General features: G+C 41.3%; 1 protein-coding gene across 1 annotated transcript; it reads left to right on the forward strand.

Annotated features, from left to right (window-relative positions):
- Positions 1–101,374: 101,374 nt before the first annotated feature.
- Positions 101,375–210,381, forward strand: PRKAR2B (protein kinase cAMP-dependent type II regulatory subunit beta). Its single transcript, XM_023638892.2, has 11 exons — positions 101,375–101,850; positions 131,366–131,401; positions 173,538–173,590; positions 184,412–184,495; positions 195,051–195,157; positions 197,628–197,781; positions 202,023–202,124; positions 203,266–203,340; positions 205,532–205,597; positions 205,736–205,874; positions 208,386–210,381. The coding sequence occupies exons 1-11, from the start codon at positions 101,541–101,543 to the stop codon at positions 208,517–208,519; spliced, it is 1,260 nt and encodes a 419-aa protein (XP_023494660.1). The 5' UTR covers positions 101,375–101,540; the 3' UTR covers positions 208,520–210,381.
- The last annotated feature ends 396 nt before the right edge of the window (positions 210,382–210,777 follow it).

A 210,777-nucleotide genomic window follows, 5' to 3' on the forward strand; every position in this document is an offset into this window, starting at 1 on the left:
CGATATCTTGTGTTCTCTGTACACAACTTTTAAGGTCTAAAGGCTACCTAGTCCTAAAATTCAAATTCTTTCTTTTCAGAAACCTTCATTGAGTGCCCACTCCTACTAGACACTGTGCTAAGTACTGGGGATTAGAATCTGGAACAAGACAGACCCAGTCCCCACCCCTTAAAGAGTTTCTATTGGCTGGTGATAGCAGACACTTCATAATGGGGAATGTTGTGGGTTGAATTGTGTCCCCCCGAAAGACAAGTTGGAGTTCTAACCCCTGGTATCCATGAGTGTAATCTTATTCGGAAATAGGTTCTACAGATGCCATCAAGTTAAGATGAGGTTCTGATGGTGGGTCCCAATCCAATGTGACTGGTATACTTAATGGAAGAGAAGGCATGTGACAGAGGTAGAGATGATGATGATGCATCTACACACCAAGGAACACCTGGGGCCACCAGAAGTTGGAGTAGGAAAGGAAGAATCTTCCCCTAGAAGCTTCCCCTAGAATCTTCCCCTAGAAGCATGGTGAACACCTTGATTTCAGACTTCTAGCTTCCAGAACTTTGAGAAAATAAATTTCTATTTTTTTAAGCCACTCGGTTTGTGACACTTTGTTCTGGAATCCCTAGGAAACTAAGTCTGTCAATAATCAAAAGTTTTGTGGGTTTTTTGGGAGTGCTGAGTGGACCACCGAGTTTATGTAAGTAAACCTATTTGATATATTCTGTTGTTACCAAAAAGATTTAATTGCGTGCAAACTATGTAACAAAGTACTAATATTCTTAATCTATAAAAAGCTCTAATAATTCAATAAATAAAAGATAAATACCTCATCAAGAAATATTGAATTCACCCAAAAAATACGTGTGGCCAATAAGCACATGACAGCAAACCCCAAATCACTATCGATTAAACAAATGCAAATGAAAATAACTTAAGTTCCTTTTCACCATCAGATTAGCAAAGACTGGTAATGCCCAAAGTTAGTGATAATTTGAGAGAAAGAGCATTCTATCACACTGTTGAAAGCAAAGCAAGTTGGTAAATTCAAGCATGGCATTTTGTCAAGTTTTATCAAAATTTACAAAGCATCTATTCTCTGACCCAGCAAATCTACATCCCAGAATTTATCCTGCAGAAATTATTGGACGAATTTGTAAAGACTTATGGACGAAAACAGTTACCAGCGTTCTTTGTAATAACCAAAAATTGGAAACAGCCTAAAAGTCTCTCAATAGGGGACTGGTTAATTAAATCATGTCCACATAATGGACTGCAAGCGAAGTCCTGGAAAAGATAAGACAGCTCAAAATGTACTGACAATCGTGCAGCTCCACGAGCTATTGAGGAGAACAAGGTGGTTACGGGACAGCATTACATTACAGTTATACTCAAGGGAAAACGGAGGTTGGCACACGCATTAAAAAGCTGGGAGGAGATATTCGCATCAGACTGTTAATAGTGATTTTATTTACCTTGCGTTTATCTTTTCTCCCTGGTTTTGGGGAACTTGACATTCTGTTATTTTAATTTCGTAACAAGGGGAAAAAAAATAAATCTTTTCATTTTGGAGAAAAAATGCAGTCTGCGTGATAATCGTATCCTTTAGCTTCCCTCAAGCCTCATTAAAAGCTCAGAAAATTTTGTTTGTCAAAGGGAAAATAATCATGTGAAGTCAATAATTATCAAGCACTGGCATTGATGCTGTTGTTGGAACTTCTTGGCATAAAAAGGCCTGTGTCACAGCTTCCCCCTTTACCCGACCCTGCCTGACTGTCATCTGTTACATGCGAAGGCTGGCCTGATCTATCCCCTAAAACGACAATGCTTTGGGAGAAGGGGGTCCCTTCTGGGGATGCAGCCTGTTCCATCAGTAAGGGATGCCTTGCCCGGCCCAGGCCTTCTCAGCTCTGCAAACCTCCGTGCGGCTGTGCTGAGCTCTCTAACTCATGGTGAAGGTCCCCCTTGGAGGTGCAAACTGCCTCCTTTCCACTTCTCATGCCTGTCCGATTGTCTTCTAAGCATTCACTCATTAGATTGAATCTCCCTGTCTGCAGCTTTGGTAAGAATCTTCGCTCCTGGAGCTGGGCTCCGAGTCTGGGTTCATAACGCACTTCTCCACCTGCCTTGGAGGCTGGAATGGGGACAGGGACATACCAAGGAATGTAGACTCCATCGGCAGCACCTGGGCAGCACGTCTCTGGATCTCACAGCAGATGGACAGTCGTCTGAGAAGTTTTATACCCAGAGAATCAAACTCAGAATTCTTTTGATTCCACTTATGAGTTAAAATGGGTCCCCACTATCTACAGAGTTGCCCCCATCATTACACCCACCGTTTCCAGCCGTGTGCAAGGTTTGTGGCTGACGCGCACCTCCCATCCCTGGATGTGCCATACTGGTCCCTAGCACCTGCTACCCTGCACCTTTCCTTTGCATCATCACCAAGCACCTGTGCTACAAAACGACCAGCCTGTGACTACAGAGGGTTTCCACGTGGGCGATCCTGTGGACACAAACCACTGCCAACTCCCTGCTCTGTCCTGGGCTCTGCTCTCTCCAACCCGTGGTTCTGGAAACCAGAGACGACAATTCCTCATCTTGGAAGCAACTCCTTGCTTAGGCAATAATTGCACATAATGGTACAGCATATTTGGCAGGCTTGCAAAGGGTAAATGGTTTGACTCCTTTAATCTACGGAGATTTAAAAGTCTGAGACTTGAGAGATCCTGGCGGAAATGCAGAGTAAGCGTACGTGGTTGTAAGTGCAACGTGGACCAGAAGCCAGTGACTTGGGCATAATTCGTTTTAGAGTCTGAGCTAGATGCTGTAGGAGCAGTTTAGAGTAGGTGAGGCAGGAAAGAAAGTAAAGTGGCTTTGGCATTAGATTATCCCAAATTCAAGTATTAACTGTCACTTGAAAATGTTGTCCGATCTCTCTGAGCTCAGCTCTCTCCTCTGTAAACTGGAAAGGCAGTAGGACCTCATTTACAGAATTGCTGTGCAGAGTAAATGAAATAATGGAAGTGAAGCATTAAGGAGAATGTCTGGCCTGGAGTTACTGCTCAATAAATGAAAGCTATCATTCCTGTGTTCCTTTCCAAGGAAAGCTGAAGAAATCTCAAGAAATCAAAACAAAGTTCAATAGCATCATCAATAGTGTGACTTTTAGGAGTACTTTAAGTGATGGAGATCTTAATAACTTTCTAAGTATGGTGTCTTCCCAGTAGGACTTCAAAGGAGAAAGAATTTCCATTCCATGTCAATATCAGACACCAAGGAAATCTTCTAACTAGCATCATTCTCTGATGAGTTATTCTGATCAGTGCAAATTCGTCCTTGGGTTCCAGGCCTCAGGAAAGTTAGAGGAACTAGAATCAATTGACAAAGCTACTCACTCCATTTACTTTTTTCCATTGGCATTATTAAAGATTAGTTTACATAAAGTAAAATTCATGAATTAAATGTATAATTTGATGAGTTCTGACAAATGTGTACACCCATGTATCTACCGCCACAGTCAAGATATAGAGCAGTTCCATCACTTGAAAAGTTCTCTCCTGCGTCTTTGCAGTCAACTCCCTCCCACCTCTCCACTGAAATGCTCTCTGTCACTATAGATTTTTGTCTGTTCTAGAATTTCGTATAAATGGAATCAACAATATATGGTCTTTTGTGCCTGGCTTCTTGCACGTAGCATAATGCTTTCGAGCTTCATCTATGTCGTCTAAATAAAATATAATTTAGGAAGGCTCACTTTCTGGAAAGATTTGCTGCAGTTTACTCTAGAGCCAAATGCCAACTTTCATTGTTAATTGTCTGCCATCTATGACGATCAAGCCGATGGCTCCCGCTCCATCTTAGATTCCTGAGAGAGACTCATTATTGCTCTTACTTGTTGCTGTTTGTAGAAGAAAGGAGGTGATAAGCAGCCTTCATTTCAGAGGCTTCATTTCCTGTTTTTGAAACAGTGTAAGGATAGAGCGTAATATTCTCCACTATTGCCCAGGGGCAAACAGCTGGCAGTGCCAGCAGAGAGAAAAGCACAGGCACACCTGACGTCAGCGGAGAGCCCTGGAAAGGGGAGTTTCTGGAACAGCATTCCTCAGACTTCAACGTGCACACAAATCACTAAGGATGCAGATTCCGATTCCATAGGTCTGGGAGGGGCCAGCGATCCCGGATTTCCGACAAGCTCTCAGGTGAGGCCAATGCACTGGTCCCCACCCACACTGCGTAGCAAGGCTCCATAGGACATGGAGGTAGATTCTGTGGGTAGGGCAAGGTCACCCCAACAAGAAGGCTGAAAATGTGTCCCAGTCTGTGCTTGAGAAATACTGCTCAGAGACATGAATTCTCATCAGTACATATACATACATCATCAATCATCTCTCTTTTTTCAAATGGTGTCTCAATTTTCTCATCGGTAAAATGGGAATTATACTGTCTATCTCCATGGCAGGTAGAACTCTAATACAATCCCCAGTGATCTCTGACTCCTGGTGTTCATGTCTTGGGGTGATTCCCTCCTCTTGAGTGTGAACTGAGTCTGGCAACTTGCTTCCAATAAACAAAATACAGCAAAGGTGATGCAATGTCACTTCCAAGACCAGGTTAGAAAAGCCTGTGACTTTCCTCTTACCAGCATTCTCCAGCTCTCTCTCTCTCTTAGCTGCTCCCCTTGAGGAAGCCACCTGCCACGTGGTGAGCTGCTCTGTGGAGAGATCTGTGGGGCAAGGAACCCAAAGAGGACTCCAGCCAACAGAGCGTGAGGAATCGAATTCTGCCAGCAACCGCATAAGTCAGTTGGGAAATGTATCTTTTCAGTCAAGCCTTGTGGGAGACCCAGAGCCTGAGCACCCAGCCAAGCCGTGCCCAGATTCCTGATCCACAGACACCGTGACGTAATAAGTGTTGCAGTTTTAGGCCACAGAGCTTTGAAGTGGTAATGGATAACTAAGACATTTCAGTCATTTTGAAGATTTCAAAAGACAAAGGAATTAATGTACGTGAGTGAACGTAGCACAGTGCCTGGCACAGAGGAGCAGCTTGAATCTAAAAACAGCAAGAGTCACAAACATCACCAGGTTGCGTAAACAGCAGCTGCAGCCACTAACCTAAGAATAATCCGTGTGTGTAAAGTCTGCTAGTTTCAGCCTTGTCAGAGAAACTTCAGACGAAAAAGGATGACGTGTACATGGAATACAAAGACATAACCAGCGCCCACGGGTGTTTTACAGACATATGTGGACCATCCCAGGTGTCAAATATGTCTGGTTTTCATGGATCTTAGAGCTGTGTTCAAGGACCCCAGCAGACCCTCAAGCACTGATGACGATGACCACGAAGACAAGAGAAGGGGGAGCTCCACTGAACCAGGTTTTGTAAATTGGCAATCCTACTTTTTCTCCTGTTTCTCTCCCCTGCTTTCTAGTTTATTCAAAGATGCAAGTTAACCGGCAACCGTCCAACCAAATGGAAACTGTAAGAAACATTTAAGGGAAGATAGTCCCAGGCCCGGGGCTGCCGCTCGGAACAGGGATCACAGCCCTTCACTGAAACTAGGAGTTGAAACCGGCTCAGCACCACCGAAATCTATATGAAAACCACCATGAGAAATGTGAAAGCATTTCCAGGTGAGACCAAGCCCACTCTTCCCATAGACTGTGTGCCTGGCCCTCAGCCCTGCTCAGTGATCCCCAGAAACAGAAATAAGTAAAGCTCCACCTGGTGGAGGGAATAGGCACCTTCACACTTGACCATCTTGGAGGAAAATGCGTGATGGAGCGCGATCTACTGATGCCTGCTCCATCCTGGGCTCGGAGTCGGGGCAGCGACATAGAGCTGACCTCTTGACTAGAGAGACGAGACAGGTTGTGATGTGTTATAATAGAGGTATAAATAAATAGTCAAAAAACTACAAAGGTAGCAAGAGTTAGTTCGGACTGAGGGACCGGGAGAGGGTTCCTAATGAAGGTAACATTTGAGTGCGGTCCTGAGGAACAAACAGGATCTCAGCATGTGGGTAGGAGTGCTCCAGGTGGAGTGAGGGCAAGAGTGGCACAGACAAAAGCAATAAGGTGTGAAAATGCAAGGTGAGTCAAGGAATACCAAGCGGAGCACCACAACGGCAGTGTAAGCATCGCAAAAGAGGAAGCAAAGGTTGAAAGGGGCCAGATTATAAAAGGCCTTGAAGCTGAGCAGAGGAGGCTGGACTATTCTGCATTTAACAGAAAGTCATGGATGCCTTTTAAGGACAATAGCGATATGGCCGTGCATTAATCAGTACACTTTAGGTTGCTAGTGACTGAAACCCAATTCAAATTGGCTTAAACAAAAAAGAACGTATTGGTTCAGGTAACCGGGAAGTAAAGAGGTGCATCTGGCTTCAGCCTCAGCTAGTGCCAAGGAACAAATAATGTCATCTCTCAGCTCCACTTTCCCCTTCTTGACTTCTTTCTCAGGGGGGTTGTCTCCACACCGTAGCTAAGATGGTTATCGATAGCTGGAGACTTAAGCTCTCTGTGAGAAGGGACAGCTTCTTCCCCACTAGTTCCATCAGGAGTCAGCCGGCTGAATCGTATTGGACAACCTGGATCACGCACTGGAGATGTAAATATTGTGGCCAGGGGGATGCAGTGCTGGGCCCCGGAGACAGAGGGTGGGGTCAGCCTACCCAAACCCCATTCACCAGAGGGGGAAGGTCCTCAAAGGAAAATCCAAGCGGTATTTTCAAAAGAAAGAGAATAGGTTCCAAGCTGGCAAAATAATTAATTAACTGATTGATTTAATAACTGTCCATTACAAAATAGAAAAGGAATTCTAAAGGCAGTCTGTTGGAGAAAACAAAGGGAAGCGAGTCTCCCCAGAGGGAAGAAAACCTCTGCAGGAGACCAGGCAGGAGATCAGAAAGAAGCAGGGCAGAGACCCTGGGTGTGACAGGAACGAAGCAGCTGTTTGTGACCTTACACAGAGGATCCAGGGGTCAAGAGAGAAGAGAAGATTGAAGAGGCAAATTTGGGAATCCTCTGTGTAATGAATACGATTTAGTGACCATGTGGTGCAAAGTCAACGCTTTGATTTATCTTATATACCATGTTTCTACCCATGTTAAATAAGTTCAGGTGACCTTGGTATGTCCTCATGGTTTATTGGCTATCAGAACAAGCACAAACTAAGATAACTTAGTTTGAAGTTAGATAAATACCATACACGCAGATCTATTGGGAAAAAAAACCAGTTACTTATTCACGTTATCCCTGGACTTGTATTTTTCTTCGTTTTAAAAATAAATGTCTTTAATTTCATCACAAGGGCCATAAAATCCTTAGCTATATATGTAGCATAAGTGCTTTATTATGTATATTCTAAATTTAGTGCAGAAGGGAGAACACAGATGAAGGAGTTCAGACCATGCCACTCCAACATATGCCACTTTGGTGTATTGATTGTTTTGAGCTGAAAGCACTTGAGAAACAGCAAATACAGGAAGGGCTCTCTGATTTCCCCTTTTCTACCTGAAAACTTGTCTTAAAATTCCCAAGAAAGAGGTGCACTCCCTGGACCAAGAAGAGAACATCCTCATCGCCAGAGACTGGGAATCGCCACTGAAATGGATCTGTACAAACACCCAAACTACTAAATAACCCTCATCTTCCACTGGCTTCCTCCCCTACGTATCTCCTAATCACTTCCCCGCAATTTACTGCCGCTACCCCAAACCCCTTTGTCTTGACATTTCATCACAACTTTACCATTTCCCTGTCTGAAAGGTATACATGCTTTCTGCTTTGGTTGCTTCCTCGGGTACGAAAGCCCCCAGGGGCAGGTAAAAATTTAGTAAAACTTGTATGCTTTTCTCCTATTAATCTGTCCTATGTCAGTTTAATTCCTAGGCCCAGCTAGAGACCCTCATGGGGAAGAGGAGAATTTTTTCTCCGCTACACAGGGATCTAAACTCTCTTTTCATTAAGAAAGTGCTAGCGGCAGAATGGGTTGGGGAAAGAACACTGTGTTGGAGGTAGGAGTCCTGGCTCCACCCCAGAGAAAACCAGTCAGCCTCCCTGGGCTTTGTGATTCTTATCTGGTCAAAGGAGGGGTGGAGCTGGGGTCTGATAAGGTTCCTTCCTTCTCTAACCTTCTATGGTTCTGAACTCCAAAGTCCCCCAAACCTGGGAGGCTCCATCCCAGGGAAAATTCTGAATCTCCTCAAATCTATTTCCCTGTCTGGTCAGCCCGCTCCATGTCAGTTCTATAAAAAGCTTCATTGGCGCTTCCACCAGAACCCGTCACATGATTATGGAGCAGCATTTCCATGCGGATCACCCAACCACATCCCATGTGAAGAGCGTGACTGGAGTCACACGCCCACCCCTCAAATGGCCAGTGCAGGAGGTCAGCATCCTTGTGGGACCACAAGGGGAACAACTGCCACAGCACTCATGCAGGTCAGAAATGATGAGACCAACAACCCGCACACCGGGACCGTGGAAAGAAACGTGGAAAAAGCTGATTCTAGCAAAGCTGGGTGTTTTATGAGGGACCTTCTGGTTGGAAATAATAGAAAACCACTCTAACTTAAGAACAAAATGGGATTTATTTGGAGGATATAAATCCGTCTCATAAAACCTTGGATCAAGAAGTACGTCCAAGCTGCGCAGACAAGAAACAGAACTAAAAAGCATCAAGAATCCTGCCAATCTCTTTATCTTCTCTCCCCCACCACCTCACCTTTTGCTTGTGTGTGCTTAAGTCTCTCTTCTTCTATCCCTGCATATCAGCATCTTTGAATTCCAATTATACTGCACTGAAGGTTATTGGTGGGTTGGCTCAGCTCAGGTTGGTCCGCCTCAAGGCCAATCGGTTACGATCCAGGAGGCCGGGTCACGTGGTAAACACATCACGGCCAGCATCTACCCCTGCCACATGGGACACATGGGCAGGGTAACAGACCACGTTTCTGAAAGATTTGGGCCATGATGGAGATAGGTAGGTGTAGAAACACTTCAGCCAAGTTTTCTGTGATTTTCTTGCTGAAAGATTTCTTTGCATATTAAAAAATATACACAAAGACATTCTATGGTATTCATATTTTCTACATGGTCTAATGTACATAAGATCTAACTAGTAAGACACAACTTCTCAATCCAAACGTCACTATCATTCATTAGGAGCCGTCACAAAAATGGGAGAAAAGTAATTCAGCCAACTGGAATTGATCTTGCCTATCTTTCACCGCACAAATGAACCCAGGTCATTTAGCTCTCCCCAGCTGAGTCTGCAGCTGACAGTCAGTGAAGGAAGCATAAAAATGATTCCTGGCTATGTAGGTGTGTTTCATGCAAACACTCTTCCCCAGCAGCTCCTGACTTCAAATGAGAACTCCCAAGCACTAGCAGGCGTGCTTCGTGTTTAATATGTTTAAGAAAAAAGAATAGAAGTTATACGGTTTCCCTGGAAACCTCTTCTAAGGAAACTCAGGCACTTTCTCAAGAAGCAGGTGCTGCAACCTGGGGATTCTTCTCTGCCCGGGGCATCCATTACAGGGTCCAGGCCAGGGCCCCTCAGCTGTAGCTCCAGGAGCAATGGTTGGCCTTATTTTGCTGAAGACTATCTAATATCAAGTCTCTCTTTACCAGCTGGTTTTATGAGAAAAATAAGCCCAGGCAGCTTTTGGCAGCTTTTGAAGCTTTTGCAAGTTCTGGCTTGTGAAGGGGAAGAGGAGGAAGTCCTACAGTGTACAGCAGAATGGGTGATGGGGATTCCTCAGGGAACGAGAGAGGGAGAGCTCGCTGGTTATTATGAGTTATTTCAGTCTGAGTTCTCAATGCAGTCATGTTCAGATCAGAATAAAAATGACCTGGAAAAGAGCTGTGCATATTAGTATCAGTTCCAGGACCTTTTTAAACAGCTGTGATCTTATAGAGTTGTTGGGTAAGGTTACCAAAAAAAGAACCGTCAGGTTTGCAGGATTTTAGAAAATTATTGGTACCTTGATTCCCGAAGTACCCTGGGAGCTAGGTTGAGAATGATCCTACCTGGGTTTCAGGGATATATTACAAACCACCAGCCTTATATAAGTAACTCCTTCGTCCACTGCAACATTTCACAGTTCTCTTCGTGTTTCCTCCCCATCTCATCTCCATAACAACTAGGGTTGTTATCCGGAAGAGATCAGCCTGTCTCTTTGACATTTGTCTCTAATTTAGGGATGCTTACATAGAAGATCTTATGTTATTTCTTCCTTGGGAGCTCTTGACATTTTAAGGAATCGGTTCAATATCTTGGTTTCAAGATCTTCCCTGATGTCCAACATCAACACAGCAGATGAAAATCCAGCAGATCACAAAGGGAAAGGAGGTATCATTCTAAGATACAGATGAGACTGCATGACTACAGGACGGGCGGGACAATTATAACAGTAACTAGTCTTGTACAGCAAGAGACGGAAATATTAGCCAGAACAGTACTTACTCCAGACTCCCTTAGTAGGCAAGGCCTCCAACCTAAGTGTCCCCTTTTCCACTTGAAGTCATCCTCAACACTTAAGATGCCATGGGGTCAAGGCTGAAAGTACTCAGTCTATTTTCAAGATAATGTGCTTTCTCTTTGAATACAATTATCAAACATTTACGTGCCACATACTATGTGAAGTCTTTGGAATTCAGAATTAATAACATGCAATTCCTTCAGAGCCAGAGTAATTAAGTCTCCTGCCTGTATTTTTCCCTGGCTCACTTTTAGGGAAAAATCATGTTCCCTTATTAATCTGGATAAAATATTATTTATAAAAAACTTTCTTGAATCAACATGGCTTCTAAGTTTTCTAAAACACAAAAGCTCAAGTTCTTCAAATGTTTATCACTGATAAATGATTCTTATCCTTCCTGGCCTTTGCTTTTCTTAGAAGGAAAATGGAGCCAGCAATCCAAATTAACATAGGATTTGTGTAAACAAGAACTACCATCAATTCACCTGCAAAGTTCAATAAAGTCTTGTCACTTTTGTTAGGGGCCCTGCCCTCTAAATTCAATCCTCTGTTTCTGCAAATAACACGTGAAATATGCTGTTGATTGATAACTAAAAGCTGCACTCCCTTTTCCTCAAATTTCCTGGAGCTCTCTTAAAATTTTATATTTGTCTTAGTGCAATATGTAGGGCACATTTTGAATTCTTGGAATATCTTGTCTTCACCCAGTATGTCAAGTGACTTGAGAACATTTTGCAGCTACACAGATCTGGATGCAGAAATTGCGGAATAGAATGAAAGATTTCAGAATGTCTCATTTATTGGAATAAATAATCAACTAACTGATATTGTGACAACTAGGATCTAAATGTACTCAGATTTGAAAAAAAAAAAATCCACTCATAAACTTTCCTGAGACAGCCACAAAGTAGATACCATGGACACCTGTAGATCGAACACCCAGGAGTTCAACTATTAAAGGGCAACACCAAAGGTCCATGGTATGTATTACCTGATCATTTTTTGCAGGAAACCAACTCTGAACCCAAGCTTTGAGGCTCATGTGAGGAGCAGAGGCATTTGGCTCACGAGTGAGTCTTCTGATCTATCATATTCATGTCTCTACAATTCTCTTGGGTGTACATCGAAAGCATACACAAGGGTGATGTCAGTGTCATTCGTTTATTGCTTTGCATGTTTAGTGGTTGTCTACGTTATGCTTTTGTAGTTGGAAAATTCATTTATTCACTAGTACACCAAAAATTAGCGTGTGTTAGTCATTAGAGATTCTGTGGTGAACAAACAAAGAGAAAATCCCTGTTCTCTTGGTGTGTTGGAGATAGACAGTAAACAAATGAAATAATTACAGATTGTAGTAAGTGTGATTGAGGAAATAAACTAGGTGATATGTTACCAAATAAATGCAGGAGGACAACCATGCATAGAAGGGTCTGGAAAGGCCTTCTGGGGAACTGACATCTGAGTCAAGACCTGAATGAAGAGAATTAGGGTGCCAGTAGTTTATTATTAGCTGTTGCTGGAGAAAATTAAGTACATACAAAAACAGATGATGCTATTCACCTATTCCAGGGGCACCTATGCATCAAAAGCCATCTATGGGATGATGGAAACAATATGTTTAAATGCCCTTGGATTATGCATCCGATTTTTCATGAGATATTTCAGTCCTTGGGATGAAACAAAACCACTGCTTGGGCAATAATGTGCTACGGCATTAGCACAATCTATTTAAAACAAACTGTATTTCTTCTAGCTGTTTCCTGTTACCAGCATGAGTGTTACCTTAGAGCAAAAGTAAATCAAATATACAAAATTCAATTGTATTTCTATACACTTGCAATGAACAAACAGAAAATAAAATTAGGGAGAAAATCCCACTTACAATAACATCCAAAAGAATAAAATGCTTATGAATAAATTTAACAAAAGATGGGCAGGGCCGGCCTGGTGGCGCAGCAGTTAAGTTTGCACAGTCTGCTTCTCGGTGGCCCGGGGTTCACCGGTTCAGATCCCGGGTGCGGAAACGGCACCGCTTGGCAAAAGCCCTGCTGTGGCAGGCATCCCACATATAAAGTAGAGAAAGACGGGCATGGATGTTAGCTCAGGGCCAGGGTTCCTCTGCAAAAAGAGGAGGATTGGCAGCAGTTAGCTCAGGGCTAATCTTCCTCAAAAAAAAAAAGAACAAAAAGATGTGCAGAACTTATACTCTAAAAACTACAAAACATTGTTGAAAGAGATTAAAGAGGATCTAAATAAATGGAGAAGCACCCATGATCATGGATCAGAAGACAATATTGTTAAAGTGGCAATACTCCCCAAATTGATCTACAGAATCAACACAAACTTCATCAAAATCTCAGTAGAAATTGACAAGCTGATCTTAATATGGAAATACAGTGAACCTAGAATAACTAAAACCATTTGAAAAAAGAAGAACAAGGTTGGTAGACTCACATTTCTCGATTTCAAAACTTACTATAAAGGTACAGTACTCAAGACCATGTGGTACTGGCATAAGGATGGACGTACAGATCAATGGATTAGAATTAAGAGTCAAATTTGAAAATGGGCAAAGGATCTGAATAGACATTTCTCCATAGAAAATATTAAATAGTCAAAAGCACATGAAAAGATGCTCAACATCATAGTCATCGGGGAAATGTAAATCTAACCCACAACAAGATACCACTTCCTACCCACTAGGATGGCTATAATCAAAAGGCGAATGACGAGTGTTGGACAGGACACGGAGAAACTGCAACGCCCATACACTCCTGGTGGGAATGAAAAATGGCACAGCTGCTTTGGAAAACAGTCTGGCAGTTTCTCAAAAGGTTAAAGATTGAGTAGCTGTATGAGCCAGCTATTCCTCTCTTAGGTATATACCAAGAGAAATGAAAACATTTCTACATAAAAACTAGTGCAAAATGTTCATAGCAGCATTATTCATAATAGGCAAAAATTGGAAACAACCCAAGATTCACCAGTTGATGAATGGGTTAAAATGTGATATAGAATGAAATGTTATTCAGTAATAAAAAGAATAAAGTACTGATATATACTACAACATGGATGAACCTTGAAAACATTACGCTAAGTTTATGTGAAAGAAGCCAGTCACAAAAGACCACATATTGTATGATTTCATTTATATTAAATGTCCAATTTGACAAATCGATAAAGACAGAAAATAGATTAGTGGTTACTAGGCCTGGGGTGGGGAGTGGTAGGGAGGAAATGGCGAGTGACTGTTAATGGTTATGGGGTTTCTTTTTCCTGGGGGAGTGGTGGTGAGGAAGATTGGCTCTGAGCTAACATCTGTTGCCAATCTTCCTTTTTTTTTCTTGAGGAAGATTGTTGCTGAGCCAACATCTGTGCCAATCTTCCTCCATTTTGTATGTGGGATGCTGCCACAGCATAGTGTGATGAGCGGTGTGTAGGTCCACACCTGGGATCCTAATCCACGAACCCCAGGCCACCAAAGCAGAGCGCACAAACTTAACCATTGGCCCGGCCCCATGGGGTTTCTTTCTGAGGTGATAAAAAGTACTAAAACTGATTGTGAAGATGCTTACACAACTCTGTGAATATTCTAAAATTGTACACTTTAAATGGGTGAATTGTATGCTGTGTGAATTATATCTTAATAAAACTTTCATATTAAAAAAAAAGTAAATCAGAGACAATACCAAAAAACATCAATGCTCGTATCCTTGAACCATGAGATCAGAAGAGGCAACAAGAATTTATTAAGTCAACTTATCTACCTTGCTTCCAGGTATGACCTCTGTGTAACACTAGATGAAAATCTCTTCTATTTGTAGGCCCTTAAGGAAAGGAACATCCATCAGGTACTTCAATAAAGCATTCCAGTTCTGACAACAACCCCATGAATTAACAGTCTTCCCTCAAACCAACCCCACGTTAGATTGGAGGCTAAGATTCATCTGCCTTGAGGAGAAGAGATTAATATAGCAACGACTGTGTTTTCTATTTTTCTGGATGTTTCTCTTTCTATTCTGGAACTAAGACTGTGGTACTAATATATTATGCCTCTGCTCTGCTGGTCTCATCACGGGCTTGGTTTTTCTTATTGCAAATACTGAGTAGAAATCTCACATTTAAGACAAGAGTGATGCTATACAAATGAGTTGCTTTCTCCCTGCTCTCATTTTTCCCTGTTGTTCTCTCTAGAACAAGTTTACCTGATCCTATCAATTTCATGGGATATTGTCTGATAAATGAGCTCATAGACAAAAGCAAAAGTATTACCCAATAGCAACAGCATCATTTAAAAAAATTATATGATATTGATTACTATTTTACAGTTTTGCCAAACCCAAAAGATCGTTTCCTTCTTTCCACAGGTGCTTCTAAGTGCCTTAATTTAAAGTTATTAACTTCTCTTTGCCTGATGCCCTAGGCGCTTTAGTACCAGCACATTTCAAAACATAACGGTCTTCTGAGAGTCTGAAACTAGTGATGGGAGAATGAGGAAAAGGGCTGCAAAGAGGACTTTAAATGAAATTCCATTTTGGCACAATGATTATTGAATACCATGTGAAGCACTGTGAGGGTCAAGATGATGACTTAGATACCACTCCCAAGGATCTCAGAGTCTAAGGAGGGAACACAGGCCACAAATAACTGCTACAAGACAGAGCATGACAAGTGTCCATCAGCATTGGTATCTAGTTGATGACTTCCCAAAACTTTCCTTGCATGTTTAATTCCCAATAGCTCCTAAGAATTTGAATAAAATCAAATATTAAGCAACCATCAAAACATGAGGTCTTCACTCACCATTATATATCATTTCCTCCAACTGGCTGTCCTAGGAAAAGCAACATCTAAGCCCCCACTCTCTAGCATTTCAATCTCTTTTCAGTGGGAGATTTGTATCCTCTAAAAGAAAGAACAGTGATAAGCCAGAAAAGCAGAGGAAGCTTCCCAAAGTAAGCCAGAGACTCTGGTGGGAAACGAATTATATTTTATGATCTTAAAAGATTCAGGTGTTTTCAGGTTCCCTCAACAGTTGGATTTTTCTTTAGACAGCTCACAAACACATGGGTAATGCTAACACCTTAAAATCAGCCACTGTTCTGCATAAATATTTGAGACATTCACAGACAAATGCTAAACTCCAGCTCCCTTTCTCCACCACAGAATTAATGGAATGTTCTCCTAGAGCAAACAGTGAGGTTTCTCACTGGCAGAGTTACAGAAAAGCATTTGCTTTTAGAAGATGATTATTCTTCTTATTTAGAAGAAGATGAAAGAGTCTTAATCCTCTGGCTGTGAATGTCGTCTATTTTCAGCATATGTCACATCCGTTATAGTTTCTCATTTTCCTCTAACGCTTCAACTACTTACCTTAAAATCAGACCCACTATTAAATCGGAAAGTTTAGTCTCTGATAGGCCAACCAGATAAAGCTCACTGGTAAGTCTGACTACCCAGCACATCTAGTGAACCTGTTAAATATTTTTACTTGCACTGACATGGCAAAAATCCCCGATCTCAGATGAATTCACCTGCGTCTCTTATGGCAGTTTCATTCTGCCCCCCATAAGTTTTGTTGAAGTTCATTCGCTCATTCGTATTCAGAATCACAAAGTAGACATGGGGTTCTTTCTCAAGAACAGACATTAAAGGAAACAGAAAAAGCTCTGCCCACATGACATAAGTCAGAGGATGTACCAGATATATCAGCCATGGTGTCTGTCCCTCCACAGTCCGAGCTAGGGAGCTCTGCTTTTTGCAAGAGATTGTGACTATCCAACTAAAGCTAAAGATGAGCCAACCTGTAGCTTGGCTAGTGACCTACGACATATCCTGGGGTGCAGAGTTGATGAGTCCTTGTCTTGGCAATTTAAACTAAGAAATGTTGAGAAGATAAGGGAATCTCACTCTCTCCCTTTCTCATGTCCATAATGGGAATGATAATAGAAGCATTTACAACATAGCAGAGGTTAAATTAATCAATAATATTAAAGCTTGTAGAACAAGATCTGGCACTTGATAAGCATGCAATGAATGTATTATCATCACCATCATCATTATTTTGAGTAGTTGTCTTCTATTCAAAAGCCTTCCAAGAAGAAAGAGAGAATCTGAATAGACCAATTGCAAGTAAAGAGATTGAAACAGTAATCAAAATCCTCCCAAAAAACAAAAGTTGAGGACCAGATGGCTTCTCTGGTGGATTCAATCAAACATTCAAAGAAGATTTAACACCTGTTCTTCTCAAACTCTTCCCCAAAACTGAAGAGGACAGGATACTTCCTAACGCATTTTACGAGGCCAACACCACCCTGATATCAAAACCAGACAAGGATAACACAAAAAAAGAAAATTATAGGCCAATATTGCTGATGAACATAGGTGCAAAAACACACAACAAAATATTAGCAAATCAAAGACAATACACCAAAAGGATCACACACCATAATTATTCCAGGGACTGAGGGATGGCTCAGCATCTGCATATCCATCAATGTGATACACTACATTAATAAAATGAAGAATAAAAATCACATGATCATCTCAACAGACTCAAGAAAGCATTTGATAGGATTCAACATCCACTTATGACAAAAATTCTCAATAAAAGGGGTACACAAGGAAAGTACCTCAACATAATAAAGGCCATATATGACAAACCCACAGCCAATATCATACTGAATGGTGAAAAACTTAAAACTATTCCTCTAAAAACAGGAACAAGACAAGGATGCCCACTCTCACCACTCTTATTCAACATAGTATTGGAATTACTAGCCAGAGCAATTAAGACAGAAAAATGAACGAAAGGGATCCAAATTGGGAAGGAAGAAGTAGGGGCCAGCCTAGTGGTGCAGCGGTTAAGTGCACATGTTCCACTTCAGCGGCCTGGGGTTCGCCAGTTCAGATCCCGGGTGCAGACGTGGCACCGCTTGGCAAGCCATGCTGTGGCAGGTGTCCCACATATAAAGGAGAGGAAGATGGACATGGATGTTAGCTCAGGGCTAATCTTTCTCAAAAAAAAAAAGAAGGAGGAAGAAATAAAACTGTCACTATTTTCAGACGATATGATTCTATATAAAGAAAACCCTAAAGAATCCACAAAAAACCTATTAGAAATAATTAATGAATACAGTAAAGTTACAGGGTCAAAATCAACAAACAAAAATTGATTGCATTTCTTTCTTTTTTAAAGATTGGCACCTGAACTAACATCTGTTGCCAATCTTCTTTTTTCCTTCCTCTTCTTCTCCCCAAAGCCCCCCAGGACATAGTTGCATATTCTAGTTGTACATCCTTCTGGCTCTGCTGTGTGGGAATGCGCCTCAGTATGGCTTAATGAGTGGTGCTGGGTCCACGACTAGGATCTGAACTGGAGAAACCCTGGGCCACCAAAGTGGAGTGCATGAACTTAACCACTCAGACACAGGGCCACCCCCTCAGTCACATTTCTATACACTAACAATGAACTAGTAGAAAGAAAAATCAAGAATACAATCTCATTTAAAATCACAACAAAAAGAATAAAATACTTGGGAATAAATTTAACCAAGGAGGTAAAAGACCTATACACTGAAAACTACAAGACATTATTGAAAGAAATTGAAGAAGACATAAAGAAATAGAAGATATTTCGTGCTCATGAACTGGAAGAATAAACATAGTTAAAACATCCATATTACCTAAAGCAATCTACAGATTCATTGCAACCCCAGTCAGAATCCCAATGACATTTTTCACAGAAAGAGAACAAAGAATCCTAAAAGTTGTATGGAACAACAACAAACCTAGAACAGCCAAAGCAATCCTGACAGAAAAGAACAAAGCTGGAGGCATCACAATCCCTGATTTCAAAATATACTACAAAGCTATAGTAATCAAAACAGCACGGTACCGGCACAAAAACAGACACACAGATCAATGGAACAGAATTGAGAGCACAAAAATAGACCCACACATCTACGGACAGCTAATTTTCAACAAGGAAGACAAGAACATACAATGGAGAAAGGAAAGTCTCCTCAATAAATCATGTTGGGAAAACTGGACAGTCACAGGCAAAAGAATGAAAGTAGACCATTCTCTTACACCATACACAAAAATAGACTCAAAATGGATCAAAGACTTGAAGGTAAGACCTGAAACCATAAAACTCCTAGAGGAAAACATAGGCAATATGCTCTCTTGACTTCAGTCTTAGTGGTATCTTTTTGAATATGTCCTCTCAGGCAAGGGAAATAAAAGAAAAAATTTTTAAAAATGAGACTACATCAAATTAAAAAGTTTCTGCACAGCAAAGGAAACCATTAACAAAATGAAAAGACACAACTGGAAGAAAATATTTGCAAATCCTGTATCTGATAAGAGGTTAATATCAAAAATATATAAAGAACTCCTACATCTCAACAACAAAAAAACTAACGACTCAATCAAAGAATGGTCAGAGGATATGAACAGACATTTTTCCAAAGATATACAGATGGCCAACAGGTACTTGAAAAGATATTCAACATCACAATTATTAGGGAACTGCAAATCAAAATCACAATAAGATATCACCTCATGCCCATCAGAATAGCTATTTTTAAAAACTGCCATTCATTTATACACTGCATTCATTTATTTATTCATTCCATATATAGGTACTCTTCCAGGTGCTCAGAATATGGCCGAGAAGCAAACACACAAAATTTCTCCTCACGGGGCTCTTACATTCTAGTAAACACCAGGACATTGATTTGATTATTGTCTTTGAAAATAGCCAGTATTTGAGCCAGCCCTGATGGCCCAGCAGTTAAAGTTCAATGTGCTCTGCTTGGTGGCTCAGGTTCAGTTCCCAGGCATGGAAGCACACCAATCATCTGTCAGTTGCCATGTTGTGGAGGTGACTCACATAGAAAAAAGCAGAAGAACTTACAACTACACACAACTACATACTGGGGCTTTGAGGGAGAAAAAGAAGGGAAAAAAAGGAGGAAGATTGGCAACAGATGTTAGCCTAGAGCAAATCTTTCCCTGCAAAACAAAAACAAAAACAAAAACAAAACAGTATTTTCACAGTCTAAATGCCCATTAATAAGGCACGGGTTAAGTAAATTTGGTACACTAGAATACTATACAGCTAATAATAAGACAAAAGGTAGATGTGTATATTGCCTCTACTGAAATGGAAAACATGCAAGATGTATTTTTAATGCAAAAAAGAAAACGACAGAAGAGAATGTTTAATAGGAATCCATCTACACATTTTAATAGTGATATAAATATTCATGATATGCCCTCATTTATGTATCATATGTGCATAATATACATATATATTAAAATACACAAATAGGGCATATTATGAATATATAAATAATAAATGAGTCACAGTATGCATAGACCGATAGGTAGTATGTGGTGGTGTGGTGTTTGTATACACTTTGAGAGTGTCTGCATGGTATACCCCAAACTGGTAACCTTTTGGGAGTAGGATGGGAAGGCAGGCAGTCAGGAAGGAAATCGAGGACCTTTATAATTTTAAAAACTCATAGAAATTAATCTTTTTAAAAAAAATTCCACTATGGATCCCTGTGACCAAGAAATAAAGCCCCAACTCTCTGGGACACCAAAGGCTGCCACGATTTGTTTCTAATCTACCCGTCCCTTTCAGCCTCATCAGTGATCATTGGAGCTGCCTGTCCTTCCTCTGTGCTCCCCTCTCGCTCTTGGTGGTAATTTGCCTGGCAGCTCTCAGATCCGCTCCCTGCCCTTCGCCCTTTGCTCTGTATCACAGGAAAATACATTTCCCAAACTCCCTTACTCTTCCTCTTCTGGGTGGAGTTGGCCAGTGGGAGCCCTAGCAGGATACTGGAAGGCAAGAGTTGAGAAGAAGCCAGGGTATTTCTCCCTCTCTCTCTGCTTCAGGTCACCATCTCTATCACTGCATCCCCTCCTTGTTTCCAGCTCCCACGGATCATGCTCTTCTTTCATGGACCTGGTTCCCAAAGGGCAGGTCTACTGTGATTCCTGCTTCAACAAGATGGCCCCAGATCTCAGCTCAGCTCCAGGAGCACCACTCATCCTCCCTCCAGCTGGAGGGGCGGTAACAGCTTCCTGTTGTTGTGAAACTCTGAGCTTCCTCACCACCTCTGTTTGACTTCTGAGCTCTTCCATCACCTGAGGAACCAATTCTCTACATTAAACTTCCTCTTTTTGAAAGACCTAAAGTGCAGTGTGTTTTCTGGCTGGACTGAGAATGATGCACTATTCTCTCTTCTCCCAGCAATAAAAAACTCTACTTTACTGCAATAAACACAGTAAGTACTTCGATACCTCTGGACTTTTGTTCAAGTAGTCCCCTTAGCCTGGAATGTCATTCTTTCCCTTGTCTTTTAGTCAAAATCTTACTCATCTCCTGAGGCTCAGCTCAAAGCCTCTCTTCTCCAGGATTCCTCCTCTAATTCTCACACACATCCTGCCCCCAGTCAGCATTCCAACTAAATGTAGAAAGCAAACAGATTGCCCCAATGCACCTTGTGTCAAATATTGAATAAAGCACTCCAGGGACAGGCAACTTCTGAGGTCAATCAACTAACACTTTATTGGTCATTGGGTTATCTTTTTTTTCTTCCTATTTCGAAAAGCTGAGAAGTAGTCACCTCCTCATAGAGCCTTCCTTGACCACGCTATATCAACACTTTCCCTTCTTTTCCCCACTCCCATCCCACCTCTATCTCTTTCCTAAATTCACTTAGTAAACTTTCACATCATACGTTGTAAAAGACAATAATCAAATTAACGTCCTGGTGTTTCCTAGGATGTTAGAGCCATGAGAGCAGGAATTTTCTGTTTAGTCCCCTACCATCTTCTGAGCACCTGGAATAATACAATCTATTGAATGAATCAATAAATGAATGATAGCGCACTTTGCTTTAGGTCATAGAAGGCAGGGAGAATGACAAAAATCATGGGTAGGAGGATACCAATTCTGTCTCTTTCTAGCCTCATCTTACTTTCTCTCCCTCTAGCTTACGAAGCTCTGGACTCACTGGCCTCTCTCAGATTCTTGGACCCTCTAAGATCTTTCTGAACTCAAGCTCCTTTTCATCTTTAGATCCCAGATTAAATGTTTCCCATTTTTCTCTCCCCTTGTTGGTTTCCTTCAAAATGTTTAGCAAAACTTGTAGTCATTTATTTGATTTCCATATTAGAATATTGGGTCCATAAGGGTTAGGGCCATGTGTCCCTAGCATGCATGCCAGGTACATAATAGCTACTCATTTGAAAAAAATGGTTGCAAGAAAGTTGCTGAATGAACCAAGGATAAACTTTGTTTCACAATTTCGATCAAGATCTCTTGGGTTGTCCGGCACTTACTTCCTGGGGTCAAACCAGAAAATAGAAAATTCTGTAGTGGAAACGCTGGGATGCTCCCACTTACACAGTTGTACTCAGACTAGAAAATTTCCTACCACCACTCTCTCCACACAAAGGAGACCGTATTCATCAAATGCCACCCCTTAGGAAGAGTTCCAATGACAGCCAGGATTGCTCTATCCACCAATGCCTGAACACATGAAGATAACAAAGTATTCTCTGAAGATTCTTAGAAGACGCTCTTGGACAAAGACCCTCTTTCACATGGTGCACATTTTGCATCGATAACTGAAGATCTCCAGTCATTTCAAGTAATGAGGTTTTTCATTTTATTTTGGGGATGTGGCATCAGCAGCAATTCATTGCCCTTTCTTCCACAAAGCTGAAGATTCACCTTCTGAGGGCATACACTCCACTATCAGGGATTAGGAGAAATGAGAAAAACACTGAATTCTTTCAAGCCTGAGCCCCATATTCTGAATCTTTTTTTCGTTCCCATGCTTAACTTGCCTTTTTAAATAAAACTGCAAGTTAAGAGTTCTACCTTTACTTACTCTGTCTATTATCAATACAAGCATGGGCCATGGAACAATGTATTTGCATATACAGCAGTCCCCCCTTATCTGTGGGGGATACGTTCCAAGACCCCCAGCGGATGTCTGAAACCATGGATAGTACCAAACCCTGTATATACTATGTTTTTTCCTATACGTATGTATTTGAGGTGCAACAGCAAAGTTAGCATAAATTTCTTTTTCCTTCTTCACAATTTCACAGGTAAAAGATTTGTTCTTACTGTAGATCTTAGCAACTTCAGCATACGATTTTTTTTCTTCCCTTCTTAAGACAAGAACTTTTACCTTTTCACTTGAAGGGAGCACTTTATGGCTCCTTTTTGGCATATCTGAATTGCCAGCATCACTACTCTTGCACTTTGGGGCAGTTATTAAGTAAAATAAGGGTGACTGGAACACAAGCACTGCAATACTGTGACAATGGATCTGATAACCAAGGCAGCTACTAAGTGACTAACAGATGGGTAGCATAGATAGCATGGATGCGCTGGACAAAAGGAAGATTCACGTCCCGAGTGGGATGGAGCAGGATGGCACAGGATTTCATCACTCTACTCAGAAAGGTGCACAATTTAGAATTTATGAATTGCTTATTTCTGGAATTTTCCATTTAATATTTTCAGACCAAGGTTGACTGTGAAACCATAGGAAGCGAAACCGTGGATAAGAGGGCACTACTGTACCTGACATGTATTCGGTGCTTAATAAATCTTTAATGAACAAAGTAATGTTACTTCCCAGTTGTGTTGTCTTTTTGAAGAAAATTGACGAATAATGACATTTTCATGATTTCGTAAGTAATGTGTCCTTTTCTGGGTAAGTATAATTGCAGGTAAATTCCAAGTCCTTTGTTTTGTTTTATTTTTTTTAATGAGTTTGCTTTTGCATTTAGGAGCCTTTTAATACCCCTGTTGTCTTCAGTTGGGTGATAAGCGGCTCCACATTTCTGCTCCAGTTCAACGAAGGGTCTTTTTACAGGCAGTGCCAGCTGAAGTGTATAGGCCTGTGTGTCCAGCCCTAGCATGCGGACACACTTGCAGAAACCAGCCCCCAGGGGTCAGAATCAACAAACCAGACACCGCTGAGGGGTTTCATCACTAACCCTCGGCTCTACTTCTCCGGAGAGTAACCTCCTATCTGTGGTGAGAGAATTCGGGTTTTCCCCAAAGGATTTTGACTTCTTTCCCCCTGATGATACAGGAGTAGGTTTGGATGACAAAGAGAAAAGACGATGTCAAAATCATTGTGACTAGGCTAATAAACCTTTCGTAATATCAAACAAGAATGTTCCTGACTTGACAATTTTGATAACTATTTTAAGTCTTTCTTAATTTTTTAGCAAGGAAGAATGTTCTTTGCTGATATGCCAACTTAGAGCAAATAGGCCCTGTTCACACTGACAGAATTCTTCCTCCTTGTTATGAAACTACCATAAGTATCTTTTTAGAAAAAAAAGTTACATTATATATATTTTTATTAAAATTGATAAAAAGTCTTCATAAAACCGTTTTCACAAAAGCACACTGTATCTGACCTCACTTATAGATTGTGGCAAAGGGAAGCAGTTCAGAAGGGCTTAATGTTGAAAATGTGGTGTGAAAATTTAATGTTAACACTTGATACCTCTTGGTGGATATTCCTATTAGGAGGAGAGTTGCTTCTTTAGACTAGAGTGGAAAATTACTCCCTGGGGAGGAAACAAAAGTCCCAGAGTTTCCTGCATCCCAGTGGACTTCACTTTTGCCCCAAGGAAGGACCAAGACTAGCAAAGGCCTGAGGCACCAACGTTAACCCAACTTTCATCTTCATTCCAGCAATCTCACTACCATCCTTGGACATTGTCAACTTGCCAACCCCTCTCATCATCTATACCCTTCCCCATCCTGCTCCTCAAATCCAATTTCCCACTGTTCTTCTTCAGACTTCCCATCGGCTGTCGTTCTCCATTTGATGGTAAACAAACCGCTCTATTATTCTCAACCTATTCAAAGTTGTTCCCTGTAATCTGAGTGCCCTACCTTCCCTGCATGGAGGGAAACTCTGCTCTCCTGGAGGCCGCCACTTTCTGCAGCCATCTGGGATAGAAGCTGTTCTGCATTATCCAGCTCTGCTTGTGTGCAGAATTCTCCCATTTCCGCTTCCAAATCGTTAATACTCCTTTAGTCCCTCATCGTGATTCTCGCCTCTGACCCCACTTCACGTTCATCTCAAACTCAGGCACCGGTGTCTTCACTTCCTTCCAGAGGACTTTAATCTCCATGTGAAAGACCATCCATAAACCACTTTAGTTTCACGGTACCTTGAACTCTCAAGACCACACCTGGAGTTTAATTACTCCCTAGAATTTCTCCATCTCTGAAAACTCAGACCCCAATACCCAAGCCCTGATCACACTCTGTTCTTCAGGATCACCACAATGCAGCCACCCTTCAACCACACCGGCACCTCCACTTCGGAATCCCATCCACTCTCTCCAGCCTCTCAATCCCATTTGTGTTCCCTTCACTCTTTTTTCCACCCCAGACTCCATGCTCAATCACTTCACTCCCCTGCCTCTTGACCTACTCCTACTGTCTCTGATGCGTCATCTGTGGACTACTTACTGTCTCCCAGCCCTTCCCCACTCTATTTTCACATTGCATGCTCTTCCTGAGTGACCTCATCTACTCCCACAGCTTTAATTGCTACTTATAAGCTGATGCTTCCCGAATCTCTATCTCCAGCCAGATCTTTCTCCTAAATTCAGGAGGAGTCTCATAACTGATTGGCTATTGGACATTTCCATAAGCACTTGCAAAGTCAATTTGCAAAGTCAGAACTGAGCTAACCATCCCTCCCCCACAGTTGGGGCAGGAAATGTGATCTTCCTCTTAATAGCTCTCATCTCAGTCAAGGGGGCATTATTTATCCAGTCTCTCAAGTCTAAAAACCAAGTTGTTCTTGATTGCTCTCTCTTCCTTAACCACATGCATTCTTTCAATCACAAAGTTCATTCAGTGGTACTTGTTCCTAAGTGTCAGTGGAATTCATCCAATTCCGTATGAACTCCATTCATTTCTTACTTGAATTCGGTATCACTTAGGATTCTTCAGCTGCAAACAGAAAGTAAGCTCTGGCTACTTTGTTATAAGGAATATACACACACTCAAATATGTATCAGAAAGACACTGAGTGGTTTCCAAAAATGGAAGACAAGCTCACTAACTGGAACTTCAGGACGATAGGAACCAATGACTTACAAAGGTGGGAAATCTTCTACGGTGAACCATTAGCTAATGCAGCTCCGATCATCTTATGTCTCTGCGCGCCCCCTAACTAATCTCCCTGTCTTAACCCTCCCGCACCAACTTGACCATTCAGTCTACACACTGTGATCAATAAACTCTTTCTAAAACAGAAACTCAATCAAGTCTCTCTCATTCTTAAAATCCTTCAATGGCCAATCAGAACTTTCAGAACAAAACCCCTAAATCCTTAGCATTCATGAACTGGCTTCTATAGGCCCCATCCCCGGCCATTCCTCTCCCCTCTCTCTCCCTCACACCCTATTCCTGGGTCCTACTTAACTACATTCAGTTCCCTGCTTGTGCCAAACTCCCTCGGCTCTGGTGCCGGTATCAGTAACTGTGGTCCTGGCTGAAACAGAACTCACCTGAGATGGTTCAAAGGCAGAGACTTGAAGGAAAGAACCACTTTCAGAGGTCTGGGAAAGGTTAAGTGAATCAACAAGGGAAGATGGAGCGCCCACAGCCCAGCAATGGTGGGAAGCCATTACTACCCCAGGACCGGAGAGGGAAGAGTGGTACCAGAGCCCAGGGAGAGCTGGAGCTACAGGGGAGGGTCATCGTCTGGAAGCATGGTTGCTGCCAGGGGGCTGGAACGCCCACCTCCACCCCCGAGTGTCCCCATGCCACTTTGTGTAGTGCTAATTTTCACACGGATGCAGCAGCTTGCTCACTTGTCTGCTTCCACAACAGCCCACGTTTTCAGAGGACGAAGGCTTTCCTTGCCTCAGTATACCCAAAGCACACATAGCACAGTACCTGGCACACACAGAGTGCTCACTTAACAAACAAAGAACGGATCCGACTAGTTTCACATTTTTCAAAGTGGAATCTGAAGTCAATGGGTTTACAGGTAATATACGAACAGTGAAGTGCGAATTTCAGGTAGAGTCTGGGAAAATGTTTATTGCGATAAGAAAGCAACCACTGTATTAGGCTCCTTCTGCCTCCAGGACTAGTCTCCCCCAAAGGTGTTATTGAATTAAAACAAAAATAACAGTTTGCTGAACCTGACTTTTCATGGAAACAATGAACAAAAACCCTACATTAACATAATGCAGAAGGTGAGGCATAGCATCTGTTTTCTCTGCTGCAAGAAACGAAGATCCTTGGGTATCAACAAGACTCTAAAAAATAGCAGAATAATTGGATGAAACAGAAAAAATCAAGCTCAACTGAGAGTGAACAGACCTCTCTTGGTCCATATGAGTGACATGTGGAAGTGACAGTGAGGTGTCCCATAAGAAAGAGAAATGAGTTGGCTCTGTGATAGTAAACATAATCAACACCTGATGGATGCGACTGGAGATCGAGAGAGTAGCTACCTCTCAGGCCTGCAAAATGTGACTGTAATACAATTCATTTGGAGCTCAGGTAAGCTGTGTCAGCAACCAGTGTCGGAGCACCTCTGGAGCACAGGCAAAGCTGAGCTTGTGAGCCCTCAGGTCTGAGGACCTGGAGTCCTTGGACCAAAGTGAATTCACCAGGATGCAAGGTATGTTAGAAGCCGGGCTCATCTCTTCTAGACACACCTGCTTTGGACTGAATTGTGTGCCACCAAAATCCCTATGTTGAAGTCCTAACCCCAGTGTGACTGTATCTGGAGATAGGGTCTTTAGGAGGTAAATAAGATCATAAGGGGAGGCCCTAATCTGATAGAACTGTGGCCTTATAAGAGGAGGAAAAGAGAGAGAGAGAGCTCTCATGTGAGACACAGTGAGGGGACACAGAAAGAAGGCAGCTGTCTCCAAGCCAGGAAGTGAGCCCTCACCAGGAACCAGATCAGCTGGCACCTTGATCTTGGACTTCCAGCCTCCAGAACTGTGAGAAGTCGATTTCTGTTGTTCAAGCCACCCAATCTGTGGTATTTTGTTACGGTAGCCGAAGCAAACTGAGATGACACCCAATATCGACTTGGGCTCTATATTTGAATGTTTGTATTCTATTCTGACACAAAGGATTTTCTTGTACAAAATTCAGAATCGCAGTTTAAGGCCAAAACTTGAACTGAGATGACCCTCTGTTTTGTCCTCTGTAAAGTGGGGATGACAATTCCTGCTCTGCCAGCCTCATATCATTGCTGTCATGATCAAACGCATGAGAACACACTGTGCACCTGGAAGTGGCAGGAGATGTCACTCGATCAGCCCCTCCTACCCTTTTAGCCCAGAAGGGTGCCGCACATCATGAACGTTGGCTCCCAGCTTTCCTTTTTAACCAGAACAAACAGTTCTTACAATTCCTAGTTGGAATAATTAACTGGGGAAGCATTCAGAAACAGCAGGAAAACTTCAGGCAGCCTATGCAGGGGAAGTCTCCAGTCAGTCCAGGAGGGAAACTCAGGAAAACCAAGACAGGGAAAGGAAGAGTAGAACAAATGTGCCGCTTAAAGAAGAAAAAGAGCCAAGAAGCTAAGAGAAGTCTGGCTTCTTTGCCAAGGCAACAGTCTGTCCCACAAGCAAATACTCCTTCCCAGGGGAAGAGAGAGAGTTTTGCAAAGGATAGCACCTTCTCTGGCTGGAGGCTGGGGAGAGGAGGGGAGCTGTGTGTTTGACGTCTGAGAGAAGACAAATCAGTTGTATGGAGCATGGGCAAAAGTGAAAGGAACAATGAGAGGAGGAAGGCTAACAGTCTGAACTCGGATAAAGTAAATTACGTCAAACATGATTAAATATACACAATGCGTGGAGCAAAAGCAGGAGTTCCAGTTCACACAGCAGCCAAAACTCCAGACTCTCATCAGAGGAGCCAAGACACAGAAGGCTCCCATCGTGCGCTGACCCGGAGGGGCCGGATGAAGCGATGGGGAGCTGGGGGTCCCAGCAACACCGCAGACTGAGTCATGCCACCTCCAGAGCACCGGAGAGACAAAACCAAAAAGTGAGCAAGTCTGAAAGTAAAAGTCCGCATGCACGTGTTCCACTCCCACTCTACGACTTACAAGTCCAGGCTCTCCCACAATTCACTTCACCTTTGCAGACCCCCAATCTTCTCCTCTATAGAATGGAATTGATCAAACTGGCTCAACGTGCCTCCCAGGGTTGTTGGGAGGATCAAGATTTATGACAGAAACTATTTCATAAGTGGAAACGAGTCACACACATAAGGGGTATTCGATGCAGGTGTTTCCGAGGATCCCAAATGCCCCGTGACTGAGGCACCTGCCTGGGGTTAGATCAGAGACCTTCTGGGGCCTCAGAGCTGGTTACTCTGAGGAGCGTGTCTTCCTGGTGAGCCCGAGCTGTGCCACAGCTGTAGCTGTGGTGGTGGCAGGAGTGCCGCTCTGGTGCACTTTTCTCTCCTTCCTCATTTTTAGAGCCCTGCTCAGCAACAGCAAAATGCAAACCCTGCGCTTCCCTCCCACTTCCTGCTGCTCCACTTCCTCGTCTCCTCACTTCTCCATTAATGGCATTGCTTGTGACAAACAGGCCTGCTGCAGAGTCTGCCACTCGCTCCACCGCCTCTACGTTTGAATGCAAGAAAATGATGCTCCTTCCTCCTGCCAGCCGGGGGAAATGTGTTCGCCTTAGCCAGGGTGGGGCAGCGGGAGCAGTGGGGATTTTCCTGTGATGCTTTAGAGAAGCACCTTAGGCCCTTAGGAAATTTTGGGAGCCCTCTCGTGGCTCCCTCTGGGACACTGAAGCAGCTGGGTTGTTATGTGGGTCCCAGAGGAGGCATCATCCTGGTTTGCATTTCCTCTCCACTTACTCAAGCTGTGGCCCCTTGGCATCCCCCTGCCACCTGGTCCCACCTGGGGCGGGCTCCCTCCATCCCTGGCCTCCCACGGGCTCCAAGGCACTGACTGTCCCCCCACTGGCTTCGCCTTGTCCCAGCCTTCTGCTCCCCCACCTTGAGAACCCAAATAGGAGCCCAGGGATCTGATTAATTCAGTCATGCAGGGTCCACTTTGTCTTCTTTCATTTTTTTCCTTTTTTGGGAAAAAAAGAATTCCCCTCTGTGCTCACCATCCAGTCTGGCAGTACCATATTTACAAGGATCTACTCATCCACAGGTTTGCTCTTGACTTCGTGGTCTTGAGCCCCAACCCCAGGGTCGGAGATGAGCTCCAATCCGCTGGTGAGATGCTTAAGCCCTGGAGAGGACAAGGGGATCGGGGGCCACTCTGTAATAATAGAACGAGTCTTTTACTGAGCTTCACAATCTGCAATGCCCTTTCCTGACCACATTATCATATTGGAGCCAAACAACCATCACATGAGAGAGGGTGTTCAGATTACAAATACAGAACTCACAAAGGTCAAGAAACTTGCCTGTCGAACATCCAAGCCGGTTAGAGACGGTCCTGGAGCCTCGGCCCACTTCTTCGGACTACTTCCCCTCACCACAGTGCCTATCGAGAGTTTCTGCTGCCTCCCCACCTCCACCCGACTCAAGTCCTAGGACTGAGGATTGCTCTGGGGAAGCAGACCCTGCCTGCCCCAGGAGTGGCTGGCCAAGGCCACAGAGCCAAACGAGCAGGGACAGGGACCGTCAGAGTGAGAACGAAGTCTCATGAATGCCCGTGATGAACGTCCTCTGGGTCAGAGATCCCCTCTGTGCCCGTGCTGGCTTTCCCCCAAATGCACAGAAGACTGCATCTTGCTGGCTGTCATATGCAGCTGACAGGAAGTGCCTTCGGAGGTCATGAGAGGCGACTCCACTCAGTGCTCCTCCACTCCGTGCACATCAGAAGCACCAGGAGACCTTATCAGAAATACTGGTGGCCCGGATCCCACCCCAGAGCAAGTGAATCAGAAGCTCTGAGAGAGGGCCTAGGCGTCTGCCTACTTTTAAATTTCCCCAGGTGATTCTGCTGCATGGGGATGATTTACAACTATTGCTCCAGGTGCTCAAAATGAGGGAGATGCAGACCTGGGTGGGTCACAGAATAGGGGTACCCTGAAATTGAACCAATGTCCCGTCACCCCTCCTTTTATTCTTCACTTTCTCCCCCAACCATTCCCTTTTTCCTTGAATTTCTGAGTCCTTCTGGGGTCTCTGTAAATGTCATAAGCAAGGAGTGCTGGTTTGTTCAAAACTCTAAATTTCCACCAAATCCCACTGCTCAGCCTGGAGCCTCAGTGCCCAAGAAACATCCCCCGTCTTCAGTTGGGACTAGAGCTACACAGCCAGCAGACTTCCCAAGATGACTCTAAATATGTCCCTCCTATTCCAAAGGGTCACTCACTGATGGTGAGGAGTGGCAAGGAGGGGTGGTGACTGGCCAGCCCAAGAACTGTGGCAATAAGGTGAGGAATGGGCTGTCCTGGGACACCGGCTAAGCCTCAGCACTCGTAGCTGGAGACCGAGGGGACTCAGCGTGAGGTACAGTCATTATCTTAACTCTCAGGCATTTGTCTAAGAAACTCTCTGAGCCAAGCTTCTCCCAGACACCCACTGTTTCCTGTCTCCCTAGGGCTAAAGCAAGCAGCCCCTTCATCCAGCACCATAGTCAGAAGCACCCCCAGAACCTAAGGCACAGCTTAATCCTAACTCCTACCACCCAGAGAGCCCCGTGCCCAGACCACATCACAGGAGCAAGGAGACTAGAGACGGTCTTCCTGAGTGGGTGGGAGCAAGGTCTTCAGGGCAGGAACGGAGAGTTCTCTATGTAATATATGCAATACAAAGGGAGAGTGTAGATGTTCTTATAAATGGTTTCAATTATCCTCATGACAATCTGTGAGATAATAATTATTTCTGCTTATTATCTCTGTTTTAATAGTTATTATCTCAACTCAACAGAGGCCCAAGGAGGACACAGACCCAGGACCTAGGAGGCAACAAAAGCAGTAGCATTTGTATAGAGGCCTCAAGCTTAGGGGCAGGGGGTACTGACTGCTCATCAATGGCAGATCTGTGCAGAGAAATAGGTGCTGCAGAAATCCCCTGAGCCCTGGGTCTAACGACATCCAATGGGGAATATTATTCAGCTCTAAAAAATAGAGTACTGAGTCATGCTACAACATGGATGACCCTTGAAGACATTATGCTAAGTGAAGGAAGCTAGTCACAAAAGGGCACACACCGCACGATTCCATTCATATGAAATGTCTGGAATAAGCAAATCCATAGAGACAGAAAGTTGATTCCTGGTTGCCAGGGCTAGGGCAAGGGGCAAACTCTGAGTGACTGCCATTGGGTGCAGGTTTCCTTTTAAGGTGATAAAAATGCCCTGGGGGGCCAGCCCAGTGGCATAGGAGTTACGTTCAGCACACTCCACTTCAGCGGGCAGGGTTCGTGAGTTCAGATCTGAGGCGTGGACCTACACCATTTATTAAGCCATGCTGTGGCAGTATCCCACATACAAGACAGAGACAATTGGCCAAGATGTTAGGTCAGGGCCACTCTTCCTCAAGGAAAAAGGGAAAGATTGGCAACTGGTATTAGCTCGGGGTCAATCTTCCTCACCAAAAAACACGAAGTTCTAGAATTAGATAGTGATGATGTTTGCACAACATTATGAATATACTAAAAACCACTGAATTGTACTCTTTTCATGGTATGCGAATTGTATCTCAAAAAGAAAAGAAATCCAAGAGTGAAGAGCTTCAAAGTCTGAAAGCTGCCCAGGGTTCCTCAAGGCTCTTCGGTCTTAGCAAGCTCTCTCAACGAATAAGTGAGAAAGGTAAAATGTAAGCCAAAATTTGTCTGGCCCTGAATATCCTGCTTTTCTTCCAGCCAGTCTCAAGTTCAGTCAGTCCCCTCACTCATCAGCGGTGCTTGTTAGCTCAGGCCCGTTGATCCCTCCTGACCCCTCACTCAGGTCCCCTGCATGGAGGAGTGGGGGTTGGGGTTAGGACAAGATAGCACCAGAAGAGCATACAGGCAACGTGGACCCAAAAGCTCTTCAGGAGGTTGGGGGAGCAGGGGGTGCTGCCATAGAGAGCTTGGGGGGTCCTGGGGCAGGACAAGTCTTTGCCTGGTCCAGTACCTGGCACAGTGTCCCACCATGCCTCCTGAGCCTCTCCCAGAAACGCGTTTACACAGGGTCAGGCCTCTGAGGTGGCGACTGCCGGTGAGCACCAGCACAGTGGGCCTCCTCGCCTTGCGTAGCTCAGTCACCAGCAGAGGCCCAGGGGCCCCAACACTTGTCACGCCCGAGGGTCATGCTCCCACTTGGGGCCTCCGTCCTGGCTGTCCAGTCTGCTCGGGCCCCTCTTCCCCGGTCATCAGTATAGCTAGATCCTCACCTCCTTCAATCTCACCTCTGAAGGAGGCCTACGCTGACTGTCCTCTTTAAATCACACACACACACGCACTGCCCCACCTCCGCCTCCACACTCCTCACTCCCCACTTAGCCTGCTCTGCCCACCTTGTCTTACTTTTTTTCCATAGCACTTAACGCCTTCTCGCCTAGGACAGCATTAACTGGGTATTACTTCTGTTCTTTATTTTCTAATTCCCCCAGCTAGAACATAGCTCCACCAAGTGGAAATCTCTGTTTTGTTTGCTGCTGCAGCCTGAACACCCAGAAACAGTACCTGACATGTTGTGATGCTCCATAAACCCACGTGGAGGGACGGATGAATGAGTGAATTTGCCTTTTGTTCTATGTGTCCCTAATCCACCAGACACCCTGGGACCCACCGCTATACACACTTCCCTGAGCCCTCTGGGATGTGTACTCCGAGCTCAGCATGAGGACGGTACTCTCAGCCTTTTTGACCTCCTCCTCTCCAGCCTGGCCCTTGGCAGAGAGCATGCCCTCACTCACAGTGCTCTTAGAAGAGGCAGTATTTTCTCAGCTGAAATGCACCCTCCTCGGTGGCTCCTCCTGCAGCTGAAGCAGCCCCCCACCACTCTGTTCCGCTCTTCTCTTCTTTCAGCCCCTTCTTTTCTGTGAAGCACTTGTTACAACACGAAATTATTTTTTTGTCCTTTAACTGTTTATGGTGTTTCTCCCCCTAGAATACAAGCCCCATGAGGAGAGGAACCGTGTCTGTCTTCTTCACTACCACGTCACCAGCGCTTAGCACGCACGCCAGGCACTCAAAGAATGGCCGAGAAAGGGAGGAAGAAATGAAGAGGGGAGGGGATAGCAGGTGTCAAGGAGAGCAGAGTTTTACCTTGTTTATTCCAAACTCTTCTGCTTTGTTCAGCTGCACAGGAGAAATGATTCCATTGAGGCATAGAGTCCCCTCATTCTACAGCAGATAATGAGCAGAGCTGGAGAAGAAGTGGGACTTCCGGACGTTGAAGTGGCAGGCACAAGATCTGCTAAGGAGGATCCAATAATGGAACCTGGCTGTGGAGGAACGGGGGTCCTGGTCGGCAGGAAACAGCAAGAGCTGGAGCCAAATACAAGCCCATTGGCACGCTGTCCCCCACTCGCCTGAGGAAGGCATTCACCGTGGCAGATTCCAGCCTCGATCCCATGGACACAGAAGGCAAGCAGAGAGCTGACTCTTCCAGTGCAAATGGTGATGGCATCATCTCCCTGATCAGCCACATAAATCCAAGCAGAGCCATGGAGTGACATGGGATGCGTTCGTCTTGCCTCCACATTCAGGATAGCGAAGGTGTACTGGCCCTTGCTGAGTGGTGGCCTCCACCAAAGGCTCATCATGGGTCGCCTTGTCTGAGTCTCTCCATCACCACGTGACGTAGCTCTCCTTCTCCCCATTTTGCAGGCAAGGGGCCTGTGGAGTTTGTGGGGAGCTGGATCAGGACTCAGGCAGCCTGGTTCCGCAGCCACGGGCTTAACCACCACATTTGACTGCATCGCTGCACTGCTACCTTCCCAGTAAATCGACTCCCTGAGGTCCGTGGGACAGGATAGCACCCCGCACTCCCGAGCCTCCCATCTAAACTGCGACTCGTCTGCAACGCTGGGCTGCAGTTGCTGCTGCCAGGGAGCTTCTGGTTCACAAGCGTTAGTAGAGGGTTTTTCTTGAAAAACAAAACCGTCAGCAACAATTGCCTGTGTGTTACTTTATTTTTAATTTTCATCGCATTTGGAAACCAGTCCTTTGGTTCCCATTTTGTGAAAACAGAGTGTGAGCGACACAGCGGTCCTCTGGTCCTCTCTGTGCCTTGAGCTCCTCCTGAGCCACCTGCAGTGAGGAAAGAAGAGCCTGTGAGGACGAGGCCTTAGGAAAGAGTTCTCACATTGCGAACATCTATCCGGACGTCACTTACTTCTCCTTTCCCAAAAAATAGGACTTCGACTCGGCCCTACTCTGTTGTCCTTCAGAGAGAAGCTGCGTTTGAAGATGAGCATGAGTCCCGCCCTCCGCGCTCTGGCGCAGGCGCACGCGCACGCGCTGAAGGCTTCTCTGAAACATGGCTGCGGGGCTGGGCCACGGGGCCTTCCTCCTGCGAAGTTTTCCTTAGGATGTTCGGAACTTCAGCGGGAACCACCGTGTGCGATTCCTGTCGACCTTAAATGCCGACTCTGCGGAAAGGTTTCCCGGACAGGCCAGCCTCTTTTCCACGGCCATCCCTGGGGGCAGGTGCTTGCCGGGATTCTGTATCCGCTTAACAAACTGAATATGGTGAAAACAAGCACCTAGGGCAACCTAGAAACTGAAAGAAAAGGATGGGGAGAGACTATCTTACGCATCGAAAGCCTGGAGGCTAGAAGACTAGGATGAAGCAAGAGGTTGCTACAAGAAGACTTCTCCAAGGTGTGGGACCTCGCATCAGCGAGAACAGGGACTGCAAAGGACACCTTCTCCCTCCCTAAAGCTTGGAAGCCCACACTGACCATGATGGAAAGGCAGAACGTGATTACAACTTGATCTCTTCGCCTTGAACTTGGAAGTAACAGCTTGCCCTGCCAGTTCTCTGAAGCGGCTGGTGCTGCAGGGGAGGGAGGGGGTCCTCGTCTTCTCCCTGCATGAGAACAGCAGGTATCGGGTACCCCGCTGCGGGAGCCCCACAACTGAGTTCCAATGAAGGAGCCCCCAAAGCAAACAGTCTAAAGCTCCGGACCTTCCTAAAACCACTTTGCCACCCGACTAAAGCCAGATGGCCTGAATGTATTCCAAGTCGTCTCCTTGTGCGGAAAATCCCTTAAGATTCAAATTTCAGAGTCCTGGGCCCGGACTCAGACCTACTAAATTAGCTTTTCGGGGGGTGGGCCCTGGACATTTGCATTTTGCAGATTTAGGGGATTCTGAGGCATCCTAGAGTTTAGGAAACGCTGGATTTGAGAACTAAAGACTTAAACTCTTTCTCAGAAAAATTTGGCCCGGTGCGATCATAAACGTCTTTAGACCAGTATTTTTCTCAAGCTCCCTTTTGCTACGATGTTAACCAGGCCCTGGGGAGGTGCAGGTTCATTACAGAACACAAGATCTGTTCACAGAAGGTGGCATCCCGTTCATCTAAATGCCTCTGACTTGCTAATCCTGCTGTTGGCGGCTTAATAGTTTGCTCTGAACAAAAGGAGCAGAGACAGCAGGTGAATCTGATTTGTGCTTGCAGTTGCCATGGCAACGGCAGGCAGCCGAAATCGCTGGCTAGAAAGGACCCCCTCCCAGGCCATCCCTCCGTTCCATTGTGAAAGCTCCGGCTCTGCTCGCCTCAGACTGGAAATCTGGCCTCCTCGGGGCAGGGTTGATAAATGTGTATTCCCAAAAGAAGTAAATAGGAAATCGTGCTTTCCTACCGCTCTGTTTTCTTCTCTTACGTGTCTTCCAAAAGCATCTCAGCATAACCCAAACAGGATGGAAATTCTTCTCATCTCCTGGCATAAATCTCATCTTGCCTCCTGCTTGCTGGGGAATAGGAGGAGGTGAGTTTGGGGTTGAGATAGTTCATTTGCCTTCCTCTTTTCCCTTCTTCGTTAGTAAGCCTAATAATCAATGCATCTGCACCAGGATTTTAATTAAGTTGGAATTTTACAACATTGTTTATTTTATATTGAGTTTAGGGGAACTTTTAAAAGGATGAATATGAGGGGAACAATGCCACACTTGTGTTCTAGAAACACAGATGTTAATGTTGAGCATGCCATGCGCAGTAAGCACTGAATCTTACATTATGAATTGAGTGTTTTCTCTTTGCCTAAAAATGGTAAAATAGCAGCAGCTAGAAGCATATGTGTTTATCACATAAGAAACAAGTCTCAGTGGGCTGTGTCCTCACTACGGGAACTTTCCACATTCCAGAGTCAGGCCTCCCTGCGTCCAGGCTCAGAAACCCAAGTGCTCCCTCAGAACATTAATCTCCTCTGGGGCAGACTCACATCCACCAAGCCCCAAAACTGAAGCCCAGATTGTTCATTTACAAGGAGAAGTACCTCTCACAGGAACAGGAACACATGCATTATAGAACCGGCCCCTTCTCCCCCAGTTGGTCAACCTACAGGGAAGCCAAACAATATAGTGGCCAAAATCCCATTTTGTTCATTTACAATCAGAAAAAAAAAAGCATTATAAAAAATAGAGTACTAAAAGCCCTTGTACCAGATCCATTTCTGTAGGCAGAACTGTAGAGGAAGTCAGACAATAATCAGAGATGGCCCAGAGAGCAAGAAATCAGAACAAAGAGAATTCTGCAGATAAATCCAGGGCTTAATGGAATGAGGCTGGGACAGCCTGATGCTCCCACCAACGCGATGGGATTGGTCCAGCCAATGGGAGGGGATTATTTTCCCTCTCCCCAGGACAATGCTTTGAAGGGCCTGCCAACTGTTCCTGGTGACTCAGTTTTCTATGCTTCCAAGCCCATCCCCATGCTCCTGATTTTCACATCGTTACTGTAGCTCTGCCTACCATCAGTCAGGTTACTGTCTTGCGGGCCAGGGAGCCATTGTCTTTTATTTTTTTTATTTTTTATTTTTTTGAGGAAGATTAGCCCTGAGCTAACATCTGCCACCAATCTCCTCTTTTTTGCTGAGAAAGACTGGCCCTGAGCTAACATCTGTGCCCATCTTCCTCTACTTTATATGTGGGACACCTACCACAGCATGGCGTGCCAAGTGGTGCCATGTCCGCACCCGGGATCCAAACCGATGAACCCTGGGCCGCTAAAGCAGAACGTGCACACTTAATGGCTGAGCCACCAAGCCACCGGCCGGCCTGCCGTTGTCTTTTAAATGGCTTTGCATATTCCATGTTCCGTATTCTGTACCATGTTGCATTGATTTCATAGTTTAACTCTGTGCCAACTACCTTATTTCAGTGTCTCCAGAGCAACCTTTCTGAAGTTCCCAATAGGTGGGCAACGTGTCTGAGTACAATGTGACATTTCTTCTGCTTTGCAGTGACACCAGCTTATATTTGAGAAGACAGTAATAAATTCACAATCCGTCTCTTCCTCAGCATGGATTAGGTTCAGACTGTGAGCTGGGCTGAGCCACCTTCAAATGCCATTGCAGGGGCATCACTGGGGCCTTTAGAAATGCTGCCCTCCTTACTGCACTGGTCCACCTCCCCTGCTTATCATTTGTCCATCACCTGTTACCTATTAGGTGAATGCTTGTGCCTTAAACTGAAAGGGCTGGGCCAGATGGGAGGGCTGGGCAGGGAAAAGCAGAGGCTGAATAAGGGACTGTAGATGGGGACATGGGTCCCCCGAGGCCAGTCTGTGGAGGCCCAGCAAAGAGGCCAGTTAGAGAATTTTTTATTTCAATTTGTCTTATCAAAATTTTTTATTTGTTGGACTGAACATCTATTGTATGAATGTACCTGATTTTGCATGTAATTTATTCATTTTCAGGTAAATTCTAGTAAGCAGAAGGAGAGGAGCAACAAACACTATATAATGCCTAGGGGCCATTTGCTCTTTTTTTTTTTTTTTAATATATATATTTTTCCCTTTTTCTCCCCAAAGCCCCCTGGTATATAGTTGTATATTTTTAGCTGTGAGTCCTTCTAGTTGTAGCATGTGGGACGCCACCTCAGCATGGCCTGATGAGCAGTGCCATGTCCGTACCCAGGAGCCAAACTGGGAAAGCCTGGGCTGCCGAAGCAGAGCACGCAAACTTAACCACTCGGCCACGGGTCCGGGCTCCCCATTTGCTCTTTTTAGGTTACTAGGGGGAAGGAGCTGGGACTCAAGTTCTTCTGGAACCTTTAGCCTGGAATGAAGCTACCACTCAGAAATAAAGGATTGGGGGCTAGCCCAGTGGTGTAGCAGTTTAAGTTTGCATGCTCCACTTCGGCGGCCCAGGGCTCACAGGTTCAGATCCCAGGCACAGACCTACACATCGCTCATCAAGCCACGCTGGAGCAGTGTCCCCTATACAAAGTAGAGAAAGGCTGGCAATAGATGTTAGCGGGGTATTTGTGGGGCCCTGCAGCAAACTAAAGGCATTGAGAATTCCAACCTGGGCTTCTGCCATCTCCCGAAAATGGGGGATTCAACCTGAACGAGGAGAACAAACAAGTCTTAAGATTCTGCTGGAAGAGTCTAGGGTTGTTGAACATGACTCACTGATTGAGAGCTGTGCTGGTCCAGCCTGATCAGGAAGGACCCAACTCCAGGCACCTCTGTGGAGCTAGTCAGGACTACTCATCAGGTTCCAGGGTAACCCAGAGGAGGAATTAAGTAGAGGCAACTCAGATAAGCAGAAGAACAATTTACCAATTTTAGCCACAAAACACAAAGATCCTGGAGCCTTCAACTTTGCCATCTAGAAATGAGATGATGCTGGATAAGCTTCAGGATTCCTATAATGAATGTTAAAAAGAATTGAAGTGAAGAGATATTTTCTGAGCCACTATTAAACTTCTAGGTAGGAGGGGAGGAGAAAGTAAGGAAAAGTGGAGAGACTGGGAAATGTTTTATCATTTGGATGTACCAGAGTGTTATTTCTTTTTTCAAGCAGAACCATTGGAACTACCCAATTCTACATTGATTAATTGGGAAAAGTATATGTATAGTATATATATAAAATATGTTTTAATTTGAAGACAGAAAAAAGCTAGGCATATCCCATGAAACAACATCTAAGTAAAAGTGGAAGGGGGTAAGAACTCCAGAATTTAAGTTGAATTGCTTATAAAATGTCTACTTGAACAGCCGTAAAATCACAACATGCAAGTAAATCCTTCTTTTAAGAAATCAATTATGCCGTTTAATCCATTCCAACATCTATACATTCTAGTTCTATAATATTTCCTATTGCAAGTAAATTCATATTAAAATCTAGAAACTGTTTTCAATCCCATTAGAAGGGTAAAAATAGTTTAAAGCTCACTAATTTAAAACAAAGCATCAACACTGGAAAAATTCCAATGATATGTACTATATTTTCAAACTTGAACCATTTGAGCTGCCAGCTCCACATGAATTGGCAAAAGCTAAGATTTCTAAAGATGGTGTTCATGTGAAAAGCCCTTTTCATCAGTCTCTCCTTCTTACTAAGTAGGAAGAAAACCACCAATAAAAGAGACCAAGATAGGGCCGGCCCCATGGCCAAGTCATTGGGTTTGCATGCTCTGCTCCTGTGGCCCAGGGTTTCGCAAGTTCGAATCCTGGGCGCGGACATGGCACCACTCATCAAGCCATGCTGAGGCGGCATCCCACATGCCACAACTAGAAGACCCACAACTGAAAATGCACAACTACGTACCAGGGGCCTTTAGGGAGAAAAAAGAAAAATAAAATCTTTAAAAAAAAAAAAAGCGACCAAGATAAATAATCAAAAAAACAGAAATAATTCAGGAAACAAAGCAATTGTACTTAAAATCCTCAAAGAGATCAGCTATCCATAAACCAAGGTTAAGCTACCATCAACGAGGAGCGATCAGAAAGCAGAAAGAGCCATTAGAAATTATTAGTTACTGATATAAAAAATGCAGAAGAATGGAAAAGTCAAGAAAATTTCTCAGACTTCAGAACCAAAAGGCAAAGAGAGAAAAAAATGGATAAAAGTTGAAACAATTTTATGTTTTGTGTATTTTACCACAACAACAAAAAAAAGTTGAGATAAGACTAATTCAGCAAATCTACCATTCAACAAATTAAATTTCAAGAGAGGACAGAGACCACGAAGAAGAAATTAGCAACGAAATAATGAAAATCTTTTAAAGCCAAGAGGTCACAAATCTTCAGTTGAAAGAGTCTATTAAATGACCAGGTCAAGAATTTAAAAACACCTATTCCTAAACACGTTACTGGGAAATGTCAGAACACCAGGCCTAAAGAGAACATCTTAGAATCTTCCAGAAAGTAAAACCAAGTCAGCCACAAACAGCAAGCCAGATGAGCGTCTGATTTCTCTTTAGTAGTAGTGGGTGCTGGAAGGCAGTGGAGCTACCCTTTCAAAGGTCTAAGGGAAAATAACTTCAACCTGTTGTGATAAGATTATATCCTGAAGTATTAATCTGTACATTTCCTGAGTGTTTCTCTCCCTCTTGACTTACTCACTTGAACCCCTAAGGTCTTTTTTTCTTCCACTCAGTTCTGTTCAGATATGCATGAGTCATCCACTTTGGAAGCAGCAACAAAGACTATAAAATTAAAAGGAAAAAGCCTTTGGACAAAAGACCAGATGGAAAGATATATCTGCGTGCTTGCAGAGCTAGTTTTTCCACTCCAAAGATCAGATAAAATGTGGACTGGGGAGGGGAAGAAAAAGGCAGAGGAACAACTTCAGAGAAGAAAACTCTAAGTTTAGGAGAGGAATTGGTGGCATGGGGAAAGCTTCTCATCACAGATATCAGTTGGTTGCCTGGGAACTAATTTGGTGCTGAGCTGTCCATGCTGGCTGCAGTCTCTAGGGAGGAACTCCAGCCTTCTGGTCTGACGGCTTGTTATCATCCACTGACTGTCCAGTTTGATGGGATGCTCATTAGTATGAGTGGACTATGCACTGTCTGATGGTGTACACCTAAGACATGTTGTGGGATGTTAGTGGCATGAAGAGAAAGCATTTTCCTCTGGGCAAAACCAGTTGAAAACTGCCCTATTCCAGTTACACTCAAATGCTATACCCAGCCAAACTATCAGATGAATTGACAAAACTGAGATATTTGGAGACATTCGTAGCTTAGTTGTAACACCACTTTTAGGAAGTTTCTTGCTCTATTTTAGCAAAAGGAGGGAGGGAACCAAGAAACAGGAACAGATGGGATTCAGGGGAGAGTAGATGCAACACAAAAGAGCAGCGAAGGAAAGTCCTGGTATTCCCAGAATGACCACCACAGTGCAGGTCTGGAAAATAAGCAGTTCTTATAGGAGCAGGAGGATGGAGTTCTCTGGAAGGGAGGGAGGTCTTTGGGAGGGTGGTCTCTGTTAAAAAGGTGATCTTGACGGAAAAGATGGTGTATGGACTGAGTGCATCCCCCCAAAATTCATATGTTGAAACCCGATCCCCCAGTGTGTTGGTCTTAGGAGTTGGAGCCTTTGAGATGTAAAGGATTAGATGAGGTCATGAGAGTGGAGCTCTCATGGATGGAATCAGTGCCCTTATGAGTCACGAGAGAGCTTGCTTCCTCTCTCTCTGCTCCCCACCATGTGAGGAGACAACAAGAAGTTGTAGTCTGCAACCCAGAAGAGGGCCGTCACAAGAATCCGACCATACTGGCACCCTGACCTTGGACTGCCAGGCGCCAGAAGTGTGAGAAATAGGCTTCTGTTGTTTAAGTTCCCAGTCTCTGGTATGCTGTTATGGCAGCCTGAACTAAGACAGATGGTATGGTGCAATAGATGGCATGATAAAAAGGATCTGTCAAAGCCAATGCTTGAAAGAAAAAAGGGAGAAAGAGGCATTTAGAAATTTAAAAATAAAACCCTAAAAGAAAAAGATATCTAAATATGTAGCAAACTCAAGTGCATAGTGGTTTTAAGAAATTTCTAAATTGTAGGAAAAGAACCCATTTGATTTTGAGGAGAGGAAATCTTCCCACTGATCCTGAGTTTATATCATTTGACCCAGTAAAGAAATGAAAGTATTTCAAGTGCGTAGCCTGGGCCAGGATTTACACATGCCTAATAACACAAAAGCTGCTTTTTTGGCTTGCAAGGAATACTTGACTATGGTAGCAGAAAAGGATACAAATTGGTAATCTAGATAATGTAAAAGGGTAGCTAACACAAGAAGGGTAATGGCGAAAGGAAAGTTAGAGGAAAGAATGGGGCACCGTTATCTTTTTATAAAGCTGGGAGTCAGTAGGTAATGCTGAAAGTTGATGATGAAAGAAACAGGTGCAAGTAAGTGATCTCCAGTCACAAAGGTAACCAATAGAAAAAACTGGAAAAAAAAAATGAGATAGACATCCAGCATTTGAAGGAGTGGAGGAAAGTGTCAAATATGAGAATTAAAGCAGAAATATTTAAGTGTTGACTGTCTCAGTTCAGGCTGCTGTAATGGTATACATACACTGGCATTCAGAGGTTTACACAGCAGAAATTATTTCTCGAGGTTCTGGAGGTTGGGAAATCCAAGATCAAGGCACGGGAAAGTTGAGTGTCTGGTGAGGGTACTCTTGCTGGTTTATAGAGGGCCATCTTCTTGTTGCATCCTCCTGGTGGAGAGAGGGACAAGGAGAGGGAGGGAGAGGGAGAGAAAGTTCTCTCGTGTCTTTTCTCATAAGGGCACTAATCCCGTCATAAGAGCTCCACCCTCATGACCTAATTACCCCGCAAGGGCCCACCTCCAAATACTGTCACACTGGGGCTTAGGGTTTCAATAGGTGAATTTGGGGGGCTGGGGGGACCAGATAAACATTCATTCCAGCTATGGAAAGTGGACCTGAGGCTGGAGAGAGGTGGGGAGACTATTGTTTTTTATTATAACCTCTTCTCTGCTCTTTGATTTGTGATTTTGAGCAGATACTTCTTTGATTAAAGAATTTTAGGTGCATTTTAGGAATCACGTCCTCTGTGAAGCCTTCTCTGACATCCCCTGACCAGTAGAGTTGGGCAGTGTCATTTATGCCCTAGTTGTACTTATATCAGATGTTATGGCCTGAATTGTGTCCCCCACAAATGCCTAGGGGGATCCCTAACCCCCCAAGTGACTATGTTTGGAGCTAAGGCCTTGAAGAAGGTGACTAAGATTAAATGAAGTCTTAAGAGTGGAGCTCTGATTCAATAGAGCTGGTGTCCTTACAAGGAGAGAGAAAGACACCAGTGCTCTCTCTGCCGTGTGAGAACACAGCACGAGGTGGCTCTCCGAAAGCCAAGAAGAGAGCTCTCACCAGAACTGGACCGTGCTGGTACCCTGATCTCAACGTCCAGCCTCCAGAACTGTGAGAAAATTAATTTCGGCTGTTTAAGCCGCCCAGTCTATGGTATTTTGTTATGGCAGCCGGAGCTGACTAATCCCCCAGGCTCTACTGCTATGATTTGATACATCTATCTCCCCTTCTAGATTCCAGGCTCCTTGAGAGCAAAGACCCATATTAATGTAACTATCGTATATTGAGGGCTTGCTATGTGTCAGTCACCGTATGAGGCACTCATACACTATCTCATTTAAACCTCACTACTTCTTAAGATCGGAACTATTATCCTCATTGTACAAAGAAGAGGAATTACATTGGTTTGTCTGCATTCATTCCAATCCACTTACACCTGGCTCCACCCCACCAGACTGCCTTCCTTGTAGTGTCTCCTGGCCTCCTGGTAGTTTTGAGAGGTTGTTTGCTAATTTCCTGAATAAATGTATTCCAATCTCGGCAAGAGAAAAGAACCCTATTTCTCTCTTTGCATCAATAGAATTCCTGAACTTGATTTTCTTGAACACTCCCACCTCCCACAATATAAAAATAATATAATATAAAATAAGTTTAAAAGCCCCTCCTCCAGACAGATCTATCTATATAATTTGCAGAGCTCAATGCAAAATGAAATTGCAGGGCCTCTTGTTCAAAAATTATCAAGAATTTCAAGGGCCTCCGGGTTGGTGAACACGTGGAGATTCGGGGAGCCTGGTGCCCCCTAGATCATGGAAGCTCCACGCTCCTTCCCACAAACCCTGCCCTATGCATCTCTTCTGTCTGGCTCTTCCTCAGTTAAATACTTTTATAATAAACTGGTAAACATTTGCCTATTTTGGACAGCCACCTTGCTTTATTCACGGAACGACCCAGCCCAGCAATCCCTCCGTAGTAATATGTTGAGATCGTCCTCATTCCTTTTGCAGACTCAGAGTCCTCTATGTGTGGCTTATTCCAACAGTCCCTGCTGACGGACATTTGCCCTGTTTCCAGACTTCTGCTGTTACAATAGAGTCACAAAGAATTAAAACAGAGAGAGAATTTCAAGATGGCAAGAGCAGAGCATTAAATGAAGCGCCAAAGCCCTTCTACGCACAGGGCCTGTGCGATGGTACAGGTCGCGTGCTCGTGAAGCCAGCCGCACTCCACGTTTTCCCCACCTTTCTTTTGTGATCACTTTTAAGTCCCAGTTTCTAGCCATCCCACGTGAAATTGTTATTCCCACAATAGCACAGGTTCCGGTGGAGTGAGAGTAATTACATACAGGAGTGCCTCACACACCCATTTCTCCTTGTTTTTCTGTTCCCTGGAAGTGGTTCATTTACCCATCAAGGACCAGCACTTGAGAAAGAGAGAATTCTCAACAGACACGCAGAGCTGCATCATTCAACAACAAAAAGTATTCATGAAATGTGATAAACTAGCAAAGGGGGCTGAATGCCTATGATCCAAATTTTACTCTGGAAAGGGAAAATACATAAAACTCCACATAAATATACCACAAAATGAGAAGATATATTAATCATAGGAGATCAAAACACTTCACCCATTGCCTTACTATCTAATTAATCTTTGAATACATTCAAGAGTTAGCATCAGCATTGCCAACCCTAGCAGAATTATTCTATGTGGAATGCTCCATTGTCAGTGAGTGCTTCTGGAGTTTTAATTCAAGAGTTGCAAATTCAGTGCCTCTACGAGCAAGACAGGAGGGAGGTCTGCCAGCTGGGGACTCCGGCACCTGGAGAAAATACCCAGGTCTCTACTGCTGCTGTTTCCTTAGTCCAGCTGATTCTCTCACCTCCTAGGAATGTGCGCTGATATGGTCAGAGCTTCTGAATTTTCAAGCAAAGCCAGAATGAGTAAATCTTAGCAAATAAATTTTAATAATTTTTTAAAAAATCTGTTCTGGTCAAATAAGAGTTGTCTGGAGGCTGGAAATGGTCATGGGCCTTTAGTTTAAGCCCTCCATGAAAAAAGATTCATTTTTCTCATTCAGAGTTCCAAGAAAGCTAAGTTTGAAACTAGAGTGCCATATTCAAATTCATCACTCACAAGAACGCTTGGGTGGCTGGGATGTTTGAATTAGGAAGAACAAAGTTTCTAAGGCAGCGGTTTGCAAATCCACCACTCCAGGGGACATTTGGCAATGTCTGGAGATATTTTGGGTTGTCACAAGGGAAGGAGGGTGGGGATGCTACTGACATCTAGTGGGTAGAGGCTGGGGATGCTGCTAAACATCCTACAATGCAGGGACCAGCCCCCACAACCAACATTCGCGCAACCACAATGGCAATAGCGCTGAGGTTGAGCAATCTGTTCTAAGGCAATGATTTACCCTCAAAACGTGGTTCTCAGGCCAAAGCTTAAAATGCAAATCCTTGAGCCCCAACCCAGACTACTCAGTCACATGCTCTGTAACACCTCGATATGTGCATTTTAGAAATCTTCTCATGATTTTAATGCATGCTAAAATTTGAGAGCCATTGAACTGAAATACCAGAATCTAAAGATTTTATTTATATCTAGAGACCTACCATTGTGTGTTTAGCAAGGATGCATGTTCAATGATAGCAGAGAAAACTTTGACTTTTAAGCTTCAAAATGCCCACAGCCAAAGCAGTAGTGTCAGAATAATCCACCCACAGTCACAGCCTGTTCCAAAAAGATAGGGGAGTTATAGAGAAGAAAAACTGTCATTACATCTTTACCCTCCAAGTACAGAAGGTAATTTCTCAAACTGCTGGAGGTATTTTTAAAAGTTTATCAACAAGAAAAGCAAAACGGCTATAAAAATTACAATTTTAAAGGCAGTCTATATTCCCCAAGCATTGCAAATTCAAGCATTTGAAATTAGGATACATGAAATTAAAGAGAATATAGTATAGATATCCTTACTACCGTCTTCAATATGCATCGCAGCAATCAGAAACTAGTTTAAGCTTTATAAAGCAACTATCTTGTAAGTTTGTTTTGTCATTTTCCATTAACACTAAAAAATACATTTTAAGAGAAACAATGCCTGGAGCCCTCCTCTCTTGTGGAGTGTATGACAAGCTTCCTTGCTCCAGAAAGGCTAATGGATATTCTTCCCATCTCCACTGTCCAGTTCAGTTCCCACTGGAATGAGCTGCTGTTATTCACAGAAGTGTGTCCCACCCATGGAAGGTCGGGCATGTGTAGTGGCCATCGTCCCCAGTGGACATAAATGGAAAATTCAGCCCAGAAGCATAAGCCCTGATAAGGGGATATTTGTCCCGGGGCTGACGCAATGAGAATTTCAAGGCTGTAAACTCAGACAGAAAGTCTGAGAGATGCAGTTTCCTGGGTAGTCAAGTCATTGCCTCAGATACTAGCGTAAGTTTTGTTCTGACTTGGAGCATAAAAGGCATTGTTGCAGCCAGCAAGATCACAGAATTCTTGAAAGGTCTCTATAAGATAAAGGAGGCAATGGGGAGCCTTTCCATGCTCTGGCAAACTCCTTTTCATTGCTTTTGGAGAAAACCAAAGTAAAATTAGTCAGACCTAAGCCAAGTTGTCATTACTGCCTATCCTCAAACCCAGGTGAACTTCTGTGGTCCGGCCCAACTCAGAGCAGGGAAGGAGGCTGAGAGACCCTACTTGACCTGGGAGTAGAGGTAAGGGGGCGCCCTCTACAAGCAGCACCATTACTTCCGGGCCACAGAGGAAGTAGAGCCATCAACGTCCTTGGGACAGAAAAGGCAACCCTCTGGGCCCTTCTCTCCCCTCCCAGCACCACCCTTAACAACATCTCAGTAACCACAAAGGGCCACCCAGCCCCTTATCCATCCTTAAGATGCATATCCCCTTCCAATGCCTGTCTTTCAGATCACTCAAGGCTCTCTGCGTCCTTCCTCAAAAGGGAAGATATTCAGGGCTCATTCTGCTGAGTTCTTTCAAGTTGAGAAGATTGATATGGTAAAACTCACTAATGTGTAAAAACAGTAAGTGTTACCACTATAGGGCTTCAGAGTATATCACCCCAAAATATACCATTTTGGCATATTGATTATTTCGAATTAAAGGCACTTGAGAAACAGCCAGTGCAAAAAGAACACTGACCCTCTTTTGTCCCTCTGAAAGCAGGAGGACGTGAAGATCCCCTCCCTGTACCGGGAGCTACTTCATCAGAGACAAGGAATTTAGGGCCAAGACAGCTGTATAAACAAACCTTGTTACATCTTCACCATTTTACTACCCCTTTGTCTTGTCAATTCTTCACAAATTTATTGTCTTCTTGTCTGAAAGATATAAAAGCTTCCTGTTTTGGTCACTTCTTTGAGTCTTATATCTTTGTGGGGCTTAAGTACATACATACATAATTAAATTTGTCTTTCTTCTGGTAATCTGTCTTTTATTACCAGGAGTTCTCAGCCTAGAGCCTAGAAGTGTAGATGGAAAATTATTTTTCCTCCCCGATATCTCCTTCCAGAAAGTATTTACATTTTAGAAGATGTTACAAAGGTAACACTTAATCCAAAATAATTGATCTGTAAAGATGAATTTTCAAGGACCAAATCTCCCGGATGGAAGAGATCTTATACCCCTCAAGTCACCTTGGGTAGTCAGAATGTGAGCCATGGAGAGAGGGAGGGGCAGGAGTCTAGAGAGACCTGTAAAGACAGGTCAGCTGGTCAGTAGACAGTTCTCCATCTTTCAAATCCATCAAGAAATGGAGATGCCCTTTCCCAAACTCATGTCCAAAACCAGAAAAGTTGGATGGCATTCTACCTGGAGCCTGCGGTTCAAATTTCTTTGTCTTCAAAAACAACAAAGGCAAATTCCCAAAGAGGGTGCACCCAAACTCAGCCATTTTCCACTACCTTTGCAGGGAATGGGGAGAAATAAGAAAGACTGGATCTCACTCGGCCTCTTTCTGAATCAGCTTGCTCATCTATAAAGCTGAACTGCTCCTACGCAGACATCACAAGTATCAGTGGTCTCATTAACTAATTGTACCTCTACTAATAATGAGGCTGGTTTTAAGGCAGACTGTTACATAAGGAAGAGTTTTTTTGTTATAATAAATATTAAGTTACAGACCTGAGAATGTGACAAAGTCTTTTCAACACCAAAAAGAGAACGGACTTCAATGGAAAAGAGTTGCAGTTCAAAGTGAAAACGTGGTTGAGAATTGAGCCTCTGTCCTGCTCGAAGTGCCATTGCCTGTCCTTCAAGTTGTGTGAGACAGAGAAAGGAACTATCTTAGAAGGAAAGACTGATGTAGCATTTAGGTCCCAGTTCTGTTACTACTTGTCATTCGCTGGAAGGTGAGCTACACGTGGGCAGGGAGTTTTTGTCTGTTCCATTAACTGCTATCTACCCAGCACCTAGAACGATGGGTGGCATATATTAGGCACTTGGTAAATATTTACCAAATGAACAAATAAATTATTGTAGTCTGGAAGGAGTCAAACAGCCCTTAAGGAATATTTCTTCATTGATTCTTCCCTTCCTTGCCTCACAGTCTTGCTCTTCTAGCCACAGAGCATGAGTACATGACAAGAAGCTGATGAAGTGATGCTGACGATGCACAGGAGGAAGGTGGCAAGGCTGGGAGGTGCCAATGGGGAACTCAGGTGGCAGGGAGACCTGTCAGAAGGTGAAGGTAGCGGGAGCTAACTGTGAGTGTAGACATGCAGACATGGAGGAGGAAAGGAGAGTTCCAAGGCCAACAGCAGCAGCAGCTAACCAGGCGGAGTTGGTTTGAGCAGAAATACTGGTTAAGCAGCTCAGTTTCCTTCTAACTTCGCCCAAGGGGCTAATGAGGATGAGCTAGCAGCTGCAAACAGAACCACTGAAGGAGAAAGATAGCGGAGGGAAGTTGAAGAACTAGGACAGACTGGTCAAAAAAGGAATAGAGCTGATAATGGACCAGCCATTTTGCCTTCCATAAAAAAGAAGAGCAGGAAAGAGACAGAGAGCACAAAAAACAGAAGAGCATCTTATCCCCAAATCAGACAGCCTGGATTTTCCATGATGGTCTCGGTTTGTGTCATTTTATTGTTTTCACTGAAGGTATCTTAGCCTGGGTTCTCTCAAAAACAGAGCCTTTGGAACTTGTGAGTAAGTGGTTTATTTGGGAATGTGATTCTGGGAGCAATAGGCAGGACAGGGGAGGGAGACAGGGAAGGAGAAAGAAACATAAGGACGTGGAACGGAGCCAGCCAGTGCTGAGGGCAATGGGTGCTCCATCCTGCCAGGACCTTCTGAAGGGCTGATGAAAAGCACCTCCGAACTGTCTAGTGAGAGGATAACACGGGAACTATTGTTCACTCCCAAACACTTCTGGGCGATGCGCGGACAAGTGCAGGGTGTTTCCCACAGGCATCCTTTGCCTCAGCATCAGCGAAGCCCCAGGGCTGGAGGTGCAAGGGTCACCGCACAGGCCCGAGCACATCTTCATGGAGCCCACCAAAGCCACAGGAAGCTGGTCAACACAGCGGGGGCTGGAGAGGCAGGTGGAGCTGCAAGATTTGGATGTGGGGCACAGTGTACACCTGGCTTCTCTCCTGTTTGCTGGTGCCCCACCTCTAAGAAGTCCAATCCATCAGAGTCTCGGTCAAGGCGGTGGCTAGTTGCAATCTTTGCAAGAACTTAACACAGACAGACTAGAGGGACAAGCTGCAGCTAGTCCTCAGGCCATTATTAACATTTAAGACTTCCCTCCTTTACCATGTAGATAGGTTGGTGGTTCTCAAATTTTGCATGTTAGAGACATCCAAGCAGCTTTCAAAACTCCTGATGCCTGGGCTGTAACACAGACACTAAATCAGTGTAATCGCCTAATTGGAAAATTAACATCGATAATATCTAATTTGCAGACCTTGCTCAAACTTCACCAACTGCCCCCTACTGTCCTTTTCTTGGCCAGGATCCAACCCATCGTCAAGCGCATTTAGTTGTCCTGTCTCCTTCGTCTCCTCCAATCTGTAACAGTTGCTCAGCCTTTCCTTATCATGACCTTGACACTTTTGAAGAGGACTGGTCAGTTATTTTACAGAATGTCCCTCAGTTTGGGTTTGTCTGATGATTTCTCCCGATTAGATTGAGTTTACACATTTTTGGCAAGAACCCCTCAGAAGGACTCTTGTACACTTCTCAGTGCATCATATCATAGTTACATGATGTTGATGTGTGTTATTAGTGGTGATATCAATCTTGATCACTTGGCTAAGGTCGTGTCCTCTAGGTTTCTCTAGTGGGAAGTTGTTTGTAATTTTCCCCTTTGTAATGGATGTATGTCTTGTGGGGAGATTCTTTGAGACTATGCAAATATCCTGTTTCTCCTTATACTTTGCCCCCTAATTTTAGCATCCATCAATGGTTCTTACCTACAACACTTATTACTATGATATTTGCCTAATGTTGATTTTCTATATTCTTCATTCCTTCTACATTTATCAACTGAAGTTGTAATCTAAGTAAGAGCTCTGTGTCTTGCCTTTAAGTAACTATAAAAGTTTAACAGCCATAGATAAAGGGGCTGATTTGAGGCTTGAACTAGAAGAATAAGTGAGAAATAGAACTGCTGGTATAAGGAGAATGAAATTAAATACTGGCCAGTAGTTTTCATTTAGGGGCTGATCATTCCACTTGACGTAGAGAGCAGCCAGAGATGAGGGATCAATGAACCACCAGAGTGAAATGCAGAGTCAGGAAGTGTTTCGGGTATGAAACATAAAGCAGTGTCTTCTTCAGCGAAAAAAATAAAAGAAAATAAAAGGAGGTTGGCAGGGTGCAGGAAAGTTGGTATGTGATATCTGTGTCAAAAAGGAACACACTTATGTAAACGTCCCAAGATCAAGGTCAGAAGAGAAGACATAAGGGTAGCAGCTGCAAGGACACAGAAGAAAAGCAAAAGAGGAAAAACTGAGCTTGACGCATCTGCTCAAAGGAAAACAGAGACGTTGTCTGAGATTAAAAAAAAACGGAGAGGTGGGCAGGGAGAAGAGACAGCAAGAAATGAGGAAATGAGGATTTTAGGTCACAGTTGGTGAACCCAGCAAAGGAAACTAGGCAAATGACCTCAAGGTGACAAACTCCGGAACGAAGAAAAGATGAGAGCGGGAGCCACAGTCCATATTCAAACCATGAGCCTCGTCACTCAGGGGTGTGGAAAGAAGAGGTCAAAGGAAGGAGGGACTATGAAAAGGACAAGTTCAGTAAAGCGCGTCTCAGCCATGAGTCTTTTATTTACAACGACAACAACTCAGCTCAAAGAACTTAAGCGAAAAAAGAGACTCTTTGGCTTCCATAGCTGGGAAGGTCAGGGTAAGAGCTGGAAGGGGGTTGCCAGCCCCCAAAACTCCAAGTTACAGGCCTTTATCTCTCCTCTCCTTCCCACCCCGCCCAACTATCTCTCCGTTCTTCTTCCTTCGGCGCGTTGGTCTTATTGCTTCCATCTCAGATGGGCTTGCTCTGGCCAGACAAGGAGGATGGCGGCCCGTGTCTCAAAGCTTCCATTTCCTCCGTTAAGCAGCCCTCGCAGAAAGATGGACTATTTTATAGCAGCGTCTGCCTGTCACTGCCAAAGAATTCTGATTGGCCCTCCCTGGATGCTACGGCTACACTTTAAACCACCTTTTGGACCAGTCACTGCTGCTAGAGGGATGAAGTGCTCTGTGATTGGCCAGGCCTGGGTTAAATGCCCACCCAGTGCCCTGGAATCAGGGAGAGACCAGGATGAACAGGACGCCCTAGAATGGAAGTTTCCCAGAGTCAAGAGATGTATCCTCACCAGGACAAGGGAGGGCAGGCTTGCTGGGACCACCAAGAGATGCTTATTATTGAAGGCTCCCACAGAGAACTTCTGGAAATAATAATAGTCATTTTTATTATAATAATATCTAATGTTCTTTGAGCGCTTACTATGTGACACTGTCCTAAGCCGTTTACATGCGTTAAATCATTTAAAGCTCACAACATGCCCAGACACTATTATTATCACCATTACAGAGAGGAGGAAACAGACACAGGTAGGTTAAGTCACTCATCCAGGGGACCACAGAAAAGAGCAGTAGAGTAACTCTTCCCTCTGGGTGGTGAATGAGAGCCTGTGCTTCACCACCAACGTGGATCTCAGTGAGGTAGGCATGGGAGAAATAAAAATAAAGTCAAATAGGAAAAAGAGGATAGAGTTTGAAGGAAACCACAAAGGAGGATTGGTTAAATCCCCACCGAGAGGGTATAAGCCGTCAGAGCCTGTGATATCACAGCATTTACAGGCGCCTAGACGGCTAAAAGCACTGTTTGGAGATGTCTGAAGGTAAGGACTAGAAAAGAAAGAAGAGCATAGAAGACCAAACCATTGTGTCCATGGGGACCTCAGATGATGCTATTGATTTTTTTCTTTTTCTTTCTTTCTTTTTTTTTTTGGAAACTAACTTTGTGGGGGTTTTTTGCTGGGAAAGATTCCCCCAAGCTAACATCTGTTGCCGATCTTCCTCTCTTTTGTTTCCTCTCCAAAGCCCCAGTCCATAGCTGTATATTCTAGTTATAAGTCCTTCTAGTTCTTCAATGTGACGCACCACCACAGCATGGTGACTGACAGAGTTGTAGTGTGGTTCCGCATCCGGGAATTGAACCCTGGCTGCTGAAGTGGAGCACACCGCACTTTAACGACTAGACCATCAGGGTTGGCTCTCCAATATTTTTTATTGTAGTAAAATACACATAACACGAGATTTACCATCTTAACCATTTTTAAGTGTACAGTTCGGTGGTATTAAGTACATTTACATCGTTGTGCAACCATCACCACTGTCTGTCTCCAGAACTCTTTTTATCTTGGAAAACTATAATTCGGACCCATTAAACAATAACTCCTCATTCCTCTTCTCTCCCCAGGCCCTAGCAACCACCATTCTACTTTATCTCTCTATGAATTTAACTACTCTAGATGCCACATATAAGTGGAATTAGACAGTCTTTGTCTTTTCATGACTGGCTTATTTCACTTAGCATAATGTTCTCAAGGTTCATCCATGTTGTACCATGTGTCAGAATTTCCTTCCTTTTTAAGACTGAATAATGTTCCATTGTACACATATGCCAAATTTTCACTTATCCATTCATTCACCGATGGCCAAGGCTGTTGATTTGTTGTTGTTTTTCAGTTGTAGAATAGGGAAGAATTTAGAACACGTCAATATACTAGGAATAGCAATTAAGGGGCCTTTAGCCACCATTTTCTGAAAAATATACTCCTTGGCCTTCTTCACCTTAAATTAATTGCAGTAGACCACGAGTAGAAGGAAAGCCCCATGTTCATTGCGGCGTTATTTACAATAGCCAAGACATGGAAACAGCATGTGTCCATCGAGGGATGAATGGATAAAGAAAATGTGAGAGATATATTTATATATACATGTACATATATACTAAACGAAGTATTATTCAGCTATGAAAATTAATGGAATCTTGCCATTTGCGACAACATGAATGGACCTTGAGGGCATTATGCTAAGTGAAATAAGTCGGACAGAGAAAGACAAATATTGTGTGATCTCACTTATATGTGGAATCTAAAACAAAAGAACAAGCTCAGGCAGTGGGTAGGGAGTGGGCAAAATGGGTGAAGGGAATCGAAAGGTACAAACTTCCTGTTATAAAATGAATAAGTCGTGGGGATGTAATGTACAGTTAATAATACTTGTTGCATATCTGAAAGTTGCTAAGAGGATAAATCTTTAACGTTCTTATCATAAGAAAAAAATTCTGTAACCATGTACTGTGATGGCTGTTAACTAGACTTACCATGGTGATCATTTCACAGTGTCTACAAATATCAAATCATTACATTGTACACCTGAAATTAATATAATGTTGTATGTCAATTATACCTCAATTTTTTAAAAAGTGAAGGCACAAAGTACTAAGTCAATAAATATTGGTTACTATTAATACTACAATTATTATTGGAAAGGTTCCTTCATTGTTAATATCAGTCCGGGAATGTGTATTTTTTATTAGAGCTTTTCAATAAATTCACATAATGTAAAAAAAAAAAAAAAAAGAGTGGAAGGAAACAAAAACATTAATACGAAAGCAGAGCTCCCATGACACACAGTGGTTGCTTGGGTGACGTGTGTATCTTTATAATAAACCTGAAAGCATGAGAAAAGAGAATGCCTATAAAAAGCTTTGGAGACATTTATGGTAGTGGAGACGGGCCCAGCATTATTCTCTCCTAGGAAATCAGAGGCTTGAAGACTGCTTCAGAAAGGGCAGTCCAGAAGAGTCAGCCCAGGAGGCTGTCAGCCAGGCAGCAGAGGCCCTGGGAGGTTCTGACCCAGCTGTCACTCTCTGGACGCTGCCCTCTGCCCTTGCCACCAGTGGCTTAGAACCCCATAACTCTTTGCCCCCAGTAGCATGTTGCAAGATAGCTCAGACATACGCGTGCCCTCCCTCGCTCCACGCTATTTCCACAGCTTTGAACTTGCACCCAGTTTGCCCTTGTATTTGTCATTGGTGAATTTCTCTTGGTATTTTCTCCATCGCCTCTAGCCCCGAGGCCTCTCTGACCTCCACTGCATTTCCTACAAAGACCCAGAGGAGCATTTGGATAGGCTCACTACATTCTGCAAGCAGACAACTCTAGCTGTACCAATCTGCCCTGGGAAAGACCTAACCTTGGTTCAGTCCTGTCTTTTACCCTCTGCCATTTCTAACTAGAGACAGTAAGGCTGAGACTGAGCCTGAGCTGTGCCTTTTCTCAAGCTATTTTGTTACAAATGAGCAACTGTCCCATTTTAAGACATCTGGAGGCATTTCTCACGTTCTAAAGTAACTGTGTTCAGCAACAATCACAGAAAATTCTCTTCTATTCTCATCTAATCTCATATCTAAAGTTTCAACCTGCTGTTTGTTGAAGCAGAGCTGGCTCTTCAGAATCGGTTGTCCTCCAGTATCTTTTCTATTCTTGGCATGCCCATCGTTCCTCCATTTTCCATCCTGCTGCTTGCACTGTGGATGTGGATGTGATGGTGTCCCATAACTGACCATGCAGGTAAGGGCACTATCCTAAGTATCACAGAACAATAAGACGGAAGAAACCTGGATCCTTGAATGACCTCGTGGGGAAAAACCTCCGTACCCTTCCTGGAACCATCCACTTCTTGACTGTTACGTGAGAGAGAAATACATGTCTACCTCGTTTTTTTGGGTCTCTGATACAAGCAGCAGAACCTTTATGGTGCTAAATACTCTTGTTTTCCATCCCCGAATCTTTCCTTAAGGCCAAATCACACTCATTCTTTTGACTCTTTGAAAATAAATCTCTGTTTTTCCCTGTCCTTGTGACTCTCCTGTAAACCTTCTCCAGGTACCCTCTATTCTTCATTTTGGGTGACCCTAGACCACTGAAAGTTACAAATTACGGTAAAAGGATTAGCTTCCAAACTATGTACTCTATCCCTTTTTTCGTGTCTCCCTCCCTTTCTTCTTTCTTTCCTTCCTTCCTCCCCTTTCCTTTCCTCCCTCCTTCCTTCCCTCCCTCTCTCTTTCTCTCCTTTCTTCTTTCCTTCCTTCTCGCAAATTTGCAACAAATAGTCGCAACCTCCCTGCCTGTGTATCAGGCACTGGGTAGGACACTGTGAGAGGATACTAAGGTGCCAATGTGTATCAGACAGAGTTCTTAGTTGCCAGCAACAGAAAGCTACTCTGGTTCATTTAAGAGGAAAATATTAGTAAAAAATATCGAGTATCACAAAGTCACCAAGGCATATGACTGGACGACCAGAGTTATGGTTATGCAGCCAGGAAAATAACCCTAAATCACACTGCAAAACTGCTCTGGAGAGGTCACCTGTTGACCAGTACTGAATGTTGGACACCTGTAGTGCCAACACCACTGGCCCTCACACTTGGAACTGTCACCAGTGTCACCACCGGTACTGCCCCACTGCCAGACGTCTTCCTCACCATCCCTCCTCTGTGTCTTCAGATCCCAATTTAAGGTCTGGGGCAGGCACATCTGGCTGTAGTGCTTACAGCACATGATCAAGACATTGCAGCAAGGGAAACTGAAAAGGCAAGTATCTCAAATTTCAACTTGTCCAGAGTTAGCAGGCTGTACGTCACGAGTAAAGCACAAAAGGAAGACTTTCCCCAACAGGGGAAGGAGATTCCGAAGCTGGGCTACTCTAACTAATACAAATGTCTATCCTGGAAAAACCTAATCTGGTCTCCCCGTGTGTATTGGACTGTCAAATTTGAATGCATCAAGAAGCTTGAGTCTTTCAGTTCTGCACCTTCTGGGGAGGCAAAACTGAAAATGGAGATGTCGATCTCTCCACTTGCAGAAGAATATAAAGAGTACTAGAAAAAATTACTCTTTCTCTTCCTACTTCTGGACTAATAGAGATGATCCTCAGTGTGCCAGATGTGTTGGACACGCATAGGGAATTTGGAGAAGCCCTTTCCTATGTTTGGGGGAATTCTCCATTATGTGGGTCTTAGTAGAAGATCCTGATCCTTGATTTCATCATCCCTGGAAGTGTGGGCTCAAGGGTACAACCCAGTCTTGGCCAATTAGATGCTCCTGTCCAAGATTTTAAATCTAGGATGAGTGACACAAAGAAGTTGGAATGATCAAGAATTCACCTGTGCCCGATGGAGCCCACAGGTGCTCCCAGAGTTTAGCAGGAACAGAAGACGTGTCTCTCTCATGTGTCCTTTGGCATGATTTGGGCTCTGATTCTGACCTGCGGTTTGAGCTTTGCTTTCCTGGAGATGCTGTGACTTACCCCAAGGCCCTTTCAATAAATTGCTTTTTTGCTTAAATCAGTCGGAATTTCTCTTGTTTACAACTGAGAATGCTAACCCACACACCCAGGTGAGAGCTACCACTGCGTTTAACTGTCTATGTTGTTTCCTTTACAACTGTTTCACTTTAGTAACATATTCACATACAAACCACTAAAAACTACTAGATTATTTTCCAGCTTTGATTGTCGTATTCATATGGTTTTTCTTCACCTTCGTACTACTTAAAGACTAAAGCTAGAAGGAACTCTGAGGACGTCTGCTGCACTTCCTTCACTGAGGGAAGCTGAGACTCAAAGAGGTTCTTTCTCACTTCAGTGGATGAATCTCATTTCTACGGATGGTCTCTGATAACTTCTCCAATGAAATCAAAACCATTCCAAGTTAAGGGCCTATCTCTTCCCATGCTGAAAATTTGTTTTAGAAATATAACGAGCTAATTCTCTGTTCTGTTACATAAACCACCGAAGGAAATAAGGGTCCAGAACCAGTCCTAAGAAAACATCACCAGTTTTGTTTGCCGTTCAGCCCAAGTTGGGCATCTGTTTATCAAATGTTGTCAAAACCACATTTTCAGAATTTGTTAATGAGCCTGTTGATGGGAAGGATGGAATCAAAAGACTTAAGGAGGCAGCTGGTAAGGGAGAAGGAGGTGGCTCCCACACTTCCTTAAGCTGATGATGAAAATATAAAAAAACAGTGTTATGACCCAGCATTCCTTACAGCCCCTCCCCCATGCTACACTGTCACTAACGCACATGAATGGAGAATGCCTCTCCGATTCCGCACTCGTGCCCAGATGGCGTGTTTACCTTTCATTGCTTCTTTCCCCCTGGCCATTACCTGTGAACAAGATTTCATTTATATGAAAATGACTGCTGGGAGAGATTCCATGCTAGATGGACTGGGGATTTGTGGGGAATTTGGAAGAGCCCTTCCTATGCTTGGGGAATTCCCCATCATGTAGGTCTTAGTGGAAGAGCCTGATTCTTGATTTCACCATCCCTGGAGGTGTGGGCCCGGATGTGTGACCCAGTCTTGGCCAATGAGATGTCCTGCTGAGACTTTCAATCAGGAATGAGTGAAGCAGAGAAGCTGGAATGGTGAGGAAGCATGAGAGGGGGACAGTATCAAGTTCCCTCAGGGCAGCCCTATTTATATGTATAAAAAACAAGCGTGGCTTTTGGCTTTGCCTCATCTTGTCTCTAGTTCCTTGGCAAATATGCTAGTCACCCTGAAATATTTTAAAGTAAATGAACACATTGAGTTTTCCGATCTTTCCTGAGCTGCATTCAGATACCTCTTCTCTACTATGCCATTACAGTTCTTTGGTGATTTCCTGCTTCCTTAAATTCCATATCATAAAAAAGTTGATACTCATACCCCCAAATATATGTATCTCTCCTATATTATTCAGGATAGGCTCAACTGTAAGAAACAGAAAAACTCTAAATTACAGGGGCTTAGACCAAGATATAAATTAATTTCTCTCTCAATCAAAGGAGTCCAGAGGCAGCTGACTAAGGCCAGTATAGTGACTCCGTGATCATTAAGACTCAGGCTCCTTCTGTATTACTACTCTGCTAATTTAGCACGTTCCCTCATGTTTCAAAATGGTTACATGAGCACCAACAATCACATCTGCATGGCATCCAGAGAGAGAAAGAACTCTCTCTTCAAGGACATTGTCTGAAAGTTACACACAGTACTCCTTCTTACATTTCTTACATTGGACATCTTCTTACATTGGACAAAACATGGTCAAACCTAACTGCAAGGTAGACTGGGGAGTATGGTGCTTTAATGGTGTGTGCTGCTATTCCAAATAAATTTTGGAGGAGGGAGAAAATGAATGTTGGGTAGGCAACCAGCAGCTCTTCTGCAACTCACTACTGTTTTATTTTTCTGACAGATTCTATATTACTTTCTAGTAGTAGATTCAAGTCAAGTCAAGTGGAATAAAGAATATATAGTAATTAAGAGCCCAATCATTGGAATCAGACTGGGCTAGTTTCTAACTCACTAGGTTTGTGACTTTGATCAAAATACTTAATTTCTCTGAGGTTTCATCTTCTCATCAGTAAAATGGAGACAGTGACACCTACTTCATAGTGTTACTGAACAGATTAAATGAGGTTTTATATATATGGCAGGTTAAAGATGACTACATCCCTTCCCGCTTGAATCTAGGTGAGCTCTATGACTACTTGAACCAGTAGACTATGGCAGAAATGATGCTGTGACCCCCACTCAACATTGCCTGATGCTGGAGTTAACCTAATCACCCTTGGTTGAGTGACCTTCTGAGGGTGAGTGCAACGCTAGCTTGAATTATTTTCCCTTTCTCATAATTTCATAGACTAGATTAAGTTAGAAAACTATCCATAGTTATACTCTCAACTTCCACTTCTATCTCTTGGAACACTTGTTCTTAGAAGCCAGCTCCTGTCTAAGAAGTATGACATGCTGCGAAAAGCCAAAGCCAGTGGAGCTTGGGTCCAAGGAGCACTGAGGCACCAAACGTGTGAACAAGATGCTGTCTTGGAAGTGTGTCTCCCAGCCCTGGCTGCCCTATGGATACCATGTAGAGCCTAGACAAAGTGCCCAGCAAAGACCTTCCCAAATTCTTGACCCACAAAATCAGGAGCAAAGTGAAAGCATTGTTTTAAGATACCGAGTTTTGGGGGTACTTTGTTACTCAGCAATAGATAACCAGAACAATGGACATAAGCATGAGGTAAGCACTCGGCTGTGGTGCTGACCCCGATTCAGGTTTAGCAGTAAGCACTCAGTGACCCTTTGGTAGTTCTCCAGCGTGATGATGCTCCATGCGAAAAATATTGTACATCAACAAAGAAACATATCTTACCCTACCACGGTTTTGTATTTTCATTATTTTGATAACTGTATTTCAATTTAGTTGGTTTCCTTTGTAATACCATGCATTTTATTTTACACAACTGAAAACCTTGTGCTGAGATAAAGTCCATAAAACTTTATTAAATTTCCAAAGGAATCCACAACAAAAAGAAATAAGAAAAAAGACAAGAAATTAAGAATCTGTGTTGGGGGATGGCAGAGCACCAGATGAAAGATATCTGGGTCCCTGAATAATTGCCTGAAGCAGAGTCCCCTCCCTACTCCCCGCCACAGCCTTATAGTGGACTCTGATAGGAAGTTAAAAACCTTTTATTGTGTTCATCACTGAGATTTCAGAGTTACATTATTTAGCTTTCTCTTCCCGGTATAGTATCTAATTATAGAAGAATACATTTACACCCATCAAAGAAAGCCTACCAGAAGCAAAGACTATGATAAGGACAGAAAAGTTTAGCTGGGCTAATGTGAAAAGACAAGAGGGACTCTGAAGACTGTCTCTTGGATGACCTCAGCCTGGGGCTTTGCCGCTTTGGGGTCCCTCCTGGCCCAGGCTCCACCACCTCCCCCACTGCAGACTCTTGGGCTCCTGATTTCTTCCTTGAAGCTGACCTTTTGCCTCCTCTAGGCTTCTTCCAGATTCTCCGAGGGCCAGCTATTGCTTAGTGTTGATCCCCTGATGCCTTCCGTCACTGACCTCTGCCTCTCCTTGGCTCAGGTTGGTCTCCTTGGCTTCACCCTGTGCCCCATTCTTGGCCTCGGCCTTAGGTCTCCTGGCCTGGCTCCCACCCAGCACCCAGAGTGTCCCCTGTCCAACATCATCTGATGCTAGAGTTAACCCTGTCATCCTTGGTTGAGTGACTTTCTAAGGTTGAGTCCAACACTAGTTTGAATTATTTTTCCTTTCCCATAATTTCTTTGAGTGGATTAAGTTAGAAGAATATCCGTATTTATACTCTTAGCTGTTCGCGTTATCTATCATATAAGAAAAGGAAAAAACCCATTTATCGAGCACCTTACTGTGTGTCAGCCAATGTGTTAAACACTTTTGCATTTCATTTAATCATTGCCAGAACGCCCCTTGGAGGGAAGTATTGTAGCTGCACATTTCCAGATGGAAAAAAAAAAAAAAGTGAAGTTCTGGTGCACACTTTGAAAAATAAATAAGTTATTGCCTAAGGTCACACAGCTAGGAAGAAGTGGAACTGGGAATCTGAACCAGCTTTATCTTACCCCAAAGGCCATTCCTTTTTCACTCCACAGTGTTGACTCTGACCATCCCATTCTGGGATATGATTATTCAAATAGGCCTATAGAGTTCTAGGTGAGTTGGGGGAAATGGAAAGTGTGAATGTACAGGATCTGTTCTGGGAATCAGAATATTTCTTTCTTTCTTTCTTTCTTTCTTTTTTGCTGAAGAAGACTGGCCCTGAGCTAATATCCGTGCCCATCTTCCTCTACTTTATATGTGGGACCCCTACCACAGCACGGCGTGCAAGTGGTGCCATGTCCGCACCTGGGATCTGAACCAGTGAACCCTGGGCAGCTGAAGCGGAACGTGTACACTTGACTGCTGCACCACCGGGAGGCCCAGAATATTTCATATTTCTCTTGACAACTTAAATCATGGAACAGACACATGCCCATTATTTGCCAATGACATTAAGGTGATTAGTTGAGCAACAGTCAGAAATAATCATGGTAAATTTTAATAAGGACTAAATTACAAAAGAAAAAACACAAATGTACAGTAGAGGGCTAATTCTGCATAAGCTTACTTAAAAATAGTCTCGGGTTCATAGTGACTCACCAGAACAACCCTAACGATACATTTTGATGTTGGTGATAATGTTGCAACTTGTGTTATTATTTTCTAAAGTATGACTCCAGGAGTTATTAGCAAAAGTATGGCATGGAGAAATCATGATGTAATCTTTCTACTCTGTTCAACCTTGGTGAGGACTTCACTGGGTTATATGGCCATTTTGGAGCTAAGCATTGCTAGTGATATATGAAGATCTTGGCCGTGTCCCAGAGGCAAAGCAATAGAAATGATTAGCTTGGAGTCAAGAGCCTTATGAACAAAGCCCAGGGACCAGGTTCGTCGAGAAGCAGAAGAGATCAGTGATTAGGAATTTCGGTCACTAGAGCAGTAGTTTTCAAAGTGTGCGCCAGAGCCACAAGCATCAGGTGCAGTGGAGATGCAGGTAAGAGATGCAGATCTTGGGAAAATCCCAAACCTACCAAACCAAATTTCTGTTGGAGGAGGAGGAAGCCCCCCAAGGATTATGAACACTGAAGTTGAGAATCTTTCAGTATTTCTCTGCTTTAGCAACACCTTGGAATCACCGGGAGACCCACCCCAGAGATTCTGATCAATGGGTCTGGGATGACCCAGGTCATCAGACTTTTAAAAGCTCCCCAGGTGATGCTCATGTGCAGCCAAGGCTGAGAACCTTTGCTCTGGGCTAAGATAAAGTGATTGCCAGCAAGAAACTATACGACTTGCATTGAATAGTTGAGAAGTGGCCTTATTAAGTTTGGGAAACACTTTAATAAGTATAAGAGATCAGTGATTCCGATGAAATTCCTTGATATTCATTGTGGATCACCTTTCCAAGATAAATGTAGTTTATTTTGATAACAGTGATTTTTCTGTTCTCGTAATCAGGACCTGAGACTCAAAGTCATTGTGAACAGAAGTTATTATTTTCTCCCGATTCTGGAGACTGCACTCTCCCTTTTTCTGTTTTTTCTCACAAGGTGGCTGTGAAGGATGACAAATAAAAATATGATAGAGTGCTTTCAACCAATGGTGCGTGTCAGAGAATGACTGGACCCCCTCGGTCCTCGCTGTGGTCTTCTTCTCTGTGGTCATGCATCGTCTTCGACTCCAGGTACTAAATCCGGTCGTTAGAGCTGACGACGATGAATGCAAGTTTATTTGCAGACACATTTGATTAGGCCGCAGAGAACAGGTACCTTCCCAGGTGGGGAAATGTCCTGGTAGTCATCGGGTCCAGCAGGCAACACTTCCAGAGCAGAGTAGGGGCGATTACTGCTGCTGCTATTAGCCATTTGTGCCTGAGATTAAATTTGAGTCCATTACTGGGGATGTTTGCGTTCTGGACCTTATCTGACTGTGTAATGACATCAATTGGCCCTGAAGGTATTTGACTGAATTTCCAGTAAAGGTTCTTCCCTTACGCTCTTGAAATTGTATTTTAGGTAATTGTCTTCTTTCCCTATAGATGCATAATTTTGTTATTTTTTAATTGTGGTAAAATAACAACATAAAATGTATCTTCTGAACCATTTTTAGGTGTACAGTTCAATAGTGTTAAGTACATTCGCATTGTGCAATCTCCAGAATTCTCTTCATCTTGCAGACCTGAAACTCAGCCTATTAAAAAGCAACTTCCCATCTCCACTACCTCCAGCTGCATGTTATCTTTTAAACAGGAGAGTTACCAGTTTAATCTACTCTTTATTCTTTTATTTTTAAAGACTTTTTTATTCCTTTTTCTCCCCAAAGCCCCCCAGTACATAGTTGTATATTTTCAGTTGTGGGTCCTTCTAGTTGTGGCATGTGGGACGCCACCTCAGCATGGCTTCATGAGCAGTGCCGTGTCCACGCCCAGGATCTGAACCGGAGATACCCTGGGCTGCCGAAGTGGAGCATGTGAGCTTAACTACTCGGCCACAGGGCCGACCCCTAATCTACTCTTTAAAGTTTCCTAAAGTCCACCGGGCTATGAAGTTTCGCCTGGTGGTAGCCACATTTGCCAGCCCAATCTTATTAAATCAAAATGTCCTTTGTCCTTCATGGGTCCACATATCACGGGACTAAGACACCATATACTCCAAAAGCAAGGACATTCTGGTTCTTCTTTAGGTAAAATATCTATCCATTCAAAAAAAGAATAAAACTGGACTACTATAAACTGAATTTCCCTTGAGTGAAAATTTTAAATTTTGATAATACCACAGCTGGAGACATAGTAACCTCAAATGTTGGTGGGAAAGAAAACTGATTCAAGAAACTGGATAATCTCTATCAAAATTAAAAATGTAGACATCTTTTCACCAGCTATTCAACTGCCAAGTCTTTATAGATACATTCACAAGAATTAAAAACAACTTAAATGTTTATCAATGGGGACTGGTTAAATACTTAAACATTATATAGCATATAGTACATATAGCATAGTATGTATATAGTATATATAGCATATATATAGTATACTATATGTACTATATGCTATATATACTATATATACTATATGCTGTATATACTATATGCTGTATATACTATATGCTGTATAGTATATAGTATATATATACCAATATATAGTACACTATATAGCAAACTATTATACGACTGTTAAAAATAATGTAAGAGCTCGGTGCTGATATGGGAAGATCTGCAAATATATTTAATATTTAACTAAATATTTTTTATTTTTCAAGGTATAAAAATTCAGGGTATATTGGAATGACATAACCCTTTTGTGAAAAAAAATCTTAATTATATACATACACCCATACACACACATATATAGACACACACACATACATATATCTGTTGGTGCCTGGGGATATAGTCCCTTTTCTGGAAGCATAAACAAGCAATTGTTAACCATTGCTTCTTTGGAGAAATAGGTTGGCGTTTAGGGAGGGGTGAGGAAGGGGAAATACACATTTATTTTTCATTTACACTTCTCAGTAATACTTGCATTTTTAAAAACGTGCTTTTATTACTTTTAAACTTTTTAAAATATCGACAGAGGGGCCGGCCCCGTGGCCGAGAGGTTAAGTTCGCGCGCTCCGCTGCAGGCGGCCCAGTGTTTCGTTAGTTCGAATCCTGGGCGCGGACATGGCACTGCTCGTCAAGCCACGCTGAGGCAGCGTCCCACATGCCACAACTAGAAGGACCCACAACGAAGAATATACAACTATGTACCGGGGGGCTTTGGGGAGAAAAAGGAAAAAAATAAAATCTTTAAAAATAATAATAATAAAAATAAATAAATAAAATATCAACAGAGTTATCTAGTCAATGGGATTATGAGCCATTTAAATTTTACTCTTTTTCATTTTCTCTATATAAAGTACATTAAAAATATCTCTGTCCATTTGGAAGGCAAAACAAAACATGACATTTTATTTCATGCCTTAGATATTTGGGCAAATAATTACTTTCATGAATAGTTTAAGTCATATAATCTTCCACAGTTTACATCTCTACAATTGAAAAACCAAACCAAACCAAATCAACCAAACAACAACAAAAATCTCCACTTTATTTTCTTTTTAGACAAGAGAATAAATGACAGTTACAAAAAATCCCCTCGATTTTCTCCTTTGTGCTCTGAAAACAGTCTTTGCGGAAGCTTTATAATTTTATTATTTTTTTTAAGCTTTAGTGCAGGATTCCTCATCTCTATAGATTCGGCTTAGACAGTTTCACTCATTCTGTGGCGATTCTGCTGTTCCCCTGGATAGAATGTAACATCTGTGGATTCCTGGCTCTGCATACTTTCAGGTGCTGTCCTGCAATGATTGCCTCTTTTTCTTCTTCCAGTCCTGGGAGGTAAGCTTTACTGCAAGTGAAAATACTCTGCTTTTCTCCGTCAAAGAGACATCATCTTAACATCCAGACTCTGACACTGCGTGCAGTAGGACAAGAGGTCTCCCCACCTCTGGAAACAAGCTCAAGATTTCCGTTTATATCACGCACCAAAAGTTGGGTAAGAAACTGCTTTGTTGATTCTGTTGTGAAAGGACATGTGATATTAATTTTCTGGTTATTATAACTAACATAATGTTTATCTCCGTGCAAGAATAAATACACTGAGCAGCTGTACAAATCAAAGCTGTGACATAAGTCAACAAAAAAGCCACACTGTTGTAACATATCCGTTCTTTACGACTTTTTTTGAAGACGTTTCTCTTTAAAATAGATCACTTTGAAAGACGATAGACAGGGGCTGGTCTGGTAGCGCAGTGGTTAAGTTCACACGTTTTGCTTCTCGGCAGCCCAGGGTTCTCCGGTTCGGATCCCAGGTGCAGACATGTCACCACTTGGCAAGCCATGCTGTGTTAGGCGTCCCACATATTCAGGAGAGGAAGATGGGCACAGATGTGAGCTCAGGGCCAGTCTTCCTCAGCAAAAAGAAGAGGATTGGCAGCAGATGTTAGCTCAGGGCTAATCTTCCTCAAAAAAGAGACAATAAACAAAACCCAGACTCACTTTTAGTTACCAGAATGTTAGAATTACTAAAAAGCATGGTATTGTATATCTATATATATTATATAATTGCAAATGCTGTTCCTGACTGAACTCTCCCCTACTACGTCCCAGCATAAAAATGCAGAATGTTCTTATTTCGAATTGAGTAATATTCATTGGAAAATAAATTTCTGGAAAATGTACAAACTATGTGTGGTTCCCATAGAATTAAACAAAAATAGTTCTTGGTCAAAAATAACAATAAAAATCCCATGGGACCGGCTAATAAAAGATGGCTGGCACAATTTGAATTCCATTACAAGGGCTGAAGTAGAGCTTGAAAAAGTGGTAAAAGAGTAGAATCATTTATCATTCTTTGTAACTTTGGCAGCCGTCTTGGAACTATCCTGGTGACTGTCACTTCGAATGAGAATTCAGGCCACTGACCAGAAGGGAAAAAACAAAGTTTGCCTCTTCTGTACTTTGGGATTTCAACAAACCAACGGTGGCAGTCCAGACACCACAGATGTTAGGCATTGTGCTGATCACAGAAGAATCATACCTTAGATAGCACTGCTTATTTAATTTGGGCTAATATTTCTAAAATGTCACCCCATTGATCAGAGGTTTTTCTTGCTATCAGACTCTAAAATGAGAATAACGTGAGCAAAATATATTGTTCTTTAAGTTTTTTCACATAAGGATAAAAATTATCATCAGTTTTTTTCTTTTTCTTTTTTTTTCTTTTTGAGGAAGATTAGCCCTGAGCTAACATCTGCTTCTAATCCTCCTCTTTTTGCTGAGGAAGACTGGCCCTGAGCTAACATCCATGCCCACCTTCCTCTACTTTATATGTGGGATGACTGCCACAGCATGGCGTGCCAAGTGGTGTCATGTCCGCACCCAGGATCCGAACCAGCGAACCCTGGGCCGCCGAAGTAGAACATGCGAACTTCACCGCTGTGCCACCGGGCCGGCCCTCAGATTTTTTCTTCTTTTATTGCTGAAGAAGATTCGCCCTGAGCTAACATCTGTGCCAATCTTCCTCCATTTTGGATGTGGGTCGCGGCCACAGCAAGGTGGTCAACTAGTCGTGTAGGTCCATGCCCGGGAACCGAACCCAGACTGCCGAAGCAGAGTGTGCTGAACTTAACCACTAGGCCACAGAGCAGGCCACTCAGGTCAGATTTTCAGTTCACTTTGTATACTGTAAATACAGCATAGTCCCAACCTCCTTCCACTGTCAGGTAACTTTTACTGTTTTCAATAAAAGCAATTAATTTACAGCCATGTCTAAATGGTTACACAATTTGTATATCTTTGTAAGAATTTCCATATAATAAACTCAGTAATTAGGAAAAAAAATCCTATATTCAGAATATGTGTTTTAGAAAATATAGTAAAGATTCCAACTTGCCTATTTGTTCTCTGGGAGGAGTCTCCTAAGAGACATAGAAGGAAATGGTTCCAGTAAGCAAAGCACGAAATGCAAACCATTTGTGTGTCAATAAGTGTTAGTTGGCTGGTTTGCCATTGGAGGTGGCTGGATGCGGTTATTCCTCACTCCTCAATCCTTTCTAAAGGAGAGAAGAAAGCCCTGCTGGCTGCCGTTGCTGGGTCAGCTGACTAGGTCCACGCACCATGTTCCAGCAGACTGCAGAGAAGTCCTCCCCATGGGCCTCACACCTGCTGGGGCACAGGGCTCCTGTCTTCCCACCTCAATGGTCTTTGAATGACCAAGGAGGCATCAGAGTCATGACCAGAGCCAGGGACATTGTCTCTCTAAAAGACTCAAAATTGTTAGGGCATCACTATACTATGTTTTTAGAACGGCACTGTTACTAAGATGCCTGGTGGCAGAATATAGAGAACGTGGATTTTTATGTTAGACAGACCCAAACCAATATCTTGGTTCTGCCTTTTTCCAGACATGTCATCTTGCACAAGTCATTTTATCTGTCTAAGCTCAGTTTCTGCACCTATAAAATAAGGAAAATAATTGTTTCATAGCATTTTGGAGGGGAGTAAATGTGAAAACATTTTTTAGTGTGTCTTGAATATAAAAGACTCTTTAACAATCGTAGCTATTATAATCATTGTTGTGTTACTGTTGGTACAACTTCCTTCTCTAATTGTCATACTTAGAATTTAGATTCCCCCCTTGCAAATCCAATACTTTTATTCTTAAGTCTCTCATGGTCCTAAAATTTCGGTTAAATAACTCTGTCCTTCACTAGGTTAGAAAGGCCTTGAAGGCAGAGGTCTGGTCAACTTCATTTTGAATCCCTCCTCCTAGCCTGGCATTCACCATACGAGTTGTTTTCTTTGTGCTGAACACAGCTGAATACATCAGAGCCTAAGAAAGTGTATTTGAACCTTTCCCATCTGAAATTACTAAAAATATGCCAGTATTTCAAAAAGGCTCAATTCACCTCCAAAAATGCTTATGAAATGTATTTCAACACATGTAACCAAAACCAAGGCATAATTGCAATATCCCAACGCAGAGCAACCCCTTTCTGTCGCCTGCTGCTTTTCATCAGGAAACAGCTCATTGTATCTCAGTGTTCTCATTTGAAGTTTTCTTATGAAATATGAGATGCACAGATACCATCGGCCTTATTGTACAGGTGAAAGCAAGACAAATAAGATTAGTAAATACCTTACGGAAAGTCTGTTATTTAATTAACAGTGACATTGGCACCCAGCTGTCATCTATAACTCTCCCCCTTTGAAACAGAGCCTTTATATCTCAAGATTAAGCACTGGTGTACATTTGGGGCATCACTAGAGAAAAGAATAAATAGCTGCCACTATTATCGTTACTGTCAATATAATTTCCTTCCCCAGTTGGAACTGATTATTTCTTTCTTTCCGTTGCAAAATCATTTTGTTTATATGTCTCTCGTGGCACTTACTGTAGGCCATATTCCCCCCAAAATAATGTGACTTTTAATCTTTTAACCTGAAGTACCCAAAGTGTCCTTTACAGTGTAGGCTGATATCGTTAGAAAGATTAGGTGTCTTTGGTTGATAGATTTTTTCAGAGAAATAGAGAAAGAGTCGTTCAGATTGTTCCATGGTTTTGGGGTGGGGAGGGCTCCCTCTGACATTAGTCCACAAGCTTAACAAGGACGCAGAGGAAGACAAAAGTCCACCACATACGAGGACGGAATAGCACCATGAAGAGAGTCTTGTCCTTTCCGGATAAAGGGAAGGAGGGCAGTTTCCTGATTAATGTTGCTTCAGTATTTCTTACTGTAATCTGTTGAACTGTGTAATAAAAATTTCCCCTGCCGCCCCCAATTCCTTCCTCCTGGGCCAGCCGAGGCTCTACATTCTACAAGCAGCGTCTCATCCCTTACTTCCCCAGTGAGAGGTACCCCTGAGAAGGAAAGCACGGCAAATCTGGTGTGTTGCTTTCTCTTTCTGCCTCTCCAGAGAAAGGAGTTGATTAATGCTTTCTTGAGAGCGGTGTGTTAGAAACAAGAGCTTCGGGTGAGGAGAAGACAGAGGAGGCGATAATCACTAGCCAGCTTCTCTTGTGCCTTGGGGAGTAGCTAGGTCCCTCCGTCCTGGGAACGTCCTCCCCATTAACAGGACAGTAAAGAATCCTAGAACTAGCCCCTCCAGGAGTCCATGTGTTAACTAGACTTGGAGACGAAGCCATCTTCTGCACGTCCTCCATGACTGCGTTGTCTTTTGCCCGAGATTCTGGTACAATGACTCTCATCCTAGGGGCTTTGGAATGATATTCCTACAAGATATTCTAAATTCCTAGCATGGTCATTATATCTAAAATGGGAGTACAAGTCTTTTTTGCTAGAAACACTGGAGGACAGACACCAGTTCATGTTCCATAACACTGTCCGACTGTTCTTAAGGAACTGTTTGCTGATAAATTCTTCGGGGCTGCTATTTCCTCTCTTGCTGCAAGATCAAGGGTTTCAAGGCTGGCTTACTTCCTCCTGTCTTTATCAGGGCAGCCACAGCAGTGGCTGCAATGGGGGTAGTTCTGATAGCCCTCCCTATCTCTGCTCCTCTTCCCCTAATTCCCAACTTGCATGGGGTCACCTTTTTCCTCTCAGAGACACCTCTCGGAACACGACAGCTCAGGCTGTTACTTTGCTGTAATACAAAACTACACTTTAAGCATTGCAATAATTGCATAGCATTTGAAGTCACCACTCGAATATGTGGGAAAGGTCACAAAAATGAAGGTGATACTTGCTTTAAAAAAAATCCCAGGGCGGGGGGGCGGACCGTTGGCGCAGTGGTTAAGTGCACACATTCCACTTTGGCGCCTGGGGTTCACCGGTTCAGATGCTGGGTGTGGACATGGCACCGCTTGGCAAGCCATGCAGTGGCAGGCGTCCCACATATAAAGTAGAAGAAGATGGGCACAGATGTTAGCGCAGGGCCAGTCTTCCTTGGCAAAAAGAGGAGGATTGGTGACAGATGTTAACTCAGGGCTAATCTTCCAAAAAAAAAAAAAGAAAGAAAAAATCCCAGGGCCAGCCTGGTGATGTAGTGGTTAAGTTCACACACTCCACTTTGGCAGCCCGGGTTCACTGTTCAGATCCTGGGCATGGACCTACACACCACTCCTCAAGTCATACTGGTGGCTTCTCACACACAATATAGCGGAAGATTGGCACAGATGTTAGCTCAAGGACAATATTCCTCAAGCAAAAAGAGAAAGATTAGTAGTGGATGTTAGCTCAAGGCCAATCTTCCTTACCAAAAAAAAAAAAAAGGGGGGGGGAACCCCTGTATGGTGACTATTGTTAACAACACTATATTGTATACTTGAAAGTTGGATGACTATAGTCAGCACTGCTGTATATTTGAAGGTTGCTAAGAGTAGGTCTTAAGAGTTCTCATCACAAGACAAAAAGTTTTTTTTTGTAACTAAATGAGGAAATGGATGTTAACTAAACTTACCTTGGTAACCATTTCACAATATAATCATCCCTTGGTGTCCGCACGGGATGGGTTCCAGGACCTCCACAAATGCTCAAGCCTCTTCTATAAAATGGCGTAGCATTTGCATATAACCTACGCACATCCTCTCGTATACTTTAAATCGTCTCTAGGTTACTTGTAATATCTGATACAATGTAAATGCTATGCAGATAGTCGCATTGTATTGTTTAGGGAATAGTGACAAGAAAAAAGTCTCTACTTGTTCAGTACAGATGCAACTAACGTAGGCCTTTGGATCCACCATTGGTTGAATCCACAAATGCAGAACTGGCAGATACAGAACCGCGGATATAGAGGGCCAACTGTATATGTATGTCAAGTCATGATGCCCTACACCTTAAATTTATATAGTGCTGTCAATTACATCTCATCAAAACTGGAGGGAAAAAAGGGAACTATGTAGGGTGATGGATGCGTCGTTAACTAACCTTATTGTAGTAATCATTTCACAATACCTGCATATATTATGTGGTATACTTTAAACTTATATGATGCTATGTCAATTATATCTTTATAAAGCTGAAAAAAATCTCTGGCAATTTATAAATTGTCTGGAGTAAAATAATAATAATCCAGTTTATGCTTGAATAATGGGCTATGTGAGATGCTCTGGATGTAATCTTTGGCTAACGTGTTTTTCTCATTTTGCCCAATACTTGTATATAGACTAAGTTGGCATGGTTCACAGGATAGCTGGAGCCTGTTGTCTTGAGCTCAGCCATGAACCTAGAATGGACTTCCATTTCCATGGAACCAAAGAATAATGTGAATGCTATGTAGCCTAATAGCTTCATATCGCCATGGGAATATTCCTGCTGCTCCCTCTGTCAAGTTCCTCCTCCCTGACTCCTGTTGAGCTCTCTCCCTTAGTCATCCAGATCATTCTACCTTGGCTCTCTAGAAATAGTCATTGTAGTTTATGACCTAGCTACCTCTGGAAATTCTAAGTGCTCTATAGACATTTTCTTATTCAACCTGCCACACCTCTAATAGACCCACGGGAAACGTAATTCCATTACTGCAGCAAAGAAAATTAGGTGCGTGTAGTCTAAAATATTTGTGCTAAGCAAGCTGCTAAAGCTGCTGAGACACAGAATCAAAGCCTAATCCATAAAATAGCGTTGCCTCATTTCTTTAGAACCCAAGTTTTTTTGGTGTGCTGTCGTCGTGAGAGTATGGATTAATGCTACTTAGTAAATGGAAAAAAGTACTTTAACCTTTCCGATAAAATTCAGCAAGCGTGAGATTGTCACAATTAGAATCAGTTGTCTTTTCCAAATTTAGGTGACCTTTTTTAAGTGGAGCAATTGAAGCCTAATTAAACACAATGAAGCTAAGGTTTCAATCAAGAATCAATTTCTAAATTCAAAAATTATTTCAGTGCCACGGCTCTGCTTACTTTTAACTGAAAATAAGAAACAGGATTTTTTTAAAAGTTGGATGTGCACACTGAAGTACTTGATATATTCTCATAAAGAGCATATCAGTGATTTTATTAGCTCTTTTAGATGTCAAACAGGTATAAAAGACTTGAAAAATAAAGTCACTGATAATGAAGACTACAAGCAATCTTGCGTGTCAGAACAAGTCACCAGATTATACAGGGAGATAAAAATGGTCAGTACCAGGCTGTGCCTTTCATATTTGACAAAGGGACGGATGCGGGATCAACAGCTGGCTTTCTTGCCAATATCAACTTAACTTCAGGACTCCACAGGAGGATTAGCACAACAAGATCTGGGAAGGAGTCAGCATATTCTCCTCCCTGACCCAATGGAAGGAAACGCAGACTCTCCTCAGGCCTGGTTCGTCCCTATTCACCGCAAGCCTTCACACTAAGGCCGGTTTAGGCACTTAAAACAATAATAACAACCCCTACACTTAGATGGCACTTAAAGTGTTTCCAAAATACTTTAATGTCCTTTCCCATTTTTTCTCACTCAGCCCATTATCTCCATTTACCAAATGCAGACACAACTCAGGTTCTCTGAAATCCAGGCTGCAAACACTCTTCAACACCATGAGATGCTATGTTGAGAATCTGGGGCGGATCCGAGAAAAACATCTGTGTCCTAAGCCATGCCTGGCCCTCGAAGGCTGAGAGCAGAGCCACTACATGACACAAGAGTCACCGGTGTGAGGTTCTTACTGGGGGGTGGACAATTGACGGTCCCTCTGGGTGGGGATTAAGGATAGAACCTTCTGTGCCATCCTGCCCTCCGAGTCCCTCTGCCACAGGCTGAGTCACTGTGTCAGCTTGAGCAGAACGGGCACTGTTATGAAATAGGTCCCGTGCAGCATCCGAACATCCTAGCTTCACAGAGTGCATGCAATCAAGCCCATTGAAGGATATGTATATAACAACATGTTGGATCAGTTGCAGTCCAGAGAACCCATCATGAGGTCTACCATGAAAAACTTGACATTCTGACTCTAAAATGTCCCATAGGAATTACTTTCGCCCCGACCTAAATTGAGTTGAAACGAGACACATTCAACATCTTCCAAGAAACAAAACGTGAGTTCATTCTACAGATCAAAGAACGGCAAGATAGCCAGGCAGTGGGTTTCAGAGAAATCAATCTCCATTTTGAAGCTAAGCCAGAATTCCCATCTCACCCTCCTAAAAAAAAATGATTTTTACCAAAACCACATGAGAAACTTTTAAATATTCTAAAGAAGATTTCTAGTTTGGGGTAGCAGTGGTTAAGTCTGAAACCTAAATAGCTATTGGAAAGAACAACTTGCTTTAGTAACCACATCACTTTGAATAGCATCATGTGTCCCAAATGCCCCATAGGAAGTGTTTGCCTATTTTATGTACCAGTGTAGAATTCTGCCTGTCACCATAGCGCTTTTCATGTTATAACTTCAGAACATTTTGAAATACTATTATTACCTCCGTATTTTTACAGAAAAAGGAAACTGAAGCATAAAAAGCCTGTCCAGCAATGAGAGTCAGTTTAGGGCAGCAGGTCTCAAAGTGTGGGCAGAGGATCACTGTGAGTCCCGGAGCCCCCTCAGAGGGTCTGCCAGGTCCTTCCTTTCCAGACCACATATCTGTGCGCGATGCTGGATTTTCTTCCCAGGCTTCAGCCAAAACAACACGTGGCAACAGTGCCAATGCAGAAGCAGACTGGAGAATCCAGCGGCCTTTTGTTAGACCAGACGTTAAAGAGACTTGCAAAATGTAAAACAATGCCGTTCTTCTCGATGAATTCATCTTGGTTTCCCAAAATATAGTTATCTGTCATAAAATACGTTATTTATGTTAATATGTTTAGGTTTCTTATTGTCACTTTAAAATGAAATGCTAAATACTTTTTAAATTCCTCACTTTTAATTTCTAATAGGATAAATAGCAATAGATGTAACTCACAGAAACAAAAGCTTCTTTGGGGTCCTCCATAAGCTTTTAAAGGAATCTTGATACTAAAAAGTTGGAGATCTGCGGGGTGAGGGAATAAAACCCCTATTAAAATAGAAAGTCAGATGACATTATCAAAAGAGAATTATAGGAATGGATTTGAAGTTAAAATTAAGAGATCAATGTTGTAGCTAAAAGGAAGAAAGAATTCAGAAGAAAAAAAACATATTTTCAGGAAGATTAAGAAAGAAATAGGGGCTGGCCCCTTGGTGTAGTGGTTAAGTGCGCACATTCCACTTCGGTGGCCTGGGGTTTGCCAGTTCAGATCCTGGGCACAGACATGGCACCGCTTGGCAAGCCATGCTGTGGTAGGTGTCCCACATATAAAGTAGAGGAAGATGGGCATGGATGTTAGCTCAGGGCCAGTCTTCCTCAGCAAAAAGGGGAGGATTGGCAGCAGATGTTAGCTCAGGGCTAATCTTCCTCAAAAAAAAAAGAAAGAAAGAATGTTTTGCATAAAAGATCCATAGGCAAGGACCAAAGAATATGGGAAAACAAAATTCAGGCAAGGGCCCTTTCCTTTGAGACTTTGATGGGAATTTGTTTTTGAAAGGGAATTTGAATGTATTTGTGCTAGCAGACTGATAGCAAGATTACTAGAAAGAAGAAAGGAGTGCCGTTAGCAGTGGAAGTACTATGAACGGATCGAAATATTTATAGGTCTAAAATCTGTCAGCTAAATTGATGTGAGATCTCAGGTTGGTACACAAATTGATTTTAATTAAAAGACAAATCAGGAGACAACCTAAGTGCTCAATAATTGTGAACGGTTAAAGAGATACATCCTTATGACGGCATTCAGACAATTATGTTCTGGAAGAATATTTAATGACTTGGAAAAATGTTCACAAATCAAAAAGGAAGTTACAAAACAGCATTTGGAGAAATACAAGTGTAGAGAAAAGATAGGAAGGCTATAACGGAAATGTTAATATTGGTTGTCTCCGATTGATGATAATATGGCTGATTATTATTATGTTTTTTGTATTTTCTTGTATATTTAAGAATTCTCAAAGTAATAATGACAACAATAATAATATTACAACAAATTTGCTTAGTAGAGCTGCCTAATATTCTTGCTTTTCTTCAGATGGTCCCAAGATGGAGCCATCTCTACCCGGACAAGACACACCCATTGACTCCTCCCTGGTTTTAATAAATAGCCCCAGGAAGTCAGTCTCTTCCTTCCGCTTACAAGGGCCATGGGAGCGCTCTGGACTGCTTTTGAATTCAGCAGCTTCGGCGAGTGCTAATTGTTTTTATTCTGTGAATTTAGAATTGGGTAGTTTGGAGCAGCATGATGAAGGCAAATTCATGCAAAAGTACATCCCCAGGATTTCCTGTAAGAATCTCTTATTCCGGTGGCAGTTAGGAGTTTTTACAAGTACTTATCATAAATAATTTATTGCCTTCAGTGGCACGCTTGATACCTTATGTCACTGTTACTATGGGAATTTCAGTGTCCATCTACTGTTTAATTCTATTCCCAGAAGCTGAAATGAAAGTCGGCATTATCTTAACGTTACAGATGTGAGAATTTAGGCATTCAAAAGCCAGCAGCTGGCCCAGATCCAACAACACATCAGAAGAAGAGCTGCAACTAGTCTGGTGACGCCCAAGCCACGACACTTGTGGCTGGAGCTGGAATCCTCTTCCAATGTGTGCACTGTGAGCTTGGCTTGGCGTGGGCTCCTCTATACCAGGGTGACGCAGGACAGCCTGTCACAAGCTCAGGGGGGGTGCTGGTAGTCTTGTGACCCAGAGCAGTTTACAGGAGGAGGAAGAAGATACAACTCCAAGCCTTGGAATTACCCTTAGGGGTGAAAGTCAACAAACCACAGGCACTGAGTAAGTGCGCACTAGCCCGTGACCTTACTTTGCCCAACTAGAAACCCAGGCGAGCAGGAAGGGGAAGAAACGCACGTGTGCATGACACGGGGAGAGAAAGTGCTAAGCAACATGTGGACAAGTCAACAGAGGGCTGTTTCATTTTAAATAAACGGCCCAGGGAAGAAATGCAGAGCATATTTAGATGGAAAGACTAAGAGTTTTTTAAGTGGTACTTGTCAAACGGCAGGCGTGACAGCCTTCTCGCCCTCTGCCTTCCCCATCGTCATAGAGGAACCGTGACACCTGGTCACCTTCTAATCCTCCATTTTTGGTGCAGGGAAAAAACAAAAAAAAATCCTAGAAAAGCTAGATAGAGAAGGTCCACATTTTATGTAGAGGCTATAGTCTAGAAGAACAAAGTTATAGTCAAATGACTTATAAAAGTGAATTATTTTCTTACAAAACGGATATAAAAAGTCTACCCTCCCACTAGCCACCTCTTTTTATCCTTTAATACTGTTTAACAATCGTAGTAAATAATACTTAACAATGTTTTACATCAGTAACAAATTATTCATAAAAAGGACCCTAATATTTACACTATGAAACCGTTTACTCTGGTCTTGATGAAAGAATGAAAAGTCTCTCTAGACCAGGGGTCAGCAAATATTTTCTGTAAAGGTCCGGAGGATAAATATTTTAGGCTTTGCAGGCCACACAGGATCGCTTTAAAAACAGAAAAATCATTCTTAGCTCAGCTGTACAAAAACCTAACTTATTCTCCCCGCCCTAAGCCATTGCAGCAAGCGTAGGGGCCGGAAAGGGCAGGAGGGCAGAGTGGACGAAACATCCACGACCACCTTTGTCCCCTCCACAGACTTGGTCCACCCTTTTTGCATCGTATCTCCAGCCCCCAGAACAGGGCCTAGTGTACATTCTGCCTGAATGGAGACTCGTTGGTTCCGTAAATGATGGGTAGGTGCAGACAGCTGGTGGAAAGCTGCAATTTGTTGAAAGTGTCTTCCTCTCTTCCTCCTTTGTGGACAAAATTTAAAAAGAATGTGGTGTTGATTCTTTGCTACTATGAATCTCAGTGTAGAGAATCCACAGTAACAGGCCTTTGCTCTCTCCTGGCCAACAAGAGGCTGATCAACAATGAAATGATTAAACATTACGACTTATGGCACAATACGTTCTACATGTATGAGCATCTGGAAAACAGTATTTAAGGGAGTTAACATGTCTCAGAGACCTCTTTTATGTGCCACTTATCTTCGATAGAGGAACACAGATATTTCCTGGTGGAGTAGGAGGAAACGGTTTCTGAGCCAACTTTTCATTAATGTGTTTAACACATTATTTAATTTAATCCACATATATCATTACAAGGTAGAGAATATTACATTTTGGGGGTAGAAAACTGAGGCTCAGGGAGGTTGAATAATTTGCTCAGCTTCCAAAAGTTAGCAAGCAGCAAACCCGGATTTACATCCGAGCCTGTCTATTCCCAAACTTCAGGGTCTTTTTCGACACCTGACGAAGGTAGAGGCTGTGCGTCCAGCTCTCTCAACAATTTGCCTTGCGACCTTTGAGATGATCCCTTCGCCTCATTTATTAAACACAAATATAAACAGCTACTCACCACTCAGGGAGTTGAAAGAATTCATGAATGTTACAAAATACAGCACGTAGCACCACCTCGCACTCGATAAATATTTGCTGAACTGGAATTCTGTTGAACATCTGAATTGGCTGACACCCATGAGAAAGGTGAGACGAGCACGTGGAGGAAATGTCTGATTTATCGTCCCTGAGAGGGAGAAGGAAAAAAAGGATGAAATGGAATTAAATGATTGCGTAGTTGGGGGTATAAATTCAGCCCAAGTAGACTGCAAAGCTGGCTCTAGAGAATAGAAGAAGTTGGGTTTCTAGGGGAACTAACACAGACGTTGTGTCAATGATTTTCAAAGGAATTTTGTTTTTGCTTTCGTTAACAACACGGCCCTTCTTCAGAAACCTTATTTTGAAGCCCAGTATAGAAAACAAATACAGAGCTATTCTTAGCCCTGCTTTCTGGTTTCCATGGTGTTCCCTAAGGAACTTTCATGGAACCCCTCAGGCCAGCTCAGCGCATGGTTTAAAACTTCCTGCTCTCGGATGTGCCTCCTTCCTCCACACCCAATCAAACACAGTATTTACACTTAATGAAGAGTAGGTGCTCTCTTTCTCCTGTAACAGTATAGAGATCTACTCCCTAGAGCGTTTTCCTGTTGATGGCTGTCATGTTCACAGGTTGAGGTGACTTTGAGCATGGTTTGACTCAGGCTTCAAACTATGGGGTAAGGAATATGTAGCTCTTCATTTTTTGATACTGCATTCTCAAGCAGGCCCTTTCTACTTGTGACAGAGATGGCCACCAGCAGTTTCACGCTTATATCATCCTTACCACCTACAGTCTCAGAACAGAGTGACTCTTGCTTAATAGCACAAGTCCCCTTGAAGGATTTGATTGACTCACCATCAGTCATGTACTCATCCTGATCTAATTACTATGGCTAGAGTAAGTCAGAATTATGATTGGCCAGGCTTGGTTCATGAGCCCACCCCAGAGCCGGGGGAAGGGTCGGTTACACCAGAACACATGGATGGAGAAGGATGGGTGTGAAGGGTGATGCCCCAAAGTGACACTGAGTCCAGAAAAACATACGTCCACTCTACTGATCAGAGATATGATCATGATGGTAAGCAAGTCCGAGACAGGGAGACCTGGAGACCAGGTTGACTGAAGTGATGCTGTAAGAAAAAGGTAGAAGTGAATTCAGGAGCAAAAAAGGAAAGAGAAAAAAATGAAAGAAGTGTCCGTTTAGTGGTGCTTCCACAAAGAGAAGAAAAAAGACTTATTCAATCCCTGAAGGAAAGGCAAATAGATTGTGAAGCCGTCCAAAGGACAATCTGTCATCAGGATAAGATGAAAAGTAGTCAACAAGTGCCTGCATGAGGATTTTGTGTGGGAACTCAGATTATAAAGTCACTGGGGAAGACTTCAAGAGACATTTTTGCAGTAATTCAGTTGCCAGGGGTGAAAGAGCAAGACTTAAGCCTTAACAGTAGAGCAATTTCTTATTTATTTTGGACACGATATTTAGAGAGAAAGATTTAGAGCTGTTGGCTGGACACAAATAGCACTAAGCCAACCAAAGATAAAGACCACTTCCATGGCCGTGTAGCATAGCAGTTAGGTGCTCAAGATCTAGAATCAGGCAGATCTAGGTTTCAATACTGATTCCTCCACTCATTGGTGATGTGACTGTGACAAGTTACTTCTTCTCCCTGGACCACAGCTTCCTCATCTGGAAAATGGGGATGACAATAGTTTCTAGCTCATGGGCTTCTGTGATTTGGGATTAACAGAGACAATATTTGCTAAGGATTTTGTACAGTGCCCAGCATATAATAAGTATACATAAATGTTAGTGTTTATAGTATTTAGACACAAAATGGTTGACAGCTACAACATAGATAATTGTATAAATGATGGTGTCAAAACATGTAACCTAAATTCACTGAGTGAAAAACTGCATTGCCCCAGAGAAAAGAGTTGGAAATACAGATAAGGGAGAGTAGACCATCACAAGAAGTAACCAGAATCCCTGAATGTTTTACTTGAAATAGAGATAAGTCATTGTAGTCTATTTTTTCATTCATTCATTCAAGAACTTTTCATTAAGAGGCATTAAGTGTCAGGCACTGTGTGCAAGGAGCTAGGGATATGAGGAAGAAGCTAAAACGCCTAGCCGTATCAAACTCACAGCCTAGGAGAGGAGAGAGAAGAGTATGGTGGTATCAGAATGGCGTTCGTTCAGAGTGGGTGACGGGAGTAGAGCGCTGGGCAGCAGCCAACTCTGCGGGGACATTCTGTCGCTCCAGAGGGCACTGGAATATGATGTGCTTCACACCTGTGGGTTGGAGGTACAGAGAATAGGAGTTCGGTAACACGTAATCTTAGAAACAAAACTGGCAAATGGTAATAATTGTGGTAGGGATTCTTTCTATTATTCTCCCCACTTTTAGGTATCTTTGAAAATTTGCGGTATAAAACTTTTTTTAAATGGCACATGAAAGCTAACTTCTCAGAGCCAGAGAAGAGCAGTGAGGCGAGGAAGCACCTGGCAGCGGCCATAAGCAGGAAGTCACAGACTCTCGGACAAAAGAGGAGAATCGTGCCTTACCCACTATGGGTGGAGGAGTAAATAGAAGAGAATGAGAGGTAGGGCTTGAGAAAGACCACTTAAGGCAGTGGTAACGAAGGGAAAAGGAAAAGAAATGCAAAGACAAATGGGAGCGAAAAAGGGAAAACTCATAAAAACCAGAAATTCTGAACCACTCATTTACCAGAAAAAAAAAAGGAGGGAAGGAAAGAGAAAAGAAAATATGATCAAAGCAGGTCTAGATGAAAGCATTATGGTGAATCGAATGACAGAGGTTAAGGCACAAGTGAAAAATTGTTGTCAGAGATGAAAAGAGATTAGCATTCAGCTCCAAATTAGAAATAGTGAAAGATGAAACGGAAGGATGCTCCACAAGGAAACCAAGTACAGAGGGGGAGAAGGGGTTCCAATAAGCTATGCAGTAGGGTGTTGATTTAAGGTGCTGCAGTTTAAAGAATATTTTCAGAGTGAGGTTGAGTCACTCTTGGGAAGATCCCCATACACACTTTGACAAGTGCATTTGTTCATTCATTCATTCATTTCAACAAATAGTTATTTAAAAATCTGGCAATAAACCAGAAAACAAGATTGACATGTCCATCACAGAGCCTAGAGCCTAGCAACAGAGACAAACAACTAAACAAGCAATTGTAATAAACTGGGATCGGAGCTAAGACAGGTTGGTGAACATGGTGGGTCCTCACAAGGCTCCCTTCATTTCCACACAGGGTGTTCCCCCCAACCCAGGGGCCGGCTCTTGGGCCTTGTAGGTGCAAAAACCTCATCTGCTCCCATGTCCACGTTCATCTCTTAGGGATGGATGTAACTTTGCCAAGCTCACAAAGACATAACCACCAGAAGGCCAATTTATTGATTTATAGTAAGATAAATCATTATGAAAGATTTGGATATTTGTATTCTCTGACGAGCACATTGTTTCATGATAGACAAATCTAAGTGGGAGTCGGATGACTATCGAAGGATTGCTCAAAGAGAATGGATCACAGCAAAAGAGGGTGAGTCGGAGGATCTTAATGCCCAATGTCACCAACCAGTGATAGCGCAGTGCATTCATCTGGACTCTACCATGATTATCTGCCTCACAGAAGATATCGGTGTTCACGGGTCAGGGCACCATCCCTCTGGCCACTGCTAGAGGAGCTGTCACATTCTATCTTTCTCAATATCACTTTTTGAGATTCCCCTACTTCTATTTACACACTCGTTCTCCAGACACAGTACCATATAATTAACTAAACACAATTTTTCTTAGATATAATTGCAATCCAGTCTTGCCCCTCTAAGGTGAAACACAGATTATATCTGGGCACTCACATTCTTTTGAGTCCTGTCTATGTAGGTCTGATTTTATGTATAATGTTTTAATTATTCCCATTATCATGTTCAGGGTGTAATTTTAACCTCACGTTGGGGGTGTGCTACCTATTTTCCATTTATTACATCAACTCTCTAGCCAGCTAACGTTGGGTTTGGCCAATGAATGAGATGTCAGAGTTGAGAGGGAAGGAAGAAAATGAGGTTGGGATGTTTAATCCCCCGGCTCTCTCCTGATGGTGTCACTGCAAATCAGTACAACAAAGATCACAGCTCTTTTTGAGAGGGTCCTCTCTGCTTCTAAGCTATGGTAATAGCTCTCCACCTTTTCCCCTTTGGCCTCAAGGTGGTAACAGTGCCCTGGAGTTGCTAGTCCTAATGTAGTGCACTTTCTCTGGTTGGCGTCCCCAAATCCTGTCCACACCATTCTAACAATCTCTTTATTAAATTCTCCTCAATTATCTACTTTGGACATGCCATCTCTTTCCTGTTGGGACCTTGATACAGGTTGGGTGCTGACTTTGAACTCATATGTTAGTAATGAGAGGTAAAGGCAGATAAGGCTGGAGCACAAATATGCAGCCAACTAGTTATATAGTGATAGAGACCCGAAGAGCCAGAAACTTAATCTTTGAGGCTGTAGAAGAACAAATGTTAGGTATCACTGTCTCAAAAAATAAATAAATGAAGCAAAACAGAATTTTGAACTTCAAAGGAAACTTAAAGAGTGTCAAGTTTCTTTTTTTTTTATTTAATTTTTATTGAGTTGATGATAGGTTACAATCTTGTGAAATTTCAGTTGTACATTATTGTCTGTCAGTTGTGTTGTAGGTGCACCCCTTTACCCTTTGTGCCCACCCCCCCCACCCCACCTTTCCCCCAGTAGCCACTAATCTGTTCTCTTTGTCTGCATTTTTAAATTCCTCATATGAGTGGAGTCATACAGAGATTGTCCTTCTCTATCTGGCTTATTTCACTTAACATAATTCCCTCAAGGTCCATCCATGTTGTTGCAAATGGGACGATTTTGTTCTTTTTTACTGCTGAGTAGTATTCCATTGTGTATATATAGCACATCTTCCTTATCCAATCATCAGGTGATGGGCACTTAGGTTGCTTCCACATCTTGGCTATTGTGAATAATGCTGCAATGAACATTGGGGTACATGGGACTTTTGGAATTGCTGACTTCAAGCTCTTTGGTTAGATACCCAGTACTGGGATTGCTGGATTGTACGGTAGTTCTATTTTTAATTTTTTGAGGAATCTCCATAGGAGTGTCAAGTTTCTTAATGTGTAAAATTGAGGTCAGTAAGGATAAGTGGCTCACCCAAGATCACAAAGCTCCTTAACTACAGAATTGAGAGTAAATTTGGCTTTCTGATCCCTAGTCCTCTGCTACTCTATTTCCCCTGAGAACTTTAGTTTTGTTCCTAGAAGACAGCAACATGGATATCTTACAGTTTTCTTTCATCAAACAAGAACTCCAAAAAAGGGAGGGAGAAGGAGGTAGGTATGGGGATTTTTAAATATTCCCACAGTTTCTTTGATAATTCTCCCTTCAGGAAGTAGAGCTAGATTCCTCTCCTTTTGAGGGTGGGCTGGTTTTATTGACTTGTTTTTTTGCCTTTTGCTGGAGAAGACTCACCCTGAGCTAACATCTGTTGCCAATCTTACTGTTTTTTTGTTTGAGGAAAATTAGGCCTGGGCTTACATCTATGCCAGTCTTCCTCTATTTCATATGTGAGTCACCACCACAGCATGACTGATGAGTAGCATAGGTTTGTGCCTGGGATCTGAACCCATGAACCCAGGCTGCCAAAGTGGAGCGCACCAAATTTGACCATGATGCCACAGGGCCAGGCCATACTGACTTACTTTTAACAAACAGAATATGGGTGGAAGAGATGGTGTATCACTTCCAAGACTAGGTCATAAAAGAAACGTGACTTCCTCGCTCTTGCTTTTGACACTTGCTCTGGAGGAAGTCAGTTGCCAGGTTGCGTGGACATGCTATGGTGAGGAATTAAGACCCACTGCCAATAGCCTTTTGAGTGCGCCATCTTAGAAGCAGATTCACCAGCCCCAGTCCAGCCTCCAGATGCTTGCAGCCCTAGATAACAGCTCCACTTCAATTCGGAGCCAGAACCACCCCTCTAAGCTTCCCCTGAATTCCTAACTGACAGAAACTGTGAGACAATAAACATTTGTTGTTTTAAACTGCTAAGTTTGAGGGTAATTTGTTACATAGCAATACTTAATTAATATAGTAGGGAAAAGGAAGGAAGGCAGAAAAAGAGAAAGAAGGGAGAAAGAGTGGTTAGAAAAAATTGCTGCTCATAAAACATTCTTGAACACCACAGCCAAAAATTCTTGAAAGAATAACTAAACAGCACAGAAGCCTGATGAGTTGGGGGGGGGGGGTGCCAAATCAACATATTTAGGTAACACAGAATATCATAGTTTCTGTAAGAATACAAGAAAACAACATTTTAGAATTTAAAAACTTGCAAAGTGCCACTCTGGTCAGAGCATGGTTTGTACGGGTCTAATATTCTATTTATGATTGTGAAACAAAATTTTGTGGGAGAATATGATTATTCTTTATAGCACTGATCTGATCTGTGAAACCAAGAGAATATGCTCACCATTCCTAATTATACTCAAACATATATATATAATATAAATACATAAATGTATATAGAGAGAGACTTTTAAAAAAAATAATGGAATTCTCTATCATCTTTTTCTTTTTTTTTCCTAAAACTGCCTCCAAGCTCCAAGAGTTGATGCATCCATCTAAAATTCTTGTGACAGTCTTTGCAGGAAGATCTGGGAGCCTAGAGGCTAAAGGAAACTGTGCTAGTTCCGTGTTAACATTTGGGGAGGGGATGGCTATCAGAGACTAGTGAGCCTCCATAAAATAACCAGTTAATAGTCCTTACCCATCTCAACAAAAGACTTAATCTCAACGAAGATCAGTTGTTCATCTGTCAATTCATTCTATGGTTTGGGCCTTCATGAAAGACACATGCCCTTCTTGCTAAGTATAAATGCCCCGCTTTGAGTCTCTGTTTTTGTGACTCTATTATATTTAATACAGGATTGGGGGTGAGGGCCCTCTGAACTTTCTGCTAAAAGGCCCCTAATTGCCGATTCTGATATTTGGTGAATGTTGCTCATTCTAAATGTGGATCATTTCTTTGGTCATCTTTGATTGCTTTTCCATTCAGTTTTCACTTTCTCAGACTCAACAGTGGACAAATATCAAAGGAGGAAAGCAAAACTAAAGAAGTATGAGCATCATAAAAAGTAAATTTGAATGTTTTGGAGCAGTGTAGTATGAGAGATTATAATTTGCCCCCAAACGAGCAAGGACGTGCGATAAGAGAGCAGCTGCGCTTCGTGCTTGCAATCAGAAGAGTCGGTGACTCAAACAACTGAGCTAGCGTAGGTGAGACTGGTGAGCAGTGTCAGATCACCAGACAGAGAGGGCAGGGAGAAGGCAGACAGGCCCGGGAAGGGAATCTGGGCATGACACCCCGGAGGTAGCCCAAAGAGTGGGATCAGTCCAGGAGCAGAAGAAATCACTGAAGGAAAGAAGAAATGAGAAAGTAAGTTTATGAAAGGTGGCAGAGGGCACAGAGTCAAGTGAGTTTTACTGAAAGACCTGCTAACATAGACGAGTCTGATAAAGGAGAAAATGGTCCTTGGTTCCAAAGATCGCTGGACAAAAAGCTAGCTCGCTAAGTAAGAAAGTAAACAAAGTAAGTAAATAAATAAATAAATACCAGTGGGGGAAAAAAACCCATGAAAACAGTAGGAGAGTTTACTTCATGTTGTTCTTTTCCCCAGAGAAAAGAGAAGTCTGCAATCATTTGTGCATGACACCAAGGCTCCTGGAGAGTGATGAATGCCCATGGAGTCCAGCTCTGAAAGGAGAGCGTCTGACGATTACGCAGGTGTTAGCGGATGAAATAGGACTCCTTCCAATGGTCGGGGATTGCACTGTTTATTTTCCTAATGGGAGGCAGGACTTGAAATGGCAGAGGCAAATGTCTGCGAGTTAGAAAGCATGATAAAGTTCAGGAGGAAAAAGAGAGTTCCTGGAACAGACGGGCTTACTATTGCATTTGCAAATGATTCTCCTACTGTTAAAATCAACCTTTGACAGATATATTCGGTTTGACACTGGAGAAAAGGGAAATAACAAAATCCATGACACCAGTGCTTTTGACTATCTCATTTAAGGAAGCTAACAAAAGAATGGCGGTAATTGAAGGTGCTCCACGTTTTTGGATGCAGAGTAAAATTTTTTCATAATTGCATTGCAAAGACAAGTTGTAGCAAGCGACAGAATAATACCTCAGGCCTAAAATTACGCTACAAAGAAAAGACAGACTAGACTTGCCACTATCTTAAAATCAGGAACAGAATGACCAAAGAGAGCTTAAATAGTGCCTTTGTCTTAGGAGACAGGCTCCAATACAATGAGGCATAAGTCTTTTAAAAATAGAGTCAGCATATGGGTTGCCTTCTAACTGTGTAAAATATATAAAAATGCTAGGAAAATGTGATTAGAATTCCAATACATTATGGATAAAGCTTGAGATAAGGCAGGAATATTCATGCAACCCTCTGCAATATGCATAATAATAGAAACTCTGAAAATATACTGACTGGTAAAATGCTAATGAAACATTAATAAGCAAAAATTTCTGTGCATAATCAGTGAAAGTAGAGGGTTATTAAAGATTGGAAATCTATTGTTTAGGGGAAAGTGGAGCTATATAAATAAAGCGGACAGAATTAGAAACACTAGAGGCAGTCTGTTTTGTGTATCAAAGAATCAAGAGCAAATATATAAAATATGATATCAAATTTGTTTAAAAAACTAACAGCTATTCTCTTTGGATATTGGGAATATGGGAAATTCTAGTTTTTTCTTTATCTTTTCTTGTTTTTCAAATAATCTCATGTATTATTATTTAAAATATTATTTAAAAAAATTGTGTTGCAGATTTTAGACCACTACACTATGTAAATAAGGGAAAGAGCGTACATAAGTTGTAGCCTACAAAAATAATATTATTATAAGCATGACAAGAACAATGGATTCTGTTTTCATTTTGGTGACAAATGCGTAAGCCTAGATACAGTGTTAGCAACTATAGAGTGATTGAGACAGAAGACATGAAAAAATAGAAAAAGAATGAGAAAGGAAAAATAAATTTTCATTAGAACCTTAAGAATATGATTTTATAAAAGGTGAAAGGATGCAAAATAAAAATTGGAATTTAGTAGAAAAAACTGAGACCCAGAAAGGCAAAGTAACCCAGAGCTAGTTAGAGAGAGTTTGGGATTTGAACCCAGGACTTTGGCATTCAGTGCTCCTTTTGTCTGGTTTTATGTGGTGTATGCTATATGTGAGCATCACAGTCATCCTCTCACAACTTCCAAAAAAGAGAAGGAACGTTCACCAGGGCCAGGCCATGATGTGATGAGGGTATATTGTAAAGGGATGTGATCAACTTTTCTAAAACTGAACAGGATTATATAACAGGGAACTAAAAGAAAGAGGTAAGTGACTTCCAGATTGAATGGAGAAAATGGGGGTCCTGGGGTGGACGCAAAGGATGTCAATGAACTTAAACACAACTTAGAAGGCATGAGTAAAAGAGATTAACCGACTGAGACGACCTTGAATCAAGGGAGGAAATGGGTAGAATCTGATCACTCTCTATAGAAAATCGACAAAATCAGTGAAATTTTAGGTGTTTAGGGTCTAAGTTTGTAGAAAGACGGATAGACTCAGAAATAATTTTTTGTGGAAAGCCTAATAGCAAAGTTTTCTGGAAGTCATGAATGAAGAACAGAGGGTTAATAGACTTCTTCTGTTCAGGGAACTATTACTTAAAGTAGGACGTAGAAAAAGGGCAGATCAATCAGGAAATGTGTGACAGAGAACGCTGAATACAAGAACACAGAAATAAGTTGGGGTTTTAAGGAATTATTTGAATAAAATAGTTCATCCATGCTTTAGGAAGAAAATTCTCTCTAATGAGTAGAAATAAAAATGCACAGGGTCCAGCCCCATGGCCTAGTGGTTAAGTTTGGCCTGCTCTGCTTTGGTGGCCTGGGTTCAGTACCCAGGCACAGACCTACACCCCTCCTTGGTAGCCATGCTGTGGCGGCATCCCACATACAAAATAAAGGAAGATTGGCACAGATGTTAGCTCAGGGCAAATCTTCCTTAGCAAATAAAATAAAATAAAAAAGAATTTTAAAAAATGCACAACAAAAGAAAATGTATAAAGAGTGGGTTGGGGATATTTAAATTTGGGTTTCTGTTATATTGACAATTGATATGTCTGAACTACAGAAATGAATAGAATTTCATTGAAGAAACTCAACAATATATAAATAATGAAAAGAGAAAAGATTGGCTTTTGATAAATATTACAATTGTGAGTGTTTCAAGTTTCCTCTTTTTATATCACCCAGAGAATTTGTTTTTAATTAAAAATGTTTATGAAGTTTTGTGAATAAAGCATTGGCAGCTTAGAAGTTAAAACAAAGAAAAGATTGTCAAGTATATTTTTCGTGACTAATGCTGACCTGTCTGTCTCACTTCCCACTGGAATTAGAGGCTGCTGCAATTATACAATAAAGCCAGCTGGGGAGGACCAGACAGGGGCCATGCACATGGTAGGGAAATGTGTTTTAAGGGAGTAGTCCTATGGAAAATGGCTACGTTTTGCCAAATGCTGTCTTGGTGGCTTTGGGTCTGAGCCAAGGATCTGCATAATGGTATCAGCTGCTCTTGCTCTGGCAGTCCTGCCACTGTCATTCTCTGGCTCTATTTAATAGCAAACGATGGTGTGTCTATACCCAATACCAGCAGTGAACAAAGAGGATGCATTTCCACTACCTGCAAATTAATTCGGTCTCCAAGTTGATGCTCTCTCAGACCATCCTATATTTCTTCATAATTATGTAATTTGTTTTCTATTTATGTGTTTAATGTCAATCTCCCCAACCAGAATATAAGGACAGGAACAGTTACCTCTATCCTAATTTTCCCTTTGTGTAACAGTGACTCCTAGCTTGGTGCCTTGCACAGAAAAGGTGCTATCAACAATGTTGACTTCCTGGGTGAATTCTTTCTTAGAGAACCACTACAGCTATTAAAAGAAAGGCTTCTTCACCCATGTCAAATGGGTAGCTTTCTGTATTTTTCAATCCTGGAAAATGGTTGCATTTCAAATAGTTTTCAAGGCTTATTCTTATTCATTTTGCTTAGTGCAACTCTCAGCATTAATATTTTTGATTCATTGGGATATGCTCCAAAAAGAGGAAATCGAATCTAAATATATAAATTGGCCCAGGAAGTTGCATCCTGGACATATTATTATTCTTATTGATGATAAACTCGGTTCCCAATAGCTTCCCACCCTCCCTGGATCATTTCCTGCCAAAAAAGGCAAGCTTCACAGAGCTCTTAGTTCTTTAAGTGGCAGGTTCTATTTAAACACATTAGATAAGCCTTGTCAGCCTGCGCTGCTATTAAGCGTGAACTACTACTGTCAAGTAACACTGCCGTGAACACAACACTTTTACTAGCTTTCCGTGTTCCTTTAATCCTTCCTTATTATCTGGATACTTGTGGACTTAGGGCCTGGTTTAAAAGAAATTTCAATTAAAAAAAATCAAGAACTAAGCAACAGCTAGAAATGTCATCATAACATTAACGTTATCATACAAGCGAGCATACACAAGCAGTAAATATATTTGATATCCTAATTATTGCATGATCTTTCTTGATATAGAAACTGAGAAGTCATGAGGAATACTTTATGCTCAAATCTTGGCTCAATACTCACATTTTGTAGCGTTTATGTGATTTTTAGCTTGTGTCCAGATTTGTAAGACAACAGGCTTATTCTATTAGGATCCACGGTGAATAACACATTTCCTGAGAACACAAAATCTTTTATAGTCTTGAAGCACCAAACAGTGCCTGGAAGAAATGATTTAACCTTAAGCGCCCTCACTGAGTTATTATGATCCGTTTCAGATGTTGTCTTAATTATCCCATAACAGGGTAATGTCTTAGAAAAAGATGAGGTCGCTAAGCTTCTCTACAAATATATCTTTCCAATTGATGCAGTTTATATATATCTTGCTGATTCTGTTTTTGCTACTAGATAGTTGGAAAACCTTGGGAGTGTAATTTTTGATCTCCATCTGGCCTCGTTTTTCTCATTTACAAAATGGAGTTGAATAAGATCAATGGTTTAAGATATTTGGCAACAAAACTCTTTCTTCAAATAAAATATTTTATCAAAGCCTGAGGTAGAATAGAAAGGAATAGAATATGGCTCCAATTAGCATAGCTTGAAAATCACTAATCTAAATACTACCTTATGTTGACTTGACTATGAAATACTATCATTCCTGTTAATAGAGTCTTGGTTTCATATCAACAAATGTTCACCGAATGCCTGCAGGTGTTAGGCCCTGCAAGGATTCTGCTGTACCCTATACAAGCCAGGCTATGACCTGTTTCTTTCAGCAGATTATTTTCTAAAGGGAGACCACATAATTCCACCAATAAAATTAAAAGTTGTAATACAAGTACAAAAGGATGCACAATATAGGGAGTGATTACTTCCTGCCAGGGGATCAAAGAAGTCTTCATGAGGGGGTGGCATTTGACCAGGAGGTAGGATTTTTGACTTGGGAAGATGTGTGAGGTTTCCAAGTGGGGCAAATACAGTAAGTGAAGGTATGGGGGCAGGAGATTGAAAAACACGTCAAGACAAGGGCAAGTGTTCCAATTTGGTTATGGTATAAATGGCATGATGAGGACTTTGAGCTAAAGCTGGGAAATTAGGTTGGAATGAGATTATCAAAGTCCTTGAATTTCATGATAATGAGGCTTGCCTTTATTCTCCAGGAATCAGAAATTCATGGGAGGTTTTTTAGCAGAAATGTACCTAGAAATGATTTCTCAAAGTAATGTGTAACTAGAAATGGGAAAGCTGGAGACAGGAGGGTTAAGTAGAAGACAATAGTCTGGCAATCAGTCATGAAGACCCAGTCTTGGACAGTGTTATGGACTGAAATCTGTCACCTCAAAATTTATACGTTGAAGCCCTAACACCCAGTGGGACTGTATTTGGAGAAGGGGTTTTTAGGAGGTTAAGGCGAAATGAGGTCACAAGGGTGGGGTCCTAATCCAGTAGAATGGTGGTCTTCCACGATGACGGAGAGCAAGATCTCTCTCTTTCTCCAAGTGCACAGACTGAAGAAAGGCCGTCTGAGGACTCAGTGAGAAGGAGTCTGTCTACAAGCCAGGAAGAGAGCTCTCACCAGAACCCGACCTTGCTGGCATCTTGATCTCAGACTTCCAGCCTCCAGAACTGTGAGAGAACCGACTTTAGTTGTTTAAGCCACTCAGCCCGTGGTATTTTCTTATGGCAGCCCAAGCATGGTAAGACAGGCAGTGACATTAGGAACGGCAGGGAGAGGACAAATGTCAGCAAGACACTGTGGAAATAGAATCAATGGGATTTGATGACTAATCCACTCGGGGACGTGAGGGGCAAAGTCAACGGTGGCTCTGAGACTAAGCCAGTGACTAGAAGGTTTTATGATGCTATTTACGAATATAGAGAACAGAGCGGGAAGAACAATTCTGAGGGGACAGAGCTTGATTTTTGTTTCTGACAAGTTTGGTGATTGAATTTGACATGTTGGCAACATAGTCCTGCAAAGCCTTCCAGTAAGTAAGCGGAATTGTGGGTTTGGTGGTTAAGAGAGGTGACTGAGCTGAAAATCGAATTCATTTTGGAGTCATCCGCAGAGGGATAACACCAAGGACTGCTCATGGATGAAAAAAAAAAATTCAAGTACAAAATGATCTAAATGATCCTGAGTCAACCAAAAATGATACCTATCTCTATGTTTGCTATGTAGGCCTGGCTTATGTGTTTTTAAAAATTCTAGAACTTGTGCAGTAAAAGAGAGTTGGAAAACACAGAAGATCTACCCTGAAAATGGCAGATAAAATGTAATTTAAATACCCCGTGTCCCCTTCTGCTTTGGTACACGTGTAATTTGTTTCTGTTGGCAAGAAAAAGGCCAAACAGAATTTACTAGACCATACAGTTCAACAAACAAAAGATACTGTGACCTTGAAGCAGGGTAAAAGGTAAACTGTTCTTCAAATAAAGGGCACATTAGCTCTAAGAGGACTGAAAGCAAAAATGGGACATTCTAACCCATAGGGATGCTGATTAGCAAGAGAATTCTACACCTGGGAATCCTGGTTCTTGAACTTCACAAGTGACAATGCAGTAACTAAATTGGAGAGAGAAAATAAGGAGTGAAAAAAGGGAATAACTGAAGTAGAACAAGATATTACGAAGCAAAGCACAGTTTCATAAACATTCAACTAAGTGGGACAATAAATAGGATGTTTAGAGAATGAATATCTTGCCTGTAAAAAGTGGCCACCTGTCTTAAGAGGAACTGATTTCTAAAACTCATAGAACTTGAAGATGCAGCCTTGGGATTTCCCACTAGATGTTTAGCCCACTAAATAGGGACTGGAGAAATTTCAACTGTATGGTCCCCTGAACCCAGAAATCAAGGAAAGAGTTGTGTGAAATGTGGGGTCCAGGTAACTTATCACCTGCTACAGAAATGCATACTTTTTAGTTTAACAAAGTAATATGTGTATATCATTCCCATATCCCAGAAGCAATTCAATTATTTAAGCTATTTCTTTTGCTATATAATGACATATTTCTAAATAATACATATGTTACTATTTCTTGATTCTCCAATTTAGACATTTCTATTGACTTTCTTTTACGGAATATCAGGATTTAGGGCTCTTATTCCATGCTCCAACAGCACACACACACACACACACACATACACACACCCTTCCCTTGATCTTTTTCTGCCCATTATAGTCACACCACACTTTTGGGTTGTATCAGCACTCATTGTTTCCACTGTTACGATACATAAGTATTTCTCATGGCTAAGCTGTATAGTGCTCTTTGATTTTATTTCCTTTTTGTTCAGTCTTCTGTTTTCCCTGGAGTGGATCATGCTGTTTTCTTCAATTGTCTAGTTTTCTCTGAAACTATCGTTTATTCATTTCCCAAACTCTCTGCCGGAGGTGTGGTTTTTCTCAATATAATCAAACACGTTAGATAATTTATCAGTGCCTTTCTTTTTCCTTGGGGACTTCCTTCTGTATGTCTTTGATTTCTTGCTCCAATTGGACCTGGGTGATGTCTCGACTTGCTGAGCAGCTGCCTTCCCAGGCCTTCTTCACCACCGTCTGAGAATTCTCTTAGCCTTTCTTCTGCATGCATTTCTTTCCCCGCTGCAACTTCTTTCTTTCTTTTCCCCCTCCTTCCTTTTTTTTTTACTCAATACATATTGAGTGCCCATTATGTTCGAGGCGTGGTTCTAGGTGCTGTGGATAGAGCAGAACTAGCAATAAAGAGTTCAGTGTTGGATACGGTGAGTTTGAGGTACGTACTGGACATCTCAAGACAGCTGAAGTATTGACTTCAGAGGGAGTTTAGGACTGGAGACATACGTTTGAGAATCATTCACATAGCAATGGTTTTAAAGCCACTGGACTTGATGACATCACCTAGGGAGTGAGTGTGGAGAAAGAAGATATCTGGAGTGCCTCAAGATGAGAGGTCAGGAGGATAAGACATACCCAGTAAAGAAGACTGAGAAGATGTGGCCAGGGAGGGAGGGGGAGAACCAAGGAAAAGTGGAGTCCTGAAAACTGAGTGAAGAAAGCGTTGCATGTGGGCTTCCTCAACGTGGCTGCTCACTTCATCAAGCCAGCGAGGAGGCTCTGTCCCCTCAGGGAGGCTCCAGTCCCTCTTTAAAGGGTTTTCAGTGGATTAAGTCAAGCCATGGACAAACTCCTTTCTGATGAACTCAAAATCAACTGCTTTGGGACCTTAATTCATCTGCAAAATCCCTTCACCTCTGCCATATTTTATCGGCTACAAGGAAGGAACACAACTCACACTCAGAAGAGGAGATTCTACGGGGCTTGAAAAGCAGGGGGCAAGAGTCAGGGGTTCCCTAGAGTCTGTTTGCTACCAAGTGGTTCAGATAAAAGGGAAACATTCATGACAGGAAGAGGTGGCCATTGCAAAGCAATTTCCTTGAGTAGGTCAGAGGGACCAGGATGGAGAGCAGGTAGACAGAGCATGCACGTCTGGATTAACAGGCAGAAGGTAGAGTATGTGACCACAGGTGCAGGTAGGCTGGGTGATGAGGTGGCAGGAGCATATGTCAGTTCTCTTCTTACTGGATCCTAGCTATTCCTATTTCTCCATTTACTTCCTTGTTTTGATAAAACTTACTTGGCTTCTTGAGAAAGGGTAATGGGAGTTTGTACTATCTAAGACATGTCAACATCTTTGAAAACATCATTATTCTACCTTTATTTTGCAAGATATAGAATCCTGGTTTGGAAATAATTTTCCCTCAGCAGTTTGAAGATATCATTCCATTGTCTTCTAGCTTTCAGTGCCGCTGCTGAGAAGTCTGGTGATGTTCTGAGTTTTTACACTCTTCTGTTTATGTTAGTGTTCTGAAATTTCAGTCTTATAGGCTTGGTGCAGGCGTTTTTATTCATTGTCCCATGGCCCTGTTCATGGGCCCCTCCAATGTAGAAATTTGTATCCTTCAATTCTGGGAAAAATTCCTGTATGATTTCTTTAACAATTTTCTCCATTTCTCATTGTTTTCTTTCTTGAACTCCTATTATTTGGGTCTTGAGCTTCCTGGATCGATCCTCTAATTTTCTTATTTTTCTCTGCCATTTTTTAGATTGTTTTTCTTCTATTATTTTTCCTGATAAATTTCCTCAACTTTATCTTGAATGCTTTTATAGATTCTATTTTTACTATCATAGTTTTAATTTCTAGGAGTTCTTTCTTATTCCTTTAACATATGGAATAGTGGTAGAGCCAGACTGCCTGAGGTCTCATCCCAGTACCTTTGGGAGCTGTGTGATGTTGGATAAGTTACTTAACCTCTCTGTACCTCAGTTTATTTATCTGAGGTAATAATATACAAATCTCTTAGGGTTCTTGTGAACATTAAATGAGTTAAAAGATATAACATGCTTAGAACAGTATCTGATAAATGTAAACAATTATTATTATTGTATATCTGAGTGTTTTTTGAATTTTTCTTCTGTTCACTGCAGTCTTTACTTCTCTGAGTTAAGTTTTTTAGTTCACTGATTTTGGTCCCAGTTTTTCATACTAAAAGCTTTTCTTGGAAATCTGATAATTCCTTCCTGAATTCACATTTATGAGGTGTCTAGGGGTAGTGGTGATTATTGACCAGCGAACATCAAAATGGGGTGAAAAGACAGAGAGCTGGGTTTTTCGCTGGGGGACTCTCTAATGGCAGCATCTGTGGGTCTTTTCTCTTGGGCTGGTCAGTTCCCTAAAGAGAAGATCTGATTTCCTGCCTGGGAGGGTATAAATCTGGTTCTCAGAATTTGGGGAGTCCAGTGGGTGAAAGAGGCCACTGACAAGCAGTTCACCAAATTCGAATCAGTCCCCTTCTTTCCAGGACAGTTCCTTCACCCCACAATCAGCTATGCAAACCTCGACAGAAAGTCAACTCCTCCATCTCTGCTGGGAAGGAAGGAGAGCACTTGCTGGCCTCTGTAGGACAGAGGAGGGGCCAAAGGGGCGCCAGTATCATCAGCTCCCTATACAAATATTTCATTAATCCTCACTCATCCAGAGGCTTCCAGTGTCTTCAGATTCTGTGCTTCTGCACTTTGGGACACACGTGATCCCGCTTCTCACTGGCTTCCTCTCACTGACCCCTCACCCAAGCTTAGATTCCAGCATTCTCTAGTTTGCCAAGTTAGTTCCAAAATTCTAGTAGACAACTCTCATCTGCTCTTCTTTTCTCCTGTTCTTTTTTTTTTTTAACTAACAAATTTTTAAAAATTTTAATTGTGGTAAAATACTCATAACAAAGTTTACCATCGTAACCATTTCTAAGTCTATAGTTCAGAGGTGTTAAGTATATTCACATGGTTGTGCAACCAAAGACAGAATTTTTTCAGCTTGCAAAACTGAAACTCCTTACCCCCTTAACAACACCTCATTTCCCCTCCCCTCAGCTCCTGGCAACCACCATTCTACTTTCTGTTTCTATGAATTTTGATTACTCTAGACACCTCATATAAGTGGAATGATACAGAATTTGTCTGTGACTGGCTTATTTCACGTAGCATAATGTCCTCCAGGTTCACCCGTGAATTTCCTGTGTCAGAATTTCCTTCCTTTTCAAGACTGAAAAATTAAAATTTTCATTATTTAAAAAAATTTTTATTATGGTTCTTTTGTTCTTTTGTCCTTATGAGTTTATAGTTGCTGTTTTTTTTTAAAGAATTAGTAGACATACTTTAAAGATTTGATTTTATTATTTTTTTCTTTTCCTCCCCAAAGCCCCCTGGTACATAGTTGCATATTTTAGTTGTGAGTCCTTCTAGTTGTGGCATGTGGGATGCCGTCTCAGCATGGCTTGATGAGCGGTGCCACATCCTCGCCCAGGATCTGAACCGGCGAAACCCTGGGCCGTTGAAGCGGAGCTAGTGAACTTAACCACTCGGCCACGGGGCCAGCCCCCTGTAGTTTTGTTTTATTTCCCCCATTCCTTTAGCCATTATTTTAACACAGTTTCAGGAAGCAGAAATAAACTTGTGAGTCCAACCTAGTCCTTAATAGGAAACTCATATTCTATTTATGAATTGTAGCATTTAAGGACATATTCTCTGTTGCTTTTGACAATCTCTTTAACTTTGCAAGACCCCTTAAGGAGAACAGAATAATAAAGTTGCGTTTAGTCCTCATTTAGCCAAAGAAAAACTTATGCTTTGAAGTTAAGCAAAAAAGTTCCTTTAAGCACTTGTTTTTTCACTATGAGTAGAAACTCTTCCCGGGAGAAGCCAGTGTAGTGGATCTCAAAATTTGGTCCCCAGACCCGCAGCATCAGCATCACCTGGGAGTGTGACAGAAATGCACATACTCAGGCCCCACCTTATACCTACTGATTCTGAAACTCCGGGTTGGGGCCAGCAACTGTGTTTTCACAAGCCCTGCAAGTGCTTCTGATGCTTGCTAGAGTTTGAGAACCTTTGGTCTTCTAGACGCAACCCTTTGCAAAGCCGCATCTAGAGATCAAACATTTCGTTTGGTCTTTGTCCAAATGTTTACAAGATTTTCAGGCTATGAGGTGACCATCTTTTCACAGACAACTTGTGAGGTGCCCATGCCACCTACAGTGCCCATGTTTGGGACTTTTCTCTCTCCTAGAGAGGTGGGCCTTGTCATGTACTTATACTACCTGACCATTTCCGTATCCTGCACTCCACTGGACACATTGACTGAACCAGGAGAGAACCTCGCACTCAGGGTCAGCTAATCCATTGGATGGTCAAGACCAACTACCGGATCCTCTCTCCTGAGAATGTGAACTGGAGACACGAAAACCGTAGTCAGTCCAGAACTGCTAAAGGTAGAGAAAACTGAGACTGACGGCCACCGGGGCCCTGTGCAAGCACAGACCCTGTGTCTTTTCCAAAAAAGTAGCCCCTGCCTACTTTTTTTTCCTTGAGTGAATGTATATTTCTGGCACCAAACAGACTTGATCAGAATGCATCTTAACTATTGATAAGAAATGCTGTAGGATTGATTGGTCATAGTATTATCCATTGTAAACCTTGCCCAAATTATTGGCTTGTCCATGCTGTTGTCCTGTTTTGGAACTGCATATAAACCAATTGATGTCTCTGTCCAATATCTGTTTAATTTCCCACGTGTGAAAACAAATTCAGTAGCACTCTTATTGCATTCCAATGCTGAACTCTCAGAGTTCTTTTGCAATTATTTCTCGTTCTCTGAGAAACTAGTGCAAATTGCTTTGTAAATCAACAGTGAAAGAATCAATATCAGTGATGTTCTTTTAAAGAATGCAAAGATAAATAGTCCCCATAAGCCACTGTCGTGCCCTCCAAGGTTCAAAAGGAAATATTCTGAAAATGAAAGCAAAGGAAATCATACCATATTACCAAAATGGTTATGTGGTAGTGAATAAAAGCCAGAATGTGATTTGAGAAGTGAACGTTTGTTCTGAGAACAATATTAACATAACAGGACTATCAGGATCAAGCTTTACTTTTTCAGGTCATGATTATGGACTTAAGAATTTATGCAAACAAAAATTGCAATAGGACTGTTGTTTGCAAAGATGTTTTCAATCCAATATGTCTTCTTTTAATATTATACTATTGTAGAATAACCCAGCATGGGAGAGACCATAAAGGGCATCTAATCCAATTATGCATTTCATGCCTGACTCACTCCTATACCCCTAAAGAAATGACAGCCACGTGACCCTGGCATTGTGGTGGATGACAGAGCCATCTACCCTGCTTCATATAGTGAATCTACAAAAAGGAAGAAATACATGCTGAAACACAAAATGTAGGTTGCTACTTTGAAATATGGGTTTTGTGAATGTTTGGAAAAGCGGTGCTTTTTAATTCTGTTTTTCCTGGGAGGAAGGGTGTTAAGCATTGTGGCAGACATTGATTACTGTCCCCAGGATTGGTTCTCTCTAATCTCCAAATGTTTGGGTGGCACACGACTGCTCAAAATAAAGCTTACGTTCTCAAACTTTCCTTATAGCCGTGTGTCTCAGTTATTGCTGCTGTGTAACAAATCACCCCCAAACTTAGAGGCTTAAAACCACCTTTTTATTCTGCTCACAGATTCTGTGGGTCAGGATTTTGAATAGGACATCACAGGACTGGCTGCTTCTGTCATGCTTGCGTGACTTTGATCAAAGCAGTCACAAGCCTGTCCAGATTCAAGAGGAGGGGAATTAAGACTCCAACTCTTGATGGAGGAGTGGCAAGGTCACACAGAGAAGAGGACATGGGACAGGAGATATTTTTGCAGTTACCTCTGGAAAATGCAATCTGCCACACCATATTTGTGGCCATTCTAAGTTCTGGTCAAGAGAATATAAGAGGAATTGGTGTGTTTAACTTTCTGGAAGTATCTTTAGAGAGGGGGTGTGTGTCACGGGGAAGTTCCCTTCTCTTTTCCAGTTTCCTCTGGGTTGAAACATGGATGAGTTGACCAGAGGTGGAGCGGCAGTTTTGGACCACAAACTGAGGATTCCAGAGCTCTGAGCTGGAAGGAGCCTGGGAGCCTGCTGACCACGGAAGCCCCATGCCAGCCCTGACCTGCTTCCATTTACATTACAGAGACACAAGCTGCTCTCTTGTTGGAGCAACTGTATTCTGCATTTTCTGCCACATGCAAACAATGCTAATCTTAATAAAAACATCATCATAGATGAAGACAGATGACGCAAATTCATCTTAAATTACTGGATCTACACAGACAATAATGCCTATATGATTTATATAATGCTTATATAGTTAAGAGTTTGACTAATACTTGGGCCATACAGCGAGGATCAGAGCATTTTATAAAAGCTTACTTCTTAAAATGCTTGGCACTTACAATTGGAAGTACTTTACTATATATTATCATGAGATTGATAAGAAACGAAAATAAAGAAAACATTTCCTCATGGAGTGAATATAAATTGGATTACAAACAAAGGGTTTATATCGAGATGAATTTTTCTGAAAGAGACTAGTTCGTTATATCTCCGTTTCTAGTCTTTGAATTTCCTGAGTCCCGTATTTACTCTTTTTTGTGGGTAGAGAGATAAAGCAGAGTAAATGAGCTTGCTCTTGAAATATTTACCATTTGACAGGGTGGTCGTTGTAGAAAATGAAGTATGCATTTTTAAATAGTTTAATTGACAAAAGACAATTTTCTAATTCAAAATTTTGCAGAATAAGCCTCATTTCAAAGTCAAGGATTTCTACTTCAAAAGCACACATCTCTAATTCTATTTCTCTTTATAGTGAAGTATTCCTATTTTTGGAGTTATAATCAAAATCACTCAGAGTAAGGCAAAGTTTTAAAATAAACAATGAGAGCCTAATCAGGGAAAGGTTTTCGTGCTTTAGGACCATCTGTCCTGACTATATTTTATTCAAATTGCTGCACTGCCCTGTTTGAAGGGCATCGACTAACTTGAACAAGCGCCCCACAATAAACGGTGCATTTGTCTCAACAAATAGTAGAAAATGCACAGAGCGGACAACGAAATAGCATCAATAAGGCAATACATCATAAGCAGGTTGGATGGAGAGAGGCGGGAGAAAATGTGGCGAAAGAAACTGAAAGGCATCGCAAAGATGGGGTCTTATTTCTTTGTCCAAAAGAGAATCGGTTCCATGACACGACTTTAAACAGAAGACATCACCAACACTTATTCAGGCAACTGGATGCTCGGAGGAAAAGAACACGCCGCGACCGAGGCGGAGGCTCCAGCTGCAGGGCAGACCGCGCGGCCCCAGCTCCGCGTGGGCGTCCCGCGGGCGGCCACAGGTGGCAACCCGGCCAGCGGCCCGCCGGCTCCGGGGCGCGCGGACAGGGGGACGGCGAGGCCCGCCGGAAGCGGGGACCCCACGCTCCGGCCGCAAGCCCGCCGGCGCCTTCAGTGCGAGGGGCGGGCGCGCGGCGGCCGCCGGCGCTGGTTGCCATGGTTTCCCGGGTCACGTGGGCGCGCCGCGGCGGGCGGGGGCGGGGCGGCCGGGCGGGGGAGAGGCGCGGCGGCGGCGGGCGCGGGAGGAGCCGGAGATGCTGCCAGGCCTCCCGGGGCCGCGCTCGCTCAGCCGCCGCCGCCGCTCGGAGCAGCCGCGCGCCGGGCCAGCGGGGCCAGCGGGGCCGCGGGGCCCAGAGCGCCGCGCTCGCAGCCGGTAGCGCCGTCCGCGCTCGCCCGGGGGCCGCGGCGCCCGAGGCCGGTCCGGGGAGGGGGCGAGGCGGCGCCCGCGCGGCCGCCGGCCCGGAGGCAGGATGAGCATCGAGATCCCGGCGGGACTGACGGAGCTGCTGCAGGGCTTCACGGTGGAGGTGCTGAGGCACCAGCCGGCGGACCTGCTGGAGTTCGCGCTGCAGCACTTCACGCGCCTGCAGCAGGAGAGCGAGCGCAAAGGCGCCGCGCGCTGCGGCCAGGAGGCCAGGACCTGGGGGGACGCGGGCGCCGCCGCCGGGGGCGGCACCCCCAGCAAGGGGGTCAACTTCGCCGAGGAGCCCCTGCACGCCGAGTCGGAGAACGGCGAGGAGGAGGAGGAGGAGGAGGCCGCGGACGCAGGGGCGTTCCCCGGTGAGGACCCGAGCCCGCGCACGCCCCCGCTCCCCCTGCAGGTCCCCCCTCTTGGCTCTGGAATCCTGCAGCTCTGCTCTCCCACCTCTCCCCGCCTTCCCCACCTCCCCTACCGTCCCCTCTGGCCTACCCCCTCAGCATCCATTTCTGGCTCTCCCACTCGCCCACCTTCCTCCTCTGCTCTCTTGTCGTGCCCTCCTCCTCGTCCCCTCCCCTGGAGGTGGGGAGCCGAAGGGGTAGGTTCTCGTCCTGGACTCGGAGGCAGAGGACGACCGGTTTGGGTGGGCATCTGAGAGACAACTTTCACTGTGGTTGGAGGTATTTCGCTTGACGGACACCGTTGTGCATAACGGAAACTGGCCCATTTGGCATCTTTTCAGTCCATGTATTTGTTAATGGAGTGTCCAAAGAGAACAGGCGAGGGGTGTTCAATTAGATTGGCTTTGCTGTTATTAGGACGGCCAATTCACTAACAGCATGAAATTGGGCTCACTGGGGCAGAGCAAAATTTATGCTAATAGCTTTGACATTCTTGGAAACAGACTAATCTGTTATTTTCCAATTTACCAATACCGCCTTTGTTATTTTTGGACTCACAACAAAGGATCTTAGTTAGCCTGCAACCCTTGGGGTCTTTGGAATGAGGAAACGGGCTAATGGATTGCCTTTTATTTAAAACAAATACTGAATGATTTGGTGCCTTTTTTGGTTTTTTTTCAAGCGTGTGAAAAACACTGTAGGAAGTTCTGAAAGCTTGTTGGTTGTCTTTAGAATGAAAAACCAGTGAGTAATTGTAAGGACTGTGCCAGACACTGAAGCTCGAAAGAATGAATGGGAAAGAAAAAGGAATTTTCTCAAATAGCTGCTCGTGGCAAGTCCCACCCCTTCTGCTTACAACCCTCTTTCCCTAACACACACAGGCACACACACACATTTACAGCCTCCGGTATTTACACAACATGCCCAAATCCCATCTTTATGGCCTCCTAAGCTAAAATACCATGGTGTGCAAATGTGCGAGTGTTTTCTCTTTGTGGTGGAAGGGAAACGTGCATTCAGCATTGCACCAGGCTTTATTTATTTACACTGCTTGTGGTTTGTGTGTCCACAGTGCATTTCATATATTGAAGACGTTTTAAAGTGTCGTTCGCTTGTGTATGTTGCTGGGAAGGTGTTTCTTTTCTTTGCAAAATTGTTGAAATGTGTTGTAAAATTAATGTATTTTTAGCTTGTCCAAAACAATCTCAGAAGCCCTGGAAATTTAGTGCTCCATGAAGATAAAAGGGAAGATGGTTACTTTAAAATTTTCAATTTTGTTCTTTTTAGTGTTTCCAGGCATAGGATAGTCATAGTCTTAATTGTTCTTTTTGCACAAGAATTTAATCAAATGTCTTTCTCACTAGAAACAAGAAAAAGCTAAAAATACATATTTTAAATAGAGGGGAAGGGGAAGCCAATAACGGATGACACAGAAAGGGCAGAGGCGTCTAATACTTCTTTTATGTTCCTGACACACGCATGCACACACACAAAGGGAAAAAAGGACTAGTTGCCGTATTGGAGGAAACCAGGAATTTAGGGATGTGGTAAAGAACTTATGGATGTTGGATACAGTACATTGTTAAAACTAAAATATTTTGTTCGTGTGGTGCTTTTGAAGTACTTTGTGTTGATGATTCCATTTTCTCCTTACAACAATGTATACTGTACACAGATTTTATTTCCATTTTGCAATGAAGAAATCAGCCATTAACTGCTCAACAGCAGGAATCATTTGATAGGGTTTTATAATCTCCAGGGCACCTTTATTGTAAAAATTTCCCGGTGTGAGTTTTAATAAATGCTTATTAACCAATTGCCCTCTTTATTCCCCAGCCCTCCCCTCAAGGACTTTAAAACTTTTTTGACTGCAGCCAAATACAATTTGACTGTTATCCAACACACACATACGTATATAGGTATAACAGAAACTTCGACAATGGTACTTTTGTACCAATTGGTGCAGTAGAAGATAGATATCTACTGGAATATTTTCTATTCTAATCAGTTCTCTCTCTCTCTTTTTGTTTTTTGAGTAAACTGTGTTGAGACCTGCAGTTTAAAAACAATTCTAGGCTACAAGGGGTTGGCAGACTTTTTTGTGAAGAGCAGACAGTAAATGTTTTACTCTTGGTGAGCAACGTATGGTCTCCGTCACGTGTTCGTTTTTTTAACAACGCTTTAAACACATATTCCCTCTGGAGATTGGGGTTGTACAGAACTGGCCACAGACCAAGGCCATAGTTTGCCAACGCCTGGTCAGAGGGGGAAAAAAGTCAAAATAGAGCTATTGGGGGGAAAAATCCAGGAATGAGCCTATCTGTTTAATATCTACATCCAAAAAAAGTACCAAAATATCAGAAACACCAGATACTGGATAATTCTGGCACAGTATGGAGTAAGTACTAGAAGACGAGTGTTAATTGTGACACAGCACAAGACCAGCTGGTTCAATAATTCTTAAGTTTTAGTATGCATCTCAAGGAAATTTGATTCAGAAGTGAGTATTACCTGGTACCATTCTTGGAGAGTTTTTTTGAATAGGTTGGGCTGGGACATGGGATCTATCTTTTTTTTTTTTTGCAGACATTCCAGGTCATTCTGATATCCATAGTTCTCTGAACACAATTTGAGAAACATTGATCAACAGATAGTGGTGATAATAAACTCTCTTATTAACGCTTGAAAAAATAGCTGCCGTTTATTGACCTTCTGTGTGTGCTAGATGCTATCTCATTGCTCTGATTCATTGTCCCAGCTTTATGAGAAAGATGAGACTGTCACTTGCCCGATGTTTCACAGCTGGTATGCTGCAAAACCAGCATTGGAACACACTCTGTGCTCCTAACTCCCAGGTTTTATCTCCAGAAGAGAGTGGAGCTAGCATGGCTTGAGCATCCCTTTTATGTCAAGTTCTGCTTGAGACCCTTAATGTGTTGAATCTTTAAATTGACTTGAGAAATTAACTTGTCCAAGGTCATATAGGAGAGTCAGTAGCAGAGCCTGGTTTCTTACATCTGCCTGACCCATAACCATCGGGGAGTTCTTTCTAAATGAAATGCATACTACAGACTGCCTAACAGGTCAGGTTTTCCTGGTTATTTTCCCAGGAATGGTGGTGAATTTGCGTTGACTGCTTCCTACGTATTCTCACGAATCCCTTTAGGACAAGTGATGGTATTTATGAGAGGTTGGGCAAAAAGGCAAGTTTTTAACCATGAAACTGGTGCCCCTTGATTCACATAGGGATCAGGCATATGATGTTGACCTCATAGTGTGGTTGTTGAGTCATGTAAGCGAGCCAGGGTCTGGTAGGTTGGCCGTCGGTGGCACTAGACCAAATGATCAGATGTGTGATGGCGGTATTTACTTTCCTACCTTTCCAAAGGATGCCTTCCTCTGCTGATACCTTTCCCATTCCTCTTCTGTTCTTTCCTAATTTTATGACTTCCAATTTTTACTTTCAGTTTGCTATGAATTCTGGGTAAAAGGGCAACCTTTAGGGGTTAGAATGGTAGTGGCATATGGTGATCCCCTCTTCGGGGAAGTCTTGAGGTCCTGAAAGAAGCTATAATGGAGACTGCGCCTCCGTCTTCCTCATCTGCAGAAAGTGAATGAAACTTGACATCTCACTTCGGAGAGGGTAGTGTCCACAGGTTAGGAATTTGTTAGAAGGGTTTACAGTAGGCCCAAAAGTTGGATCCATGCCAATCTGAAGTGGCGTCTCTGGTAATTAGTGGTTTTATACAGGCATCATTGTGAGATCTCTTGTTGCTCAATAATTTCTTCAGTGAAAATGCTGAAAAAATGAAGTAAATAAAATTCCACATTACCCTGATAAATTGACCGATGGTCAGAAATAAGATAAATTACGTACAGGTACATGAAGAGCAATCAACCTGGAAGAAAAATAAACTAATATAAAATATGGGAGGACTAATTTTCTATATTGTGGAAGAAAAAGATACAGAGTTCAGAGTGGATCCACAAGTCAAAAATATAGAACCATTCCTTATAAAGCAAGCATGTTGAAAGTATATAAATAGAAATTTACCATGTAAAAACTATGACTTAATCCTCTTAACTCTACCTGTGTCAAATCTTTGTTGGAGGACCTTATCCACCTTGGATTTTTTACAATTTAAAGGGAATATGGAGAATTTACCAGAGATCCTTAAAATCATGCAAATTGTTGGAAAGTTGGAACTCGTGGTGGTGGTGGTGGTGGTGGGAGCTTAAGAGAACAAAGTTATTTATCATGAGAAGAAATGGTTGAAGGAGAGTTGAGAAAAATATTCACGTGTCTGGCAAAGTTTTCTTAGAGGATTCTGAGCAAATATTCTCCATCTCTGTGAGATACAGTATTAGAGGAATTACATTTCATTGTAAATGGAAGAATAAAAGCTGGAAATTCATCTCTCTGAAGTGGTTTATGTGCTCTTCCTAAAATGAGACGGCAGAGCAGTAAGGGCAATAGATGGATTGACTTCCCGAGAATCTGCTATGAAAATGTTCCTAACCGTGCGCATACTGGGAGTAAGAAAACACACTGACCTGTTGAGTTCATGACCTGAGTGATAGCAGGAAATTGTAGAGTAATCATAGCTTTAAAGAATTGCCGGTTTATCAGGCTCGCTTGTGTGTGCCCTTATTTAAGAACTTCTGTCGTGGCTGCTAGCAATTATTATGAGACAGAGCAGCCAGTTGTTACCTCTTGGCTCCCACGGCACGTAGCTGGCAACATTCGACTAAGGAAATTTATTTTAGTGGTTGTAGTATCTTATGCAACTGACTCAGAGTTAAAATATCTTTTTAATATATCATTAACCTCTTAAATGCATTTAATTGGTTTGGAAAATCTTCATGAAAGTCAGTTTTTTTGGATTAACTTAAATTAGACAACATTTATCTTCTTTTATGTATGAAGCTCTGTGCTAGGTACGTTGATGTGTTATGCTAATAGCACCTGCCTTGTAAGATTGATCTGAGGATAAATGGGTCGATGTTTATAAGGCCCCAGGGCAGTGCACATAGCAAGCAGTGACTGCATGTGAAACAAATGAGCTTATTAACGTGAAATCTTACAGAAGTATAAACTTTTCTTGCAGAATCGCGATTTCATTGTGTTTTGTGGAAATGAAGCTAGTGTTTGCATTTTTTAGAGAGATGAAGTAGGAAATGAGCTTACGTGGCAGTTCTATTTAGGATTTAATGTGAAGTTATGTTGCACAGCAATAAAACCCACATCCTTTCAACTCATAATTTGTAGCTAAGAGCTCCAGGATTTTGTAATTAATGACACTTTATGGTCTTTGGCTATTTGAAATTTACATGGCAGTTTTAAATCCTCCTGAAATGTATTATATTATTCATGACAATGGCTAAAATATTGAAGCCATTATTTTTGTTAGGAGCATAAAACAATATTAGAGAAGATTTTTAAAATATTTCCTTTATAGATGGTAATTGTGATTTTCAAAGTGGAACAGTTAAGAACATTATTCATTTCAATGGTAATATTAAGTGGATTGCTTTAGGTGTTGAAATTGGGAAATCAAAGGACTTGAAATAGTGTCCTTTCTCAAACTCTGACCCATCTGTTACTTTAGGCTTTAGGGAGAGGGAGGGACAGAGAGACAGATGGGACAGAGATGGAGGGAAGGGGGGAGAGAGGAGTAAAATCACTTGGGACTGTGAAGGGTTCTTTGAGTAACTTATACTTTGTCTGAAGAGAGGGCATAGAATGAAAACACCTAAACAAAAATCGAAGTGGTGAATGTTTTCATTTTTCTGCCTCTCTTAAAAATCAAACTGTTGAGCCATTATTTAACATGAGACAGTTACAAGGTTTCCGTTTGAGGTTGCACATAAAGTGAGGTACCCTGTCTGGGTGGGATGGAGTAAATATTTAATGGTTATTTGTTGTTGCAAATCTCATTCCACAGATCCCGCTAAATTTCCAGCTGTCAAGGTTTTGTTCATAGCTGTGTCGAAAAACAAACCTGTTTCTTGTTCCACTGTAAATAGTACGAAGAGACTTTTGACTTTTGAATTTGTCGGAGAGGAGTTTATTTATGACCCATTAGGAGAGTCGTTTAGTGAGAGTGGTGGCAATGAAGAAAGCCTACGGTACAGGTTGGGCTTGATGAAATATTTTCAGGTGAGGGATTCAGTGAAGGAGATGGAGTGACCGAACACACAGTCTGTCCTCGTAGTGTCTGGAGTTACATCATACTGGAAAGGGGTGACACCGGGGCTGGCCTATCAGAAGGAATGTGTGAGGTTGGAAGGTGGGATGCTCTGCTCATTTGCTCACTCATTCGCTCGATGCAAAAATATTTATTGAGAGCCAACGCTTACCTTTTGTTTTTTTTTAAAGAAAAAAATGATTATTCTCTTAAGTTTACTATCTCTAGACTTCTTAAAAACAACCTTTTGTCAGAGACTGCCTCATTGATAGTATGTGTAATCTATTTCATTTAACAGATGGAGCAGCTCAGAGCCAGAGAATTTCCTTACCCATATTTAGTTGATTTTGGTCTTCTTGTTCATAGAACTATCCCTTACATTTTGTGTGCTATTTATATTAACTTACGTATTATGAGTTCTTTCCGTCTTCCATCAAGGTGATGGATAAGGTTTAAAAGGCTAGGCTAAAGAGGAGTACTTTTGCCTTAAGAATTACCAATTTCTTTTGCTCTTTGATTTTTTTCATTGCAATGAAATCTCATGTTAGACTTTATTTTTGTACTTGAGAATTGCTTTAGAAGAGACAATGGAGAAGAAAAAAGATGGCAGTGATTTTTCTGAGCTGGATGAGTTATCGTTGCGTTCTTGGTCCTGTCCTTCCCGCCTGATCCATACCATTTAGTTGCGTTTTGGATCATCACAAAACCCCATATAAAAGCCTCACTATGATGCTGATCACTATCTTTATTTTATGGGAGCGAGTTTTATGTTTCGGAAATTCAAAATGACTCAGACTGTTCCATCATGTAATTATTTTGTGGAAAGAATTTGAGCTAAAATTTTCAGGTCATGGCTTACATGAAAACAAAACAATCTAAAAAAAATCAGAAATATAAACACAGTTGGTGTAACATTTATAAATGTTTCAGCAATAGGCCCTGCCATGTGTAGCTTAATATGTTTGGAAACTAAAAGAAAAAAATCATCCCAGTTGCTGCTGTTTAAAAATGTTTCTGTGTTTTAAAAAAAGACAAAAGGTCAAAATATAAACACATGTTCCACATAAAAGTGAAGCCAAGAAGCTAGAATGTGTACAGTTATTCCGGTATCCGTTTGGCTGTGGACTGACATGGTTTAATTTACATTAGCTGTTCCAAGACAGACTAGTTCATGGGAGTGATATTGAGGGGATTTTTTTTGCACAAAAAAGAAGGAAAAAAGCCTCCATTTGTTTAAATACATTTCAGTTAGACCCAGAAAGCATCTTTAAAAGTTATGCAAAATTAAAACATGACTCGGCTGTTTCATTTCAGTTACTATAGAAAGCTAGTATTTTTTAAAGGATATTCTTTCTATTTTATAATAATTGTTAGCGTTTTTGGCTGCTGAAGTGCTAGACGCTGAACAAGGCCGTTTATACGTTTGTTATTTAGCTCTTCCCCAAAGTAAGTGGTGCAGCCAGGATTTGATCCTGGCCGGATGAGTTCAGAGCCCATCTCCTTTAACCGTGGTACATACACTTCATTTTCAGTAACTCTTACAGCAGTAACAGAGTTAAAAAGAACCACATAGCAAAAAATAAGCTATCTATTTTTCCCTCTAAAAATATGCAGTCTAGCCCACCATTGATCTGTCCCTTTTATGAATTGTTTTCTCTGTCTATTCCACCCAAATTAGTACTTCATATACTTTAGAAACTCAATGAGATGTTTATTTTTAGAAATGAGCAGCTCATATACTGAGCTGTTTAATTCTCAAAACATTTTTTTTTTTAAAGATTTTATTTTTTCCTTTTTCTCCCCAAAGCCCCCCGGTACATAGTCATATATTCTTAGTTGTGCGTCCTTCTAGTTGTGGCATGTGGGACGCCGCCTCAGCGTGGTTTGATGAGCAGTGCCATGTCCACGCCCAGGATTCGAACCAACGAAACACTGGGCCGCCTGCAGCGGAGCACACGAACCTAACCACTCGGCCACGGGGCCAGCCCCTCTCAAAACATTTTTGATTATGTACCCTTATTAGCAAAATATATTTAAGTATGCACTCAAGAGATATATATTCGTATATCTCTTTATAAATTTTATTCACATACCAGCATATTAATTTCACAATGTAACATAATTTCACAATATAAATTTTGAAAGGAAGACGTAAAAATTGTAAACAGTTCTCTTTTTTTCTTATACCCACAAAGGATTGCCTTATACTCTGCCTTGGGGTGCGTGAACCCATTTTGGAGGCCACAGTTGTAAACAATACAACCTAACTTGATACTGTATTAATATGTGAGGTAGCTATGATCAACTTTGATTTTCTGCTTTAAACTCCTAGATTATAAAGGACCTGCAGATCCTAGTTTGTGTGTGTCTTTTTTAATAGACATTCATTAGGTAAGTTAATTGTTTGACTCAGTAGAATTTTGGGAGAATAAAGAAGAAAATTCTATCGCATAAAAACGAAATAAAATCGTATTACCTGAAAGGAAAGATCCAGGCTTTTTCTTTGAAACATGTGTTCCGTCTGCATCTGGACCTGCAACCTAGATGGTAGAGTGGCACTAATGTTCTTGGTGCCAATTTTGGGGATGTGACAGAAAAAATCTTATAAGTGTTTAGTTATGCATCACTGAATCATGGAGATGCCAGTCAGAATTAGAAAAAAATCCTACGTTTAAACAAAATGCAGTTTCATAGAGTGTCTCAGGAAGAACATCTCTAGAGACGACAGTTGGTTAGGAGGCAGACTGTCTCCTTTAAGTCTCCTTTAAGTAACTTTTGAAAAAATGCTGATCATATACTCGTCTTACCTATTAAATAAGTTTTAAGTTAAAAAAGATGTGAAAGAAAGGCAATTCTTTGGTAACATCCATTCAGGAGTAAATAAAACACATCTATAGAGGCATCGAACATGGTTCTAAATTGATGGAACCAAATACTCTTGCACAAATACTCTCTTGGTCCTCTGAGTGCCCAGACCTCTTTCCTTAACATTCTGCCGAATCCCTCTCTTTCTCCAAAGGTTAGCTTCCATTTCACCCCACCAAAAATCTCTGCAAGATTCTCTGGTTGGCCTGAATGGTATCAGTGTGGCAGGATGAGTATGCCCACCATCGGAGAAGCTTTGCAGGTGTCCAGTGTCTCGCCACAGACAGCCAGGAAGATGCTCTCTCCCTCTAAGGCTTTCTGGCATGTGCTGCACGTTGCCCACAGTGGGGCCTCAAATATATTTAAGTTAACCTCAGTTAAATACTAAATGTCTATAAATGTATTTTTCTGAAGTGATTGAAACCTTCTTAGGCATGTAAATATTTAAAATAGTCACCTAATAATCCTTTACATTAACACATTTTAAAATGTTTTCATGAAACATAAAAGCTTCAGCCCATCTTTGGTTTCATAGGTTTAGACTTCATTATATTAAAAATGAGGCTGTATTATATTTTGGCCTGATATTTGATCACCCTGCAAAATGCAAAGAACACAAGCACGCAGGCTTGTCTTGCGGTAAGGATTCCACATTCTAATCCAGGAGACGTCTGCTTGTTTGAACCCCGTGCTAAATCCGAAACTCGCCCTGAACTGTTTCGTCCTTTTTTCTCTCTCTGCCTCTCCTCATCTTTCCTGCCACCTTGAATGTAGGCTGCCTTCCTCCCTTTGTCACCTGATCCTGCCTACCCCTCACCCCCCGAGGCTCGTTTGCCCTTGGGGGCCTCTGGTTTTTCCTCCAGCTCCTGCACAGACCTCCCTTCTCCTTAAGATCCACCCGCTTACCAGCCACCTCTCCCTGTGTGCTTTTCAGGCATCTCCAAATAGTTTTGTCCCCAACTGAATGTGTTCCCTTCTGCTTCAGTTGTCATTCTTTCCTGTACTCTCGTGTCATTCTTTTTTTTCCTCCGCTAATTTGATAAACATGGTGAGTAGAGCCCCTTTCCTCCGACTCATGCTTAAACCTGGTAGTTGATGGAAAACAAACAAACATAGCTTTTAGTTGCCGGAAATTTAAGAGTAGTGACATCAAAAATCAGAAACATTAGAAACTTTTTAAAAACTATGACTTCACTTTGGCATGGCCTCTAGGTTCGAGTCCTGGCTCTGCCGTTTATAACTTTGGGAACCTTGAGCAAGTTGCGTTTCCATCTGTGCCTCAATTTCCTCGTCTATGAAATGGGAATAATGATAGTACTTACCTCAGAGAGTTGTAACAATTAAATAAGTTAACAGGGTCAGGTATTAGATATGGGTTTGTTAACAAAGAAAATAAAGGAAGGGGAAGTCAGGGAGAAAGAAAAGAGAGCAAGTTTTAGAAGTCAGAACACAACAGTTTTTAAAAATGAAGTTTGATTCAAGATTGAAGAAACCAGAGATGGATTTCAAAGCAGTTTAGGAATAGTACTTTTTAAAAGAAGTTATAAATGGAAAATATAACAGTTAAGTCTTTAGATCTTTGAGCTAAGTCTTTCAAACTTTATGAAACCCATGTTCCTTTATATCTCAAGTCCTCCTTTAATTCCATTTGAAATGCAAGGTAAATAGTTTGACTTCTTTTAAAAAAGTCAAAAAAAGCAATGAGATAAAGCTTTGCTGTGTTTTCACACCATCCCTTCCCTTGAGAATCAGTGTTTAACTGGTAGAACAAATGTGTGTGTGCAGAATCTCCAAGTTTATGGTTTTATTTAAGTTTTAACAAGTCATTTTAACACAACTTAGGAAAGAGTAGGTAGAAGTATTGAAAATACTCACTTCATTTAAATGAGGCAGATGCTTGTAGTAAAAACACGAATATGTGCCCGAAGTATAAATTAATTGGAAAAAATTAATTACGTTAAATTGACAGCTTGTTGCCGTTTTCTCATGTCATAATATTTATGAAAGTAAGTTCACGGTGGGATGAATTTGTACCTAAGTTTTACATTAGAATGTGGTTTTATTCCAAAAACCCATAATTCTGTACTTGTTCCACTACAAATTTCTATCTTAATATATTTTTAGAAGGAAAAGAAAGACAATCCTTTTGGATCTTTGTGGTTTTACAAGGAGGCGTTCACAGGTCTTTGATTTCTTGACTGTCATTAACGACAGTTTACCAGCTAACGAGTATTAGGACTTTTCATTCATAATAGTTCTTTAAAATAGTTTCCGTATAATTCCTTAACAAGAATCCCAGAAGTATTTTAGTGTTTGAATATTAACAAAAATTCATTCGTAAAAAGGATATTTTGTGAAAAATATTTTAGGATTTAGCATGAAAAAGGTGCAAAATTTTGGTTAATGCAGGATGAATGAGCTCTAGAGTTCTAATGTACAGGATGGTGACGATAGTTCCAAATACTGTGTTGTATGCTTGGGATTTGCTGAGGATGGATCTTAAATCTGGACACACACACACCATGGTAACTGTGTAGAAGTGATGGGTAAGTTATTTAGCTTCCTTATGGTGATCTTTGCACAATGTATACATATATTAAAACATCAAGTTGTACATCTTAAATATATACAATTTGTATATGTCAAAATAAAGTTAAAAAAATACAGCGTGACCTAATCTGGTTGGGCTCACAGTGTCAGAGCATATACCGAGAGATTTTTATCTGCCAAAACCAAGTACAGCAGAACATTTTTTCTCTTTTTTATTGTAAGATATTTTTAATATACAGAAAGGAACAGAGACTAAATAAGGAACGCTCACAGAAGCCATCTCCTAGCTTGAACAAATTTTAACATTTTAACACTTGAGATTTTTCCTTTAACAAAATGTCATGTGCAGTAGGAGTCCCCTTGTGTACCCGTCACTTCCTCCTCCATAGACAACCACCACGATGGTGAATTTGGTGTCTATGTTCTCTGTGCATGTTTTTGTACCGTTACTACGTAGGCATTTATCCATATAGCATATTTTCAAAGTTTGTATAAATTGTGCCACTTACAAGTTTCGTTTATGTAAATTATCATCTTTCAAGTTGTGTTTGAGAAGTGTTTGAGATGATGTTACCACTGCTTTGTGTAGCTCTAGTTCAGTTATTTTAAACTGCTGTGTAGTATACCCTTGTATAAATAGACACTTTATCCATCCTTTGATAAATATTTTGCTTGTTTACAATTTGTTGTTATTACAGTGCTGTAGCGAACATTGTGTGTGTGTGTGTGTATTATGCAAATGTACTAGAGTTTTTAAGCTGGTTTTAAAAGTGTGGCTTGGACCCCTGGAGGACCATTCCCCTCCCACTCCTAGACCTTTTCAGGGAGTCTGTGGGGTGAAAACTATAATAATGATAATTTCTTTGTCTTTTTCCCCCTCTCATCCTTCATAAGTCTGTAGTGGAGTTAGAGGGTATATGATATGTGATATTTTAACAGATCTGAAAGCAGAAGCAGATGTGAGAACCTAATTGTCTTCTGTTAGACCAGATTTGCAAAAATGTGAAACACAGTCATTCTTTTATTAAGTTTTGGAAAATTTAGTTACTTTCCATAAAAGTTTTGTTTATGATAACATGTAATTGTTTTGTTGTGGGTAGTTTTAAGTGAAATAATATTTTTAAAGTGTGTCGATTTTAATTTCTGGTACAGTAAATATCAATAGATATAACCCATATAAACAAATACTTTTTAAGAGTGTGAAGAGGTTTTGAGACCAAAGAGTTTGAGGACTGCTGCTCTAGGGTATGGACCCCAGCGTGGAAAGGCTAGGGTGGGGCATACACAGCTTTGACTGCACCTCATACTGCCGTATTTGCTCTGCACGGTTGTTACGCAACTTCACAGTCTCTGCCACAGGACAAGAGTTCCTGGGTCTCCACGTTCAAGCTAATGTTGGATGTTGTCAGATTTTAACACATTTTGCCAATAGGATGGATGTTAGTTATGGAATCTCATTGTGAATTGAATTTGCTTTTCCCTGATTACTAGTGATGCTGAGCATCTTTTTATGTTCATTGACCGTATTTGTAGTGTATCTTCTGTGAAAAATTTTTTTCTTATTCCCTGCCATTTTTCCTATCTGGCTGATTTTTTTTTTGTGTGTGTGTTACCGGTTTGTAGGAGGTTTTCTTTTCTTTTCTTTCTGTCTTTTTCTCTTTTTTTGTGTTCCAGTTACTAATCTTTGTTGATAATATACAATGCAAAAATCTTTTCCTAGTCCGGGGCTCATCTTTTCATTTTGTTTGTGGTAACTTTGGTTGAACAGAATCTCTCTTTTTTTTTTTTTTTTTTAAAGATTGGCACCTGAGCTGTTGCCAATCTTTTTCTTTTTTTGCTTTTTCTCCTCAAATTCCCCCAGTAAATAGTTGGATTTTTTTTCAGTTGTGGGTCGTTCTAGTTGTGGCATGTGGGACACTGCCTCAGCGTGCCTGATGAGCGGTGCCATGTCCGTGCCCAGGATCCGAACCAGCAAAACGCTGGGCTGCCTAAGGGGAGCGCACAATCTTAACCACTCAGCCATGGGGCTGGCCCCAAGAACGTCTTAATTTTATTGTAGCCTAACATTAATTCTTTCCTTTACACTTATGCTTTCTGTACCTTTTTTAAAGAATCCCTCTCTACTCCAAATTAAAAATATAACTTCTTCATTTTCTTGTAAAAATTAAAACAAAGTTTTAATCTATCTGTAATTCATTTTTGTGTGTGTTATGAGATGAGAATCTCATTTCAGTTTTTAAAAATATGTATTATTTATTGACATTTTTCCCCACTCGTCTTTAGATGTCCATTTTTCCATATATATGTAAATGTACTTAAAGTCTCTCTTCTCTTCTGTTGGTTTGTCTGTCCTTTCATCAGTACCTCTTTCTCTTAATTAGTATGACTTTATATGGTCTTGGTATATGGTAAGGTAAAGTAACTCTCACCTTGTTTTTCTTTAGAATTGTTTAACTATTCATAGGCTTTTATTATTCCATAGAACTTTTAAGATAAGCTTCAGTTTTGTGAAAAACTTTTTTGGGCGTTTTATTGGAATTGTATTGGATTTATAAACAAATTTGGAGAGAACAGACATTTTAATGAGATTGAGTCTGCCTATCCGTGAACATGGTATATTGCCATTTATTCAGCCTTTTTTTCATATTCTTCAATAATGTTTTAAAATTTTCTCCATAAAAGATTGTCCTATCTTTTCTTAGTTTTATTTCTAAGTAACTTATTTTTGATATTATAACTGGGGGTTGTTTTTTCTATTACATATTCTAATTTGTCATTCCTGAGAATATATAAGAGGAACTGTTAAAACTCAATAATAAAAAGCCCCTAATAAAACTGTGCAAAGGGCTTGAACAGTTCAATAAAGAAGACATAAGAAGGGCTGATAAGCGCATGGGATGGTGCTCAGTATTTTTAGTTATCACGGAAATGAAAATCGAGACCACAATGAGATGCCATTAAGCACATGCAAGAATGGCTAAAATAAGAAGACATATCTTACGTTGGCAGAGATGTGGAGCACCTGGAACTCTTGTGTATTGACTTTGAGAGTAGAAAATGGTATAAACACTTAGGAAAAGGGGGTTTTTATAAAGTGTTAGACGTTCAGCCACCTATGACCTATGACCCAGTAATCCCACTGTGGGCATTTACTCAAGAGAAATAAATGCTTATGTTCACAAGAAGACTTGTATGCAAATACTTATAGAAGCTTTATTCACAGAAGCTCAAACTGGGACCAACCCAAACGTCCATCAACAAGAGCTTGGATAAACAAATTGTGTATTCGTACAATGGGCTACTACTCAGCAATAAAAAAGAACAAACTGTTGATCCTCTCAACAGCAAGAATGAATTTTACATTATGTGAAATTCAAAGACAGGCAAACTAAACTGTAGTGGTAGAAATTCTAACACTAGTTTCCTGTGGGATAGTGGGAATTGACTGTATGGGGGCTCATGGAACCTTTCCAGGGTGTTGGGAATGTTTTATATTTTGATTGGAGTGTTGTTTACATAGGTGTATACGTTTGTCAAAACTCATTGAATTGTGCATTTCATTGTGTGTCAGTTTTACCTTGATTAAAAAAATTGGAAACATAAATGGTCTTGAAATCCCATTTTCCACATTTTAATTGCAAAATGCCATTGCTTTCCGCACTGATTATCTTGTGAAATTTTTCTTTATTTTGGTGGAGACTACCGTCTGGGTTACATTTTTATAATTATGGGGCATAAGTGGGATTGCTTTCTGCTACTTTTACACAAAGCCAAAGGCTAGTCAGGCTCTACTGTTTTTAAGTGTATTTTATGTTTTCAGCCAAAACCGTATTCTAATTTATAGGTTTCACAAATTTAATACTTGTATAAATATCACTTGCATTTGCCCAAATAATCTTTAGGTGTGAGGGTGCATGCCATGATAGTAATTTATCATTAGCACTCTTCATCTGGCATTTGTTGCACCTGTTGTATATTATATCCAGCAGTGTTCTAGGCTCTGGGGATACAGTCGTGAAGCAGACAGACAATGAAGGACCCTGTCCTCATGGGGTTTACAGTCTCACGTGGGAAGAAACACAGTAAATATCATACACTAGCACAAAAATAGCTCTGATCACGCTGAGGAAAATGAAGGGAGATGACGTGACTGAGAGGACCGGGAGGGGCTCTTTGGAGCCGGGTGTTCGGAGAAAGCCTTCCTGAGGAGGGAACGTTTGAGCTGAGACTGGAATAGCAGGAACACCTTCATTCGCTCGGTGAGGATGTGGGGGAGGATTTGAATAGAGGATTTTATAACTGTGCTGTCGTGATTAGGCCGACCTTAATCACATCCCCTGGTGGTTCTCTCAAGTCGATCTTCGTTTCAAAGCCTTTATGTTTTTCTCAATTACCCTTTTCTGGGTCTATTTTGTTGTGACTTTATGGCTGTCTGACAGCTTGAACTCTTGCAGCTTTTGGTTTTCCTGGTGTTCTTAGTCGTCTAGTCTGGATTGTTCGCTCTCACAAACAGAACGTTACTCTCTGTGCGTCTGCCCTTTGCTCATATTTGACCACGTAGGTTTAGCACATGCAGAAGCAGAGTTTGAATCTCTCTGGTTTTGTCAGTGACCTTTCCTATATCCTGCTGCTTTTCTGAGCACACGTTTTAAAACTCTAACAGTATTTTGGGGCCGTTCTCTCAGCACTGTTCCTCCATCAACTCTGTCTGTGGTTTTGTAACTTAGCTACCTTAGGACTCTTCTAGCTGAAACTGTATTTTTTTTTTCTGTTCTTAAGAGGGCATTTTTGGTAAAGTTCTCATGAATTAAAAAGTGGAGAATCAAGTTTATTCATAAGCTAAAGTAGGGTAGAGTGGTTTTTTCTTAGTATAATAGTTATAAATTTTATTACCTCAGTATTTTAAAGTGTCTGTTATATTTCGAGGAGTTTGGTTTATGAATAGAAAGAACGAAAATGTGCATCTTTTTAGTGGTTCTTAAAGCTGGCACTTCGTAAAAGCGGCAATGTCTGTATGTCGTCTCACTCTGTCCCGCCGGCAGCTGTGCTCTGTGCATCTGGGTGGGTTGGACCCCGATCTCATGCTGTGTGATCAACAAGGAAGGAGAAAGTTGGTCCCCCGGATGCCTGCCTCTCCGGCAGTTCCTATCACGTCTGGTCAGAGGTTCTCTGAGGTCCGTGGCTCGTAATCTGTGTCTCCTTAGGACCAGGACTGGGAAGCTCTGAGCAGCCCCCTCCGCCTGTGGTTCTGTCCTGGTACCCGAGAGGCCGAATCCCAGCGGATCCCCAGGTGCCGTGTATCCAGAAAGAAACTCAGAGGCTCAGGACAGTGGCAGCTCGAGTATCTCTGAGTTCTTATCAAAGTGGTCAAGCTCGTTGTCCTCTAACAAAAATATAGAGTTAATAAGTGATCCTTTCCAGGGTCAGGAATTAAAACATGTATCAAAAAGTTTGAAAATTGTCAGTGTTAGGTTAATGAACAAAATAGTTCAGGTTTTGTTGTTGTTTAGTTTGCTTTTTTGCTGTTGATCTTTTTGAAATGTTAATTCTTCATTGGTTCAAGGGTGAGCCTTACTTCACTTTTAATTTTTGGAGCACGGGGTTAGGGGAAATTGATCTATTCTGAGTTAAGTGTTTATCTGTCAAAAATAATTAGCTGACATGGTTTCCATTTACATAATTTCTGGAATCTTTTATTTAGACAGTTAACAGATTCAGGATTGGTTTTTGCTAGAAAAGGCGATTTTTTTTTTTTTTTTTTTGAGGAAGATCAGCCCTGAGCTAACATTTGCTGCCAATCCTCCTCTGTTTGCTAAGGAAGGCTGGCCCTGAGCTAACATCTGTGCCCATCTTCCTCTACTTGGTATGTGGGACGCCTACCACAGCATGGCTCAACAAGCGGTGTCATGTCCGCACCCGGGATCTGAACCGGCGAAACCCGGGCCCCTGAAGTGAAACGTGAGCCCTTAACCACTGCGCCACTGGGCCGGCCCCAGAAAAGGCGATTAATAGGAGGTTAGGGATGCTGATCGTTCCATTGACTAGGAGATTATTGTGTACCTCTCACTTCAGGGTATATGAACTCTTTCTGCAAAACGTCAGTTCAACTAGCATGGCCTCAGTATAGATAGGGTGGCTTTTTATGTGCGTGCGTGTGTGTGTTTAATGACCGTACATCACAGCTCAGGAATCTTATTTCTTTAACTTAGAACTTCTCTCCCAGCGTCGTGCTCAGAGATGGAAACTATTGCACCATTGTCAACCTGTCTCTCCTTTTCGAAGACCCGACTCCTTGGTTCATGCTTTCAACTGGCTGCTTTTGTTTTTATAGAATTTCGTAAGTTCTTTAGTCTCGTACGGAATTTCTCTTTTACCTACATTTTTTGGTAGGTAGGTCCTTGTGTGGTGTAAGCCCTTGCAGTCCTTGTAGTTGAACTTACAACCAGACCTGGACAGGCTCTGCAGGGGCAGGGACTCTGTGACATTTCCAGCACCCACATCCGCATTCATTAAAGCAGTAAAATCAGTGGGACAAGGAGGCTTGCCCGGTACTCCCCCAAGTTTGTTGATCCAAGCACAGGTGTTTGCTCAGTGTCTCTTGTCTGCCAGCCCCTGCTTTGGCTTTGGGCACAAAGAGGTGAGAAGATAAGCAGGTCCTGCTGGCCCCAGAGAGGGACTCCACTCACAGGTGTGGGAATAGAGGCTCATTCAGTTTACCTCAAGTAATGGAGGACTTTTCTTGTCAGGATGCTCCAGCATTAAGGAAGACTTGAGTTAGTTACACTTCTGGGTCTCCAGCTGCAGAGGGATAAAGACCAGTCTAGTGGAATATGGTTTGGGAACCGAGGAGGTCTCTGGTTGGACAATTGTGAAGGCATCTGTAGGGACACAGGGCTCTCAATATTCCACTGGAATGGTGCTTGGGAGAAATATAAATATTTCTGTATTTTTCCTTAAAGATTCACTAAGATCTTTAGGTTATAGCTCTTAAAAATGTTAGGAGTTTAGTATATTCTTAAATCATATTTGTTTGTTTCTCCAGGCAAATAATACATTTCCTATTTTTTTCCTGCTGTATTCTCCTAGTCTCTAGTATTGAGGGGGGTATGTATATAAATACACTGACAACATCCATAGAACAGGAAAAGCTAAGGGTGGAAACCAAGAGTGAGAAAACTTATCACCATGTAAAACATCATCTGTTAACTTTTTTTGTGACTTTGTACTGCTGTTTACTTCATATTTTTCAAAAATAGTAGTATTAAAATTGATAATATTAGCTCATAATAAATAAATATCAATCTCTTACATTCAGTTAGGAGCTTATAGTTTACAGGTACTTCCAAAGTTGTTTCTTTGTTTTCCTTCCTAAAACCCTCCTGACAGAAGGAGGCCAGGTCTTACTTTTCATATTTCCTAAGTTGAGCATTTAAGTCAGAGTTGGCGACTCAGCCAAGGTTTCGCGGAAGGTGCTGGGGCCAGTAGGGGAGCCCAGGCCTCGTGCCTGCAGCCGGGTGCACCGGCCGGACCCCAGCCCCTGTCCCAGAGGTAGGGAAGGCAGACAGTGGCCTTCCCCGCCGTCCTGCTCCCCTCCCTGACCGAGGTTCCTGAGACAGAACACCAGGCGTGCGCTGCCCAGATGGACGTCGCCTTAGTTCCAGCAGCGCTGCCACCTGAATCTCAACCCTATCTGAGTAGCTAGACTAGGAAATCTAGAAAAATTGTGAAGGGTGCTATTAGCTTGCCCAAAGTTGGTGCAGGAAACTCTGTGTTTCGTCCCTGCACGTGGGTGTGGGGGGTTATGGATATAAGGGGCTGGATTTTTGGTAAGAGGTGTCAAAACCCAGTGTTTCCTAGACTACCACGTGCCACTCGCCTGGTGCAGCCGTCTTCTTAACTGCCCCGTCCCCTGCCCCGTTCTCTGTGGGGAAATGGAAATCAGGCATATAGCCTATCTACCTGCAGTTTAAAAATTGATAGAACGTCTAGCAAAAATATAAAGGAGAAATAAAGGAAAGTAGTTTATAGCAAGTAAACTGTATTTTGGTAGGTCTGTGCTTCGGTGTGTATGCGAGAAGACGTGATGTAGATTCTCCCACTTACGGGTAGAATCACTAAGAATACGAAGGCTGCGAATGTGCTCTGATCGTGTGTGTGGTCCCGGCAATTCAGAGCCCCCAGTGGCGTTGCAGCATGAACAGGACTTTTTTAAGTGGACATCATTAGTAAAATTCTGAACAAACAAAATACAAAAAAATCCCACAAAATTGCTCTGATTTATGTTGCAGGAAATTTGATGCATATTAAAACTGCATAAAATAATTGTGTTTAGATATAGACAGTGTTAGGATCTAGCCTCAGATGGTTATAAACTGACTTTTTTGCCGACATGCATGTGCAGCAGAAGTGCGTGGAAGTGGTGCAGGACAAAAGTCGTGGGATTCAGGACAGTTCTTTGTCATCCGGGGCTGTCCTGCACGTCGTCTGCCAGGTGCCAAGGATGCCCTCTGAATTACTATAGCAGTTGAAAACACTGAAGGCCACGGAAACCTAAGGGACCCCAAGAGAACAAGACTTCCCAGCATTCCACCCCAGAAGCTTGCAATGCTGTGACTTCATTGTCACGAGAGGAGAGGCTGGAGGGGTGGAGGGGTTCGGGGGTGGGGAGGATGTTTGCTCTGTGGCAGCCCCAAGGCTGGATACTTTCTCCCTTCATCTTGCCTTCATCGGCTGCCGGCACTGTCACTTTCTCGTTCCCGTGTTTGGAGTCTCTTGCACCCTCCCCATCCCTGTCCTTGTAGCCTGCTGGGAGGCCTTCCTCAGACTGGGTTCTGAAGGACTTGTGAAAAAGCCATTTGAAAGTGTCCAAGGGGCCACCCCGCGGCTGAGTGGCTAGGTTTGCGTTCTCCACTCTGGCGGTATTGGGATCCTAGGTGTGAACCTACACACTGCTCATCAAGCCATGCTGTGGTGGCATCCCACATAAGGAACCAGAATGACCTACAACTAGGATATACAATTATGTACTGGGGTGTTGGGGAGAAAAAAAACAAAAAGAGGAAGATTGGCAATGGATGTTAGCTCAGGGCCAATCTTCTTCACCGAAAAGTATACTTAAAAAAAAAAAAGTGTCCAGGACCTGATCCAAGATGGCGCCGTGAGTAGTCCTCTTTGTCTCTCCCCCTTCGAGTCTACAATTATTTGGACACTCATTGCTTAACAAAGGATATCCAGATAGCATCTCAGGACGTCTGAGACACCCACGCGACTATGCATCTGAAGGCGGACGGACTTCCCTCCGGGAGGAGGTGGAGATAGGTGAAAACTCTCTGACCCCGACTGAACAGCCTAGTACCTGCAAGCGGCTTTCTTCCAACGGACGCCCCCAGAAGATCAACACACACCTAGGGCAGGAGCGATCACACACCAGAGGAGCGATGGTGGAAACAGGTGACCAGAACCCTACCTAAAACCCCCGCAATTACTCCTAAACGCAGAGGGAAACTCTAGAGTTACACACCTGAGCCCGCAGGGAGAGTCTCGTGTCGCCATTGGCGGGGAGATCCTGCCTGGTGTCCACGGTGCCCGGAGGGTCCCAGAGAGAATCACAGAGGGTACGGTGGGCCCCCGGCTGCCACTGCCTGCACTGTGGGGCAAGGGATTGCTGGAGATCTCAGAGAGGACTGGGGCTGGGTGAAGCTCCAGAGGCCGGCTCCGCAGCCCAGAGGGGAAGCTCCAGAGTTCCGCCTGAGCAGCAGACAAAACTCTCTGTCTGCCATTAGCGGAGGGGCCACACCCTACATTCACAACTCCGGGAAGGTCCCAGAGACAATCCCAGAGGGCGCGGTGACCCCCAGCTGCCGTTGCCCGCCCCATGGGGCAAGAGATTGCCGGATATCTCGGAGAGGACTGGGGCTGGGTGGAGCTCCAGAGGCCAGCTCCGGGGCCCGGGGGGGAAGCTCCAGAGTTCCGCCCGGGCAGCAGACAAAACTCTCTGTCTGCCATTAGCGGAGGGGCTACTCCCAGCATCCACAACACCGGGAGGGTCCTGGAGAGGAGAATATCAGGCAGGGCAGCAGCTGACCAGCTACCACTGAAATCAGGATCTCTGGCTATCCCCCAGACAGGGCAAAGGGCTCCCCGAGTTCCTGGGGAACAGGACTGGGGCTGGGTGGAGTTCCAGCGACCAGGCTCCATAGCCTAGGGGGAAACCCTACAGGCTCACAGCAGCCTCAGCGAAAGCCTCTGCACAGCACTAGTAGAGAGCACCCATCTGGCAGCCACAAGGCTGCAAGACCCTGGGACAAAAGTAGCATAGCTAGGTGAGCTAACCACAGACTGTAGAAGATGCCACTAGCTCTGCTGCGACCCATAGTGGACAAGTGAGATTTTGTGGGTGCTGACAGTGATGGAGCAGCAAATATAAGTGATCCTACTCCTGGCCACTGGAAAAGCCCATAACACCATTGCAGACCCCAAGGAGGGAGCACGTCTAGGTGGGCTGCAACAGTAGGCACCAGCAGCCTGAAGCCCCCCGTGACGGCCCCCACGGCAGAAGAGGGAATCCAAAGGACCACTGTGACTACGAGGAGGGGCCCAGGCCCAGTTAGCAACTGCGGACAGGGTTCCTGGTTGGTGCAGTATAAACAGCTGCTCCCCCACCACACCAGCAGAAACAAGTGGAAGGAGCAACTAAACTCTGTCTCTATGCGGAGGCACAAATCTACAACATCAAGCAATATGAAAAAATACATTAAATCTCCAGAACAGAAGGAAAATAACATACACAGAAAACAATCCCAAAGAAAATGAAATATATAACCTAAATGACAATGACTTCAAAACAACCATCATTAAAATACTCAATGAGTTAAGAGAGAATTCAGTTAGACAGCTCAACAGTTCAGGAGCTATGTCACCAAAGAGTTTGATACGATAAAGAAGAACCAAACAGGAATACTGGAAATGAAGAACACAATAGAGGAGATTAAGAAAAATCTAGATGCACTGAACAGTAGAGCTGATAATATGGAGGAAAGAATTAGCAATTTGGAAGATGGGAATATAGAAATGCTGCAGGCAGAGGAGGAGAGAGAAGTAAGACTAAAAAGAAATGAAGAAACTCTCTGAGAATTATCAGACACAATTAGGAGATGCAACGTAAGGATTATAGGTATACCAGAGGGAGAAGAGAAGGAGAAAGGGGCAGAAAGCCTATTCAAAGAAATAATGGCTGAGAACTTCCCAAATCTGGTGAGGGAGATGGATCTTCAGGTGACAGAAGCCAATAGATCTCCAAACTTTATCAATGCAAGAAGACCAACCCCACGGCATATAGTAGTGAAGCTAGCAAAAGTCGACGACAAGGAGAAAATACTAAGGACAGCCAGGCAAAAGAAACTAACCTACAAAGGAACCCCCATCAGGCTATCAGCAGATTTCTCAGCAGAAACTTTACAGGCTAGAAGAGATGGAATGATATATTCAAAAATCTGAAGGACAAAAACCTACAGCCAAGAATTCTCTACCCAGTGAAAATATCCTTCAAATACGATGGAGAAATAAAAACTTTCCCAGATAAACAAAAATTAAGGGAGTTCATTGCCACAAAACCTCCTCTTCAGGAAATCCTCAGGAAAACCCTCATTCCTGAAAAATCCAAAAAAGGAAAGGGGCTACAAAACCAAGAGCAGAGGAGATAAGTAGAAGGACAACAACAGAGAGTAGCAGCTCTACATCAGAACAGATTAAACCATGGGACGAGAAACAAAGGCAACTGAAGAAAACCGGAAAACAAGACACAAAATGGTAGTGGTAGGCCCCCACGTCTCAATAATCACTCTAAATGTAAATGGATTGAAATCCCCAATCAAAAGACACAGAGTGGCAGGATGGATCAAAGAACAAGACCCAACAATATGCTGCCTCCAGGAAACACACCTCAGCCCCAAAGACAAACACAGACTCAGAGTGAAGGGATGGAGAACAATACTCCAAGCTAATAATGAATAAAAGAAAGCAGGTGTCGCTATACTAACAGCAGAAAAGGTAGACTTCAAAGCAAAACAGATAAAGAAAGACAAAGAGGGACAGTATATAATGATAAAAGGGACTCTCCACCAAGAAGACATAACACTTCTAAATACATACGCACCCAACACAGGAGCACCAAAATTTGTAAAGCAACTCTTAATAGAACTAAAAGAAGACATCAACAACAATACAATAATAGTAGGGGACCTCAACACACCATTAACACCAATGGACAGAACATCCAGACAGAAAATCAACAAGGGAATAATAGAATTAAATGAAAAATTAGATCAGATGGACTTAATAGATATATATAGAACACTTCATCCAAAAACAGCAGGTTACACATTCTTCTCAAGTGCACATGGAACATTCTCAAGGATTGACCATATTTTGGGAAACAAAGCAAACATCAATAAATACAAGAGAGTTGAAATAATATCAAGCATCTTTTCTGATCATAATGCTATGAAACTAGAAATCAACTACAAGAAAAAAGAAGAGAAAGGTGCAAAAATGTGGAGACTAAACAACACACTTCTGAACAAACAATGGATCATTGAAGAAATTAAAGAAGAAATCAAATATTGTCTGGAGACAAATGAAAATGAGAACATGACATACCAAATCATTTGGGATGCAGCAAAAGCAGTCCTAAGAGGGAAATTCATCGCAATACAGGCTCACCTCACTAAACAAGAAAAAGCTCACATAAGCAACCTCAAACGACACCTAACAGAATTAGAAAAAGAAGAACAAACAAAGCCCAGAGTCAGTAGAAGGAGGGAAATAATAAAAATAAGAGCAGAAGTAAACGATCTTGAAACAAAAAAGACAATAGAAAGGATCAATGAAACAAAGAGTTGGTTCTTCGAAAAAATTTAAAAAATCAACAAACCTTTAGCCAGACTCACCAAGAAAAGAAGAGAGAAATCTCAAATAAATAAAATTAGGAATGAGAGAGGAGAAATCACAACAGATACCAATGAAATACAAGGGATCATAAGAGAATACTATGAAAAACTATATGCCAACAAATTGAACAACCTGGAAGAAATGGACAACTTCCTAGACTCCTACAACCTCCCCAAACTGAATCAGGAAGAAATGGAGAATCTGAATAGGCCAATCACAAGTAAGGAAATAGAAACAGTAATCAAAAACCTCCCCAAAAATAAGAGTTCAGGACCAGACGGCTTCTCTGGAGAATTCTACCAAACGTTCAAAGAAGATTTAATACCTGTCCTTCTCAAACTATTCCAGAAAATTGAGGAAGATGGAGTACTCCCTAAAACATTCTATGAAGCCAACATCACTCTGATCCCCAAACCTGGCAAGGACAACACAAAGAAGGAGAACTACAGGCCGATATCACTGATGAACATAGATGCAAAAATCCTCAACAAAATTCTGGCAAACCGAATACAGCAATACATCAAAAAGATTATACACCATGATCAAGTGGGATTTATACCAGGGACACAGGGATGGTTCAACATCCTCAAGTCAATCAACGTGATACACTACATCAACAAAATGAAAAACAAAAACCACATGATCATCTCAATAGATGCAGAGAAAGCATTCGACAAGATCCAACACCCATTTGTGATAAAAACCCTCAGTAAAATGGGTATAGAAGGAAAGTACCTCAACGTAATAAAGGCCATATATGACAGACCCACAGCCAACATCATACTCAATGGACAAAAACTGAAAGCCATCCCTCTGAGGACAGGAACAAGACAAGGGTGCCCACTTTCACCACTCCTATTCAACATAGTACTGGAGGTGCTGGCCAGAGCAATTCGGTAGGAAAAAGAAATAAAAGGAATCCAAGTAGATAATGAAGAAGTAAAACTCTCGCTGTTTGCAGATGGCATGATCTTATATATAGAAAACCCCAAAGAATCCATAGAAGAACTATTAGAAATAATCAGCAACTACAGCAAAGTAGCAGGGTATAAAATGAACATACATAAATCAGTAGCATTTCTATGTACTAACAATGAACTAACAGAAAAAGAACTCAAGAACTCAATCCCATTCACAATCGCAAAGAAGAGAATAAAATACCTTGGGATAAACTTAACCAAGGAAGTGAAGGATCTATACAATGAAAACTACAAGACTTTCTTGAAAGAAATTGATGACGACATAAAGAGATGGAAAGACATTCCATGCACATGGATTGGAAGAATAAACATAGTTAAAATGTCCATACTACCTAAAGCAATCTACAGATTCAATGCTATCCCAATCAGAATCCCAAGAACATTCTTCACAGACATTGAACAAAGAATCCTAAAATTCATATGGGGCAACAAAAGACCGCGAATTGCTAAAGCAATCCTGAGCAAGAAAAACAAAGCCGGCGGAATCACAATCCCCGATTTCAAAACATACTACACAAAGCTACAGTGATCAAAACAGCATGGTACTGGTACAAAAACAGGTGCACAGATCAATGGAACAGAATTGAAAGCCCAGAGATAAAACCACACATCTATGGACAGCTAATCTTCGACAAAGGAGCAGAGGGCCTACAATGGAGAAAAGAAAGTCTCTTCAACAAATGGTGCTGGGAAAACTGGACAGCCACATGCAAAAGATTGAAAATTGACCATTCTTTTTCACCACACACCAAAATAACCTCAAAATGGATCAAAGACCTAAAGATTAGGCCTGAAACAATAAGTCTTCTAGAAGAGAATATAGGCAGTACACTCTTTGACATCAGTTTCAAAAGAATCTTTTCGGACAGTATAACTCCTCAGTTGAGGGAAACAATAGAAAGAATAAACAAATGGGACTTCATCAGACTAAAGAGCTTCTTCAAGGCAAGGGAAAACAGGATTGAAACAAAAAAACAGCCCACTAATTAGGAAAAAATATTTACAAGCCACTTATCTGACAAAGGGTTAATCTCCATGATATACAAAGAACTCACACTGCTTAACAACAAAAAAACAAACAACCCGATCAAAAAATGGGCAGAGGACATGAACAGACATTTCTCAAAAGAAGATATAAATATGTCCAATAGACACATGAAAAGATGTTCATCATCGCTAATCATCAGGGAAATGCAAATCAAAACTACGCTAAGATATCACCTTACACCTGTTAGATTGGCAAAAACATCCAAAACCAAGAACGACAAATGTTGGAGAGGTTGTGGAGAAAAAGGAACCCTCATACACTGTTGGTGGGAATGCAAACTGGTACAGCCACTATGGAAAACAGTATGGAGATTTCTCAAAAAATTAAAAATAGAAATACCCTATGACCCAGCCATCCCATTACTGGGTATCTATCCTAAGAACCTGAAATCAGAAATCCCAAGAGTCCGTTGCACCCCTATGTTCATCGCAGCATTATTTACAATAGCCAAGACGTGGAACCAACCTACATGCCCAGAAACTGATGATTGGATAAAGAAGATGTGGTATATATACACAATGGAATACTACTCAGCCGTAAAAAAAGACAAAATTGGCCCATTTGCAGCAACGTGGATGGACCTCGAGGGTATTATGTTAAGTGAAATAAGCCAGTCAGAGAAAGACGAACTCTATATGACTCCACTCATATGTGGAAGTTAATATATTGACAAGGAGATCTGATCGGTGGTTACCAGGGAAAAGGGGGGGTGAGGGGAGGGCACAAAGGGGGAAGTGGTGTACCCACAACATGCCTAACAAAAATGTACAACTGAAATCTCACAAGGTTGTAATCTATCATAACATTAATAAAAAAAAAAAAAAAACGTGTCCAAGAACTCTCATGGAAGTTTTCTTTTCTTTTATGTGGTAAATATACATAACATACAATTTACCCAAGAAAAGGTTTTTATATAAGCAGTTTGTGACTTTGCAAACACATGGCTAAATTATTTTGGTACATAAATAATGAAAATTTTCTCTCTCGATCAATTTGGAGGATATAATTTTGCTATAAACTATAGTATTTGAATAATTGGGTTTGTGAATTATTTCACAATTAATCTTGAATAGTGATGAAAATCAATGTGGAAGGAAATATTTACCTATTATTGTGTAATTTCAGGAGTCTGTTTTTGCTTTCTGTTCTCTATGAAGCAGCATTTTGGTGTTAGATGCACGTAGGTTCAAATTCTCCAGCTCTGCTGCAGGGTGGCTGTGTGGTCTAAAGCAGGTTAATCAGTGTCTCTGAGCCTTTCTGTAAAATGTCCTCATCAGTAACGTGGCGATGCTGATATTTAATAAAGCATTGTTCAAAAGTTAAGGTAGAACACTTGACACAGTTTTCTTCTAGTACTTCTTCCTGTGTGTCCATATTTTTCATGCAGTATGACCATGATGCTGATAAAACTTGTTTTCCTTTTTTACTTGACCTATTTCCATAGTGTAAACAATTTTTATAATTACTATCTTTAAAGTATTGAAGTATTAAAAAGTGTTATAGTAGACCTATGACATTCTGCCACTAAAATATATTGTGTGGTGCATGATGCCCTTTCTGTGGATAATATGAACCATAAACTTAACCTGCTTCTCTTAAGAAATAAAGTTTTTAAAAACCTCACTTCTTGAGGTAACTGTAAGCAAAACCAAGAAGAAACAGCAGAGCCGAGTTGAGAGTGGGGAGTGGGCCCTCAGGCTTCGCAGCTGAGGGATGCACTCCACACGCCAGCCTCAAAATGCAGCCTCAGTGTGCAGTGGCCCCCCCTTATCCGCGGGGCACGTGTTCCAAACCTCCAGGGGATGCCTGAAACCATGGATAGTACCGAACCCTATATGTACACACTGTGTTTTTTCCTATACATGCCTACCTATGGTAAAGTTTAATTTGTGAATTAGGCAGAGTAAGAGATGAGCAGCAATAACTTCTCTCTGGCATATCTGAATTGCCAGCATCACTACTCTTGTGCTTTGGGGCCATTTTTAAGTAAAGTAAGGGTGACTTGAACACAAGCACTGCAGATGCCACGATAGTTGATCTGATAACCAAGACGGCTACTAAGTGACTAACGGGTGGAGAGCCTATACAGCGTGGATCCGCTAGGCAAAGGGGTGAAGCACGTCTTGGGCGGATGGAGTGGGACCGAGCAAGATCTCATCACACCTTTCAGAGAGGTGCACAATTTAAAACTTAAGAATTGTTTCTTTCTGGAATTTTCCATTTAATATTTCACACCACAATTGACCGCAGGTAACTGAAACCATAGGAAATCCTCAGATAAGGGGGGTCTGCTGTATGGCTTTGCATGTCATGGATCTTTGGTTGCACAAAAATTGTCAGAACTACAAATATTAAATCTGAGAATATCAAGGATGTACCGTCCTTCAGCTAATAATGATTTCAGTGTATGTGAGCATTTTGTTTCCTAATTTTTTCGTAAGAGTGATGCTGCTGAATAGGTGCAGACGTGTTGTTTTTTTCCTTCTCTAGTAGTAGTTCTTTAGGATAAATCTATAAATGTAGAATTACTTTATTAAAGGACACAGACCTTTTATGGCACTTGATGTAATTGCCAAATTGTTTCCACAGATACTGTAGAGATTTACTTTGTCTCTAGTCATGTAGTCTCAGCTGTCTAAAACTCGGGAATTTTATTTAAAATGCTTTGGAAGGTCTAATTTAACAGGTGAAATAATAATTTTAATTTATATTTCTTTGGTTGCTAGTGAATTTAAACATTTAATTTTCATATATTTGTGGTATTTCCTCTTGAATTATTTATTCATTCATATTTTTCTCCTATTTAACTTAAGGGATCACTTAACAATTTAGGTTCTTTTAAGGGCTTTGGATAATTTAGATTTTTTATCTAATCATATTCTTCTTTTTTCTTTTAGCTCCGGTAATAAACCGATTCACGAGGCGTGCCTCAGGTAAGTCTGACTATATTATGAATTTTGCTTACTAATGGTGACATGTTTTAAATGATAGTCATATTGGACAAGACAGTATGAAGAGAATAATTGCTTTAGAGGAGTAGTTTATTTGTTAGTCATTTTCCCAGAAAATACAGCCATCTGATATGGTCAAGAACTTGGGAGTATCCTCTGAGTGGCTGAACTTAGAGTCACACTGTGTGCACTCAGGCTGGTGTACGTTTTTTAAACGGAGATGCTCACCCCAATTTGTTTATTCCTGCTCCTGATAAATTATTATCTGCATGGTTATTTGGTTTACCAGCCACAATTTAGAAGCCGTGTTTTCAAGATGAGTAAAGGACATCCTAGAAACAGTGATGGATGAAAGTTTTTAATAAGGTACAGGAAAACTCTTAAAATGCAGTTACAAGAGGGGGCTGGCCCCGTGGCCGAGTGGTTAAGTTTGCGCGCTCCGCTGCAGGCGGCCCAGTGTTTCGTTAGTTCGAATCCTGGGCGCGGACATGGCACTGCTCATCAGACCACGCTGAGGCAGCATCCCACATGCCACAACTAGAAGAACCCACAACGAAGAATACACAACTATGTACCGGGGGGCTTTGGGGAGAAAAAGGAAAAAATAAAATCTTTAAAAAAAAAAAAAAAAAAAAAAAAAATGCAGTTACAAGAACGTATCATCATGGGGCCATTTAGAATAGCAGCAAATTGGTTTACATTTATTAATGCCCCTGAGGCCATTGCTGTCTTAAAGCTAATGCATATTCACCGTGATAGACCCTAGACATTAGCAAGTGCTTCCATTGGATTCCTTATACTGTGTACCACCTACATTGGCAGCGATGTACAGGCCAGAAGTGAGGGCATTTCTGTCCAAAATGGTTTAAGTAAAATGAGTTTGGGCGTTGAAAAGGATACACTGTTATTTGGAAAATTCTCCCCTGTGGAATTCCTTCTTCTCTGAAGACAGAGGGCAAATGGAGTGTTACTATGTTTGGTGTGAAAAAATTACTCTTTCTTTTAAATATAACTAGAATTTTTTTGCTAAAAAGCACAAGAAAAACATTTCAAACAGATGATCTTTGACATTTATGTAATACAAATGAGTGATTTATTTCATAAAATTACCTTATTTCCATGTGCGCCAGCTTGTTGTTGAGTGTTTGAACTCTGAGTTTTATTTTTGATTTGTCAGCGGTTACTAGTGGAATGGCCTCTTACTATGTAGTGACCAGGTCGATGAGGAAAAAGACAGGGATTAGGAAAATGTGCTGTATTGGCATGGTATCTGCTTTACTCTCTTGAGCTTTTTGTAATCTCAAGGCATGTTTATTTTAGATGGTGAAAACAGAGAGTAGAGTGTGATGCCTTTTGTGTAATGAGGGATTATGTCCATGTCAGTAAGCCATCAGACTTTGTCCCAAAGTAGAGCGGTCAGGCGTGATCATCTTCTGGTGTCGTCTATAGTCTTTTATGAGCAGCGGTGGAAACAAGAGAGGAGCAATAAGACAGAATCAGTAGTGTGATGTCTCGTCTTCGTGATGCAGAGTTCTTTCCATAAAAACATAGTCAAGAGTCTTAGAATAAATGATCTCCTTTTCTGCCTGAACTATGTGACATGAGACGTTTATTTCTGGGCGAGTTCCTTTAGTATTGTTGTACAATATACTTATCATCAATTGACGGGTCAGCGGCTACCATATCTAGGTTAGTTTTGAAACACCGTTATTTTAGTCCCCCCGCCACCGCTAAATCTGTGTCCAGTGAATGTCAGCACACTTGGCTGGAAATGTAGACAAGATGGAACTCCATACACATTAAAGTCAAATGTGGCATTTATTCCTAGAACGACAGGCAATAGGAAATGTCAGTGGAAACAAGAGGAAACAGTTTGAAAGAAAAATAAGGGGTTGGCCCTGTGGTCGAGTGGTTAAGCTCTCTCGCTCCGCTGCAGGCAGCCCAGTGTTTCGTTGGTTCGAATCCTGGGCACAGACATGGCACTGCTCATCAAACCACTCTGAGGCAGCGTCCCACATGCCACAACTAGAAGGACCCACAACGAAGAATATACAACTATGTGCCGGGGGGCTTTGGGGAGAAAAAGGAAAAAAAATAAAATCTTTAAAAAAAAAAAGAAAGAAAGAAAAACAAATAAGGTGATACCAAGTTTAGGAGTTGTATTATATATATAGCAATAAGCCTTAAAAGAGTAAAAATTGTTACCCTAAATATATAACATGCTGGAAACCATTAGGGGTATATAATAAAACATAACATATATATATAATATAACATTCTGTAAACCATTATAAATTTTGACATTGATTATCAGAAGACAAAGAGAAGTAACTTATGGAGTACCCCTAATCAGGCACTGGGCTAAGCATTTTATTTAAATTTTCGGTTTCTCAGGCAAGGGAAATAAAATTATATTTATTACCTTAGATAAAAAGAATAGTGGTATATGAAAAACAAGAAATGGGACCTATTTGATCATCTACATGTCAATAACTTATTTTGACTTTATGGTTTTTTATGTAAGTTTGTCTAAAACTTTCCTGGCAAAGAAGAATGTAGAAACAGTCTGAAGATATCTTGAGGAGGAAATTCTACAGTTCTCTTTGTTAATTTAATGTAGTGGCTAAAAATAATTTAATTCAGTAGTGGAGGTACACATCAGTTTCTTTTTTTTTCTTTTTTTGAGGAAGATTAGCCCTGAGCTAACATCTACTGCCAATCCTTCTCTTTTTGCTGAGGAAGACTGGCCCTGAGCTAACAACCATGCCCATCTTCCTTTACTTTATATGTGGGACGCCTACCACAGCATGGCTTGCTAAGCAGTGCCATATCTGCACCTGGGATCCGAACCAGTGCACCCCCAGCCTCCAAAGTGGAACGTGCGCACTTAACTGCTGCGCCACCGGGCCGACCCCCACATCAGTTTCTTTTAAAGAAGCACTTCCTGAAAATAAAAAATAAATGTCTACTTAAGATATAGAAATTCATATATGATAATTAAAGACATTTCTTAGGATATCTTTTTACGATGGAGTTGTTTTCAGAAATAAACTGTAAAACTTTAACATAAGACCTGTAATTTAGGGGAAGAAAATTTCAACTGGAAATCTAGATGATATGAGTTTTTTTCTTATTTATCTTTTTTTAATAGTAGTTACAACACTAAATGCTGTATGTATATATTACAACAATAAATATACTCTATGTTGTGCTAAATATTTAGTCACTGTTGACTGAAAGAAAATAAAAAAATAATATGTTATAATACGTTTCTGATCTTCTGAGTTTCCTAAATCTTTGAGGTTTTGTCTTTTGATTTTCATGTCGCATCTATCAAAAATAAGCATTTCAACCTGAATAATTCAGACCAAACATTTCTCCCTTTTATGCCTTTTTCTTTTGTTATGGTTCCTGAGGATGAGAGGAATGTTTATATTAAGAAAGTGTTTGACAAATACATTATTTAGGATCATTTTTACACTTTCCTCATGTTTTCAGGGCCCGCCTACAAACCTGTCAGTTTTTATTTCTCTAAGTAAAAGAAATAAGTTTCACTCAGTATTTTCAAACAGAATTCTTAGAATCTTAAGAGGTTATAGAGGTTTCAGGGTTTCATAAGCTGGTTTTCCATGTGGTACAGGAATGAAAGGCATATAGTAGAGTATGATTAATGGAAATCCACGTAGATGGGTGTTGGAGAATAGGGCCTTGCCTTATGGGTTAAATGGGATAAGTTCTACAAAACATGATTGAAGCTGTCAGATGTCTTCTGAAATCTAGGTAAAATGTATCTTGGTATCTTCCTGACAGCACCCTGTAACCTTATTTTTATTATTTATTCATTTAGTGTTGTTTTTAATTGAGATATAATTCACATACAACACTGTGTATGTTTAAGATACACGATGTGTTGATTTGATACATTTATATATTGCAACATGATTACCCATAACCTTAGTTTTAAACAGCACCCCCATCATCCTATTTTTAAACAAAAGAAAAAGAAATACTGCTTTTGTTCTTTTTTAACCCATTTCTACTCTTAGTATATTACTCCTCATCAGTACGTCTTTTTAAATATGCAGAAGTGATACACATAATCTATTTTAGAATTTTGATGGAATTAGCATTGAAAGTCTGGGGTTTAATTTTTCTTAAGGTTATTATGGGCTTTCTGTTTTGGAAGATTATTCTTTTTGGTGGAAAATTGGAAATATACCATTTATTGTTGTAGTTATTAAAAATTAGTGGTAGGGGCCGGCCCCGTGGCTGAGTGGTTAAGTTCCCACCCTCTGCTTCAGCCGCCGGGGGTTTCGCTGGTTTGGATCCTGGGCGCGGACATGGCACTGCTCATCAGGCCACGCTGAGGTGGCGTCCCACATGCCACAACTAGAAGGACCCACAATTAAAAATATACAACTATCTACTGGGTGGATTTGGGGAGAAAAAGCAGGAAGAAAAAAAGAACTAGTGATAGTAGTCAATGTAGTAACTCAGTAAATCTTTGAAGAGTAAAACTTTGAGCAATCACCGATCCTGTTGGTTCCTTGTTCATCTAGTACATTATATGTGAAAGACCCTAGGGTGTGGAGTGTACAGACTTAAGTTCAAACCGCCTATTTATTGTGTGAATTTGCGTGTAAGTTATTTACCTTACTGAGTTTTACTTTCTTATTTTCGTTTTCTTTCAGTGTGGGGTCATAACAGCTAGTCACGCTTGTTGTGATGGTTAAGTGAGAGTTTTTATAGAGCAGAGTGTCTGGGCTCTCAAAGATGTTGGTGGTCAGCCCTCTTCTCCTGAACATAGTTTAAAACAGAACAATAAAACCCTCAGCTCTGTGCTGTAGCCCGCCATAAAAAACCTTAGAGAGTCATAACTATTTGATATTCATCTTTATATGTGGACATCTCTTTACTTTTTGTAAATTACAGTTTTTGAAAAGATTATAATGGTTTTCCTCTGTGGTTTTGTCTCTGAATTAAAACAAAAACAGGCATGTCCCATGAATCTTGAGACAATGCCTTGCAGCATGAGGTCATCCCTCTGAATTGTTTTTAACCTGAGATTTTATTTTGAAAAAAGTCAAACTAGTAGAAAAGTTTGAAGAATAGTTCAATGAACACCTTTACCTAGATGTCCCAATTGTTAGTATTTGCCACATTTGTATGCTCTTTTCCTTTCTTCCTGGTACACGCACATACATACACTTTTGTTTTTTGTCCTGAACGTTTTAGGAATCCTGGACACTTCATCTCTAAGAACAAGGACGTTCTACATAACGTAACGCTCTAGGAATTTAACCTTGATAACGAAGCTGTTAGCTAGTTTACATTCTAGAGTCCAGTATGCTCAGTTGTCTCGCTACGCCCCACTCCCTCTCTCTCTTTGTTTTTTTAATTCGAGCTCATTCAAGGATTTTGTATTGCGTTTACTTGTCATCATTCTGTTTTTCTTGCCTTTCATAAATTGACTTCCTGAAATTTTTGAAATCTGCTCTTTTAGAGTTCTGAAGGCTATCCCAGCAATGACGCAACCCCTGGATGGCCTGTCAGGAGTCCTTAGATTGCAGGGGCACGTCCACTGCCTGGTCACTGTGCCCCAGTGATGTCTGGGAGTCTCTGTACTGTTTTCATGGCCTGCTGTTGAGCATTGCTTGCCCTAATAGATAGTTGTTTTTTATAATAGAAGTGAAAATTAAACTCCAAATTATAAATTTGCGAATTTTCTTTTCTCATGTAGCTCATCAGCCACTCTTTAATTTTTAGCCATAACATGAGCCTTGAATTTTATAGTATAGTTTTAACAGAGCTAAAATTTTACAATTTTCTAGCATTTGGAATAACGTAGAGGTGAAATTAAGTCTTTAAATCTCACACACACACTGTCTCAAAGGACATGTTAAAAACTCAGTGAAATCACCCCAAACAGAAAATGATTAGTTCCCAAGAAAGTAGTGAAATAGCAGAAGTTCAGATCTTGTCTTGAATCCGATTCAGGGAACATATGCTTCCTTGATTCAGGGAACATATGCTTCCTTTTGTTTTGTTTTGAAAATATTTTGTAGCCTTGGTGTTCATTGTTTTTTACATTAAACTTATTTGATGAGAACTTTTAACCCCTGAATTATTTTTTTTCCTGAGGTCATTCTCATATTGTCAAATGAATTTGCTGGCGTGAATCTGTTTACGTTTATATTTTGTTTTTGAAATGAGCTTTGTTTTGGAAGCTGGCTTCAGGCTTGGTAATCTCCGACTAGATAATGCACACCAGGGGAATACTGCTTTAATTAATTGTTATAAACTGAGTCATTCAGCAAACATTTCCTGAGTCCCTACTGTGTGCCAGGGATGCAAGAAGAGTGAGATGTGGCCCTTAGCAAGTTCCTAGTCTGGCAGGGAAGCTGGCTGGGACTCGGCGTTGTACATACCGTCGTATCCACAAAGAGGAAGGGATAGAACTTAGGTTCTTCGAGAGCGTGGCTCAGAGAAAGGCTGCCATGTGAGCTGGTCTTTAAGGCTTGTAATGTGGCTTTCAACAGGAGAGTAGGGGGAGTATTGTGCTTGATCACTAACAGCTAGCTATTTTTATCATAAAGTCTCTTTTCTTAGTCTGCTGCTCTGCACTTGGCCCCCGCCGTCGAGCAGCTGTGGCGTGGAGGAAGCGGATGCCATGGCCACGGCCAGCAGGGGCATATGGCCCGGAGTTGTTTCTGCCTGTTCTGCCTCACCGTTGCCCCAGAGTGTGCCTTTCTCCTACCAGGGGAGCAGTATATAGGCTCTGCATTCAGAGAGACCTTGGTCGGAGTGCCAGCTCTGCTCCTCACATAGCCACTTATTAAAAGTATGTGTGGATGTGCCTTAGTCACTTTTCTAAAACTCCGTTTCTCTAGGTATAAAATGGGGATAAAACCTGTCTCACAAGATTATTGTATTGGTTAATCCATGAAAAACAGTCGAGGGCACAGTCTTCCGGTCCGCTGAACTTCCTGCCTGTACCTATGGCCCCATTTAGGGACAACTCTACCACCTTGTACAGCCAGAAGTAGTTACAGAAAACTGACCATCGTCCATATCCCCGAAAGGTTTCGGGGCCAAATGTGTTGGGGTGGGGTGGTGGTGGGGTTTATGATGAGGATCAAGCCTGCCCCTGCCCAGGGAGAAGCCCAAGGCGTCCAGGAAACATAGGATGTCCTGACTTAATCCGATCTGATTCTTATCTGAAGTTATAGGACCACCCAATAACCAGACCCCACCTGCACTGAGACCATTTTAACGATTTTTTTCCGATGATCTTTCCTTTGTCTTGTAAAGAAATAACTCCCATACCTACGCCTTATAAATTTAGCTCTAACCCTCAACACATTGCAGCTCTTCACTGCCGGTGGGTCCTGTCCCCATGCTGTTCTCCGAATAAAGGAGCACTGCTACCAGACCGAAAGTCCGAGAAATCTTTCTTTTGACTCTCGGCGAGCCCGCATCACTTCGAGTCTCATCAACTTTGAACTTCAGGGTCCACTACGTGCTGATTGAATGGCCTCGAGCAGGTTGCTTAACCTTCTGAGCCTCAATTTCATCATCTGAAAATGAGGCTAATGCTAGTACTTACCTAATGGAATGGTGGTGAGTATTAAGTAGGTAACATGTGGGCAGTCCCTAATGTGGAACCTTGTACAGAGTAACTGTGGCTCTCAATATTTTAGAGCAGGGTTTCTCAACCTTGGCACTGTCGACACTTTGGGACAGATAAATTCTTTTCTTTAAGAGACCGTTCTGAGCATTGTAGGATGGTTAGCAGTATCTTCGCCTCTACTCACTCAATGCTAAGAGCACTCCACACCCTCTCCCCCTGAGGCATGACAATCAAAAATGTCTACTGGTATTGCCAGATGTCCCCTGGGGAGCAAAATTGCCCCCGGTTGAGAATCACTGCTTTAGAGTCAAGAGGGCAGGTTTTTGTATGCCTCTCAGGAAAGAGTGGTAGATGATTTTCTGTCTATCTATAGGGCAGAATCCACACACATGATTTTGCTATGAGTAATGACATTTTTCTTATTTAAATAAAAAACCAACCTTCTTTCCAAAAAAAAAAGAGAAACACTTGACATAGTATTCTCTCTATTTTGGTTTCACAGTCTCAGCCTGTTGTCCAGGTGTGTCTCCTGGACAGGCAGGGGCTTCCAGGAGCCTGGACTGGATGTAGAGATGGGTCAGAAGTAGCTGGTGGACTGCAAAGCTTGACATGGAGAATTCACTAGAAAGATGACACCCAGGGTGAGGCTGAAACCGAGAGTCAGACAGTCCAACCGAGGCACCAGGGTGAAACGAGAGTGCAAGCACTGGGCAAGGGGAGTGAGAGAGATGGTGGAGGGTGGACCTAGAGAGGTTCTCAGAGATGCCAAAGTACAGGCTCTGGGGCTCTTTGTCCAGGCTTCTCCCAAGAGAACCAAGTGAACAGAGCGAGTGCTGCTGCCATCTCATCCCCAGCCTTGTCGCTCTCCTCCTTCATATTCCAGCGGTACTAATTTACTGACATTTCTTACGCATTCTTTGTGCTTACATGCCTTAGCATGCTGTGAGACAGAGAGCCCAGTGGAATCTATGAGAAGTGTTGAGTCTCTGGTTCTTTCTTGTTAGGCCCAAGAATGAGAATTTGATTATCTCTTTAACGTAATTGCATTTTCTCCAGAGCTCTCTTTGAGCCCTCCAGGGAAGGGAAAAAGGAAGGCAGTAGTAAAAATGTGACCAACAGTTCAGGGCCGGGCGGGGTGTCTCCTGCTCCTGCAGTGTCCTCAGACTCTGTGCGTCAGCAGATGCTGAGGGACTTGGAAGATGGCCTGGGCAGCCTGTGTGGCCCACTGACCCACTCCTGTGTCCTGGTTGCTGTACGGACGTGAGCAGATAGGATGGATGTTTGAACTTACCACGACCATTCTCTAGTGATCAGAGTTTAGGTTGCTACTCCACAAACTCTGTGAAGGACCGGCCCCCCACCCCCATCCATTGCAGACCAGTACCTTTGTAAAATATCATAAGATTGTCATGGCAAGATGGAAATTTATCAAATTGCTGTAATGGTTCCTAAACACGCCCACTCTGTACTTAGCCTCATTGTGGACCGCTGTGGTTTGAGGGACGTGACATTACTATGGTCTGTATGAGGTATGAAAGTTCTCATAAAAAGCTTTTATGTGAGAAAATTACCCAATTATCTAAAAGAACTGACTGTTAAAAACAAAACCAAAAACCATATTTGGTTTTGCTACTTTGGCGTTTTGTAAGAACAGACTCTAGGGTAGGACGGTGGTATATGGCAGCCCCAGGTCCGTGATCCTCATATTGTTACTCCATCGCCTGGCGTGTACCTGTTCCTGTGTGGGGCGCTCCGCAGGCTTCGCTTGTCTGGCCTTGCTGCAGCTCACCCCCCAACCGTGTTCCCTGCCCCTCAGCATTGATCCTCCCTTTCTGGGTGCCATCTGTGTATAGAGCATGTACTCTTGCTGCTGGTACTCCTGCACATCCTTCGATGCTGTGTGTGGTTGTTCGCGTGTCTTTTTCCTTCTACTAAACTGAGCATCATAATTAACGAACTGAGAGAAAAGGGCGTTTCTGGATGAAGTCGAAGAAAAAATAGAATGTGAAGTATGGAAGTGAGCGTACTAGAAGGATGAGAGGATTTGGCCGGATGTGTACAATGGGGTTTAAGATTCCTGAAGTAAGGCCCGGCTCGTATGTAGTTACGGGCTGAGACTGCTCAAGTGGATGTTGGATGAAGTTTTACTGGAGTCAAGGAAGTGAAAAAAATTTGAGGATGGGCTTGGACATTCATTGAACTCTTCTGTGATGATGGCCAAACTGGAGTGGAAGGAAAACTGACAAGAGCAGCCTGAATGCCATGAATCTCAGGCGAGCACTGGCGTTTGCGTGGGAGCACCAGGTAGTGGTCCGGATGCCAGTGTGGGGAGCCGTGAGAGCCCCTCACTGTCTTTTGGATCGCACTGTGTGCAGGCAGTGGGACCTTCTGAGAGAAGTGGTGTTCTTGGAGAAGAACCAGGTTTCAGCTAAGGCGGAGAGATGTCAGAAATGTTTTCTAAAAGCACTTGAGAGTGTTGGGAAAGTGTTGTAAAGGAGGGTAGTAGTGGATGGGAGGCATCCACAGGTCAGCAATTCAAATGAGCGAATATTTATTGAGCAGTTGCCGTGGCCAGGCTCTGGGCTAGCCACTGGTGCAGCAGCAGTAAACGCCCCTGCCCTCCGCATACTCACAATGGAATGGGGACACTTCAAGGAGTGTGGAGATGACCCTGGGGAAAAGGCGGTTGTCCGGAGGGTTTTGTATCTTGTGGATGACCAAGGATGACGGCACAGTTGGGTCACGGGTCTTTAGGTGCTGGTTTGTTCACTCTGAATGCTTGGTTAAGTAAACTTTCCTTTCCATGAGGTTCCCAGTGAGAGCACTTGAACCTTCTGATATTTACCGCAGTTCTGGAAGGCAGTATGGAGTCGAAGCGAAGGGCTTGGATTTGAGGCCATTCTTTCATTTAATTTTCAAATATTCAGTGAAGGCCTACAGTGTGTTTGGCGCTGGCCTGGGCCTGAGACAGACAGATGTGGTTTAGGATCTTAGTTGCATCGTTCTTTAGCTGTATGACCTTGGGTAACCTAAACTATCTTCGGTAAAACTGGGTTATTGTAATTCATGGAGAGAATGCAGGCAAAGCTTTTTTTTTTTTTAATAGCACAGTACCTGAGACATAGCGAGTGCTAAATAAACTGTTATATATCACTAGGCTCAATTTCTCGAATTTTAAGCTAATAAAAATGCCATAATATTAGTATCTCTGTTATTTTCGCTTGTAACTTACCCCACTTAATTTTAATTGACCAAATTACATAATGCAGCTCCCCCACCCCACCCTGCCCCGAGCTTAATCAGATTGAACCAGCTGCTGCTTGGAGCTGATTACTGGAGAATGTTCCTGTCGCTGGGTTCTGAGTTTCTGAGAGCCCAGCAGTGTCTTTTAAACTAGCTAATCATTTGATCGTGTTTTCTGGTATTTTAAAAATTAATGGTACAACTAAAAACCAAATTTTGTATCCCAATCTTCTCTTTTTTTTACCACTAACAAGCAGGGGTCGCCTCCACCAGCATTACCGCCTTTTTTTCCTGTGGTCTTGAGTTACTAAAACCAGAGAACATTGATTTTTTTGTTGTTCTTTTACATAAGACAATATAATCACACTGCTAAAAAATTAAAATATAGATTAATGGTGTATTGTTTGCAGAATGGTAGAGAAGAGGCGCCTTTCCTTTGATATTGTTAGACCTATTTCAAGGAATCATGAGTGTTAATATCTTTATCGACCTCCATCAAAAAAGGTGGAACTGACCCTCTCCTTGGATATTTAAAAAAAGAATTGCAAATTATAGCTCCCATGTAAAAACAGATGTAGACAGTTTCATATGCTCATTGCATAACATAGAGTAATAGGGTACCAGATGCAAAGTGTTCCAGAAAATGTGCACGGCTCTTATGCTGTGAGGTCATTTTCAGAGCTGTGTTTCAGCAGGTTGCTGAGTGGTGATCTGCAGTAGAAACTGAAAACTTAAACTTCCCTTATCGACTCTTGTGGCTTTCTAAAAATAAACTGCTACTTTCAAGTTACCTTTTCATATGGTATTTTCACTTTATTCTGATTCCGTGGCCCTATTAGAATGTTGCTTTGCTTCAGCGCATTTATAGGAAGGAGACAATTTAATCGAAGTACATTTCTTAGGTTTGAGAGCTGTTCTTGAAATTAGAATAATGAAAAGACTGGTAATCCAGAATCATATTTTATTGATTAAAAAATAAATATTCATGTTGTATCACATAGGCAATTAAATTAGAAGTTAAAAGAAATTCAAATTTTTCCTTAGTTAAATTATCCTTTTAGAAGGAATTCTTGACGCTCAACTCTATAGGTTGATGGGACCGACGAACAGGGTTGGAGAGTTGTAGCTACAGGAGAGTCACATGGTATGTGGTATCCTGGGGAGAGATTCTGAGGCAGAGACCGTAATGTATTTCCAAGGCAGCCTGCATGTCCTGTTAAAAGATAAACTGAGGCATAATAAACATTTTAAGAGTTTAAGCAAAAATATGTTCCAGTCGGGCAGCATCTAATCTAGCGAATAGAAAGGAGCTCCAAGGACCTGCCCTAAATGAAGGACTTTTATAGGCAGAGGGAGCAGGAACAAGGAAATTATACTAGGCAAAAAGACAAGTTGGTTATTGCAAGGTTCCTTTCCTCTAGGGAATGGCGGGGGTCCATCACACAGATTACCTAACTAAGGCTGATCACGCGAATCCCGCTTGACTGGTTTAAGATTCCATTTCTGGGAGAGCCAAAACTGTAAGTGAGACTCGGTTTGGGGCTTAGCAGAAATGACTTCGTTTTGGGCCTGTTGGCTTGTTTTTAACAGTCCCAAGTGTTTTTCATGAACTTCTAATTCCCAAAGCTTTTTTTCCCTTGCTTTTATCTAAGAATAAATTCCTCTAACAAGGGATGTAGCTCAAAAGTTTGAATAAGGATCAGTTATTCTGGTTATCAGCCTTAGTGGTCTAATTTGTGAAAGTAGATGATGGTGATAATACTAAGATGTACACAGAGCCAGGTACCGTTTATCAACTTTACTTTCCCTGTGATAACCCATGAGAATCACTGCTACCATCTTATCCTCTCCATTTTACAGGTGTGCAAACTGAGGCACAAAGAGTTGAACATGCCTAAGGTCATGTTCTTTATATTTTTTTAGTATTATTAAATTTATTCTTTAAAGTGGACCCAAACTAGTTTTTAACTGGTTTATTAAATGGGAGTTATGGGCTAGTAGATATAAAAATCTTGGATACTTCATACCCAAATCATGCAGTTCTTTGTGAGGATTCTGCAGGAAATAAATCAAACAACTTCTAGCTGTTTTTCCAGGTTATAATTTTCATCCTGAATTCTGAAATCATGTTAAATATTTTATACACTAAATTCTAACAAAGTAGAGAAAAAGCAAAGGTTTAGAGTAATTTCTAGTACCAGGATTGTTTTTCTACATGTACTCTTATAGATGAAGCATTTATTGTTTAATAACACCAACGGTATTCTTTATATTTTAATTAATTCATCGTTTGAATTTTCTATGCCCCAAATTACAAAATAGTTTACATTATTATGCTTTTAGCCATCAGTTTAAGTGATTCAGATTGGGTTTTTTTTTCTTCTTTAAGTATCAGAAAAGGTTTATTAGAAAATTCTCGCCCTGAGCTGATGTAGCATATGATACGGTTCTTCCGTTCATTAAACACCGACTGGAGGAAACACGCTTGTTTCCAAAGTAGGTCCTTGTACAAAATGTATAAAAAGCAGTTTCTGATGTGGCTTTTGCTCTGCCTCCTCCTTGACATCTTGATTCAGATTAATTTTGATCTAAATTTAAGTATTATCCCCTTCCTTTTTCAAAAACTAGAAATCTGAAAATACTGGATTGCCACCCAGATTAATGGATAAGTACCTGAAATATTGTAAACCATCCTACTGTTTGCTTATACATGGAATTAACTACATTTCTAGAAATGATTTGCTTGCAGTTTAGTCAGGTTTATTATTTCTCTTTGTTTCTCTCTGGATAGGGAAAAGAAAACCTCCTTAATATTGGGAAAATCAATTTAATTTCTATTTCAGTGACTGCCCAGTATATCTTTTCCAGCTGTCTGTCAGTCAGATGGAAGATTAATGATGCAGGCGTCCCTAAGGAAGATGCTGAGAACTGAAGAAGTCCTGTTTGCTTGTTTGCAGAATTGCACTATTAGACACTCTACTCCTTTGCAGTTATGGATCCTATAAAAAATACAAAGATCTGGTTACGTCTGTTTGTATAAGCTAGACACCAGTGAGATCATCCCGCTGAGTGACTTAAAAGCTTGTGTGAGATGCTCCACCCTGATTTGGAAGGAGAGGGTGAGATACGAAAGGACCAGGGGAGGAGGCATGGGTGGAGGGAGGGGCGAGAGGTGATGGTCGGCTAGTTTTCTCCATTTCAATTTGAAATCATTTCCAGCTCTCCCATACCTTGAGCAACAATAAGTCAGAATCTTTTTTCTTTTTTTTCACCTTTTTAATGATGAGGTGATGTTTCCTACTATATATTAAGATCAACTATTAAAATTTTTCTAAAATGGAATCTTTGTGAATCAGTATCCATGTTTTTTTATAGTTGTGATCAGTGTGTACATATACCTGTTATGTCATTTAAACATTTTTTATTATAAAATTGATACATGCTGGGGCCAGCCTGGTGGCACAGCGGTTAAGTGTGCACGTTCTGCTTTCGGTGGCCTGGGGTTTGCCACTTTGGATCCTGGGTGTGGACATGGCACCGCTTGGCAAAAGCCATGCTGTGGTAGGCGTCCCACATATAAAAGTAGAGGAAGATGGTCACGGATATTGGCTCAGGGCCGGTCTTCCTCAGCAAAAAGAGGAGGATTGGCAGCAGATGTTAGCTCAGGGCTAATCTTCCTCAAAAAAAGAAAATTGATACATGCTCATGGTAAGAAAGTCAAATAGTACAGAAGGGTATAAAATGAAAACTAAAGGTGCTTGTGCCTGCCATTAATTCCCAATCCTAGGCCTGGAGATAACCACAGTTAACGCTTTCTTAAGTTCTTTCCTGGACATTTTAATGCATGGACATATTTAGCTGGAATTAAAATTATATCCAGCTTTGCACATTGCCTTTTCACTCAACAGTTTATCCTGTACTGCTTTTCATGTCCTTACATCTAGAGGAACCTTATTCTTACTTTAATGACTGAATAATATTCCACTATATGGATGTGTTAGTTTATATAACAAGGGTGTTTAAATTTCAGGTACGTGTATCTTTGCATAATTGTGCAAATACATCTATAGGATATATTTCTAGCAGTGGAATTGCTTAGTCAAACGTATGAGTAAAATTTGTATAGGTATTGTCGAATTGCCCTTTAGAATGGTATACTAATTTGTATATTCATCTTATGTTTAACATGGTGTAAAACACTCAGTAAATGTTTAGCAATTTGATAGGTCAACTATGTTTTGCATTTTTTTATTTATAAGTCAGGCTAAGCATATTTTCATTATTGTTGACCATTTGTATTTATTTTTTCTTTGAACTACCTTTTCAACTTTTTTCCCCCTTACTGATTTGTTAAGTGAGCTCTGAGGTCAGATGGCTTTGGGTTCAAATTTAGGCTTTGCTACTCATTAGTTGTTTGACCTTGAGAGGGTTATTTAGTCTCTCTGAATTTCAATTCATTATCTGTAAAATGTGGCGGTAAGGGTACCTAACTCGGGGGTACTGTTAATTTATTAATGAGATAATCAATGTAAAGTACTTAACACATTTTGTAAACTATAGCAAGAATATAATATGTTTGCTAGTAGCATTACTAATACTACTGAGATTTTTTAAAAATTAAGAATAGAATTTGTCAAATGCCTTCATAGCATCCATATGATCATTTGGTTTTTCTCTGTTAGCATAATATATGGTAAGTTGTATTAATAGATTTTCTAATATTGAACTACCCTTCTATTCCTAGAATGAACTGTGTTTGGTCATTACATTAATTGTTAATCATGTTCTTAAAATTTCACTAACATATACCAACTCTTTAGTATAAATCAAAACATGTTTTTTGACACAGAATCAAGCTCTGAATTTTAGGTGTATTTCAGAGAACATTGTTGAATATGCTTTCCTGTTTTAGGTGAATAATTAGGGATCAGAGCTAGGAATTGTCCATTTAGAAACTGTTGGTTGAAACACCTACTGACCCCAACAAGAGACATTTATCATGATTCAGATGTACTAGTCAGTATATGTAGCAAGCAACCGTTGTTCCATCCAGCTATGGAGCTAGAAATGGTGTAGGGAAATGGCATTTTGTTTCTGCTTCATACTTTCAAGTCTATTGAGATTATATGTATTTCATGGCTTTTAAAATAATAATCACAGTGTAGTTTTATGAAACTGCAATGAAACTTTTTCATGCATAGGGAAGTGTTATCTGTTCTAATTTGTGCCTTTTAAGGACGTTTGCAGCTCTCAAATAGTATGTTTATATTGTTTCAATGACACAAATCCTATTACTTAAGATTAATTTTACATTTGGACTCTAACAGAGAAATGAAATAAATATATAAGGAGCATTTGTGCAAACCACTTCTCATGGTTTTCCTTCTGAAAACCATTTTCATTCATCAAATAGTGATTTCTTTCTTAATTCTTCTTTTCCAACTTCAGAAATATTAAGGGCATTAGAAATGTGATATGCCTGGGGTAAATGTATTTTATAATGAAAAAGTAAGAATTTGGGTTCCATGCTATGGGTCCATTCTGTATACAAACTTGTATATAATTAGAACCTGGAATTCCAATGACAAACACTTTGAATAATCATAGTCGCTACCATTTATTGAGGGCTTACTATAAGCTAGCAACTGTTCTGAGTGCTTTACGTGTGTTAATTCGTTTTATTCTTAAAACAACTCTATCCAACAGGTACCGTTGTTGTTCTAATACCACAGGTAGAGAAACTGATACACAGAGGTTAAGTCCTTGCCCACGGTAACAGTGACAAGTGGCAGAGACAAGATTCAAAGTCAGGCATTCTGTCTGCAAACACTGCACTCTTTTAGATACTTCATTCTGTTGACAAGATGGAACTACCGTCATTCAATAAATGTTTATTGAGTGTCTACAGTGTGCTGGAAATTGTTAGTTGTTGTAGATGTGGGGCAGTGCCATGGGGAGCAAGACACAAGCTCCCTGCTATCATGAAATGTACATTCTGTGGAACAGAGGAAAGACACGGACTTCCTAGTTTATGAAGGTTCTCACAGGTGTGGCGGGTTGTGTTTTAGAAAGGTTTTTTATGATAATGATGACTGTTGATCACCTTTTCTCTGTTGCCTGCTTGGTTCATGAATTCCCTCTCTTGACTATCGATGGAATGCTTTGCTTTCCTGTAGACCCCGGAGCCTGGGTGGTGGAGGGGGACGTTCCTGTGCTTTAGCATCTGAAGACCTGGGTAGGAATCCCAGCACTCCGCCGTGGACTAGCTGTGTGTGAGCCCTGAGCTTTAGTGTCTTCATTACAAACCAGGCATTGGATGCCCTACCCCCTGGGGTGGTGGTTAGGATTAAGGGAGCGCAGGTCCCTAGCATGGGGCTTGACATAGAAGAGGCTGATTAACTATTAGTTTCCTCCCTTCTCCACATTTTCCAGTCTTAGTAATTTTCAGTGAAAGGTTTAAATGCAGGTGGAGGGACTAAATTTCGTTCCCTGTAAATGACGTTTAACTTTTTTCTTACCAGAATGCCATATTTGTTCACAGTTTTTTTTTAAATCATTTACGCAAATATTGAGGAAAGTTGATGTTTGCAGGATAACTGAGAATTAATATTCATAAAAATGTCGTCTTGAAGGAGTTAAGTACAAAAAATGCGTCATAACACTTTCCTCAAAATTTCTCCATATAACATTGGTATATTACATTACTGTGCTAGAATTTACTTCTGTATTCTGTACCATAAAAATAATATATTTTATTTTCAAATTACTTTAAAAATGATATTGCTTCTTATTTGCTTATACTTAGTAGAACCACGTTCGTTTCATTAGAAACATCTGTTTCTGGCATTCAGTAACTCAGTGTAATGTGATAATCAGATTTTATTGTACTGTAGTGAGCTCCTGATGGAAACCGTATCTGTTGATTAAATTATTGCTGTGTATGCTTCCTAACCTTGGCCTTTGTCTCTGGTCTGTCGCTGGATTAATGCTGACTTTCACTGTTGCTTTTCCTTACTTTCTGTTTCTTTTGCTGCCATACCAATTACTGCACACACACAGTGCTGTGACAAGGCCAGGTGATCTCTCTTGATTTAGTCTTCCTTTTGTTTTCTAACTCATCTGGCACATCTCTGTCAAAATATCCTACATGTCATCCATGATAAAGTCTATACATTTTAAATTGATGTTCAACTCAAGGCTCTCAAGAACCTACACTCATTCATCTGTAACCCTATTTTCTGTTACCCCTAACACAGACCTTCTGGTCCACCCATACTGGGTGCCTGCAGTATTCTAAACATTCTTTGATTTAAAACACATCGTGTAATCCTCCCATTAACTTTTTGAGTAAGATACTGTTGTTATTGCCATTTAGGGACAAGGAAACGGAGGCACAGAGAAGTTAAATAAGGAGTCCAGAGTCCCTCGGCTTGTCTGGAGTGCAGTTGGAGTTCGAACCCAGCAAGTTTCCCTCTAGATGTGCGCTCTTCAGCACAGACTTTCTTAGGGGCTAAAGCCTCACCCAGGTGTCATCCTGAGTGAGAATCTGTGCCGTAACTCAGTTCTTCAGTGGGTGACGCATGACGTTTATTTACATGTTGGTGGGGGGTCGAATGCCTCTCCAAGGAGGTGACATTTCAGCGGGGAGATCAAGGGAGAGCAGGGTGGCGGAGCTTGGTGGGGGAGGACTCCAGGGGAATTGTGCATGCAAAGGCCTGGAGCTTCCTCATTCACAGGCAAGTGTGAATGTTTGTCTATTCCACTTCATCCTGCTGTCTTTTGATAGCGTAAGCCAAATACATCAGTTGTTTTCCAAGATGCGCTCCTCATGTGATTCCTGGACAGCTGGCATTTCTTTAGTCACAGCAACTCCATGAGGCAGGTCTTAATAGCCACATTTTACAGATGAGAAAAGTGGAGATTCATAATGCTTTAGTAATGCCCAGAGGTCACACAATTAATAAGTGGTATGAAAGACTGACCGAGCTGGGATATGCCTCAGTCTGTCTGAATTCTGTGCTCTTTCCCCACACTGTAGATCGGTCACTCTCTATATAATCACAGATGATAATTGATACTCCTGCCTTAACTGATGCATTAATCTTCCTAACCACGTTGTAAGCTAGTAGAGTGCAGGGACCCTATTTAGTACTTGTATTGTCATAAACACGAAGCACAGCTTTACAAATAAATAGTCAATAAATAAGAGTTGTTTCCATGTGTTCGTTTTGCTGAAGCTAGAGGCCTTTTGCATATGGTAAACAAAATTTTAATAATTAAAAAATGAGTTGTTTGCAGGGTGCGTATATCATCTTCGTAAAAACAGTAAAGCTGTTTAAAAAAATACCAGCTAGTGGTTCTGAAACCCATGGAACGTAAAAAACTAAATTGAAGACCTAAGGCCAACCTTATTTGTTTTGCAAGGCAGCAAAATTTGGTGGCAGAGAATAATTTCGATTTTGCAGACTATCTTTAGCATTTATATTGTCTGACTAATAACACAGATAAATAATCATGGGTACTCCTGTCAGAACCACACGTGGCCCCTGAGTTATCTATCACCCACTTTTGTTGTTATAATTCCATCGAATAGTCACTAGAGTTTGAACTTTTTATTTTGCAAATACCACTTCCTTATCAATGACTGCTCAATGGTTTTATTCTTAGTTCTGTTTGGTAATTGATTGGACTTTTATTATCTTGTTATACTTGTCCTGATCTTATTGAACCAGTGTTCCCCTTAATTTCTGATGTCTCCTTGGTTGTGAGAGACTGAAATGCACATGGAATTCAATCAAGTGAAGTGGAAAGTTTATTGGAAGAGTAGTGGGGCCTCACAAAACCACCACTCCACAGGGAGGGCAGGAGTGCAGCTGGGCCTCAGGAACAACTGGAACCTGGGTTTTGAACGCTGTTAGGAATCTCTCCATCTCTTGCCTCTGGTTCTCTCTCTTGCTGTAGACTGCTTCTCCATATGGGGGGGATATGACCGCCAGAGCTCACGCTTTACAGAAGTAGCCACCAGAAAGAGACTGCCCTGACGTTCCCTGTGATTCAAGCCCTCAGAAATCCCAGGAGCAGCCTCTAATTAATTAGCCCAGCCATCCTGGGTTGATTTGGAAGTTGTCTCATTTTCCCATCGGGGTCTGCTGTGACACAAGGCTCAGAAACCATGACCTCACCTGGGACTAATTTTAGCTGATCCCAATTTGGATTATTAGAATCATGTCTGCTAGCTGATTATTAGGTTAGACTGGCTGCCCTGAAGAAGCTCTCCATCTTTCTTTGTGGAAGGCAGCTTCTCTGTTGTCCCTCTGAGCTTTCTTTCCAGCCTAAGGGGACATCTGCTGTGTACCAGCACATTTGCAAATCCAAGACAGTTGACAAGCCGTGAGCTCTGTGTGAGAGGAAGTCACTTGCTTCACCACCTGCCTGCAGGACTGCAGGTGACCCACTTGCGTGTGTCTTTTTCTGTTAAGAAACATTACCGTTTTATGATAACATAATACTTTACACACAGAATGACAACAGATAACAATGCCAGACAAATGTCGCTTCTCTTCAAAAGAATGGGGCTATTATCTTGCATATCAATTCATCTAGCTTCTAAAGGAAAAAGCCCCAAAGAAGAAATAATGCTTTATATTTATATGACGAATTTTTCAGAGATAAAGTGGGAGCCTAAAGGTCACTGTAATTTTCTTCTTACAAAACTGTTTTTTGATGTTATTTTCTTCAGAACATTAAGAGCAGCCAACAACCTGGTTCCCTCACATTATGCAAAATTATTGCATTTTTAAATCAGATTGGGTATTTTTTTCTCCTAGACTTGGAAAGGTTTTTAATTTGTGAGAGGACAGCTTTTTTTGTGCTAAAATGTTTGTTTTTGGAATGTTTATACTCTGCTAACTATAGAAGAAATGGATTTATATCTGGTTGGTTGTGCTGTCACTTCGTTTAAATTTAAAAGCTTTTATCATTAACTCACTATTTGCAAGACAGTCTTCAATGCATGCTGTGAGATTGCTGAAGATGAGTAAGATGTGGCTTGTACCGAAGTCCCTGGAAGAGCTGACCGGGTACCATGACTGTCCTACCAGATACTTGTCAGTGAGCACAAGGGAACGGGTGGACGTTCCCCTGAGTGAGTGAGTGCCCGCAGTGCGTGAGGGGAGCTGTGAATCTACCTTTCCTGCTGGCTTGCTCGGTTCCTGCATGCCTCTCAGAGTATGAGCATTTCTAGGGGTTTAAAGGTATCCATTTTCCACACAACTGTGGCTTCTAAATGTGAGCCTGCAATGACTTCTGGTGCTCAACAGAAGAAGCAGCAATCAGTGTTAATGCTGGAGGGGAAACTCATTGTTAGGGACTTATTATGGGACCATATGACCATCTTCAGCAGTGGCTTCCTATGGGATTTTCAAGGATAATATTGACTATTGGAGATTTTTGCCTCATATATTGTATTTAGAATTTAGCCCCCACATAATGTGATTCCACGGAAATGATGACACAAATAAGGTGCATTCCGTGTTTCTACTTGGAAGGGAACATTTAATCCTAACTTATATGCTTGGGGAAAGTATCAGGGAGGCTGTGGCATTTGTGCAGAGCTTGAGAAAAAGTTGAATTTTCATATGTGGGAATGGGGAGTGGGAGAGAGAAATTTCCAGTTGAGCAAACCATGTAAAATAACACTGTGTTGAGGTAATAGTGAATAGTTTAATAAGGTTGGAAACTTATGGGCTTTATTACATTATAGTAGGAGGAAAGTCTCAAAAAACAAGTTTGAATCAGATCATGGGGGACCCTTGGGCGTCTTAAGAGTTTGAGCTTTAGTCTGTATATTGTGGGAGGTATTAAAAATTTTGGGTCAGAGATGTATCATGCCCAGGAATGGTCAGGATGGAATCCTGGTGTTCCAAAATTGGTCCATATTATCCTCCCCCTCTCTTTCACCCTGATCATTACCCAGGAGCAAACTGAGAAGAGGTGGTTGCTTTCTGGGGCTAGCCACGTGTAACGATCAGACTGTTATTTCTGTATGTGAACTCAGAGCAATTGAGTTAGAGTTTGTCAGCCCATTGTGCTATTATTGACATATGCTATAAACCCTGCAGTTTAGTGTTATAATTATTGCTTTATGCAGTCTTGTCTTTTAAAGTAAAAATTAAGAGGAAAAAAAGCATGTGTTTATACAGTCTTTTATATTTACTCACATATTTACTTTTTCCACTGCTCTTCATTTCTTCCTGCAGATTTGAGTTAGCTTCTGGTGTCATTTCCTTTCAGCCTGAAGAGCTTCCTTTAGTATTTCCCGTAGGACACATCTGCCAGCAGAAAATTTACTTGGTCTTTGTTTATCTGAGAATGAATTCATTTCACCTTCATTTTTAAGGGATAGTTGTGCTGGATATAGAATTCTTGTAAGACAGTTTTTTTCTTTCAGCAATTTGAATGTGCCACTGCCTTCTGATCTCCATTATTTCTCGTGAGAAGTTAACAACTGATTGCTTTATTGTTCCCTTGTATCTGATAAATCTTTTGTTGTTGTTGTTTTGAAGATTTTTGTTTTTGACTTCTAATGGTTTGACTAAAATGTGCCTAGGTATGGATTTCTTTGTGTTTATTCTAGGCTGGGGTTCGTTGAGCTTCCTGCATCTGTAAATTATTGTTTTTCATAAAATTTGGAAATTCTTTGGCCATTATTTCTTCCCATTTTTTTTCTGCCCTTTTCTCTCTTTCTTAACTTTTTGTGGAACTGCCATTATGTGTATGTTAGTATGCTTGATGTTGTCTCCAAGATCTCTGATGCTCTCTTCATTTTTTATTCATTATTTTTTCTCTCTGGTCTTTAGGCTGAATAATTTCTATGGATCTATCTTCAGGTTCCTTGATTCTTTTTTTCTGCTAGTTCAAACTTGGTGAACTCATTTAGTGAATTTTTCAACACATTTATTGTGCTTTTCTACTCCAGAATTTCATTTGGTTGTTTTTCGTAATTTCTGCCTCTTTATTGAGATTCTCTGTTTGTTGAATCATTGTCTTCATACTTTAATTCTTTAAACATGGCTTTGTCTAGTTCCAAAGCTTCAGGGTTTGCATTGAAGTCTTTGTCTGCCAAGTCCAACAGCTGGGCCCACTCAGAGACAATATCTATTGACTGTTTTTTTCCTGAGTGTGGCTCACACTCTCCTGTTTCTTTGCATGCCTTACAAGTTTGCTGAGAAGTGGCATTTTAGATTATATTTTGTAGCAATTGCAAATTCTGATTTTCTCCATCTCATGGTTGTTGTTGCTGGGTTTTGTTTAGTAACTTTCCTGGGTTAAATCTATGAACTCTGTCTCCACCATGATGTGTGACTGCTAATGTCAATGCTTTTTAAAATTTTTTAATTAAAAAAAATTTTAACCCTAGTTTCCCAGGGTTAGTCCACGCGTCTCCATGGCTTAGTGGTCAGTCAGTGATTGGTTAGAGGTTATATTCAAATGCCATGAGTTGATGGATGTGTGTGAGTTGGGGAGCATGTTCCAATTTCAGGTAGCCTTTTCCTCCTTCTGCAACCACCAGTCTGTTCTCTGTACCTATCAGCTCATTTTTGCTTTTTTTAAGATTTTTAAGATTTGAGATCATGCTGTATTTGCCTTTCTCTGTCTGACATTTCAATTAGCATAATGGCCTCAAGGTCCATCTATGTTGTTGCAAATGGTAAGATTTCCTTCTTTTTATGACTGAATAATATTTCATTGTATACAAGTACCATATTTTCTTTATTCATTCATCCACTGACGACGCTTAAGTTGCTTCTATGCATTGGCTGTCATAAATAATGCTGCAGTGATACAGAGGTGCAGGTATCCTTTTAAGACAATGATTTCATTTTCTGCAGATAAGTACCTAGAAGTGCAATTGCTGGATTATATGGTAATTTTATTTTGAATCTTTTTGAGGAAGCTTTGTACTGTTTTCCGTAGTGGCTGCACTAATTTACCAACAGTGTGTAAGTGTTCCCTCTTCTTTGCATCCTTGCCAACGCTTGTTATCTCTGATGTTTTTGATAATAGCTGTTCTATCAGGTGTGAGGTGAGATCTCATTGTGGTTTTGATTTGAATTTCCATGGTGATTGGTGAGGTCGAGCACCTTGTCATGTACCTATTGGCCATCTTTATGTCTTCTTTGGAAAAATGTCTGTTCAGATCTGCTGCCCATTTTTTAATTGAATTGTTTGGGGTTTTTTCTATTGAATTTTTTCAGGTAGTTTTAAAGTGTGTCCCGACTTCTAACTGCTGTCTTTGTCTTCTCTGCATGAGCTACAGCCTCATGGACAGCGAGGGCTATGCGGATGGCTTGGGCCCTGGCCAGTTTCTCTTGCCTGCCTGCACAGCCTCCCAGTGGGCCATGGATGTTTGGAGAGCTTATGAAGCCCTGCTCTGGCTGTCTCTTTTTTTAAATTTCTGGTTACTCCATTGGGCTGCTGTTGCCACAGCCAGGACCACAGCCTCAGGCTGGGTGAGCTGCTTTCCTCCCTGTTTGTCTGCCACCATAATCGCCATGACCAACTATGTTGCTGAGCATGGTTTTTCTTGTGCTCTGCTCTTAATCGAGTTAGTCTCCTCCAGCAGCAAAGCTGTAGAACCACCCTGCTGACTGTACTGGGGCTCGGGGCTTGGGGATAGCAGTCCCAGGCAGGAATGCCATGGACTCCCTGGGAAATAATGGAAAAAATATGTATTGGTCTCTGTCCCCACTTCCTGGCACAGAGCTCCTGAAACCTTTGTAATTTTCTAAGTTTTAAGTGCACTAGGAGCATCTTTTGTTCCAATTTTGGTCTTTGACCTTCGTTCCTGACCCAGAGCTCCTGAACCCTTTGAAGTTTCCTGGGTGATAGGAATGTCTTTTGTTCTAATGAGGAGACTTGGTGGGCTCCGGTGTAGCTTCAGGATGGGGCTGGTCACCAGAAAGACCACGCCATGGCTAGAAGCTTGATCTTTCAGGTCCACCCACCATCCTCTGGAAAGGGGAAAGGGGACGGAGATTGGGTTAATGATCAATCATGCCTACATGATGAAGCCTCCATAAAAATCCCAAAAGTACGGGGTTCAGTGAGCACATCTGTGTGCTGCAGTGGTGGCCTACCCCAACTCCACAGAGACAGAAGCTCCAGCGCTCGGGGCCCTCCCAGCCCTTGTCCTGTGTGTCTGTTCATCTGGGTGTTCATCTGTGTCATATCTTTTATGTATAATAAACTGATAAACATGTTTCCCTGAGTTCTGTGAACTGTTCTAACAAATGTTCAAATCTAAGGCGGGTGTTGTGGGAACCGCCATTGTATGGCCGCGTCAGACAAAAGTTGTGGGCAACCTGGGTACCTGCTACTTGCGATGGGCGTCTGAAGTGGAGGGCAGTCTTGTGGGACTGAACCCTTAACTTGTGGGATCTGACAGTAACTCCAGGTGGATAACGTCAGAACTGAACTGAATTGCAGGACACCCAGCCGTAGAAGAATTGGTCAGTGTGGGAATAAACTCACACCGTGGTATCAGTGTTGTGACTGTGGTGATGATGTGAGTAAAGGACAAACACAAGAGTGCCTTTCCGATACACTCTCACTGTTCTAACTTGAGGTTCGGTAGTTTTTCATGAATAAACGCTTCTCAATTTCTTGTATGCCTTTGATTGATTTTCAGAGTCCTGAAATGTTTTTTGTTTTGTTTTGTGTATGAAAATTTTGTCTTGTTTTATCATTGCTTTTGGAGTGAGGATTTGCCATATTCCTCACTCTGCTGTACCGTATCTCTGAAGGCACTTTTTAAGTATTCAGGGTGTAAAGGGAGCCATGTTATTATAAGATCAAGGTAGACATTAAGTCTAATATCAAATATAATGCTCTGAAATCCTCATTAGACCATTTCAGCAAAGCACAAATGTAATTTCTACTGCAGTACTGTCCTCTCGTACAAGTGGATCCGCTTCCTGTCTGCTACTTAATAGTTGTGAAGAATATCGTTGAGGAATTAGGGATTAGTGGCAAACACATCCATGGGCTTCAAAATATTAGTGGTTATCAAAATAGATTCTTCCCAGAGTTATTCTTCAGGCTTTTTTTACTGTATCTATTTATCTTGCTCTTGGTGATTTGTAAGTTTTTATACTTTCTCTTCAGAGAATTTACTTGGACTGGACCATTTGGAAAATACCCAGAAACTGAGTTCTTTGATTACATGTACTTGCCCTTTCTGGAATCTTGCACGTTGTTACTGTTCTTTTATTGTGCTGAGGAAGGAACATTAGTGGCACTGGGGAACCGCTGGTCCATGTGAGAGGCGGCGAGGGCTCCTATGGTGTTTCCTCCGTTCTCTGAATCCCACAGGCTGCTCGCAGTGGTGTTAGGTACGGTGTTTGAGCCTGTCCTATTCTGGATTCATCCTCCCAGAAATTTCCATGTTGATGTAATTCTTTTCATAAACCTACTGGATGCTTTGTCCTCTTAATTGTGCCATACTCCTGATAAGTGAGTGAATTATTAAAAGAGGTGGCAGCTGCTTTACAGACTGAGTGCATGCGTGTAGAGCGTGCGGTGGAAAGAAAATGGATTGGGGATCGTCCACATACTTCATAACTAAAATTCTTAAATACTTCGGAACCCAAGTCTGGCATAAAAATTTACTTAGCCTATGTCTATGGGTTCTGACATAGTTAGGACTTTGTTTTTCCTTGAGAGGTATTTTTGAAGAAAAATTCACACTTTCTTTGGAAACAGATTACAGAATGTTTTGGTTTCTGTAGCTTTAATAATAGGAAAATAGCAAAAGATGAGCAAATTCTCATTGGCTTGAAGCTCTGTTGCTGCTCATTTACGTATCTCAGTGGCGCTGGTCCAGTCGCGTCCTGAGCATGATGGTTTCTGTGTGAGGTGTGAATGAGTCTTGATTATACAGTCACTTAAAGAGGAGTGATATACAGGTGCAGGAAAATCGTTTTTAGAAACAAAAACGTGGAAAGGCATTGGTAAATTATGCAGGCTTATTCTAAATACATCTCTTGTTAAAGGCAGCAAAAATAATGGTTTCGTAACGAATCCGGGCAGTTCAGTGAAATGTTTAATATCTCTAAAATGCTTACGAGACAGTAGAATGTTTTATAGTGGAAGGAACAGGAAGAAGTTTATAGACGTTTTTTAGGATTAGTAATTATATGTCTGGGATGATTTGGGAACCTACCTGAATAAAGATTTAAAACAGAGTTTTAAAGAGAACCAGAAGGTGCTTTATGAAGGGCTGATTCTTAAAGCCCCATAGGGGAGGCAAAACAAACTAGATTAAGTGGAAACTGTGTTTCTCGAATTTCACCAAGACAGGCTTGTAAAGTAAAATATCTTGGCTGAAATCTCTATAGTGAAAATCTGCTGACATGAGCACAGCTGATTTAGGATTTAAATATTCACCTAAGTACTATTTTTCTTTTTTAGGAAGATTAGCCCTGAGCTAACTGCTGGCCATCCTCCTCTTCTTGCTGAGGAAGACTGGCCATGAGCTAGCATCTGTGCCCATCTTCCTCTACTTTATATGTGGGACACCTACCACAGCATGGCTTGCCAAGCGGTGCCATGTCCGCACCTGGGATCCGAACCAGCGAACCCTAGGCTGCCAAAGTGGAACGTGCGCTCTTAACTGCTGCACCACTGGGCTGGCGCCAATCACCTAAGTGCTATTTAATGAAGCCTGCCAACATTTCTGCAAGATGGGTGCAGGATATATTTATATTGCTCTTTTTGTAACTGAAATATAGTAACATGATGGATTATAATAACTTTTAATGTTTTGATACAGGAAACATTAAATAACTAGATATTCAATTAATATTTAAAGGCAGTTTTAGGGAAATTGTAGTGATTCTGTTCAGAGTTTATAAGCCTTACTCTGTGGATTTTTAAGTCAAGAACTTTTTTCTCTATTTTTAAGTAAACTGTGAGGTTGGTTTTAACGCTCCCTCTGTTCCCCTCCTCAGCTCCTAGCAGAGAGAGGGGAGAGGAGACCTTGGGTTTAGGGCCGCCAGATGGTTCCTTGGTTCTTAGGAGTCTTCACAATATTCTGGTTTTCTCTCCTCTGAGCACATGATGAGATTACGCTTCCCTGTCTCCTGAAGTTAGGAGCGGCCATGTCACTTGTCCTGAGATATGTGATCTGTCGTCTTGGCAGAAGTGACACACGTTACTTCTAGGCAGAAGCTTTCGGAGTGTAGGGGAGGAAGATTTCTCCTGTACCCTCTTTGGGTCTGTGGCTGGGCCCGAGAATTACACTGACAAGATTAACAGGAGGAAAGCAGACAGATTTTATTGAGTTTTTACATGGACATGGGAGCCTTCACAAGAAAACGAAGAGCCCAAGAAGTGACCAGAGCAGGAAGCTTTTATACCTTTTAGACAAAGGAACAATAAATTTGTGAAGAACTGACAAGACAGAGGGATTTGGGCTCTGGGTAGTAAATGGAGAAGAAGTAACACGGTTTGTTTATGCAGGCTTCTCGGTTCTAAACCCCCTGTCTCTGGGGATGAGGGTGCCCTCTTCCTCCTGGGATAAGGAGGGTGCCTTTCACAGGGGAGACTTACCTCCTGCTTTTAGGGAAGAAGGGTGAGGGTCAGAGTGACCTTCCTGCCTCTGCTATTTTCTCAAACTCCTTCCCCTTATTATAGTCAATATGCCAAGGTGCTGTGTTTTGGGCTGCTGTGTCTTGAACCCCATCAGGAGCCAGTGAGCAGTTAGCTACTGCCTTGGGGACTGGTGACATTCCAAATGGTGGCAGCTCTGTCAGCCTGCAGCCCTCACTGAGACCACATGGAGCAGAGTACCCACTGTCCTGGGGTGGACATGCACTGTGAGCAAGAAGTGAACTTATGTTGTTTGAAGTCACCAAGATTTGGGGCTGCTTGTTACTCTGGTATAAACCAGCCAGCACTGACAGGTGCGGTTTCCATAGGTCTAAGGATCAAAAGAAGAGAATACTTTTCTCACCAACTGAAATAACTGCTTATTTCTTCAACCATTTCTGTTAACATTTACCATGTGCCAGTTACTGCTCCAGCTAGAAATACAGCAGTGAATCAATCGAGATCCTCAGTAATCTTCCCGTTCCTCATTAACTATTGAGGGAGCCTCTTTTCCTGCCAGGCCTTCCTCTGTCTCTCAGCCGCTAGTCACCACGTTCTCTTTTGTGCTCCTGCAGTGCTGTGTGCACACCTTCATCATGGCACTAATACTAGCGTGATCCTTCTGTTTCTGTCTTGCTTTCTAGGCTGTGAGCTCCTAGAGAACAAATGGTTTATACACAGTACATAGACAAAACAAGTTATACGCTATTTATAACATATAGTGATAACATATATGCTTTGCATCATTCTTTTGCTCTTTGCATCATCTCCCACATTTCAGAAACTAGTTTTTTTAATGAATGAATAAGACTTGTTGTGGCTCTTTTTGCTTGAATGTGATTTGGGATCAAAATGTGAACTTCCGTATTTTGGACATGTTGTCCAAATGCCTTTGCTCTGTGAATTAAAATTTAAGATGAATGTGTCACAGCAGATATATAGCAAATTACCTGGGCAGAAACGTGAAGGAATGGGGGAGGGAAGTCTACTGACTTGTTCTTGTGCCTCTTCCCTTTCCTTAGCCATAACTAGTACATCCATGTACCAGTGTTTCTCAATCTTATTGCCTTTTCCTCACGTCTTTTTTTTTTTAAGTTTTTATTTTTGCTTTTTCTCCCCAGAGCCCACGAGTACATAGTTGTGTATTTTAGTTGTGGGTCCTTCTAGTTGTGGCATGTGAGACGCCGCCTCAGCATGGCCTGATGAGCAGTGCCATGTCTGCACCCAGGATCCGAACTGGCGAAACCCTGGGCCCCCAAAGCGGAGCGCACGAACTTAACCACTCGGCCACGGGGCCGGCCCCTCCCTCACGTTTTTTTAGACCTTTTCTCTCTGATTGCCCCCAGTGATTTTTTTATTGCTGTATATCTGTTTATTTACTGTATGTATATCTGTGCTTTATATGAAAAAAAAAGGTAAGTGTTTTTGCCCCCTCTGCCAACTAATTTTCTTGTTTGAGCCTGCATGCCTTAAACTAGTATTTGTAAAAGGTAATTTTTTTTCCCTTTGTAGGAGGGCATTTCCACTTCAATAAGCTAAGTTTAATCATACTGAATCAGAACTCTGTTGTATAGTACACCTGTGCTTTTTATACTAGCTTTATTTTAAGCTGATTATCATTTAAATAAGTATGCTAAAATCTTAGTGTATTGTGAACCTTGGAAAAGTAAATTTTATATGTTTTATAGAAGTCAGTATTTTTCTAGGTTGAAGGCCTCTAAACCATGCAGTCTTTCTGTACAGGCCACATTTGCTTTTTATTCCTTCAGCAAATGCTTATTGAGGGGGTACTGTGTGCAAGGCTCTGTGCCGGCGCGGAGGCCCAGTGGCTCCTGGAGTTCAGTCTGGTTCCTTTATTCTTTGTTAGCTTTGTTAAAGCCAACATGGGTTATGTAAACTTGTCCAGTGTAGGGTTGTTTTGACTGTACTGATTTTTATACATTGTCAACAAAGTCTAGAGGGCCTTTGGTGAAAAACCCTGGGAGTTGATGTAACCCCTTTGTGAACATGATAAGAAAGGTACTTGGTCTTTGTCCAAGGTGTCTGGCACAGAGCTGCTAAAACCTTGGGATTTCATGAGGGATAAGAGTTTCTTTGATGTGCTGATGAGGTGAGTCTTGGCTGAGGGGCTTCAGGATGGGGGCCTGGTGGCAGAAACACCGAACCTTGGTTAGAAGCTTTGGAGCTTTCAGCCCCTACCCCCGACCTTAGGGAAGGGGAAAGGAGCTGGAGATCGAGTTAATCACCAGTGGCCAGTAATTTAATGAGTTGTTGTGCCTAGGTAATGAAACCTACATAGAAGTCCCTAAATGACAGAGTTCAGAGAGCTTCTAGGTTGGTGAACACATCAAGGTGTTGGGAGGGTGGCGCAAACAGAGAGGGAACGGCAGCTATATGCCCCTGCCCCCATATCTTGCCTGTGTATCTCTTCCATTTGGCTGTTTCTGAGTTATATCCTTTATAATAAGCCGGTAATAGTAAGGAAAGCAGTTTCTTGGGTTCTGAGTCATTCTAGTGAATTATTTTACCTGAGGAGGAGGTCACGGGAACCTCCAATTTATAGCTGGTTCATCAGAAGTATGGGTAACCTGGGAGTTGCGATTGGCATCTGAGGTGGGGGCAGTCTTGTGGGACGGAGTCCTTTAACTTGTGGGATCTGATGACACCTCCAGTATTAGAAATGAATTGATGGACACCCAGTTGGTGTCAGAGAGTTGGAGAGGTGGTGCTGGAAAAGACAACACTTATTTGGTATTAGGAGGTAAAAAAAAAATGCCTCACCCCTTGTCTATCACATTATATATATATATATTTATATACACACACACACACATAAAAAATATATAATAATGTCTATATATATTGTATATAATATATATGGAGAGAAGATTGAGGCCAAGCCCCAGAAGATGCAGTCAGTATAGTTGTCACGTTATGGCTTTGTCCCTCACTACTGGGTAATTGCCAAACAAAGAATGGAATATACAGTTTCAAGCTTCGTTTCAGATTGCCCAGAAGGGATAGGGCAAATGCATTTCAAAAGAAATATGAGGTAACTCAAATTATCTGGAGGCTTTGGGTTGAGGGTCCATCCAGGCATAGAGCCTTCCATCCATTCATTCACTTAGAGCCTTCCATCCCTTCATTCATTTAGAGCCTTCCATCCATTCATTCATTTAGAGCCTTCCATCCATTCATTTGTTTAGAGCCTTCCATCCATTCATTGATTTAGAGCCTTTCGTCCATTCATTTTTTAGAACCTTCCTTCCGTTCGTTTAGAGCCTTCCATTTATTCATTCATTTAGAGCCTTCTATCCATCCACTCATTGTACAGATATTTAGTGAGCTCCTAATCTCTGTGCCAGGCTCCTTGGTGAACAAGACAAAAGGTCCTCATTTTCACTCATCCTCTCTGTCCTCATTTCTTGGACAAACAGTGTAGGACATTTTAACAAAAAAGAACAGCTTTTTGTTCATTCCTTCATTCTACTCATGTTTGTTTGAGAGTCTATAATAGTCTGTAGACTATTGGGAGATATTTTAAAGAGACTTCTTCTCTGCCCTTGAGGACCTTGCCGGCTTGTTTGTTCATCAGTCATTCATTCATTCAAAAAAATGTGCCTTGAGCCAGGCAGTGTGCCAGGTCAGTGCTAGGAAAATATAGAAATGAACAAGAGCGCACAGTCAGTCCCTGAAGGGCTGCAAGTCCCAGCCTGGAGGGGCGAGCACATAGTAACATCTTTGGTAAAGTGTGGTGAGTGATCCTAATGAGCTCTGTCCCCAGGATTGGGACAGTGCAAAGGGAGCGCTCCAATGTGGTTTCCTAAATTGGCTCTATGTAGGTGCGAGGTCAACATGTGACTCTTGGTCTGACATTTTAGTTGGGGCTGGAGAGAAAGGATGGCTTGGAAAGGGGGATGTGGAGGGCGTTTCAATCGAGGAAAGAGCATAAGGGAAGAGAGGGAGGTGTAAGGCGCCGTGGCAGTGCACAAAACTGCAGATGCTGCATTTTGATTTAGGTATAGGAGGGGGTAGTAGGTGAATTTTAATAGAGTGAAACAATTGCATGTAAATGCCAAGAGGTAAACCTTGTGATACTGGCACAATCAATGTTTTAATGAAATGGATAGCCCAGAAACAAACGAACAAACGTGATAAAGTAGGTATCGCAAATCAGAAGGGTGTTAACTAATAAATACTGGGATAATTGATGAGATATTTAGAAATATAATCGTTTACTCCTCCGGATGAGTTTTAGTCCAAGTTTAGGGTCTTGAAATTTAGAAATTAGAAGATTAAGATTTCCCTCTGTGAATTAAAATTTAAGATCAACGTTAATGGGTCAGAGGATATATCTAACAAGTTACCTTAAAGAACCAAATATCTTACTTACTGTGTCACCTCCTTGAATGGACTGATCCCAGAGCATGGCTGGCTTCCTGGGCCCACACTCATAAGGACCTCGAGTTTGGTTTACTCTTCTGCTGTTGTCCTCTTGAAATACTTAATTTTTTAATCTGGGGTCTGTGTTTTCATTTTGCACTGAGCCCTGCAAGTGAGGTAGCCGTCTTGCCTGTGAGGTTGGTCATCCGCAGAAACAGAAAGTTACAGAGCTGATCTTTAGAAGGTGGTGGACTCATGCCTCTTGGAGAGTTGCAGCCAACACAATTAAGTGTCAGGGCCACATTAGCAGGACCGTCTGTATTGTGTTTGTGAATGCCTGGGGCTGTCTCTCGATGCCCTTAAACATTCAGTTTATTTGACAGTCTCTCTTCCTCCCACTTCCTTCTCACCAAGCAACCTTTTAATTGTGCGTTGGCTTCTTCTGTGGTCTTCCTGCAGGGAGAGAGCTGGCTGGTCATGCTGACTCCAGACTTCATTCAGGAAGTTGGTTACTCACTTGGCATTCTGCTGCCATCTGGGAGGAACATCAGCGAGGCTCTTTAATGGAAGCCTGCCCCTGAGAGACAGGTCCCCTTCTGTTAGATTTCTGAGACAGAAGGCTGAAGGCCAGGCGTTGTGCTGGTGAGTTCACCAAAGCAGTCGAGTGCAGAACAGTGTTAAGAAGGAGGGCTTTGGAGTCAGCCAGACCATCCTGTGTAGCCTTGGCCAAGATCCATAAGCTCTCTATGCCCTCGCCTCTCGTCTCTCAAGTGGTGGTACGTCACCTCTCTAGGGTTGTTGTGAGACTGAATGAGAACATATGCACGAGGTCAGGGATTCTCAGCCTCGGCACTGTTGACCTGTGGGGCCCGGTAGTTCTTTGTTGTGGGGACGGAGAGCTGTCCTGTGTGCTGCAGGAGGGTTAGCAGTATCTCTGGCCTCCCCCAGTAGCTGGTAGCTTCCTCCTAAGCCCCCACAGTTGTGACAATCAAAATGTCTCCAGACATGGCCAGATGTGCTCTGTGGGGCAGAATTGGCCCTAGGTAAGAATCACTGGTCTAGGTCTGTGGAGCAATGTCTAGGGAAAGGAAAGCTAATGTCAGGTTTTATAATAATAATGGTAATGCTGGTACCAGTGGTGCTAATATTGATGCCATCCTCAGGCCCCTGGAAAGACATCTGTCAGCCTGTCCTCTGTTCTTTAACTTTCTACATCTGTGTCAGAATAAAGTCCATATTGATGTGGATTAAGGCTGCCCCAGGTAGAGAAGCCCAAGGTGACCTGGCCTACATGCCAAACTATATGACCTGGTGGATTTTTATGGTATGAATTAGGGCTGCCCCAGGGAGAGAAGCCCAGGGCATCCTCACCTACATGCCGATCTATATGGCCAGATTCGTATCTAAATTTATATGACCGCACAATAACCAGACCCCATCTGCACTGAAATCATTTAATGACTTTTTACATCATCTTTTCTTTTTCCAGTAAAAGTAAGTCACGTACCCCTGCCTTATAAATTTAGCCCTAACCCTCAACTCAGGGCAGCAGCAGGAGCTCTGACTGCCCGTGGGTCCTGTCCCCATGCTGTTCTGTACTATTCTCTAAATAAAAGAGCACCACTGCCAGACCTTGAGAGTCCAAGAAATCTTTCTTTCAACTCTTCGGCTCGCTGTCCCCGCATCACATATGGGTTAAAGGGTAAATGTAAAAAGATCTACCTTTAAAAAACTAAAAGAAAGAGAAGTAACAGATCTTTAGATTTGGAAATAAAGGAGGGGTTTCCAACCTTGAAAGCAGTGGTACTTTTCTTACGTTTAATGTTGGGATCAAGTCATATTGGGGATCTCACTACATATCATGATTGGGATGATTTCACTACATTAAAAATAAACGAACATGCATAATCTGTAAAAACTTTGTAATTACACTTAAAAAGCAAACTGGATAAAACAATTGGGAAAAATAGGACAAAGTAGTGTTAAGAAACTGATGTAAGTCAAGAGGAAAACCAAATATATATGTAAATTCCCCTACATAAGGATGAAGGAGGAAATGTAGTGAGCTTATAAACATTTGAAAATTGTTCAAATTCAATAGCAATTAGGAAGTTTTTAATCTTTTTTGTCTAAGTTGGCAAAGATTTTAGGCAATAGCATCTCATTCCATTGTACAGTTTCAAGGAGTCATTTTCCGTGTTCTTTTTAGGACAGTGGGTTGGGTACAGCCGCCCTGCAGAGAAACTTGTTGACAAGTATACCTTAAAAATTGTTATACCATGTAGCCCCAAAATAACATTTGGAAATAATTCCTACAGCATAATTTGAAACGTAGACAAATATTTATGCATGAAGATGTTTCTTGCAAGGTTATTTTAATAGAATCCAGCTAAATGTCTAGCATTAGAAGAGTGGTTAATTATAGCTTATGATAAATAATAAGCAGCCCTTAAAACAATATTTACAAAATGTTTCTAATGGCATGCAAAATTCTTACTGTGTTAAATGAAAAAAGCACGTTTTAAAATTGCATATGCAATATAAAATATAAGGTCAACACTGAATAAACACTGGAAAGGAATATGCAAAATATTAATAGTATTTGCTCCTGAAAGATTGAATTATGGATAATTTGTAAGTTACTCATAACTGTATGATTAAATTGATCATTTCATGGCAGATCTAGACTTTTTTGTGGTGTCTATCCGTTTTTTAATTGATGTCATAATAGATTATATCATTGTGAAATTTCAGTTATACATTATTATTTGTCAGTCACCATGTATAGGTGCCCCTTTACCCCTTATGCCCACTCCTCTATCCCTTTCCCCTCTGGTAACCACTAATCAGTTCTCTTTGTCCATGTGTTAGTTTATCTTCCACATATGAGTGAAATCATACAGTGCTTGTTCTCTGTCTGGCTGATTTCATTTAACATAATACCCTCAAGGTCCATCCATGTTGTCGCAAATGGGACAATTTGGTCGATTTTATGGCCAAGTAGTATTCCATTGTATATATATACTATATCTTCCTTATCCATTCATTAGTTGATGGGCACTTGGGTTGCTTCCACTTGTGAATAATGCTGCAGTGAACATAGAGGTGCATAAGTCTCTTTGAATAGTTGGTTTTAAGTTCTTTGGACAAATACTCAGTAGTGGGATACCTGGGTCTTATGGTATTTCTACTTTTAATTTTTTGAGAAATCTTGATACTATTTTCCATAGTGGCTGTACCAGTTTGCATTCCAACCAGCAGTGTATGAGAGTTCCCTTTTCTCCACATCTTCTCCAACATTTGTTGTTTTTTGTCTTGATAATTAATAGCCATTCTGACAAGCGTGAGGTTGTATCTCATTGTAGTTTTGATTTTCATTCCCCTGATGATTAGTGATGTTGAACATGTTTTCATGTGCCTATTGCCCATCTGTATATCATTTTTGGAAAAATGTCTGTTCATATCCTCTGCTCATTTTTTGATTGGGTTGTTTGTTTTTATGTTGTTGAGTTGTATGAGTTCTTTGTATATTTTGAAGATTAACCCCTTGTCAGATATATGATTTGCAAATATTTTCTCCCAGTTGGTGGGTTGTCTTTTTGTTTTGTTCATGGTTTCCTTTGCCTTGCAGAAGCTCGTTAGTCTGATGACATCTCATTTGTCTATTTTGTATTTTGTTTCCCTTGCCCAAGTAGGCATGGTATTCGAAAAGATCCTTCTAAGACCAACGTCAAAGAGTGTGCTGCCTGTTTTCTTCTAGGAGTTTTATGGTTTCAGGTCTTATGTTCAAGTCTTTGATCCATTTTGGGTTAATTTTTGTGAATGGCGAAAGATAATGATCTACTTTCATTCTTTTGCATGTGGCTGTCCATTTTATCCAACACGATTTATTGAAGAGACATTCCTTTCTCCATTGTATGTTCTTAGCTTCTTTGTCAAAAATTAGCTGTCCATATATGTGCAGTTTTATTTCTAGGCTTTCAGTTCTGTTCCATTGATCTGTGTGTCTCTTTTTGTACCAGTACTGTGCTGTTTTGATTACTATAGTGTTGTAGTATATTTTGAAGTCAGGGATTGTGATGCCTCCAGCTTTGTTCTTTTTCTCAGGATTGCTTTAGCTATTCAGGGTCTTTTGTTGCCCCATATGAGTTTTCGGATTCTTTGTTCTATTTCTGTGAAGAATGTCCTTGGGATTCTGATTGGGATTGCATTGAATCTGTAGATTGCTTTAGGTAGTATGGACATTTTAACTATATTTTATTCTTCAAATCCATGTACATGGAATATCTTTCCATTTCTTTATGTCGTCCTCAGTTTCTTTCAATAATCTCTTATAGTTTTCATTGTATAAGTTTTATACCTCCTTGGTTCAATTTATTCCTAGATATTTTATTAATTTTGTTGCAATTGTAAATGGGATTGTATTCTTGAGTTCTCTTTCTGTTAGTTTGTTACTAGAATAAAGAAAAGCAACTGATTTTTGTAAGTTGATTTTGTACCCTGCAACTTTGCTGTAGCTGTTGATTATTTCTAATAGTTTTCCTATGGATTCTTTGGAGTTTTCTATATGTAAAATCGTGTCGTGTGCAAACAGTGAGTGTTTCACTTCTTCCTTGCCATTTTGGATATCTTTTATTTCTTTTTCTTGCCTAATTTCTCTGGCCAAAACCTCTAATACTATGTTGATTAAGTGTGGCAAGAGTCGGCACCCTTGTCTTCTTGATCCTGTTTTCAGAGGGATGGCTTTCAGTTTTTCCCTATTGAGTGTGTTGTTGGCTGGGTTTGTGTATATGGCCTTTATTATGTTGAGATACTTTTCTTCTATACCTGTTGTATTGAGAATTTTTATCATAAATGTATGTTGGATTTTGTCACATGCTTTCTGTGTGTCTCTTGAGATAATCATGTGGTTTTTATTCCTCATTTTGTTAATGTGGTGTATCACATTGATTGATTTGTGGATGTTGAACCACTCCTGCATCTCTGGTATAAATATCCTTTGATCATGGTGTATGGTCCTTTTAATGCATTGCTGTATTCAGTTTGCCAAAATTTTGTTGAGGATTTTTTCATCTATGTTGATCTGCCATATTGGCCTGTGATTTTCCTTCTTTGTGTTGTCCTTGTCTGGCTTTGGGATCAGGGTGATGTTGGCCTCATAAAATGTGTTAGGAAGTGTTCCATTTCCTTCAATTTTTCTATAATAGTTTGAGAAGGATAGGTATTAAATCTTCTTTGAATGTTTGGTAGAATTCTCTGGAGCAGCCGTCTGGGCCTGGACTTTTATTTTTTGGGAGGTTTTTGATTACTGTTTCTATCTCTTTACTTGTGATTTGTCTGTTCAGATTCTCCATTTCTTCTTGATTCAGTTTTTGGAGTTTGTGTGAATCTAAGAATCTGTCCACTACTAGATTGTCCAATTTGTTGACATATAGTTTTTCACAGTATTCTCTTATAATCCTTTGTATTTTTGTGGTATCTATTGTAATTTCTCCTCTTTCATTCTAGTTTTATTTATTTGAGCCTTCTCTCTTTTTTTCCTAGTCAGTCTGGCTAGTGGTTTGTCAATTTTATTTATCTTTTCAAAGAACCAGCTCTTAGTTTCATTGATCCTTTTTGTTTTTTTGGTTTCAGTTTCATTTCTTTCTGCTCTAATTTTTATTATTTCCCTCCTTCTGCTGACTTTGGGCTTTGTTTGTTCTTTTTCTAGTTCTTTTAGGTGGAGTTTAAGATTGCTTATTTGATATTTTTCAGTTCTGTTCCATTATTAAGTTGGGCCTGTCTTGCTATGAATTTCCCTCTTAGGACTGCTTTTGCTGCATCCCATATGAGTTGGTATGGTGCATTTTCATCTTCATTTGCCTCCCAATATTTTTTTATTTCTCCTTTAACTTCTTCAGTGATTCATTGGTTGTTCAGTAGCATGCTGTTTAGTTTCCACGTATTTGTCACTTTCCCAGCTTTTTTCTTGTAGTTGATTTCTAGTTTCATAGCATTATGGTTGGAAAAGATGCTTGATAGGATTTCAATCTTCTTAAATTTATTGAGGCTTGCCTTGTTTCCCAACATATGATCTATCTTTGAGAATGTTCCGTGTGCACTTGAGAAGAATGTGTATTCTGCTGTTTTTGGATAGAATGTTCTATATATATCTATTAAGTCCATCTGGTATAGTTTTTCATTTAATTCCACTATTTCCTTGTTGACTTTCTGTCTGGATGATCTATCCATTGATGTAAGTGGAGTGTTAAGGTCCCCTGCTATTATTGTGTTGTTGTTAATATCTCCTTTTAGGTCTGATAATAGTTGCTTTATGTACTTTGATGCTCCTGTGTTAGGTGCATATATATTTATGTGTTGTGTCTTCTTGGTGGAGTGTCCCTATTATCATTATATGCTGCCCCTCTTTCTCTCTAGTTGGCTTTTTTATCTTGAAGTCTACTTTGTCTGATATATGTATGGTAACACCTGCTTTCTCTTGTTTGCCATTAGCTTGGAGTATTGTCTACTATCCCTTTTCTCTGAAGCTATGTTTGTCCTTAGAGCTGAGATGTGTTTCCTGGAGGCAGCATGTTGTTAGGTCTTGTTTTTTAATCCATCCAGCCACTCTGTGTCTTTTGGTTGGCGAATTCAATCCATTTACATTTAGAGTGATCATTGATATATGAGGGCTTAATGTTGCCATTTTAGCACTTGTTTTCCCATTGTTCTGTATTACCCTGTTTCTTGTCCCATGTATTTCGGACTGCCAATTCAATTTGGTGGCTCTCTGTGATGGTTTTCTCAGTTTTCTCTTTATTTATCATTTGTGTCTCTCTTCTGATTTTTTGTTTAGTGGTTACTGTGAGGTTTGTATAAAAGATCTTGTAGATGAGATAGTCCATTTTCTGATAGCCTCTTATTTCCTTAGTCTAAGCCATTTCCATCCCATTCCTCTTCCCCTTCTAAGTTATTGTTGTGACAACTTATTCCATTTTGTGTTGTAAGTTTGTGGTTAAAATGAAGTAATTTTAGTTATTCTTGATGTTTTCTTTCCCTTTATCTTTAATGTTATAATTGTTTGCAAACCTGTTCTCATCGAAAGCTGCAGTTTTCTGATTTTGTCTTTTTATCTCCTTGTCAAGGCTCTGTAGACTGTTTCTTTTTCTTTTCAGGTATAAGGGCCTTCCTGAACATTTCTTGTAGGGGAGGGTCTTCTGGCAATATACTCCCTCAGCTTTTGTTTATCTGGAAAAATTTTTATTTCTCCATCATAGCTGAAGGATGTTTTCACTGGATAGAGTCTTCTTGGCTGCAAGCTTTTGTCTTTCAGGATTTTGCATATATCATTCCAATCTCTCCTAACCTGCAAGGTTTCTTCTGAGAAATCCGTTAAAAGCCTGATAGGGGTTCCTTGGTAGGTTATTTTCTTCTGCCTTGCTGCCCTTACTGTTTTTTTCTTTGTCACTGACTTTCATCAGCTTTACTAAAATATACCTCGGAAGAAGGTCTTTTTACATGGATGTACTTTGGAATTCTTTTTTTTAAAGATTTTATTTTTCCTTCCAAAGCCCCCCAGTACATAGTTGTGTATTTTTAGTTGTGGGTCCTTCTAGTTGTGGCATGTGGGACGCTGCCTCAGTGTGGCCTGATGAGCAGTGCCATGTCCGCACCCAGGATTCAAACCAGTGAAATCCTGGGCCACAGCAGCGGAGCGTGCGAACTTAACCTCTGGGCCACGGGGCCAGCCCCTACTCTGGAGTTCTATTAGCTTCTTTTACTTGTAATTCGAACTCCTTCCCCAGGTTTGGGAAATTCTCAGCTATTATTTCTTTGAACAAGCTCTCTGCTCCTTTCTCCATCTCTCCTCCCTATGCAATACTTATATTCTTTATGTTGCATTTCCTGAGTTAGATGTTTCTCAGAGAATTTCTTCATTTCTCTTTAGTCTTAGTTCTCTCTCCTCCATCTGAAGCATTTCTATATTTCTGTCCTCTAAATTGGTAATTCTGTCATCCATAATATCAGCTCTGTTAGTTAAGGACTTCAGATTTTTCTTTATCTCATTCTTTGTGTTTTTCATCTCCAACATTTCTGATTGGTTTTACTTTATAGTTTCAATCTCTAGGTAAAGAGTTCCCTCTGTTCATTAATTTTATTCCTGCTTTCGTTGAACTGTCTTTCTGAGTTTTCTTGTAACTCGTTGAGTTTTTTTATGATAGCTGTTTTGAATTCTCTGTCATTCAGATTGTAAATTTCTGTGCCTTTAGGATTGATTTCTGGGTATTTTTCTTCTTCCTTCTGGTGTGGAGTATTAATATACCTCTTCATACTGTTTGATGGGGTGGATTTGTGCCTTCATACAGGGGTAGTATCTGATCACAGATTCCACCTACCACCCCTGGGTGGGGGGTAGAAGCTGTGTATTCTGAGTCCAATGCTATCTCTGGCAGGTGTGCCTGTCCGAGCCTAGGCCACTCCTTGGCCACAGCGGCACTATGGGCTCTCCCATTGGATGGGAAAGTGATCACGTGGGGTCTCAGGGCTGCCATCACTTGTTCCTGCAGTTGCACCAAGATGCGCTCCCACCCTTGGGGCTGCAGCAGTGCTATGAGTGCTCCCACCAGGAGAGTAGTCCCACGTGTGCACTGGGCTGCTTGGGAGCAGGAGAGTGCTCACCTATCTCCACCACCTCCCCAGGGGTGATCCATCCACCTTCAGCTGTATTGCGGCACATGTCTCTCAGGCTTCCTGTTGTGCTGTGTGGGTGTCCTCCATTGACTCATGAATGGTAGTTGTAGTTGTAGTTTGAAGGGGGAGAGAGAAAGGGATCAGCTCATTCCACCATGTTGCTGATGTCACTCTGGGTGTCTTTTCTTTTCGGTAACTTTTAGATTTTATGCATTTCGCTAGCTTGGAAATGAGGGTGAAAGAATTCAAGCTCTGTTTCTCTGAATAAGAGAAAGCAAAAAGCAGTTGTCAGCGTCTTGAAATGCAGCTTTATATAGTAATAAATTTCTCATAAGTTGCAGTAGGAGACCAGTTTTTTGGAGGTAGACTGCTTGCTCTGGGTGAGGTGAATTAATGTTTTCTTTTTTACACCATGTTAATCTTTTTGTTGATAATTTTTAAGGGTATTTATTGTAGCATGTTTCTTGATGAAAAAATCTTTAAAATGTTTTTTAAAACATTTTATATATTTTTTTATTTTTTTTATTTTTTTTATTTTCATAGTGTGTGCAGAAGCTTATAATCCTGATGAGGAAGAAGATGATGCGGAGTCCAGGGTATGTAATTAACTGAATAAATTCATTTAAAATTGATACTCCTATATTGTATAAGGAAAATAATAATAGAAAAGATGTTAACAGGCATCTAAGTTAACAGGAGGCATAATGGAATTATTCTGACTATTTCTTTCCCTGGTCTTATCTCTGATAACCTACTTCTACTTCAAGTCCCATAGAATTGCTTTTATCCAAAGGTTCTCTCTCTTTGGATAAAAGGAAAGCTGAACATTAAAAGTTCAGTGTGGTTGTGGTTTTATTTCTCTTGCAAAACACAGCCTAGTGATGAAAAATGTGTTTAACTATCTTCCTCATAGTGGTAATGTTGTTTTTCTTAGTTTTCCTAATAAGGAAAAATACTTGGAAAAAAGCCTTTTGCTCCTATGAATTTTTAACAATAGAGGCTTACTGTGAAACAAAAAAAAGTGACAGTAAAATTACAGGTAGAGTGTCAGTAGGGCAGTTATTATTATTTTTTTAATCTATGAGTCTGGTAGTTTTTGCTGAGGAACTGATTTCTTGGGAGTCCTAATATTTTTGTAAGAATTTGTCCATTTTGGTTCGAAGCAGTTGTTAAGCTGTGCGCTTTAGCTCTGTTCTATTATTTATTTAGTAAAAAGTAAACTAAATAAGGGATTACTGTGCCTGGAAACGGAAAGTTATAATTTACCCTTTTCTTTTGAGTACATACTTTGCAAAAGTTCCCCTTTTCTATTTGCCTTAAAAAATATAAACAAAATTCTATTTCTGTAGCTCTGAAAAATAGTTCAATAAGATTGAGTTTTAATATGGAAAAGCAGATACTGTGTCCCTAAGTCCTTACATCATTGAGCTCCTTGAAACATATGTCAAATCCAGTGGCAGAAAGATCAGGAATCCTACATGGTACAGGAGATCTTGAAGGAAATCCCATTTTGCTCTGTCCCCATGGGGATTCTCAGCACCAGGGTTGTTGAGCTCATTTCTCACTACCACAACGTAAATTATTTTGATAAAGTCCACAAACCCCAGCCTGAAAACTAGTTGCCTTAGGATTAAGATATCTTTGCTCAGGTGTAACGTGCTGTTACCACTTGGCGTAGTCTGAAAACTGGACCTCCCCCATTGCATGCTTGACTTAAGTATCTAGCAGAAACAATAATGGGTGACTGAAGATTACTTGCCTTCTTTAGACTTGTTTATAAATATATGTGATAAAACTCAGTAGTTAAGTTTGATGACTGGTTTAAACTAGTAAAAATCTGAATTAAATAACATTTGAAAATACAGTTTGAAAACAATATATAGGATCTCATAGACTCGAAAACCGTTAGCTACCATTTGGTCCAGGAGATAGGTAAAGTCATTTGGCTAGATCACGCCAATTAATTTCTAACAGTTTTGCTGGGGAGGCTAGAACTAGTTAAGACTTCATTTGGCTGCATAGAAGAACCTAATCACATTGAGATAAAAATGAAAAAGAAAATATTGGGGAAAATTATTGGAAATCTTATAGAATTCCAGAAAGAGTTAAAACAACCCAAGCTGTAGGTAAGAACCAGCCCACCTCTGGGGTGCTTCCATAGCAAGGGTGCAGGACTTAGACCATTGTCACTGAAAGGGCTATCTTTCAAATTGGTAGATAACAGTTACTCTTAGTGTTCTTCTCTTAGTTCAAAATCCCAGAATTCACACTTCGCCAAGAATAGCAAAAGCAGGAGAGAGAGAGGAGGAAAAAGCTGGGCTTTGGTGTGAGGGGTTCATGCGAAGTTAATGGGTCGGGGAGCAAGACTTAAACTGATGGCAAAAGGAAAGCCAGCTTCAAGATGATGTTAAAAATGATTAAAGATGACAATTTAGGTGATACAAACTAACTTGAACATTTCATGAGTCGGGCAGTCTCTGTTCCCAGGAGTGCAGAGAACTGTGAACTGGCATGGAAGGCAGGAAGCTTTCATAGGATAAAGAAAAGGAATGAAGATTGCTGGGAAGACAGCAGCATAGGAGGACTCTGAACTCACCTCCTCCCACGGACACAACAAATTTACAACTACCTGTGGAACAGTTACCTCTGAGAGATCACTAGAAACTGGATGAAAAGAACCCCCACAATATGGGTCAACACTGACTGAGGCGGAAGAGGCAGAAATACCTTTCCTGAAGAAAAAACCACATTCTAGCTGTGGCACTTCATGGCCGGGAGCAATGCTAAGGTGTGAAGCCTTTCCTGGAGGAGTGGGGCATCTGAGCGGGACAGCTCTGTCACAGTAAGCAGCTGTTGAACTCAGCACACCCAAGACAAGTGTTACGATATGTGGCTTTGCTGGCTATTAAAACCAATAGGCAATACCCCTAGAAAAGCTATTGAACATAAGAGAAAAAAAAGCCTGCTCTTAAAGGGCCCATGGGCAAATTCACCTGCTCTAGAAATCAACACAAAATCACCAGAAAGAAAGGTGCACAGTCCTTTGGTAAATGAGACTCTCTTGATAAGCTCTGAGTGCATCTCAGAGAGGCAGGAAGCGGCTGAGACCACCACCCCCAGGGACTGAGACACTGACAGCGGCCATTATTGTGACCTAGTACAGACGTGCTGACACAGCTGCTGGCAGACACCATTTGGTTTCTTCCCCTGGCCTGTTAGCACAGTGGTTTGCCCCAGCCACTAGAACACCAATTTAATCCAGCTCAGCCAGGGCAGGCAGCCTGTCCTAGGGTCTGGCCCTGCCCACCAGCAAGCCCTCTGGGAACTTGTAGGCAGGGTGTGTGGGACCTTGGCAGTAGGGCAAGTGGGTCCTCCTTGGTGGGGTGTGTGCATGAGATGGGACTGCACTGTCAGGGTGTGCAGGCCTTGGGCACTGCAGCTTGTCAGCTGCAGCTGACTTGTGCTGTGGGCCTTCTCAAACAGCTGCATGAAGGATCTGCCCCACCTTCCAACACCTGAAACGATTGTGTGCTGCTATGCCTGTGGCCAGCCCCACCCAGCTGTGTTCCTGAGAGAGCTGACAACAGCCTCACAGGCCAGAGGCCTACCGCAGTTGTGAGGCCCTGAGCCTAGCAACCAGCCACATTAGGGGCCTGACTCACTGAACAGACAAACTGCCCAGGTGTGTGCTATTAGACCTTGCCACCAGCTGTGCTGGAGCTTCCCCTGCCCAACAAAGTGACTAAAGTGACTGCAGCAGCTGCAGGCAGCTGAGCCTTACAAATAGCCAGCCAGGGGGACAGCCTGGCCTCCGTGGGCACCTGCAGCAAGAGCAACCCTCCTGCCACAACAGAAGGGCCCATGTAGCCCACACAGGGGACACTCCTGGAACATTTGGAACTGGTGACGAGAGGGAAGCACATTGCTGGGTCTCATAAGCCATCTCTTACATGAGGCCACATCTCAAAGATAGGGAGACATAGCCGATCTACCTAATACCTAGATAGAAGCACAGAGAAATAGGCAAAAGGAGGAGACATAGGAATATGTTCCAAATAAGGGAACAGGACAATCCTCAGAAAAAGAACTAAACAAAACAAAGATAAACAAGCTACCTGATAAAGAGTATAAACTAATAGTCATAAGGATGCTCACTGATATTGGGAGAAGATTAGATGGACACAGTGGAACTTCAACAAAGAATTGGGAAATATAAAAAAGAACCATTCAGAACTGAATAATACAATAATGGAAATGAAAAATTCACTGGAGGGGATCAACAGCAAAATAGATGACACAGAACAGATCAGCAAGCTGGATGAAAGAGTAGAGGAATTACCCAAACTGAACAGAAAAAAGAATTAAAAAGAATAAGGACCGTCTAAGGGACCTCTGGGTTAACATCAAGTACACTAACATCCGCAGTATAGGTGTCCCAGAAGGAGAAGAGAGAGACAAAAGACCAGAGAATCTATTTGAAGAAATAACAGCTGAAAACTTTCCTAACCTATGGAAGGAAACAGATATCCAGGTACAGGAAGCACAGAGAACCACAAATAAGATGAACCCAAAGAGGCACACACCAAGACACATTATAACTAAAATGTCAAGAATTAAAGATTAAGAGAGAATCCTAAAGACTGCAAGAGAAAGGCAACAAGTTACATATAAAGGAAACCCCATAAGGCTATCAGCTGACTTTTCAGGAGAAACCTTGCAGGCTAGAAGGGAGTGGCATGATATATTTAAAGTGCTGAAAGGGAAAAACCTACAGCTAAGAATACTCTACCTGGCAAGGTTATCACTCAGAATGGAAGGAGAGATGAACAGTTTCCCAGACAAGCAAAAACTAAAGGAGTTTATCATCAACAAACTGACCTTACAAGAAGTATTAAAGGACTCATTGAAATGGAAAATAAAAGACCATAAATAGGAATAAGAAAACTATCAAAAAAATAAGAAATAAAATGACTGGTAAAGGCAAATATACAATAAAGGTAGCAGATCAACCACCTGTGAAGCTAATATGAAGATCAAAAGACAAAAGTACCAAAACTATCTATTTCCGTCATCAGAGGTTAAGGGATACAGACACACAAAAAGGAGGTTAAACATGATGTCAAAACATAAAATGTGGGGTCAGGGGAGTAAAAGAGTAGGCCTTTTAGTAAGAGGTCAAATTTAAGAGACCATCAACTTAATATGTGACTGCTATTTACACAGTATTTATATGAATGTCGTGGTAGTCACAAACCAGATAATAAATACACAAAAACTTAAGAAAAAGGAACCCAAACGTAATACTTTAGTAAAGCCATCAAATCACAGGGGAAGAGAGCAGGAGAAGAAAGGAACAGAGAACTACTAAAACACTTAGACAAAAATAACAAAATGGCAGTAAGTACATACTTATCAAAAGCTACTTTAAATGTCAGTGGACTAAATGCTCCAGTCAAAAGATATACGGCTGCTGAACGGATGAAAAAAACAAGACCCATATATATGCTGCCAAGAGGAGAGACACTTCAGACCTAAAGACACTCACAAAGTGAAAGTGAAGGGATGGAAAAGGATATTCCATGCAAATGACAAAGAAAAGAAAGCAGGATTGGTAATACTTATATCAGACAAGATAGACTTTAAAACAAAAACTGTAACAAGAGAAAAAGAAGGACACTACATAATGATAAAGGGAGCAATCCAACAAGAGGATATAACACTTGTAAATATCTATGCACCAAATATAGGAACACCTAAATATATAAAGCAGTTATTAAGAGACATAAAAGAGAAATAAAAAGTAACACAATAATAGTAGGGGACTTTATGACACCCCACTTACGTCAATGGATCAATAAGGAAACATTGGCCTTAAACAGCATAATAGACCAGATGGACTTAATAGATATATTCAGAACATTCCATCCAAAAACCACAGAACACACATTCATTTCAAATGCACACGGAACATTCTCCAGGATAGATCACATATTAGGCCACAAAACAAGTCTCAATAAATTTAAGAAGATTGAAATAATACCAAGCATCTTTTCTGACTATTGGGTCAATGAAGAAATCGAAGGAGAAATAAAAAAATACCTGGAGACAAATGGAAATGAAAATATGACATGCCAAAATTTATGGGATACAGCAAAAGCTGTATTAAGAGGGAAGTTTATAGCAATTCAGGCCTACCTCAAGAAACAAGAGAAATCTGAAATAGTCTAACAGTACACCTAAAGGAACTAGAAAAAGAAGAACAAACAAAGCCCAAAATCAGTAGAAGGACGAAATAAAAAATCAGAGTGGAAATTAATGAAATAGAAACTAAAAAAAGAAAAAGAAAAAAAATCAATGAAACTAAGAGCTGGTTCTTTGAAAAGATAAACAAAATTGACAAACTTTTAGCTAGACTCACCAAGAAAAAGACAAGACTCAAATAAATTAAGTCATAAACAAAAGAGGAGAAATTGCAACGGACACCTCAGAAATACAAAGGATTATAAGAGAGTACTACAAAAGTTATACACCAAGAAATTGGATAAGCTAGAAGAAATGGATAAATTCTTACAATCATACAACCTTCTAAAACTGGATCCAAAAGAAACAGAGAATGTGAATAGACCAATCGCCAGTAAGGAGATCAAAACACTAACCAAAAACATCCCAAAAAACAAGAGTCCAGAACCAGATGGCTTCCCTGGTGAATTCTACCAAACAGTCAAAGAAGATTTAAAACTTATCCTTCTCAAATGATTTCAAAAATTTGAAGAGGAAGGGAAGCTTCCTGACTCATTCTGCGAGGCTAACATTATACCCTGATAGCAAAACCACACAAGGACAACACACACAAAAATTACAGGCCAGTATCACCAATGAACTTAGACACAGAAATCCTCAACAAAATACTAGCAAATCGAATACAACAGAACATTAGAAAGATCATACAGGGGCTGGCCCTGTGGCCTAGTGGTAAAGTTTGGTGCACTCCACTTCGATGGCACAGGTTCATTGGTTTGGATCCTGGGTGCGGACCTACACCACTCATCAGTCATGCCATGGGGGCAACCTACCTACAAAAAATAGAGGAAGATTGGCACAGATGTTAGCTCAGGGCTAATCCTCAAGTGAAAAAAGAGGAAGCTGGGCAATGGATGTTAGCTCAGGGCAAATCTTCCTCAGGGAAAAAAATAGATTATCCACCGTAATCAAGTGGGGTTTAATCCAAGGATGCAGGGATGGTTCAACATTTGCAGATAAATCAGCATGATACACCACATTAACAAAATGAAGAATAAAAGTCACATGATCATCTCAATAGATGTGGAGAAAGCATTTGACAAGATACAACCTCTGTTTATGATAAAGACTGAATAAAATGGGTATAGAAGGAATGTACCTCAACACAGTAAAGCCCACATGTGACAGACCCACAGCCAATATCATACTCAACAGAGTAAAACTGAAAGTTCTCCCTTTAAGATCAGGAACCAAACAAGCATGCCCACTTTTGCCACTCTTATTTAAAATAGCATTAGAAGTCCTAGCCAGAGCAATCAGGCAAGAAAAAGAAATAAAACGGATCCAAATTGCAAAGGAAGAAGTGAAACTGTCACTGTTTGCAGATGACAGGATTGTATATATAGAAAACTCTGAAGAATCCACCAAAAAAACTATTAGAAATAATAAATAAGTACAATAAAGTTTCAGGATACAAGATCAACATACAAAAACCAGTTGTGTTTCTATACACTAACAACAAAGTAGCAGAAAGAGAAATTAAGAATACAGTCCCATTTGCAATTGCAACAAGCAGAATAAAATATCTAGGAATAAATCTAACCAAAGAGGTGAAAGACCTGTACACTGAAAACTATAAAACATTGTTGAAAGAAATTGAAGGAGATACTAAGGAATGGAAAGATATTGCATGCTGTTGGATTGGGAGAATTAACATAGTTAAAATGTCCATGCTTCCTAGAGCAATCTACAGATTCAATGCAATCCCTATTAAAGTTCTGATGACATTTTTCACAGAAATAGAACAAAGAATCCTAAAACTTATATGGAACAACAACAGACCCCAAATAGCCAGAGGAATCCTGAGAAAAAAGAACAAAGCAGGAGTTATCACACTCCCCAATTTCAAAATATACTACAAAGCTATAATAATCAAAACAGCATAGTACTGGCACATAAATAGACACACGGATCAGTGGAACAGAACTGAGAGCCCAGAAATAAACTCACACATCTATGGACAGCTAATTTTCAACATGAAATCATATAGCAAGAACATACAATGGAGAAAGGAAAGTCTCTTCAATAAATCGTGCTGGGAAAACTGGACAGTTACAGGCAAAAGAATGAAAGTAGACCGTTGTCTTATACCATACACAAAAATTAACTGAAAGTGGATTAAAGGCTTGAATGTAAGACCTGAAACCATAAAACTTCTGGAAGAAAACATAGGCAGTACACTGTTTGACATCGGTCCTAGCAGCTTCTTTTTGAATACCGTGTCTCACCAGGCAAGGGAAACAAAATGAAAAATAAACAAATGGGACTACATCCAACTAAAAAGCTTCTGCACAGCAAAGGAAACCATCAGCAAAACGAAAAGACAACCTCACAATTGGCAGAAAATATTTGCAAATCATATATCTGATAAGGGGTTAATATCCAAAATATATAAAAAACTCATACATCTCAACAATAGAAAAACTAACCACCCAATTAAAAAATGGGCAAAAGATCTGAACAGATATTTTTCCAAAGAAGATATACAGATGGCCAACAGGCACATGAAAAGGTGATTGACTTCACTAATTATCAGGGAAATGCAAATCAAAACTACAATGAGATAATAGCCTCACGCCTGTCAGAATGGCTACAATTAACAAGACAAGAAATAACGAGTGTTAGAGAAGAGGTGGAGAAAAGGGAACTCATAAACTGCTGGTGGGAATGTAAACTAGTGCAGCCACTATGGAAAACAGTATGGAGATTCCTCAAAAAATTAAGAATAGAACGACTGTACAATCCAGCTATTCCACTGCTGGCTGTTTATCCAAAGATCACAAAAACAAATGCATAAAGAAACATGAACTCCTGTGTTCATTGTAGCATTATTCACAATAGCCAAGACTTGGAAACAACCTAAGTGCCCATCAAGAGATGAATGGATAAAGAAGATGTGGTATATATACACAATGGAATATTACTTAGCTATAAAAAAAAAAAGATGAAATCTTGCCATTTGCGGCAACATGGATGGACCTTGAGGGTATTATGCTAAGAGAAATAAGTCAGACAGAGAAAGTCAAGTACGGTATGATCTCACTCATAAGTAGAAGATAGAAACAACAACCCTAAACAAACACTTAGATACAGAAATTAGAATGGTGGTTACCAGAGGGGAAGGAGGGAGGGAGGAGGATGAAAGGGGTGTTTAGGCCCCTGTGTAGAGTGAGGGATGGTAATTAGTCTTTGGATGGTGAACATGATGTAGTCTACACAGAAATCAAAATATGATGATGTACACCTGAAATGTATATAATGTTATAAACCAGTGTTACCTCAATAAATAATTTTTTTGAAAGAATAAGGAACAAGGAAGAGAAATAGAAAATAAACTAAGGAACAAGGGAATAAGTATAGAGCCCAGAGCTGGCTTGGCATTTGGGGACTGGCTGGCTGGATAGACTGCGTTTGTGGTCAGGAGGAGCATTTCTAGGGACACGAAAGTTAACCTAAGTTTCAGTTTGCTGACGTGGCACCCTGGGCTGGACCGGCTCCATCTTGGGCCGAGAAGGTCATTTCAACAATGGTGACATGGTATCCCCAACTTTTTCTCTCTGAGGATAGAGCTTCTCAGTGGACAGACATTCATGATTGCTTCAGTGTGAAGTTCTAGATGGATTTTATTTACTGAGAAATATCTTCTGTTTTATTGTGTTAGCCTTCCTTATTTGAAGTAGTGAGAAGTAAATTTTGGTTGGCATGATTTAGTTAATACCCAAATTTTAGAAGTTTCTTGTATCGCGGTGAGTTAGTAGGTATCAGGCTCCATTTTTTCTCTGTCTATATGTCATCTTAGAATCTAGTTTGAGATGAGTATTGATTAGATAGTAAGCAGAAGTTTGCATATAGCTTACTTGTGTAGGAAAAAATGCAATGATTTCCTCTCTCACTGGCTATTAGTCTTTTGTGTAGTATGTAAATAATACATACAGGAATAGTACACAGGTACTATAAATTTCCTCTTTTCTTCTTGAGCCTATGATTTTCATCAATTTTTAGCCACCTGAGATGGGTTTGAAATGCTGATTTTAATTTCCCATTATGAGTTTCGGTATATTCATGGCCACAGAACTCACCACTGCCTGATTCCGGTTGCTCTGATGGAGGGGCCAACTGACTGAAGAGGTGAGGCACCTGCTTGTCACCTCCTGGTCACTCTTTGAGTGAACATTATAACAGGAAAGGGTGGCATATAGGTCTCCAGGAGACCGACCGATGCCTGCTGCTTTTAGGACTATGTCTGGCCTCTCGAACTCATTTTATATTACAAACTATCAGTGTTCACAAAAGAAGGGGCCTTTTGGTCCAGGTCAGTTGAGCCTTCTGCTGGTCAAAGGGGACTCTGGGGAGCTCGCAGGCCTCACTTAGAGGGCATTCTATCGGTCTTCACTCTCCTGGAATGAAAATTTAGTTGAGTATATAGTACCCTGGTTTTGTTTGAGCTCATTCTAAAATGAATGCACCAGACCATTGCATTCGTTTTCCTAAAGTGATACTGTCTTGGGTGGCAGTGCGTGGTCGCTTGCTCCCTTTGGAAAATCACCCCTGCGGGGGTCGTTACATACGTGGTACACAAAAATATATTTAACCTCTAGTGCCAGATGCGTGTAAGAATTTACCCGCTTCTAGAGACTTTATCAAGTTTCAGAGGAAACGGCTACATCCTGAAAGAGTATTATTAAACTCAGTGTTAGAGAGTATCCAGCAACATTAGGGAATATTAGAAGAATGTTCAATGGAATAGAGGCAGTCACTAGATTTCCAGTGCAGCTGCTGTGACCTGTTGTCCTTTTATGTGTTCCCACCAGCTGGGAGCTTGACAGTCTTCAGTGATCAGCCGTCACAGACCTTTGCAAAATGAGCTTGCTAATCTGGGGAGAAACACTCTTGAAAACATTGAGGTGCTGTATTGATGAGCGGGCATCACCTCCCTGAGATCAGTTCTATTTCTCTCCTCGACTTGCTGGGCTGGTAGTTAATCTAGGCACCTAAAGTGAAAACCTCAGCAATAACAGTTCTTCCTTCTAACATCCTGCTGGAAATTTTATCCCTTGTGAGTAAGGTGACTACATTAATTGTCTGTCTGTCTATTTTTTAATTTGTTGTCCTTTTAGATTATACATCCCAAAACCGATGATCAAAGAAATCGATTACAAGAGGCTTGCAAAGACATCCTGCTGTTTAAGAACCTGGATCCGGTAAGATAAATCTCAATAACAGAAATGGGTTTTTTCGGTGTCAGCGTGAGGAAGGTGCAGTCTTGGCTTTTCACCTCATTCCAAGCTAACGTCACTCGGGTGACGTGAAGGCCTCATTGTGGATGGCTGCACGTGCGGTAGGTTGTGTCCTAGGAGAGAAATACTGGTTTGGGAGGTCCGCTGCTGTTAGGCAAGGAGTCACCAGGCCTGCTGTTTGTCTGGGGGAGGCATCATCTCGTCCTTCAAGGCTGCTTCTGCAAACCTAGCCCTGAGAGATGGCGCGGGCCAGGAGAGCTCTGCATCTCGCGTTCTCCGTACATCCAGCAGGAAGATGCAGGGGCGCTCAGGGCCTGTGGTGTCACTGCCTGTCTCGGCAGCCAGTAATAGCAATTATATTTTAATGTATAACTTTTATATATATTTTTTGAAGTAACCTTTTACTTGGCTTTAAAGATGGGGGGATGTTTTTGTTCTTTGTAAGGATTTTGAAATTTCTCTTTGGTTTGGGGTGTATTTCTAGAATGCCCTCTTTCAGGTATGAGTGAGCATGCTGTCCAGATTTTGCCCTGCCTTCTAACCTAAATGTTCTGTTTCCTTCACTGCAAATTATGCTTATTCATTGCAATACAGTCAGTTGGAAAAGAACCCCGACTGCCACGTTCCACGTGTGAAAACCAAACCAACTTTTGTAACTTACCTCAACTTTTTTTTGGTCAAACTCAACCTCTTATAGTTTTCAGATTGATGCCTTAGGGAAGAAAGCGTAAACTAAGACCCACTCTTTTTAAGATGTCTTGTTAAAAAGGCCATTTTTATAAAGAGGAATGCAGTGCGTCCATGCTGCGTCTTCTACCCTGGGTCGTATTGCACCCTGACATATTACAAAAAGCTCCTTTGTTTCTAATACCGTTTATGTTTACATCATGTCCTCCAGGAACGTGGATTACATTTTATGAGTTTGGATAACTTGTTTGAGGACCACACATTATAAGTTTATCTCTCCATCTCTGAGGCCAGATTACAGTCTCCGACAGGCCCAAACTGACCATACCAAAGATCCATCACTCGCCTTATACGCCCGTTTTCTGGAGGGCGGGAACTTTGTCTTTGACATCATCATGTCACTCTTCAGTTAGCATTTGCCACTCTAGGCTCTCGAAAAGAAAACATGGGACAAAGACAAGAATGCTTTGAGTTCTTTTTTTTTCTTTAAGATTGGCACCTGAGCTAACATCTGTCGCCAGTCCTTTTTTTTTTCCCTTCTCCCTAAAGCCCCTCAGTACGTAGTTGTATTTGCTAGTTATAGGTACTTATAGTTGTAGCATGTGGGATGCCGCCTCAGCATGGCCTGATGAGCGGTGCCATGTCCACACTCAAGATCCAAACCAGCGAAACCCTGAGCCGCTGAAGCTGGAGTACGTAAACTTAACCATTTGGCCACGGGGCCGGCCCCTTGGTATTATCTAGGTGTACATTTTTAATAATAAATTACATTTTGGGATATGTTATTTACTTGTGAGCAAATGATGGTATTTAAGTGATCTCAAACTCAAGCCTTGCTAAAAGTTAGACAGACCCTTCAAACACTCTCATAGCATGAATTAAGCCTGTTCAGAGTGGCCCTTCCAAGTTGATTCACTCAGTTCATTCAACCCCCATTTGCCAGTACCATCACTGTACCAGGAATGGTGGCTGATGTGGCCTGCGTATCACGTGTTCTCTAAGGCAGAGCCTCTGGTCCGCTTTGATCCATGTCCTCCAGAATTATCACTGAGTTTGCAAAACTAGGAGCTCTAAAGAATGGGGTTGCTGCTTGTTCTCTCTAATAATGGAAGAATAAGAAATGGAGTTAAGATAGAAAATTTGGCCATTTCGTTTAGGAATGGAAAAATTTCCTTATAGTATTACGTAGTGGAATAAGTGACTGAAGGGATCTGTAAAGTTTTAATGGGCTTCCAGATAATCCCAAGTCTCATTTATCTAGGATGATAATGATTCTGTGAAAATAAAGGACACTAAACTGTGTGATCTCTCATGATCACCCACCTCTGGGAGTCCAAAGTATTATTAGTGTAAAGATAAACTTTACATGCGTGTGTGTATGTAGAAGATGATACTTTTACCTTTGGAATTAAACTAATTTAGTATTTAACTCTTTTGCTGCCAATGCGCACAAAAGACAGCTATAAGCTTAATCCTTAGTATAACCGTTAGGAGTAGGCTTCAAACAAGGAGATTCTCTATTTGCTGGCCGCAAACATACTTTGAGTAGCGAGGACAAGAGCCAAACGTGAAAATGCTGCAGTTCAGTATTTTGGTACCACCATGTGTTATTTTGTTTGCATACCTCCCTATTCAGTGGAACCAGCAGTGACTAACAGTGATAGTCTGGTGTCCACGTACCAAGTGATGAACAGGCATGAATGAGATTAATTGCTACCAGTTATACTTTCCCAAGATGCTGCCTGTTCAGTGGATTTCCTTTGTCATTTCAACATGAGCTCTTTTAAAGCCTTGTGAAAATTTTGCTTGCATTTAAAATTATTTTTAAAAACTTTTGCTGGTATATTCTGGCGAAGAGCATCTTTAAAGTGATTATTTTTATTAACGGGAATTTTTTTTTATTTTTTTACTGCTCTGTTGAAGATCTTCCATGTATGTATGTATGTATGTATGTATTTATATTTTTGGTATCGAGTGTTCTTTATGTTTCTAGCATTTTATTTATTTTATATTGAGGTAACATTGGTTTATAACATTATATAAATTTCAGATGTACCTCATTATATTTCGATTTCTGTGTAGGCTACATCATGTTCACCACCCAAAGACTAATTCAATATATATATTTTAAAAGGCAGTTCATGAAATTACCAAGTTCACGAATTATCATTACTGAATGTTTTATAGGAAGGAAGCAAACATATTTACATAGTTGTTTCCAGAAGATCTGTTTTTGGATTTGAGCTCACACCATCTTGACATATTTCCCTACTCAAATCCTTCTAGGGATGATGTGGGGTATAGATGAGTAAAGCTTTATTCTTCTCAACAAGTTACCACCTAATATAAAACATTTATGCCCAAACATGGCAGAGTGAAGATTTTAGGTTAAGCTCATATTTTAAGCAGCTTTCTAGTTTTTTATGATATACATTGTTTACGATAACCCAAACGCATTTAAATTGAATTTCATATTCAACTTACATAATCTGCTTATCATACAGCAGCTCCTTTCAGTTCAATTCCTTGACTGTCCACTGTGTTCCAAGGCCTGTGTAAAGTGTTGGAGGTGACAAAATACTCAGACATGGTTCTTGTCCTCTTGGAGCTTAGAATTTTTAATCTTTTTTTTTTTTTGAGGAAGATTAGCCCTGGGCTAACATCCTCTGCCAAGCCTCCTCTTTTTCCTGAGGAAGAGTGGCCCTTAGCTAACATCTCCCTCTACTTTATATGTGGGATGCCTACCGCAGCGTGCCTTGATAAGCGGTGCGTAGGTCAGCGCCCAGGATCCAAACCGGCAAACCCTGGGCCATTGAAGCGGAGCACGTGAAGTTACCTGCTGTGCCACCAGGCCAGCCCCTCTTGGAACCTGTAATTTGATGAGAGAGTCAAATGCACGTTCAGAGCAATTTGGTAAAACATGATAATTGCTGTAATATGGTCAGAGCACCGTGAGAGGATGTGGGTCTCTGAGGCTCACCTGAGGATTCAGGAAGCTGGAGAGCCCACCTGAGCTGAGCCTCAGAAAATGAGCAGGAAATTGCCAGTTGAAGAAAAGTACAGAGAGTGTTATCACCAAATCCTGAAGCGGAGGACATCCAGGTATGCGTGCTGTGTCGTGAAGGCCCATTCTTAAGTGCCACACTGTGACGTTGGACACATGCTGTAGGCCGTGGGCAGGTCCGGTTGAAGCATTTTAAGCAGAGAATGGAACAGTCAGATGTGTTTGAGGTCACTGTGGTGGCAGTGTGGACGGTAGGGTTAAAGGCGGGAGAGAGACAGGGCAAGGACAAGGAGATGGGGCTCAGTGAGGAAGCCGTGTCATGATCCAGGGAAAAGCAATGGGCCTAACTAGGGAAGAGGGGAAAAGGAGGGTCTCATCGAATCTTCAGGATGAGAAGTTGATACCTGGTAATTAAATGAATTGGGGCCTGACCGAAGGAGTCTAGGATGACTCCCAGTGTCCAGCTGGAATGACTGTGAAGGTGGTACGTTTTCCTGAATGGGAAAACTTGAAGGAGGAAGGGGACGAACCAGTTACTAACTTGCCACAAGAATGATCTTGGCTTCGTACCTACTATCTCATTTGAATTTCCTGAAGTCATTGTTTAGCTTGGAAATCTTTTACCTCCCAGGCCTCAGAACCTTTTTCCTTGGAGTACTGTATATTCATACGTTGAGCACAGCATTTATAATTATTAATCTCTTTGAAGATATTCTTTTCATGAATATTTTAATGCTCGACTCAGTAGGCCATTTTTCTTCTGAAATATTTCTAATTTGAGGCAAACTGAAATAATTTTCCTATGCTATATGATACGCTCTTTCATTAATGGAGAGTAAATTGTTATTTTTTAAGTGAGTCAGAGTCCTTTTACTGAGCTCAGTCTCGAATTTTCATTCTATAGGAGAATAAGATGTGGATTTCCTACACTCGCCGTCAGTCATCATGATAAGCCTTTGCATGTTAAATATTTCCTAAGTTCTTTTTGCTCTGTGCATAATTATAGGGAAATTACCTTTTGATTGACTAGAACAGACACACGTCACTTACAGAAGTTCTAGAAGAAATAATTCTGCATTTTCTCAGGAATTACTTTTTCGTATATCTGTATATGAATTCTTAAGCTTTAAGATGTTTTAAAATGCAGCTAATTCTAAGATAAGGAGAAATTGTACTATAGCAGTGTATTTTGTCTTTTTTTCCATGTGACATTTAGAGTCAGAGCTAATCAATAAAGCTGATATTACCCACTCTGTCTGCCCTGAAAGAGTTGAAATATAAATAGTAAGCAAAACAAATATTAGTAAACCATTTAATCAACCTTCAGAATTTTGATGGTGGACCATATGCTGCCTGGGTTGATGAGTTCATTTGGGTAAAATGGTCCCCGTGGGGCCAATTAGCGCCACATCGAGAAAGCACGGTTTTCCTGACACATTGGCATCGTCTTTGGCCCTAACTGCTGTTCCACAGACAGGTGCCAGAGCTCACACAGGGACCCACGGAGGAGAGGAAAACCATTTCATGCAAACCCATCACCCTCAGTTCTCCAAAGGTTTTTCTTAGCACACGTAAAGATGAGATTTTATGTTCTCTGTTTAAAATGAAAAGTTTGTTTTTTTAATTAAAACTTTTAATTATTCAGTATACATATACAATTGACAAAAATGCACAAAGAACAGATGAGTAGTCAGTGAAAGGAAATCTTCCCTCCATCTCTGTCTCCCAGCAGCTCAGTTTTTCAGGAGCCAGGTTCTTTTCGCATTGCCGTGTGTATTTTTCCAGGGTTATGCTATGCATATATAAGTATATTCTTTTCAAAATTTTGGTGGCAGCAAACTCTACAGTGTTCTACCCTGTCCTCTTTTTACTTAACAGTGTATCAGTATTTATTGAGATTTCATATTCTTTTTAAAAATTATTTTCATCAGTATTAATTTATTTATGAAAGTGTAAAATGGTACTATTTATGTATTACAAAGCTAACTCGTGAAAACACATTAACATTTTGTTGTCATCCAATATGTTAAAATTGTATATATAACAGGGAGGGGCCCAAATATCAAAATAATATTGAAAAAGAAGACGAAGTTAAAGGACTCACACTTCCAATTTCAAAACTGTTACTACAAAGCTACAGTAATCAAAACAGTGAGTTCCTGGCATAGGGATAGACGTAGAGAACAATGGAATAGAATTGAGTGTCTAGAAACAGACCTACACGTCTGTGGTCAGCTGGTTTTCAACAAGGTGCCAAGACTGTTCCATGGGGAAAAAATAGTCCCTTCAGCAAATGGTGCTAGGATAGCTGGACATCCACACACAAAAGAACAAAGCTGGACTCCTCCTTCACACTATATACAAAAATTAACCGAGACTGGAACAAAGACCTAAATGTGAGAGCTAAACTATAAAACTCTTAGAAGAAAATGCCGAGGTAAGTCTTCCTGTCCTCAGATTTAGCAATAGATTCTTAGACAGATGCCAAAAATGGGAGCAAGAAAAAAAAGAGATACATTGGACTTCATAAAAAATTTTGTGCATCAAAGGACATTATCAAGGAAAGTAAAAAGACGGCCTACAGAATGGGGGGAAATATTTGCAAATCATATATATGATAAGGTTCTAGTATCCAGAATGTATAAAGAAGCCTTACAACTCAGCAACAGAGAGGCAACCTAATTTAAAAACGAGCAAGTAGACATTTCTCTGAAAAAGATATACAGATGACCAACGAGCACATGAAAAGATTCTCAACGTGATTAATCATTAGGGAAATGCAAATCAAACCACAGTGAGATACCACTTAACTCCCACTAGGATGAGTATAATAAAAATAAATAAATAAGTGTTGGTGAGGATGTGGAGAAATCAGAAGCCTAGTACGTTGCTGGTGGGAAAGTAAAATGGTTCAGGCACTGTGGAAAACAGTTCAGCAGTCCCTCAAAAAGTTAGACAGAGAAATACTGTATGACCTAGCATTCCATTCCCAGGTATAGACCCAAAAGAATTGAAAAGAGGTTTTCAAACAAATACTTGTGTGTGAATGTTCATAGCCCCACTATTCACAATAGCCACAAGGTGGAAACAACCCAAATGTCCGTCGATGGAAGAATGGATCCACAAACTGTGGTATATCCAAACAATGGATTATTATTCATCCATAATGGAAAAGGAGTATGATATATGCCGTCACAGGGATGAGCCTTGAAAACATTATGCTGAGTGACATAAGCCAGACCCAAAAGAGCACATATTGTATGATTCCATTATATGAAATATGCAGAATTTGTAAACCCACAGAGACAGAACACAGATTGGTGGCTGCCAGGAGCTGGCTGGAGGGGAGAATGGCAAGTGACTGCTTAGTGCGCACAGGGTTTCCTTTTGGAAAGTGATGAAAACGTTTTGGAACTCGATGGAGGTGGTGGTTGTGCAACTTGGTGGCCACTGAATTGTTCTAACTTTAAAATGATTAATTTTATGTTATGTGAATTTTCACCTCATAAAAAAATTTGTATAATCCACCTGAGCATTTTGATTTTTATTAGTTTTAATATTTAAAGGCTAAAATACACTTTAAGGATGCAGTTAAATCACCTGTGTACAGAATCAGTCACTGAAGCGTCTCCACAAAATCCTGGGCTCCAAAAAACACACCTGAGAAGCACTGAGCTCTTCTGACAGCGTGTGGAAGATGGAAAGCCTGGAACACCTCCCTTGAGTGACAGCTCTCACTCTTACGTCTTTACGTTCTGCCAAAATCTCCATGAAACTTCCCCCCAGCTGCCCCAGTTCTGGCCTCTAGAATCACTGCATCGTCACCCAAATGCCCCCACTTTCCTGAACTGTTCCCCCTGTGGCTGCTTTTCACCCGTCCTCGCTACCTTCTTTGAGTGTTCTCTTGCTCGTCAGTGACTCCATTGGAAGATAAATGTCTTGAAGTCCCCACATTCTTTTTTTAGAGCTGCATAGCTTTCTCATGTGTGGGTAGACCGAACTCATTTATGCAGTGCCCTGTGGATAAACATTAGTCTACTTCCAATCTTTTGCTCTTATGATGCTGCAAGGAAAAATGCCAGGGCACGTGTCATTTCATAAATATCTGTGGGATAACTTCCTAGAAAAGAAACAGTGGGTGGAGGGTTTGCATGTTTGAAATTTTACTAGATATTGAGAGCTTGCCCTCTGGAGAGTTTTGCTCCGTCTCACCTTCCCGTCAGCCGTCTGTGAGAATGCTCTTTGCCACACCATCTCCAACGTGGTGGCTTGGTCTGACATTTTTATCATGTTGATTTGGACAGGTCAAAAATGGTATATCATTTCCATTTTAATTTGCGTTTCTCTTTATTTTGAGAGAAGTTGAACATCCCCACCCCTTTTCTGGAAGCTTTGCAGATTTCTTCTTTATCTTTGGTGTTCTAAAACCACATTGTCATGTTACTGTCGTTTGGTCATCGAATGTGCTGGACTCTTTCAGTCTGAGAACTTATGTACTTTGGTTCTAGAAAATTCATCCCGTATTTCTTTGATTAGTTTTTCCCTTTTGTTTTCTCTCTTACCACTTTCTCTGTAACTCCTATCTTTTCATCTCTTTCTTGGCTTTCTTTGAGGTTTTTGCTTTTAATTTATCTTCCTGCCCCTTTACTTTTTAAGAAACTTTGTAATGGTGGGTGCATGTCATTATACATTTATCAGAACCCATAGAGTGTACAGCACCAAGAGCGAACCCTAATGTGACCTGTGGAATTTGAGTGACTGTGGTGTGTCAGTGTAGGGTCATCAGCTGTAGCAAATGTGCCCTCTGCTGGGGTCGTTGATAGTCGGGGAGAGCTGCCAGGGTGGATGGGAAGGGCAGGGGGCTACATGAGAACTCTCTATACTTTTTGCTCCATTTTGCTGTGAATCTAAAACTGCTCTAAAAGATAAAATATTTAGAAGCCAGAAAAAAAACGGGTAGTCATATTTTTAATTTCCAGCTTACTCATTTTTCTCTGATTTGCTCTTTTCCTAAATGTCCTATTTTTTGTGTCATGCATCTTGAATATCCCTGGGTGTACAAAGTAGAGCCTTCTAAGAGCTCTCTACTGCCCCTGAATTCTGTATCTCGTCTGTGCTATTTTGCGGTGTATCTTAGTCTTGTAGGCTACCGGAGAGGCCACACAAAGCTGACTTAGAGCGGCGGATAAGGAGGGCAGGTCTGTCAACCAATGTACTCTTTAGGTTGAGTGCCAGGGAGCAGCTGTGATGCGGGGGAACCCCTAAATCCAAACAAGTGAAGGCCCTTGTTCCAGGACACCAGTGTTCACAGTAACTGTTCAAGTTCTCTCTCATTTGTTCAGTTTCTGCCAAGAACCTGACTCTGATCTCTTGTGTGGGAAGAGTTGGGTCAATACTTGCCTGATAGGCGTTCTGTTATCCGGATGGAGTCATTCGGAAGGAGGGTATCAGCTGAAGTATAGGACTCTGAACAGTCCACTCATTTTCAGCCTCTCCATCCCATCCTGACCCAACCGTGTTTCCCAGTCTGCAGCCTGGAGGTGCTCTGACAGGCGGTTGGCCCCCCACACTGCAGCTCCATCTGCCCAACTCTGGGCTGTGCTGTCTGTCTGCCTGCCCCCATGTAACTTACTTTTGCTCTAGGAATCTCTCCTCCGTCAGTTTCCCTTCCCATACTCTATATGGTTGTGGATTCATACCTTCATATTCCCTATGAAATGTTAATGGGGTCTCACAAAGAAGAGAATCAGTGTGGCCTGTTCATGCTTTTGATCCAGAATATCTTGTTTCTTCAACCTGTGTTTTCCACTTACATCTTTTCCCCCCTCTAGTCTATCTTCACCTCGTTAATTTACTTATGATAATCATTGATTTGGGCCCCAGGCGGTTAGTGTTGTACCCTTTTTACACCCATAGAGAGTGGTTTGATCAAGTGCTCAGAGGTAATAAGTGGTCAAGCAAATAACCCTCTTGAGTCCTCTGACTTTTCTGTGACTCCGCGCTGTGCTATTTCTCCATATCCATCTGTTCCATCTGTCCAAGTTCTTTGAATCGTTCCTGTATTTGCTCTGAGAGAAGATTTCTTTCACCGCCTAGTTTATTCTCAGCTGAAGTTTATCCTTCAGCCTTGTCAGCCACACTTTAGCAGAATAAAAATTTTATATAGTTTAAGTAGTTGTTGAATAATAGGTTGGGTGTTTCTGGCTTCAGTTCTGATAAATCTGCCCTGGGGAGGTAAATGGTTGCTTCTTGAGGAGAACCTTAGTGACAAATAGTGATGGAATATTTGCCACAGTCGTTCTTGGTTTTGCTTTTGTTGTGTTTCTGTTTTGTTCTGTTTGGGTTTTGGTGCTAAACCAAAAAGGATTGGCGCCAGGATTTGAATTCTCTCAGTATTTAGGTAATCTCTGTAAATTCTAGTGATGACTAATATAGGGAAGTTTTCAAAACAGGTATCTTTAAAAGACATTTGCAATAGTTCTTTACTGACCTGGTCATTTTAGTTGCTAAAATTACATTTCACGAGGTATATGGCAGTTTGGTGGTTAATTTTTCATATTAAAGTGGTGATGGTTGGAAATATTCTGAAATATAGTAAATTATAATTACTTTCATTCAGATACTGAATATGCGAGTAAATATGTAATCACCTCGTTTGTATGGAGTAAGGAAGACTGTCCTGGGGACTTTTTTGACGAGACTTAATGGCAATGATATTTCCATGTCTTTGAGCTTGTTGATAGACATACAGAACTTATTATGGTCACGTAAGGAAACACGTTCTAGACAAGCATAAAGATTCTGTCTTTTCTCTCTTTTTTTTAATAGGAGCAGATGTCTCAAGTCTTAGATGCCATGTTTGAAAAATTGGTCAATGAAGGGGAACATGTCATTGATCAAGGTGACGATGGTGACAACTTTTACGTAATCGATAGGTACGTTTTGCATAATTTTCACTACTGAAATTTAATGCACCTTTTGTGTAAAATCTCAGTGGTTATTGTGACAACTCACAGATTAATATATGAAAGTTGCTCTTGCCGCTTCCTCTTATTACTGTGTAACAGGCGCGGTAACCCTGCAGTGAAGCCGTACTAGACCATGAAAGCAGGCCTAGTGTGTAGAGGATTGGCAGCAGATGTTAGCTCAGGGCTAATCTTCCCCCCCAAAAAAAAACCAAAAAAAAGACACAGTGCGCTTTACGCAGTAACTAGACAGGAGACCTAAAATGTGGTAGGGGAGCAGTGTGCACTGCGTCTTGATTTCTGCCCTTTTGTAAAGCGATGGTGAAGTGTTTATGGGAGGGCCGGTACCCCCAGCCCCTCCCGTTACGTGTGGAACACAGATCATCTTCCAGCCGGATTTATCGCATTACGTTTGCCTCTCTGGGTAGAGTTGTGTTCAACTCAGAGGCCCTGCAGAAAATCACTCCTCGTCTGTCTGCCTGGGCCTTTTTTCTTGCCCTGGGCCCTGCTGGTGGTGTCTCGCGTACATCAGTAGTGCATGCTCTCCGAATCAGGGGTTTCCACGGATGCCTCACTCCGTCCTCCCTAATGCCTTGGTGCCCTGTGGAGCTGTTGCCGAGGCACGGCCCAGGGCGGGGGTGGAGTCTGTGATTTTAGACTAGAACAGAACCAGTTATCCATATGTGAATTGAAATCATGATTTTGTTATGAAACAGCTCAGAAGTTCTCTCAGCTGTTTAACTGTATTTAATTGTAGGGGTGTGTGAGAACCCCAAATACAATACAGGATTAATCGTCCGTAGTAGTTATTTTGGCTACAAAAACCGCCTTACGTTTGTATATAGACCATTCCCTTTTCAGTCAGATCCTGATCACCCACTTGACAGATGAAGACTCTCGCTCAGGCACACAGAAGGGACAGGAGTGGGGTACGGTCACCCAGAGGATCAGTGTGGAGCCGACTTAACAGCCAGGTCTCTTGGCCCCCTCTGGGCTCTCCCGTGGCTCTGCGCTTCTGAGGCCTCACGTTATCAGGGGAGACATCTGTAGGAAAGAGCGGCACACGGGATTTCAGCTGGACTGGTAGCCCATCTGACGTCTCATCAGCACGTTTGTTGTATTTTTTGTCCTATTCAAAGTAGAAATGTAGGAAACAGTTTTAGTGCAGCATTGTAGATAGTGTAAATAGAGGAATTAATCTCTACTTGAAAAATAGTCATGCAACAAATCTTAGAAGGTATCCTTGAAACAGCCATTCTATCCATGAGTTATATTAAAAACCAATTATTCTCTTCCTTAGTCATTAATATCTTTGGTCTATTATCTTATTTTTTGTTTCTATTGTATCTTTGTCATTCATAGTCCTTTTCTAATCTTAAAACAACTCCCTTTTTTCTCTTTGTTAGAATTTAGGCAACAGAATAAAGCCAAATGATTTCTCCTGTCTGCCCTCACAGGTGCTTCAGCAAGCCTTAACCCCATATTCTCTGATGAAATACAATATATGGAAAGACAGTCCTCCACAAGGAGGATGTGGTCCATGTAAATACAGAATCTGCATGATACGTAGTGCAGTGACACGAGACTGAGTCTTATTTGCCTAAAAAACAAACCCCCATTGAAAGACAAGCACAGAAAACCTATGAAAAGACCAGGATCAGATATTTAGTCTGAATTCCTACCACTTTTTACTTTAGACTGAGGTTACTCTAAAGTAAAGGGCCAGTTGATGTAAAGGGCCGGAGAGTGTGGTCTCGGTCGCAACTGCTCGACTCTGCTGCTGGGGTGCACACCAGCTGCAGAGGGTGCAGAAAGAAGCCCGTGTGTTCGTGTTCCGATAAAACTTTCTCTACAAAAGCAGGCGGCCAGTCTGTGGGCCGCAGTGTCATGGCCCCTCCTTTGGGTGGTAAGAGACCCTCGTAAGTACTGCAGAGTAGTGGCTGACCAACTTGTTAGAGCTGTGTTCTTTTAAAAAAATGGTTATTTTTTTCTGATCACAAAAGTAATGTGTGTTCATTTTAGAAACAGAAAACTCTTTAATCACACAGTGACTGTCCCTGGAATCCTTCCCTTTCTTACACTCAGAGGTAACCGCAGGTGGCAGTTTGATTGACATTCCTTCAGGTGGTCGTCTGTGCGTTTGCTGTTTGGTTACAATCTTAGTTACGTTTTTATCATTTATTATCTTGAGTTGTTATCGTTTAGTCTCATTTTCCCAGCAGGCACGTGTGTGTCCGTCCCCTAGTTTAGAGATGCTTGTCAGGCACAGATGGCGTCTCCGGCACCTATCGATGCCCTTTTATTACTTATTGTCATCACAGGGGAAAGGGAGGCTGGAAACGAGATTGTATTGCACAGGCCTCTTGTCTGAAATAATGTTTTACTGTAATGAGATTTTGCGTGAATTTCTTTTGTCTCTTGTTTTTCATGTGTGCAACAGGGGAACGTTTGATATTTACGTAAAATGCGATGGTGTTGGAAGGTGCGTCGGTAACTACGACAATCGTGGGAGCTTCGGCGAACTGGCCTTAATGTACAACACGCCCAGAGCGGCTACAATCACTGCCACGTCCCCTGGTGCTCTGTGGGGTTTGGTGAGTGAAGTATTTGTTGGACCTGAATGTTATTTGTCAAAAGAGCTGTGACAAAAGCCAGGTAGATAGAGAGTATTTGGGCAGATTGATTTGGGATCCCTGGTCGTCAGGGAAGTTATTAAGTCGCTGCTGGATGCTGAACTGTTGGGCACTGAGACCGCGCTGGGTTCAGTCTTTGTGTTCTTTTCCTCAGTCAAGTCAGGATCCTAGGTCCTCCTGGCCCTGGGAAAGACACGCAGATCCAAAGTGCTCCTCTGTTACTCCCTCTTAAAAAAACAGCCAGCCACACAAAACAAACACACCTTCAGTGTTATTTTCTCAGATAGCTTTCTGAGGTGAGTATCATCATCTGTGGTTCCCAAAGTGTTGCCCCTTGACCACCAGCATCTGTATTACCTGAGAACTTGCTAGAAATGCAGATTCTGGAGCCCCACTCACTGATCTGAGCCCGCTCAATCGGAAACTCTGGAGAAGGGGCCCGGCGATGTGTATCGGAGCGAGCCTGGCTCGTGATTGGGATGCACGCAAGGGTGTGAGCGACCACGGTGGACGGCGGACAGGTCCTCTCATGTGGCAGACGGGGACTGGGAACAGCTTTGCCGTGGAAGCAGCCACATGGAGAACAAGCACTCCAGGCCCCTGCTGGTCACCTGGCCGCGCATCGGAATTACGTGGGGTGTTTCAAGAAAAATCCTCCTGCCTAGGACAGATTGAAGCAGAATCTCTCGGGGCGGGACCTGGGCTTTTAAAATAAATTTCTTACTGTGGTCTTTCTACAAGACTGAAAGTCTCGGAGGTGACACCAGGATGCAGCGGCAGGCACTGGCACAGCTGGCCCTCTAAAGAGTGTTGAAGGTGGCACGCTGCTCAGACTGCCGTGCTTGCGGGTCACCGTGACGAGGCAGCGGGTCCAGGGTGAGGCCCGTGAGCCAGCATTTCTCATAAGCTCCCGGGAGACCCCGGCGCTGTGGGTGCTCAGAACACGCCTTCAGCACGGATTTAGTGGAATGTTTACGATATTTGTATTTTCTTGTCAAATTGTGGAAGACAGCCGCCTATGGTTTTGTCATGCGTTTTCCAGGTTGTTTCTCTCAAATCCTTTTGTGGAAGCAGGAGAGGTTGAGATCCTTCGAAGCATGTTCAAAGTCTCATTGCCGAGGACTGCAGTGTTACAGAAGTTACACGTTCTTCAGTCCTGACTCGGGATCTGATGAAGTGGATTCAGCTGGGAAAATATCTGTTCATCAGAGAAACGAGATATACTGTACATTACCTCTTGTTAGAGCCAGGCAGTGACTGTTTACTTATTAAAAATGGGACGAGTTACTTTTTAAGTTGTAGAAGGAAAACTGGAATTGCTTCAGGTGGAAGAGACCTCCTCATCTGAAGTGTTTTAAGGACTAGCAGAGATTTGAACACCCAAAGCCAGCAAAGGAAAAACTCCAAACCAGAGCAGACTTGGGCCGTAGAAGTGTGTGCCTGTCCTCAGAGTGGCAGGGGAACCTGAGGTCTGCTGTGACCTGTTCCATTAAGGAAGCTATCATTTGAAAATTCAAACCCCTCCCAGTGGGGTTGCCAGCCAGGGTCAGACTGTCACGTGGAAGGAAGCCACCTCCTTGCACGTCCTCGGTACAAGATCACATATTTTGCAGGCGGGCCCCTTTAGAATACTGATAGTTTTCAGCCCTGGGAGAAACCTTATTGAGGTATCAAGTCCCAGCATTTCCCCGTGTGCTCAATACTTAAGCTCTCAAGGAGGATTAAGCATTTTCAGAGATCTGTACTAATCTATACATGTTATTAAACTTTATAATAAAGTGGGCAGTTTGTGAGGATCACCTTGGGGTATGTGCATAAGTCAATGGCTTTTTAAAAAACTTTTTAAAACACTTAGAATTAACAATCAGTTAATACTTCAAATCTGCTTTTTAAGACCAACTCACCTAACTAGCCCCTTTTCAGAGAAAGTCGACTGGAAAAGATATTTTTCTTTCAAGGCCAACAGATTGGAGCTCTGCCATATACGTGCTGGTGTAAAGATAAGGAAATCCCAAGAGAAGAGTCCATTGTAGTGTAGCCTGACTTTGTAAATGCCGCTCGGCCGCTGGGAGCCTCAGAGGATTAACTCATCTGCACAGCCGTGCTGATGGTTCAGAGAGGCGATTACTGCAAGGACCAGGATGAAGACATTGGAAATGGCGCTTTCTGGACTTGATTTGCATGTCACAGTGGGTGTGAAGAGCTGGGCCATTACTAGGAAATTCTTCCTGAGACGTATAGCTCATTGTAGTTAATTTCTTTTTTCCTTCTCATTTTATTTTATTTTGTCCTGTGCTCCCGGTATCTCTCTCTCCCCCTCCTCCTCTCCCCCCCGTTGTTAATTTCTAAATCACTAAACTATTTCTAGTTTTCTCTGTTTTGCAATAAACTCTGTCCGTAAAATGGTGTTGCAGCTGGTTCTCAAATCTGATTATGTATCAGGATCACTTGGGGAGCTTTTATGAAATAGAGATTATTGAGCCCTGCATACAGAGATTTGGAGTTATTAAAGTCTGGGATCTCAGAAACCTTTGGGTTTTTTTTTTTTTTTTTTTTAACACTATAGCTGATTCTGATGCAGAGGCAGGCTTGGAAATTATTTCAATATTTTTATTAATTGTGAAATTTTCTCTTCTAAAAAAAAAATTAAGAATACAAGTCCAAATTACCACCCTTATAAACTGTAGTAAACTAAATTAGAGAACAGGATGTTTAATTTGCTAGAGACTTGCATCCACACTGGCATTTTTCTTAGTTGTAGCAGTTCATTTAAATTCAGCCTTAATATGTTGGCACAGTAATTTATTAATTAAATAACATCTTTTATTTTATATTAAAATTATATAATTCTTAATGTTATTAACAATTTTATTTTGTGTTAAATTATTTTTATTTTATATTAAAATTATATAATTGTTTATCAATGTATGCCAAACTAACATAATTCTGAGGGCTTTTAATTTAGAACTAAAAGTTTTTGCAGGAATTTTTTGAAAATAAAATTTATAGGAAAACCATTTTTTGAGCTATCTTTAAAGATTGCCCTGGTTTCTTAATTAAGTTCCTCATCTTTGAGATTAAGTAGTATAAACATAGGAACATTTTAAAACTATGAGCATGATAAACACTGGAATTAAACCCTACTCAAGAAAGTTGTAATTTCTCTGTGCCTTCACATTTTTAAAAAAGAAAACTAACATAATATGGGTGTGGCAAAGAAGCTAGAGTAAATAATTTTTCAAGATCTCTTACATTATAATTTCTTTATGACTAAAAAACATTTTCTAATAGTGTTTTTCATGTACTTTTTACTGCAGTCCACTTTAAGAAACACACAGAGACATCATAACCACTGCATGTGTGTGTGTGTCTTTGTGTGTAACTGAAGTAAATATTGAGCAAGACAACACTTTGCTCTAAGGGATATACTCTGAGATTTTCTGTTCTACTTTATTTCTTATAAAAATGCTGTCATGTCCCACCAAGTTGATTGCGTAACACTCTAGGGCTGTCACGCACAGTAGAAGAATTCAGTGCTAGCCCAGACTCACGGAAACAGATTGGCGTGGTGGTTGGCTGGGGGTGGGGAAAGGGCACGATGTCAAAGGGCACAAACTTCCAGTTATAAGATGAATAAATTCTGGGGATCTAAATATATACCAAAAGTTGCTAAGAGGCTAGATCTTAAATGTTCTCACCATAAAAAAGAAATAGTAATTATGTGACAGGATACAACTATTAAATAACCCTACTGGGGTAATCATTTTGCAAATATGTGTGTCAAATCAACATGTTATACACTTTAAACTTAGACACTATTATAGGTCACTTCTCTCTCAAAAAAGCTGGGGAAAAAAAAGAACTATACGCCAGTATCCATTTTTTTTAAATGGTTCAAGAGCGCCACCCTGTGGGTATAGCTAAATTATATGTTTGTCAGATTTCCTTCTGAATTAAAGTGAACTGATGCTTCCTTTAAAAAAGTGAAGGTAACATTTTATATGATTTTATGTTTTATGCTTGAAGAAACAAAAATCTGAAAGGAGTTGCATTAAAAGTATAATAATATTAATCTTTTATTTCTAAATCTTTCATTATTGTTTGTTCCATTTAGGGAATAAAATGAAACTCTCTCTTCAGACTTTTTTCCCCCATAAAAATCTACCTTTTAACTGTCCTTGTATTTGATATCCTGATTTTAGGACAGAGTAACCTTCAGGAGAATAATTGTGAAAAATAACGCCAAAAAGAGAAAAATGTATGAAAGCTTCATTGAGTCGCTGCCGTTCCTTAAATCTTTGGAGGTCAGTCTCTGTTTATGCTTTCATTTTGCTTTGCTTTAGAAGCGTCTGTTTTGTTAGGAATATTTAGTTGTATGGAAAAGCTTCTTGGTGTAAAAATCTATCCATATTTTCATTTGAAAAGATTAAATTGTGGCGTTTGTATAACTAAGTATTTGTTTTACTACCTGTCATTATACCAGAATCTGTAGCACATTTATATGTGGTCTTTTAAAAGCAGACTTAGAACAATCATGTAGATACAGGTGGTAGCCACACCAGTTAGACCTTTACAGGAGAGGTTATCTAAATAGAAAATGTCCTCACCAGCCTCTCCTTTTCACTCATCTTTGCTCTTTATTCCTCTTCTCCTTTCCTCTTAAAATTGGCCTTCCCTTTTTTTCAGGCTACACATATTCACTTGGGGAACTTGTCAGGTCCCCTAGCCTTAAACACCTACCGTCTCTGTGCTGATGGGTCTGAAAATTGCCATAACCAGGCCAGGCCCCTCCCTTGAATGCCAGACTCATTTATCCGCCTGCGTATTTAACATCGCCTCTCGGATGTCTAACAGACATCTCGAATCTACTCCACCCCTTCTTCCCCTCCTTAGTGGATGGCAGTGCCTTCCTTCTACCACCATGGCCGGAAACCTGGGGGTCAGTTCTGACTCATCTGCTGAAATCTCTCTTTGTTGGATTGTCAGTTTATGCCTGGTAGAAACTTTGGCCACATTACAGATGCATATTAGGCAGCTCATCTTCTCTAACAGCATATCTCTTTAAATAAAAATAGATCAGGGCTTGTAAATCCAAATGCCTTCTGAGCTAGGCAAGTAACATAAAGAAGGAACCAAGCCAGGAAGGGACTTGAGTAAACTGGAGAACATGTGCCCCATGTAAAAAACCAGCTGCTGTGCCACCATAGTGTGTCGTTGCCGTGTGGAAATAGGGCCTGTGTGTTGCTCAGTTTCCTGATTTTTTAAGAGAAGCTGGAAATTCGAATTTTTGTGAGAAATTTGTTTATTTTACAATGCTGGTAATTAATATAAGACACACACTGCTCAGTTTATTTGGCCTAGAGGCTACCAATTTTTAACCTCTGAAATAGACAAGATTACTCCATTAGTCTGTTTCTGTTTAATATTGTCTTTTTTTCTTTGTAGGTTTCTGAACGCCTGAAAGTGGTGGATGTGATCGGCACCAAAGTCTACAGCGACGGAGAGCAAATCATTGCTCAGGTATAATGCTTTTTTACGTAATTCAGTTTCGGGTTATATTCCAAAAAGTTCTTATACATTGTAAATCTTGACCAGGTGTTCTTATGTGTCTGTAATTAGTCTGTAGTGATGGATTAAATGAATATTACATCCATCAAATGACCTGTTACAAATGGTTTAATTTACAGCCATTGAGCTATTTGAATATTTTTATTTACATCATTAGCTCCTGATGAATATGTATTAAATCATCAAATGGCTTTCTGCATAATTTTACATTTGGACATGACATGAAATTCACATATATGTAAAGAAGAAGATGTCATTTATAAGAGGAAAAAAGAGCGAGTGTCCATGAGATTCGTGAGGACTCGCAGGGTGCGGTGGAAGATACTGGAGAGTTCTGAGTCATCACTTCATGATGAGGCTCCTCCCTGATAAATTAACCAAGGAGGGAACACACTGCTCACAGACCATCCTGGCCTGCAGGCATCAGTGGGGCTAAGGGGCTGTTCAACCTTTATTCCTTTGCTAAGATCCCAGTTGGAACCAGTAGTGTCACATACCTTGCTTAGAGTAGGGCTGCCAAGAAGTAGGATTTATGAAGATAGTTGAAGTTCACAGGTAAAGCATGCAGATGATAGCACCTGATTTCCTAGGTACAATTTTTGAAGAACAGATTTGCAATAGATTCTGTAATTTTTGTACCATGACATTAAACTGGATTGTGCTCTTTCTCTAAAATATTCTCTCTTCTTTTGATCTCTGTAGAACAAGATTCAAAGTGTGTGAGACTGAGGAAAGAGTAATTGTTTTAGAAGGCAAAGAAACAAGTAAATCAGTCTCTCCACACGCACACGCACACATGCACACACACACACGCACATGCACAGATTAGAGCAGTCAGGGATTGCGAAGTGGAGTCAAATTAGAGAACAGAGCTGAGGTTCTGCCAAATAAATTGATAAATGACAAAGTATAGAGCACTCTTGGAATGATTTCTTTTAGCCTTTTCTTTTGAAATAATTATAGATTCACAGGAAGTTGCAAAAACAGTACTGAGAGGTCCCAGGCACCCTTCCTCCCGTTTCTCCCCGTGCATCTGGCACCACTGTAACATCACATCAAGACTAGGACACTGACACCGACACAGTCCACAGACTCCATCCAGGTTTCACATGCACTTAGAACATGTTTTGAAAACAAACAAAACGACACAGTAGTTGATAGACCTATTATGATTCAAAACATTTGAAAATTTAACATGAAGCTCTTATGAAAACCTCATATAAAGATAAAGGAAAGAAGATATGTATATTATACTTAGGGTTTATCAAAGATATTTTGAGGTATTAGTTGTCTTTTAAGCATTTATAAACATACATGTCAGCACTATATTATATAAACCTAGGCTCCACATTTATTTTTGTCATGTAATCTGATACTGTATTTCTTGAGTTGTCCTAAAGAGTTGTGAAATACCTAGGTTTCTCCAGAACCACTTTGAGAGGCTCAGAAAAGCCAGTATTTGTTTTCTTTCGTATTATACTCTTTAATTCAGAAGGCATCGTTGGAAATGAAGACAGCGTTCATTCAAAAACAAAGCCAAGAAAAAAAAACGGGTCTGTAGTTAGAATGGCAGCACTTTTCTTTGGGAAGTCGTTCAGGGCCTTGCGGTGGAGTGTCAGGAAACTGGCATCTTGGAGTTGGGTCCCTAGCTAAGGGCAGTGAAAGCCGCAGGCCCACATCTCCCGTTTCCCAGTAACTCTGGGTGCTTTCTGCTCTTTGGGAGTCAATAGGCTCCCTCACGTCCCCAGGCCAATGTATTAGGATGACACAGGGTGGACAGGATCGGCAGACGTGTGCCTGCTGACTGCGGAGACGCTGCTGGGAAATGGTGCCGCTATCCAGGCTGAAGTTGGGGTCAAATTCTCACCCCCATGTTACTTGCCATATTTTCTTGGCTAGTTTTAGCAGAGATGCTATAGTAGAGAGTATTTTATTTCAAATAATTTTACAAGTGAAATCGTTACTATATAATTGTCGATCGTAACCTCTCATTTTAGAAAGGTAGTTTGTTCCTCGAGGCCTCACTTTTCAGGCAAATCGTGTGAACACTGGGGTCAGATTGATTTCAGGGGTTTGATGGGGAACAGGAGTGCCGTCAGCTGCATCTGCATTTTCACCCTCTGTTTTTGTTTTATTCTCACAGGGAGATTTGGCTGATTCTTTTTTCATCGTAGAATCTGGAGAAGTGAAAATCACTATGAAAAGGAAGGTAAGCGTTCGTTAAGTCTAAAAGTCCACATAAAATTAGAAAGGAACATAACAGATTTTCCTTTTGAAGTTTAGACTAAGGTTAACTTTCATTTTTCATACGCTGGGTAAGAGTTAATGCTTTTATCTACCTTGCCAGGGTAAATCAGAAGCAGAAGAGAATGGCGCAGTCGAAATCGCTCGGTGTTCCCGGGGACAGTACTTCGGAGAGCTGGCCCTGGTGACTAACAAACCTCGAGCCGCTTCCGCTCACGCCATTGGGACCGTCAAATGTTTAGGTAGGACTCATAGCGGTGGGCGTGCTGCTCCTGGTTGAAATTACGTCTGCACTTCATATATTCACGTTGTACGCGTTATTTTATTGGGTTCACACGTCTTATGGTCCCCACAACATATAACAAGGTTAGGATTCATGGCATTATAAAATCAATTTGCGGAAGCCATTTTTTTTCTTTAACAATCTTTACGTACATACATATCGTGTTCTTTTTTTTTTATAGGCATGAAATAGCATCTTATTTTAGGAGTTAAAATGAGAATTCCAAGTACCAGGTTTATATCTAATCTTTCAAAACAACATGCACTGTGTTCCTCAAAAAAGAAGGCTCAGACGACATTTTTATAAAGTACGCTAAGCTGTGCAGGGAGAGTCGGAATGTCTGTGGGAGTACTCACTCCTCCTGGTCCTCGGAAGCAAAGGTTCAGGTCTGTCAGAGCACAGGGAAATTTTCTTTGTGGTTCCACTGTTTATTACTTTCTTATACTACATAGCAGCCTGACAGAAATGCCATCTTCGGCTGGAAGACCTCTCTCTATATATGAGACTTTATATACGAGAAATAGCTTCCTTAATAATGAGAAACGTAATTCAGGAGGTGTGAATATTGATGACATTTTCTTTAAGAAAATTGATTCAAGGGGCTAGCCTTGTGGTGTGGTGGTTGGGTTTGTGTGCTCCACTTTGGCGGCCTGGGGTTTGCCAGTTTGGATCCAGGGCGCGGACCTAGGACCACTCATCAAGCCATGCTGTGGTGGCATCCCACATACAAAACAGAGGAAGATTGGCATAGATGTTAGCTCAGCTGCAATCTTCCTCACCAAAAAAAAAAGAAAGAAAGAAAATTGAGGGGCTGGCACAGTGCTTAAGTTTGCACACTCTGCTTCAGCGGCCTGGAGTTAGCCAGTTTGGATCCCAGGCACGGACCTATGCATGTTCATCAAGCCATGCTGTGGCAGGCATCCCACATATAAAGTAGAGGAAGATGGGCACAGAGGTTAGCTCAGGGCCAATCTTCCTCAGCAAAAAAGAGGAGGATTGGTGGCAGATGTTAGCTCAGGGCTAATCTTCCAAAAAAAAAAAAAAATTGATTCAACAGTAATTAGCCACTCTGTGCTCCTCATCCACAGTTCAGTAGAATAAACTTAGCTTCAGTGTTCTTAAGATTTGCAAGTATCCTCAGAATTAACTTCTTACAGAAGTCACTTTTTAAAAGGTTTTAAGTAAGTATAATATTAATCAAGTGTTATGCTTGGATGAAAGAGAACACAATTAGAAACTGACAGGTAATTTCCCTGAGTGGAGATATTAGACAGTAAGAGTAAAGGTGGTGTGAGGGAAGTCCTGTTAATTTCTTGCTAGAATAAATTATTCTATTCACATTAAAGGAAATTTGAGAAATACAGAAAAGGCAGGAAAAACCAGGAGTCACCTGTACCACCACCAGCCAGTGACTTCCACATCCTAGTGTAATGTCTTCTTGTCTTTTTTTATTTGCATGAGTTTCCTGTTTTTAATTTTGTAAACTGCTTTTTCCATTCATTATAGCAGAGCCATTTTCATTCATTTTATTACATCAAATTGTAATATTCTATTAGTTATCTATGCACATTATACATGATTAATCATTCCCACTGGTAAATATTTTGAAGGTTCTGGCTTCATTTTGGGGGTGAGCAGCTTCCTGGTGTGTGTGGGTCTAGACTGCTTTTCCATATATAGGATTTTTCCTTAGAAATGGTCTCAGAAGCTGGTTTTCTCTTTCTGGCTTTTGGTATATATTGGCAGATCACTTTTATTTGTACCAGTTTGCATGCTACCAGCAGTGCAAGAATGTCCACGCACTCAATTCTTGTAAACATTGCCTTTTTACCTTTGTGAATTTGAAAGCCAAAACCCCCGGTATTTTAATATGTATTTCTTTGGTAGAGAGTGTGAACATATCTTCCATGTGTATATTATAAATTTACTTTAAAAAATGCATGAGACAGGCAAGCAAAGTGACATATGGCACAAACTCATGGAAATGGACAGAGCACAATCTGGGTTGCCATTTTGAGTTGACTAGACAATAGTATGAAAGAATAAAAATGTAACAGGTCCCACTGGGTCTTCACAACATGGCCTTGTAAACCCCGACGAGGGAAAACAGGGTAGAAAACACTGTCTTGCCTTAAGGAGTTTCTGTTACTAAGGTGGTGACATCAAAACCGATGTAATTTTTTAAACTCCAAGGCCTTGCCATGACAGTCGCTCCTTCTCTTCCCAGCGCGGATGGGGAACCTCCCGCCAGCCTCGTGGTGCACATCGTGTTGCCGAGGGTGCCCGGCTGCTTCCTTTGTGAAGTGGAACATTTTCCCTTTTATGCCTTTCTCTTGTGTGTTATAATATTGATCTAAAAACACCGTTGCGTTGTGGACATATATGCAGAATGGGTATCACAGACGACTTAGAAATTCTGCAGATTTACAGAGACGGTGATTGATTTGTCTTTATTCTCCTCTTTGCTCAGCCATGGATGTGCAGGCATTTGAAAGGCTTTTGGGACCTTGCATGGAAATTATGAAGAGGAACATTGCCACCTATGAAGAACAGTTGGTGGCCCTGTTTGGAACCAACATGGATATCGTGGAACCCACTGCATGAGGCAAAAGTGTGGAGCAAGAAGGCCTGTAGTGACCAAGCAGGCAGTAGTGGTTAGCCCACTGACAATGTGTTTGTGTAGATGCCAAGCATTTTCTGTGACTCCAGGTTTTTCCTTTTTCTACATTGACAATGTATCTGTAAACAGAGTAGTGATTTAATAGTCAATAGGCTTTAACATCACTTTCTAAAGAGTAGATCATAAAAATATCGACAAACTGATAAAAGGACTTTCTACTCCACAGAATTATGATTTGACTGAAAAAGTTTATTCAAATGATTGTAATATATGGAAAGTATCAGTGTTTAAGAAGATAATTCAAGGGTGTTCTCATAGGTGGTGTGTGTTCATTTTGACTTTCTCCGACTGCTGTGTTAGTGATATGCCCGCGTAAGAGGGATCCTGGCAGTGAATCATGCTGTACAGCATGGCCTCATACTCTTTTTACAACTCACTATAGCTAGTAAGTACAATTTTAATCATTTTTGTTTTAAAGTTCTTCTGGCTTGATAAGTTATGTGCTGGCCTTGGCCTATTGGTGAAATGGTATAAAACATCATATGCAATTTAAAGACCTTTTATATTTTTGCAATAAAGTACATTTTGACTTCTTTGGCATATGTCAGTAACCTACATATTCCAGTGGTTTTAAGGACAGGCAATTTAGTCATTAGGATAATAGGGAAGGAGAAATCTTTTTTAGATGAGAGATCATTAACACATTTTCCTCGTAAAGAATATTTCTCTGCTTCCTTTTTTCATTTTGCAATTCTCTGTTTTCTTTATCTTTAAAAATTAGTTTGACATGTAATGTCACAAAGTTTTTTTAAAAAGCTATTTAAACTTATCTGTCTTCTAAAAGCCCGAGATCTTACATATACTGAAAAAGAAAAAAAAAAACCCTCCTATGCCAGAACTGTTTTGGGGTCCTTGTCACCGTGCCCACAGGATGTTTCTTTGTCCTTCACTAGGCGGACACAGTACAATCCTTTGCAGACACCTGCTCCCGTGGTTTCCCTGAAGGCCGTAGAGAGAAGTTTTTATCAGCAAAACCATATGTAGAGATAAAAGGGGTTTCCGTCCATTCCAGGTGTCCCATTAGGCCTTGCCGTTTGCTTTCATGTAGATTCATAGGTAAAAGGGCAGAAGGAACTCAGACTGAATAGATTTTCATTGCTAACTGCTCTGCTCATTATTCTGCTCCATAAGGTGAATTTAATTATATTCAGCCAAAGCAATATACTCTTATGTGATTTCTAGGCCTCCAATGACCCCAGTGTCCAGAGAGATTAATTGTAACCAGTTCATTTTTAAATGCGCAATTTCATTTTGGGAAACTTGTTTCATAGAAATAAATATACATGGGTAAAATTATTCTGTGGCTAGGGTGGTCTTGTTCGAGAATGTTTATGGTCTTACTTGTAGAATGAAAACGTGGTTAAAATATGTTAATCAGATAATGTATATATAAGAAGTTAAAGTATGTAAAGTATAATAACTTCAGCCACATTTTAGAACACTGTTTAACAATTTTGCAAACTTTCTGGTAGGAAGAGAGCTGACTACATGAAGATGACTTCTTTTCTATTTCAGATTTTATTTTAAAAGCAGTGTCTGTTAAACAAGAAAAAAACACATCAAACCCCAAATTCCTGGTTCGTCATTCTGAATTCTTAACTTGATTCACTTTTTCCAGTTACGTATTTTGTTGCATAAACTGATTGTTAACTCTTCATGGAATAGCAAACGAATTCCTCTCAAATAAAGAACTCTGACCAAGGCTGTACATGCCAGTTACAGTATTTTCAGTATTGTTGGTTATATTTAAATTTTCCTTATAATAAAGCACACTTTTATAATAAAATATGTTGTTTTTAATGAAGTTTTTTTTTTTGGCTTGTTTCTTTAGTATGACTTACGTAGTGCATCCTGCATTATGTGAAAGCATGATAGTGCTGTGGCCTATGTGGCAGCGATCCCCTTGGGCATAATACAGCAAGAAGTATTCTGTATGGCAATAGGTTTTCTAAAATTTTAACTATTAATCATATGTGATATAAATAACTGTGGTATATTGCAGACTAATTTGGCCATTTGGAATAACTAAATAAATCTGGGAATTTAGGGAATTTCTGTGTTAAAGTAACTAATTAAAATACCTCTACTTTGACTCGTGGATGTCATTATTTAATCACTAACCAAGAATCCTTACCAGGTGGAAATTCTCTGTTGAACTTTTATTCAAGGATGCATTGTAGGT

The sequence above is a fragment of the Equus caballus genome, chromosome 4 (genome assembly GCF_041296265.1).
Source record: "Equus caballus isolate H_3958 breed thoroughbred chromosome 4, TB-T2T, whole genome shotgun sequence".
Lineage (NCBI taxonomy): Eukaryota > Metazoa > Chordata > Mammalia > Perissodactyla > Equidae > Equus > Equus caballus.

What these genes read in the sequence shown, in the direction of transcription:
- PRKAR2B (XM_023638892.2), top strand. Translation starts at nt 101,541, where the DNA reads ATGAGCATCGAGATCCCGGCGGGACTGACGGAGCTGCTGCAGGGCTTC. An exon ending in AACTTTTACGTAATCGATAG is followed by an intron (nt 195,158 to 197,627) that starts GTACGTTTTGCA and finishes TGTGTGCAACAG; the next exon opens with GGGAACGTTTGATATTTACG. An exon ending in CGTTCCTTAAATCTTTGGAG is followed by an intron (nt 202,125 to 203,265) that starts GTCAGTCTCTGT and finishes TTTTCTTTGTAG; the next exon opens with GTTTCTGAACGCCTGAAAGT.